Source organism: Pezoporus flaviventris, unplaced genomic scaffold (assembly GCF_033815535.1).
Source record: "Pezoporus flaviventris isolate CSIRO_AGI_PZ_B2104156 unplaced genomic scaffold, CSIRO_AGI_Pfla_v1 ptg000007l, whole genome shotgun sequence".
Lineage (NCBI taxonomy): Eukaryota > Metazoa > Chordata > Aves > Psittaciformes > Psittacidae > Pezoporus > Pezoporus flaviventris.
In genome coordinates, this window is record NW_026892555.1 from 71,520,163 (window position 1) to 71,808,520 (window position 288,358).

The window sequence follows — 288,358 nt, forward strand, 5'->3', positions numbered from 1 at the left end:
AGACACGGGTGTTTATTTACCAGCAAAAATAGTCAGAATTATTGTTCAAGGCCAGGTTGAACAGAGCCTTGGGTGACGTGGTTTAGTGTGAGGTGTCCCTGCCCATGGCAGGGGGGTTGGAACTAGATGATCTTAAGGTCCTTTCCAACCCTAACTATTCTGTGATTCTATGATTCTATAATACCAGGAATTTTCTTACCATCAAATATAATCAGATATTTATAGACAAGGATTTAGGAGAGATCTTGAGATTAAAAAATGGTCACCTACTCAAGTCTTGCCTATTGAAAGGGATTAGAAATATTCATGTATAACACTATGCCATCAGCAAATGACCACAAATATCCCAGCGTTAGTTAATAATGTCAAGTGGTTCCACATGGTCAATAGCCACAAACATTGCCCATACAATACAATTGAAGCATATGTCAATACTGATGGTTGGGATCAACTTCTATCCCAAAGCAGGTTTGACTCCAAACTCAAAACTCAATTCACAGACATCCAGGGAACCAAGGAGTTGAAGAGTATTCAGGAATTTGCCCAGATCTTTTTGTGCAGTGGTCCTCCCCGTATGGTATGGGCTGATAAACATCAAGTCTGCTATGAAACAGTGTTTTCAGAAACAGGGAGAGCATTTTACCTACCTTAGGAAATGCAGGTGCCAGGGCTTTTGTTTCAGTGCCCACACTGCAGTGACCTTTCTCAGTCAGACCAAGGATTTGACACAGACACCCCAGGAGCACCCCAGCTTCAGTGAGTAACACAAGCAAGGGAAAAATCAACCTGTGTCCTATCGAGCATTTACTCTGTCACCCCTGGATCTCTGCAGCCTCATGCCCCCTATCCCAGGGGGGCCTGGAAGTGGGTTCTCACCCAGTCCTGCCCAGAGTCAGCCGTAGGGCTTGGACTTCTCAGCTAAGAGGATACCAGGAGGAAGCAGGCTGTGAGGAGCCCCTACATGGCCCCCGCTTCTCAAGGCAGCTTGAAGGTCAGCCATTGCTCCCAGCCTGTGCCATGTCACAGCCACTTCCTGCCCCAGGCACACACTACCAGTGTGGTTTCCCAGCCAGACATTATCCTGGCCTCGTCCCTGTGGCTGCCACTGTGCCTCATGGGGCTGGGGGTGAGTACCCGCCTGTGTCATGGCCCCCAGCTCCTTCATCCCCCAAAACTGACTACTAAAGGAGAAAGTCTCCCATCAAACAGCAGAAGATCATTATTCAGGAAAAGGAAGTGATTTTCCCAAATACAAAATCTGGATTTAAGGCAGTCTAAGCAGAAGATACCTGGTTCAGCAGGTGTTTTCCTTAGCAGCTGTGCCCAGTATTGCTCCATAGCTGTCACCTGCCCAAACTCACAAGCATTAGCACTCTCAGCACCTTCTGTGTCACCACACAATGACTCTCTTCAACACTGTGGGGGAAAAAACATGTTTAAGAAATTATCCTTTGATGGCACTTAAGATCTCACACAACAAAATGAACTCATATTCTTAGCCTTGTCTGCAGCAGAGTAATTTTTGTATTTGAGGCTGGATGTTGAAAGTGCAGCTGCAGTCACCATCTCCATGCCTTCTTGTTTTGCACCTTATGTTAAGCTGGAATAATGTGTGACAATAATGGCACTGATACACTGCATTTCTCACAACAAATACATGCATATATATTTCCTATGTTAAAATATGTAGTTGTCCTGACTTCTTTTATTCAGAAATCTCAAATCTGATTTCAAAGTGATTGATGGCAGAGCTGCGTGTTGATTCCTACCACTTACAGTAGGATTAGTACACAAATATATCTCACCTTTTATACCCACTCATCCCTCTGCAATTTCTTTTCTTGACTGAACAGTAGTACTGGCACTTTCTTATTCAAGATTTCTTGTCAAACATCATTGTCAGATCTCAGTGAAAAAAGTCCTTGCAATCTGTGGTGCTGGAGGAGCCACAAGATAGCATATTCTGATATATTTTTAGTGAGTTAAAAATGCTATGTATTTTTTATAATTGTAGGAAGATCAACAACTTTTATAATAAAAGTTTTAAAAAAAAATCCGTAGCTCATAACCCGAAAGCCTGATTGACAGCTGTCCTCAAGAACATAAATCTAGAATTAATTCAATTTTTATTTGAGCTTTCCACTTCACTTTTATGACAGATTTTTGAACCAACAACTAGTGGAAACCCCACTGCACTGTAGAGGTAGTCTGAGTATTCACAGATGTCACCTGCTTGGGGGGGAGTGTACTGCTTTCAGTTAACATTGCCTCATATTTAAAACAACATTTTCTTGATTAAACAGCCTGCTATTAAAACCTTATAAAAGACAACCCACTACAACAATTAATTATCTTGTGTGGATAAAGAACATTTAAATTATCTAGAACATTTTTCAATTTTTAGCTGAATCATTTTTTGAAAGTAACAATAAAAGCCTCAGTGTGGATAATTTTTTTCAACTTTGTCCATTTTGCATAGAAAACCTTGCATGACATTACATACTTTTCTGTTTAATATTTTTCAGAACCTGTGTTATACAAATCACAAGTTGCAGTGACTATTTAAGTTTTTCTACTTTTTGTAATCATATATTGAAGAACCTTTCACTCACAGTTGCCACTAACAACTCAGTGTTCAGTGTTTATTTTTAGGCCACTGGTACCTGACATTATACCTGCCTTGAGGTACTACAAGACAACATGGCTGCTCAAGCAGACAGGAACAAAGTCCTGTGTAGCAGAACAGCAGATTGAGATGAAACTTCTCTGTCCTCAGTCACACACAGTAAGCATTGGAAATCCTATACTTCCCTATAAAATCTACACCTGCTCTATGACAGCCTTCAGATGCTTTCTTACTTAAATCAATCAGCAACCCGTAAAGCTGTCCAAAAGGAACAGTATGCAGCAATTACAACGTACCAAATCACTACTGTCAGGAACAAAAGAAGTACCAAAGAAGTTTCTCAAATTCTCTTTGCACGCTATATCCAGTTACAGTCAGACCTGTACATAGAAGACAGAGAATATAATCAAAAACCCAACTAAATCTGTGCAAATTTAGAAATCTTCAGAAGTATAAACCACTATTCCACCAGAAGATACAAAAGGGAATCCCAGAGATATGGATGTGCTCAGTTGTACATGGAGTGGCATGCTGTCACTAAAGACAAAATAATGGTGGGAAAAAAAGATTAATAGTTACTGAAATATTTCAATGCACAGAAGTCAGAACCAGCTTGATGGAGATGTCAAACCATCCAATTGAAAGAGAAAGGGGTACTTCAATTACAGCAGTCATACTCAGCTGTCAGTTTTTAAGTTCCCTGTGATACCCATGGAGTTTTCTTTATGTGCACTCGGGAACTTAGCAATAAACTTGCTGATAGATGTCGAAGTTCATGTTCTTTCTTATATAACTCACATATAGAAAAAGAGAATGTGAAAGCCATCTGAAAAATTCCTACCTCTTCACAGAGATTTTTTTTAGTTTTAAAAATTGATCTTGCTTACCCATCACAGTTAAAATGAGGATCTCCAAAATCCAAACTGTTCTTCAAAATTCTGAAAAACCAACTGTAATATCTGCTCCTCCTCAAAAAAAAAAAAGCTCTCTGGAGCCACAGTCTGTCCCACCATCCATAAAATCTTTGTTGTTAATAATTATCATAATTGCCAACAAGAAAACACAGCGACTATGCACTACTGACTTTCAGACTTGCAACTCCTATTTTATGGAAGATTAAGGTGTTTTTCAGACTGTTCTTTTACAAGTAAGTTATTCCCCCCTTCCTTTTAATTTGGGGGTTTGGTTCTCCTTTGCCTTCACAATTTCAAAATCAAGTTTAGAAAAACTGAAGAACCAAGTGGTGTGAGTCTTGAAGGCCATCACCTCCTCAATAAACATTTCCAAAGAGAAAAACTAGAGAAACTTGTAATGATATGTTGTATGTGTAATGCCTGCAGTTTGCTGATGCTCCTTAACTACTTCAGGATTTCACTGCAAGAAGGAAAAATTGCATAAAAATGAAAATTGGGCCTTTCTTGTAGGTTCTGAATGCACTGGCACATCTAACTAAGGCATCAGTTTACAAACCAGATTATCAAAGATTCAGTGAACAAAAAATATCAGTTCATCTAAAGCAAGGTTCAGGAACATAAGCCTGAGATTATTAAAAAGGTTGTTTTGAAGAGTCAGACCTGTGCTATGCCTGAGTTCAAAGCTCCTTTGGCTCCAGTGTATATTGATGTGATATTAAAGCTGGCGGTACATTCAGACATAGGTAAAAATAAACAAAACTGTTGAAAATACAAATTGGAAAAAGTATTTGTAACCATGCTCGTATAACATCCCCAGTTACATGATCCTGGGAGACATGCTAGCCTGAAACTATTTCAGAGGTGGTAATAGCATAAACCATCATCCTGAGAGACAACTAATAAGAACATCTGATTTATGTTCCACATATCATTCATTACTCCAGATTCTATCACCTGTGGAGAGAGTCCATTTTCTCTTTAACTGCACAGTCCTGGGATTTTCAATCTTTCTCCACATGGAGTATTTTCTCATGTTTTTTTTTTAATGTCTGTTTTTCAATTCCCTACATTCCTAATGTTTTTGTTTGGTTCGCTTTCCTTTCTTTTTCAGGACTATTACAGGAGGCAGTAGCCACAGGAGGGCATACTATGGATTTATATAATGACAGCCTATCAGTATGAGTTTGACCTGTCGCTTTATATTACTGGCTGCCAAACTCCACAGTTGAGTCTGATTGCCTTGTCTAAAACAAAGTATATATCCACTCAGCTGTCAAAGGTGGGAGTGCAGCTTGCCTATACACATCTGAACTACCTTAAATGAGCTACTTCAGGTGAGGAAGGTAGAGTGGTTCAACACAGGCTATAAAGCCCACCTGAGAGGCTGTGTAAATATTCTGGCAATTAACCTCTGTGCTGCTGGGACTACACTGCCAGGAGTACCTGAACTAGCTCTTTTTAATATGAGCTTGGGCGATGGACATGAGCTGGAGATGCCACAGCCCTGCTGGGGAACCTTAATGCTCATTTCAAAAAAGGAGCTACAGAGCAAGAATAAGAACAATCTCTTGTCCTTTGTAACCTGTTCTATAACATGCAGGTGGAAAATAGGAAGCTTTCACCTGCCAAGTGGGTCCTACACTGATTGAGCTCTCTGGAAAACAGAAGCCTTCATAGAGCAATGAGGGCAGGGTATATGTTCAATGCACAATACAGAGTATGTGTAGGTACCATTATACATAAGAAGTGTTACACTTTAAATACAGGTATCTGAGACCATGCTGTTGTTTTGAAAATAAAGTCACATCTTTAAATGTATAAATAAGGAACTAAAAACTTAATTTTAGCCATCTACTGTCTGTAATACTTTTATTTCAACTGTAGACTACATGGCAAATGTCAAATTCCCTAATTCTGACTCCTGCTTTCAGTATGAATTGTTTGCTTGTGCTTCTACTGAGATACGTAACAAAGCTCAAGATAATATCTGAAAAGAGTTTAAAGAAAATGAGCTTAATTATGGGTATATATGTGGTCTGCAACATTCAAGATATCCTTCCACAGTATGCATGATGAATTACTTACTGATAGTCCCAGTGAACAAGTTTGTTACCTGCATATCTTTGCCTTAGAAAATAAAAAAAAATACACTTTGTACAAGTGTAGCAATCTATTACTCAATGGTAGCTTCTGCTTCTGTGGTTTGGGTGTCTACTAGAACATCAGCCTTTGGTGTATCCTAGAATATAAACCTTTGGAAGAAGTTTTTAAGTGAAGGGAAGGGCACAAAGGTGAATTCTGAGCAAAACATCAAGTTCTGAAACACCAGGTTTAGATCCACACAGTGAAGAAAAAAGGCCAAATCCAAATGTTTTCAAGTTATGTTTCCTGCAGCGTATAAAAAGATCTTGTATTTTAACTATCATGCAGGAGGAACTACTGGATTTACACTATGGTGTGAGTTGTAGGACACAAGTCATAACATCCTTTGTTTTCAAATGCTTGAATGAAAATGCTTGCAGACAGAGTAACTTAGGTGGACCTAGTTCATAACTGCAAAATGAGAGATGACAGTGATTGCTTATTTGTATCCACAAAGTTGGGGTATTTGCACAAGGATTCAGGTCAAGGATGAGTGGAAAACAGCCATTTGGGGTCTAATCAGCTATCTATGTTGTTAACATGTAACACTGAAATATCCATTCTACCAAGGATAAAAAACCTCCATCCTTTTATTTTGCTAAATCACCTACTTAGTCTAGTTCTACAAATAGAGTAACATGATTACAAATGTATGGTTGGTATCACACCTATTGATATAGTTCTGAATATGACCGTAGTATCTGGAGACTCTAACTGAGAGTCAGGCACAATTATACCTGGATATTTTACAAACTTGCATATTGTACAAAAGTCTGTCACAGACTTCTGCTGAAGGAGCTCAGCTGTATACAGGAGAGAGAAAAGCTGGGAAGAAGCATATACTGATATCCCCATTTTTTGGCACACAAAAACTTAATGAATTGCCATGTTGCTGTTTAATGTCAGATGACTCTAGCTCTCAAATCACTGAAACTGCAGACTGAAATGATGTGCTCTTGGCTGCAGTTAATTAAGGAACCAAGTTGTAACCTGCTGAACTTGAGCTGATAACTTTAACTAAAAAACATTTGAAATCCACTAAAACTGAGAAACCAAACATTCCCATACCTACCCCCCCAAATAAAACTCAGAAAAAAAATCACCATCATTCATATTGCTATTTCACCAGTCACCAGTCTCCGTTGTGTTTCAAAAGATAACACTAATGCATGCTGATTGACATAGTGTATTTTTTCTTGTCTTGAATTCAAGACAGGTAGTAAATGTATGATTTTGTTTTGGTTTTGTACCTTCTGTATGCAAGGAACAAGAACTGTCTTTCAAGATGGTGCACAATGAGGACACAATTTCTATTAAAAAAAATGACGAAAGACACGGGTTTTTTTTATATCATTGCTTTGAACTGGTGGTTTAGGAAGCCAGCCTTGATGATGCAAGTGTAAACAAATCCTTCAAGATTAAAAGCTGTCTTCATCTTGTGTTGAACAGAGCACAAACTGAATTTTAAAACCAAAGAGATGGGGCTATGAAGTTGTATTGGAAGCAAATCTAATTTTCAAGCTGCCCTCAGGCGCCAAGACCCGCAGAATATTTGAAAGGACTGTGTAGAGGATTATTGTTTGATCCCTGTCTCAATCTCAGAATTTGCACTATGCTTCACTCTCTGTTGATAAACATCTCTGTTCCCATAGGCAAAGCTAGGCATTTTCACTTGGGATTCCAAATGCCTTCTCTGAGATTAGGTGAGCTCTATCCCAGGGAGCAGGATGAAGCTCAGAGGATTTGAAGACACAAAAGGAGCACAAAGAACAGTAGGGACACCATCTTCTTTTTTGTGCTTAATTAATTATTAATATTGTTTCAACCAGAAACACCATGGAGATGAATATATAGCATGTGAACAAAACAACTCAGTTTTCTTAACTTACCTACATTTGAAAACAGGAAAAATTTAATGAGGCTGGGAAGGGGTGACTGATACAAGGGAAGGATAAGATTTACACCTTACTCCATAAGTTTAACAGTTACTTAAGAGCTATTTGAGAGCTATATGCTTTCTAGTGTTAAGAATATATCTTCACGGTCTCCATGATACCTTTCACCACCTTTTTGTTATTTCTCAGGGAAATGCAATGTTTCTTCTCTCAAAATCAGTATGAAGGAAAGGAGAAGAAATAGGGGGCTGCTCATCTTTGCACCATATAACAGTGCTTTTCTGTGAAGCACTTCTTTAGTACTTCAAATTCAAATGTTATGGGAGGTAATGAAAAACCTTTAGCTTTACTACTCTCAAACCAATCTTGTGACAATCACTTCCACAGTGCCATTAGTTGCAGAAAAAAACACTAGTGAGACATTAGGCCTGTCTAGCTCTTATATTCTTACAGCAACAATTTTTTGTAAACCACAGAATTTCTCTTTCCTTTTTCTTACTGATTTTTACCAGTGCTTGTTATGTTTGCCCTTTTTATATATTTGAATTTTACACATAGTTTTGCTTTACATATATTTGGGACTAAATAAAGACAGTGCTTCTTCCTTGTGTTAAGAAATAAATATAAACAAGAGGAATTAATCAATTAATTGTTTTTGTTTATGATTATAATAGTTTCTATAGTTTACACTGGCAATTACTTTGTTGTGGTTTAAGCCCAGCCTGCAACCCAGAACCACGCAGCTGCTCGCTCACTCCTCCCACTTTCTGCCCCCGCTCCCGGGGGGATGGGGAGGAGAATCGAAAGAATGTAACTCCCATGGATTGAGATAAGAGCAGTCCAGTAACTAAGGTATAACACAAATCACTGCTGCTACCACCAATAATAATAATAATGAGAAGGGAAATAACAAGGGAAGAGAATACAACCGCTCACCACCTGCCAACCGATACCCAGCCCAACTGAGCAGTAACCTAGCCCTTCCAGGTAACTGCCCCCAGTTTATATACTGGACATGCCGTGCTGTTGTATGGAATACCCCTTTAGTCAGTTTGGGTCAGGTGTCCTGTCTCTGCTCCCTCCCGGCTTCCCCTCCTCCCTGGCAGAGCATGAGACTCAGAAAGTCCTTGGTCAGAGTAAGCATTACTGAGCAACAACTAAAACATCGGTGTTACCAGTGCTGTTCCCATGCTGAAAGTCAAAACCACAACACTGCACCAGCTACTAAGAAGGAGAAAAATGACTGCTACTGCTGAACCCAGGACATAGTTATACTGCAATTTTAGCTCAGAGACCTATGAAAATTAAATCCTGATTTCAGGACATAACAATTATGAATGATGTGTAGAAAACTCTACTGAATATTTTCTGCCCTCCATGTTACTGCTTATAATGGAAATATATAAATTGGTCACAAATTACAAATCTTGTCCCTAGCTCCTAAAAATAAGTCTGATTATTAATTTTAGGTTAATAGCACTGCTAATAACTGAAAGACGGAGGGAGAAGAAAAGACTTAATGTTTTCAATCTTAACTTTAAATAGACAAATTCTCCCAGCAGCTGTTGCTATTCATTGAAAAGCAATGTTCACAACAGTCAAAAAATGTGTTGCTCTTCACTGGACGTTCAAAATAAATCCATTGTAGAAGACACAGAATTGACTTGTGATTAAATGAGAAATCTTACAGTGAGCAGAAATTAAGAAGGAAGAAGCAAGGTCTCAAGTAGCTTCCAAAGGCTTTGATAGTTAAAATTATTTAATGAGGAGAATACTTTTTTTCCCCAAGTACTCTAGATCCATGATTTCTACGCTTACTGAGAGATTGGGATTCATATTTCGTCCATGAACATATAGGAAGATCTTTATGAGAATTCAACTTCATGACAAAAACAAAGGAAAAAAATAAACTGGACAGAAAAACTGACTATATAAAGGACTTTCAAAGTTACCGTAATCCCTTTATAATAGATACAGACTTCACTGACAGCCTGAAGTGACAGGCACTGTAATTGAGGAGACTTAGGTTAGAATCAATGATTGAACTTTAAAGTGCTAATCAGAGCTACAGTGTTGATCGATTTTGAATAATTTTAAGCCTACTTATCAAAGATCTGGACTGACAATTAGTAAAACATTAAAATAATGAGTTCAGGAAGAAACAAATGGTATTGATTAAAAATGGAGAGGGGGGGAAGTGAAGCAAAGAAAGAACACCTGAATTCCAGAGTGAAAAATGTTTCCCAGGTGATGGAAACACAAGTTTATGGCTGCCTAAATGCAGAAAATAAACAAAAGCTTAACTAGAAAAAAAAACAACCTTATTTAGATGACTGCTCCAACACAAGAGTGGTGGTGGGAATTATCATAGTGAATAATGCACTCGAATTAATAAATGTTTCTGGCTGAACATAAATTATCCAAATAGTGTACATATCTGCAGATATAATCTAGAATTTTTAGAAGCATGTTAGCCTCTGGAGCACTACAAGGCTATTTTCTGAGTTTTCTGATGCCACTGACCACCTCATATTCACTGCTTCTATTGGGCAAACACTAAATTTCCAACATATTCCCCTGTGAAAAGGGAACTCTGAGGGCCCAGCATCTGTCCCAGAAAATGTTACCACCCTTTTGCATTATTAAATAGCTCAAAGCAAACACAGACATAAAGAGGGGGAACTGTCTCAATATCTACTCAAAGAAAAAGGTATACATGTGTTAAGCAAATGTCTATTAGAGACAAGACAACGTGAATAACAGCTTCTGAATGCAGACAGGGAGAAACTTGGAACCACTGAAACAGTTCAAGTGGTGAATGTGCAGATTAGTCACTTTCAGTCAAACTGAGATATGTCCACTCAGCGCAATGACCTGACTGATGCTGTCCTTCAAAACAACAATATACTGTGAATACAAACAACCCCTAAATAGCAGCAGGTCTGAATTTCTGTACAGACTCTGAGCACTTATAAACTGGAGAATGAGGCTTAAAAATACAGCTTTAACTTAACACCAATGAGTTACCCCTGTCTACCCTAGCTAAAAAGAGAAGCCAACAATAGCTTTGAGGAAGATTTACAAAATCTTCATTAATCACACCAGACTAATATCACCATCCTGAGAAGATTAATTTTAAACAGCACTAGGTCAGCTTTCTGACAACAAGCACCAATTCAACTACTCTTTTTGTATCATATATGTTGGAAAGTGACAGTTCAAAAAGAGAGCATCAAATAGTACCCAACAAGTTATACTCTAGATTTCTTCTTGTTGCAGTTTCAGACTATTGACTGGAGATGCACATTGCACTTTTTATTTCTCTAACATGCAACACGCTCCAAACCATTCAATGCTACTTGCACTTTCAATTATATTTTTTGTTGGCTTTGTAGGATAAAGTTCTTCATGTAAATGACAGAGCTTCTATGACATACATCATTTATTCTCTGACTACATCAGTAGAACCATCCCTGACCTATTTTCCCTTATTTTTTCCATCTGTACTTTTGATTATGTTCCTATTTACAGGGCTGCCACTTGATGCCTTTCATTTCTTGTTTGAAAATGTCTCATATATGGAACATTTCCTTGCTACTGACCTTTCCAGATTCCATCATTTTGAGATGCCCCTACTTGTTTTTACAAATAATCATGCTGTTTAGGTTACCTAGAATGGGACAGCCCTGTAACATACTATCAAGCAGTAAAGGAAAATGTGAGATTGCCAAGTCTGAAGATTTAGATATCAAGGCACAACTGAAATAATTCTCCTTACTATCCTATTTCAGAAAAAGAAAGAAGGAAGTTATAGTTTAACCAAATGGAATTCTGTGGGCAAGAGACCAGCCTTAGCTAAGCTCTTTGGGTATATGTCTGATTGATAGTGCAAAATGTTTTGAAGCATCTATCAACAGAAATTATCCAAAGCAACAGGAACAAACGGTGTAGGTTGAGTTGTGCTTTTCATGAACAGACGGCTGCCATGGTTTAACCCCAGCCAGCAACTAAGTACCATGCAACCACTCACTCACCCATGGGATGGGAAGGAGAACAAGAAAAAGCAGAGTTAAAAACAGTTTAATAATTGAAATAAAGTAAAATGCAATAAATAATAATAATAATAATAATAATGGAAGAAATAGATAAGAAGAGAGAGAAAGGAATAAAACCCAAGAAAAGACAAATTATGCACAATACAATTGCTGACCACCCACTGACTGATACCCAGCCTGACCTGAACAGTGACTGATTTCTTCCAAGTAACTCCCCCCCAATTTATATACTAGGCATCATGTGCTGTGGTATGGAATATCCCTTTGGCTACTTTGGGTCAGGTTTCCTGTCTCTGTTTCCTCCTGGCTTCTTGTGCCCCTCCTCATTGGCAGAGCATGAGAAATAAAAAGTCCTTGATTAAGGCAAGCACGACTGAGCAATAACTAAAACATCAGCTCTTATCAACATTATTCTCAGACTAAATCCAAACACAGCACTGTACCAGCTACTGGGAAGAAAATTAACCCTCTCTCAGCTGAAACCAGGCCAATGGTAGATACTCTTTTAGAGTGCATACCTTCCTTTTCTGCATATCATGGAAATATACAACCACTGAATTCCTTCCTCTGAGTTCAGAAATATCAATGTGTGCTCAGTAAAGGATCATTTCACAAAACCACTAAAAGTAGATAGTCACTACAGGCAGAATATGTTTACCTAAACTTTCCCCATCCAGCCTAAATTAATCATTTATGCTTTAGAGATGATGGAAACATTCTACACCTTCCCGGAAGATGATTAATCCCGCCTGTTTTATGATGGGAAGCAAACGTCTGGAGAGACAATTCACTACAAAGGAAAAGAACATGACAAAAAGAATGCTAGTCCTAATTTGCATATTCTGAAAATAAGGGAAATAATGGAGAAAGATCTATAAATTATACCAGCAACAACAAAAAAAAAACCATGCAACAACACACATGGGGAAAATAAATAACGTTAAGAGTATTCTTGGGATATGGCATAGCCAATAGCTGCATCCCAATTTTCATTTACATATTTATTTAAGACATAATGCCAAATCCTCAGCTGCTATAAACCATTATTATTCCATTTAAGTCAATAAGACTTCATTAATTTACACCAGTAGGATGTTTGGTCAATAAAATTTACAATCAAAGGAAAAATTAGACCAGATGGCAGGCAGAAAGATTAAGGGACTATGTGAATTTAGCCAAAATAGAGAATATAAAAAACCCAAGACCTTTATTCTTTGAAAAATAAACCAATGGACCTCATGCAGAAAATTATGAGGGAGCAGGGACAGACACTTCACCATATTTGAACTTCTGTGACATGAGAGAACGCAGGGTACAGACTGAAACTTAAGGAAGCTTTAGGAGTTAAAACCAGAAAAGCATATTTTCCTTCAGGAAACCTTTTAAAATATCCATATACACTCAGGCAAATCTCTTCAGACTTTTCTGTAGCTGGTTCCCATAGCCCCTAACCTACCTGTCCTTTTTGAACCCTGACACAACTGTGCTACTGTGCTTTCACAGGACACTCTGGAATTTTACGTGCCAGGGACTTTGCTGTTGCTGTTTCAATAAGAGGACTATTCACCCAAGAACATCTGTACAGGGCACTATGACTCACTTTACAACTCCAGGAAGCAAAGTTCTACATTGTCAAATAATTTTTACAAGCAAATTACTGTGCAGAATTTTTCCGTCTCAACCTGAGTTTATAAAAATGTGTACAGAATGAATTATTTTACTGAAGGAACATGAGAGTGTATGGATTGGAGTAACAGAATATATAAATAATTCCAGGCACAATTGTTAGTGCTCATAACTGTATTTGCAAGAATAAAGTATTGTCACCTGTATCTAAAGCTAGCTATAATTTTATGTATACAAACAAAGCTCCTTGTGAAGATTTGCTTTGAAAGGAGTATAAAAAGTTGAAAGGAGTGTAAAAAGTCCCTCTGGGAACCTAGTCAGCTCCTCTTCCATCTGAGCTTTAATTCAAGCTGTCAACATATCAAATATTCTTCAGACATACCAGAAAAGTATTTATACAGCTATGCATATCTGACAAGCAGGAAGTTTGCTTTTCATCAGCATATTTTACCATGCCTTTCCAGGGATCACTGAAATACTAAGGAGTTCTAGTGCTATACATACGTACATGTCTGGAGCGTAGGTCTTAGGAGAGTTACACTGTAGTTTTCTGGTCTAACTAGGAAAAACTTGATATTTGAAATAAATCTTAGGTTTGCTATTATTAAGAAATGTTTCAATGGTCAGATGAACATAGGCAATGCTGGTTTTCTTATCCTTTAAATTTAAACCATTGTGGACATTTTTGGTAAATTCTGCCACAGTCCAGAAGGTAAGGGTTTATACATACGTATAAATATATTTGTATATTATAACTTCTTTCTCTCATTACATACATAATATGTAAGTAAGAGTATACATACATAAAACTTTATATAAGTGCCATATACAAACCTTCTCACTCCCACAAAGAAAACCCCTCAATCTACAGAACTGCTCACACATACACATTCCCATACACCATGATGAGGGTCCCACCTAAAGAAAGAGTTGTGGCCTCCCCAGCTCATGAAATGCATCATGAGTGAGCAGCAGAGAGAAACAGCATTCTCAGACCTTCCCTTTTACTGATTCCTGAAAATAGTATGCATTCTGTGTTTATTTTGCTTTAAGCTTTCCCAGATTAAACATACCAACATACATCACTTAAAAAGTGCTGCCTTGGGTATCACACTGCTGTGCATTCACAAGCTTTCCTTGGGTCTCCTCCTCCCTCCTATCAGTTCTGTCTTCACGAGTCTTCACTTCTCAGTTTCTTTGGCAAACAAGACAAGACAATACGCTGTTTGTCTCTGCTTACAAGATGAAAGCTTTCCACTTCCCCTTCTGGCCAATGCTGATGTGGCAGCACAAAATATACTTTCAAGTTGAAAAACATTTAGAAAGCCAGCACGCACTACAGAATTCTGTTCTGTTGATGACTACAAAAATCATGAATATGAGGAATTGCAAGCACCCAAGTGCATACAGAAAAGCCGTAGCTACCATGGCAGTTTCGCTTGGGATATCTTGTATACAACAGAAGTACTTTATGGATTTGATTAAAACCAGACAATTATTGTGAATCACAGTATTCTGAATGTGCCAACATTTCCATAGTGTATTCTTAAGTATTCAGAATTATTAATGGTTCTTACATATACAAAGGTTTAAACCTACTATTAACCACCTTATGTAAGCTATTTTACACTGACAAACAGAAAATCTGGGTGTGGAAAATGTCTCAATGCCTAAGAATTGTTCATAGATCTTGCAAAAAAACTAATGCAATAAAACTTGCCAGTTGAAGAGCATGATTGTATACAATATAACAAGGTACTAAAAAATGACTTATGAGAAGAGGAAGGCTCCCACAGTTTGGAGAAGGAGTTGCTGTTACACTGAAATAAAAAGGTCTCATCCTCTTGGTATCTATAAGGTTCCTTGCGAGCATATGAAAATACCTAAACTGATAAGAAATCTAGCTGAACGTTTACCAATTTGTGCATTTGTCAAAGCAGCTAGCAAGAGTAATGAGTTATTCATCTATATTCTACCTTATAACCATGTAAACCAACCTGATCTGACTGGATGCTCAGAATGGCTCCTTCTCTTTTTTTCCATGATAGACTTTCAGGTGGCATTTTCAGAACCAAATGCTTAGGCAAAAAAGTCATCAACCACTCCCATTAATAGGTGCATACCTCCAACTCAGAGGCAAAAAAGGAGTAGAAATTCTTCTAGAGCAGTACTGAAAGCAAGTATAGAATGATTTTACAAGTAAAACCTGATCGTAGCATCTCTTTCCTTGCCCTGGTATTTTCAAAGCTTTTAAATACACTGACAGTATTATAAGCCCTTAAAAATATTACACTTAAAAATAAATTTATAAAATGTCATAATGTACCAAAAGAAATTAAGTTGCTCTCTCATACTGTATCACTTTAACAATATACACTCCATTAGAGCAACTGAGAACCAGGCAACATGCAGGCAACCTTCAATGCCAGAGGTGCAGTTGTTGCTGTCAGCAGAGTTTTAATGAAAACACTTCCTTAGATTTTTTGCTCCTTAACATTGAGAGTTTCTTTAACTTCATTTAAAGGAATAAATGAGAAAAATACAACTGTGTGTTAGTGTCTCTTCCTCTCCTAAATACAGCTGGAGAGAGCAAATAAAGAGCAATGTTAGAAGATTAGCCCAGAGGAAGGATGATTAGCCAAGTGAAAAAAATTACTGCAACTAAAGATAAGCTGAACTGGTTCAGTTTAAACCAAGAGACTTTCTTTATCATAGTGTGTTTTATCTGAGACAGCTGGTGCACTTTATGAGAAATATTATGCTTCCAAGTAGTACTACAGAATTTGCTAAAATTTAGATTTTTCAAGTTTATTTTTCAAGTTCAGATATAAAGGGCTATTAATGCCTAGTGGTAACTACTAGTACATTACGACTGCAAGCATTTTGTGAATAACCGTCCTATGTGTACTTGGGAACAACTGTCTGAATGACCTCTTGTGTTTGGGATAAAACGTTTGGTTAAGAAGATATTACTGCTGAAAGGGCTGGTTATCGAGTACACTTGCACTCTTGTGAGTTCTGATAATTTCTGGATTCTGCAGAGAATCTATGCTTTGTTGCAGATTTTTTGTCCAAGTAATTCAGAGATATGCAGTAGTAAATAGAGAAACATGTATGATGTTGACTTCAGTTGTGTTCCACCAAAGCATAGGGCAGTGCCAGATCTTATAATGCATTTTAAAGACCATTAGTTTGTCTTTACATGGCAACAGAAGTGACACTATACATAAATATCACAATTTACATTATAGCTTCAACTTAATCTAGCAAAAGGAGAAACAAGGCTATTTTTTGCATTTGGTGCAACAGTTCCACAAAACAGCGCTGTAAATAGCATATGATACGTTCTTGATCTTTTGAAATTTCAACAGTTTCCTTTTGTTTGTGGAAGCTCAGCTGATCAGGGCATTAGGAAGGTTGGACAGGAAAAGAAGTGGTATTAAATTACAGAAAACGAGGATGATCAGGGGACTGGAGCACCTCCCGTATGAAGATAGGCTGAGGAAGTTGGGGCTGTTCAGCCTGGAGAAGAGAAGGCTGCGTGGAGACCTCATAGCAGCCTTCCAGTATCTGAAGTATCTATAAGGATGCTGGGGAGGGACTCTTCATTAGGGACTGTAGTGATAGGACAAGGGGTAACGGGTTAAAACTTAAACAGGGGAAGTTTAGATTGGATATAAGGAAGAAGTTCTTTCCTGTTAGGGTGGTGAGGCACTGGAATGGGTTGCCCAGGAAGGCTGTGAATGCTCCATCCCTGGCGGTGTTCAAGTCCACGTTGGACAGAGGCTTGGGTGAGATGGTTTAGTGTGAGGTGTCCCTGCCCATGTCAGGAGGGTTGGAACTTGATGAATTTCAGGTCCTTTCCAACCCTAACTATTCTATGATCCTAAAACACAGCTTTTATTAGGTGAGGAAGAATTCACTGTTAGGAAGATGCAGCATCTTAAAATGAAGGCTCAGAGCTGACCTTACAAATTCTCTTCCTGTTTTCTGCAGATTCACTGTGAGATTTATCATAAACACTCTAATACCTCCAGAATTTAATGTACAGCCTTGGCTTCAGCTGGGATAGAGTTACTTTTCTTTCAGGTAGCTGGTGCAGTGCTGTTCTGGATTTAGCCTGAGAACAATGCTGATAACACATCGATGTTTAGTTGTTGCTGAGTAGCACTTACCCTGATCAAGGACTTCAGTCTCTCATGCTCTGCCAGTGTGGAAGGGCACAAGAAGCTGAGGGGGTGGAGAAGAAACAGAACAACAGACTGAAACCAGCCAAAGGGGTATTCCATACCACAGCACATCATGCCCAGTATATAAAATGGGGGGAGTTACTTGGAAGGGACCAATCGCTGCTCAGGTTGGGCGGGGTCAGCAAGTGGTGAGCAACTGAGTTGTGCATCACTCTAGGGGTTGTTCTTCGGTTTGTTTTTTTTTTCTTTATTCCTCTCTCTTTTTCCTTTTATTAGCATTATTATAGCTTATTAATATTATATTTTAAATTATTTTTATTATTAAACTGTTCTTTTCTCAACCCATGGGTTTTAACTTCTGTTTCAATTGTCCTCCCCATCCCACTGTTGAGCGGTGTGAGCAGCCGTGTAATACTTAGTTGTCAGCTGGGATTAAGCCATGACAGGTACTTACCATTAGTACCCTGAAAACAGCAGTGCTCCTCTACCTCACAAAGATATTAAAGCTGAATGCTGGGTGATAATGAGTTGAAGACTGGATTCTCTTTTACATCATGAGCTCCCGCTGCCCTTATTTCTACATCTGAGTACACCTTCCCTGCCTATAACTGCTCTGAAAATATTACCAAGTAACACCCACAGGCTGCAGTTTACATCACGTTTGCACTTCTGCAGTGCGGTGACCATACAATTAAAAAGATGAGAAGACCTGACGTAGGCCTGACATAGAACCAGTTTATCAGTCCAAGAAAGATTTGCACCTCACCTAGGGCCTTCTTATCTATTGCTTTACCCTTTAAACCAAACATACTGAACAAAATTTCTAGGACATAAATCCTGTCTTTTTTCCTTGCTCAGAGCAGGCTATAAGACATCTTTCTTCTTGTGCAGGTTCTCTCTTGAAGCTTTTCCCTCCAGCTGTACTCAATAGTCTATTATAAGAAACATCTGATTCCTTCCCATCTGTCACTATTTCCCCTATTACCATGGCCCTATAACTAGAAACCTCAAAAAAAGGTCTATCTCTGAGTAAACTTGGTTGTCTGAAGAATCAAACTCTACCTTAAAATTTGCTGCTGGACTTATTGTGAATTGTTGTCAGAGTTTCCATTCAGTTCTGAAGCCCAAAGCAAAGCAACAGGAAGCCAAGTGTATGTCCTGAGTCTGAGGTGCTGAAGTGGTACCTTGAGGGCTCCTGATACCAGCTTTTGGCCAGTCATCGCTGTGCAATAGCTCTTGGGTTTGCACATTTTTGAGTTTTTTGAAATTTTAATGACTTCTAGTCGGAAACTCATTAAAAAAAACCCCAGCAGAACATTAAAATGTGCTCAATGAACTTGTTGCTCATGAAAGCATCTCTTTTCATTTTTAAGAACACACTGAAACAGGAGGGAAGGCTCCTAAATCATTCAAAGGACTGAAACTAGTTGAAATAATATGTAATTCTCTGTTCGTGACAAAGTTTGTCCAAGATTAAATGAAAACATGGACAAACACATTTACTTAAGTAAGGTATCTGTATAGGAACCTAAATACCCATAACTCCCTATATTAGCAATGGGCAGATAAAGAGAGATGGGCTGAATCATTCCTTGGATGAGGTTATCTTTTTGTACTGATTGGAGGCCACTCTAAGATGGCTATGCTTCTAACCCAAGTTTTGCAGCTGAGTGTGTTAAATTAGATTAGACAAATTTAAGGCAGAGTAAAGAAAGGTGTCAAGTTTTTTAATATAACCAGATAAGTATATAGTCAAGAGACAGGTAGAAATCCATATCCAATGTCTCTGATGTGTGTGGTCATACGAAACACAGGGTCTACTCCTGGCACTGTGTCCTTTCGGTCAAGTGATTTAAAGCTGGGCCAGTTGTGTAACATGGCAGCATGTATAGGAGACAGTTATTATTTTCTGAGCACTAAAGACTGCACAAAATTCCTTCATTACGTAGCAAAGAAACCCCTTTTTAGGAAATGTGTTACTATGCAATTTAAATCTAACTTTTAGTAATGTGAGAATGAAATATAAGCAAGGGAGGGGGGGGACAACCTGGAGAATAAAAAGTAATGATTACTTATCAGTTGATAAGACAAAACAATTACTTTCCTTGCTGGTGTGTCTAACTGCCTTTCTCTTTTATATTAGGATATGCAGTCTCAAATTAATTAAGGACTGCAAATTTCAATAAAACAAGAAAGATAGAAAAAATAAAAATATACAATACTTCCATACTGCTACTGAAAGTACCTTGAAGGACAGGACAGGTTTTATCTTCGAGCCACCTCCTAACAACTACTGAGTTCGAGACCCTCTAGACTGAGTTTCAAGAAACAGTTATAACCTTAACTATTCTGCACTTATGGCAGGTGCAGCTATGATAAAAGAAATACCTGTTTGTTCTTTATGATTACTTCCTAATGCATTCCATTTTATGTGAAATTCAATTCAAAGAGTTGCTGGGTGAAGCAGCTCCCAGGGCAAAATATCATTATCTATTATTGTTTGCATTATGTCTAAACAAACATACAAACAAACTTGTCCTCAGTCTTAAACTGTGATTAACTTAGAAAGGCCTTATATTAACAAAACCACTTTTAGTTTATGGGTCTTACTTGTTTCCACGGAAATAACTGCTAAAACTCCTGCTGACATGAAATGTGCAGTGCCTTGCCCTTCGCAGGAACACAAATGTCACCCAGTTTCACTGACTCTGTGAAAGGTCAGCCTTAGTTTCAAAAGGACAACTTTCCCTTTTGTCATTAGATGACACATTTATGTACCCACAAATGAAAAGGTGACTAGGAACAGTCAGCACGGACTTAGTATAAATGATGCCTGACCAGCCTGGTTGCCTTCTATGGTAAAGTGACTGAAGTTGTGGAGGAGGAAAGAAAAATTTTATTTACCCTGACTTTAGCAAGACTAAACACACACAATATTCTCCATCAGCAGTCTTGCCTAAACCATAACACCAAGCTATGCATCAATCTGCATCCAGTTTTTGTATCCTCACTCAGTACAAGAAAGGCATTGGGAAATAGGCAACTTCAGAGAAGAACCCCCAGGATGGTTGGAAGCTGAAGCACTTGCCTTCTCAGCAGAGAGAGTGAGGAACTAGGGCTTGTCTGTTGTGGGGAAGAGGTAGCTTCAGTGATGGGGGTACCTGATAGCAGTACCCCAGTATCTACAGGGAAGTTACCCAAGAAACAAGGCCAGGCTCTTGATGGCAATGCATACTGCAAGTACAAGACATATCAAGCATAAATTTTAATAAAAAAGGTTCAGACTGCATATAAGGAAAAGCTTTGCCATCATGAGGACACTCAGGCATTAAAACAAGTTGCCCAGAAAGCCTGTATCTCTGGAGGTTTTCCTGACTAAAATGTCTTAAGCATCCTGTACTGACCTAGCTGGCTCTGCTTTTATCAGGAGACTAGGCTAGAGATGTCCTGAGGTCTTTTCCAAACCAAATTAAATTCTGTAATATGAATGGAGAAAAAAAAAGAATAGACAAAGCAGGATAGGGGGAATTTCATGTCAAAATAGAGTGAACCTGGAACTGTGAAAATGTAACCAAGAAAGTATTTAAACAGACATTCTTTCAAAGTCAGGCATACAAGCATCATCTTCATAGGCCTTGTTTCGAAGTTTTGTCTCTTTCACACATGAAAAGCTTCTGCCTCCCAAACCTTCCTTCTATCACTTTATAATCAGAGGATTTTAGAACACTTTATAATTATCACACACTTTATAATCAGAGGATTATAGAAAAGTTAGCAGTTGTGATTCTTATTGACACGTTGAGTCCTCTTACTGGTGTGAACAGATCAGTAATTTCACCACAACTTAAGTTTCTCAGACAGCAAGAACTGTCTCTCCAACTATTTCATGACCCAATCCCTTAGTAACTATTCTACGAGATTCCTGCCTAGGACAGGCAGCTAATCAATTAAACACAAGGCTATTCTAAGATGAAAGATCTTTAAGGCATCAGACCTGAACAGTTTTTCCAAACTTTATCTTGTGGAGGTTTGATCTCCGTTCGTTAGCCTGATTCACTCATGCAAGTGCATAATTGCTGTCACAAATGAACCCTCCTTTAATTCCTCTGTGTTTGGCTTTGCAACCATAAAACTGCTTTGAATGCAGGAGATACATGCAGAGCTGGACTGTACTGGCGCCAGTGAAGGTCCCAAGCAAAGGAATGGCCCTGAGTTCCTTCCCTGCTCGTGTCTAACTCACACAACAGAAGACAGACAGCCAATGCTGTCAGACTTAGTCTAGGAAGGACTCACGCAGCATCAGGCTTCATAGAATTGCCTTGATTGCTATCTCTCTTAAAATGCTTTGCTCATACAGAACAGCAAGTACCCTCTTGAAAATGACATGAGAGAGTGGCTCCATGCCTGTCAGAATTGGCAATTTTAGAGAGAACAGAAAATTATTCTCTTCTTCATAAGCATGTCTCATCATGGAAGCAAGATCCATGAAAAACACTTTGACATGCATAACAACTTAATATCTTGTGTGTATCTTCATGTTATTTGATCCTTTTTGACATTATCCTGTTCTCCCTTTGATGTGCTGAGATGGTTTCACTTTCAGTATTTCAAAAGTTCATTTTTCCTTCTTGAATCACTTGCATATACAAACTTCTGTAAGGAAACATAAGATTCTGCTTGCTCTACAAACAGATAACTTTTGAAATTGAAATCATTCTCCTATGTAATGGTTCACCCCAAAAAACTCTTTCAAGCTCCCACTAAACCTTTCTTCAATTCCTTCCTCGGTATTTCAATTATTCTACCTTGAAATTATGAACAATAAAACCCTAATGTAAAAGGCAGAAGTGCACTTCTAAGGTTTGGCTGTCATTTTTTTGGATAACAGCAAGAAGAATACTCTTTTAAAAGCAGAACTGTTCATTCATTGAGTCATCTTTGAGATCAGGGTGTTTTCTGTGTTGCATGCTCCAATACTGTTCACTTAGATGTTCCTCGACTCTTTCAGTATCATATTTTTGAAAAAGATTTTACAAATGCAGCTTAAAAACCTCCAACATTTATACAGCATCAGTGCTAAACAGATGCCAAACTTCACAGAAGCCAGGTAGCTGTTGCAAAATAAAAAATAATGGAGGATATCCACACCATAGACTTTAACTTTGGTGAAGTTCAGAATCAAAAAGCTCTTTCGAAAGTAAAGAATTTCTTTTCTTTTTTTTTTAATCGTCAAAAATCTAAGCACAGGCAAGTAAAATTAACAGGAAATTCATTATCAGTCATCTGTGTACACCTACATTTTTCATACCACTTACCTGCTGATGCTTAAATGCACTGAAAGCATTAACTGTGCAAATCCATAATAATAACAGTAGGAAACCCCAGAAAGCTTACAGGGAGAGATTTAGCAGCTGGCCTTCTAACCTGGGCACTCCCTGGCCTTGTACCCTCTTTCAGGTTGACTGAAATCCTGGGGTATATTTAATGTCTTCAGAACATGACCCTTGTCAACATCATCAGGAAAGGATTCTCAAATTCAGCACTCCAGCCTATCTGAAAAGTCTTTCCAGGGCATCAGCTGTAGGCAGTAAGCTGGTTCATGACCATGCACTTGATCATAAAACTTCGGGGTGCTCAGTCCCACATTTTGTTTTAGCAGATGCATAGTCATTGCCTCTAGTCAATTAGGGAAGACAAGTGTTCCAGGCATCTCTTCTTTACTGAGAAGACTGTGGTTTAAAATCACGCAGTAAAGTATTCAAAAAATCCCTGACACTTTGGGTTGTCATTTTCATTCGCAGTCATTAAAGAAAACTCTAATTTTGAAGCTTTTCACTGCTGTTAAAATGTTATATCACACTAACCTGAGGAAGCTGAGGAATTTTGTGATAAACATTAAAGGTATTGGCAAAGATCAAAGGTATTAGCAACCGCCTTTAGTAGAAGTAGGGAAAAGAGAATATTGATGATTCTGCTGGAACTGAAACTTTTTCTTTAGTAAAAACACTTCAGACTGTGCCTTCTTTTATGCCAAAAGCAGAGTTCAGGAAAAATTGCTAGTTGCCTTTTATTGTCAAGATAATAGGTACATATTGTTTACAGAATATTTATCAGTGCTCCCATTGCATAGTGTGCCATCATGACAGAGAGAAAATACAAAATATAATATACATTAGTAGCAATTTCATTTTTTTTCTGGCAGTAGGTAAATAGCAGGCTATTACACAACAGCAAAAATAAGGGTAATATATCAAAATCCCTGCCTACGCATAGAAGACTTCATAGCTACAGGAAAAACACAGCACACAGACTCTCCCAGAGGTCCAGCTCTAGTGGCAAAGCTATTCTTTTTCAGCTGAAACACCCCACCCCGACTTTGAAGAAGCTGCATCAATAGCATCTGCTTTTCACTGTGGTATGTGCATCTGCAGTTGAGGCCTTGTACATCTCAGATGGGCCTCCACATCCTTATTCAACCTGGGCATGCTGGCAGAGCTCAGTGTTTGAAACATAATCTAAGACACCTGAAGTATGAGGCAAATAAAACCAAAGTTTGACTTTCTATGATGAATAGTGGAAACCTGCAGTGATGGATGGCACAGCATCTGAAAGCAAGGGTAGTTCTATGCTTTAAATTTTGGATATTGCACAGAGAAAAGGCACTCTCAACAGCTTAAACACTGCAGCCCACACTATCCTGGGATGAGCACACGAGCAACATGCTTAATTTCCATGAGCTGAGCCAACCAGAAAAGGCTCTGCATTTCAAGTGAGCAGCAGTGCTGTCTCTCCAGGGTGCTGTGTGCTGAACATGTTAGCCTCTCACTCACTTACAGTCACTCTTTTCATATATCAAAGCGAGGCAGCAAAGAAAGTAATATTTTTAAAAGACATACCCAACCATTGTCTCAAACATCAAAAAAGAGCACAAATATTTATCTTGTCAAGGAGATGGTCTTCCTTAAGTAAAAACTTAACCATTTCCCAGCTTGTCATAGACAACTACTAGAGGAAGCAAGCACTTCTGACACCAAGTATTCAAGCAGAACTAAAAGGCTGAGCAAGCCTTTTTTGATCATAGACGAATTGCCTGATTTGAATGAGTGCTAAACACTTGCAGCTTTTATGCAACTGGAAACTGTGAAGTCTAATTTTTTCCAGGATAAAATAGGCTGAATTACTCTTTTGGAAAGTTTTTTGACAATAGATGCATAATTATCAAAATAGCAGCTTATCTGGAATACCAATACAGTAAGATAAAACATTACCCATTTTTAAGAAGTCACATTCACTTAATCATTGATCTTTAAGTGTAAGTACATAAAAGGGTTACACAAAACCAGAAGCAGTTTATGCAATAGATCAACCTCATTTATTGCTTCTATGGCTCCTTAGCACAAGTAGGAAAGCAATAAATTGAGGGCATGAAAGCACAACAATTTTCCCAATTTCCATGACTTTCAGTAAACACTCACTACTGTTGTTTTCAGACCTTTCCAATCTTCAGTGTTATGTAAATGTAGAATTACTCTAGAGTTAGCAACTGTTATGAGTTCATACCAGGATATTTGAAAACTTTTCTTTTTTAATCTGAACATCTGAAAGTAAACTGTAGCTTTTTATTCCTCTATGAGAAACAGGTAATTAAAAAACACCCTGCACTTACGAAAAAATACTTAAAGTTGTAATGAAAACGCATAAAGAAAATGTATTCTCTGAATTTGAAAAAAATAATTAGAGCCTGTAAGTACATTCAAGTAGGGAGTATTTCATTATAACCCTGGATAATTTACAAATATCAAGACCTATTTCCTCTAAGGCTTTTTGTCCAACAATTTCAATCACTTTTGGAAAACTGCAGGGAAGATCTGTTTTATAGAAAAATATATACAGCATATGAGTACTCATAGAGGCTGCTCTCCTAGAATATGTGGAATGCCAGAAACCCTCAGAAAACAGAAAAGAAACACAAAAGTCTTGAAAAATAAAATTCTTGTCATTTTAACTGCATCAAGATTGTGAAAGAATGGAAGACAAGAAAGGAAAAAAAGAAGTATATAAAAGGTGCTAAAAAAATAAACCATCAAAAAAGTTAGTCAATGTTAAGTTTGTACTTCAACCACAGAAGCTAATTAATGGTTGAGAGAACTTACCCAACAGCATGGCTGCCCCTCCATCTGCTCCTAAGTGCTGGATGTTCAGGTGGCTGCTTCTTCCCATGATCTGCTCTGGCTCAACAAACAACTACAGGCTTGGTGCAAAAGTTGAGATCTTACCTGCAGGGAGCCAGATCAGAACAGGCTTAAAACAGCCTATAGCCTGTGAACCTATGACAACAGTAGACTACATAATTAAAGGGAGTTTGACTTCACAAAGGACAGAGACTGGTGTAAATGACTCCAGAGTCTTGCATCCACCTAAGCAACTATCCAAAGGTGAACTTTAAGTCCTTCTCATCTGGGGAAACATTTTAAGGGCATGTTAAATTCCAGGCATGATGTGAACTCCCTTGTTCTCAGTGATGTTTAAGTACTGTAATTAAATATCTCTTTCAGTATTGTTTTCAAGAGGGACATTTTCTTAAATTGGGATCTGTAGTGGCTAAATTAATCTTTAGGAGCAATATCATACTGTTAGACTACACTGGGGAGGAATATGCTTCAGTACAAAACTTTCACTGACTAATAGCATTAGTGCTTCTGGCTCTACCATCTCAGGCAAATGCCTGTACTTAAAGAATATCATTGCTTCACCATGTTGTGGAGTGGGCTATACTAAAATCAGAGCCAGCAGTCTCCTTGTTATCATCCTGGGGAATATATCCAAACTGGATTAGTATGCTACAAGTAATTGAGAATCTTCTGCCTTGTAATCATGCCATATTACTTTTTAATAGCAACAGTGGACAGGCTGAGAAAGTTGGGGCTGTTCAACCTGGAAAAGAGAAGGCTGCGTGGAGACCTCATAGCAGCCTTCCAGTATCTGAAGAGGCCGTGCAAGGCTGCTGGGGAGGGGCTCTTTATCAGGGACTGTAGTGATAGGAGAAGGGGTAATGGGTTAAAACTTAGGGGATGTTTAGGTTGGATAAGGAAGAAGTTCTTTACTGTGAGGGTGGTGAGGCACTGGAATGGGTTGCCCAAAGCAGTGGTGAATGCCCCATCCCTGGCAGTGCTCAAGGTCAGGTTGGACAGAGTCTTGGGTGACATGGTCTAGGGTGAGGTGTCCCTACCCATGGCAGGGGGATTGGAACTAGATGATCTTACGGGCCTTTCCAACCCAAACTATTCAATGATTCTATTATGTTTGCTATGCCACATTAAAAAAAAAAATAGACTTTTTCAGTATTGAGGAGTTGCATTTGCAATTCATTGTACTGGCAGTGTTGTTCAAAAATCCCAGAAGGATTCAGTCAGTAATATCCAACACAGCTAAGATGAGAATATTTCCCCGAATGTCTTTGACTTTCCAAAGCTACCAGCAGATTGTTATTTAGAACATGCAAGTGGGCTAATCCACTCAGGTAAAACAGCTGTTTACAGGCATAGGGTCAGTTCTGTGGGTAATCGCAATGAAATAGGAATTTATAATCATGTTCTAGAAATAATTAATATTAAAATGAGTGGGCAAGGGAGACACTAGAGAAAATGTTCTCTCATCTGTAGTAGCTTCCCAACACATAGCATTTCTTTTTTTCTTTTTTTTTTTTCCTTAGCACAGAAGGATTTAGGTCAAGAAATATTGTTCATGGGAAACAACTAATTCATGTGCAAATCCTCCTTGGAAAGCACATGCTCTTGGCAGGTTAACATTTGCCTATAGGGGTCTGATGAGAAACAATGACTTTGGTTTCCATCACAGTCAGCCCATTGTCATTAGCCTAGATGAACACACACTTGGCATTCAGAAACGTGAGAACAAAAGTGTCCCCTCAAAATAATAATATGCAATAAAAATAATTCCCTCAAAATAATAATAATAAACAGGGAGGAAGAAGAACGCTGGTGGGGGAGAGGGGAACCAACAACCAAAAAGCCACAAACATGTAAGGGATTATTTTGATTTGGAGGTTTTTTGTTCTGTTTTGTTTTGGTTTTTTCTAATGGTGTAATAGCCTCTGCTTTAATTACCTGACTGTTATGGTAAACTGACTGTCTAAGGAGTCAACCTCCAAGGAAGCAGCTGCTCTCTCAAGAACTTTACCTTCTTGCTCCCTCTAGTGTTCCCAGAAATCATGCAGTTTTACCTAGCCCTAACCAGAATATTGCTCTCATTATTTCCTTTCACACCGTGTCCAACCAAAGTGATTTGATTGGAAAGGACCAAGATTGACTTTATAGTGGCAATAATTTGAAATGTAAACCTTCACCTGGCATGCAGCTAAGTAATACAAATTGGTGTAAGGTCTTTTACATTGCTCAAATTAGTATGTCTTTTCTTTTGCAGACAAAGCAATATTTGGATCTGAGAAAAAAACCACAAATATATACATTACTATAGCCGTTTTTAAGCACACATTTTAATAATACAGAGGTGTTATAGACCAAAGCTGTGACCATCGATCAAACTTTACTGCATCCAAAGAAAAAAAATGTGTCTGCATGTTGCACTCAGTTACTTCTCTGCGCTACTGTGCAAATACATGAAACTACTATCAGCTTCAAGAAAACAACTTTCTAAGCTTATAGGAAAAACAAACCTCCACTAGCTGTCTTAATTAACACTTATAGCCTGCTATAAATGGTGGTATTTCTGAATAATGAACACCTGAACTGCTTGATTATAGATGAGAAGCAGTACTTTTCCACTCATGCAGGATAGCAAGCAGCAAATTCATATTATTACCCAAACACCACTTCTACTTCATTTTAAAGGCTCATCTTTATTTTCAAAAGGGAAAGTTGCAAAGCACAGGTCTAAAACATGAACACAGCGTGACACATTGGCTGTCTGTAACTCCAGGCTATCTAGACCAATGCTGCTCCTGGGCACCTCAGTGGAACAAGTTAAAGTCAAGTCTGAAACACCAAGCTAGCAAGGCAAGACTGTGTTAATTGTCTTCCTGATAAGCAGAAGTACTTTCAGTATAAGAATCTGCAGAATCTACTGTGGAAAACATTAATCTGTGATCAAAAGATGGGCTGAGCAAGAAAACTAGCACTTGTAGATTTTCCAGTCTGACTTCTGCCAGCGGCAAGCTGGAAGCACCCCCATGGCAATAAAGGGTAAAGGGACCAAATTCTCTTCTGCAGCATCAGCACGATTCTCCTGCCACTGTCTAAATTAGAGATGTGGGAGAGCAGAGCCCTTGTTTCTCATAATTTTCAAAGACATTTTTAAAAGCTATTTTTGCAACACACAGGAATATCTGGGATCAGAAAATTATCAAATAAAACCTCTCGTTTTCTACATATACAGATTACTGTAGGAAGCTTACCATTGATGACAGTGGTCTTACCGTACATTAAGTTGCCATATCAAGTTGAACGTCATATACTTTAATGATTACACCAAGAGGGCAAAATTTTTCACTCTTGTACTTTAATTTACATCCTATTTCCTTCACATGACTAAGTCTTGGAAGGCACATGTAAGCCAACTGCTATGTAGAAGGGAAAACTATAAGAAAATGACACAGAGAAAGTTTTAGTTTCATGTCATTCATGAATGACAGACACAGTGACAGCACCTTTTGATACACAGATGTACCTTTTCAGAAATCAACTCAAAACATTTTAAAAGGTCCAGACAATGCTGTCTTAACAGACTCATATCCTTTTCTTTAGAAAATCAATTCAATGTGAATTGAGAAAATGAGTCACCCTTATTTCCTTGCAGTGTTTCATGTTTGTGGCTGTTCATAGTTTCATTTCAGATCAAAGCAAGATAAAAGTGAATTAAAGAGTCTTCTAATCTGTTATTCATTTCTGACTAAAATACATGTCCTTTTACCTACCACATACTACATCATACATTTGATTTTATTGTGTTTTGCTAAGAAAATAGAATACACTATGTTTGAGGAAATTAAGTTGTATTTAAATTTGGTAAATATCTGCACTTACAAAGTAAACCCACAGAAAATCTCTATACAGATAAGTAAACTTCAACAATCATGAGTCTTATCTAATACCAAAATAAGTGTTTATATGTATTTGGTCGAATTTGTAAGGTAAAAATGCATAGAATTTTCAAAGGCAGACGAGGGACTCATTTTCAGAGTAATTTTCATTTTCTAGACTAAAAGAAAAAAAGTAGAGGCTTAATATTGCTTTAAAAGGTCTTCAATTTTGTTTGAAAAACTTCACAACCAAATATATTTTCTTTGTTCACTTCTGCTCCCAATCTTCTACTTTTCCACCCTACACAAAAAAAAAACACTCTCCACCACAGCCCCTTCAAACACCACACACCCCCCCCGCCAAACAAAAAAAAAAGAGAAAGAAAAAAAAGCATGAGAAGGAGGAATAACAAACAAAAGAACAAGAGAATGGGTTGTATTTTATTAATTTCCTGTCAAAGAATATCTGTTATTCTTTGTAAAAGATATCTGACAATGCTTTTCACGAGATAAATTTCATTAATTGCAGACCAGGTGACCTTGAAAAACCACATATTGCAATCAGTAGAAAGTCCATGTAAGGACTGTACCTTTCCTCAAACCAAATTACGGGCGAAAAGCACTGTTATATCTGAACAGGCACAGTCCTGTCTTTGCAATGTGGCTAGCTAACATAAACACTTTCTGCTGGAAGAAACTGGATTAAAAAACAGGTCCTTGGTTCTTAATGCTCACAAGTATACTGCCATTGATTTCAGACATTTCTCTATCTTTTTTGTGCCTAGAAGAATGGCTCTTCTAAGCAGGTGTTGTCCTTTTGAGATAGCTCTTGCCATCAGACCTTGCCTTCAAAATATGATTAAGACTTGGACCATTACACCCCCTCTAGACTTCATTAAGACCAAAGGGCTAGATGCAAACATACTGCTTGCTTTCACATCACTCTTTATTACTGTGATCTAAATCAGTGTCATAACTACTTTATATACTGCTTAGCAAGAGAGGAAGAAACTTCCGCAACTGGGCTTACCTGCAGCATTTTGTCCATTTCTACATTTCCTAATAAATTCAGAAGGGAAGGACTGACCTGAGGACACCCATCAAATTGATAACTGCAGCCCCACCATTCCCTCTTCAGAAGATTCAAACCTTGAACAGAATTTTCAACAGTAGACTTCCCAAATCTGCTCAGGCCCACTGAAAAAGCCCTAAAACCTGTCCATAACTTTTGCGATGCTTTTGTTATTTGGGCTCTTGATTGTGTCAATAAGAATTTTTCTGTGAGACAGGCACATTTTTCACCACTTCCAAAGTCACGTGAAGAAAGTGTAGTAGTCAAACTGGCATTTTTCCCCAGTCAGTGAAATCAACTAAACTCTTATTTGCAGAGCTATCAATGAAAATTAGTTGCCAAAACCCCTCCATAACTTCCTACAAATATTGAAGCACCATGTTCAAACCCTAGCACTTAGATCTGATCAGGCACATAGGCAATGTACATGAGAGTCATAGAGCAAAACCAGCTCTGACTCTCACCCTTGAATCTTGAATGGTGGCTGTGATAAACTCAAAATGTGCTTTCTGTGAATGTTACCTAATGTCTGTAAATAGATACTGCTCTCACGGACACAGCTACTAGGAAACATGCTCCAGAATGGACCTCCAGAAGCTTCTTTTTAAAAAAAAACCAAAGCAGTGCAGAAGCATCAGTGATTTCGTTCAGGTCTTCCTGAGCAAAGTGTTTTTCATGTGACAGCTACTGGTGTACCCACTGATGGAAAACCCTAATGAGAAATAAGCATAAGATCTGGTGCTGAGCAGAACAGATGAATGTCTCTGAGCTCTCCAAGAGTCGTAAATCTATTTAGAAAAAAATATCTAGTGATTTAGCAGAAGCAAAACAGAGTAATGATCCAGAGAAAAAAATCCCAGCTCTTTGATATTCCCTACCAAGAGAGTTTAGGGAAAGCTTTTCACATTCAAGATCTGGCAACCAGTATAGTGAACAAAAGGCAAAGCAGTTATGAAAGGAAACAGTTCGGTCAGATGCTGAGTTTTTTTCAGCTGTGGTGTAACAGTCAAAAAAAAACATGAAGCTGAAGCTTGACAGCAGTGGGTCCTATTAAAAGAATAATAATCTTGAGTGAAGTCCTAGCAAATGCAATCTTGGTGCGGACAAATGCTCACCCTTCCTGAAAAACCTGTGGCATTTTCTCTGCTACGTCTATATATGTGTAGTCACTTGTATTTACAAGGAAGTAAGGCTCACAGCAAAGCTTTCCAATTCCTCTCACAGTTTGTGTCTTGAACTGTTTAAAAAGAGGGCTCTTTCCTCTTGCTAGAGACATGTACCCTTCAGGCACAAAGTAACATTAGATATCTGCTGTCAGACTCCAACCCCGAGTTCAGACATATAGCAGATGCTTGGTTCTCCTGTTACTCTCACCTGAAAGGTGCAGACGTCAAAGAAAGCAGAAAATGCACAAAGGATGGTAAAAATCCAAGCTGAATCAATTTACCGAGCAAGCTCAAAGCCATGGTACTCTTACTCTTGCCCTCTCAAGCCTTTCTTTTCAAACGCTATTGTTGAGAATCTACCTGAGAGAACCCATGTTTTATTGATTTCATGCAGCTAATTCAGTGAACTGTAGTTGCAAATGAATAACTGAGGGCTTGTTAGTGTTTGGAGAAACTGAATGTGGTTGGTCTTTATGCCCTTTATTCCTTTTCATTATGTCTTTTTGTACGTTAAAACTAATAGCCACTAGTAAGCTTTTAATAACAGCTGCATAGTCAGTTCTTTCCCAAACACTGGATCACGTTTCTTCATCTTCTTATGGACAAAAGCCACCTCCCTGTCATCTGACCTGCAGCCAAACCTTCATTAAAAATTGAATTTAAATTTACTGTTTAACATGTAAATTCTTTACATATGAAATTTAACTTAATTTTAAACAGAGCATACACATGGGAATAAATACAATTCCTGATCACATGAGCAGAGAAGCCAAAGAACAGGGTGTGAGGGAAGCAAATGAGTAGAAAATGATGTCATTTTGTATGAACATAGGGAATCATAGAATGGTTTGGGTTGGAAGGGACTCAAAGATCATCTAGTTCCAATCCCCCTTGTCTAGGTTGCTCAAAACCCCATCCAACCTGGCCTTGAACACTAACAGGGATAGAGCACCTACAGCTTCTCTAGGCAACCAGCTCCAGTGCCTCATCACTCTCAAGAGTAGAATCATTTATGCTAGAAAAGATCAAGTCTAACTATAAAGAATTTCTTCCTAATATCTAATTCAAATCTGTCCTCTTTCAGTTTAAAACCATTACCCTTTGTCCTATCACTACACTCCCTGAGAAAGCGTTCTGCCTTATCTTTCCTGTAGCCCCCTTTAGGTACCAGAAGGTTGCTGTAAAATCTCCCTGTACCCTTCTCTTCTCCAGGCTGAACGAGTCCAACTCTCTCAGCCTGTCTTCACAGGAGAGGTGCTCCAGCCCTCTGATCATCTTCATGGCCCTTCTTTGGACTCGCTTCAGTAAGTCCATGTCCTTGTGTTGGGGCCTCAGAGCTGAATGCAGTACTCCAGGTGAGGTCTCCCTCAATCTTCTGGCCACAGTACTTTTAATGCAGCCCAAGATCCAATAGGCTTTCTGGGCTACTAGTGCACACTGATGGCTCATATTCAGTTTTTCATCCATCAATACCCCTTCATTCCTTCTCCTCATGGCTGCTCTCAGTTCACTCATCCGCCAGCCTGTATGCATGTTTGAGATGGCCTCAGCACAAGTGTAGGACCTTACACTTGGACTTGTTGAACTTCCTAAGCTTTGCACTGACCCACCTCTCCAGCGTGCCAAGGTCCGTCTGGATGGCATCCCTTCCCTCTAGATTATCAATCACAACATTCAGCTTGGTGTCATCAAAATATACGGGCATTTTTCTTTATGTCTGCTTGAAGGTTTGAACCAACTCCCAGGTTTGTGGAACAGGCAAGATCAGCTATTCTGCTGAAGTCTTGCTAAGTCCTGACTGAACTTTTATGGGAACACAGTGAATAAAGTTCTTGAGAAAACAGATTTTGACTCTTACTCTTTGGAGGGATGTGTATGGCAACAAAAAACAGCACAAGAAATAGTGATGAATACATAGGGTCAAGCTCTACAAGATGCTAAATATTGGCTGTCTCTAAGCTCAATAACAAGACTTCATACGTGTTTTACTAATCTTAAAAAAAAAAAAGGGCTTATTTTCCTAATTTAATTTTTCCACTATCCTCCTTTGCAACCTTAGACACGGGGTTGTCATTCTGTGCTTACCTTCTTGCTTTGTAAAAGTGTTTTAACTATTTATACTGAAAGTTTTTGAAATCATGGACTGTCACACCTTTCAGACACATAAGGTAACTGGATTGTAGTTTTCATTGACTGATCTTATCTGCCACATTTGCTGAACCTCTAGAAAATCTATTTCAAATTTCAATTTGCAAAGACTTGAAAATATACTTTTGTGCATTGCCTTTTCCTACCAGTTCAACTAAAACACACAGTTAGTAAAAAAAGGGACTGATAAAATGGGAGTATAGGGTTGTCTCAGTGAGCAGCATGTAAACAGTCTCGGCCCTGGGCCATCAATAAGATTTTCAGTGACTAGTTGACCACTGACAAGTGCCACTTCTAATCATTCAGTTAGCTTTGGAAGTGGAAAAAAAAAAACAACAAAACAACACTTCAGAACATTGTGCATGACATCTATTCTTACTTTTCATAGAGAATACTCTCTTATCTAGATTCAAGCTATTTTGGATTCACACATTGCTTAACAGAATTATTCATAATAACAGACTTCTAAGAAAACAATTTCAGATTCTTCTTATGAGACAATTATCATTAGCTATAAAGTACTAGATGACTACAACTCCTCAGCTAGATCATTACATGCATATTTGATTTAATTCACAATAAATGTCATGCTATAATCGTTGAACTCTTAAGAACCAGCTCTGAATAAAATAAGAGAGAAAAAAAACAAGCTTCACAAACTTTCATATTTTGTAGAAGTTGAATCAAGCTCCACAAGATTTAAGTCTGAGGGAAGAGCTGAGGGTTTTGGAGGGGGTCTGGTTATGGCATAGTAAGGTATGTAGATCAGGAATTAAGAGTAGTGTCAAAATGTTATGTGTAACAGTTTGCAATTTCTCTGTTTCAGCACAAACAAAAGGAAAAAGCTTTTCTGATCCTTCTCTTGGACTTTATGCATTACCCTTAATTATAAACTAGCATTTATTGCCTCAGTATGAGGGTGGAAGGACTCCTCTTTGACCTTACCTTATACCACAGCACATTAGAGCAGCCTATTCTTTTCCTGCTGGGTACCTCATAGTCAGCTGAATCCCAAGGCACTTCTTTAAACTGTACCTGGCATGCACTAGCAGCCTAACAGGCAGCAAAGTTATGTATGTATAGTGTGTTATAGCTGCAATAAATTAGTTGCAGATGGAAATCTTGTGTGTTGACTTAATCATTTGCTTATATAGGTAAAATTTCCTTTTTCTCCATATGTACCTTGAGAGAAAGCAGATATGAACCTTGGTGATTTGATGCTAAAGATGTGCATACATTTCTACTTGTGTCTTTGATTAGGGCTTTTACAGAGTCATTGTGAAAGGAGCCAGAATTTACCCCAACATGTATTTCCATGTAGCAATAGGCATACGGGTACTGCTGGAACAGTATTCACTCTGACAAAAAATTAACGAAGAAGATAAATGTTTGGATTTCTTTCAGTGATCTGTACCATTATTTAGCATGGAGAATTCATCTGTTAAAAAATTTGGCTATACCTTGTCTGCTTATAGCAGCAGACTGCTGCTATGTGTGTGAGAATAAAATAGCTGTGATTTCTGCTTTGTACCTGCTGCCCACTGTCATTACACTTGCAGCATCAGTTTCATTTGTAATGCAAGTATATAGCATAGAACTGAGGAATCATTTTCTATTTAGTTGTTGTTGGTCTCAGGAAAGCTGTCTGACCTAGTCAGCTCTCAGTCACTTAAAGCAAGATCTTTGCACTGCTAGCTTTGATCTCTCTATTCTTTAGAAAGAAAAATTGAATAGTGCTGACATAAAAAGATTAATTCACAATAAACTGAATCAAAGAAAGTGTCAGCTTTACTACCTGCTAAAAAAAAGACCAGGATAAGTAATATTCTTACTTAAATTTGGTTTTGATGGATCTAGGAGTTGAGCATTTCCAGCAAGAGTCAGATTCAACTCCCTAATTTATGAGATTTCAGAACCAAGTGATTCAAATTTCACAAGGACAAACAAGCTCAAAAGGTGCCCAGTTTCCTGCTGGAAATCACATGACACATCCTTCCACAACCCCAGGGGAAATTTGTCATCTTCGGGCATGACTGAACAAAACCAGATAAATAAGTTCTTTCTTTTCAGGGCAAAAATCTATACAGAAATTTAATATGTAGCCAGATTCAAAATGACAATTCATGAGTTTGCCATCCTATGCACTACTACCACCACCCCTCCATCCCCACTAAATCTGTGGTACTTTTACCTAATGTTCAGACCTACAGCTTATTTTTGCCCACCTCATTCTATAATTGCATAAAAATTCAAATAGGGCCTGAACCGACCTGCTCTGTTTGGCAGAAGCTCATCTTTCCAACTTAAGTGGAGCGGTTGCTTAAAAACATGAAAATCATCTCCCCAGTTTCAGTGTTGAGCATTTCAGATATGCAGTTGATTTCCTCATTTTGGGCTTAATTCTAGATTTTCATTCAAGCTGAAGGGCAAATATTCACAGTAAGAGAAATTTCCTTTTGAAATAACATGAAGCTTTCCTAACAGAAATCTCACAGGAGAAGTTATTGTTTAAAATCCTCAGATGTCTTTCATTCAAAATCCAGAGGTGTTAAAGATATTTCTGCATGATTTACAAATTCAAGGACTCTGTCATCATTAACATAAAAATGACCTTTTCTGAACAGACTCCCAGTTTAGGAATTCATTTTTTTAAAGAATTAAAAAAAAAAAAAAAGAAAAGAAAAGAAAGTCTTCAAAAGCAGGAATGCAGCAAGTCAAGGAGAGGGAAAATATCCTCTGAGACAGAACCCAGGACACTGGAAAGCAATTAGATTTTGACCTTCTTTGGCCATAAAGTATTGGTAGGCAAGCATTGTTTGCTACTTGCCTGAATTAAATTGGGTCTCCTGAGACACACATGAAGCAATTTTAAAGGAGAAAAGCACTGTTAACTGAATTTACACAATCATCAATCTGAAGTAAGCCTTATTTACTGTACTCATCTATTAAACTAGTATAATCTTTTACTTTTTAATCAGAAAAAAAAAAAATTACATTTAATTAGTGTTACACAGCCAAACCTTGGAAAAGCTCTCCTAGCTAGGCATTTAGCTAAGGTACTCTTTTTCAGTCTCACCACAGTGAGTCTTGTACGTTTTTATGCTTCCCTTGGTCTAAGCAAGCTGCAGGACTCTCATTAATTCAACTCCCCAGAACACTTCCTAAGCAGGAATAAGCACTCTTGTCACAATTTCATACAAATGGGGCCTTCCGGCTCAGCTGCCTTACACCCTGACAACTGGAACTATCTCCTTTCCCACATTTATCTCCTAAATTTCCTTTTTTTTTTTTTGAGGGCTTGTGATAGTTGAAGTAGAGATACTAGTTTATAAAAACAAGTCAAAACCAAAAGAAAACCAATCAATCATAATGTCAGCAATTCGCAGATCTAGACATACCAACAGAAAAGAAAAAAAGCAGCTCCCTGTGTACATGTTCTTGCCATACATTCCCTTGTCTTTTTTTTTTCATCTGAGCTACAGAAACGTTCTGTTAAGTAGTTTCAAATTATGACTCAAAGATGCTTGACCACGTCTTCTACCCTGAGATCCTGAAATTAAGCAGGACACTTATGATAGCATACCCCTGTTTCTGCCGATTTCCTGTGTCTGCCTTCTTTTTCTTTCACCTCCACTACTTCTTTCACACTGTTTTGTAAGACTGACCTTTTCCTGTTATGACTGGGGACCTTAGAAACTTTCCATTCCCAGCCTTGTGCAGAAATTGAGAATAAATGGTTACACCTTAAACATGGTCATCTCATTGTGCCATGGCATTTCTACCAGGAGGGTGATTGTTGGGGGTTAATGTCTCTTCAGTACTTTGGATCTTGAGGACTGCTACAGCTGAACCCAGGACAGGAGCATGGCAAAGTTCTGATATTATGTGCAAACTGAATATACCAAACCATTCCAATAATAAAGCAGTTTCATAAACTCACTCACTCTTGTTCATATGTACATGCAGACCAAGTCTGTAAACCTTCTTTTTTATTATTATATTAATCTTCTTTTTTATTATTATTCCAGGATTTAATTTCACCTTTATAGAAATAAGTAACCTGGATTCTGATTTTCAAAAAATCATAATGGGCCGAAAACATACCAACAAATCAAGCCTCAATACAGTCTTGTGTGTCAGCTTGCAAAGCCTAAAACACAAATAAATTTTTTTAATACTTCATCATTGTACAGCAGCAAATTACAGCAGCAGCACTACAAAATTTTCCATTTAAAATTGATTTTTCCATCTCAAAGTACATTTCCTCTTCCCCTGCCTACCCCCCAGTGTTAAATTGCAGCAACACAATTCTAAGTCACCATTTCTATAATTTCAACTATCAATCAGACAAGATAGTCCAATAAAAGTGACATCCACTGCTTTCCACAGGAGCCCCAAAGACTTTCGTTGGAAGAGGCAGAGGTTTACACCAAAATGGTTTTGTACTTTTTTTCTCCCACTTCAATGCGCAAAGAATTGTATGTTCACTTCTATGTGTGTATAGGGTAAAGGATGTGACATGGCCTAGGCTGAAGTATCTAGCATCATAATATACATTTATTGAAAAGTTAATTGCTCAGTGTCTGAATGTGTATCTTATTTTCTTTTAACATGCCCATTAAACAATATTTTGACATTCTTTTGGGAAAAATAAGAAACAAAAAAATAGAAACAAAATAGGTCATTAAAAAGATACTTGAGAATTCTCCCAGCAGCAACCTGCAAGTATAAGGGAACACTCATTTCAGGTATGATTTATGGAACCGTGTTAAATTTACTTAAGACAACTGGGAGGCAAACTAGTACACTAATCACCTCTTTAATATAAAATATAGCTCCTCATTTATACAATAAAGACTAATTTAACTTGTCACAACACAGAACTGAATTAATACAGAAGTCAAAAGAATTTCATTTTTTGCTTTAAATATTAATATTGGCTGATAGCCTAGCTATTGCTACCATTCAATGGGGTTTTCTCTCCTTGCCATGTAAAAGTTAAACATTAAGTGCGCATGCAAGAGATTACTGTAGTCAAATGGATGTAGAGTCACCACAAAAATAATCTACTATACACTGTGACATTTCAACATTTCAGATCACTCTTTTTTACACAAAGCTGCATTAATGAGGCCCTTATGAATTCCACTTAATTAAAAAACTGATTTTTAGTCCGCGTGTAACCAGTTTCATGTTTTACTGAGAACTGGCAGCATTCCTTCTGGCCTACAGATGCAAACTCACCTCTGCTTCTACTATTGGTTTCTCATACACAGACTGTTAACAGCTGAAAAGTTATTACATGTTAAATGTGCATATGTATACACATACACACACATATATGCTGCTGATCCTGTTCTAAGTCTAGACTGGCAGGTGGTCATGATGAATAACAGGAGATTCTTGTGAAGAATGCGAGAGTTCTTGCTGTTGTGTAGCAAAATTAATGAATACCTGTAAGATATGAAAAACAGTAGGACTTTCAAAATATAGCATTTGAATTGAATCTTTGAAGCCAAGCTGATGATAATTTTCAGTTACTTTCCTAAGCTTTTGTGACACAAAAATGAACAGTTTATATTGAGAGAACCCCTCTAGAGATATATTTTGTAAACTCTAGAAATTATCCCCCTTCAACTCTCCAGCTATCACAGTGGTTAATGAATTATAAAAATAATGGTAAAACGAGTTACTAACTTATGTATGAAAATTATATTTTGTTGCTGCACAAGTTAGCAGGAAACAGTTGTTTTAATTTGCTTTGAAATGACACACCTAAGGAACTTGAGCCTGCAGTTTCTATCAACAACCATCACAGTGGAGGGCCCAGATATTTTAAGGTGAAAGTATACTTTTGAATATTGTAGAGCAATGATTCAACAACTGATGTGACTCCTTTGTTTGCTTGTTGTTTGGTTTTTTTTAACAGATCTTACTACAGAAAGCCTTGTGAGCTTTTTATCACACAATTATTTATTTGACAGCAAGCAGTGTAGAGGGAAAGATGTTTTTTCTTGATTCAAATGATCATATTCAGATGCAAAAAACAGGATGAATTATAAGGGCATTTGTTATTCAGAAGAACTATTTTCCTTTTAAAACTGTCAGTCAGGGAGAGGAAATAATGGTAGGTGAAACTGAGGTGATGGTGAATCACCATGAATAGTGGAGAGGAATTGAGTGAAAAATGCCCTAAATAATCAACAGGTTGAAATTACCTTATATTCAGGCATTCACAAGCACTTAATAGATCAGTACAGATCAGAATGCTTAATTAATGATCTGCATATGGGAAAAAGAAATAAGCTCACACCATCTATCCTAGAGAATTAGTGTTTTGACTAGATGTGACTCGGTTTATAGAATACGTAACAAGAAGTTCATATGAAGATGCTGTAACAAATCACGTCCACACAGAAATACCATCCTTTCCGTCAGGTCTGTTCTTCCTTTTGCCCAAATAGGATTTTACAGTCTCTCGTAGTGGGATCTCTTCTGTCTGCTTGTACATTTCTACTGTTCTCTAATGTCCAGCATGATCAAAAGAAAACTCTCAAAAGAATATATCCTGTAAATCTAAGGTTTACTGAAATTTACAGAGACTGGTTCACCATTTTCAAGGACACTGGTAAGATCCCAACTTTTGAACTGTGGAGGTGGCAGTTCACAGTCCCACATTCTCTTCCCGCACAGACTGGGGTGCTTCTAAACACTGGTCAGGTTCACACACAATACGAATATCTGGCTTACTGTGATGATCCAGCAGGGTTCATGAAATTACTGTGTAGACCTGAGATGGCCTAAAAATGATGGTTTATCACATATATTTGGGTAATCCAGCAAATGATCTAGTATTCCATTACAACAATACTTAAGATAAACAGCATGTTTAGACACAAAAGAGAATAAAAAATATATATACCTGCTCTAATGTGGTTTGGCTGATGGAGTAGTGTTTGATTTGTAGAAAAGCTTTGTGATTCTCTAACACTCTGAAGAGCTCTGCCAAGCATCCCTGGCTTCGTGGTACATGGTACTCGAGCAGGTTAAGATGCTGTGCCTTAAAACAAGAAAAAATGGTAAAATGCACATTGTGATGACGTTACATTTGCTTATAACCAGTCTTTCTTCAATAAGCTCTTATTTCAGATTAACATGAAAAATATGAGCTTTTAAACAAGAATATATTTTGTCTAAACTGTTTTATTACAAAGAAATGTTCATACTCAGGGCACACATTTTGTGTATGTTCTGAGATCACATTTTGTTAATCTCATTAAAAGATTGCATTAGTTTAGGACAGTTTTATTCTATGGGCTTTTAATCTAACAGACTAGTACTGTTACAATCAGTCTGGGTACAGGTTGAGCAAACACACACTTACAGACATATACACTATCAGTGTATATGCATCTTTCCTACAAAGATAGCCTGAAAGAACGGGATGTTCAGTCTCAACAATAGAAGGCTCTGGGGAGACCTTAAAGCAACCTCCCAGTACCTAAAGGGGGCCTGCAAGAAAGCCGGAGTGGGATTTTTTACAAGTGCATGTAGTGATAGGACAAAGGGAATAGCTTTAGATTGAAAGAGGGGAGATTTAGATTAGATATAAGGAAGTAATTCTTTACTGTCAGGGGGGTGAGGCACCGGAACTGGTTGCCCAGAGAAGCTGTGGCTGCCTCATCCCTTGCAGTGCTCAAGGCAAGGCTGTATGGAGCTTTGAGCAGCCTGGTCTAGTGGAAGGTGTCCCTGCCCATGGCAGGGGGGTAGGAACTAAGTGATCTCTATGGCCCTTTTGAACCCAAAACAATCTATGATTCTAGAAAATAGGTTTGTAACTAAGGTATAGTTTTACATGATTTTTTTTTTTCTAAACTTGGATAAAGTAAAAAACAAACCAAAATAATTAAAGGCCCTTGAGAGTTCTTGGAGTGTAATTACCGTAGGTCTTTCGTAAGGCTTCATATCAAATAAAAGACTCTCAATAAAGACTGAAAATATTCATCTGTGGATAATTTCATCATAATTTCTTATGAGAAAGCACTCAAATACTTGGTGACTACATTGCACTCACACTTCAGGAGACCACATATGCAAGTTCAGCTTCATCAATAATAAAAACAAAAGGAAATTTTCACTCAGAGAAAAGGCCTGTTTATACTGCCTAAATGTTTGAGTAGCTTCAATCAATATCACAAGTCAGATTTTTCAGATTTGCTTAATTGGAAAATAAATACTCATATATAATTATTCTAAAAAGATCAACATATCCAAATGTGTATATATTGTTCTTACTAGCCCATACTTAATCCTGCCACAGAAATATTACTATGATGAAGAGTTTTAACTGTACCTTAAACTGTGTTCCAGGAAAATGCAGCTGTAGACAGTCCAAAATCATTCTTTGATAGCTTATACCTTTACTAAGCCAAACCTTGACAGAATAACCATCTCCAAACCTAAGAGCAGCACACAGAAACATAAACCCATTTATCTACACTATGAAGACAGGAAGAACATTTGCTTTGATTGATTTTCACACAGTATCACAGTATGCTAGAGATTGGAAGGGACCTCAAAAGATCATCTAGTCCAATCCCCCTGCCGGAGCAGGAACACCATATGATAATGTCAAGAAATGTCATTTATACCTGCTGTATTATCACTAGGATTCCAGTATTACACTTTTGAACAATAAAATTTCAATGAGGAAGTTGTTAAATTAAGGATAACGAAACAGCAACAAAAAAATGTTATGCCTATGTTTTAATTACTACAGGATTTTTCACTATTTAATGTACCTGAACTTATGTTATCTAAACTATACTTCACTATATTGCTTTGAATAGTTAACAAAATGCTGTGAAGGTTACAAATACAGAAGAAAAATCAATCCTTTTACTTTTCTAATATGACAAATGGGCATAGCTCTATTTTCCAAATCTTTTAACAAATCTGCACATTCATATGCATATTTCAGCAATGTGAGTATAACTGTGTTTTACAGATAAGCAAACACAAGTACAGGAGTATTTAGGGAGATGGTAAAGTTAATGAATTTTCTTTAGCTCTATGGCCACACAATTTCTCTTGAAATAATTTAGGAAATGAACTTCACTTTCTCAATATACATGTGATAAAAGTTAAGTACAGGCAATCTAACCAACACATTACCTTTTATTACATTTACTCACTGCTAATATTTAGTTGAAGAAATTGCAGTAAGCCCATAAACACTGAAATGGCAACTATAGTCTTATGCACATTGCTTAAGCAATGGAAGTTAGGCTGCATCAGTTCCCAGAGTAAGGTCCAAGGGCAGAGCTCAGCGGGGAAATAGGGTGACAGGGGGTTGCTGCGGCACCCTCCCCTCTCAGCCCTCCTTCGCAGCTATGTGTCCTCTCTTTGGATTCAACTCCTTCGTTAATCCCAGAAGCCAAGTCAGAAGAGCTTTCTTCTACTGCCGCTGTTCCCTGTTGCTGGTAAGCAATGGAAAGGCAGATCTGGTAGAGGGATAGGGAGCTCAGACAGCACAGCTCACATCCCCTCAGAAACCTGCACTTCCTCTGTCTTCCCACAGACCACCACTCCTACATCCTTCACTCTATCATTTCTTCCTTTTCACTCTCCAGCTCCACAATTCCTTTACTCAAGTTATTTTTTTCTAGTGTCTATCCTGTGCATGTCTATCCTCCCTCATGCCAGTACCCACCTCTCCTGTGTCTTTTCTGTGTACAGCTTGTGATTCAGGGAAGAAGCTGGGTTAATTGGATCTGACAGGATTGAAGCACATTTTCATGTGATCAAAGCAGAAGTATATAACACAGCATGCTCTATGATGCTGCCCTTTCCCAATACAGAAAAAATACTACATAATCTCAATCAAAATGTAATAAAAATTGGAAAGGACTATTCTGAGACATATATCCAGTTTAACCACTGTCTGAGTGACTCCCAGCAAAATACTTCACATGAAGCACCACATGTTCCTCATTGACAGTACATGTATAGCAATGTAAGGCCTTTTACTTTGCATTGGATCAGAACCTCTGCTGGAATAAAACAATAAAGTCTTCACTGATTCCAGAGCAGGGCAAGTTTCCAAAATTCTAGACTGCAGATTTTATTCTATTAAGAATTTCACATTAAGAATTTCAAAATATAATTGCCAAGGATCTTCTCAGACAAAAATCCTATTTCTTTGTCTAGAATAAAACCATAGCTGCTACACTTTAGGTATGACAGTTTCAGCTTCTGCCCCATTTCAATTAATTTAGGGTTTTTTGGTCTTTAGTTGTTTTGGGGGGGGGGGGGGGGTGTGTTCTTTATTGAAGTCAAGTGCAACCCCTGAACTGCTTGAAATGGAGTAAGAACAAACATTCCTGATGCAGAGTCCTGTTTATTGGTTCCTGAAGGACATTTTATGAATAAAATCCTATTGGGTGCAAACCACAGGGTACCAAATATACACTAGGAAGTGTCACCTGACAGATGAACAGTGCTGTTACATCAAAAAGATCCAGAATAAGGTGGAATCCAAAGCAGTGTCTGGCTGATTTGCTTTGGAGTGATTTACTAAAACATAATAAGCCCTAATTAAATGTTTTAAATGCATAGCATCACCCCTGAAACAATATGTTTGACAATGAAAAAAGATGTTACAAAGATAGATATAGTTAACAAGGGGGTTCAGTTTAGTTGACAGCCAACCTGAGGCAACATTTTAAAAGAGATTGATTCTGATCAGGTTTTTGGCATCTCTACGCAGTCGCCATTGAATTGTGGTTTGAAAAATGCTGGCTTATGGAGATGCTCAACAGTCTCATAAAATGAAATTGTTGTATGCAATGAAGTTTCCAAAGAAAATGAATCAAAATTCTGATTACCAAAGACAGACAGTCTGTGCAACTTGGATTTAATCTAAATTGTGAATGGCATAAACACCAGCGTGGTACACATAGAAACCTTTGAAAGATTTTTTTTCTTTTGACTAGTCAAATTATGATGTTTCTACACCTTGATTTTGTAATTTATTTTAGTATAAGAGCTCCCCATATAGAGTAAGCTAATCAGCAATAAGCATTTCCCCTTGCTATGATCAGGAAACTGCTTTCAAGAGCACACTAAGGCAATGGAAATTTACCATTTTTTTCACTCTGTTTTCCTCTCTCACTCAGACAATATAATTAGTTCAGAATCCCAAAGTGGAATTACAGAGAAAAGCACAATCTGGTTTGATTAACACTTTTAGGATCAAACCTGTAGCACCTGATAGTCCAAGACCTAAGGAGGGAAACATTACCATTAAAATGGCGCACGTTGAGCCAGCACACCTGCTCAGCAGCCATCTGCTACAAAAGAAGCATCTCTTCAAAGGTTTTCAACAAAGATATTTTCCACTGCTAATTTCCACATTATTTTAACAACACCTGCATTTCTGCGTGTACACATACACACAAACCCACATATTCTAACAAGAAGTATTTTTCCTCTCTATCCTTCCTCTTCTCCCTCAAACTAGTTGTCACATTTGACTTTCACTTCATTAGTGGTTCTGAAAGTATAACTTATTGAGTGCTTTACACACTAAAATGCCACCATGAGACTGAAAATAAAATATAAAATCCCAGACTGATTGTAAACTAATTAACTTGAGCATTAACAACAGCATTAGCTGCAGAAGCATGAGCTTAGTTAGGACTACAAAACGCATCCAAGGGCTCCACACCTTTAATTACATAGGTCCTCAAGCAAGCTGAGCAGTTCAGCTAGGTAACAAGGGAACAAAAGGAACATAAAATGGCAACAAGGAATTCCATATCAGAAATTACAGAAGAGATTAAATTCGAAGAAAGACACTGAGGTGGTAGAAAGATGTTTTTACAGAGCCCAGAATCATGACTGAGCTAAGGAATGCAACTGAGGAACGATTTTTCACTCTCCTATACTTCTCATGCAAGAACAGGGGGCATGAAATTAAATTGTAAGAAATGCAATGCAAAATTGGTAAGAGGAAGTAATTTTCCTTACAGCACATAAGAAAACTGTACAACTAATTGACACAGGACATGCTGGATGCCAGAACATGACATGAGTTGAATAAGAGATTAGAGAATTTCATTGGAGGAAGGCGGCAGTCCACTAAGATCACCTCTGGTTAGGAAGAATCTAAGCAACAAATTGCCAAAGTAAAGTTAAGTAACGTGGAAAAGTAATTTCATGTGCGTATCTTGTTCCTGTACTTTTCAGTCCTGGCCGCTGTCAAAGAGAGGATACTGTGCTAGACAGGTCTTTGATCTGACCTCATAGTTGTTCCAGTGTAAATATCACAGAAAGGAGATCAGACGGGGCTAAGCACACAAATGGCTCCTCAGTTCTCAAGGGTTTTGCAGCCCGTAATACAGTTTCACAGCCACACAGCCAGCAGTACAAAGACAGATGATACAAAACCACATCAATAGGTGTCTATGCAAGCTGCAGTCATACACTAGAATAAAATGTAGCCATATCGATACTGATGAGGAAGTTCCCCTGGCTGCTTTCCTGGTTCTCATTCTAGCCTTGCAAAGGGAATGGAAGTGAATTTAGTTGCCCAAAGGCTGAGAATTCTCATAAATACCAATTAGAGGAGTTGCTACTTAGGGCAGATCAAGTAATATTAATTTCTCAATGTTCCCTTCTCCCATTCCTTAGAGGTCCTGGTCCAGAGATTGGAATAGGGACAAGAAGAGTAGTTGCTGAAACACAGTGTCTTATGGAGACACAGCTGAACCTACACTTGGCTCCTCACAGGGGGTCCCTAGAAATACTAACCAAGGGTTTTCTGAAGCTTGACCCATGAAATCCTGTTATCTGTGAAGGATGGAAAAGAAAGTCTGCAGATGAACAAAACAGAACCTAGAAATCACTGTTCTTACAGCACAGCCCAGAATGACCATTCCATGGAATCGCACTCTTCCCAAAGCCCATTTACCATGTCTTTTCTACCCCAGTCAAAATTGCTGAGTATAACCTCAGGAAATCAAGAACACAGCTCTATTTCCTAAACCCTGATGAATAAGAAAAACATCTAATCATCCATATGCTTTTATTCCACTCATCAAAGATTTCATTTCCTGGAGAATGTTCTGCTATATATATACACACAAAAAATGTTGTGCTATATATATATATATATATATATACACACAGCTCCTGGCAAGTTTACTGGTAGGAATATAAAGTGCATACTTTATGTATGTGCTAGTCTGATTGATCAAAAGATTACTTCAAAATTACATTATTGGATAACAAAATAAAAAACAATAAAGAGAACATTGGCACTTAATGTCTGGCAAGGAAATGCATCTTTTTTAGAATATATCACAGTATCACAGTATCACAGTATGTTAGAGATTGGAAGGGACCTCGAAAGATCATCTAGTCCAATCCCCCTGCCGGAGCAGGAACACCTAGATAATGTTACACAGGAATGCGTCCAGGCGGGTTTTGAATGTCTCCAGGGAAGGAGACTCCACAACCTCCCTGGGCAGCCTGTTCCAGTGTTCCGTCACCCTCACTGAGAAGAAGTTTCTTCTCAAGTTTAAGTGGAACCTCTTGTGTTCCAGTTTGTACCCATTACCCCTTGTCCTATCATTGTTTGCCACTGAGTAGAGCCTGGCTCCGTCCTCGTGACACTCCCCCTTTATATATTTATAGACACTCATAAGGTCACCCCTCAGTCTCCTCTTCTCCAAACTATAGAGACCCAGCTCCCTCAGTCTTTCCTCATAAGGGAGATGTTCCACTCCCTTAATCATCTTTGTTGCCCTGCGCTGGACTCTCTCCAGCAGCTCCCTGTCCTTCTTGAACTGAGGGGCCCAGAACTGGACACAATACTCCAGATGGGGTCTCACCAGGGCAGAGTAGAGGGGAAGGAGGACCTCTCTCGACCTACTAACCACCGCCCTTCTAATACACCCCAGGATGCCATTGGCCTTCTTAGCCACAAGGGCACAGTGTTGGCTCATGGTCATCCTGTTGTCCACTAGGACCCCCAGGTCCCTCTCCCCTACACTGCTCTCTAACAGGTCATTCCCCAACCTATACTGGAACCTGGGGTTGTTCCTGCCCAGATGCAGGACTCTACACTTTCCCTTGTTATATTTCATCAAGTTACTCCCTGCCCAACTCTCCAGCCTATCCAGGTCTCGCTGGATGGCAGCACAGCCTTCTGGCGTATCAGCCACTCCTCCCAGCTTAGTGTCATCAGCAAACTTGCTGATAGTACACTCAATTCCCTCATCTAAATCATTGATGAATATATTAAATAATACCGGTCCCAGTACTGACCCTTGAGGCACTCCACTAGTTACAGGCCTCCAACTAGACTCAGCCCCATAGACTACAACTCTCTGGCTTCTCTCCTTCAGCCAGTTCGCAGTCCACCTCACTACCTGATCATCCAGTCCACACTTCCTCATTTTAGCCGCGAGGATGCTGTGGGAGACTGTGTCAAATGCTTTGCTGAGGTCAAGGTAGACCACATCCACCGCTCTGCCATCATCCATCCACCGTGTTATTTCCTCATAAAAGGCTAAGAGATTGGTCAAACATGATTTCCCCCTGGTGAAGCCATGTTGACTGCCCCTCATAACCTTCTTATCCTTGATATGCCTTAAGATGGTATCAAGGATAAGGTGTTCCATCACTTTCCCAGGGATGGAGGTGAGGCTGACCGGTCTGTAGTTACCCGGGTCCTCCTTCTTGCCCTTTTTGAAGACTGGAGTGACATTTGCTTTCCTCCAGTCCTCAGGCACCTCTCCCGTTTCCCAAGACTTGGTAAAGATGATGGAGAGTGGTCTAGCAATGACTTCCGCCAGTTCCCTCAGCACCCGCGGGTGCATCCCATCTGGACCCATGGATTTATGGATGTCCAGATTGCTCAACTGGTCTCTAACCCATTCCTCATCGACTAAGGCAAACCGCTCCATCGACCTGACTTCATCTAAGGTCTCAGGGGTACAGGGCTCTTCAGGACTGCCCGCAGCAGAGTAGACAGAGACAAAGAAGGCATTCAGTAACTCTGCCATCTCTTTATCTTCTGTCACCAGGGCACCCATCCCGTTCATCAGTGGGCCTACATTGCCTCTGGTGTTAGTTTTGTCTGCCATGTATTTAAAAAAGCTCTTTTTGCTGTCCTTGACCCTTCTTGCCAGGTTTAATTCTAAGGATGCCTTAGTCCTCCTAGCTGCCTTCCTACATCCTCTAGCAGCAGCCTTATGCCATAAATCAAAGAGGAGGAATAATTTGTTGTGCTGCTGTCTGCCCCTCTGCGTTGGTTTACATTCATTTGTAGACAGATAGGTACAGTTCTACTTTCCCTAAGTGAATAAGCCTCATCTAGGCAAGCTAACTTAGTTATTCCAGTATGATTGCAGGAGCATGGCACACAGAATCAGGTCATTCTCCTTACAGCCCTAGAAAAAAGTACAATTTACAAAGAAAACAAAACTTAGACAACACTGAAAATAAACCACTTTGAAAAACATTGAAAAAAACCCAAACAAATATTGAAATAAAATTATTAAAACAAATAAAAAAAATCACAGTTTAAGATCATTTTAAATCAGCCAATAGATTTATTTTTTTTCATCTATTAAGTGGGAGATAAAGACAATATCTGGGAAGGAAAAAATGTTATTAAATTTGAAATAGTTGTTTTGGTTTGTTTTAAAAAAAAAACAAAAATGAGAATATAATGTCTCTGCAAAATGTAAAATCCTTCTGCAATTATTCAGAACAATATCAGTGCTGAACAGATAAAAATATAATTAGATGCAAACAGACATAAATAAATTATGAAAACTGTCTTTTCTGTACTACTCATAAATTTTGTTTCATCATTTTTTAATTGATTATGATTTTTCCAGGGTAACAATAGAAACATGAAAACAACTATTAGAACAGCAAGTAACACTTGTTCAAGCATATTGTACATGTACTATTTGTTCACATGCACTCCAGGCCTTCATATCAAGCCATCTAAAGTTAATTTCAGTATTTAACATGAGCCTTGCTATAACAGTGACAGCCTCAGGTTATGAGCAATTCAGGATACAGCTTTGCCTTGCTCTCCAAATGCAGGCATCTTTGAGCTTAGGTGTGATTTCCGAATATGTGGTAAATCCCTCAGAAAATCTTTTTAATTGTTTATAATGTGCACACAAAATCTGTCTGTATATGATCTTGCATGTCTTCACATACAGGCAAGTATCAGATCTGATACTCTTGTATCATTTATACATTACGTTCCCAGAGATACAGGAACATCAGCACTGTAATTCTGGTCAAGGATGATGGTGCAGCCTGCAAAGAACAAAAATTGCTTCCTCAAAGTTCCTTTTTGGCCTCACCAGTGAAAAAAGTGGGAGGAAGTAACATTATCATTGTGTTGCTGTCCCTGTTTTCTGGTATACTCTTTTTCAAGTGAGTTTCTTAAAAAAATAAGAGTCAGGATATTACACACTAAAACGTCTATTATAAGGACCTTATCAACACTTCAAGGTCAAATTCTCAACTGTTAGAATGGAGACCAGCTGTGAAATTAAAATTTAAACCACTGGTATATTTGCATTATGTAATAAGCTTTAATTACATCATAACATAGCATCTCTTCATGAAATTCTTGCGATGAATGCCTTATATGGAGGTACAAGCTATTTGCTCAGACAAGTGGCTTTATTTGCTGCAGGATCTAGAAAATGTTGCAAAAAGAAGACAGCAGGTTGATGAGAAAAGGAAAGAAAGTGCTTTATGGTTCTGGTATGTCCCTGGGAAACAGAATCCTACCCTTCCAGCCCAATACACCTGTGTGACCTGTGGTAACTCACTCAGACACAATTTTTACTACTGTTTTCCTATCTTGCTAAGGGCCCACCTTGAGACCTAAAGCTCCTTTCTGCAAAAGTCATTTACAGTATTTTCAGAAACATCCACAGGTACAGGTAAAGGCAAGAGGCACTGGACTTTGAATGCAGTGTTAAACAAACAGGAAATATTTAGCCATACACTGCTCAGTGTATTTAAAGTTAAAACCCTTTTAACTTTAGCACCATGCTTCAGTTACTCTCCTATAAAATGGGAATAATTATTTTAAACCCAGATTCCCAGAAATATTGTGGGAAACCTAAGTATAGGTATTTATGAAGAACTACTCCAGCAAATGTTGAAAATACTGCATTATTTAGAGGCAGGTTTGAAATGTGTCTAGAAAAAACAGTACAGAGATCACATACTGGGCAAAGAGGAGAATATGAAATCTTTATTAAATTAGCTGCTGCTCATTGAATGAACATATAAACAGATGTAATACAGCATCCTGTGGAAAACACACTATAAAATTACCAAAAAGAATAGCAATCTAATGCACACTCACAGTAGGGCTGAATTAATGTTGCACAAAGTTTTATAAGAGTGCAAAGATATTGCTCATTTCTGAACTCTCAAACTGTGTGTTTTTAAAGCAGTAAGAACTCTTCAAATTTTCCTCTGGGAAGATAAACTAATACCTATATTACACCAATACACATCCACTCTCTTGATACATTTTTCATGTTCCAAAGGAGTTTGTTTTCTAGTTGACAAGAATAAAAATTATATCAATTTCTATATTTTATGGTATGTAAGAAACTTAGTGTGACTATATCGGTTAGCATAACACTGTGCCCGCTGGAGGCTTAAATATTGATGAGATCTTCAGATACACTCCTCTCTTTTCCACTTGAAAAATCTAAATGTGAGTTTGAGAAAAGCAATAAAATATTCTCAAGAAACCCTTAAAAAAAATGGCAAAGTGTAAATAGCTTGCCAACAGATTTTCCATTCTCACTCTGCTATAACAAATGGATTAATTGTTAGGTAATTTAATCAGATGGCTTGCTGATAAAATTTGAGCAAAGACTTGATGCGTGTCCAGAACTTGACGAATTGCTATGAGTTTTTCAGTTATGAGAAGTCTGTCCAGATGGCCCTAGAATGAAGGATAGTGTTCAAACCATTGTTCCCAGAGAACTGGCCAGCTGTATCTAACATGGAAATGCTTCTGTGAATTTTTAAAAAAACATTAAGTATAATGGAGAATACTGGAGAGAGCATTTAAATGCAATGCAGTCACAATTTTGAGCAATTGGCTCAGTTGGCAGGAGTCTTCTGAAATTTTAACAAGCGCAACTACGGACACATCTATCTCATACAAACTATATCCAGAACTAAGATGGAAACTCTTTGGAAATTGCCCTTCAGTTCATTCTTTCCAGCTAACACCTTTCTTGGCATTATTCAGAAATTTGGCACCTGCAACAATAGACCTTTCTAAAGTCCAACACTTATTATTCTCCTGAGAAACATTTGAGAGCACATTAAATCTGTTTACACATAGATAAATATAGTCAGGGCTCAAGAGTTGGGAGCTGAAACCCAAACACCTACATTTGTAGCGGGAAGACATTTTTGGATGAGCATTTTGTAAGACACAGGAGCTGGAAAAATGAATCAAGTCTCACACATTAGAAGCTTTGTTACTTTTTATATCCCTATGAAGCTTTAATGTTTCACATTAGCATCTTTCTGGAGCTCACCCATACCCTTCATCACAGAACTTTGTACCATCTGACAAAGCTGTATTCAGTCCAAGATCATGGTCTTTCACATCTGCCAAGGGCTGAAAGCATCAGTGAGAGAGAAAGCTGAATCCTTGAAACTTCTCATCACAGCAAAGAATCAAATATAACAGGGCCCCAAGGAAGACCCATTAAGTCTTCATCACAGATCCATCAAAAAAGTGATCATAATCTAGAGTTTACAGGCTGGAATGGTACCAAAGGACAAGCAAATAAAGCAATACTGAGGATTTCCATCAAGACAGACAGAATTGTCAGGCAGGGAAGAAATAATTTCTTTTTAGTGGATGTAGCTATATTTAAAGGAAGAAAAAAATAATAATCTTAAGACATGCTAATGTGATCACATGTAATATCAAAATATGTTCCCGCTGTTAATTCTAACAATACAGGACTCATTCTATCATAAATAAATGCTATATGAAAGTTTTCTTTGGTTTAAGTGTTCATAGAGTGTTTGAATTTCTTTCCCTCTTGCAGTCTTCAAAGATAGATCAGATCACTTGCATTTGATTTTAAAATATTTGTTGAATTTTATTTGTAGAAATAAATTGAAGACAGACAAGAGGATATCAAGAGCTGCTTATAGGAGAAATTAAAAAAAGAAAAGAGGTGTAAAACCTAACAAAAGCCACATTAATCTACAAATATGGCCCCCATTAATCTATTCTAGTACCAGTCTTGCCTGTTATTACAAATATGTATATTACTGGCTTCATTTGTTCACACGCATAGAACACAAAAGCATCATAAAAAAAAATTACAGTACAAGTAATTTAGATTAAATCAGATGTAGCAAAGTCAGTTTTGCTTATGCATTCTTTCACTCACATTGCTTCATGGAACAGTTTTGTTAAACACAATGTCAGTTGATGGGGTTTTTACTGTGAGATGGTGCCAGAGACAAATACACTAGACAGTGCTAATTGCAGGAAAACACTGAAAAATAGAACTGACTAGTGACTGTATCAATAGAGATGGTTGCTAAGGATAGCATTCTTCTGATGACATGAGTTACCTAATAGTAGATTTAGAAATCCTTATGGACTCTCGATTTCGAAGGAATGATGTTTTCCTCTGTATGGCAGCAAGAACGATAGGGCTATTAAATCATAGAGAGGAAAGGAAAATGGGAAGGAAGGAGTAACTCAATACTTTTTCAAGTCCTGGAAGTTTTTCACAATGCTCATAGGTAGAGCAGAAAGGAAGAAAATGAAAATATTAAAATAATTTAAAGCTTAATTATTTCAATGGTTTTCTTGGAGTAGTAAGTAAAAGAATTCTGCTTCTCTCCTCCTTTCGCATCTCATGTAGATACAGAAGTCATCCAGAAAGAGTACGGCAGGTTATCTGGAAATCGTCTTCAATATAGTTTGGAACATGAATTACACAGAGGTACTGGCTTTCTTAATCTACTAAGAGTTACTTCAATTATTGGTTGTGTGAACCTGGATCTTACGCTAGAGTACTGTATTGGCAAGTATTGGAAGTCTGGAAACTCAAGTAAACAACAAAATAGAAGGAGTAACAGGAACAGTGTTTGGATGCTCCCCAGTACTTGGCAAATTTTTCCAAAGAAAGCATAGAAATGTCTTTACTGTGTGCTTAATTATTAATTAAAAAAAAAAATCCACCAGCCAATCAAGCACCCTTATCAATCAGCTGTGTGTACATCAAGTTTTAAGACTGTGCTCTCTACCATGGCTTTTGCTCCCAGAAACAAGAAAATAAATTATCCAGACAGAGCAAATTCAGACAACTGCATGATTTTAATTAAATCCATTAAATCTTTTTATAAAGCTAGTGCATTATTTTTTCCTAATAAAAGGTTCTAAAGTTTTAGAAAAAATCATTAGATTCCTAAACAATATGTGAAAATTTGGAGACCAAATCAATAAGTTAAGAGTTAAAGGGATTTTGGTCCTGCCTTAAATGAAAAAGTTTAGCTTCAGCTACACAGTTTCTATGGAAAGCCCCAGCAATATTGATATCCAGTGTACATATTATCCCACGTGAATGTCACTGACCTACGTTAAAGAACTGTCATGGCAATACAAGGAACACAAAACTGCTGATAGTATGAAATATTCTTAACAGAGAGAAGGTGCGTTTTTGTTTTTTTTTAATTTTTATTTTACAATGATTTTAAACAAATAATTGCTATGAATATATGAATATGACTGCCAAACTTCTTAGCATGACCTTGCTTTGGAGAATTTAAGAGAGATGCTCATACAGCCTTGATGCTTGAATGGCTGATCTATGAATGTCTTGATACCTTCAGAATTAATTGGAAGATACTTCCAGCATGTCATATAGCTTATTCTTCTGCACTGATTTGCTTACTGTGAACTGAAACAGGTGTATGTACAGAGACAGTGAAGCAAATTGAGAAATAACTGTCCTATTTTTGAGTATAGTGCATACTTATGAGTATGTTTAAAATGTCTTTCGTCCTAAGAAGGCAGATGAAAAGATGCTGCTAAAGGAAACATCAGGAAAGGCAAAACACTGACAAAGTCACTGGGAAGATAAACACGACGGTGGCCTTTTTGGAATGTCTGATTTTATCCTCTCAAGGCTCAAGCTAAGAAGACAGTGCATACTCACTCCAGAGAATCTGAAACATAAAAAGTGGAGACGCACATTTATCCCAGCTAACTTTATGCACTCAAGTGAGGTGCCTAAGAAATACCATTTTTCCTTATTAGGGGACAACATGTACATCTTCAAAAAGCAGTTTCAGCTGTCCAGCATCTGCATTGTCCTCTACAGATATCTATGTCTTACTGTGAAAGTGTCTGAAACCAGGACAGAAAGGAGCAAAGGGTGTGTGCACTCCAGCTAAAGCACTCCAGCGAGTGGGAAAACAGGCCACTCTGTGCTATGAAACTTGGGAATAAGAGAAAAGATGGCAAAGACAAAAAGCTAGATACAAAAGAACCAGAAACTGTTAAAGAGCGATTGACTTCTCACGCATCCAGAAACTGAAACAACTACTCTCTGAAACGTACACAAACATGAAAAGAAGGCTATGATCACACAGAGCAATCCAAAATATACCTGCAGATTTCAGTTTATTTTTTTTACCATCCAATTTGTAAGGTTATTAGCTGAAAGTTTGTCTTGATAAAAAAAAAAATAACCAACCAAACCCTTGGAAGGAGAGAGCTTATTAAAATAAATGTGACTCAGGCTTGTCATCCCAATGCAGCTGCAAAACAAGTGCCTAAAGTTCTACCCAAGGGGGAGGACAGAAAGCCAAAAGTGCCCTCAAGGGATAAGAAGTTGTCTGAGTCGCAGATAACTTCTGTCCTATAACCGTGGCAGACAGCAATTCCTAAACATTTTTGTAGAGCTCGCTTACATTTCCTGTACTTAAAGAGTGCTAAATGCTGAGCTAGTACAAAGCAGTGTAGCGCCACTGCTTGTAAATGAGCTGTATAATTTTGCACAACTGACTGTCTGGGTGTCATAAAATTCTGCTTGTTACTGAATGTGTTATAGCTATAAATTGCAGCAACTTTTCCCTCAGTTTCTGGTCTTGTTTCCCTTATGGTGGTTTGAGCCCATCCTCTAAATAAACACCCTCATTAACAGATATTAGATTAATTCATTAACAGAGTTCAAGCAGAAGAGAGGTTCATGCACACCAGGAAAGGATGCAGAAAACATAGCATAAATATCTGCAATTGCCAGTGAAATCGACAGAAAACAGAGATGGTTCAAAGTACCTTGTCTTACTGGCTTCTGACCTGTTAAAAGCACTTCTTCCTGTTAAAAGAAATCCTCTCAAGGAACCAAAGTGTATTTCATCTCAACATGTTGAATTCTCACAACATACTTCTCAGGTTGAGTGCAGAAGTGCCTCATTTTAGATACAGATCTGTCTTTTTCAATTACCGGTGCAGACTATAAAGAATTTTAGCAACACCATATGTCAATTTAGCTTGCTAAGATATCTTAATTGGCTCTTTTTTAACTTCAGTTTATGGCAGGAAAAGAAATATGTGCTTAGTAGTCATAAGTATTTATGCCTTGGCACTATTAAAGTGTCTAGCCTGCTCTTAAACTGAATGTAGCTGCAGAAGGTTTGATGTTGACACATAATACCTGTTTTTAATGTGCTGGGGAGAACCAAGGCACTTGAAACTTCCATTGACCATAATAGCAAGACGTGTGCAGAGGGCTTCACATTCTTCCATACTACAAAATAAAGTAAAAAAAACAAATTAGAAAATTACAATAGTGAAAACAAACAATGTTATTTATACCTAGCTTTGATTAAAGTGGAAGGAATCTGTACAGCTGCAAAAACGAGAACATGAAACCTTTGATTTTAAAAACAACAGTCCAAATCATAGTCTTTTTTCAGTACATACCAAAAGTTGTTACCACATGGCAGCTAGAAGAGAGTCCTGAAATGAAATTTATGGTTTTAGTCTAGAACAAATTGGAGATTCTGGCCACAATAAAGGGTTTTACTACCACAGGCAAATACGTGATAAGCAGTCTCAGAAACACAACTGAGTGTGAGAGCCATGAACTCTATTATTCCCTGTAATATCTGTTTGTGGTTATTCTGAGCTAAAGGATAGAGGGAGAAGAATGAAGTAAGCTCGCTTAGCTTGCCACTTGCATAGCACATACCTGTAAAAAGTAGTTACCCTTAGTAATCGCAGAAGAGATGCAAAACACTACAATCCAAACAGAATTTATATAAATACAGCTGAATAGAAAAGCAGGATCCTGTTAGATGCAACTGCTGCAGATGATAAATAATAACTTTGACTTATAAAGCTTAGGGCAGGTGGGCTGCCATTCTACATACTGTGAAATACGAGCTCACTCCTCTAATAGATATAGCAGGGTTTTACTGAGGGACAAAGTCAATAAAGCAAAAGCAACAGTGCTGGGTGCATGACCGTAGCCAGAGGCACGCTGATTAGTATTTGTTACAGGTTTATATACTTTCACTATTGCATTAGCCACATCCGTAGTCATAATTTCTCTGTATAGGTGGGGAATGTTATAACTAGCTCCAGGAACTTATTATCATAAGTCTCCTCCTCTTGGTGTCATGGGCAGGGGTCTTGAGGATGAAATAAGCAGTCTTCCTCTTGTGAGTAGGGGTCTTCAAGATGAAGTAAGCAGTCTTCCTCATGGTGTACTTTTCACCTTTGACACAGTTTGATGCCCCAGTAATCACAAAACTAGCTAAAACCGGCCATATCTGTAATTCCTCTGATAGCTAGCAAAGATTTAAAATGGTGTGACCTTCCTGCAAAATTTATTGCAAGCAAAACAGGACAGGCAGACAAAGAGGATCTGAAGCTAGCAGATGTTTGGGAGTCACTGTCTCTAAACTAACTGATAAGTAGAAGGATGGTGTGAAATAACTCATTCATGTTCAGTGGAGCCACTAAATCCTGTCATCTCACCACAAACGTACAACACAAACATTGTTCTTTCTTCAGCCTAAGTTAAGCTAGAAAGTATTTAACCTTATGTTTTCCAGGCACCAGTTTTTCTTAGATCAAGCCCCCCACCCCCACCCCTCTTTTCTTTTACCTTTACAAATTCTTTTGTTATATGACTCCGTTTTGCTCAAGAGTTCTGGCCATTTTCAACTTGTAGTCTAATCTTGTGTCTTTAGCAAGCTTTGTTTCTGTTATTGTGAACTCATACAGTTATATCCACATAGCAACACCTATGATTTGCGAAAGCCAATACATTTATGTGTTTATCACGATACTATATGGAATAAGCAATTCTTTGTAACCACCTCTTTAGACACAGGACATCAGTCAGGATATATCTATCATCTCAAAGAGGAGTCAAAGTTGTTTGTTATTCCTGCAATTCCCTGCGTGTACTTCCCAGCCCCTCTGAGACAGCTGAACAGGAGTTGTCTTGTGCATCTCAGCCATGTGCCAGTAGAAATTCAAGTGTTCCTGCTGAACAAGCATGGCAATTAAGTACCCTCCTACGAACAACTTACTTAAAAAAGGACAGGGATATGGTGAGAATGGCCAAACCATGATATTTGAGAGAGATGGGGAGACCGCTTGCTAACACAGCTTCCCACAGATCAGGAAGTTAGCCAAGTCTCTCTGGGATGCAGTAACTCCTGATTCTCCCTTTGGCATAACACTCCCCAGCTGTACCAAAATAACACTAATTTAGGCTGGTATTGTCAGTTAATAAGACCTCACTTCTGCCTCCTTCACACAACCCTGCCCCCTTCCAAACAAAAGTGAAGCCTTTTCTCAGAAAATTAGGTAAATACACCCCAAAACCTAAAACCTGTTTTATTTACACAGGAAACCCTCTCCATATCTTATGCATGAATATTCACTTATTCCTTTACTTATACAAGTAGCTTTTGAAAGGATCTCAAGTCTCAAATGACCTTCAGCAAGAATATAAATAGTATAAAATAATTTCTCCTTCCTCCAACCTGGCACAACAATGTCTCATTAATTAAAAATGAAATGTGTACACTATCACTGTACTTATAACTGCTGCAAGTCACTCATCTGTGGAGCTAAATGAGTAATTAAGAACAATTTTATGGATTTTGTTTGTTTACAGCATATTAGTAATGAGATCACAGCCCTTTTCTGTTTAACATGTCTCTGACAACTAAGGGTTCTTGATCGGGACTGAACACCATTTCCTGAACATCACTTAATTCACAGTATGTAACTTGTGCTCCCTAAACGCTTACTAGCTCACTCAATCGGCCAAAACATTATATTGCTGGTTTTACTAATGAGATCGTTCCTCTCCGGGCATGTTTTCATCATCTCTTTCTCATTTAAAACCATTTTATATATAATTATACGTACGATACTATATTCCCCAAGGGAACGTTTAATTTATTCCATTTTACTATAGATGTTAGGAAACAGAATTGATGTTTGCTCTATTAAACTGATATACCAATGACCATACCAGAGAATTGACAAGATATTTAACTCAGATAGTCTCTTCTAAAGAGGATTGGCTCACTCCTACCATTTCTGCTACTGCATACAGCAAACAGACGAGGCATGTGCCTATAGGATGCCATGGCATACTCTTTTCATACACTGATGCATAACAGAATCCTTAATAAAATTAAATGAGGGGTTTTGACTCCCACCTCCATTTGTAAAGATTGTTAGAGTGGGCAGCTGCAAGAGTATAACTTGGTGTTCAATTACGAAGAGACATCACAACATGGAATAGAAAGAACACAGAAAAGGAAGAATTCATTGCATCATTTTTTCTGTGCCCACAGCTTCCTTGAGCCACATTCAAATCATTGAAAATTAAATATAGAAAATATTTAGTATTTATACATATTCAACTTTCACAAGCCAAAGAAATTGACTTAAAATACCAAGATGTATCTGCTCACCCCCGTATTTCACACCAGCATGAGTATGCCTTCAGAACTTCTACTCCCAGTTGAGTGCAAGTGAAGAGAGTACAGGAATACACTGGCTGCTAAGATAAGGTTCTTACCTGTGGGATGTCAGTACAGCTGCACAGCCGTCCTGAACTTCCTTCAGGATGGTTTTCCAAAGGTAGCGTTTAGAGCAGGGATCCATCCCAGAGCTGGGTTCATCCTACAGGAAAAATTTAAATACCAATACAGCAGGATGGGAAAAAGCACAGTTCCAGCCCAGCATGAAGTATTAACAAAGCTCACAATAACATTATATATTTTTCTATTAAAAAGCTACATTTTCAGGATGTCACTTACAACACACTTGATCAGCTTTTTTTTAACACATACAGTTTAATTTCTAAATTTATAGAAGGCACATTTTATTAAGGATATTTATATAATATGTTTATAGATTATGTTATAATATTATTTAGACATATATATATATGTTTAATCATACATATAGGTTTTTAATAAGAAACTTGCAGGTTGTTTTTCTCACTTTCTAGGGGGATTCGGTGTCTTTTTCTCCCCTGCATGCACACCTGCCACAAGCACAAGCAAGTGGAGAGGTAACTCTCAGCTGCTTGTGTTATCCACCCCATAGCAAGATGTGGATACTATGTTTGGAACTGACATCCTTTAGCAGTTACTCCCAGAGTTCCTTTGAGGGGACCTCACTGACAGTGGGGAGAATCTACAGGATTAAATAACAACCCAGTCAGTGCTGCCCAATGCAAACCACCTGGAAACCAGTTTCCCACTCAGATGGGATAGGGACACAAGGTTGATAAGGGGGCTGGAGCACCTTCCATATGAGGACAGATTGAGAAAGTTGGGGCTGTTCAGCCTGGAGAAGAGAAGGCTGCGTGGAGACCTCCTAGCAGCCTTCCAATAGCTGAAGGGGGCCTATAAGGATGCTAGGAAGGGGCTCTTCATTAGGGACTGTAGTGATAGAACAAAAGGGGGAATAGGTTAAAACTTAAACAGGGAAAGTTTAGATTGGATATAAGGAAGAAGTTTTTTACTGTAAGACACTGGAACAGGCTGCCCAAAGTAGTGGTGAATGCCCCCTCCCTGGCAGTGTTCAAGGCCAGGTTGGACAGAGCCTTGAGTGACATGGTCTAGGGTGAGGGGGTTTAGAACTAAATGATTTTAAAGTCCTTTCCAACTCAAACCATTCTATGGTTCTATGATTTTCATGAAGAAAGATGCGCAGCTACCAAAATTACCTTTCCCTTTCCTATTTAAACCTGCTGTCCTCCCTAAATCAACTTTTGACTACATCTGTTCTTGGAAGCAGAAGGAATGCTACCCAATTGTCAAAAGCCAGTCTCTGTTACTGCAAAACCAGGGAGAAGGAAACTCTCCCAGTTGCTTTTTACACTATGGAATTTTATGAGGGGTGTCAGCACCTATTGGGGTGGTATAGCCTTTGACCAATGTATTTGCAGCAAGGAATCACAGCTGAAACCTGAAAGCAAAGTTCCCAAGAAACAAAGCAAATGAAACATTCAGTTTGAGGCTGCTTTTGGTGCTTAGTTACCAATGGCAGAGGTGAAAAAGAATTCAGTTCAGTTTCCTATTATTTGTGGATAGCTAACAAAAAGCAATAAAATAAAGCAACCCACACTGTTCCCTAAATTAATAGCTATGATCCTGGATTCAATCTAGAAGCAGATTCAGTGGTTTATATTGGTGTCTGCTTTCAGACAAATAAAAAAAAAAAGAAAGACTTTTAAAATACTGAATAACTACTTCAAATTCTGCTAGCTTCTAAAGCCAGCCAAATGTTTTAAAGTATTTGACACATTTAGATATTTTTCTTTCCTTTTGTCATTACATATGCAATAGTGTGTGCCCTGTAGCAAGAAGTAAGTTGAAATGGATACTTGCTGTCATAAAGATATTAAAAAAGAGTTGAAGCATTTTCTAAGATCAGGGAATAACACTGACTTAGGATTTTCTCCTCCTTTTACTAACTGAACCAGGGTCAGTTTGAGCACAAAATATAAATAAAATAGTTCAGCTCAGAAGCGAGGCAATGGTAGGAAGTTAGTAGCAGCAAAATGTGTCTGATCTTCTGAAACATGAACACCATAAGAATACCAGTTTTATCTGGTTCTACTTGGCCTGAGGTCTATTACTGGGAGCACCGGTTTCCCCTCCAGCTCTGGGAAGCAAGATTCCCTCCCTCTGACAGTTCTGAAAGGTTTGTTCCACTATTGAATGGGTTTATCTTTTCTCAGCCAAGGATTAAGAAATGGGTATTCAATATTCTGTAGTGAAACAATAGGCAATGACAATAAAGAGAATGTGGTGTCATAATGATGCAGTTCCCAAAGCTTTGTAATTCCCTGATCTTCATTACAAAAGGCATTGTTTAAACTGGAAAGGCCAGTTTCAGGCCTAAATGGGGAGTTGGATGCAAGCACCAAAACGTGATAACTAATTCAAATTAGTATCATTGTATGGTTTGTGAATCCAACAGAAATGTAAGAACCATGAATCATGAAGCATAACATAGCAAGGAATATGAATATCCTGAGAAACATGGGTCAGTCATTAATAACACTAGCTCCAAGTTACTAGCTAAAATAAGAATCTTCCTTCTTAAGGAAGCCAACAGAATTGTTCATATATATTTTTCTCATGTAATATACAAATCAGAGAATACATAAAGCATTAATATATTTATATTTAATTTTTTTCTTCTCCTTCTACATAAGGAAATCTTAAACAAAAATTACATCTCCATTTGGGTCATGGGCCTTTTTTTATTTTCCCTGCTAACCCAACTATCTTAAGGAAAAGAATAAATAAAAGGAAAGCCAACTTCACATTTAAGTTTTGTGAGCACTGGAGGATAAGAAGTTTTCATGCAGCAGGACAGTTGTACATCAATGTATCAATTACTTCTTGACTGACCAGAAAACTACCCAATTTTCTTCAGAGCAACATACAATACAACAAAATTGAACCATTCACCATAGGCACAGTACTACCTTTACTCACCAGTAAAAGTATTTGGGGTTTACCAACTAAAGCCAGAGCAGTAGAGAGCTTCCTCTTTGTGCCAGCACTGTACGTTCTCACCAGTTGGTCAGCATGGGCATTAAGGTGTAACCTGTTGACAAGGTCCTCTGCAACCTGTGTTTTAGAAATTTAAAGGCCAGTAAATATGAGCCAAATTAGCTAGCATTTGTGCTTAGATAGAAAGAACATTCTGTTCATGCATATTAAGCAAATGTACGTGTTGCTCATTTATTTACCCCTATTTGCTGCATATTACTACTTTTGAATCCCAGACACATAGATAAAGCTGCTACAGGACCCCTTAGTTCTCCACGAAGAATAAGGATTTTCTTATATAGAAAAGTTTGGTTTATCATTGCTTGTAACATTCATTTGTGTTCATTTTGTGTTGATGGGTCAATGATCTAAAATGTTCCTCATTTCACCTCATTCTCTGGTATTTATTTGAACAAGCATCTTAGTGACTGAAAATTCAAGAGACAAAATTCTATATGAGCCACAAAAAAAAAAAAGGAAAAGCCAGGAAAACAATTCACAGGTTGAGGATTTAGAGTTTCTTAAAGACAAAAAGGTAACTTAGGGTTAAATTAATACTCTTCTCTAATAACTGAGAAGGTTAAATTGACCCTAGCTGGTTTGGTTGCAAGCTTAAATATGTATGTGCAACCTGAGTAACTTGTACCAGCACATCAGCACAGCTGAAGACAACAGTCATGCTGTCCTCTATGGTCTTTATTCCTTACCTGTCAGAGACAGTCCTAACGTACAAGGTCCCTTCAGATACTGGTGAATTTTAAAAGAGCAAGAGCCTTGTTCCACCTCTATCAGCTGTCACTGTCTGACCATCCAGGGAGACCTCATGCAAAACCACAAGGGACATAGCACTGACTTTTCTACTCGCCACTGCCAGATACACGCTGCAAAGCAGCGGGTGTTTAGTGGCATGCTGCTGGGCGACTGTGTCATCAAGGGATGATCAAATTTGTAATAGAGCCATTATACCTTGAATCTGTATGTACCACAGCTGGGAGATTCTTGTAAAACAAGTAGTTGTGTGGTGCTCTACTGCCTGAGATAAACTGCCAGAGCATCTCCAACAGTACGGTGCATTTTATTCCCTCTGCACTACCTTCAGCTCAAAGCAAGGAAGGACTGGAAGGATTAGTCAGATCAGACAGTCTCCAATTAATTCAGAAGATCCAATAAAAAAGAAAATCAAAAAACAATATTGTGAATTAATATTCACTATCCATTTCAAATAAACTGCTATAAGCAAAATATTTTTAATAAGATAGTTTTATCTCTCTTATTAAAATCCTTAGGAAATGGTCAAGATATTTGTGACCCTTTTACAAGATTTTTCAGTGCTACATGTAAAAATAAGAGACACCTCTGAGAGCAGGTTCTCTATAGGCAAGTACAATGCCGCAGTGGTAAGAATATGCAGTATTCTAGTGTGAATTCTAGCACTGATATTAATAGTCACTTGTGTTCAGTGTATCTTAATGTATAACCTGACAGCAATGCATGTTCTCAGACAAAAGGTACATTTTATAAATATTGCTCTGAATACATTCAATCCAGGGAGATTTGTTTTTTTTTTTTAATTTTAATCAACAACCATTAAATCACAAGCGGGCAATTTTACATTAAAAGTTCAAGTTTTTTCTCTTTCAGAGTTAATTCACAGTGGTTTACTTTCATTTAGACACTACTGATGTATACCAGTAAAAGTGCTGCAGATTCAAATATTCTGTGGCTTTAGAAATGGTCAAGCGTCTAAGCTTTATTCTAAGAAGATGTAACATTCAAATCAAAACAGCCTGCAAAGTGAACAACTCCAAAGCATATGGTAGGCAGCTTATCTACTCTACTAAACTAACTTGCCTTTACTGCCACTGGGAATGCATGCATGTTAGGGACAACAGGATTACCCTCCTACAAATCCACTAACAATATACAGAGAATTGTACAGAAAAGCTTGTAAAAAATTAAGACCAAAAAGTGAAAAAATGTGTCATCTATTGTTTACACCAAATTTAACACATATTGCAAACTATAACAGGCTTGAAGAGTTATTAAACAATATGGAAAGAAGGACTACATATCACATCTGAAATGGTGATATGTAGTACAAACTATAGAGCTCATTCCTCTTTCAAGAGATTACTTCTAACCTTCTTCTCTTTTCTTTAATGTCTTTAATATAGGTTTCCAGTAATAATAGACTCACCTTCATTAATCCAACCTAAACAACAACAAAACAATTATCAGAATGAAATTACAAATATTATATATTAGGTATACTGTAGAGGAGCCTGCACATCTCCATTATAACTTCATTTATCTGTATAACCAGTGGTATCTTGTGGTTTGTGTTATAGAACACTATAAAGTAAAAATGAAATCCCTCTTAAACTACTTTAAATAAGATTCAGGATTGAGCTTGTGATAAATCTTCAAACAGATACACATTTATGCAAGATATTTACAATTCTAATGGTTTCCTTCCTTTAGTGAATGTGAGGTATATACACAAGCACCTTCTTTTCCTCCTTGTCATATTCATCATGCAGTTCTATGTCTGGTTTCAATTACTTTCAGCAGTGAAGACTGAGGAGATACATTAATTTATTTAGCAAGTTGGTTACACTGAGGCCAAATGAAAAGACACAGTTATAAGCGCTTGAACCTTAAAGATGTTTTACATCTAGTCATTGCTGTAATAATTTATTTAAACTCTTTCCTTTCTCCTCTCTGCCCCCCCACACTCCCCCAATCCAGATTATAACAGACTTTATATCTACCAGAAAAGAATTTTCCTATTTTCCAGTATTCCTTCAAATTATTTACTTATCTCTCATCAATTCTAACATCTTCAGCAAAAGTTCTTTTTCCCAAAATTAATCTGGACTTGCTCCCCTAGCTTTGGAATGGGCATCGGAATGAGCCTTTCAATCTGCAAAATCTAACCCAAATCCTCGAAGACTTTGCGCATTTCCTAAAGACTGCATTCATTCTAGAAGAGGCAATAAGGTATTTTTACACACATGTTAATATTTGTAGGAGAAAAGGTTAAAATAGGCATGGTGTCCTTTATCCATGAGGGAACCAAGTCACATCCCTCACACTGAAAAGAAGCAAGTGATGGTAATTTTGTATCCACTAATGCTGATGATTTTCTACTCTCTTTGAAAATTACCATTACCAAGAATTTAAATGGTACAGAGAATTTTCAGGGTGTCTTCCAGAAGAACTTGGAATTAGTGAAGACTCAGTCTACTAGAAGACTAGAAATGCAGTAGCAGGTCTACCCTGACTTGAAAGGCCGCATGTATCAGTGTATTAATATTGTATAATTTCAGACAAAATACAGTGTATGGCATCTTGTGATTTTTATTTCAAATCAAGCCAAACCAAATCACAAAGCAAACCTGACCTAATACTGAAAATGTGTATCATAGCTAGTACAAATAATAATGGACATCAGATGAATTCTAAAATCATCTGAAAAATAACTATACACGTCCAAAATAATTGTGCAAAGTGTCAGGTTCTGAGTAAGTGAATGAAGTGTAGTTTGAATATCCTAAATAAGTCATTCATGAATTCCGCACCAAGCAGTATTCATTCTGTTTCCAAGTAAACTCAGAATTGGTAAATTTCTTACGTTAGGAAAGTGTATACTTATGGTCAAACTTCCAGGCAAAACCAGTTCTTCAGCCCTGTGTTATAAAACTGCCCACACTAATTATTAGCGTGCTTGCTAAAAAAAAAGTGAGCATGCAAAGAATAAAAGAATTTTCAAATACCAATCTCCAGCATCTATAGAATACATCCTGTAAGGAAGTCAATGAGATTCCAGAGTCAGTGCAAAAATCTTCTTGGAGAGTTAATGTAAAGAGAAATCCATGCCGACAACCCAAGAAGTTGCCTGTGAAGGCCCAAGGAAACTTGTGTTGCAAACAAGTTCTAATGTAATTAAAAGCCATAAATGTCAATTAATGTGTTAATATTTCATATTTTAACAAGCTGTATGTTGTCTTTTGGAACACATTGAGATATTGAAACATGGTCTATTAAAGAAATAAATATAAGAATTAAGACTATGATGTTATATCAATATGTCTAAATAGCCCAAAAGCTCGACTGTAAGAGTTTTGCAGCAAAAAAGAAACTTTCAGACCAGGTTTGGGAAATAAAGTAAAACTGCACATTACATGAAGCTTAATATTGATAGCAAATGACCCTTTTTTCTCCTTCTTTCCCATTCAGTTAATTACTGTTTTGGAACATTAAGTGCACTCAACTTTATGTCAGGCACTTAACTCCTGCTGATGATGAATCTGTCTAGCAAAGGATTTGATCCTTGAAGTTAGTGCTTCGATAGATAACTTTAGCAGCAGCACATCCTGTAAGTAACCTGCCTTCTTGCCAATTAATTAAAAACTAAAGTGAATGTATGTTTCTTTCCACATCAAAACCTACTCTGTAGAATGTATGTGTGTGTGTATGTTAGCATAAGCACTCACCTGGCAAATGTTCAGAGGCAGGCTTGGAATGACTTATAATAGGCAAGAGGGAATGAGAACATAACAGCTTAGATTTCCATACAGATGCTATTCCAAAGCATTCCTAGGCCTTATTTTCTTTATAGACAACTAAAATTCACACTTTCTCCAGGCACCAGCCATCTCCGAGTTGAAACTCAGCAGCTGTTCAGCACTTGACAGCAGTACCACAGTTGGAAATGCCCACTGACAAACACATTTATTTTCCTCTGAGATAGCTGCATTTCAGTTTTTGATGAAGGCAAACCAGAGTAGCTAAATATTATTTGCAGGAGCCCTTTGATGCCTTGACTGCAAGCATATGGCAACAAAGTCTGTTCTGCAATCTACGCAGACAAAAAATTAAGATAACTGAAAGAACGGTCTCTATATCACAAATGTGAAAATGAGGCACAGAAGGCTGCCTGTAAAAAATAGTCTAAGCCTACACCTAGATCATCTTAGGTGCAGGATAATCAATAAGATTAATATTTATCTTCTCTCAGTGCACCACAGTAACATAACTCATCTCTAAATAACACAGAATCAATTCGATCCACTTGAAGTAGAACTCGTACGTGAATTACCTACCACACTACTTGAGGAATGGTTTTGAGAACTGCTATGGCAGTAGCTGCTTACTAATTGTCCAGAGAATAGCTAGCTCTGAACATAAAGTGGAAGCTCTTATGTACACCAATTATTACTAAATACTTCTGCATTTGAAATGGGTTTTATGCATGCCAGATATTTCAGAAAGCATGCTATGCTCATGTTATCTACAGATAAACTATAGGAATCCAGGTTACCTTTATGGCTCCTCACCAAATACAGACAGGAGACAGCATTTGCAGTAGTGTTCATTTACATGTGCACATGCAGAGGAACACCCTGCAGGCCCAGCACAGAAATCTGTTGGTATAGTCATGCTTACCATGATCTGGAAAACTTCCCAGGCACCTGAGAAAAGCTCAGTGCTGCATTGGGTAGTTTTCATATGAAATCCAGGTCCATAAGCACACTGCAGATCTCTCCATTCTTAAGGTTCTGCATAGCTCCCAGTCCTGCTCCTCATCCTCCAAAACAGTTGCTGCTTGGAGGCTAGTTAACTTGAAGGAGTTATAAATCAAGTTATGACAGCAGGATTCATGTGCACACATACACAAATGCATTCTCCTCTACTACCTGGTGTTGACAGGGCTTGCAGAGAGTGTAAGATTAAAGCATTAAGAGTCCACTGTAACGCATAGATCAGTTCACACTTCTCAAAGCTACTGTCTCAATTTGCCTGCAGATGAGGTATTACCAATAAGAAGGTGTCTGCCAGTGCCACCTAAACAGCTTTTTCTCACAGCTGTGAGCACTAAAATAAAACAATAGCCAAGAGTATGTGGTTTCAGGAGTCAGAAAGGCAGCACAGCACTAAAAGCCCTACTCATAAAAGCCCTACTCATCTCTCACTCAAAGACACCCTTCTTGGCAAATTCAAGTCAGTTATATAAGTAAGTCTTCCAGCAAGGCTGAGGCAATTATTTTAACTGCGGGAAAGTCCTTCTTAGGGTACATCATAATCTCATTCTTACTTCATATCTATCAGAGGATCACCATCTGCCTGGGTTTATGTGCTTCAGCTTATTCACAAATGGGGAATATGCTTAGTTTATAGTATGGAGTGAGCTTGCTGACAGTAACACTGTATGTATATGACCCAAAGTATGCAAGTTAAGCAAGTCCCACAAAATTTAATAAGAACTATGTACTTCTGTCATTCAGGTGCTTTTGAAATCTCCATTCTTAGGGTGCCTTAGAAACTGCTTCATTTATAGTACATGGTATACCATTTGGGCATATGCATTACAAGAATATATTGTCTTTTGTGATAATAATGAAAAAAAAGACCAAGTAAAAGCTTAAAAATCATGCTTAGAATGCTTTAAGAGCACTGCTGCATAATTAAACAATCAAATTTTGATTCCTGTTTTAAATTACACTTAAGACCAAAAGCATTCAATAACATCTATGAGATACATAGGTACTTAACAGCATCCTTTTGAATGACTACAAAGCTCTAGAGGAGATGTTGCCACCTTTGTGTCTATTAAAGAGCTATGACAGGTCCTAGTCATGATAAGCTTTTAGCCCAGCTGTTAGAGAGGAGCTGTCAGTTCATGGAGAAAACAGGTAATCAGAGTTGAAGGATTTAATGCAATAACAATTATCCCTTAATATATATCTTTTAGAGCAAGGGAAACATATTCAGGTTTTCAGTACTTTGTTGTCACGAAGGAGTTACAAAGAGCAAACAACTGAGCAGGAGACTGTATGATGATTTCTAAGCAGCCTGCAAGAAATGTACTGCTCAAGCAGTCAGTCAAAAATTCAGCCAGGCAGGACACTGCCCAAGAGAAGGGGCAAAGACTGGTAAGAATTTTTTATTTCTCCCCAGTTTGTCATCCAGAAACACCCAAATGATCAGCTTAATACTGGAAAAATTCAAAATGCTGCCTGTCCTGATACTATTATTGGGGCATGATGGCAGTAACCTCTGAATACTCAATGTCCTATTGCAGGAATCATACCTTTTTTTTGGAACAGTACCTAGCTGCTGAGGAAGTAAAGCTGCAAAGAATCAGAAGGTGGCCCTCTCAAATACAGACAAGCAGCTGTCTGCAAACCACTTAGCGGACCCTGAGGCAATAGCCAGGAGAATGCTGGATAGGTATTAAAAACAGGCATTCCAGTCACATGCAGATTTGCTTCTGGAAAAAGGAAAAGGAAGACAACAGGTGGCATTCTGGAGGTTATGACAACAATCCTAGAGCCATAGTAACTGCATGGAACTAAATTTTACAGCAGGAATGACAGACACTGTTTTTGTGTCACACTCTGGTATTCTCATGTTAATAGAGATGCAGTTAAGCACAAGAGGCTGAGCTGCTCAAGTCCAGATCGGATGAGAAACCTCCATCTGCAGAGACAGAAAACCCCCACATTTTACACTATATATCCAATTGGTACTTAGCTTTTGGAATTGGCTGGCTGATTGCCTCACCATTTGCTAGTCAGCACAGCTACATCTGTATCTGTAAATTCAAAACCTTCCAGTGAAATTCCCAGATGTTGTCATCATCTGTGCTATCAAGCTCTTGAAGCATTTTCTGACATGGGTTTGGCCTCTTCTCAGACAACCCCAGGCCTTGTATGGTAGCTGGAATATTTTAGGGACTGCTTCTAGCAGGTGGTTTGAATGCAGTCAGCATCTTGTGATGTTTAAGACTAGTAGCGTGTTGACAGCTACCACCTCAGTACTCAGATGTTTGGTTTATTTATATAATCATTCAACAATTTTTAATTCCTTCACAGCTAAATCCCATCTCCGAAGAAGAGTTTTTCAGAAGTGTATGATTTAAACCTGTGGTGTTCCCTCCCAGTTCTCCAAGTGTGATAATGAAGCTGTTGAAGAATTCAAAAACTCCTTTAGATTTGGTTTATCATTTGCATTAGTGTTGATTTACTGTCCTCAGTGATATTACTGTGTTTTGAACCTGGCATAACAGGCAGGGAAGAAAAAACATATAATTTAAATAAAGCAGTAGTAATGAAAAATCTTATTACTAAAGCTGTTCAGTTGAAACATTAGATATTCCCTCGTGAAAAAAAAAAAAAAAATACAATTGTTTTATAAACTCCACTGCCCAACCTGGCTTCAGCTCCCCCTGCAAATCTGTTCTGAGAAAGTACCTTATGGATATCATGTTTTGGAATTCCACGCAGTGTGCTGTAATAATAAAGATGTTCCCAACCAGTTAAAAATTCATCCAAGGCATCTTGCTGTGGACAATAGCCAGTGAGAATGCCTTCAGAGCTGGCAGACAATATATCCATTTCAGACCTGTTTAAAGAAAGAGCAAAAACTTGGATATTGTTTAAAAAACACACAGCTCTTGGTTTCAACCTCAGGATTACAGAGATCCCCAAACAAAACCACTTGCCCTCAAACTCCATAGGTGAAGGAGTTTGAATCTCTTCACTGTGATTACCCCAAACACACAATGCATGCTTTTTGTCCCTTCCAGATTAGCACTGCCACCCATGTGTCACTATTCTAACAGTATTTGCATGAAGGTGAACAAATCAGTACAGGACAGATATATGATAATTAATTTTTACCACATTTGCCTCCCTTACCTCTTTGGTAGACCCTGCTCTAAGGAGACATTTCAAAACCATACTGCCTGAATCACATTCAGTAATGAAGGGATAAGAGTTGAGAGAGAAGGAAATGTTGCTGTGTATCCTTTGTGTGTCTGTGCACACACATATGAATGCATGCATTCTCTGAACAAGAGTAAAACAAAATGCAGAATATTATAAAGTCTAGTACATTAAAAGACAATACAGGGAAAAATATAAAATTATCCTGATTTAAGAGACTTTGACCATCACTTTGTAGCTGTACAGCATTGCTTGAAATTACATTCATTGCTAAGAAGCAAGCTTGATTGCAAGGGTGTCTCATTACCCATAATGACACTAATCTATCCAATTTATTCCAACATCTAATTCCACATTCAATGATGCTGATTTCCATGTACAGAAAAGACCTGTCAAAATTGAGATACTTAATAAAAAATCTGAGCTTTGGCAGAAAAAGGGTTCTAAAAGGTTCTGGGTAATAGAATGGTTTTCTCCTCAGTGGATTTCTACGTTTCTGGTTAAGAGAACTAAATACACGATTAATCATTTAGACACAAAGTAAATATATTAAATGCAGAATCTACAAATAGCAGTACTAGTGAAAATATAAATATGTATCTCCTGTTAACAAGGTTCAGGAGACTGGAGAGAAAAAGAAAACACAAATTCTGCATTTTACATAATCAACTACAGCATCAAAATATATTTTAATGCTATCAAAAGATAAGTTATCACGATTCGGATGAACCTTGCTGGGGACTAATTAGACTTGTCCTCTGCTGTTAATAGCAAAGATATAAAATTTCAGTATTTTTGTAGGTTTGGGTGGTGCCAAGGAAGTTTACTCCCTGTAGACATCTATCTAGACAAAGACTTAGCAAAAAAGAAAATACGTACTAGGGGAAAGGAGTTAACAAAGTGTACTTCCTCAGTAATTTATATCTGCTAATTGGTTATTTGAAATAATGTATGTACAGAATTTTACCAGCTCAGTCTCCAGCCACACCTAAATCCAATTAAATTGAATTTTTAAGGTTATCTTTACCATAAAATACGGATTTATTAACATTGATGTTTTTGCATAACTTGTCAGAAGCAGTGGATTCCTTATTTAATAAACACTAACACAGTGAAACACTATCCACAGTGAAAAGTTATCTAGAATCTGCTGTACAGAGAAACGTGTCCGAAATTTGTTTTGCTAGGAATATTCAGGCATAATAACAAGGTTTCCTTTTAGTGAAGCTGCTGACTTTAAAGAAACAAGAGACCGGGCTCTTGGTAGTATGCCAGCTTCAGTCACAAGAGAACAAATCACGCTCAGGGGTAATTTCAGGGACATTTTCTCAGCATGAAGCCTGTAGCTGACCCTGTAGCAGGATAGAAACATCTAGTCTGGAATGAGTCCCTACCATGAAGAACAAAAAATAAGTATGCATGGCTGCAAAAAATAACAGACATCAATGTCCTTTAGCTAGAACTGTATTAGACAGGAAATAAAAGTACTGTGTCCCCAGTCCTAATTGTGCAGATCCAATTTTAGTGTTGTGGCTCCAGTAGAGAGCACAGCCTTAGATGAGCAATATCCCACTCACTGACCTTTAGCTTTCATAAAGGAAGAGTACAGTAAGAATAGATCATTTAATATTCTTCCTCAATTTGGTCCTTATCTTGCAACTCCATTCATTAGTGCTGACCTTGAACACTTAAAGAGTTCCCATTAATAAGGAGATTCTAATGCATTCACTAAACAACTCATGGACCTATTTTTTTTCCAAGTCTGTTCCTGTCAAAGCAGAAAAAAATCTGACCAGAAGAAAAAAAAACAAACAAACAATAAAAAACAAAAAACAGAAAAAAAACCACAAAACAAACAGACAAAACAAACAAACAAAACATAGGAGCATTCTGGACATTTTTAGAATGTAAAGTGCAATGCCTATTCTTCTCTCAGCAATATCACTGAGTAGATTTCAAAATCAAAAAGCTGGAGATTATCCTTTAGTTTTGTTTATCTGGGTCCTAAGCTTTTTCTGAATACTGAAGGAATAGATGAAATAAAAAACACGGCTTAATTTTTAATGATATTACATACCTTACAACAGAAAACTGCCCTCATCTCTAGGAACTGATTTTCCTTGAAATTCAGTTAATCTTTCAGATTTCATTTTCATGGGTCTAAATGAAATGAACTTTTCAAGTAGTGATGGCATGATACCAGAAAGCCTTTTCACTAAATGATATCCTGTAAATGCTTTTCTCTAAATGATATATTGTAAACAGTTTTCCCTTTTTTAAAAAATCCTGATGCCATTCATTAAACCAATTATAATCCTCTTCACCCTCAACAAACACCTTTATGTATGATGCTATCAGAACGAAATTGGAAATATAGGGGGTTTAATATTTTCTGAAATATAGATTAGCATGTAACAAAATGCTGATTTTTTTTATTGTTTTTTCCTTAAGCTAGAGAAAAAAAGGTTTTGTTTTCTGCACTTTTATTATCATGCTTGCATTTCTCATTAGGTCATTCATATAAAAAACAGGACATACAGGAAGAAAAAAACGGCTTGTTTTATAAACAAAGAGAGAAAGAACAATGTATATACACATCTGAGGGAGGCTGTCAAGAGGATGGGGACAGACTTTTCTCAGTGGTGCAAGGCAATAGGACGGGAAGCAACAGGCATAAACTAAAGCACAAGAAGTTCAACCTGAATATGAGGAAGCCTGAATGTTATAATAGGTCACCCAGAGAAGTTGAATATCTCCAGGGAAGGAGGCTCCACAAGAGCTGTCTGGAAATAATCCTGAGCAATGTACTCTAGGTGACACTGCTTGATTAGAGACATTGGACTAGATGGCCTCTAGGTTAAGGTGGTCCCAACCTTAACCGTTCTGTGAAATAAATAAATATTCCAATCTCTCTCAGCCTTTTGTCCATAATATAAAAAGACTGAGTAAATGTTATCTTTAAATTGTGTTAATAACTTCGGTTTCATACCCTGATAAAGTTAAGATATAGAACTAACATGGAACACAAGTTTTCTCCTTCCTAGTGAAGACTTCACTTTTAGACTACATTGTTATGCTCAGTCACTACTTCCAATTGCTATTTATTTTTTCCTTTAAGATGGAACAGCTGCAACAGATGAAACCAACAGAACATGTCCATAAAACTTTGTATATTGAACAAAATTTTAAAGTTGCAAAATTACATTTCTTCTACTCTTTCAGAAAAGGTCAATAAAATGTATGACAACCTCAAGAGAAATAGCAGTCTAGCACTGGAAGCATGGAAGATATTCTATTCCATCCCTTTCTAAGTGCTTTGGTCTCTATACAGTGAGATACTTTGGTACAAATAATACTGGAGGATTCCATTAAGTTTGGTGTGTTCATCTTACAGAATTTTGTGCTGTCAATGAAAGAAACTTACCAGACTCGCAAGATACTGGGGATAATAAACTAAACCTTGAGTGAATAAAATTTTTGATTCAAAGTTGTTCCTCCACTGATCATTTTAAGGCCTTTTACATTGATCCATTTCTTTTGTGCATTGAAAGAAACCCTTGAAATCTGATTACAGCCCTGAAAGCTACATTTAGGTGGCATGAGGCACTCCTGTCAGAAAGTCTTTGCTAGCACTGGAAAGAAACCAAAACACTGGAACAAGTGAGAATGATCTTGGACAAAAGCTGTTGCCCTCTCCCACTTGAACTGGACCTGCAGTTTCCAAAAGGATAGACTGGTTATTACAGAGATAGATTTGGTTCTTATTGTTACAGGGGTTACCAGGAACATAGCTTATAGGTAGCTGTGGGCTGATCTTCAACAGTACACCTCAGTCTTAGTCTTACACTTAGTATTCTCAATATCAGCCTTACGGTTGTTTACGGAAAAATTGTTTCACTATTGACTCCACTGCGCACTTTGCTTCACTTTTGTGTGCTTCTCTGCAGTATTTGAATGCAGTTAAAATAAAGGCAGTGATATATACAGTTCTTACAATGTCTTCTGTAAAGAGATAAATTCCATTTTAGTCAAAATGAAATATAAATGTACAAATTGCAAAAGCAGTTAGACATTCTACTGTACTCTTAACTACAGACTCAATCAAGTGCATGTTAATGCTCAATTAACAATAGAAAAAAAAAACAAGGTTACAATTTAATTAATGTAACTATAGCATAGTTACAATTAAACTAATTATAAAGATATACAGTGTAGTAGCCATTGTATTGATGTAAATTTATTCTGCCTTTCAAGTAAAGCTATTTGAATTACATTTTTAAGTATTTATCAAGATGAATATCATACCTATCAAGAGTCCGAATTCTAGCTATAAAGACATTATTTTAATTTCACCTCTTTGGAGAGCATTTTTTTTTGTCCTACGACTTTGTAAGCCAACAGCTGAGATGACTGACACTTAATGAAAACGGGATGTGAGGCTTCTGTCATGGGGAATCTCTCTGTGCAGAAGTAAGATGGAAATTCATGGGAAATAAATTAATTAAATGAAGATGATTGCCAAGTGCTCCAAGCCTCAGTTGGGCAATTTATGAACAAAATGACACCCGGCTTATCTATATCTTCCTCTATGCACCCCACAAGTGGGATTTTGGCGTAAGTATGAATTTAAAGTGAACTCTATTCAGCAAACTACTGAATATTCAGTAAAGAATGTACGTAAAGAGTACAGAGTATGCAGTAAAGACTGCAAAATACAGAGTGCCAAAAAGGCACACAAATGACTAGTCACGTTATCCATTATTTTACGTTGATCTTGACATGACGAATGGAAGGATTTCGACACTCTTCTTCCAAGCTGTGTTTAGCCCTCCTCATTTGAGGGAGGATTTAGGACAGAGTTACTGAAGAAGGTTTAGAAACAATTATGAAAAGAGAAAGAATACAAAGACTAGCTAATGTACACTCAAAAAACCAAACAAATATAAAGGAACAGATATACAATATCTCCTGATAGATCAGCCCAGCAGAGATTCAAAGACTATGATGACTTGTTTTGTCCTCCTTTGTTTTACCACTTTATTGTCATCTTTTTTTAGTACACATTTAATACAGACCTTACTTCTTCAAGCTATTTCAAAGAAAAAATAACAGAAAAAATATTTACAGTTTTACACACTATCTTTCATTTAGCCAGCTCATGCACTGGTGACAATCTATTTATGGCAGTAGAGCTAAGCATAAGCTAATTTGAGTCCATTTGTACTCTTAAAGAGGAACAGCTGTGTTACAGAGAACACAAAAATACCCCTTCTAAATGTCAAGCAGACCATACAGTTAACTAGTATACGTATTTAATCTTGACAACTCATTATATGGGTGTTGTTCAAAAAGCCAGTTACAATGTCCTAATGTCTTATAAGACCATACTTCATAAATACAGGTAAGCAAATTTTATTAAAATAGTCTCCTTTCCAGCAATTTTCCTTTCTGTTTTTAATATTTCTGTCTTTTATGAAAGGGACTGCTGGTACTTCAGTATTTTATTTCCACAACTTCCAAAGTAACTGTTTCAATGCTGCTTCTTACTTTAGCACTCTCATACTGGGGTTGCAAATATCCCTAACATGGAGACACTTTGTATATGATAATTATTTTTATGTTCCATTTGTACAGACATGTCACTGACAATGGCAAAATTAATAAAAAAGGTAAAGTCCTCTGTAATATCCTCACAAGACTGGATGTGGTTGGTGATAAACGCCTATTATTTCTCTTACTGGACTATCTTTACCACATTGCAGTTACAATCAGCATGGGATTGTAGAGTTCAGAAGTTGCCTAAAAACAGTTGCTGCAGAAGGGTATGAAAATTAAAAGTTTTTTTTTAGACTGCCTAGTTTATGCACTACAAATGTGTATTTGCCGTGTAAATGGTAAAATATAATGTTCAGGCAAATAATGTATTTAAAATATCTATTTAATTTGTAGTGTATCAAAGAGGGAAAAGCTTAATAAAAAGAGATCAGAAGCATTCCCTTTCCCAAAAGAATTCCCCATCAAGAAGAATGCCAGGAAACCCAGATTTGCAGAATAGGTAAAGCTGGTTCTAGTATTAAATAAATATTATTGTGGAATAACAGCCCATTTTGTGAATCTCACTGATACTGAAAATTTACAGAACATCTATATTTTATACATTTTACCAAGCTTTTGTTATGAAAACACTTTTCTCTTGGATTCTTAGGAATAAGGTCCTTTTTGTGGGATTGAGCATTAAGAAATCAACTAGCGGCAAACAAATCTCTTAGAAGTACTTAAAGATATTGTGAATGTGTTCTTCTGCCCTGTTACCAAAGCAGCTGCCACTTAGAAATACATTTTTCTTTTTTTCTTCGAGAATCTAACCGGAGTTCCCTGAATACAACTTGATTATCAATGCATGAGGTTCTTTCTATATAATCCCATGCACTTCCAAGATGTTTTAGGTTTAACTTCTGAAAATTTTACTTTGCAATTCAACACAAGCTTTTCAAAAAGATTCTCTTCCATTTCTAGTCCCTATGTTGTCCAAAGGTGCAAAAACTGTCCTGTAAAATTCAAGGCTGTTTTCAGCGCACTTGTCTCACAGAGACACTTCTGACTTAATTTTAAATTCAGTGAAATTATTAAAATAGCAATCAGGAAAATGTACATATGGTTTTGTCTGGGGATTTTTGGAGGGGGTTTGGGTGGTTTTTTTGGAAACCAAGAACATTCAAACATAGTTATTTAAGGAAACAGGAACTTCTATGAATTAAGGATATTCTGCATGGAGTTATGTCAGTAAGGTTCTCCAATATTTATAATAATAATTTTGCATACTCATTCATTATATGATCATGAAGAATGTATCAGGAAGGATCCAGCAGATAATAGTATCTTGTCCTTTCAGGGTCACAGAGGACAAAATTTGTATTCTTTCCAGTCAAACCCAACAGACTTGCAATCTATATTTCAGCATCTGCCCAAATTATTCATCAGGAATCACTATCAGAGGTAATGTCTGAATGGAAGATGCTTCATGACACACATTTTAAACAAAGAAATCTAGATCTGCTGACCAGAAAATGGTTTGCAGCTGTGACCAGCAGCTGCTTTCTTCAGCTGTCTCTCCTCTCTTCCTATGCCAGGAATACCAGGCTTTTGAGCACATTACTGGAGTAATAAAAGAAGACCTCTTACCATATAATCCGCCTTCCTCCATTTATCTCAGGTGTAAATATAAACCAATTCACTTCAAAGTCACTGTGATGAGTAACTTTAGTCATTCCTCAACTGCTGAGGGGTTCTCTAGACCTATGGTTATAATATCACCTGTGAAAGAGTCAATGCATTTGGCCCCTACTGATTTTCAGTAATTGAGCAACACAGGGCACCATGATCTGCTTAACGGGAGTTGACAAAATATGAGGCAAGGAAAAAAACCAGGAATTATACAAATCTTTTCTCCTATCCTTTAAGCTGTTTGCTGCCTCAAGTTTACCTACTGTGTAACTGAAGCTCTTACTTGAGGTTGCCTTCTCAAGTTAGTGATAAATTTTAAGAACTTGGGGATATGGGGTTTTACTCTCAATTCAACCACTTCAAACACATAAAAATCCATAACCTAGATTGACACTACAATAATGCAGTGTGATAATCAGTGTTGTCCAGTGTATTTTTGACATTTAAATGCAAATCTCTAAGAACTAGGAACTTTACTTCCCCTCCAGTTTTGCTAGGAAAAATGGTAAAGGTTGGTCACATCTGACCCACAAAGTCCATTATTCACTTACCACTCCATCAAAATTAGCCGCAATACCACGAACGCTACCTCCTATATTTACAGAGCATATTGATCAAGTAATTAATGAGTTTGAAGGATATGAGTGTCAGAAAACATTTTAAAATTATCCACTTGAACCATTGCTCATCAGCCTAAGCCTGGAAACCTTTCAATGCGTCACTAATGTGGGGGATATATGTCCATGCATCTGGACATACTGTATGCTAAGATTTTTGTTACAATTTTAAAAAGCTGCATGTTAAGGCTTCCTAAAGCCTATTTATTTTCTTCCAGACAAGCTTATTCTTAATTAACAGACCTGTCAGATGGAATTAAATGATGCTAGAATGCTTTCCAGCAGAGATTTAGCAGCAATAAAGCAATATATATTTAAAAGGGAACAAAACAGGTCCTTAGAGTACAGTACAAAGGACTGAAGACATAACAAGTCTTTGATCACTGGCATTATCAATTAGCACTATTCTGATCAACCTCTGTGTTATTTACCCTGTAGGAGTCCTGATAACAGCACGTCCTGCAGATGGGATGATATCTCCAGTCAGCATCTTAAATGTTGTGCTTTTCCCAGCTCCATTTGTTCCCAGGAGTCCAAAACACTGAGATCAAAATTTAAAAAAAAAAATAAAAAAATAAATAAAAGGGAGCAAAAGCAATCAATCTGCTATGCTGAAAGAAATAATATTAATTCTTCAACAGTTTCTCCCCTTTTCATATTTCTTATCATGTCTGTAAGACACTGTATGTAGAGATATTGTGTCTGCAAATTCCCTTTCCCATGGAAAACCAGTTTTCAAAAATAATCTCATAATAATTTGATTACCCTCTAATTCCTAAAAGTGACTTATTTAGGATACTAGTCCTCCACTTAAAAACCTGCCCAGTAACTAAATACATCATCTATCTATATTATTAGTTCTACATTTGAACATGAGGTTCTCAAGTCCTATTTGAGGGCCCAGACTACCAGTCTACAGATTCAGTATTTTTCAGTTTCTCATGAGTGCCTTCACTCTGTTCAAGTGAAAAAACACCAAACTACCAAGAAAGAAACTGACTCTGAACAGTTATTTTAGGCCCCCAGCTGCAATGAATACATGTTTAAGCTAGGACATGATTATATTAAGTCTACATATAGCACTCATAACTTTCAAAATACTTGTTTCATGAACTTTCTTATTGATAAATAGGCTGTAAACAGCAGTAACATCCTCTTGGTTACTCAGCTAACAACTGATATCTAACTGGCAGGCTGTCGCTGGATCTAGGTTGGTTGCCATGCACCAGTATCTCATATCTGAATTTGCAATTAGCAACCACAAAAAGTCTTTCTTTTAATAGTATTTCTGAAATCAATATCTGCAATTCTTAAAAGCATCAAAGTCATGAAAAAAACAAAAAACCCCAACCCAAACAAGTAAATGTTGTTCTGAAATTTTTAGAATTATCATATTCAGTGTTAAATTTCAGTTTATTAAAATAGCATATTACTATATTGTGCTGTCTTAATTTTGGCTGGGATAGAGTTAATTTTCTTCCTAGTAGCTATATTAAAATATACTGTGATGATGTTTGCCTTAGTGACAAATTCAGGATTCAGTCCACAGTTTACAATTGAGCTAGGTACATTTTGCATTCTCTTTGTACATTGAACTGCTATGCTGCCTACTTGCTTTTTATGTTAGCTTATAAAACCGCAACTTAGTATAGATAAGCAAGAAGGAAAATTAAGACTGATGAATGTATAACCCCCCCATACGAGTGAACAGTTGCTTCTTAAACACCACCAGAGCTTCTGCTTTTAAACAGCTATTGATTTTCAGAAATTGCTACAATTGAAACTGCTCTGCTGCTATCTGCAGATCACTGATTATAGACATCCTTGGTGTGTGAACAATAGCTCAGAATGAAGTGTTATTTTCTGAAAGGAAAAAACAAAACAACCCTCTTTACCTCTCCCCTTGGTATTCCTAAGTTTATGTTTTCCACAGCTGTGTTCTTCTTGAAACCTCCATAACACTTCCTGAGGTTGTACAGAAGGAGGATATCATTACCAGTTCTTCCACTAAAGAGTCGCTGTCTCTCCGTTTCTACATCAATATCTTCTGAAGGCATCACCATGCTTTTAGATGAACAATGACCCCTAAAACAGAATAATTCTGGTTTGTTTTCCTGTTTGCAATCCATTAAATCCCTCAAATCAGCAGAATACAAGGGAGATAGCAACTACCTTGTCTTTTTTCTGCAGTTTTCACTAATTTAGGTACACTATATTGTCAGAAGTGTTTAAGTTCAGGTGTTCAAAGTAATCCACTCTTTTCTTTCTTTAAAACATAGTCATTGTCCACTATGGCAGAATACAACTAGTAACACACCTTGGTTTCTGGAGGAGATCCCAATGAAGAAAAAGTCTTAAAAGAAGGAATAGTGTTCCTTGCATGGTCATTTCCACAAAAATCCAGCCCAGGAAATTCATCTCAAAGGGGCTCACATATGAATCTATTCCAAAATTGCTGGTCAGGTCAAACTTGATCTGATTGTACGAAAGTTCTATTAAGCCCTGGCCTAAGCAGAATTGTGGGAATACGATGAATGCCCATTTGAGGATACTGTAGATGTTCTGCAAACTCTGTATTAAGATTCAACAAGAGACAGGGGGAAGGAAACAAAATCAGTTTTCACCAACAGCATATCAAGCACACTTACAAAGCTGGATACTGTATTCAAATCTCATTCAAGGTGAACTGATTTTGAAGTAGCATATTGTGAGCTATTTTGGGTCAAGGTTCATTTATTTTAGACTGCCAGAGGATTCTAATCTTAGTGAGGTTCACAGATAGTAAGAAAACATGATCATTTTATTTTCTTAAAATTTTAATATTTGAATACCATTAATTCTAAATTACCAACTTAAACCCAAGTCTTTTCCATCAAATTGCTTAATTACCATTATGAATAATGAAAATTACAGTCATGGAGTGAAAATGCATATTACTATTCATACAGTGCATTGCAGATCCTAGGAATATGCAGCTTCTCTCTTATGTCAATATTATTCAAGCACATTTTATAATGCATATAATCTATTTAATGGACCAGAACAGCTCCTATTATATGCCAATTACAGCTTAATGGTCTGGAAAATGTCAAGGTTTCAATTAACACTGTTTTCCCATTATTACAGCGTGTTTGGTTTGGGTTTGGTTTTTTGTTGCCTTTGTTGCCTTTGTTGTTCGTTTGGGTTTTTTTTGTTATAAACATGTTAAAATTCAAGATGGCAACAACCAATACAGTATACACTAGGATAGGAAAATCATAAATTTTCAAAGCACATGTTTTTGTACTGGAAAAAATTCTTGTCTATGTATATGTATAAACACATATGCACACACAAACATACATGCATGAATGTGTGTGCATACATCTTACGAGTAATGTAAAGAAAAGGGTTTATACTGACCTGCACTCTGGAAATTATAGCTAACAAACGAGGTAAGAGAGTCACAAGCATGGTACACAGGCCAAATACAAAATTTAAGGAGATGTAAGAAATAAAAGCTACATCTGAACTCGAGAAGAATCGGGATACAAGATACATCCATGGCAAAGTTGCATATCTGAAAGGTTAAAGAAATAAAATTATTGCAAATAAGTTATGGGTTTACCTCGCAAAAAAAAAAAAAAAAAAAAAAAGGCAGTTCCAACACTAGGGGAAAAAAAGAAATTACTCCTTACTTTTAAAATAAGCAAAAAACTTTTTTGACCAAATGAGAAATAAACACAAATATGGGATGTGTTTTTTGATCAAATTATCTTATGATTCTATAAATGTACACATAGCTGCTGCCATGTGAGGGGCAGATATGATCCATTTTTGCATATATTGACTGCATATCTTTATTTTCACTGTTCTAGGAAAATCACAACAGTGCTTCCTGAATTACTGCAAAACCAAGCATCTTAACAAGCCTCTACACAGAGATAGATTTAAAATCAAGTATTTAAAGCTTAAATCATGAATGCTGAGGAATCAGCTTTTCTTAGAAGCTTTTTCCTAGTAAGAAAAAAGAATCAAACAAGGAAGGAGAGAGCGACAGTGTTATCTGAGAACTGAAATTTGCCAGAGATTATATAAGCATTTTTGTTACCTAAACCAGGTTATCAGCTAGAAGAGTAGTAGCCATCAAAATGAGTGCATAGTTACTTCATAGCACAATGATGATAAGACAGTATTGTTCATGGCTATATAATTTTCAACACAATCTTTAAAGAAGGAGGGAAGTCACCCTCCGTGCTGGCAAGCCAAATGATACTTGTCCAAAATGGAGTGGTCATATTTTTTATAAAAAGATATGTCTAGCCAGACTAAAAAGAATGCCCAGGAAATTTGATAAGCATGAATGTCATGTAAAGGAAGTTTATTTTCCATTTAACATAGTGCAAGACATATCTATCAAAGAACAAGTATATAGACTGCAGGACAATAGGCATCAGCATAAACCATTCCATGATGTTGAGTATATATGTACTATATATATATATAGTTGTATATATAAATACTTCTTATATAGTATTAATATATGTATGTAGAATTGTTTAATAGTGAGCTCAATGAAAGAGAAACTAGCCAAAAATCTGTGAATTTACTTCTTCATTGTTTTAAACAGTAGATTATGAGCCTTTAAATTCAGCATCATGTGCTTTGCAGATGATTTTTTTTTATCTAAAAAACACCAAAATACTTTTCCTTAAGAAACAAAACTTTCAAATCCTGCTGTGAAATAATAATGTTATCCTTAGTTTACAAGAAGGTAAAGGTTAAATGACCTAGTGTTTGGGTCTCAAATGAAGACAGTAAGTATTCAAGATCACACTATACTTTTCAGCATCCTGTTGTCAGTCTTAATTACACAGTCTTTTCTTCCTTTCAGTCAGATGCCAAAATTACTGTTCTAAGTTTTGCTCTGAATTATAATACCATAAATAGAAGACAAGTCCAACTTTGGAAAAAGCACAGGAAAGAGACATGATTTAAAGTGCTGTTACTCTGTCGTAAATGAAAGCAAAATTTGGTTTGTTTGCCTGTAGCTGCTAAGAAATGAGTAAGACTTTCAGAATACTAAAGTTGTATGATGTTCAACTGCAGCTTTAAAGTAGCTGCCAGTCATGCCTACATTTCTATCGTAACCTTCTTTTCCTTCAGCTTCAGCTGTAATTTACTATTTTGTAAGTATCAAAGAGCATTTCAGACAAAACTGCTTAAGCAGTTGCCCTATAAAACACTTCTGCTATCAGCTAAAAGAGGAGAAAAATGCAGCCTAGATAAGAGACTACTGTATTTTTAAAGGAAAACAGTTTTAAAGTAGCAGACTAGGAAATTGTTGATTATTCTTTTCAGTGCACCTTTCTGGAACATAGTTTAACTTTTTTATATAACTGCACTGTTTTTATCTTTATTCCAGATGAGAAATGTTCCACAAGTTCACCCTGATGAGAAAAAATAAAATTTTTAAAACAAAAAGTGTATTATGGAATGCAGATAAGTAAGAATTAAATGTATGGTACTGGGACAGGATAAAATGACCACAATAGGTTTCATCACATTTACTTAGTACAACTCTGAAATTTATTAGTGTCTGTGAGACGTTAAATTTACTGACTGCTATTGTTTCTTTAATACATGCTAATACACATTGAATACATAGACCTTCTTTTTAAAAATCACTGTAACATCTGTTACGTCAGCCAGAGCTGAACAGTACAGAAGGATTATGCTGAGATGATTAAATTGCTTCTGCAGTCAACAAAAAATAATTCCTGGAAGGCAGTCCAGCTTTTCAGCCAATGCTTCTTTCTTCTGAAACACCCAAACTTTACTTCAACATCTTGATTAAAACAACACCAGCATAACACTTAACACCTGGGATTTAGTAGCATACTGTGGGAAGGCCCAAAAGCTATAGCACACCATAGAAAACATGTCATGACCTCAGCAGATGTAGAACTATGTACTGTATGGTTCATTTACTGTTCAGCTAAGATCTCTATAGATATTCTTATGCTAGGGTCACAGCAGCTGGATTACAAGAAGGATTCAACAATTGTAAAGGTAATAAAAACAAAAATGAGTGTTAATAGTGAAGTCTTTCCACAAAGACTGATAAGAATTTCTTCCTTTAATTTGCAGGAAACAATTGGTAATAGTGCAAAAGGAAGGGGAAGGAAGATGAGAGTGATATAGAAAGAAAAGTATGAACTTTGAATGTTTCATTTGACTTATTTGTGAGATCCTGGCACCATGACTTCTAGAATATTACATACAAGTCTGACCACTCATGCCCAGGGAGGATGAGCTCAAACCGAAGTTTTAAGGAAAATTAGAATTATCCAGGGAATGGGAAGGGCTATTTACAAGAGAGGACTTAGCTTGTTTGGGCTACAAAAGATGTTTCATGAGGGAGAGTTACAAGGTATGGTTCCAAGTATGCTTAGGCTAGGATTTCAAAGAATACATCTAGCTATGGAGATATTTAAACAGTTTTCAAAAAAAAAAAAAGGCTGCTGTTGGTTGTTGGTGTGAAATCTTGAAAACAATTTCAAGATGCAGTACAGTAAGTACGGGGTCTTTAAAGCGTTTATCTGAGACTCTTCCTGGAATGGAACGTGTTTTGACCTTGCAGAAGTTACTTTCTACTTTTCTTCCCTGTCATTATCTCATAGAGCAGTTATATTTCATTATCTAAACATCTGTCTTGTAAGATATGCATTCCCCCCTACAAAGACAACAACATTTAATTGCTTGAGATAAGTGAGGAACTTCTCAGAATGCATATCCTGCAACTATTCATCTTTCCTCACATCACCTGGAACTACACAGAGGAAGAGTTAAAGGAACAAAGTAGACAATTATTTTGATTGAGCCCAGGGCTCAACAGCTCTATCTCTACAGAGAAATAAATCCTCTGTTTAAGCAGTTATTTTAACTTTTTATAACCGTTCGTTCCTTCACATGAAAATAAGGAAGAGGGTGATATTGGAGAATTTTCCTCTCTTACGCTATTTGGAGACAAATCTCCAGATAGCCCAATACTCCACATAGGACAGAATTCTCATTGGAAATATAAATTCCTGAAGCTATGTAAAATTACAGGTTTACAGAAAATGGGTAGAACCATAATAAAAGACAGACACTTCTTACCTTTTTGATAGTATTCTGCACAGCAAAGCACTGAAATTCTGACCTGCTTATGTTACCACTCCCTCATTTTCTGGAAGATAACATGCAACCGATTTCTAACAACAAATGATTGTTATGCAGGCTAAGTATTTTCTGAGACATTTCTAGTCCTTTTTTATTATTAATATTTTTCCTTTCTTTTTTTTTTTCAAATGTGTGAACAAATCTCCCTTCACTTTCCCTGTAGAACTTTCAAACTCATGTTCCAGCCTGCACTTTCGCTATCTGCTGCTAAATCATAATCATTTCAAAGGAGGGAAAATCATGCATCCAGCAGCAGGTGCAAACCAAATCTGAAGATTTCTCCTTGTTTCTTACAAGCTATAATTCCATAGTAGCATTTCCAATCACATACCCAAAGAGTATCAGCAGGAGAACAGTGGCTGCCAAGTTCTTTCGGAAAGTGAAGGCTGATAGCTGGAAGGCGCTAATAACACCAACACACAGGGTGACTGGAACCATGTAAAACAGCTAGAAACAGAATAAAAAAGGCACTTAGCAGGTGAACATCTCTTACTGGACTTTTTTAATTAGCATAGAAGAACTCTACAATTTAACAATTCCAGATTTGCAATATAATTACACTATAAATAAGGAAGAATTAGGCAGAAGAGCTCTGAGATTTCATAGTCCATACTTGATGTGAAAATGCCTGTTACACATATACACATGAAACAGCCTGACAAAATCTGACTACAGAATATTCCTCTTAATTCCATTTCTATTGACTTTTCCAATACCTCCATTTAACAAGCTAACTCTTCCAGACAATGAGTCCATACAGGACTATTGCTCCAAAACATCCAATTATACTGTGAATATGGAGTCTTGGATTCAGAAAGAGCAGTTTCACTGACTGGTGCTTCAGCCATAGGAGAATAGTAAGGACACAATTTTAAAAGATACTTTAATGACAGACCAAGTGTGTTGATGAAGCAAATGACAAGTTTTAATGGGAACAGACATAATATTTAGAAAAGTTACAATCATTACACAAAGGAACACAGTTTCTCTGTTTAAGTCTCTCGACATAATGGTAAGCAAATACTTCAGGGAGGGGAGGCAGATGTGATTTGTACAGCGGATTCATATCCAAGTATTCAAAAGAAATGGGTTCTGCTTGCAACTAGCAATGGCAAGGTGTGAAAATCTGTGTTCAGTTCAATTCTCAGTGTCTGTCTCCTTGTGCACTGAAGCTGAGCTCATTAAAGCAGTGGCTGCCTCAATTTCTGCTTGTATAATATTTACACTGATAATAATATAACTAAGATTCTGACATGCAACTGCAGTAGAGGCAAAAAAATCAAGGTCTAGCTAAATACTTAGTGTAGAACAACAACATTCTTACTGTTAAAATTGGGCTTTCATACTGAAGTACAATGTGAATCTGTTCAATTAAACCAGAAGGTGGCATTACTTTGCCAGTGGGAAGACAGACATTTTTCTCAAGAGAAAGGCAATGGAATGAAATGTAGATAGATGTAATATTCTCATCTTGCTCTCAGTGTACCTTATTCAGTACCATATACAAATTTCATACCACTCTGTAGATATAGGTTTCAGTTATTTTGGAGCTGTTTAAAAAAATATGGTAGAGAAGTCACAAAACAGGTGAGTCACCATATGTTTCATCAGACCAGGGACTTTTTTTTCCCCAGAAATAAATGGGCAATTTTAAACATTAAATTCTATTAGAAATCTTACCTGAAAACTTAGTGTGTTATAAAAGTTGGGCTTGCACAGACAAAATAACCTTAATATTGCCCCTTAAGTGACATAAACTTCATCTGAACAAAATGTCTCCATTTGTAAAGACATTTTCCTGGCACTTATACATCTTCCATTTGTTGGAACATAGCAAAGAATACCAATCACATCTATAAATACAGTAAGAACAGCCTGATCCTCATGACAGCCATTTCATAAATCAAATACTTCTGCAAGTTTAATAAAGATTATGCTACCAATAATACAGGACACAGCCTGTAATAGTTAAAATATGTAGAGGAATTTCAAATTTGACAGTTCATATATTCATGTGTTAGTGTCCCTAAATGATCAGCAGCACAATTAGCATTTAAAGTAGCATCTGTTCTTTCCCAGATCATGATTGATCATGCAGTACTGTGCTGAATTTGAGAGAGCATTTTGAAAGGAAGAGATTGACAGAAAATAATGAGGAGTTGCCTTTGTTGCACAAGGAGAAACTGCATGATGAAGGACCGTTTTAAACCAAGCCCTCTTATCTAAAATGGCAGAAAAAGGAATACAAAGATCGACCGGTCAAGTAAATAACATTTGGAGAAATGTGTTCCTACTTTGAGCTTGCTCAAGTGTGAACACCCCGATTTCAAGCACGGATGGGTGAAGCTCTTAACAGTTCAGATTTATAACAATCTGAATGAGAACAGAGCATTACAAAAATCTCTGTTCTTGACCAGGCTAGTCCATATTTGCTTGTGCTAGATTCCAGCCCTTACTTCCATGACTCATGTGTGTTAAGCAAGGTGCAGAATGTTTATGTCCCTTCACTGGGCCAGAAATCTTTCTACTTTTGAATAATCCAGGTGACTCCAATTGTTCACTATTGCCTCTGAAACCAATCTCCCAATCCAAAACAGTTTGAGACATGAACAATCAACTAATCGTACTCTAGTTCTTTAAAAATAATAATTCTATCCCTTTCCCAGAAGCAGATGACCTAATCTCAAACTCCTGCCAAACACTCAACTAATACTATAGCTAGCCTCATGACAAGCGAATTATGAAAAAGCCTTTCAGTAAGAGATGTATATGTATGCCGCATTTATATAGATACACAGAGGTTAAACAGACATATAGTGGAGAAATTTTTAATTTTAGTTTTTAAAGAGTCACCTTTGAAAAATATATTTGAAGATAATTTGTGGAATTCATGCTTAAATGGAACTCAAATGAGCTCCATTATATAGATTAAAACTTAGTGACTAGGACTAGCAGTGAGACTTGAGAAAATTAATTCTATTTCACCAGCTTTGGTTATTGGTCTGAAGAGAAAGCAACTTCTCAGGCTTGAAGAAGGCAAGCAAAAATTCCTGTTTCATTTAACTATGTTGGCCTGAATCTGACCTGCCAAAATCAGGTCTCAGTAGCATTCCTGTCTTTACATTTCATTAAAAGGGTAAAATTTAGGGGAAAATAATTACTTTTACGGTATTTTCAAAAAAGTAGATTTTCAGATTTCTTAATTAACTGCATATATTTGCATATATTTCTTAATTAACTGCATACTATTTGCAATGTCAACAATTTTAGAAGTTATTTGGTGTGAGAAAAATATTCAGGATAGCGACTTCACCCATTTCTGATCTAAGTCATTTTGTGTATATGAATCCATAAATAATATTTTCTACTGTCTATCTTGCCACAAATAAAAGGTACCAGTTAAGAATATCTGTTATATTACCCACCAACAGACAACATTATTATGCCTTTAAAGTAGCTAAGCAGTATATTCAGGTCTCTCCAGTAATCTGAAAGATTTTGCCAGTGGCAAATCAAGACACAGAAACTCCTATGAAATTCTGTATTGAAGATTCTGTCTGTCTAGGTTGTTTAGCCAGATTTCTTTTATTTTAAAATACTGCAGGTACCTAAAGCTAGCATATGATTTACCTAAAAATTCAACTTTGGAAAACAAAAAACACAATCCCTGCCTTAAAGAATTTTATCTAGCAGTATCAAAGTAGCAATTGTGTCCCAGCACTTGTTATCATGGCAGCCAAGAGCTGTTGATCTGCACAATTAAAATCTCATTTATGAGTCTTGTGACCATATTTTCCTCATTTATGGAAAACTAGTTAAAAATTTATACCTGAATATGTTACATACCATATCACAGCAGAAGTTACCAAGCCAGTAAGTTTTGTAACCCAGGCCGGTGATATGCTGCAGGCGTTTTGTGCCAGACACTCTGTCTTTCACTATGGCACTTCCAATGGAAGCGGTAAAGATAGAGAAACCCAGCATGATACAGAGTGCTACTCCACACTGACGAATGTTCTCCATTCTAGGGTACAAAGTAAAATGGCAAAATGAAAAAACAATGGGGAGGTGGGGGGTGTGTGTGTATGAACAAACCCAAATATTTTCAAGCCCAGCTTCTCACTGAAACAACACTAGACATTAGGACCTTAACCCTGTTTACAAACACCGTGTCTGTACACTGTCAACATTTAATTAGAGAAGAGGAGCAAGATGATGTGTTAAGAGTTACAGAACACTGTTTAAAGTCAGAATAGTAAAGTGAAGCTTTGGCAAATAGAATCATAGAATCATAGAGTTGGAAAGGCCCTTAAGATCATCTAGTTCCAACCCCCCTGCCATGGGCAGGGACACCTCACACTAAACCACGTCACCCAAGGCTCTGTCCAACCTGGCCTTGAACACTGCCAGAGATGGAGCATTCACAACTTCCCTGGGCAAATACTTCCCCCCTTTACAGACAATTAAAATCCAAAAACTTGGCAACCTTTTGAAGCAGTTAACCTCTTTGAAAACGTCATGACCTGTTCACAAACACTGTAAAATGCAGTCAGTGTAAATTCAGTATTTTTCTCTGCAAAATAGTGGAACCATATCTGATATAAACACTAGACATGGCATATAAACACCAGAGTAGAAAAAATGTTTCACTCAGTGGAACTGAATTGCATCTATCAATCAAGCCACAACATCTATTGCGTGCAAAATACATGCTTATTGAATTAAAATTTTCAATTGTCTGCTCATGCAGCTGTTATATATATTAAGAGTTATCTCACATTTTGTCCTCATCCAGGAAGGCTCCTCCATATGGTTGGCTGTAAAGTGTCATCCCTGTGCAAAGAAAAATAAATATGAAATTAAAAATTCACCAAAAAAAAAAAAAAAAAAAAATAAAAGGCACACCTTAGATAGATTGAAACTGTAACTGTAGAGCTTTCAATAAAAAGATATTCAGTTTGGGAAACCAGAAAAAATCCTTACTACGCAATGCAGTCTTAGGCTTATTTTGGTTCTTGGTACCACTAGCCTGTAACAATCTAGCAATCTGAACTTCAGAAGTGGAACATAATTTATGGACAAAAAAATGTGGCTTTTTGCTTTATTTCTTTTCAAGCAAAGAAAAATAATTGTGTGTGTGTGTGTGTATGTGTGTACAAAATTTTATCAGTGAAAAAGCTGCTGTCAAAGAATCACGGAATGGTTTGGGTTGGAAGGGACTTTAAAGACCACCCAGTTCCAAACCCACTGTCACAGGCAGGGATGCCTTCCACTGCAAAGGATGTGGGCAGCCACAGCTTTTCTGGGCAACCTGTGCCAGTCCTTCACCACCATCACCATGGAGAATTTAATATCTAATCTAGACCTACCCTCTTTCAGTTTACAGACATTACTGTCCAACTGCTCTTGATGCAGGTCCTGGCTTATTCCTGCATGTGTACCTGATAGGGGTGCCAGCTGTAATGTTATACTAACCAGAAATTCTTGCCATGAGATCAAACTAGCACTGTCTGATTAGAGTATCTAAATAAATCCATGCTGTTTCCAATTTTAAAATAATTAATTAAAAAATCCATCCTAGCAGCATTATAATCTTCCCAGTATCTTTGGCAAAGAAATAAACTGTTGGTAGCCTTAGATGGATTCTGCAGGGTGCCATTTAATTGAACGCATTTTGTAATACTTTGATAGAGTCCAGTTGCATAAAGGCAAAACTTGTCCTCATTCTAGTAAGAGGTGCAGTCCGACCAAGTACATCTATACATTTATTTTCACCCCTTTAATTCTTCATTCCTCATCTTAAAGCCAAAGGAATTTAAACATAGAAGCGGAGAGGAACATCAGTAAGTCCCTGTGTGGTAAAAATCTGAACAGATGATGATGATTAACTTGCACACAAAACTAGTACAAGGCAAAGATTTTTTTCAAACAGTTAAAAGCCATACAATGAAGCCCGATAGTAGTTAACAAATCAAAAGAAGATTCAAGCTGATAAGATTTTGATTCATCACTAGTAGGTAGATGTGCTATTTGCAGAAATCTTTCATGTCATTTGCTTAGAGGGACTGTTTAAAGTTTTCTTTGTTTTTCCTTTGCACCATTTTTTTTTTAACAATAGCTGCTATTTGTTCTGAAGTAAAAAACAGCATATCAAAGAAAACTGGAACCAAGTATTAGCTGAAATTTCTTTTATGTAAAGGAAAAGTAGCATGATAGATAAAAGCTTCATTCAGAGAATTTATTTCTAAGGTTTATCAAAGGTTGAATAGATGTGTGCATATTAGAAGAGTGTCTTTAACCCATATGTATATGTATATACAGTTCCTATTGAATTAGAAATTAATAGCCAAAAATAGAAGTATTTTGAAAATGGGAATCCTGATAATTTCAGAAGCACTAAAACAATAAGTTAACGATATTAAATGTTCTTCTTATACTCGCTAGTGTTCAGCTAAATTATCAAAGAGCAGAAGTATGTCTTAAGCCAAGCTCTAGTTAGAGAGGATCTTCCCACAGTTGTCAAGGTGTTGTCTTCATGATCAAGAATTTGAATACTCTAACAAGCTGTCCTCCCCAAAGTTTCAGGAGACAGAAATCCTACAGTAAAATTGCTCCAGCTCAAGAAAGCTGGTTTTTACAGATTGCAAATCTTATAAGACTGCCCATGATTAGGAAATGCCAAGACTTGGATAGCTCTAGGTCTTACTGATTCACATCCCTTTTCCTAGAATTTAGACACACATAAAATTGTCATGTGGATTGTGGTACAGAATTATTGTCCATAAAGTATCCAGGCCTAAGGCAGTTTACCAGGAATTCAGAAAGGTTCTCCAATATATTCCATTAATTTATCCAGGCTGGTCTGAATTGCATCCAATTGCTCTACTGCCATCAACTACCTGTTGTATGCAGTGAGAGGAATATGCACTAGCAAAAATGGCTATGATTTCATGTTTGTGCAATTTTCTGTGCAAGTGAATTCATTCTCATAAACATAGGTTTTCCCACTTGTACATTTTGGGAACCTGTTCAATGAATTTCATAGAAGAGAATCATCTTCACTGCTTAAACTTTTCAAAAAGAACCACAGGGAATTAATGAAACATGCAGAACACAAGATAAAAATAACATCAAATATTTTATAAGGAATGACTTCTGCTGGGGAATATTAATGTGTCTGGAAATAATTTTTCTCCTGAAATCACCATGGCCTGTCCCTACTAAATGAACAGATCCCAAGAGGATACTAACAAAAGTTCCAGATTACTGCAATGCTATTAAATCCTACAACAGTTGACATAGGTTCCACACACAGAAATACATTGCTATAAAACTCTCTAGTATAGAATAGAGACTGAAAAAGAGATAATTGCTGGGGAAAATAAAAAAAAAAAACAAACTTTAAATAACATAATGCTTATTGCAGTCTTGTATTGCACAATACTAATCAAAAAGCAAATTGCGCTTAACTGATTTCATAGAATCATAGAATAGTTAGGGTTGGAAAGGACCTTACGATCATCTAGTGCCAACCCCCTTGCCATGGACAGGGATATCTCACATTAAACCATGTCATGCAAGGTTCTGTCTAACCTGGCCTTGAACACTGCCAGGGATGCAGCATTCACAACTTCCTTGGGCAACCCATTACAGTGCCTCACCACCATAACAGTAAAGAACTTTCTCCTTATATCCAATCTAAACTTCCCCTGTTTAAGTTTTAAGCTGGTTCAATTTGTGCCAGTTTTAACCTATTACCCCTTGTCCTATCACTACAGTCCCCAGTGAAGAGTCCCTCCCCAGCATCCCTATAGGCCCCCTTCAGATACTGGAAGGCTGCTAGGAGGTCTCCACGCAGCCTTCTCTTCTCCAGGCTGAACAGCCCCAACTTTCTCAGCCTGTTTTCATATGGGAGGTGCTCCAGTGCCCTGATCATCCTCGTGGCCCTCCTCTGGACTTGTTCCAACAGCTCCATGTCTTTTTTATGTTGAGGACACCAGAACTGCACACAACACTTCAGGTGAGGTCTCACAAGAGCAGAGTAGAGGGGCAGGATCACCTCCTTTGACCTGCTGGTCACGCTGCTTTTGATGCAGCCCAGGATACGGTTGGCTTTCTGGGCTGCAAGCGCACACTGAAGCCGGCTCATGTTAAGTTTCTCATCGACCAACACCCCCAAGTCCTTCTCTGCAGGGCTGCTCTGAATCTCTTCTCTGCCCAGCCTGTAGCTGTGCCTGGGATTGCTCCGACCCAGGTGTAGGACCTTGCACTTGGCATGGTTAAACTTCATGAGGTTGGCATCAGCCCACCCCACAAGCATGTTAAGGTCCCTCTGGATGGCATTCCTTCCCTCCAGTGTATCAACCGAACCACACAGCTTGGTGTCATCGGCAAACTTGCTGAGGGCACACTCAATCCCACTGTCCATGTCAGCTACAAAGATGTTGAAGAAGACCGGTCCCAACACTGACCCCTGAGGGACACCACTCGTTACTGGTCTCCTGCCAGACATTGAGCCACTGACCACAACTCTTTGCGAGCGGCCATCCAGCCAGTTCTTTATCCACTGAGTTGTCCATCCATCAAATCAATGTCTCTCCAATTTAGAGACAAGGATGTCATGTGGGACAGTGTCGAATGCTTTACACAAGTCCAGGTAGATTACATCAACTGCTCTATTCTATTTCCTTCGATAGGAGAGTCCCAAAAAGTAATTGCTCTTCTGAAAAGTAGCAACTATTTTCTACACTCAATTTCCATTCAAACCATGCAGATGAAACAAAGAATTGCGTTTTTTAAAATTTACACATGTAACTAAGATTAAATTTCCTAGGGTTGCTGAATTATACTTAAACAAAGTAGAACCATGTTAAGCCAAGTTCAGTTCTATGTTAGAACTAAAATTCTAGTAATGTACTAAATATAATACTTTCGTTTGTTGGGTTTTTTTTTGCAATTAGTCTGCAGCATAAGGGTCTTCTGCATTTGCCACATTTTTTAGCATATTATTTCTTCCTTCCCCCCATCATCCAAAAATAGATGATGAATTTATGTAAAACCAATAATCTGACTTGTGATTCACAGAGGCAAAAAAGTTCTTTTGAACCTAAGGAGGAATAAACTGTCTTACAATAGGAAAATAAGCCAACATATTTGATATAAGCTATTTACTAGTATCTTTAATTCTTAAATAATAATACAAAATTCAAAAAAATCTGTGTACTTTTATAATCTGTCCCTTTCTAGATTTCTCCTAACTACCTAGACCACCTTTCTTTACATATATGTTTGCCCCAATATAACTGTTAAAATGATGTAAGATGTACCTATCAATGCTTTCTTGCCTTTATATGCCTTTTTATGCCTTTTTACTACGTAAAGCTGCTATAATAACGCTCATTAAGTTGAAAACTAAACACAATCTTTGAGGACTTAAAATAAAAACCATAAATGACAGATAAACCAAGAAATTCCAAATGACAAAGCTCCTATTAAACAGATATATGTGGTGTTTATGCAAGGATTTTTTTAAGGCTTATATTGGTAAGCCTGTATGAACAGCCTTCAAAGCAAATTTTACCAGATCAGTATTCACAAGGGAAAAATGAGATAGGCAATATCAACTGATATGGTATGATTCAGTCCTAGATCTCTGCTCCTTTTCATAAATTTCTCAATATAAAATTATTTCTTTCACATCTACAGATTGCCATTTCATTCTCCTGACTTAAATACAACCAGAATTTTCCCAGTTGTCCTAAAATATCCTTTGTTTATGCTCTTGACATGGAGCTGGTGACATTATTTTTACAGTGACAATTTAGACTCCTTTGAGAGCACATGTGAATAATTGTGATAGGCACTGATTGTAATCTTTTGAAAGCCCTGCATAAGCAGTGCAAGAACAGGGAAAACTGTGATGATAGATATTTATACTGTATCAGGATTTTAATGCTGCATTCAGAGTGTAAGTGGACACCATGATGTTAAGACTTCTTTAGAACTTTTAACCTTCTTCAATATAAAAATTAAGAGCTTGAGAAATCAGAGCCACTGTTTCCCTGATTAGAATGAGGTTAAGAAAAGGGCATCTCAAAGAAAGAAACATGACTGTATACATGTTAATTGATATATGTGCATGTGTAGTTCTGTAATGAGGCCAGATGTCAATCCCAGCAGAGAACACAAGTAACAAATAATTCTGGTAATATATTTTTTTAGCTAGTTTTCAGCTAAAACCCTTTTTTGTTCTTTCATCAGTTTAACTACATTTTTTGGTGTGGGTTTTATTTGGTTGGGGAGGTGTTTGTTTTTTCGTGGAGCGTGTGGTGGGCTGGGTTTTTTTTAAGTAAAAGGCTTAGTTACTATCTCTTGTTTTGGTCAGTGGAAGACTTATCTTTACACTACTGAGAAAAGGCATTTTTACCAGACTTTCAAGCCATATTAGTAAGAAAAAAGACATGAGCGAAGTAGTCAGAGCATCACAGTTTAACTACAAATTGCATGAATAACCCAGTGGGAGGGGTGAGGGAAGTATTTGCATTGGAAGTGTCACCAGGAGCTCCACGCTACATGCTTAATAGTAGAAGAAACTATAAACAATTAATTGTGCCCTCTTCAGCTTCTCTATGATTTCCCCTTAGTCTTCCCCCATCCAGGCTGAACAATGTTATTCCTTTTCTAACACTGTTCTCACTTAAACTAATTTCAGATTATAATATGTTAAAAAGGCATCCCTAAACTCATGGAAAAAAAATCTTTATGTTATAAGCATTACAACATTCTGTAGAATAAAATACAATTCTTTTACATTTTGGATAGGACTGTTTACAGGAAAAACGAAAAAGCTTTCACATTACAGACATTTGAAATGAACAGTAGCTTGGTTGTAGTAGAAAAAACCCTGCCCTGTTACCATTCAAGAGCTGCACAACTCAAGACACCTTTCCCCATGCTATCTTGCAAACGGTACCTTCAACAGAAAGTGCTCTAGGTCTTCTATTTCAAATCTAAACCTCCTGAGCATTTGTCTGCAAAGAAAGCCGCATGCAATTTGGCATAGTCTAAGAGACTTGGCATGTTTCATTCCTATAAGTTATAAAAACCACGAGTTACTGGTATCCCAGTCCATCCTGCCTGGGTGCAACTTTCCACATAATCACATTTATAAAATCTGTGGGTTTGGAGTAAAAATTATAAGAGTGGTATGAACCAAGCAGTACTTTTTCAGCATAGGGTGGAGAGAGGGAAAAATCTCAGCAATCTTCAAGCTTATATGTTGTCACTATAGGCTAATCAGAGCTGTCCTTGGGTATATTTCTTGGTTCTGCACTGTATTTTGAAGGTGTCTGAGCCCATCTCTTCGTACTCTTTTGTAAACTCTCTCTTTTTTCTGTCACATAGCATGCTGAGTCTTGAGTACATGGATCAGTTTGGATCTGTGCTACTAATTCTAAATATCAGGATTGTTACAGACTTGAATAGAAGACCAATCTAGCTTTTTTTATTCCATATGTTTCAGTTCAGATTAGAATAAAATAGGTTAGAAGAAAATAAAATAGTATGTGTTATAAAATGGAGGTAGCATCTATACACATTTTTACAAGGTCTTCTTTGTGGGGATTTAAAATTTATGATGAGATTTCTGTTTGTGTGAGATGAAATAGTACTATTTACTGAAAAACACATGAATAATTGAGAATTTCACAGGCAGCACTCTCAGTACTAATTTATATTTTACTTTCCCCTCACTAACTAGATATGGTTAAGAAGATTCCTACTAAATGTCATTTCAGTTCAGTTTGAAAAAAAGTTTAAAGTTACGATTTGAAAAGCAATCAAGAAACTATACAGTCGCTTTCCACCAAAACTCAGCTGAAAATGGGTCTCTTGATCCTTTCAGCTCTTTTGAAGAACTGAATCTGAAATAAATGTGGATGCTATATGAACACTTACAATGAGCCCTAGGATGAAAGGGTTTTAAAAAAATCAATGACTTCAATAGAATTCTGAGATGGGGCAGCTGCATCGCACAAGGCCTTTCTATATTGATACATTTCTGTTCTTTGAGTAATGATGTAAGAACTTTCTTGAACTGCTGTACTTTACAGACATCATTATAGATGACTACCACTCCTTTTTCTTCATATAATTTTACCCTAAGAGGAAGGTAATTGTCCTTCCCCTATATTCAAGCACGATAAACACGCTCTGACTCAGCTCTACACAATTGTGTGAAAAATAACATAGGTCTTCATGAGTATTTCTATCTTAAGCTTAAGCAGAAAACATTGCCTTTTAGCTTTTTAATCTTCTTCATTAATCCATTTTTAATTTGTTCACAATTACAGTATCTAGCTGTAGGAATGCAGCATTTCAGAAAGAGATTTAAAAACATACAAACATCATTCACATAGGCTTGAAGACCAGCCAGGACAGATATTTTGTCAAAACCCCAGTCCATTTTATCTTCTCTGTCAAATAGTCTTTCTTGCTTTTTTTCAATTGTTTAAAGCATTTATTTTCTTTATCTGTCACTGAATTTATAACCACTATAAAAGAAAATGTATCTGGTTTCCTTTCCAATGAGTTAGATTCTTTTTTTTCCACAATACAAACAGAGACTTACATGATTATGAAATAGAGATGGCTATCCACATGGTAGAGAAGATGAGCTAATTTTATACAAGAACTATTCCTGAACTGCTGTTCCAAAATAGACATCTGATCCAATAACTGTGATAAACTGATGTAATTCAATCTGGCTATCTTCTGTTGCTCTATCTTCTTACATGTACCTCCAGCTGGCGCACACATTTTCTTCAACAAGCATTCCACTAGTTACATGAAAATTACAAGACACAAACATAGTAATTTTCCAAGGATTCTTATCGGGAAGCTTACTGATAATCCCATATGGGAGGTAAAAGAGAAATCTTTCCACTTGCAAAGAAAGATCAGGTTACACAATAATAAAAAGCAATGTATTTTGATCACCAAACAACTATCATTTTCTGCTCCTGCATGTTCACGGTGATCAAGAGTCAGTAACTTGGACTGACACAAGAAAAACAATCATCGTTTTTTTTTCAGTTTTTTGAACAGATACAAATCCATCAGGATATAAATCTGTACAAGATATCCCCTGTAATCTTGGGTTACAACTTCTTCCTTCAAACTCTCATACAAAATCCTAAGTCTAGATTCTCTGTATCCTGTTGACTGAACAAAAGACATTAAGCACAAACATTTAGTCTTCTTTTCAGCTTCTTGTCACTAAAAACTTATCACACACGGGGACCAGTACTACTGATCTCCTGTGAAAGTTACTAGGTCTGTCGCTGCAAGTAAAGCAGGTAGAACTAGGCACACTGTAATGACGTCCATCCTCCGGAGAACCTGGGAGAACTCCAGCTGGGTTCATGCTCAAGAAATAGCCATAGGATATGACTACTAAGTGAAACGGTTCCTCGGTATTTATATGAGCATTTAAATAAACTGTTGACCTCTTCCAGAGTTGTTTCAATATCACAGTAGTAATCTGGATGGTAAATCCCCACTTCTCCATAACAGGTATAAAAATAAGGGTACTTAAACACTGATGTTCCAGAATGAGATATCCAACGCTACAAGCCAGCATCGGTACAATTAATGAAGTGCATGGAAACTTGATTAAAAATCTATTTCTATTAAAAATTACCATTACAATATCTGATTTCATTTAATTCAAAATATCTGCAGAAATATATTACCTTTGATTCATTTTCATAATTCATTTAGAAAAATAAAACCCCAACCATGTTGAAAGCAAGTAATTGCTCTTATTTCATTGACATTCTGGAAACTTTTCCTAAGGAAATTCGGTGTTCTGATACTTTAGATTCCTTTCCCTTTGCAGTGACTTTTATCTTTTTACTTCCTTTCCATTGTAAACACACTGAAAATCATTTTACCATCACAGACAACTATCCTACCTTTTAAAAAAACACTTAACCATTGGTCATAAGCTTTCTTTAAATTTCTCTAAACCAAATTAATTTCTGATAAACAGAACTTTAAGAACAAAACGAACTGGAATGAACAGAAGTTAACCTGAACTACTAAAACCAGAATTCAAACTAGACTTCAACATCCTAAAAGTTCACCTGTGTCAACGACTGTTTCTTTAGCTGCAGTCAATTTTTTTTTTAAGTCAGTTTGTAAATTTTTTGGTTTTATTAGTTCTCATACAGTTCAGGGGTATGTGAATCAGGGAACTGAGATGTCAAATATATTAATCTCTTTTTTTGTTACAAACAATACTAAGATATACCAGCCTTTCCCATTCCTTGGATAACAGGATGCTATTGAACATTACACTGCAGTGTGAATTTACAGGATACTCTGGGTTTAACCTCAATATTTACATAAGGAGATAAAGTGACAAGTTATAAATCCATAACCTGTTGTCCATTTCAGCAAGCCCTAGCAGTGGTCTCACAGGGACTAACATCCCAAGTGTGGGAAACCAATTTACACTTATTCCACAGGAATGTCCTTTGAAAGAAATTCATATGGCATAATGAGCTATAAATTAAAATTCTACCTTATTGTGTACTACGTTCTTCACACACACACAAAACCCTCTTCTGTTTAATTAAAAGTCCACTTTCTTATCTCCCAAGAAATGTGTGACTCCACAATTTTACTTTATACTATGAAATATTTTAATACTTAAAATTTAGTTTTTTTCAAAATCATTTTTAAAAGATATGAAAAAAGACTTAAAGAAGGACTATTACCATACTGTCTCCAATCTACATTAGGAGGCAAATTCACCCACAGAATGAAGTTGTTGAGTTCATTTAAGTAAGATGGCAGTGCATGGAAACCTTTTTGGTTGTACCATACCTGGAAAAGAGAAGAGAAATTATTAATCAAAACGTAGTTGAATCTGTATGCCTAATTTGAAGTGTCCCATACGTTTGAGAATTTCATAAAGATGCCTAATTCTCCTGTTATGACACCTATTTAAAGGTGAAAGTTAACTAGGTAAAACAGAAGCAGTTAATTTGTACAGGTTGGACACTGTTGGAGCTGTGCACCTATGTTAATTATTAAATTGAGATTCTCTGATTTAATGGAACACTCTGTCCCTTTCTTTACACATATTTAGTCAAACAACTAGAGGAAAAACAAATCAAAAGGAACATTTTCCAATTCAATTGAAAATACAAAAAGATGAGTAAAACTCGTATTTACAAGCAGAGAACACCATTGAAATTTCAAAAAGACATATCTAAATAATACCTGCAAGTGACACATAGCATAAAATATCTAGGAACGGAATATCCTAGAATGTGGGGAAAAAAAGAAACAAGGAGGCGCTGGTTACAAATATTCCATAAAAGACAAATCTGCATCTCCACCTTCAACAAACAATCAGTGATTTATTAGGCACAGATGATATCAATATAGACAAACTTTAATGCAGACAAGGCAAGCCACTCTTTCTGTGGAGCGGAAGGAAGCAACTATCATGTAACATATAATTTCTCCACAAATCATGAAGAATCACCCCAAGCTGATAAATATACCCAAATTCACACTTCTGAGTGCTAGAAGAATCATTGCTGAGAGACTGCTATGTCCCTAAACTGAAAATACTGAGGGCTGAGGTTTGAGTTTTGCTTTGCCTTTGAAAATCGATTCCATGCCTATGCCTTATTACTGTTAATCACAGTGCCTTTGAACCTGCACTATCCGTAATGAAAACTAGGTCAAATTATTATGTATGTTTGTTTTCAGTTTTAGTGACATGTTTAAAATCATCTTTGATTGCTATCCTTTCCTCACTCTAAAGCAGCCTTTCATCTCCCTCTTTTTTATATACAGTTGAATGTCTCTTAACCTTTTCCTATTTGATATGAGTTATTTGCTAATCTGCATTTTATATATCTGAAAATGATGGTTGGCAATTCTAACTTTGTGTCTGGATGCTGATTCATACTGCAAAGTGCACAAGGTTTAATATGTGTCTTTCTTGCCTTAACGTCCTTCTAGGATTTCAGTTTCCTTAGATCCTTTGCAAAATTACCATATACACAGTTACATTTGCAAATTTCCCTGAAGATTCTTTTCTCATCACTCTGATGCTGTTCTCTTCTAGAGCTCTTCCATACATATATGTGCCTTTTCTTAATACTGGTGTAAACTTCCAGGCTGGGGGTGGTGTGCATTTATTTTATTTTATTTTATTTTATTTTATTTTATTTTATTTTATTTTATTTTATTTTATTTATTTGCTTGCAGATCATTCTGTTTTTTCTTTCTAGTATCCAGCTACAATCCTTACCTGGACACTAGTTCCAGACTTTGACCATTTTTCCTGCTGCATTTTACTACATATTTCCCAGCGCAGGTTGTCCAATCTTCAGTTCTATTTCCCTGTCTTAATGATTGTTTTGTTCTGATTTGTTTTCCTGACTACCTACTTGTTTGGATCTCTACATTGTACTCTATTGTGAGGCACGGTTTACCACAATCTAATTGCACATTCAGTTTCCTCCCATCTATTCTATATCATGCTTTCATATTCCACTCTGAGCTCCATGTAATTTCTTCCATGACTCTCACCCTTTAATCTTCTTTGCTGTAAGCTCTGTTAGTCATTTTTAAATTAGCAGCTTTGGTCTACCACTGCTCTTGCTTGCTTTCACATTAGCTACTCTTCTTTATGTGGTCTTCACATCTGCTTGAAATCTCAACAGCATCTTATATCACCACATTTAAAGAAAAAAGAACAAATCCCAAACTCTTTCCCCCTTTGCAAATTCATATGCAACTCCTTTGTTCTCCTCCAGTTCAGTTCCAACAAATTCCTACACAACCTAGATATCCCATTCTTTAATCAACAAGAGTTCTTTGAAATAAAGAAGTGAAATGGAACCTAAATGTCCTGAGGAAAACTGCAAATCTGGATTTCCTGTGTAAATAGCAACCAGAGAAAAGAAACATAAACAAGTGATCAAGAGTAGATACTCTTTTTTATACCCTCATACAACCATTTCTTACTCTATCTTTTTAAAAAACATTTGTGCTGAATAGAAAGTTATACATACATAATGAAACTCCACTGCGATTGTATTCATTGTATTGAAAAAAAAAAGCAATTAAGAAAACAATAAAGCCAAATTCTGACGGCATATCCTCATTCAACTGAAGCAAGGAAAGGTCTCAAGTATTCACAGAACATATTATAAATGCAATAATGTGACCAATATTCAAATGAAAATATAAAACTACAATAAAGCATTGTGTGTAACAATACATTTCAATATCCAGCATATTAATTAGATTTTTTTCCTTTAAGCTGCATTACGCAACTGAATCAAGCGCCCAGGAAATGACCAAATTGAAGCTGAATATTGAATAGCTTGTCTGGCAAAAGAGGCATTTGATGTCATTCACTTTAACAGAAAACAAATTTAAGGGATTTTTCCTAAAATCTTGTGGCTTATTCTAAATTGATTGCAAAAGTACAATGAAAAAAGAAAAAAAGAAAAATATTAGTTCCAGCTGAAATATCTTTCATATTTCTTGTGTGCCACACAGATAATTATTTACAGAGGGAAGATATAATGAAAAAATATTTAGATTAAGATGACAAATTTTTATTTTTTCTTCACTGTTTTATTTTCTATCTATGGTTGATAAAATTACTTCCCCAGGAAAACACGACCTCAAACCAAATTAAATATAAATTCTGTAAAGACATGTTTTCCATTATTGCATAACATTTATACTTACTGCTAATATTCCATAATAATGCTAGACTAACATTCTGACTAATCTATGGTCAATAAAAAAAAGGATGAGGAGGGGCAGAGAAATCACTAAGCATTGCTAGTCCAGATTCAAGACGGGGAGACAGGGACAAGAGGTATTAGGCTGGAGGGAAGTAACTTCCTCTGCATACTTAAACTTTACTTTACAGTAAAGTGTCAAATCCCAACTTTTAAGATTGAAAAAATGCACACTTCAGAATGCCATATAAATGTAATAAATTGCCTTTCGATGATATTTCAAATTGCCACATGTTCTTCCTATATTTAATAATGGTATAAATAATAGCAACTATGACATCATAATGGAACAGTTTTTGCTGATATTTTCAAAGAAAACCAAAGAATACACAGTCATGAAGACACAAAAAATTGAGGAGTTGTGCTTCTGCCACATGGCAGTGCTAATCAATGAGAGTCAATAGTCAATGGTTTTAATCAACCACATTTAGAATCATAGAACAGTTAGGGTTGGAAAGGACCTTAAGATCGTGTCGTTCCAACCACCTGGACATGGGCAGGGACACCACACACTAAAACATCTCACCCAAGGCTCTGTCCAGCATGGCCTTGAACACTGCCAGGGATGGAGCATTCACAACCTCCCTGGGCAACCCATTCCAGTGCCTCACCACCCTTACAGTAAAGAACTTCTTCCTTATATCCAACCTAAACTTCCCCTGTTTAAGTTTTAACCCATTACCCCTTGTCCTGTCACTACAGTCCCTAATGAAGAGTCCCTCCCCAGCATCCTTATAGGCCCCCTTCAGATACTAGAAGGCTGCTATGAGGTCTCCATGCAGCCTTCTCTTCTCCAGGCTGAACAGTCCCAACTATCTTCATACAGGAGGTGCTCCAGTCCCCTGATCATCCTCGTGGCCCTCCTCTGGACTTGTTCCAACAGTTCCACGTCCTTTTTATGTTGAGGACACCAGAACTGTACACAATACTCCAAGTTGGGTCTCACGAGATCAGAGTAGAGGGGCAGGATCACCTCCTTTGACCTGCTGGTCACACTCCTTCTGATGCAGCCCAGGATACGGTTGGCTTTCTGGGCTGCAAGCGCACACTGCTGGCTCATGTTAAGTTTCTCATCAACCAGCACCCCCAAGTCCTTCTCCTCAGGGCTGCTCTGAATCTCTTCTCTGCCCAGCCTGTAGCTGTAAATTTGTCATGTGGTAGGCATATTTTCTCTTGTGCAGGCACAGATGCACATTTTCTGTGTACATGCATATAGCCTGTATGGGGTATATACAGTATGGTATGATTAAGTAAAGTAGAACAGGTATTTGAATAGGTATCTTAAATTTGAACGGATCACTTTTTGAGTGGAGGAGAATAACGCACAAAGGCTCGGAAACTTCTGAAAGTGAAATGAATCATACAGGAAGTCTCTTCAAATGCAAATTTTTCCTTTTCTTTCATACCAGGCTATGTAAATGGTACATTCACTGTCTCATGAACAAGCCTGAAAGGTCAAAGTAAAAGTCTAGTCATTAATTACTGAAAGGTTAATGCAATAATTTGACATTGCATCAGTTGAAAGCCACTTCCAGGAGGTATTTTAGATAACACAGTGCCCTTTATAAATCTACTCCACTATTTTCTTTGCATCTGAAATATGAAGTTTACTCACTAACAGTATAACTATAACTTACCCCGGTGCTGATGGCAGGTGGAGCTCTATGCCAAAGACATTTAAAATGAAAGGACCCTGACAAAAACTACAGTGCGAGCATGTCAAAACAAGAGTCTAAAATGATTAAAGATATATAGGACAAAAACAGCAGCCAGAAAACACATCTTGCTGCAGTCCTCTAGGACTTCGAGTTCCTAATGAAGGACTGATGGAACTGGAGTTTAAAGCTATAAGAAATCTGGGGGTAGAAGGGTCACAAGTGACCAAAATTAAAATATATATAAGGTATGGTGTGTATATGAGATTTTTTAAAAAACTACATGGAATAGGCATTGGAAACCGACTGTGATTTTGTGAAAATAAACATGAAATTATATTTGATTGGAAAATATCTGTATGATATTTTAATACATAGTTGTTTTAACACTTTATCCCCAGATGGATTTGGAGACAGAGCTGATTTACACTGTTCCTTCTCTTCTTCTATAAAAGAAAATAAAATCTAGTTTCTATACCCCTCCAATACAATTTCAGGCAGAAGCACCTCTCCTTCATATTCTAACCTGGAATATGGAAATTCCACAGTTTTCTCTTAACAAATCTGTTTTACTTCAAATAAAATGCTAGAGAACACTCAATGATATTCTTAAATACTCCACCTAGACTGCTGTTCCTTTACACACTACTATTCTACATTTGAATGGATGTCAAAAGAACATTTCAAAGCATCCCCAAGGAAAATAGAATCCCCTGCACTTATAATTGCCTCTTAGGCTCTAGGTCACATCGCAAGTTATTACAGTACGGATATACTGTATCTTTGCAGTGTATAACAAAAGGTCTCAAGGAAAAGTTCTTTATTTTGATTGCACTTAAAATAATCCTGTTCCTGACTTCAAAGGTAGCTCCAGACAGAAAACAATGGCTCTATGCAACATTGCAAGACTGTACAAGTTGCTGTCAAAGAGATTCAGATTTCACAACATGACTAATTTCAACAAGGCACACTTCTGTTTCTCTAGGATAAAAATGGAAAGTTACTCTTATTTGACAAGGGGATTATAAAAACAGGGTAGCATATTTGTTATGCAGAAGCAACTAGCCCTGGAAGCTAAATCTTTACTTTGGGGCAAGAGAGGAAAGTATTCCTTGCAGGAATGTAACAAGCATCAATAATTACTAATTTTTTATAAGTTCAATGAGCTTTTGTCAATTCTGACGACTTCTTGTAAGAAAAAAAAAGGAATATCTAGGCTGACTACCTATAAAAAAAAAGCTTGATGGGTAAGATCTGTTAGACTCTGAAATGAGTTCACAGGAAAAAACAAAAGTGGTATCATCTGATTCACTTTAAACTGCTTCTCAGAACATCAGACAATACTTCAAGAACTATGAACAGAGAAGTGAACTAGAATAGACAGAGGAGTTTTCTCCAACTTCTAAGTGAAGGGATTTTATGTAATGATTTATTATTTGCTCAGTGTTGTGAAGCCTGAAGCTTGAATCAGTAAGCAATACATACATACACATGAACAGACATACATGCAACTCTCACCTTAACCATATACTTTGATTTGGTGTTGTTCAATTTTTTATCTTGAAGTTCAAATGCTCTTCTCCTTCCAAAAGACCAACCACCATATCTGGTAATAGAAATTAAAGTAATAACAAGTTATCTGCCTTAAGATTTACAGTCTTTTCTTGCAATGATAAAGTGGGAATATCTACACTAATGCTTTATTTTTCAACTGAAAGTAAAACTTCACTGGTCACAAAACCTTCCATGTTAAGGAAAAACAGGACCTCAATATATTCTTGAATAAGGTAAATAGTATTGATCTTTTCTGGCAAAGGAATTCCCTCGGATAAGAATTTTTACTTTGAAAACTGAAATCCAAGCAGCAGGAAGATTTGTGAGCAAGTGAGGTATTACTGACTTTCAGAAACATCTTAAACAGCTTGCCATCTTCCCATTTCGATGTGGCATCCCTGGAGACATTCAAGACAAAGCTGGATGTGGTTCTGACCTGATCTAGTTGAAGATGTCCCTGCTCATTGCAGAAGGGTTGGACTAGATGACCTTTGAAGGTCCCTTCCAACCTAAACTAGTTTATGATTCTGTGATATTCTAGCTCAAATCTTTCATTCTAAGATGTTTGCCACTATTTTTTTTTTCAAATCATGCACTTTTTCTGGCTAACCCTTCCTTCTCCTTGATAAAATCATACTTGGTCTACTATTTCCACTTGTGTCAAAGGCAGTGATAGAGCTGCAAAGGCATCTAGAGTAAAACTCAAAATACAGCAGATAGATAACCTCTGTGGCTGGTATCACAGAGTATGAAGTCTTGCCAGGGGTATACCAGCCCTTTTTACTTTGAAGAAGTGATTACATGGAGCATGTCCACTTCTATTTGAGTCCCTAAGGAATGGAAACTATATTGTTTATCTAATTTGTATGTGCATATAATTTTCTTTCTCGAAGATGCTGAAATAACTCACTGTGTGGCAAGAAGACAGTCAGGGCATGCCTAAAGGCAATTAGCATGCAACTGCTGGAGTAAGCTCTGAAAATGACCATGGATGGGGTTCCATGTTACCTTAGCCTGACTGTATGTCTTGATAACAACCAACAGATAAAGCTAATTACCCCTTATAGTCTCAGTGACATAGGTCTATGCTTTGGATCAGGAAGGATTTATCAGGAGGATAAATAAAGATTAGGTATTTTAAGGTTACCTTGCTCTGTTGGAAGGTCTCACTAAATACTCTTCTACAAGAAACCCTGACAGATTATACAAAATATGTCCTTTCTTATTCTTCACATATGGAACAGAGGTATTGAAACTTGGACACATCTGAAAAACAGCAAAAGCACTCCTAAATAGCAGTGGCACTACATTTAGCCATCTTTTTTGAATTTTGCTTAGATTTTACAGCATTGTTTTTCAACTTAGTTTGCCTTTCTTAGCTTTCATAACTTTTCAATAGATTATGTATGGTTTTATATGGCATCTCAAATAATTGCAAATGTTATCTACATATTAGAACCACCTATGATTTCTCTTGCAATCCTGCCAGTCAGTTTTGTTCTGAAAACATCAACAATTGTATGTATGCTTATAAACATTTGCAGCAATGAAAAAGGCAAGACTGCTATTCAGTTGTGCCTAAGAATAAATACAAAAAAAAGCACCAGATGTATATGAGATGAAACCAAAATTCTAATTAAAGCAATATGCTTCTAAAAATTTAATTGATGGACTGCAGTGAAAAAGAAAGGGTTTTTTTTAATGATTCAGTGGGGTATTCTCACAACCAAAGAAAAGGAGACAGATATTATGATCTGGTATCTCAAAAGCCTTATAGATTATGCATATCAATCAGAAAATTTTAATCCTTATTTGACATCTCAACCCCACACAAATTAAAATTCATTCTCGGAGATTCTGAAGATACATAACTCAGATACAGGTTCTGCCTCCACTGTCAAGTGACTTCTTTCCTTTGAGTTTTCATGGTTAATGGGCTTCTCCCTGTGTGAGTTCCCATTTCCATTTTGTTTAAGCTTCTCAAGTTTAAGTATACTTCTGAGTAGTATTAGAGGCAAATCTGTTCCTTGCCCAAGCAGAGTAAAAGATTCATTTCCTCTTTCTACTTTTCCCAAAAATGTATTCCTATATTTCAGATGCAACTCTTAGACTAAATATGTATATATTTATGAAGGAGAGAACTTATTTGATAGAATGATCCTATCCAAGGTGATGTATTTCTCCCTTCAGACAGTTTCACATTCTTGTTTATTACTCAGCCTCAGAGTAAGTCAGCAAGAAAACTCAACAGTCAAGGCTGTCAGAAATCCATTACCTTTTTCAAAATTCCTTTTTTCCTCAAAGGTTGTTTTATTTTCATATAGGCAATCCTAATCAAAATCAAGCGACATCAATTAAATCTCATTCATATGTAGATTCCCTGGTAGCTTCTATCAGGCAGGATCACTTGAGCTTCCCTTCTGAAAGCAACTAGTTTTCCAGCTATTATGGAAGTACTATGTTTTAAACTTGTTTTCCAGGAGGATTTTTTGGCAACCAAGGTTCTATAACATCTTTGAAGCAATGCTGTGTTTGCTGAGATTAGTTCAGCCATCTCTGATTTCTGTTATTTCAAATCAATCTATAGCCATTTCTAGTGTGTATACACACACACACATAAGTACATAAAAATTGGGCAAGATTTCCATGAAGACTTCACAGCATGTAGACTAAACATTAAATGAAACAGAAGGAAATCTCCAGTCATAACAAAGCCAGTGCTCTGAGGGTTTGTTTCCTCATGCTTTTCTTTAGTCCTTCAAAAAGAAAAGTCAAGTTTTTTATATGTAATATACGCATATCTGATTTTTACATGCATAAGTAAATATGAAATAACATACCTGTTGTTCAGCCATACATCCACATGAATCCTGGGGTGACATAGATTCCATCTGCCAACATGAACTATTTTTTCTAAGGGGAATAAACATAACAATGGGAATAAACATAACAATAGGAACAAACATTAAATAAAAGGAATGTATTACTTAACAGAAGAAATCCAAAGTGTAAAAGCAGATCTGGCATCTTAACATTTTCTTTCAAAAAAGCATTTCATCAAAACAGCAGCTGTGTCTAAAGCTATCTCAATTTTACTCATTTGTACCAAAGTGGTTTCACTAAAAATATTTATAAAAATAAAGCAGCAAACAAGCTGCATGTTTTGTGTTTGCAGCAATAAGTAATTCATGGCCACCACTCTGCATTCCTGAATTTGGATATCTGGAATGCTTCCTAACAAATATTGCAATTATTGTCTAACATTCATTCATATGGACACAAGACTTGATCAAAATCCTCCTGAAATTAATTAGAAATTAACATTTAAGGGATTTGGATCACAACTTTAATAATGAAACCTGCTTTGCCTAGATGCCAGCTCCTTCAACAGAACAGATTTGTCATTAACCTCATGCTGCCAAGAAAAGCTCATCCATGTTTCACAGAAATATTGAATTTACAATATTTACAATTCACAATTAAGGAATTGTTATAGTTGTTACAATTACCCTTGTTTTGAATGCATGCATGTGTTGTCCCAGTCAAAAAAATATCTCAGTAGATTCTGGGTAAGGTTCCCTAGATCATCTTCAGTACTGTCCAAAGTGGCCACGATGAGGAAAGGGCGAAGGAGGAAAGAAAAAAAACCAAAACTTAAAACCTCCACATTAATGTCTAGTTCTATTAGCTTTCAGGCTCAAGATCATACATGTTTACCAAGAAATTAAAGAACTATAAAATCCACATATAGGAAACATATCAAAACAGCAAACTGAACTCATTTCAATGACTATATGTGAACACGTTAAGAAATCAGATACAATTATGTTTAAACAAGTCTCAACATCTCTCCATGGCCATCTTTCTCTTTATAAACATGCATTCCTAACAGTTAGCATGCTTAGGTGCTTTTATGTTTCATTTATAAATTCAAACAGCATCATGTTATGTTTACGGTGATACCTACTGGATATTTGTCCTGTAGAGAAAGTGATCTGCATATGAAATGCACTTGAAAATGGCTAAGCAATTAGTTAAAATGAAGCAGGCAAAAGCTTGTTTAAATACACTTGTGAATTTACATATAAATGGCCATGGCTGGTATTGAAACAGATTTCAGTTCAAAGTGCTCCAAAGTCTTTGCCCTTTCCTTCAGAAAATCCTTTGCATAATGCTTTTCTAATTTTATTTCTCCCTCATTATAATCTATAAAAATGTACTAAATATCTGAAAAGTAAATAGCTATTGTAAAAAGTAACCTATTGTTCTTCCTAGAAAACAATCTTTAAAATATGAGAACTCAAGGGTGAAGGTCCCCAAACCGTGGATATTGCTGATGATAGATGAGCCCTTTACCTAAAGAAAGATTCTGCGTCATCATAAAGTCTTGGTGTTAGCTTGAGAGAAGGGTAATCAGTAGCCAGTGGCTTCACATTAAACAAGGCCATTGCCAGTGCAACAAAGAGGACAGGCAGCAGCACATTTAACAGGGTTCCTCTCCAGTCTCTCCTAGTGTGGTGAAACCTCTTAATCAGAAGGGCAACAATCTGTGCAAGAAAAAGACGGGCTCCATGCACACTCAGGGCCCCTGTGAGAAATGAGACAGGCAAAAAAATCACAACCACAACAAACAAGACAAAATTGACAAACAAGAAAAATAATTTTAATTTGATATATTTCAAATGTAGAACATAATAGTCTTTGGGAGGGAGGGAGGGAGAGAAGGAAGGAGGGAGGGAGGGAGGGAGGGAGGGAGGGAGGGAGGGAGGGAGGGAGGGAGGGAGGAAGGAAGGAAGGAAGGAAGGAAGGAAGGAAGGAAGGAAGGAAGGAAGGAAGGAAGGAAGGAAGGAAGGAAGGAAGGAAGGAAGGAAGGAAGGAAGGAAGGAAGGAAGGAAGGAAGGAAGGAAGGAAGGAAGGAAGGAAGGAAGGAAGGAAGGAAGGAAGGAAGGAAGGAAGGAAGGAAGGAAGGAAGGAAGGAAGGAAGGAAGGAAGGAAGGAAGGAAGGAAGGAAGGAAGGAAGGAAGGAAGGAAGGAAGGAAGGAAGGGAAAACAGACAAAAAATACCGTATTTTATGATCCCTTGGGATTCTCTTACTACCTCCCCTTCTGTCTAGGACTAGATAACAATCTTAGCAAAAAAAGGTTTTTTTTAAGCAAACTTCTTATGAAGTAATAAGGTCTTTGAATTATTATGGCAAGACTTCAAATAGTTGACTCAGTACAGAAATTGAGACAGTTGAAAGCAGAGCAATCTTCAAGGTGTGAGTGTTTTTAGAATAAAAGAGTTCCTTTAGGGGCTTCCAGATGAACATCACTGAAATTGTAAAATATACTATCTCTCACTCATTAAAGCTGTGAAATGCCAGAAAAGGAGCATGGAATGAAGTATTTGCTGTAGTCTTAGACCTGTTAATAGATTATAAGCAAGAAATGTGAGTGAAAGATGTTTCAAAATATTTGACCCTTTGAATCTCTGAAAGAGGACTATGACACCTACTTTCTTGGGACAGAAGGAAATCAAAGCTGTCATTCATTCTTTTGTCTTAGCAAATAGAGAGAAATGATAAAAAATTCATTCAGGTTGCAGTAAGAAGAGAAAATGTCATCCTGAGTAAAAATAATTTTCCATTTTAACCAATATCCTGAGTCTTATTCAATGTTTCTAGTGCTGGCCAGCCGAGATACATCACAGGAAGATACAATAAACCATTATAATAAAAGCATGTGTTTGCTGTAGGCATCACTTCTTTTAATTATTTTTTTTCTGAAACCCAATATGGTTATTATTTAAAATTCTCATTGACAAAGGTGTCAAACGTCCTTCTGAATCACCTTAAATTTTACTCTTTCTGACCTTGAATTTTGTCATTCCATTGTGTTTCAAGTAAAAACAACAACAAAAAAAATCTTGTTCATCTGTTTTGAATTTATTCTTTTTGGTGGTACTGGATATGTTCTTAAATCTTGATTTAGGAGGCAGTTTATAGAAGTTTCCAAGCTATCATCTGTATAAATAATCTCAACCTTTCAGTCTCCTCTCATAAAAAACTTTATAGTCCAAACCAGCCTCACCACTTGCTTCAAGTCCTCTTATATCACCCACAGTATCCGATTCAAGATATATTGTGTTCAACATGACTGTCTGTCAGATGTGGAAACACTGCAGATTTATACAATAGCATTATGCATTCTTGTACTGATCTGCTTGTCTTTTTTATGCATCATGCCACTTTGTCTGACTGCAGCCACACTATGAAAAACAGCCTGCATTGGACTTTCCATAATTGACTCAATATGGCTTTCAAGATTCCCAAGGTATTAAATCACCCTCCTCCCACCCCCAAAAAAAAACTATTAAATACTATTCCTGTGTACACTTTTCATTTAACCCTTCATGTTTCTGAATCCCACATGCATAGTCTAATTTAATTTTAACTAGAAACTACAGAATTTAGTTTTCCTTCATAAAGTTTCTAATTCATTACACCTACATTTGGTATGTATGTCAGGAGGCATAAAAGATGCATATATTTATGGCAAAAGAGTTCCTGATTACCACTGATAATCATAAAGGCTAGAAGACAAGACCAGATGACCTCTCTGTTATGAAGTCAATTTTTATGCAGAAAGCTTATGGAAATATTCTCATTAATAATTTAGATCACAAAATTAAAAATCTGACCCAACTGTTAGAAGCTGTCTTGCTTAACTTACGATTGCAATTATCCACAAGAAGTGCAATTATGTTCACAATTAAGTTGTACTTCCCAATTCATCCACTCTCCTTTGTACTATGGAAAAGATTTTTGCCACTTTCCAATTCGTGCAGTTAAGATCAGGTACAGGAAAACAGAGCATAAGTTCTAAAATCTGGAAACCAATATTCTGAAAATCCTTACCTACTGACTACTATAGAATTAGGAGCAAAACCAAATACTGTAAGAGTTTAACTGGAGATTAGATGGTCCTTTTTTCCCCTTTTTGAGGTTCAAGAAAATAATATAATTCTAACTTTTTTTTCATAGCACAATAAAATAAGGAAAAATGACCTATGCAATTGCTATGTTAACATCCAGGAGTAGACATTTCCAATTCTACTTCTGTAATTTTCACATTCTGAGGAGGTCCAGAATTTGGGAAGATAATTCTAGACCTGAAATACCCTGGCAGAACAGTTCAGCTTGCTCACATGAAAATGTTTGCATTTGGAAGCAATATATATTGACTAGCTTATTAGAAGTTCTGTGTCAAAGTAGTTCTAGGCTGAGCTGGTGACCTGACATCATTCTGCATTTAATCACATGCCATACTGGCATAAGGCCAGTGCTAGCCAGCCAATCTGTGCACAACATTCCATTGGGAGGTATATAAATTTCCTTCATTTTGTTACATATTTGTTTACTCATTATAAAATTAAGTAAGTATAATATTTATTTTGTTTTCAGGAGGATTTTTAGGACTGATTTTCATGTAGGGCCTTTGAATAAAAGTCATTTTGTGTGAGGTATAAAGGGAATGCCTCTAGTCTATATTTCATACTATGATTAATTCTTGCTTATATGGAATAAGGTCATGAGCTGTCTCCATACAGGTCAGAAAAATCTGTATTTTGGGGTTGTTTTGGTTTTTTGGTTGGTCTTTAGGTGGTGGTTTTTTTTTTCACAAAACACTATGACGTAACCTGAAAAATGTTTTGTACAACATAAAACATATGTCAATTTATTAACAAATAAATGAGCTGCAACCTTTCTGTTGTTGCTGGGAGAGAAGGAACAGCTCAAATGATTAATTTCCAGTCATGCTTTCATATGAAATACAACTGATACAAACGCTAAGCACCAATCTAAAATACTCCACTTACACACTGATGCACCTTAACCCTACCTTCTGCAGGAGAGCTTTGGAGTGACTAGCTAGCAAACTAAGAAATAATTAAAAACAGGACTAATTTGTGTTATAGTGAATAATCCAACTGAATAGAATACATTATAATTATCAAAATAACAAACTGAATAGTATACAAGATCTAGGTCCTCAACAGCCCATTAAATGCAGCAAATGACTACCCCAAAAAGATTTGTTCCTAGCTCCTAACACCTCCAACTTTTGTACAAGTTATTAAGTGAACCTGAGCAGAGCCCATCTGAATCTACCTGTTCCTAGAAGAGTCCAGCAACAGAGTATGATGCTACAAAGATCTACAAAATACTCAGAACAGGACATTTTTAAAGGAAGCAAGAATCCAACTCAAGGAGTCTACTAATTTTTTTCCAGCCATACCATAGCCTCACTTGCATTACAAATATCACCCTTTAATTTCAAAACCTTGCACTTTTTTTCAAAGTTAGAACATACTATTGTCTGTATTAAACAAACAGGTGAGCACCATTGAATGCAAGCAAAATATTTCTTAGCAATTATACTAATTAGATAGAAACTAAAAAAATAGATCCCCATTTTCCTTATTTTATTTCTTCACAAACATCTGTGTCTATTTATAGTAGACATTATAACTCTATCATATGAAACATTAATTTACCTGTAATGCCCATACAAGATACAAAGAAGATAAGCCAGCCTCCTGAATTCACATAACTAATACTGAAATACACATAGCATTTCCTGACTCTTTTAACCTTCTATTTAATGCAAGAATACCCAGTCTCATACCACTGCAAAAATCCATTAAGCTTTTTTATCACTCATATCAAAATAACAGAAAATCCTCTAAAAGTAAAAATACCACACCATGCACCAGCACCTCATGTATGGTAATAGATAAGAATTTTAGAACAGATGTGCATCACAGCCACTCTGTATTTTAAAGGAAGATCTGGGTAGTGAAAGAGTCCAAATGGCATTTAGCAAATAAATACGGTAGTTAGAAAGTCAGTGAACTGAGACTTGTGCTTTTAATTTATGGATATGATTTATAATCTTACCTTCCCAAACCTATTTGTCAGTTTTATCTACTCATTGCATTCAGCCTTAAAATGACTGCAAGCTGCCAAAGGTTCTGAGAAACTGTTTTTTCTTTATCCTTACTATTAGCCCACAGGGTGTTGAGACAGGGCTTGTCTTTAGGTTATGTTTCCAAGATACTGCTGCTAGTATAATAAACAATAATAGCCACCACAACAGCTAGGAAAAATAACACCCTAGTTGCCACTGAAGTGTTAGCTGATATCAAAAAAACACTTGTTGTTCTTACTAGTATGAAAATGAGCAGACATGCAGCCAAACAGAAACTTGACTGATTATATATATATTTTGTTTGCAACACTTTTAGGGAATGGTACAAGCACTTCCTCTGGGTATAAAAACACTGTTATAATTTTCAATGGAAGGAAATAATTTTCTAGTACAAAATTGTGAGTTTTCTTCCCTCCTCCAGTAAGAAGCACACAAATAGAGTACAAATATAAAGAAATGGGAAACAGTGGTGCTGCCTTCCTATCCATTACCCTACAGACATCAAAGAGAACCAAAAAGGCCTGTTACAATGACAGACAACCTGATTTGATGAACACCCATCCAAATTAGTCTGCCTAAACTAGTCTGGTCCTGATGAAAGAGGAGAACACATTGCTGAATGCACTGTTCCCATAATTTATAAAAATAGGGTTTATAGATATAGCATGACCATCAGCTCAAAGGAGGTGATCCTGTCCCTCTGCTCTTGTGAGACCCCAATGGTGTACTGTGTACATTTCTGGTGTACCTCAATATAAGATGGACATGGAACTGTTGGAACAAGTCCAGAGGAGGGCCATGAGGATGATCAGGGGGCTGGAGCACCGCCCATATGAATATAGGCTGAGAAAGTTGGGGCTGTTCAGCCTGGAAACAGCTGCATGGAGACCTCATGGCAGCCTTCCAGTATCTGAAGGGGGCCTATAAGGATGCTGTGGAGGGACTCTTCATTAGGGACTGTAGTGATAGGACAAGGGGTAATGGGTTTAAATGAAAACAGGGGAAGTTTAGATTGGATATAAGGAGGAAGTTCTTTACTGCAACGGTGGTGTGGCACTGGAATGGGTTGCCCAGGGAAGTTGTGAATGCTCCACCCCTGGCAGTGTTCAAGGACAGGATGGACAGCCTTGGGTGACATGGTTTAGTGTGTGGTGTCCCTGCCCATGTCCGGGTGGTTGGAACGACACGATCTTAAGGTCCTTTCCAACCCTAACTATTCTATGCTGCTATTATTTATTTATACAGCTGTGACTTTCAGTGCCTAATACAATCTCTGTTGCTACATGTTTTCTTCTGCTTTGCCTTGATTTATACCTCTTCTTTACATTTTAGTTAGCGTTTCTGCCAGCTTAAACTGTACCGAAAGAGAAGTTGGAGTTAAGCACCAAGTATTTTTTTAGCTTTTTGTGGCAAACTGTACTGTAGCCAGAACACCTTCAACATGGTAAGATGGAAATATTTTTTAAAAACAAATAAAAAACAAATATTCAGCCAGGTGAATACAACCCTACCACGCCCTGAAAAGGAAAATTACTCCAGTTCTGGGACATCTATTTCTCTGATTCTGAACTTCTGCATGATTAATTTGCAACATTAACAAATATGTTAATTTCCATTTTCAGGACATAATTTTCCAAATAGATATGCTTTTATTGTAGTACTATCTCCCCTGCAGTGATCCACCTGCAATGAACTGCCATGTGGAAGATGGGACAAGAGGTGGAACAACTGAAAAATAGGCACAGAATGGTGGCTACAAAATGGAAACCCATTTGCACTTTCAATCTGTATTCTCTAAAAGTGTAAAAGCAGGGAATTACAATCTACCACAACTGCCAAAAAATATCTCTGCTGATTTCATACACAGATATATACATACATATGTATATATCTCAGACTTGGCAGAGAGAATACATTTATACTTGCATAGGCAAACATCCATCAGATACATCACCTGCTCTAGTATATACCCTCTTATAACAATAAGCAGCACATATTTTGAGATCAGTTACTTTTCTTTGTAGAAGTGGAAATCAATACTCAGAAAGCTATTAGAATTCAAACCACTGAATTCAGCCTGTAGACTAAGGTTACAACATTCCAAGAGGCCAGGCTGGATGATGCTTTCAGCAATCTGGTCTAGTGGAAGGTGTCCCTGCCCACGGCAGGTTTGGAACTAGATGATTTCTTAGGGTCCTGTCCAACACAAAGCATTCCACAATTCTATAATTCTATGACTGAATCTAAAGTAGAAAATAGAGGTATAACCCATTTTGTTGCAGACTTTGGCTATGCCTGATGAAAATTTGGAGAAAGAGCAGGACAGAAATACAATCTGAATCTTCTCTACCACAGCACTTGGGTGTGAGACAAGGCTAAATTTTTTAGCATGTTCAAACTAGATAGATTAAATGTAGTAAGGGTTGAAGAAGCTATATATTTAAACCAAGCTTTCTCAAGTACTTCCCATGGGTAACATGCTTTCCAGAAAGGGGACTTTTCATTTTTTTTACTGCAGATGACCTCTGTTATGCAGCTGCTCAGTTCACAGTGAGTGGCCTTTGGAGGCACTGTACAGAGCAATCTGTAACAAGCCTCCTGGAACCCTCCTCTGGAAAGGAGGAAATTGAAAATCTGGAAGCCTCCTCCTATGAGTTACAGAGGAAACTCAAACAAATGGAGCAAACCTCTTCAGCAGAGCCAAGAGTTCACCCTGATAAAGACATTCTTAGCCACTTTAACTTTTACAATTTGTGCAAGTATTAATAGGAACAAAGTACTTGGGCTAAAATATTGCAACTTCCATAATTGAGAATATTTTTAGACACTGTCCCTACCGGAGTTACTCTATTAACAATAAAATCATCTCAGTTTGGTCACAGGAATAGTTCAAAACTGAAAGATGACCAAGTTCTGCACAAGGCATGTTTTATTCAGCCACATCTGTAGCAAACAATTGAAAAATGTATTTGATGAATAATCTATTTCCTCAGGCATTCTGGTATATCATAAATAGTGATATTAAACAGCTACAAGGAGCTTAAAAGAACCAACTGTTCCATTTTTCATAATGAATCCAATGGATATGGTAACCTAGATAAACTGCAAATTATATTAAGAAACAGAGAAAAAACGCCATAGGTAAAAATTTCTACCTGTAAAAAAGTCCAACACCAGGAATACCTATCATAAGGTCTCACTTAACTCATGTTAGTGTAATACATAAATCTTATCAAGGAGTCATCTTATGAACTATATGCGTTTATTGCAAAACAGCAAAAAGAATTTCAGTTCTGTCTTAAGTTCTGGCTGCTCATCATTCTGCCTTTCTTACTGAATCTGCTTTGGATGTTGTCCCTGTAACTCCTAAAATAGGTTTTTGTTAGCTTTGAGAAACTAAATGTTACTAGTATTGGGAAAACAAATGTATGACTATTGATAACATGTTTGTGGTCTTTTGTAACACAAATAAATATTCTAATGACAGAGCAGAAACAACAATTTCACCAAATGAGATAGTTTTGAGAAGGTACTGGACACATGAAAATCTAGTTTTATGCATAAGTATCAACCTCAAATAGTGCCTTGCTAAGACAACTGTGTACCCCACCTTCTACTTACAAATGACCTTTACTTATTAGATGACACAAGATGTTAAGAAGACTCCATGAAGCCCCTTCCCTAAGCAATGTTCCATTTCAGAATGAAAAGTAAGTATACTTACTTAATGATGAACATTTCCTACAAAATTTGACCATTTACATTACTTACGTAACAGAAGTTAAAGTATCTGTATTTGCTGATGAAAAAGCATTAACAAAGCAAAGCTACATTTTAAAATACTTGTGTGCATGTGTGCACATACACTGTCTTCTTCTATAAAAATATATAAATATAGACACATCCAGGAAAACTTGGAAAAAATATTTACAAAATACATAATCTACCTGTAACATAAAAACAAGGCAAGGAACCAGCAGATTTTACTTTGCATATAAAACCTAAAGACTAGTGATTAACAACAACTATTTGTTAATATCAAATACAATTTTCTGTTTAGAAGGCATTATAGATATGTAAAAATTCTATGCACAAAGTCATGAAAAGTTACATGCATATCAGTTCCAGTGACCAGCAATTTCAAAAAAAAAGTCTCTGTCTCTCTGTTTTTTCTAGGCAGGATATAAAAGGCATCACTTCTTTCATCATAAGATGGAGTGATGCAACAATTTTCTTCATTCATTTTCAATTAGTTAGAAACTGAAAATACTCAATAAACCTCAGATCACAATTTGACATCTGGATCTACATAGCATAACACCTTTCTTCAAGTATACCTTGCGGTCTAAATGAAGTTCTTTCTTACACTTTAAGAACAAGAAATATTACCAAATTACAGAGCCGAGAAAAGCGGCTAAGTCATATGGGTGACCTATTATGGAACCAACTCAATTCCATCGGCACGTCATGGACAATTCATACGATTTTTAAAATAGAGATTTCAGAAGGGATTATTGTTTTGTTCTGTGGTGCTTTACCACTTGCAGAAAACTATGCTCTTCAGCTGGGTCCCCTTTTTGGCAGGTACTTTACTGACCAGCTGCTTTAATGACCCTTTTTTTCTTTAGAGCTGAAGAGAACAAAATGCCTCTATGAGGAAGGCAAGATAATTCACTTCTTTAATTTTCTAGCAGTTGAGATGAATAGGAGGACAAAAGGGTGGAGAACAGGAAGTGGATCAGCTTGCTGGCATTTTAAGAGTACCTCTCTTTATTAGAAAACAGCTCTTTCCATTGATTTTTAATAGCCCTCTGATGTATAAGCCTTTCTAGCAAAGAGCCCAAGATATCTATCCTGTGGATGAAAAGTGAAAAAGGACCAGGCATCAATCACAAGGACATTAACTGGTAGGGAAAATATTCGGATGAGAGAAGAAAGTAGTGGGTGAAAAAAAGTGAAACACATTTGAGGTAGTGGGAGAACATGACTGCTTACTTTCAGGAAGATAGGAGTTACAGTTGTGCACTTACTGAGAAAACGAATTAAAGGTAAACGAATTTAAGGCAAACCTTAAACAAGGTGATATCATTTTTGAGATCAGATATCTTTTTCTGATTACTTATAGGTAATATTATAAAGGTACTTCATCCTCATTCTATGCTTTAGAGAATCCTGAAAGAGTGACAAAAGGAAAAAAGAAGCAAGGTTGAGGAGTATTAAAACAATGAAAAAGCTGAAGGAAAACATAATGTATGTAAGATAATGGAAAACTGAGATGCTGTATCTTCTCCTTATCAGTAGTTGGCAAAAATCTGAAAATTTTAGTATCAGTCTTCATTCCATCAGCCACTTCTAAACTGGCTAGTAAGTAGCAACTGCTACTTACTGTCCAGTTTTCTACTCAAAAATCAAGTTACATTTTGCAAGGTGGAGCACCAAAATAATTCTTATGGCCTTTTAGGAGAATGTTACAGGGAAATAAAAGAAGAGTGTTCCACTTAAAAACTGATGTTATAACTTCAAACATATTATAAAAAATACTGGCAACCTTCATTTTGTAATTATAACAAACTCAATTTGTCATAATGTACTAAAAGCTCCTCTCTAAGAACAGAAGAAACCACTTGATCACTGATCAATAGACATCAAATTCCACCCATGTGCAGAAATCAGTAACACCTTTTACTGTCACGCATTTTCTGCAAAGGCCCCAGGCATGTGTCAAATGCATCAGGAGAGGGAAAATACTAACTGCAGGGTAGACAAACTGCAACTGTTAACTAACCTATAGGAGAAGTGCCTGCCTTTAGCTTCCAGATGTTTGTTTCTCTTAATGTTTCCTATATTCCATTTATCACTTCTGTCCCTGTAAAACTTAGAACTATACCTTAATAGACAGTTTTCTCCATGGATTAAAAAAAAAGAATTGTACTTTTTTAAGCAAACCACTTCTCCATCTTTTATTCCATAAACTACATTAACTGACCCCTGACAGTGCCTTTATAAGCAGTTATAAGGACTTCATCTCCAGCCTCCAGTGTTAAATCTTCTCTGTTCAATTTCCAAATTCTCAACTTTCCTTAAAGGCATTCAAACTTAAAAACATGGACATAAAAGTTGTACATGCTATTGTAGCATCAGTCTCATCAATTTTGTTCTGATAGTCAAACTGACCTCTTCACATCCTTTTGTACATTAAATTGAAACATAAATCATCTCAGCTATACTGTTTAAAAGCGCTTTTTCACTAGGATTGGTAGGTAACTTTCAAAGTCAATGTTTTCTAGGATATTGCTCCTCATTACATACATTGCCCAGCATTTAGCTTAATTAAACCACACTTTATTTAGAATAGATTCAGCTTTTCAAGTGATCTAAGTCACTCTTTAGGAATGATTCATTACTATTCTACCAATACCTTGCAGCAGTCCTCCTTTTTTTTTTCATAAGCAAGATTATATACTTCAGTATCACTGATGATAATCCAAAGGCAGAGTTGAAACGTAGTTAAAATTCACTGAAAGCTCTTCAGTGTGATGCTTTACTATAGATAACTGCTTTTTTCAGCTACAGTTGCTGAATTAAATTAGCTTTCAGAAGCACATTAAGTGCTCTATGTTGTTGATCTCTTCAATCCTAATAGAAGCAATTTAATATTTTGCCCCAAATCCTTTAAAATGGCTGACAACAGCTACAGCTGCTTCAGAGAAAGGTGTAAGCAACCATAAAAATTAGTTATGAATCAACCTGCTTCCACTCAAACATTCTCAGTGGCCAATTTATTGAAGAAGTTGATGGACACTAAGTAATGTAATTTTTGACTGTGTGAAAAATATAATTTTATCCATTTCGAATTTTGTACAGTTCAGTTTTCGCTATATCTCGGGTTCCAACTGCATTTTTTTGCCAAAAGAGATTATAATCAAAGCTGGTAACTTCCAAACGTCTCTGAGATGTAGAATGCTACAAAAATTTGTCTCTTTAGCAAGATATCTGAATATTTTAATTTTGCAGCACTGGTTCATTAATGATCCAATGAGCCCATTCTTCTATCTTATTGCCTGCTTTTGCATATGCTCAGAATATTTTGGTATTTACCCATGGTTAACTAGTCACCCCTTAGACTTTCTCTTAGCTCTCCTGATTATTTGTGTACACAGACTGCTTGCTGTAATTTATGATACTTTTATTGGACTCCATAGGGTTGGCTTCTCCATTTTCTCAAGGCTATTTGGCTCCAATGATCTTGTCATGCAGTCATTGCAATCTCAGTCCAACCTTTTTCCTGCATGCTCTGTATATATCTACAAAACAATAACCATCAACTGTGTGCCCCAGTTGTGTAGAAATTAATTATGCATGCCTTTATTATAATATATTCATGTATTATGCCTGCACTCTTAGACATTTCCTGACTTAAAATTGTTAACTATTATCACCAAAAGGTGAGTTTTATTCTAAGGTTTTTTTAATTGCAATAAAGCTAAATATTATGAGTTAACCTTCCACAGAGGAAACTTAAACCACTAGAAATTACAAAGTGTGCTTTGCATCTTAAAATTATCAATATTGAAATTGTTACATAATTTAATGAATAGACTACTATTTACCTCTAATATTTGCATTCAGAATGGGTCAAATGATTCTGAGTTTATCTTACATGACTGTCATGTGTTGACCCTGGCCAGCAGCTAAGCCCCACACAGCTGCGAGCTCACTCTCTCTCTGCCAGCAGGATGGGGGAGAGACTAGGAATACAGCAAGCAAGAAAACTTGTGAAGAAGAAATGAAGGGAAAGAAAAATCAAACAAATGAAAGAAAACAAAAACAACCAAACAAGAACAAAACCACAGGGAATGCAAAGGTAATCACATGAGTCTGGTAGCAATGGCTCAGCTGTCCAGGTCATGTCACCTCCCAGCTTCTTGCTCAAACTTAGCCTTATTCACCACAGGGAGGAGAGTCAGAATGGGAAAAAGAACCTTGACACTGCAAGCACTGCTCAGCAATAACCAAAACACTGGTCTATTACTAAGACTGTTTTAGTCACAAATCTGAAGCACAGCACCATAAGAGCTGTTCGGCAGAAAATTAACGCCATTCCAGCGAGAGCCAGTACAATAAGACACTATAAAACATAAACAGAAATTATCAAAACTCCAACTTCAGTGAAATGCTGTCATAATTTGCTGAAGCAATGGCTTTTGCCTGGTTTTGTCACTGGTCATCAGCCTAAATCATGTACTGCTTTTTGTAGATTTATTTAAGAAGGCACATGTACACTTCTCTTCTCTGGGAGACAAGAGACAACATTTTGGCTTCTGCACAATCCTGATGCCTCAAGGGCTGGGCACCAGTAAAGGATAGACAATACCTCTGCTTGTGCTCAGATCCATGCTTTGTCAAAGCAGCTCTCTCTTCCAAATTCCTTTACAAATCAAATAGCAACATCCTGTCATCTTCTCAATAACCCAGCTGTTTGCTCCAGGGGATTTCGAAAATTCATTTGGCTACTTTGACAACAGAAAGTTTGACTGCCTTTGAATCTGCTTTCAAAGACAAAGTTATACAGGTCAAGGTATTGCCCATGGAGTATTCTGTTTAGCTTTGACAATGATGGATACCTTTCATGACCATTTCCCTGATCCCTTATGCCTACACTTTACAACTGTCCTTAATGATGAATGACAGTCATAGGCATGAATGACAATTTTCCACTACACTCAATACACTCATCCCCAAAGAAATGGCATTATCATTACATATCCTTGCTATAATTTATCAGACTGAAATACTGCAGAGTCTCTGATTACTAGATTCTTTATTAATGTAATAACTTGAACAAATACTAGGTTATAAGTTTTGCAGATGGTGAAAGATAAGAAGTTGTTAGGTACAGCATATTCTGTTTTCACTACTTTAGGAACTGTAAATCTTACTCTTTAAGGAAAATGCAATGTGAAGAAGACAGACTGTTTTGATTTGAAATTGGTTTGGATATCCTAGCTGAGCCTTGAAGAAATACATAACGGGTGGTTATAAAATTAAGGGATATTCAAAACTGTATTTTAATGGAAGTCATCTTCTCACCACTCGGGGTTTTTTTGCTGTATAGTTACATCTTCATTGATTCAACAGGGACTGAAGTAGTGTAGCAAAAAGACCCTCTGGAAAAAGTCATCAAGTCTTTGTACTTTGCGAGAAAAGTTCTCAGGCCACAATTCTTGGCATTGATTACTCATTACCAGCAGATCCAACTGAATTTATCTTAACAACTAACACAAGCTTTGTTCAAAATTATTATTTCCATTACTATAACAAGGAACATGGTAAGTAGAGAAGCATAAGAATCACAGAACCAATAAGAAAATATTGATCAGCTTGGTGGGCATTGTTTTTAGAGAACTTGAGTTGCATTTTGCAAGGTATCACATTTGTGATTTATATAAGAAGCTTCCTAAGGTTTCAGAAATGTAAAGGTTTGCAGGGCAGGGAAACAGAAAGCATGAAGGAACTTGTTTTAAAACAAGCAAGCATGGAAGGGAACCTGAAATAACATGCCCCTTGAGAGGATAAATGATCTTTACTCTGGGGGGCAACAGCTTTTATTTATTTTTTTATTTGCACATATATGGAGATGAATAGACTTTTCTAATAACTTCCAGATTTTACATCAGTGGTATACCTCAGCAATATTTATCCATTGTCAATATGAGTTAAAGGGGGTAATTTTTTTCAGGGTCTAGTAGGAAGCAGTACGTTAATGCTGATACCTGAAGAGAATGCTTGTGTTCACATTTATACATGGCAGAAGGGTGGGAAGACAACTCTAACATGATACAGAGGTGAATTGCAGTGCAAATAAAAACTTACTCTCCACGGCAGATCACTTTACACAGACAAAGAGAAAAAAAGTATTACTAGATGATGCCAGGCAGTATTCTCAATCTGCTTGTGCATTCCTCAACTTTGGGAACTTTGTGCATGTTTACCTTTGTATTTGTGATCTTTATAAATCTGGCTGCTTCAGAAGGTACCTAATTTTATACTTACAAGATGATTCAGCACCATTTCTATGGTCCAGGTGTGCTGTCCGTGGAACGCAGGGCATCTTCTCTGAGTCCTGCAGTAGCTTCAGAAAAACCTTTCATGAAATAGGAAAAAAAGAAATTAGAATCCATTTTCTAAGAAACTACTTTACATATCCCAAACATCCACATTGCCAGATGTTAGCAGTGGCTGCTGTAGCCACCCTCCTGGAATATGACTATAAAATTAATCAAGCTCTCGAGAGGAAGAATCCTGGGGATAAGGGAAAAAGAAGAAATGCCAATAGATGCAAAAGCACCCATACAATGTATTGTTGGCCCATGCACACTACTATCTGCAAAGATTTTTCAGTAGACTGGTTGCCCTTGGTTGATATTTTATGCTCCTAAACTGTGGTATATTTCGGAAATCAGTTACTACAGTTTTTTACTAAAGGCATGTAGACAGCTTCAAGTCTTTTCTGATACGTTAGATGGAAATCTGTGGGCACAACTGGAACTGCTATCAAATAGTTTTACATGTACCAGTACTAAATCTAACGTACAGAATTCTACAGAACCAAAAATCTGAGAAGGGTCCATACATTTATGCAAGCATATGGGCAATAACATTATTGATATTGAAAGATATTTAAAGAACAATGCAATCATCAGGCGTAGTCAACATTAACAAAGACCTGTCTAATTAATACTATGGAGAAGACTGGGCAATAACGTGTGTTCTGTAGCAAAACCATCAGCATTCTTACCCTGAATTGGAAGAACATAATAGAAACCTGATACCTAAAATTACTGTGGGAAAAACTGAAGTAATTTTTTATAAAAGTAACAATCTAGGAAACTGCACTAAAGTTAAATTGTAAGGGTTGAATCTTCCTAGGCAGGGCGACACACATCAGAAGGGTTTTAAAGGTAACATCACAAAAAAAAACAGAAGAATCCACCAACTTTATAATCATGAGACCTGTTTAAAGGTGTATACACTTTGCCAAATAGATTTGTGTTTGACCTATTGCTTCTTGCTTAATCCTGTTACAGAGTTCTGTCCACATAACATCCTTTGAATTTCATAGAGTTGTATTTAATTCATCAGTCCCTCAGCCTTGCAGAATTTTGGAACAGCTTTCATAGGGAGTCAGTTACTAACACTTACCCTCTTCCTGTAAGCTCAGATGAAAAATAAAATTAACATATTTTTACCTTAACCTGACCTGCAATTTACACAGTGATCTAGATATTTCAGATAAAAAGAAAAATTAACAGAATTACCATGAGCATCTCTAATCAAACAGCAAAAGTACAAATAAATTTTTGCTTTCTTTTGATGAAATCCTTCTTCTTCTTTTTCATGTCTGTGTTGAGCTGCAAGACTTAGATTATAACCACAGTGCAAATTTCAGAAATCATTAAGAAACTGTTTATTTCTTCCCACAAAAGAACCTGAGAACCTGATAGCAGTTATAACAAAAAATTCCCTGTTTCCAAGGATCTTATACAATAGAAAATAAAAACAATGTGAAGTACTGTATAGTTACGGAAAGATATTTCTTGACTTGCTAAGGTCTGACTGTTACAATAACCATATTTTCTGTAGTCAATGTAATTGCTATTTAACAGTGATTATTGATTGCACTTGTTACCTGCCAACTTTCAGAGAGCACTTCTGGTCATTAACAACTGCAAGGGCAGAAGAAATTAATACCTCCAGACATTTTATTATAGGACTCTGGAGGGAAATCCTAACTGCCCAAAGCCACATTCTAATTTGTTGCCTCGGGCCTGTTTGCAAATGGTTCCTCTGCACACCAATTCCATCAAGCAAACTGAAGTGAACCGACTAAAACCACAAAGGAATTAACCATCTCTGGCTAAGATGAAGGATACATTACAAAAGCGTTGCCTGCACATACACAGTTCAGATCCAAAACTCCTGCTGAAGCCGCAGACAGACTTTTCCTTCTTTAATCACAAGAAAGAATGTAACTATGCCTTAGAAAAGAAACAAAACCACCATCAATTTTTCTAATATGGGCTGTGCTCACTGCAGCTTCACTGATGCAGTTATTCTGGCAGAGCTCTAAAGACAGAAGGCCAGCTGCTCTGCCCAGTCCTCCTATAGTATCCAGGCAGCTCTCAAACATCCCATTAAACATAGGAATCATTAGGGACTAGACTGTACAGCAACATGACAAATTATCTAATGGTGCACAAGATATTGTGGACAGAAGTAGTATTAGCCTAACAATGTTATTAGCAAAGTATCCTTCAAAACAAACAGACCTGGAAAAGTCAGGACTAGACATGATGACAGAGAGACAATGTGTTCTTGCATCCCTTTCCCTACACATCTTAGCAATTTCTGCTTAATTTCTGCTATGGCTTGCAGGTCCACATCTAACCAAGGATTTTTCCAGATGGCTGTCTGTAGAGGAGAACCTGAGGAAATGCACATTTCCTGTAGCCCTCTGAGATGTCCTTCTTTGGGACAGCCTCATAAAAACAAGCCTGGTCCACTGATATAGTGGCATAGTACCCTTGACACTTCACTGCAATTATCATTCCTAAAACACATTTTGACCTGAAGTGAAAAAGTGCAGAAAACCAAGGTGGCTGAAAGAAAGAGAAAGTAAAGGTGGGGGAAAAAAATCCAAGAGCAACAAAAAAATTAGCCAACATCTATAGACAGTCCTTTATCATCTAAAAGCACTAACTAATATTTTAGCACCATTTCTGGGCCCTACTACATTTTCTATTCACATTGGGTTTATATTATCTTCCAGGAAGTACATGCTGAGCCTAGCCCTCCATAGCTATGGGTATGTTTGACTAAGTAGAGCAATGCAGAAGCAGTTTTAGAGCCATTCACTGTGCATGACTTAACTGAGGAACTTTTGCAAGCATGTCAACTGTTATCTGCTAAACAGGAGCATTTCTGACTGTCAGACTTAGATACACACTCAGAGGGAGACAGACACTTGGCACAGTTCAAAGCCACAGGAAGAAACTGTTTTTGAGGAACATGCTTAAAATAGGTAAGGAGTAGCATGACTCAATTCTAGCACTTGCCCCTGCAAGCTTGCTCCATGCCAGACACTGAAGTACCACCTCAGCCACTCATGGGAATGGAGAGAGCAGGTAGCCATACTAGCTGTTGAGGACTGCCTTACTTGCAAGGAGCAGCCACTGCCTTGGCTACTTCTTTCAGAGCACCAGAGATGTTTAGAACATCCTTCACAAAACAGAATCTCCTTAGAAGCTGCATAGTTTTAAGGCTAAACTATTTCAAGGAGGTATATGGCTTTCCCTGGAAATTTCTGGAGCAAACTCTCTGATCATTTCAAGGAAGAGAATTTATAGTGCGCCATTAACAGGTATTTAGACACACCTTATTTTGCAAAGATGTTTCAATGGTTGTATTCTCTCCTCAAATCAAAGCAAGAAAGACATAAGCTTTGAAACCTCCAGGGTTGTTCCACTCAATTTAATTAACCACTCTTCCATCCTCCTTTTAGTTCTGCTAACACTCTTTGGATTGCAAGCATTATAAAGTACACAAATACAAATGGCTGGAAAACATATTTAAAACCCAAAATGAAGCAAATACGATATTAATGAGATACAAGGTTTCAGGAACTGATTTTGTTAGAACTTCATGATTTTGAAGTGCACTTTGAAGTATGAATGGACTTCTAGAGAGTGCAAGTGTCCCTCAGACTGAAAAAGAATAATGGTGAGTGTATGAGAGAACAAAAAGAAAGGATAAAATGAAAATTGGAACACATTTCTTCCTTTAAAGTAAGAGTTCTTTGTTTCCAGATTGAATTGTTTGAATAGACTAAATAGCGCTATTATGTGCTACCCATTTAGTTGCCAATGCAAAGAGGCTTTTGATAAGAAAATGGAGAATTGAGATTGCAACAATAACTAATGATGAGATGCAGAGATGACAGAAATCACCCCAAATTAATGTATTAAGTCCTCAAGCTAAAGAACTATATATCAATATCCAATACCACCTTGAAACCTTTTTTTTAACCTTCCCTGCAGAAAACAGCCAAAAGAAAACTCTCAACTGAATAACAGATACAGCACACTGAGGAAGCTTCCTGTATTCCATAACAACTTCACATTTACTTTACACATGCTGGTTCCGCAAAGTCCTATGATATCCCATAGGGACATAAAAAAAAGGCTCTCAATAGATACATTAACTCACAATCTATGAAGTTAGGCACTGAAGAGCATTCTTTCTTATAGCATGTTAATCACCTACATAATTTGAAAGAAAATAACAATTTTTCAAGAAGCTTTTGACTTGCCTCAGAATTGTGTATCAGGAATGTGATTTATAGCACCATATAACATGTTTATCGAACTTCTGTGATTTATCACCCTGCCATAGCAAATGCTTGCCATGCTAGCTTTGTGCACTGTGGTCATTTATAAGATAAACACCGAAGAGATGCCTTTTTTTTTTTTTTAAATGACTCAGCTGTATAGAGCTTAACTTCAAAGGAAACCACATACTTGCTAGCAGATGACCCTTTGGAGTGCAGTTTAAAAACAAGTGTGAAAACAGAGATCATTTATGCTTGTGAAGGGTCCTAAAAACCTCTGTTGTAAATCAACATAGTGCTAAAGACGTCTCCCAGTGGACCACTTCACGATATAGAAGCTCCACATAGCGGCATATTGGTTCAATTAATTTCATGAACAATTGTCATTTTAGGTTTATTTGCATTATTTGAGTTCTATTTGTATCTTTTTCCACAGATATGCAAGATGAACAAGTCTAAACTTGCAAAGCAAACCCAGAACTACTGATGCAGTTTCAAATATCACAAATTTCACAATAAAGTGTTATGCACTATGGAAGATACAATCAAGAGTAGCTGGAAGCTAATACAGGTTTATATAACCAAGAAAATGCCATTACATAGAAAAACTAAAAGTACCTCTTCCAAGGTGGTGTCAGAAATGCCATAGCCAGTCACATGTAGACGATGCAGGCTTTGATCTAAAGCCTGAAAAAGACTTTTAAAAGAGGTCTTATTTGCCGTTTCTGGAATCACATAGGTCAGCTCAGTCCCACTGTTCTCTTTCAAGAAGGCTTCTGGGATGTGGGTCTGTACAAGAGATGTGACCTGAACAGTATGTTTAGGATCCTGGATTTCAAACACAGAAGGCTATGGGAAAGAAAGATAATAATGCACACAAAAAAAATAAATATTACCAGAAGTATGGGACCCAGTAATAAAATTCATAGAATAAAATTTCCACTGATGAAATTGCTTCCCAGGAATAAAAAAAGTGAGACAAAGCACTTTTCAGCTAAATATTGAAATTCATCAATTTCAAAGACGTAATTGTGATCTTCTAAAGAATAATAATAATAGTAGTAGTAATAATAATAATAATTATAATAATAGTGCCACCCATGGAAAAACTACCAAGAAAGCTAATAAAAATGTGTTTTGCAGGCTTTCTAATAATCACATATTACTTCCTTGCAGCGACATACACCTCCCTTAGAATATACACAGCCATTACTTGGCAGGCACTGTGAAACTCCCTACAGTACCTTTTTAGCATACCTTTTTTGTCAGCGTTAGACTGTGTCCCTGGCCATATGTTTCTCTCAGATAAGAGGGAGAACCCCAGCACTTCAGCTGGCCACACTGCAGGATAGCAATGTGATCACTGAGCACCTCTGCCTCATCAAGATGGTGAGTGGTAAAGATCAACGTGCAACCTGCATCAGAAAGATTGGTACATGTCTACAAAAACCTGGTTTCTAGAGAAACACATTGTGCTTTCACGAGGATCTTTTAACCTTAAGGGAACGTGTTTTAGCTCCCTTCAAAACATAAATGCCAGACACAAAAAAAAGTCTGCATTTAGATTTACAGCCTGAATTAGAGTCAAGTCTAAGCGTGCATTGCCTTGTATTATACATGTAAGCAATATTAAGCATTACAACTTCAAGCTGTTTTAAGAGTGTGAGAGGTGCCTTAAAATCACATAACAGCAGTGTCTGTTTCAATGGATCATTCACTGTGAGTTATTACAGCTAGTTGAGTGCTCACTAGCTGAAGAGTTTGCTTCCTACAGTTTTTTACCTTATGGCACTTAAAAATTAATGTAGCAAACTGACTGATGATTCTTTTTTCATTAGAAGTATATACGCATCTCTACACAGATATGTGAAAAATGGGAACTGAAAACCAGAAAATAATTTTGAGAAGCTAACAAAAAAGAAAATGGTAAGAGAAGAGAAACTTGAGGACAGGTCTCAAAACGAAGCTCAATCTTCTGTCACACCAGACATCCTTCTGTGAGATAACAGATAATTTTTGTAAACTCGTTTGGCTGTTGTAGTTTCTCAAATTAGATTAAATGTTACCTCTGAAATTAATGTATTTAGTTACTGAATGGTACTAGTAATATTCTGAAGATCCTGATTAAATTGATTGAAACAGAATTACAGAAAGGAAAGTAAGCAGCAAATTATGTGTGTAGGCTTTGTACCAGCTTTATACTTCAGAATAACATCCCAGATGCTACGTCGAGAACATGGATCTACTCCACTGGTGGGCTCATCTAGAACAACTGTCTTTGAGTTTCCAATGAATGAGATAGCAATTGACAGCCTCCTTTTCATTCCCCCAGAAAGAGCTCCAACTGGTTTGTACTGGTGCTGGGATAAATCCACATCTTCCAGAGCTCTGAAGTTCAGAAATGGGAAACATTTTGGAAAAGTTTACTTCCAGTCACACCATGTGCTCTCAGAGCTGAATTACTGAAAAGTCACTGTAAATGGAAAGTGAAAACAACACTACCTCTGACATTACACTTTTTGGTGACAAGAAAAATAGGGGAAAAAAAATATTTCTCTACCTATGTAGTATAAATGCTCATCACCCCCTGAAATACAAATTCTGGATAAATATTGTGCAGGAAAGTATTGTGTAGGATAAGAACAGACAATTTTGAAATTAATTCCAATAAAATAAATGCCAATTTGTCTAACAATTTCAGCAAACTCTAGAGTATAGCCTCTTATATCATGGTAAAGATGGTCATTTCATAACTCAAACAGTGCTTCAGTTTTTGTAGCTACATATCAAATCTTTTTTGGTTTTGGGGTTGTTTTCTTTTTTTTTTTGTTGAAGACATATTTCTGTGATCTAAACAGATTAGTGATCCCTATGTAGCATAATACTACCTAATCCAACCTAATGTAATTCCTGTGTTAAGGACTTAGAGATACCTCACAGACATTGCCTTTTCAGCCCTGCCCTCTGACTAACTTGCCTCTGAGCAGTATGCGGAAACACGGTCAACAAAGGCAGCACTGAAAGACCACTGATTTATTTTTCATTACATTGAACATCCACTCATTGACCTAAAAGGTTTCAGTTTCTATTAGCCTGGCAAGTAAGACAGAAAAGACTCAACAGTCCTAAGCTAATCCCCTGAATCATCTGAATGCTTATGCAGTATGTAAACCATGCCATTTAACCTGAGAGAATTGTTAATTTTAAAGAAAACAGGTTCCTATAATTACTGTATAGATATATATCCAGAAAAATTATTCTTAATCTCTTTGGAGTCCTTTTTTTTTTGCTTAATGAAAAGCAAATTTTTTTCATTGTTTTGCTGCATTTCTAGTTTGTCTGAAATATTTTAAAGAACTCAATGCCTTTAAAATAAAATATTTTTTTCTTAGTAGCAAGGCCTGTAGAGTTCTGAATATTCTTGTATTCATTAGTATGACAGACTGCTGCTGAAATGGCAATTCAGAAGTCTAAGTACAATAAAATACAGGATATTATTTTGCAGAAATTTTAAAACAAAAACAAAATTTGATTTGGGTTTATTGTCCTACAGAGTTGGTTCTGGTTTGCTAGAGAGAATGCAATGTCCCACACCAGAAATTTTTCAGATCAGAATTTTTAAGTAATGGATTTTTCTGACAGCTACTGAAAAGGAAAGCCACTCTGCCACAAATGTGTCTGCATAGGCCTAATTGTACATTCAAAGAAAAGTCCCATCAGCTTGGCATTCTTTTCTGTTAAAGCATGGAAGTGCCCAGTCCTTCACACAGTCTAGCATGATTTAGAAGGTAAACAAAAACTATTTACACTGACACACTATTAGAAAAGCATACATTTTTTTCCTAAAGTCCAGAAAAGGAACCACTTTGTTACTGGTGAGTAAGATCTCACCTTGTATGGTTTACCAGCTGTTTAATATACATGATGCAAAAATTAAGATCTAGTACTATATCAACAGGTAGCAGCATAGACCCACTAGGAAACATTCTTGACCTGACAAGTGGCAAATCCTCTGAGGTGACATCAGAGCTCTGGCTTTTTTTTCCTATTGGATTGCTTGTTCTCAGAGCCCTTCATTTCTTAAACACACTTAAAATCTGAATTTGACAAAGGAAAAAGTTGATGGCTTATTTAAAAAGATTATAACAAGTACTGCCTTTGCCTGCCTCTTCTGGTTTTCCAATCTTCCCTTTATTGTAGGTGATGGAAAACAGGATAGTAAACACATAGTCAGTGTTGACTTATCTGAAAACTCAGGGTGAAGTCACAGCAGTTTACTTTCTATCTGTCTCTCCAGCATGGAGGGAGGTAAGGCAGACAGTATGAGGCAGGAACCACTACCGCTGCTACCATGCTTACCACCTCCACTCCAGTCATAACATCTTTATTTGATGGTTCTTTATAACAGGAGTTCAAATATTGACAGTTTCACAACAAGCACATTCAAGTAAAGGTTGGAAACTAGTAAATCTATTTTCAAAAACTCATATAAAACCTGCAGTTTCTATTTACTTCTACTTGCAATTTTGCTTTAGCACTTTCTTCTTTGACTGGCTTGCAAGAGACACTACCAATTTACTTGACAGTTTTCAACAAATGAAAAAAAACTTACCCACTGACTTTCTGATTCAACTGTTCTTTTGTCCAGCCAGGTGCCTTCACTGATCCATAAAACAGCAGATGTTCTCGCACAGTTAGTACATTGAACAGGACATCATACTGTGGGCAAACACCCAGCTCTGTCCTGATGGCAGCCAGATCACTATGTATGTCCTTTCCATTAATAATAATGGTACCAGAGCTGGGTGGATACAGACCAGCCAACAATGACCTGATACAAGAAAGCAAAAAATTCAGCAAGATCACGTGTAATGACTGTATTACATAGCTCACACTTGGATTTCCTGAGGCATTCAGCTGAGAACAGATGCAGAAGCACTGCTTTGAGCTTTTTTTGATTTTTTTTTTAAGTTTTGAGGTTCTTTTGCTTTTAAATCTCAACAATCCTTCATTTTCTTAATTCCAGAACCAAATAACAGAATTCATTTTTTTCCCAACCAAATATAACAGACCATTGTTTCCTTTTTCAAGTGTGTATTCTAGCTGAGGACTAAGTCTAGATTGGGTCCCATTCTGCATCGCTGGTTTTATTAAAGCTGATTATAGTTAACATAAAGGTAGAAATATATAGAGTTCTTACTTCAGAAATTTTTAAATGTCATTTTCATTTTGTTATTTTTGTTTCTGGTTAACTGCCGAGAAAGAAGTCCCTTGCAACCTCTAGTAACAAACCACAAAACCCCCATCACACTCTGTGTATGATAGGAGTACACATGGAATGCCAGAAAAGAATGCCAAAAAACCACTTTCCTGAGATGCGTTTAACTCCACAACTAAATGTGTTCAGCTCCTACTTAAGCTGCCCCTGAACTATTACATCATGTTTCAGTGGCACAGAGGACTCGGTTCTTTACTCATTACATTGCTTTTGTTGTAGACATATAGCCTTCGCTTCCCATATGCTTTGGAGAGTTTATTAAATATTTATTTGGGGAGGAAAAGAAAAAAAAAGACATAGGAAAGAATTCACAAATATTTTGAAGTGAGAAAGCATAGCAGAGATCAGAGAGGAGTGTAATAGCACTGAACAGCAGACTTACTTACATAATTGTTGTCTTGCCAGCTCCATTAGGTCCCAAGAGTGCTGTTATCTGACCTCTGTGGAAAGCAAGGCTGAGATCTTTAATTGCAGCCTTCTTGCCATCCATGTGCTCTTTGGTGAGAGACAGTAGCATGACACCAATAGTAGCTTCTTCGATGCAAGGGCATTTGCAAATTGGAGGTGCTGGGTCTGTATGGGAAAGAAAAGCAGATCAAGAGGGCTGCTGAATCTAAAGATACAATTGTGTGTATACATGAAATAACAATTTAGCTGAATCCCTGATAACATTTACCAAAACTTGCATCTGATGGTCTAAATGGACATAAACTCCACTGAAATCAAAGATACTATGCCTGTTAATATTTGCTAAGAATTTGGCTTATTTGCAGTTTTAAAAAGCAATTAAATCAACAAGTTCTATGCATGTCCACATATGTCTCTATCGAGTCATAAAATAGTTATCTTTTATTTCTAGTAGATGAGTAACTTAACATGAGCCAGCAGCTTGCGTTCGCAGCCCAGAAAGCCAACCGTATCCTGGGCTGCATCAAAAGGAGCCTGACCAGCAGGAGCTGATCCTGCCCCTCTACTCTGCTCTCGTGAGACCTCACCTAGAGTATTGCGCACATTTCTGTTGTCCTCAACATAAAAACGACAGGGAGCTATTGGAACAAGTTCAGAGGAGGGCCACAAGGATGATCAGGGGACTGGAGCACCTCCTGTATGAAGATGATAGGTTGGGAAAGTTGGGGCTGTTCAGCCTGGAGAAGAGAAGGCTGCGTGGAGACCTCATAGCAGCCTTCCAGTATCTGAAGGGGGCCTATAAGGATGCTGGGGAGGGACTCTTCATTAGGGACTGTAGTGACAGGACAAGGGGTAACAGGTTAAAACTTAAACAGGGGAAGTTTAGATTGGATATAAGGAAGAAGTTCTTTACTGTAACGGTGGTGAGGAACTGGAATGGGCTCCTCCAGGAAGTTGTGAATGCTCCATCGCTGGCAGTGTTCGAGGCCACGTTGGACGGAGCCTTGGGTGACATGGTTTAGTGGGAGGTGTCTCTGCCCATGTCAGGGGGGGTTGGAACTAGATGATCTTAAGGTCCTTTCCAACCCTAACTAGGATTCTATGATTCCATGAATAAACACTTATAATAACATTGCTTGAACCATTGTTTTATTCCCTTAAGTATACGAACTACTCCTTATATTCCATCCATTTTCAGGCACATTACATTACATAACGTTAACAGTCATAGCCAGGTAATCCTCTTTAAATGCCCTCAGTCAATAAAGTAAACCAGATCTCTTTGCAAAATGATTCAGAGCAACAATCTAATCTAAACATCATTCAAGGTCTTCAATGCAGGTAGATATCCAGCATTTCTCTGTGAGGTAACAAGCCCTGTAACCTGAGATGACCATATGACACAGATTAAGCTGACTTCCTTTCTGTGTCAGGATGAAAGGTTGGAACTACTCTCTAAACATGAGCACAGTCAATCATCAGCCCCATAAATATATTATTAATATTTAATATTTTAACTTATTGCAAATACAAAATCTTTTGAGATGAGAATACTTGATAGAATGTATCAAAATACATAAATTACATATTTATATATGATGTTTATAGTTTATGATTCTAATTTATGTAATAAAATCATGTATAATTAAATTAGATAAAAAACAAATGTTACCAAGAAAGAGACATGCTTTATATAAAAATACATAAAAATATATAATCAAATTATAAGTTAAAAGTATTTCAAGGATTGGTTTGTTTATGAATATGGGTTTGTCCCTTTAATGACCAATTTTAAGTTTAGACAGTAAAGGAAGAGAATCAAACTGGAATGGAGGGGCGAGTTAATAAAGTACCTTTGTCAGATTCAGTAAGAGTATGAAAGGGTCCAAGGAACTTCAGAAGATCCTACTAAGGCAAAGAGGCAATACACTGCAACAGGAGGAACTTTAGAGATACTTATTTTACATTCTTCAAAGAGTTTTATTAAATAGTTGTGTACAGTAGTTTTCATTGAATGAGTCAAGCATTACAGGTGGCAGCTCAATTAACATTTAGTATATAATATTCATAGTATACACTACATAATAGAGGATAGAAAGGGACAAGATCTAAACACAGAATACGATATATGTACCAAGCAATGACAAAAGCAGGTTGATAAAAATCAGCACAGCATCTGGAAAAGAGCTGTTGTTAAAATGACCACAAACCTTTGTCTTGGAAGTTTTCATTGAAGAAAAACATATTAGAATTCAGAAAATGTCTCTTCCTCTTCTCTGCACCACATAGGTTCTTCCAGTAGGAAACAGTAAAGGGAAAATACCATCGGTTCTTTAATCCAGATTTTCCTAGATGATAATCATGATAGAAGCTGTTGCAAAATTTGTAGTGATTTCATATTTGTAGACTACTAAGGTCCTATCACTACTTAAAAGACCTAGTTAGGCCATTTAATCAGCTCAAACTCTTTGCTGCACTTAACAAATGTTAGTGAAGTGAAAAAAAGTCATTTGGCCAAAACACCAGATCCTGCCATAAAATAATCAATCCTCAGTGATACTGCGTTTTACCTAATCTCCAGATGAGCCTTAAAGTGCAACAGAATCATAGACTTAACAATATATAGGCACAGCCTAATATATTCTTGTAACCTAGAGGAATGAGAAGGCACCAAATGGCCTGCCAAAGCAAACATCTTTATTTTTACTATAATAATAATCCATTGCAGCAATAATTAAAGATTTTTCTCTCACTAATACCTACACAATTTAAGCAAATCAGCCAGCATAAAAAACATTTATTGTAGCATGAAAACAGAAAGGGAAAAAATATGCTCCTACACACAACCTAAATTGCATTGCCCAGTCTTTCCAAGCTTCACTTACCAATCATACAATACACTCTCGTGTGTTTGGAGTTGCATTTCATTGACACTGAAGGGCAGGTGTCAATTTTAGCCAAAGTTTGTAAAATTCAGTTGTATGTTCCACATACTCCTGTCTTTCAAGGCAAAATTACTTTTATATTTTTATATTTTAAAACAAATGCAGAGTAGCTGGAAGAAAAGGTGACTTGCAAAATCAAAAGAAAAGGAAATTTCAAATAGCTAGTGAGGCATTAGGCTATGACTAAAAATGCATCAACCAACTCAATAATACTCATAAAACTTGGTTAATGGAAAAAAACTACTTGCTGAAAATATATTTCTTAATATTCTAAGTTAATTAGTTTTCTTTATGCAGTGGTCTGTGGACTGACAGAGAGCAAGATACAGTCACCAGGCAGTCTGAAGTCTTTGTGATCTGAAAACACATTGTTCTTCATGGGTTTCAGCATGAGTACTGAGTTACCCTTTTCATGGGAAGTTTTGCTACTAGACTGAGCTCTGTTACTGTGAGGTACCAACAACTACTAAGTCTTTCAAATATTAGTCATCCCTACAAGCTAACAGAAGGTATTTTTTGCCTGGCTATAAATTCTAGTCCATGTGTTAGCACTACGCAACATTTATGTATGTAGGAAGACTCACCAAGTCCCTAAAGGTAATGTCAGTTTTGCCCATCAGAAACTTAATTCATGAAAAGGTCAGGTTTTGGTTTGGTTGCATACAATGAGGGAAACCCATTCTATAAATCCATTCAATAACTTCTTCAAAAACATGAAATAAAAACAACACCATAATCTTACCAGGAATAATATTGCTGAAATACCAGCCACCTACAGAATATAAAATGGAGTCGAAGAGCATCATCCAGCACAGCCATCCAAAGGTCATGCATCCTCCTTGTGCCACTTCCTGGTGCATATTATTCCACTGAATTCCTGGTAGTAAGAGTAATAATAATGATTTTTTAAAGGTCAAAGCTAAATCAGTAGAGCATTAAAGATCACAAACACATCAACATCACACATTTCTGGGTATTTAAACACTGACACAAAAAAGACCACAGTTAATCATAGCAATCCTAATGAATAGAAATGAATTGCTATGCTTTTTCAAGCTGCTGTTTAGAACAGCAGGTGACACTGCTGCTGGGGAAACACAGAGAAGTTGTTGTAGAAAGAGCTGTTTGTGAAGTTTTAGCTGGCCCTTAATTTGGCAAAACTAAAAACAATTGATAAAATGGAGCGCTGATCTCTTCAATGAATCAGGCTTTACACCATTGTGCTGATATTATCAAGAAATAGGTTGCACAAAGTTTAAAGTAATTTCTACAGTGCTAAATCTGAAAATGTAAATCTGAATTCTAACTAAGGAAATATTTGTGTGCACTGACTGTATTCAGAGGTAAACTGAAACAAACTCCTTGAGAAATTGCGTCATAAAATTATTACATTGCAGAAGACATGAAAGGATGAAAGGAGGCGCAAAACACTAGTACTACAGAAAGCTACCATATTGCTAAATGGAAAAGTAACCAAATTGTAAACAACCAAAACAAAACAAACCATATTTTGCTCTTTCTCCAATAAAGATGACTAATTTTGATGAAGAGTCCGGTGAGAAATTTAAGTAATATTTTCTGCAACTGTCTCTTCCACTCTTAACAACTCTTGTACCATAATGATACCTTTTCAATGCCTAATGGTTTGGAGCATCCACTCTCTCAATGTTGATCTTCTCAAAGTAGTAAAAAAAGGATTGCATCCCTTTATATATTTAGATACATAAATGACATCCTTCGTAGATATTTATCAAGGGCCCAGACATTCACTCATCACTTTTCTAAAAGCAGCTACAACAGGGACAGCTCTTAGCTTGGAGATAGTAGTGATCACCATGTTAAAACATATAACAACCTGTTAGAACATTTAGCCAGTTTCCAAACATTTTTCTCTTCCTGACATTTAAACATAATAGGGTGTTTTCAAGCATTTCTGCACCTGCACAGTAGCTCAGCAGGGATTTTTCCACTGCACTCAAGCTTGCAGAAATCCCAGGTCCCAGAGACCAAGGATGATGTACCATTGGTGAAAGAGGATCAGATTAGGGAATACTTAGGCAAACTGCACATACATAAGTCTCTGAACCCTGATGGGATGCACCCAAAAGAAATAAGGGACCTGGCAGATGCTATTGCAAGGCCACTGAATCTTTGATTGATCATGGCAACTAGGAGACATGGCTGAAGACCAAAAGAAACAAATATCACTTGAAGAACAAGGACCCAGGGAACTACAGGCCAGTCAGCCTCACCACATTCCTTGGGAAGGTGATGGAGCAACTAATCCTGGAAACGATTTCCGGGCACATTAAGGACAATATCATCAGGAATAGTCAGCATAGCTTCACTGGGAGGAAGTCATGCTTAACCAACTTCATTAAAATTCTGTGATGAAAGGGCTGGCCTGTTAGATGAGGGGAGACTACTGGGTCTTGTCTGCCTAGAGCTTTTCTTCTAACCAGAGACCTTACCTGTTTCTTGGCCCTCAAAGAATGTAATGAAAAATACTCCTTGCCCAAAGGCAGTTGTAGAAAGAAGACACTACAACAACAGAGAAAGAGGATGCAAACATCAATAAAACACATCATTAACATGTTCCATGAAATAAAGTATCTTGTGACACTAAAAGCAAGCACAAAACATATAGAGGTTTCTTTCATGTGAGTGAATGGTCATTGTTTTCTTTTATATTTTAGCAATACTCCTCCACATACTGTAGTAGTATTTGCTCAATTTTAAAGAGCTCCATCACCTAGCTATTAAAATTGGAAAGCATTATTTAACTCTATAAGAGGTTGTAGATCATCATAAATATATCACATACTAAAAGCATATAATGTCTAACACGGTAAAAGCATGCAAAGGAATGTACTTTCTGTGAAAACATCAGTCATCCTACTCGTTTTTGTAAGACCAGAACTCAAAAAGAGACAGAGGCAGAAAAAACATGTGCACTGAGTACTATATACTGAGACAGCAATTTGTGCAAGAGAATAATATTTGACTTCCAAAAATGGAACATAGTCATGCTGTATTGCAAAAGTACATATGGAAAATGAGCAAGTTAGTGATGTAGAACAACAAGGAACTGCAACTGATAGTCAGTGGAAAAACACTGGTGAGCTCATGAAGGAAGGCTGATGGGGAGATCCAAAACATTACTAAAATTGATAAGCATAACTCAGTGATAAAATTCTGCAGTCTGAAAGTGATCTGAAATCGTTCATTTTATCTCATATTTTAATTAATGAAATTAAGTAAGGTTTCTGACAAAAAAGTAATACAGACTGCTAGCTCTCTGAAGAAAGAACTGTGACATAGGCTGCTACTAAAAAAATAATAATTCAAAATCGTTACTGGCATGGATTACATTTTTGTACAGAAAAGTTTGTGTTAATTCCCATCAACTGGGTCCCTGTGTCTTAGGTTCCTAAGATTTCACCACCTCACTTAGTGGCATGTCCCCTCTCCAAAATTATTGCCCTTTTTACATGCTGTTGCATCTGATTTTCAGTAAATGCAGGATATCTGAAGAGTTATTTTGAAATAACTGATTTTGAAGAGTGCAAGGTTTCTGATGTGTACTTTTCCCTCTCTGTGGCCCAAAGGAGCAGAAAAAAAGCAACAACAACAACAACAAAAAATTCAACCCTGCCTATTTATTCCCGAAATCTACAGTCTTATGCAAAGAATCAAGATATTTTATTTAACCTACTGACACTGAAAAAGTGTCCTTTTTTTTAATAGCATATAACTTGTGAAATATGGTTTTCATTGTATGATGGTGATATTTGATATCCCAGTTGTAGATACAGTGTGTTAAGATAGCACAAAGACATTAAACAGCCAATGGCATTCATAAAACAGGAAATGGCATGGAAGAACCAATGCCAAAGAAACATATACTGCAGACTGTATAGCTAGATAGACACTAGACAAATTTCTGATCTAATCTCCAGTTATACTCAACAGAGAATCAATTACTATTTTTCCTTCAAACAATGACTTTCAGGAGATGCATATCATCAGGTGTGCTTGAAGGTACATTACCATAACACATATTTTTAAGTCAAAACATAAAGAGAACTCATGAGCATGAGAAATGCATCTTCCTTGAGGTTGCTTCTTTCCCCAGTTTTGTAAAATTTCCCTGAAAATTTATTTTTTATTCCATTCTACATCCAAAACACTTTCTCCATAGGATATCTATTCATGTGACTTGCTTCCAGTGAAACAAAGCAGATATAAACCTGGGAAAAATAAGTAAATTATAATCTACAGTTTCAAAACTGTGGAAATCTACAGGATGTTTGGAGAAGAAAAATTGGAAAAGGAAAAGAAATATTTACCATTATAATCTGGATGGTGAAACTCAGCTGGTTCTGCAAGACCAGTAAAACTATGTAGGGTAAAAAACTGATCATATATACAAGGCTGGCGCAAAGAGCTGCTGTATCAGCACTGCTAAAAAATACTCCCCAAAAATAGCTTAACATAATAACTGTAACTCCAAAGTCCATGAGAAAAAGGAAGATGAGGAAGCCATTGCTATAAGCAAAGATACCACTTGCTTTTAAAATGATGGCCAGAGCACAGCTGCTTATTGTGAGCACAGTTACATTTTCCAGAAACCAAGCAAAGAAATGAATGGCTGGATGTACACCCATTGTCTTCATATACTGCAAGACAATATAGCAAAGAGAGTTAAAGTTAGGAAACAAATCTTCTCTGTGTATATTTGCTTTTTTTTTAATTTCAGCAAAACATGTTGCCACCAAGACAACCCCAGCTCCCCAGAGGATGTCGTCTTCTCCTTAAATGACTGCTCTCTTTTCCCTTTTCTGGGCTACCCCTTCTGTTCCTCTTCTTTAAAAACAAACAAACAAAAAAAACAACAAAAAAAAACAAATAATAATGCTTTTGGAAACAAGCTAATACTATTTCTGAAGCTTTTTTTCATAAGATGAACAAAATTAACTTAATAAAGTTGATTTTATAGTTTAGAGCATTAAAAAGGCCTATCTTACAACAGAAAGTTTAGAGAAATTAGATAATTTCCCAAATTAAATAAGGCTTACTCCAGCATACAACCAGTATAATTCCTCCAAAAAGAGTATATTTAGCCATACAGAAAATGTATCATAAAACCTCATCCTTCCATATGCTCAGCATCTCCTAAGACTAGCTGGCAATATAAGCAAATAATTATGTAATTTTTTCTATGTCATCCTCCCTTATATTTCTGACAGTTACGCAGTATGTGGCAAATTTTTTGTCTGGTTTAGGAAGTTTTATCACTGTAGACTACATATAGCAAATCAATCCAATATAAAAAACATTCTGATAACAAGGGCTTTTCCCAAACATTTTCCAGCTTCAACTTTTATGAATCTTTTGCTCCTTGCTTTTTGTCTCAGGGACAATATTTGCATACCAAAAGGACTGATGCTCAGTGTTGTGAATCTCTGTTGGCACCTAGAACTAGAACCTACAGCCCAGAGGAAATAAACAAAAGCAAAGCCAGCTGGGTTATGAGTACATAAAAGTACCTCAAAGTTTACGTTTTGTATTTCAGTAGGCTTTAATAAATAAATTTTATTTTCAGGCAGTAATCTGCCTCTTACCTCTTCAAGATGAATTTCTCTTTCATAAACCAGTCTGCGAACCATGCCAGCAACTGAAACCATCCATGTTAACATCATCATAAGTGGGAAAAAGAATCCTATATTGTTCAAGAATCTATGAAAACATACATGCAGAGTTGTTACCCGAAAAGTTAAAATATTTTTTAGGAGAATGTTAACATGTGAAAAGTATTCTCAAAGTATGCACAAAAGAATGTCTGACATGAGCAATAAGACTTGTTCTGGTTTTTCATGTAACAAGCCAAACATATGTATTGTTACTATAATATTATATCAATATTTGTCAACAATACAACTAATGTAATCACTCTTTAGGGCTCCAAAGTCAAACAGAATTCAGATTTGTGTCTATGGTAAAGTAATATATTTGAACAGTAAAGAATAACATGAGCCAGTCTACATTTGCTCCACTTTAACAGTTATATTACCACCAAATAATTTTAAATTCTAATGCTCAGGATGTTTTGATTGTTTTACAAAGAACAATCCTACACTTTTTCTTTCACCAATTTTATGTTGCATTTCAACACATACCAGGGACCAATTCACAGTTTGCATATAGGGAAATTGAGGATGGAAAGTGGTTTCTTAGCATAATTTAAGTTAGTTGCACAATATGTTGACAGAGTCTCTGCCCAGCAGATTACTACATAGTATAGTTGCAAACAGCTCTTAAGGGGTCATTTGCCAGACAGATGTTGTATAATGTGTTGTGGTCACAACTGTTAAACAACATTTGCTATGCTGTGATATTCTGGTATTGGTTCAATCCTGTACTGAGATATACAGTCACCCACTACAAAGACCTAGTGGCTTCCAAAGTCCTCTAGCATTAATTTAATAAAGATAATATATTGAAATAAAAAGCTGAGGGTTTACTTACAGATCACTGGTATGACAAGGGTAAGGCATGGCTTGCACCTGAATGTCTGGCTCTGAGGTATCTGTCCCAGTCTGTGCTGAAACAATTGCCCTTTCAATCATGTCTTGAAGAGGGATAAAGATATGGTTGTATTTAAACCCATCAGCTGGTAACTTCTGGGGATGGGATTTCCACACTGGGTTTTTAATCAAATCCGTCCTCATGCTATAGAGAATGCTGGTTCTAATTGTATATGAAATGTGTCGTGGTAGGAGATTGCTAGAATCTTGCATCTTATTCTTTGGCGTATCAAAGATGATACCTGACACAAGAAGAAAAGGAACTTCGCATCCAAGCTTATATGATTTATGCTATTTACATAGCTAACTCACGGCCAATTCTCATGTGATAGTAGGCTACATTCACCTGTCAGGGCAGATTTCATTACCTTGCAACACAAAAATGGTAGGTTTCTTAGAAATTTACATTTTATAAGATTCATGATTATGAAATGTAAAAAAAAAAAATTCACATGATAAATGGGTTTGCAATAAGCATTCTTAACAGAGAAAATCCTTCTGTGATTTGCTTGGGGGTTTTTACTGCAGTTTATTCTCTTTGTATTCAGATTTAACCCCTTTTTGATGACCGATCTCAATTCCAAAGTGAAAGCAGCAGCCATAAAATTTGTTGATGAAAAGATAACAGCTCACAGAAGTGGGTGACAAAGGAAACAGTACCAAATCACTAAAATTTCCTCATTTTTAATTTCTGAGCCAATTATAATACTTTTGTTTTAACATAGCAGAATTTGCATGTTTATTTTCTCTAGCTCTGTATGAAATTAAGAAAGCAAAAAAAGGCAGATGAAAGCTTAATCTGTAATTGGGAAAATGATGTTGAACACAGCAAATTGTTTACATATTTTTTCTGATGACCCAGACTTTTTAGGACTCCTTGATGAATGTGAAATGTTGACCTCTTTCCCTTAAAAAAGGGAAAAGGTATTTTAATCAGCACCTGGCTCTCTGGAAGATAATATGATATAGAATACTCTAGTCTGCTATAAAGATTTTATCTTTTTTCACTGGAAAAAAATCTCATTTTCTCACTTATGCAAACATTTAATTTCCTAAGATATTTCAAGAGGTTATGAAGGCTTTAAAGACTACAAACAAACCAAGTAAGAAAAATTCCACTTTAGTTTCATGTCTTACTGTGTAAAGGAATGTATGCTTATATCTGAGCACGTAATATTGATGTGTTGGACACATTTGACCCCTTAAAATGCCATCTTCCCTCTTCAAGCATATGAAGAGACTGTAAGGCCACAGTAATGAAAAAACTACCAAAAAATATCTTGGCTTATGCTAGCATATGACCGTTCTCTATGCAAGCAGAAACAAAACAGATTTAGAATTTGACAATTTGATTTTCTGAGGGCCAGCAGGTATCTGTTTGTTTCTTCTCTTGAAGGGGAAATTTCACTTCCTACTAAGCAGTCCTGAGAAATTCCCCTTATCTCATGTTATGGCCTGCTGGTTTTACATGGATTGAGGGCTGTCATTACCAGATTGTGTAACAAACATACGATTCCAGACTGAGTAGTTTCATTCTCTACAACTGCTTTGACATGCCTTCTGTTGTGTACTTACAGGAGTCTAAGAAAAAAAAACACAAAACAACAAAACAACAGGGGGAAAAGGGGAAAAAGATGTGGCACACTTTATATAGGCTTAAATTGGGCTCTCATTTGGGAAGGCTACATGCAACTTAAAGCATTTTATGCAAAAGGAGAAGGTGTGGTAATAAGAAAAACAGTCTTGTTTTTTGAACTCTTTTGAACAATTAATTAATTCTCAGTAATAAGGATACAATGCAGAAAAAGGATAGAGAGTACAATCCAAAGGAAGAAAAGAAATACATCTATAGCTTAAGAACTCATTTACTCTGAATAAACAAGCTAATTTCTCTACGATGTTGGTTTAGGAGTAAACCTTACCGAAAAAATCCTTTTCTCCTTTTTGTAAAGAAAAAATATAAATGTTAAAATTCAAAAGTATGTAAATTAGATTATTTTGTCATAATAAGTAGTCAAGTTTACTCAGTATCCTGCATATTTCAGATTTTTTTATTCTACTTTAAACATTTGCTGTTTGTTTGTTGTTTTTTTTTTTTTGGAAATGACAGACCACAAGGATTCACTTAGCAGCTTGACCATTAAAATAACATAATTAGCCTTTACAACATATATTACAGCATTCAAATGTTGGGGAATACCCCTAAGGTAAATGTGCTTTATGTTTCATGTATTGTATGTGGTTTAATAAATATTCTGAAATAGTGTAAAGCTTAACCTACCTTATAATAAACATAGACAACAGTTAAAAAGTCTGATGTTTTCCATCGATATACATTTTAACTAAGGTACTTACTAGCCAATAAATTATTTTGCTGCATGAGCTCATGAGCCTTCTCCTCCAATTTCTCAACAGAGTCAAAAGCCTGGAAGCGGTCCAATAACACACAGGAAGATATATTTACTAGAAGCTGTGACAACAGGTCAATCTGTTTACTTGCTGAGCTGTTAAGCATCTTTTTCATCATAGTTTCTAAGATAAGGAAACAAAATTGGATTTCCTCAGTTTTAATGTGCAGACCAGAAATGTTTGTTCTCACTTGCACATCCTATAAGAGTAAATAACTTTTTTATTTAAAAAAGGAAGAAATTTTTGAAGCATAAGAATTATAATGTGAACTTGTGGAGCTGTAGCTCATGTTTCAATAGCTTTTGGAAGTCCTCAGCTACATTTTCCTTCAATTTCATAGCAACAAAAATGTAACAAATTCCAGCAAAGTTCTAGAAAGAGACAATGCCTGTGAAGCTGTAGGACTTCTTACATTTCCTTATCTTTCCATAACTACTCCCACAGATACTAGTGAGTTACTGTACTTTGATCATCACAACAGAGATCCATCTCTTTCATTCAGTAATGTATTGGCCAGTTATTCTGTCTTTGGCATTGTAAATATTTCAAGCACCCTGTTTATATATAAGGCATAAACATGCAAGAAAAGCCTACAACTCCTCCATTCAGACTTTGATCTTATCTATGGATCCAGGAGGAATGTGTACCTCAACCAAAGCATGACTTCCAAAACCACTGAAATTTTGGAGAAATTCAGATATTCACCCATTGATAGAAAATGTAAAGATAGTGCTATATCATTGTTCGAGAGAATAACCAGAATAGCATAATCTAGAAACAATCTTAACTCATTTTGATTTGATAGAAATGCCTGATTTTCTCAGGTAAAATACAATGCAAAAAATAAAATACAAAAGCATCCAACATAAGTTTCCATCTTAAATTTTTCAGGACTCACTTGAAGATACAGGATTTAAAAAGGATGGATGGTGACCGCATTTGATTACAGTGGTGACAGACAAACCCTGGATCATAGGTGTTATTAAGCATCAGCACAGGAAATATTACAAAAGGAAGGCAGATAAATGGAAAAATACATGGAGCAGTCTGAAGAAAAGACAAGATTAACAGTGAGAAAGGATTAAGATTGTAAGAAGAAAATGTAGAGGAACTGATAGTCTGGAACGCTAGACTAGATAGCCTAGACAGGCAAGCAATGACAGGGTGAATTCATGGGTTGAAGAAAAACAGCACCAAATATTGACTCTATATGTCTTATTTTCTGCTATCAATCCTCTGTGTTCACAAGACTTTGCAGCAGGAGTAATAGGGTGAATAGCATGTTTCTAAGACCCTTAGCAATTTATAAAATTGTAGAGAAGTAAAAAAACATACAAACATAAGCACCTTGGATTTCAGCTTAATTGGAAATCAGCTTAAGCAAGTGTAGATGCAATAAACCAAGGGAAAATTTGCTTTAGTTACATAGAAGGCAAAATATATAATCACACAGATCACATGATTTTAGAAAATCCGAGCTTTGGATGGAATTAATCAGATTGTGTGTTGTAAAACCAATAACATATATGAATACATTTAAGACTTTATTGGATCCAAGCAAAATAATTACAGGACTAAGAAGCTGATGCAATATGAGAGCAATGAACTTTTAGAAACCATAAGAGTTTTATAGTAACAGCTGCAAGTGATTATAGACTAATAAAATGAACAAAAAATATAAAAAATGTACATAATAAAAGGGCTTAGCCATTTTTTTCAAAAAGCAAAATGACAAAGCAAATCTGTAAAAAGAAATGTATCAAAGTGTAACTGCAGAAGAGTGCTCTGGCACTTTGGACAGATCAACTTCACAAAGGCATAAATGCTATTGTGATCTATAGCTCATATTGATTTTTACTTTTTATATGATGTTAATTTTATTGACTGTGTTCCATTAAAATAAAGAAATTCTAGTTTCATAGCCATTGTACTTAAATAATTTCCTGTATTCACCACCAAAACTATGAACCATTTATTACACATTGTCAAAAGTTCTTAGCTCTGCTAATGAGCTGCAGCTTGAGAAACACATACACAGATTTCTCTGATGATGTCTGCAACATGGAAGAAGTACCTGGTAACTCCAGAGATCTTGATATCTATTTAATGACATACTGTTTGCCCATAACCCATGAAGTTCCCAGTGTTAGATCCAACAAATAAAATTCATGTATTACTCAACTAATACAGAGACAGCTATTTTTCAGCAGGCCTTGAAGGTTAAGAGACTTGCTCTTTCCTCCCTCTTTTCCAATTGTGTGATTCTGTGGAGCTTTTTTAGTTGTATTGTAAACCAGCTTCACCATGAGGGGTGAGATATGACTGACCCATACTCAGCACCAGTTCAGTGTTTAAGTAAATCTTCCAGAGAGACAGAAGGTTCAAGCTTTAGTCCCTTGCCTAAGGACAATACTGAGCCCGGATTCTTACTTTCTGGATTGAATTTGGGATATCATTTGCCATTTTTCTTAGTGAAAGTGTGAGCAGTTAGTCCTAGCCTTCAAACATAGCCTTCAAATCAAGATGAGTTTCAATTAAAGCTTCCTTTGTACATGATGTCACACTCTCTGTTATTACATTTTTCCCACTTTTTTTTCTTTCTGGTCCTCAAAATCATGAGCATTTCTTAAATTACTTTAGACTGCTTTTGTATGGACAGTTCCTTCTGGCACATACCAGCAACCATTTTAATTATCATGCACCTACCCTACTGACAGCAGGACATACTGGAGTTTTTCAGTTATTAAAATCTCATAAAATCTCTAAGTAACTTAAATTTCCAGCATAATCCCCTTTCCCATCAAAGCTGCACAGAGCTTTGGCTGGGTCTGCCCTAGGCTCTAGTTCTCATCACGTCACAGCCTGGCTGTGGATCTGTCCATGGTCCTGCTGATCTCGGCCCAGACCCCTACCTGTCTTGGCCCCAACATCACCCTAATAGTCCCACCTGCCCAATCCCAGGGCTGGGTCTGACTCTGGTAATTCTCTAACCTGAGCCCAGTCTTGGTGCTCCCTCATTGTAACTGTATCTCAGGCTTTACTAAGGCTCAACGATACCACAGACACCTAATTCTCAATAAAAGAAGAAAAAAAAAAAAAGATACAGACAGCTTTTGATTAAATGTGTATCCAGACTATTTTTCTATTTATTTCCATTTAAAGTATATATATTCCTTTCAAAATTTACTACTACCTAATGGAACTGTTGCTACATGAGTCTTCTCCCTCCCTGCTTTTAAGTATGGCTACTATGTTTATAACTCTCGCATGACAGTTTGCCACCTCTAGATTGTTACCAGATTTTTCCAGTCTTTCAGTATTTTGAAATGAAAATTATCCAATCACTCACAAGAAAAAAAACTAGAAATATTTGATACTAACTCAACAAGATAATTTAAAGTCTGTTACTTTAGTATCATTTAAGTAGGCAAAACATTCAATTTCAACTGAACAGTTCTAAGTTCAAGTTTAATAAGGGTACTCAGTACATGTACTTTTATGTACATACCATATACTTGCATTTTTTTAAGGAGTTTTTCCATGTCAATATCCAAATGACTTTCTACGAAGTGCTTTATGAAATTGCTTTGCAGTGCTTCCTAAAATGAAAAGTCTTAGATATTACATCAGGTTTGTCTTCTTTAAAGAAATATAAAATATACATATACATTCATGTTTAATTCCATTACTGAGATTTCCTGCATAACACTGGAGAAGTCACTTAGCCTCTCCATGTCTTCTCCTCTTAAAAGTCTGACTCCACACATTTCAAGTAAACAGCAGAATATATACTCTCCATTGCTTACATCCCTGTCCTCCTTTACTGCCAATACTTCAGCTGTGAGTCCATTTTAATGTCCTTGCAAGTCTGCTAGGACAGAAACCCATTTTCCTCTCATGCAAGACTTTTGGCCCTTTATACTATTAGCTTTAACAGTAGTAAAAAAACACCTTTAAAAAAATGGCATTTGAGAGTTTCTTTTACATTATTTTAACTTCTTTACCTCATTCATCAAGTTCTAAGTGGGAAAAAATCATTAGCTCTACAAGAGCATCCTGGCATCTGCAAGTCTAATGCATGATTATTAGCATCATTCCTTAAACGAACTTACATAACAGTTCAATTGATATGTATGGACCATGACAGGACTGCTCTTATTTTCCCAAAGTGTTCCCATGCATGTTTTCACAAGTCAAACATGGTAAAACTAAATTTTATTAGGGGAAAAAAGGACACAAATATGTAGGATTGGAAAAATCCCAGTAATGAAATTACTCTCTTTTTTTTTTTCAGTCAATATTTTTCTCACATCTATTTTTTTATCAGCTACACACACTTTTGGAAAAAGCAAGTGATAAGCAAACAATTTCCATAAATAAGTGTATAAATCTTGTAGGTGTACCTATTTATTTCCCCGTTGCCTGGTAATACCGGACATAGTGAGGTAATACCGGTTTTAACTATTTTCATCTCAGAATTTTCTCAGTACCACATTGTAGGCTCATAAGCTAAAGCTAAACTGCCTCCTTTTCAGCAATTTTTAAACCTGAAGCCGATTAGATGGCTTAGATTAGATTAGTTTTACATGCGCAGAAAACCTTTCTACATTACAAAGAAAATAACCAGAAAATAGGAAGCCACCCCAGTTCACCAACCTGCAGGTGTGAGACTGTGAGGACATTTCCACTGGTTTTAAAAACCTCAGACATCCTAAGCCATGTCTCAGAATAAGTCTTCAAGTTTTCCACAAAACTAAAAGTGAAATTAGCCTGGAAAAACAATACATGAAGACCAATGATATAAAAACTGTGCGCAGCAAATCTTAAGAAAAAAGAAAAACTGTCACACTTAAGATCTTCTGCAACTCTTTTCCATTTAACTTTGATAATCATCACTAAGGATATCCATGTTTTCTTTTTTTCTACTTAAGAAAAGTATTTCCTGCAATCTCTGAATACCAAGCAAATTAAAGGCTCCCTGCAGCATGGATATTTCCTACTTGAAGTATTATAAAGACCTCTATTTTACAATATCTCTTTCACACAACCACAGACGTGTTTCAGAAAGATATTAAAAAGAAAACAGTTAGGACATACTCAAAAGAAAGCATTTGCAGACCTTATGGATCTTTCCTTCAAACTACTGTGACTAAATATGTAACAAAAGTGAAAGCTGGAAGCATGGTCTGAACAATGAATTGTAAACTTCAATTTGGACCACACTTTGCAGTAAGTCCTATTGAAAGTACACAATTTTTTGCCTTAGCATTTTAATTCACTCTTGCAAAATACTACTCCTAGCACAACATGGGAAAACAATTTGTGGTGATTATTTCTTCTTGTTTGTAGCATAGAAGGCCCCAAAGGGTCCTTTGCAAATATTTTAATTTTCCTGAAAAAAATTATGCATTTAACTTCTGTGAGATTCCCCATTCCACTTCCCTTTAAAAAAAAAAAAAGAAAAATTATCTCCAAATAACAGAAGAAAGACTCAGAAAAAAAAAGGGGATTGTTTAAAATGAGAAGCCTTCCACACGGAGAGGACTTTAGAGAATGTCTCAAATTGAAGCATAATTTTAAAAGGTCATAAAGTTTAACAAAATGAACAATAAGTAGTTTCCAGGAAAAGATACCATCTAGCCAAGAACTCTAGGAGCACTCAAGGATTAAATGTTTGAAGAATTCTTTGTAGTGTAACCTCTTGATTAAAAATAATTTGTTATCAGGGAAGTGGAAAATTACAAATGCAATGCTATTCATAGGAAAGATGCTAGGGGAACCAGAGGAATACAGACTAATAATTCTGAAATCCATACTAAGCAAATTTTAAATTTGCTATAATAATAATAAATTAAAATAAAGAGTAGTAGTGGAAGTAAATAAAAGAAATAAACATAGTTGGGAGATAGAAAGGATTTTAAAAAAGAAGTTGCCTCTGCTGAAGTTGAACAAGCAAAGAAGAGGCAGTTGACACGGAGCACCTCATCAAAGACACTGTGAATACTAAGAGTTTATATAAGCTGAAAATGCAAGTGGACAAATTATAACAATCCACTCCTGGCAAGCCTGATCCTTAAGGTTTGGGAAGCCGGGACAGTATCTGGGGGAATATCACTTTACTGATTCTCCAGTTCTTCTCTATACAACCTTTACTGATTACACCAGAAATCAGAACCTAAGGCAAGAAGAATGTTTAATCTTACATGGTTAAGCAACTCCTGTGAGTTTGTATGCTAATGACCAGCTGGACTTTGATGCTTAATAGAAATTCTCATCAAGTTCTCTCTAATCAATGAAGATCCATTAAAATAAATATTCTTCATAACATCTAGGCTGGATATTGCCTTTGATTAAATTAGAGTATCAACTTTGGTCATGGATTGAATATGTCTAAGCCTCCTCATGATGTAAGAATAAAAATGGTATTTTAAGCTTATCGAACTGCTTTTATAATGACATCTTTTAAGAGGCTGACAAGTCAAGTGTGCTTATGAAGAGCCAGACAGGATATGTAAGATTAGAATAAGAAATTACTCAATTCACTATCAATTTTTATAATTATACTAGACAAAAGCCAGGAAACTGAAATTAATTAATTTGCTAGTTTTCTTTCTTTCATTCTCAGTTGTCTTGCCAATTATATATTTTCCTTATATATATATATTCTTTGACTGTTTCAATTGCAAAGAATAGCACGAAGTTGTTCTAATGTGATTGCCTGAATATAAGATCAACTCTGAGACTCTTTTGAAATAAGAAATGCTTTCATAAGATCAGCTCAGTGGCAAAAAGTTCAGTAGTAAAAGCAAGGATCAAAGACATCACACACTGTCTTTGAACTCCCAGATGCCAGTTGCCACTGAACTTTTTTGCTCTGTTAGCACTACAGGCTCTATCTGGTGGTCAGTTATTCTACACCTTAGAACTGTTGACTTCCCAGAAGGTAAAACCAGCAACCTCACAAGTTATTGAAGAATGATCAACTACACAGTCTTAATATAAAATAGTCCATGTGAAAAACATAAAGAATATATCTTCCTATACAAGCATCAATGTTCTTTTTAGCTTTACTCCTCTAATTCTTTCTTTTATTAAATACCTGCCATGTGGTCACATAGTATAAAATCAATTAGTACTTCTGTTCCAATTCCAGTAGAAGATTTGGCTCTGTAAGAGCTACAGAGTAATTTTTAGCAGCTAATTTTTTAGTAGATGTGTTTGAGACACTTGGGACAATATTTTGCATTTAAATTTTGTTTCTGTTCAAGCAATAGCAGACAGACTTCCGTAATAGAACAAATGATAAAATTGCTGAAGAAACTCTCCTACTACTTGCATATTTACACATAAACAGATACACATCCATACTTGCTTGTTAGATCTACATGTCTGGGGGAAGTGTGAGAGCATATTAACAAAGATTCCTGAATAGGACGGTGAAAATTTTGTGAGCCGAAGAATACATAAAGCAAATGAGAAACTCTGCTGGAGGCACCTACCAGAATCTTTGCGCTGGTCCAGAGCACTAAAAAAAAAAAACAATCAACCAAATAACAGCAACAAAACAACCTGTCCTGGGTTCAGCAGTAGCAGTCATTTTTCTCCTTCTTGGTAGCTGGTGCAGTGCTGTGTTTTGACTTTCAGCTCGGGAACAGAGCTGATAACAATGATGTTTTGGTTTGGCCAAGGACTTTGTGAGCCTCATGCTCTGCCAGGGAGGAGGGGAAGCCAGGAGGAAGCAGAGACAGGACACCTGACCCAAATTGACCAAAGAGGTATTCCATACCACAGCACGTCATGCCCAGGATGTAACTGGGAGTTAGCCGGAAGGGCTGGGAGACTGCAGGGTTGGAGGAGGTATCGGTCGGTGCTTGGTCGGGCTGAGGGGGGGCAAGTTATCGGTCGGCTGGTGCTGAGGTGTTGTATTCTCTTCCCTTGTTATTTCCTTTATCATTATTATCATTGGTGGTAGCAGTAGTGATTTGTGTTATACCTTAGTTACTAAACTGTTCTTATCTCAACCCGTGGGAGTTGCATTCTTTTCGATTCTCCTCTCTGTCCCTCCAGGAGCAGGGGGAGGGCAAGAAAGGGGGGGGGGGGAAGTGAGCGAACGAGTTACCTGACTGGGTTTAAACCATGACACAACCAAAAAAAAAAACAACCAAAAAAAAAAAACAACCAAAAAAAAAATAAGCAAACTTCATCCTGAACTATATTACAGAGCCTTGCTTTCATTAGATCCATAGGAGAACACAATGTATGCAGGACATTTATCTTTCTTAGAGATGCTTTAAGAACATGATTTTAGCATATTAATTGGCAAAATAATGTGGAAATGTCTTAAGTGTCTTGTTTTAAATGTCATTGTAACATAGAATATAATTATCATTTCTCACATCTCATTCTTTATAGAACTTCCTTCTATAAGCGTCAAGTGCAGCTTCATTTCTGGCTGACTAAAAATTTAAAATTAATTATGCTCAACTCTAGGGAGATGGCCTGTTGCCCAAATTAAAATTATTTAACAGCAAAATATGGAATCACTGAAACCTTATTTCCGATTCACAGCAGAAACCATAAAGTTACCTAGTATCTTCTATCTAGCATGTGTTTTTTTGGCTTAGTTTTGTTTTAAAAAGTTAGTAAAAAAAGCCCAAACACAAGTCCAAATACTACAATACACTCCATTTGCATGGAAAATAGTTACTATCATATTTAAAGTAGCTACAGTCTTTTGTCATAACACATACAAGCAGTAATGCTTTTTCTACATTTTAAACTAACCTAATTACCATTCTTGCAATCAGTAATATTCAGGGTAAAAAATATACAGGTTCAAGATAAATGCAAAATTTACACAGAACTATACTTAAAACAATTTATCATCCCTCCTCTTAAAGAGGCCTTAAAGCTAGTCATGAACAATTCTTTCACTGTAGATAATTATGCTAAAGACAGAACAGCTACCATATCAAAACTGCAAAGGCAGTAAAACTGTTGAATAATATCAAGGCATCAGCATCCACACATATAGAAGCTCACTCATATTGCTGGTGTTAGAAACATAATCAAAAAGGATGTACTGCAGATTTTTTGGTTGGGTGGGTGTTTTTTTTTAAATGCAGCTCAGTGACTCCTCATAACAGACTTTTGTTCCTGAAGCCTTCCTTCCCCACAGCTACTTATTCTGCCCCACTAGAGTTTTCAGCATAAGAAACATTTGTTGAGGGCAAAAGCTCACTTGGAATACATATATACTACACCTCACTAGAATATGATTCACATGCTGCTTCTGCTAATATTCTCTTTTTAATCCATCTATACAAGATTTAATGGACTTTGAAAAAACTTCTGCTTTTCACACTGAGATGAAACCACTGTAACAAGTAGGATAAAAGATAAGAGATATATTAAGCTGACAGCGAGAGCCAGGTGAGAACTCAGGGGTCAGGGTGGATCCAGTTTTCTGAAAGGCAATTATCCAATTGCTCCTACCTATTGTAAAAGAAGTGGACATTTAAAATGAAGTACAAAGACAAAAATCAATAAATAGAAATAGTGTTTCTTTTGATACTCACCTTCTTCATCACCAGGTCAATCATGTTGATGTTTGAATTGTACAGTATCTTCCCATGCAATAAAGGTTTTAGGAGAGTCCAGAGCAAAGCACCATTAGAAGACTGCAAAACCTCCTGATAAAGCTTCAAGCAAAATGGAGCTGCAAAAGCAGAGATTCACTCACATTTAAGACAGAAAACAATGGCAAATTTGGATTATTATTATTATTAATTTCAAAGAAAATCTTGAGTCTTAATTTAGCATCTGCTATAACACCATGCTAAATACCATCGAATTGCCACCAAGCAATCAGTAAGGGTCCCTGAATAGGAATTATCTAACCACAGTCTGTGATAGTGTTGAGGATGCAGAACTCTAAACATGAGTGTCCTGGATTCAGCAGTAGCAGCCATTTTTTCTCCTTCTTAGTAGCAGGTGCAGTGCTGTGGTTTTGACTTTCAGCCTGGGAACAGCACTGATAACACCGATGTTTTCAGTTGTTGCTCAGTAACATTTACTCTGACCAAGAACTTTTTGAGTCTCATGCTCTGCCAGGGAGGAGAGAAAGCCGGGAGGAAGCAGAGACAGGACACCTGACCCAAACTAGCCAAAGAGGTATTCCACATCACAGCACGTCATGCCCAGTATATAAACTGGGGGCCGTTATCTGGAGGGGTTAGATCACTGCTTGGGTCAGGCTGGATATTGGTCAGCAGGTGGTGAGTGGTTGTGTTCTCTCCCCTTGTTATTTCCCTTATCATTATTATTATTGGTGGTAGCAGCAGTGGTTTGTGTTATACCTTAGTTACTGGACTGTTCTTATCTCAACCCATGGGAGTTACATTCTTTCAATTCTCCTCCCCATCCCCTTTGGAAGGAAGGGTGGGGAGTGAGCGAGTGGCTACGTGGTTCTGGGTTGCCGGCTGGGCTTAAACCACAACAATGAGACAAGCAAAAAAGAATTACAAACTAAAGAGGTTCTCACATTTGTGAAAACCAGCCTGTGAACCCCATCTATCCTAAAAGTTACATTAGTGAATTTTAGAGTGGAAGGATGCACAAAACGTCTGCCCAGAAAACGAATGCTGAGGGAAGAGTGACTTTGAAACATTCAGACTTACTCCTCACCCTTGGTTGTTCTGCAGTTTTCTATTCTTACTTAAGAAAGAAGTAGGTATACAGAAATTCCTTCACAAATACACATTTTTTTATTTGTATGATTTTGCGATAACCTACTAAAAGCACAAGGGAAAAACAGCATGGCACAACTTCTTGATTTGAAAAATCTAATCAGTTTACTTTTCCATTCCTTAATGAAAAACACATGTTCCTACATTAGGTGGGGTTTATAATGCTTTAGAATGCATGTCCTTCAGAACTGGGATCCAAAGAATATCCCACTACAAGACACAAGATATCCCACTGCACTTGCACTCAAGTAAGGTCAATTAGTTTACTATCAGAAACATTTAGATTTTTATGTCCAACTCATGTGTTTTGGGGTGGGTTTTTTTATTATTTATTATGAGTGGATTTAGAAATATCCCATTTCCAGTGCTGTGTAGAAATATTAAGTAATGTCATTAACTCCTCAAGGAAGACAAATTATTTTACGTAATCGAAAACTAGGACAAAACCATGTAAACTCCTGCCAAAAGTTAAAGAAACAAGTGTTTCTTTGTTCAATTTTTCACTTTCCTCAAGGAAACAATCATTACTAAACACAATCATTGCTAAACGAATGAATTAAGAGGCTTCAAGCTGGTCAGTCAGAAATATCAATATGCCAAAGACCGAGAGGTCTGGCTAATTTGAGTCTGATTTTCAGAAAGTCATTGGCAAGTGTCTGGTACACAAAATAAGTGCAAGTTAATCACTGTGAAGGAGTACAGATTAAGTTTCTGTGGCCACCTAGAAATGTTTCTACTTTGATTTTACATTGCCTCATTTACCAATTTTTTAAAATAAAAGAAACAGAATTCATTCACTCATATGAATGCTGGAACTAACAGCTTTAAAGGTATTTCAAGGTCCTGAGGTAAAATGGCTTACAACACTCCAGTTGTGACAATATTAAAATAAATAAATAAATAAATAATCGAGAAACAAATAGCACTTCTAGCCTAAACAGCTTTGAAAGAGGCTAAGTCACAAACAATCTCCCTAATCAGCCATCCTGCTAAGTCCATTCTTCAAATAGAAAAGAAAAGCAGAGCTGCCTGATTACTGCTGTCCCCCACACATAAGTGAAGAAGGCTAGGGCAGAGCTCTGGCTCCCTCCCCAGGGTATCAGTCAAGCCAGAATCATTTTCTGGCTGTAGAAACTGATAGATGAGAGAGTCGTGATCCACAGTCACAGATCCTTCCCTAGTGATACTCTATCACTGTATTCTCTCACAGGGCCACTGAGGCACTAACAAGGTTGTTAACATTACTAAAATTAATCAGGGCGAGTCAAATGTATTGAGGAAAGGGAGCAAAGGTGAAATTATGAAAGAGCCAGGAGATTTTCTAGGTATTTGATAAAGAGAATAGGAGCATCAACTACTAAAAAACATTTTATCCAGAGGGCTTGCGTATTTTACTGCACAATAATACCACAGCTTTGTGCTCACAGAAGAAAGGCATGCAGCAGTAAATTCTCAATCTTTTATCTGAGAGACACATTTTTAATACCAAGTGCCCTAAAAAGTCTAATAAATATGTCTCTAAGACAGGAATATACTTATTTATTATTTGTAAAGATAGATAGAAAACAAACAGAATCATTTACGTCCCATCCATAATTATCTCATAGCCATAAAACTTCTATTGATTAACCCTTGTGCTCAGAATTACAGTGTCAGCTGAGATGTCAGCTGGTATATAAACATTTCCATTTAGGAAGGAAAAACTTCTCTAAACTCTGAATGCATACATACAATTTCTGATAGTTTTTCTTACTTGAGTCTTCAGGAATGCCATATTTTGCCATATCATCCTCCGAGAGTCTCTTGATTCTGGGCATGTCGATGAACAGGTTTGCACTGCTGAATAATGAAGATTCTTCTTTACACACTGCCTTGATTACAGACTCTAGGGACCCAACAGCTGAACTTCTGAACTGCCCACTTTGCAAGAACTAGAAAAAAACAAACAGAAATACAGATGAATTAAAGTTGCTTTTAGTAGCTTCAGGGAGAAGCCCTGGTGTTCTCTCAGTATTGGTATCCAAGGAGATTGACAAAATTAGATTGCTGTAACTGCCTACAAGAATGAGGGCCTGCTGTGCTTTTCTGTTTTTCTGATCACTTTTATCATGGGGGGGGGGGGGAAGAGGAGAGGGTAATGCAGTTTTAATTGCCAGAATATTTGATGAAAGACAGTAGCATAATGTACTACATTAAACTTTGAAAAATACTGTGTATCAGGAAAAAAAAGAATGAAAATATCAAGACAACTGGTCTACAGTTTCCTTGACTATAATGTCACTTTTCACAAAGTCTACTCTTCTGGTAGATTAGACTTGTGTCAAAGACAGCAGAAACAACCCAAACCATATTGCATATAAATGTTTGCAGTGAAAAGAGTTGCTAAGAACAGAAAAAAAAAACAAGCACACATGCCCTAAAAACCTATTTTTCAACTATATCTTCTAACTTGTTAGATATGTTTCTAGTTTTTGCACATCTTGAGTCATACCAGCATTTATTATTGCCATTTGCTCATGACTAGAGTATATCTAATGAGCACCATCATTCACCACATTAAAAACAAACAAAAAAAAACAAACAAAAAAAAAAACAGCCTCCTTTGTGCAGCTTCATTTTTCAAATATCATCCTCAGTTGTAACTGGCATCTCATGGAAGGCTGTACAGACGCAGTTCTAAGAGAGGATACAATTGTAAGACAAGATGCTGCTAGAGTATTACTGAAGGTTGCATTGGACCACATGTTGCTCATTACTGTTGCAGATGCCTGTCAAAAAAAGCATAATTAGACTATCAGATATCATTTGAAGACTGCACAACTGGCAAATAGTAAAAAGACTGCTATATGTCAACCAAACAAATTTCGCACTGGAATAAATTATCATTTTATCAATGAATTTTTTTTATTTGTTTTGTTTGTTTTGGTTTGGTTTTTTTAACATAAGAGTCAATTTTCAAAATAGTGCAGCACTTTATATAAAGAATAAATCACAGTCAGTTTAGAGATTGTGCTGTTAGAAGCCGTTTATCCTGATCAATGCATTTACTGAAGTGCCAGGTGCTTCTTTAGTAATCATGGAGGAATATTAGAAAGTGCTATTTACAATTCAGTGTTGGCTCCAAAAATCTGAGGTTTTGCATACAGTTTCAACATACAGCATAGTAAATAAATAATATCCAGATTTTATAATACCATCATTTACAGCTCTTGAATGAATCTGTTGGCTGGACTTTACTGGGGGAATAAAGTTTATTTATGCACAATGCTGAATAAAAGTGGGTTTGAATCCTTATTAGTCACTATTTGCACTAGAAGAATAAATGAGGTTTATTTCAGTCAAAGAGTACAAACTTGCCAATTAATTCCAATTCCAATCAAAAATAACTTGAAATTTACATATTGAATATTTATGCAGTAAGCTGCCACCAACAGACTGAATCTACTTACTGTCTTTCAACTAAATATCCACTGACTCAGTAAGATGTTACCTAAAATTTGGCTTTGATAAAGTGGGAGAACTATCTTGGATGGATGTTCACAAAAACATTATCTTTGATCCAGCTGTTCTAGTTTAAACTAAACAAAGTAGGCTTGTAATCAAAGCTGATGACCCCTAAAAAGCAGCCTCCTACAAAAAAAACAATTTGTCAAGTCAGTTGCTCCAACAGATTAATGGCAGAGAAAGGCTGCTACTGAAGATTAAAAAAACTGTCTGGAACTGGATTCTCAAATGGAGAAAAACCCCTCATGGTATAGAGGCTTCTGATCTAATTGGACAGCTGTGTACTTAAAAAAAAAAGTATTATTAATAAAAACAAATTCATGTGGAGTAGAAATATCAACTATTCAAAAAAAGAAACCAAGCCAGGCTACAGCTCAAACATAAAACTAAAATAAATTCAGAATCATTACATTAAGAGAGACAGAAAAAAAAGGCAATTTTCCTGCAAAGTTACAAGGTGGTTAAAGATACTTCAAAATCTGGTGAAACCAAAGGGATAAAAGTAACAAATACAGAGAAATAGATATTCCTACTTCTGAGTAGAGCCATAAACAAAACAAGGTCTTTATTGTAGAATCTGGTTAAAAAATGGCAAAATTACTGATGTGGTTGAATTGTTTTTCAGGTCTATCAAATTTAGATGGCAATAATTAAATAAAGAGTAGAAAATCCAACTGTACTCAAGAAGGACATAATGCTCCAGGAAATAATGGATATCTTGTTGTGATGTTTCATAAGGCAAGATATGCAATAAATTTTAAAGTGGAGAGCAATTAAAGAAAGAAAGTATGTGAGAAGTAGAATTAAATGCATCATAGAATCATTCCAGACTAACACAGTATATTTATTTGGTAAGGCAAGTGTTTTTTCCTTAAAAAGACATATACTATCTCTAAACTAGTGTTCTTGTCCTTGAAAATATTAATCAGCATTAATCCAATATCTATGTGTTGGGTAAAAAATGGCATTAAGAAGATATTGCATGGATGCTCTTAAAAGGAAAGAAAATACTGGGTCATAGAGAAGCTGATAGTGTTATTCCTGTGAGACTGATCTTAGTGATCAATTATTGTGATAAGTTTTTTAGCCCTGAAAGAAGCAAATAACTGAAATTTGCCCATAATTTAATAGCAGAAGGCATTTCAGGAGAAGAGATGATCAGAACGCAATATGGCAAGAAACCAATTACCTAATTTAAAGTAAATCAAGTGTAAAAAGAGAGAGTGTAAAACATTATTTATCAACTAAAATTGTGAGATGCTGTTATAAAATGGAGCTTACCTGAGTATATTGCTGATCCTTGATCAAGTAAGAGACAAAAATATATGCAGATTACAAAAAAGGTGAATGCAAGATTAAGAAAGTCATTTTAGGTGGTATAGACATGAATGAGCGGAACTACCAGTCATCAGCCATAATTCCCCTCAAAGATGATTGTACACATTTCTTGTCCCCAGCATTCAAAATAATCTTAACACAGTGTATGAAGATGACACTAGGATGTTTGAGACAACTGAGAGCTTGTTACAAAAGGAAATAAAACTAAACCAAACAAAATAAACATAAAAATAAATCTATTTAATTTATCAGAACAGAAGGTCTGTGTCTGGCCTTAAACAAACACATGGGCAAGTCAAAGAAGTTATAAAAGCTATGGAACATTTTTTATACAAGAGTAAACATACTAGTCATGCATAAACTTAAGCCAGAATTTTATATATTTAAAACACCAAGAGGCTTTTCAGTAATGATACTTTCAACAGAAAACTTGTTCAAGTTAGTGGAGAGATTATGGAATGAGGCCACATTTCACAACTGACAGCATTCAGTAAATCAGCAAGTCCCCTCCAGCATGTCCATTCATGACTGACATATCAAAAATTAGCTATGGAAATATAAGCAAATAATTTCAAACAAGCAAACAAAAATCATGATTGAAACCAGCAGTGCTTTTCCTCAGGGAGTTATCCATTCACTCAGGGTTGTTAACAGTTGAATGTGGCTCTGTATTCCAGTTACCACTGACTAGTAGATACTGAGGTTTTTTTTACATAATCTTTTGTTGCACAACATGTAGCACACCAATTCAACTTCACATTTTACAGATATATTAAAGGTATTTTAGCTTTGTCTTTCAGATAAAAATCCACGTGCGTAATTGAAAATTATTACCTCTTTTATTATAGAGGTTTTGGTGGTTTTTTAATCAACTTCAAAATAACTTTTTCAGTTAAAAGTTAATGAGGAGACAATCTGTCTTACTCTATGCTGAAGATCCATATATTTTTACCTTAAAAAATCTCTACATACATTATTTGATAGTCTTCCTAGGTCACTGAACCACTTTGCTGCAAGATATCATGAAAATAAAAATCCAGAAGGGACTGATTTCTTTGGAAATAGAAAAAAAAAATTTAAGAAGGGAAGTGCATAAGCAATATTTTCACTTTAGTAGCACAGTTATTCGTAACACAAGTCTGGCCACTACAGAAAAAGAAGCAAAAAAGTAATTAATAATCAATGGTATTATTAGAAAGTAATAAAAACCTCCAGTTAAACCTGAAAAGGAAAGGATACTTTACAAGGATACTTATACGGGTAAAAGAAAAAGGAACAAAAATTCCAAGGTTAAATAGATGCTATAGCTATAGAATATGGATTGCCATGGAGCAAGCATTATAATCGTAACCAGAAGGCCCTCTACTGTTCGATTTGTGCCTTTGCAAACTCTTTTTGAACAGGACAACAGGACCTTTTGAGAGATTCTTCAATCAAATAAGCAACTTTGAGATTTCACTCCAAAAAGAATACTTCATTTGTTCATAAAAAAGTCTGACACGTCCAGAACTAGTTTCAGAAAAGCAGAAAAGATGTAAGCACTTGATGAAAACCTTTTATTGCTTCATCCAAAGAGCTACCCCAAAAGGGAGGCTCCAAATGGAAACTAATACATACAGAAGAACGTTTAACAACATGCCTCTATCACACAGATCAGAAGACCTTGAAAGAGATTTATATCACTATTATTTAAGGCAGTGTTTACTCTGTACTGTAGTCATAGAATCATAGAATAGATACCGAGGGATCTCTTACAGATTTGCAATTTTAGAACCAAATAAAATCCTAAACTTTCCACAAAGAATAGCAAATCCAGAAGGTAAGGTATGCTATCAGGTTCAGCAGGTCTTCTTAAGGAATTGAACTTACTTAACGTTAGATCCACCACTGTGCTAGCTGCATAGATGTTCACACAGCAACTGCAATTACAGGCAGCAACAAATGAAATATGCTCACTCCCACCTCATTCCACATTTAAGTGCCAAGTAGAACTACCACACACAAACATGAAGTGACACAAACAGAAACCCATGGCAGACACAACTGCACATGCTATCTTGAAATCTTAGGCACTAAAAAAGCAAAGCTATTTCTTATAAACAGAATAATAGTCTGTTTGTTAAAACAAAGAAACAAACAAAAAACTACAGCATTAGCAGAAAAGGCATGGCTATCTCCAAATCACAGATAATACATGCTATTATTATTAATCAGTAACCTAACAGCCTATTAATTTAGGCTATGATCTCCTAAGCCAAAAAAAAAAAAAAATAAATAAAATAAATAAATAAAAATTAAGAGATGACAGAAAAAACACCTCAATAATCTATAGTCTCTAAATTACCAGAGTGCTTGAAAGAGACCAAATGAATCTTCATAGAGTCTATGGACTTCTCTCTCCCTGACTTTCTAGGACACAATTTCTACTAGTCTTCCTACTAAGCACACATCCCTAACAAAGTACCTGATAATAGGAACTAGGTTTGTATATCAAAACCATACACATACCTGTTGCAATGAAGAGATGTCAAGCACACCAGTAGTCTGAATTCTTTGGAGGAACACTGGAAGGTTTTCCATGACATAATGGGCTTTATTGAGAAGTGAGCTGATACTAGAAACCACATCCAGTAGCATGTTTAGCACATTGCCTACCTCAGATGGTATCTTAAACTTGGAAAAGAAGGGAAAAAAAATTACAACAATAATTTGCCTTTAGAAACACTCAAAATTATTCAGTCTTTTATAAAATTGATTTTAAAATGTACCTGCAAACCATGTTCAACAAAACTCCTTTTAGTATAACTCCCCAGTTACTCTCAAATTCAGCTAAAGACAAATTCTTTGGTAATCTTAGAACTGGCCTATGACAAATCAGGAATTAAAATCCAGATAACACATTTATACCTACTGAGCTGAAAAGAGCTATCCTACCCAAGATGCTAATGTTTTTTATTCTTTGCTAGGAATTCATTGTGCTTCAGTAAGACTTCAGTAGAAAAGACCATAAGAATAAGCACTGTATTTTTTCTCACTCTCCACCTCCTACCTGCCCTTTCTCCCCCTGCTTGTTATTCCTCCTCTAGGCTGGCAGATAATTCAGAAAGCAGAAATCTTTCCTTTTTCCTCTGGTATCTTAACATATTCTGGGAAACTCTCTTGTTTTTAAAAGTGTGTGGTCAACCTGTTTACCTGCACACGCAGCATCCAGAATATGGATGAACAACATATTCGTCCTCCCAATGTTATAACTGGTTTTCAACTATTTGTACTTACAACATTTTATGTTCTGTCAATCTGTTACCCTAAAAGAACTGAAATAAATGTCTGCTAACTGTCAGAAATCTCATATGATAATTTTGCTCTTACAAGCAAAAATATTATCTCACTGAAAACCCACACTAGATCCCAGTTTATCTGCAGTTGTACAAATAATACCATTTTGCTACAGACTTCTGCATCCCCTTCATTATAGCTTTGGCACTCTATTGTTCTTGTCAAAGTCTTTTGACTTGGGTCATGTAAAATATAGGAGGCTTGTGCTTATGGAGAGATTTATCTTGAGAGTTGGAAAACTCCTTCCTGAAGGAGCTACCTGAATTTCCAACATGATTTCTACAGCAAATAAAGTGCATTTCAGAGTGCTACGATTTTTTTCCCCAAAACCAATTTTGTAATTCTTATAATGCAAATGCCTATGCTTGTTTTAGTTCCAAGGATGTCACATCAGTCTTCCACACTTTCACATTAAGAAGTGATTAATTGCAGGAATTGCAAACTCTGCTAAAGATTAATAAAACTGTCTTCTATCTCTTGTGTTTTCTCTAAAGCTTTCATAATTAATTCCTTAGTGATAATTTTCCTGAGGAAGCAAGAAATGGAATACAGTAGCATCTACCAATCCCATTCTTCAACTGTTGCATTTATTTTGTGGAGTTAAATGAAGACAGAAAAAAATGGCGTACATTCAGTGTTTGCTTCACAGAGAAAGAAGATCTGAAGAGATAATAGAACCATTTAATTTATCTAGCTGCATGTTTTAAACTACCTTCAAAGGAAAATTATAGGAACTGCATGCTGGTTTTCCCAATCTTACCTTGTAAAAAATATGACGTACGTTCAAATTCTGTATAATCAGTACAAACATGGTATACAAGTCCAGTGCTGGTAAAGAACATAATTCTTCTACTACCAGGGAAGTTTTACTGTTTTCAGGTAGCTTTAGCAGCAGGCTAAGTACTTCTTCATCACATCTTCCGGTTAAAGCTACCACAAAGGCACTGTAAGAAACCTATCATAATATATGTGTATTAAAAATGTTTCTCCCTGAAATGCATCGCCTTCTTCTATAGCCAATAATTTGTGTCACAGTAACATGACAATTTACAGTCATCCACAGACCTGAATTAACTATACAGCTCTATATGAGACTGGTACGTTCTTACGTTGTATTCTATATACATATAAAGAAATTAAGCATATTTCTCATAAAGATTTGCTTTCATTTGTGAACAGGTTAATCATTTATTCTATGAGCATTCATACCATAAGCAGACACATGTACAATGCTGGACATATCCATTCTAGCAGATACATATACAGGTTTGTTGCAGAAACACTTATGGATCAAAATCTAGATGTACAAGTCGCTAAAATAAAAAATATATGGACTTTCTTTCTTTCAAAGACTTGGGGATTCCTATATGGTACAATGCTCACTCTGAGCTAGCTCACACTTCTTAGTTCAACACTCATTTGAAGTGTTATTATTTACTAGTGGATAAAGGGACAAATGCCTAAGCAGACCTAGGGTGAGACCACAATAAAACCTCCTAGGATAATGCTAGTTTATTTCTTCCTATGAAAATGTCCATCAAAAGACAAATGCTTGAAGTCCAGATGTCTCAGGGGTTCTTAGCTACCCTTTCTCCTGAAATGCCTGAAAGGCAAATGGCAGCAAGTCCAGAAAAAATAGAAGTTCAGAAGAGCCAAAGTACTGTTCTCAGGGCTTCACCATACTCCTTAGGAAAGGATCTATCTATACTGCCTCCAGTGAATGCATTTGTAACTAGTGACAGTACCCAGTGAGGAAGAGGATTCCCCAGAAAATTAAATTAGGAGCCAAAGTTGGTCAAGATATCCAATTTAACTTCTTAATTCCTATGAACATGTTAATTTCCATCTTATTAATTTGGCATTTAGATTTAGTTCTCAGGCCTTTCTGATTCCAAAGGCTTTCCTATATATTTAAATATTCACTCTTTTGGGAATGTGCAAGAAGCACAGTATGAATATAAACACAATTCTGTTACCAGCATAAAAGGATACTGATTTGGACTACTTTTTGTGGAAGAAATTTGACTCTATGATAAAATTTGATATTTATTCCCTCTTGCCTCCCATGAATATCATAATTTCAGTACAGTTTTAGCCCATTCAATATGTTATCCACTAAATTAAGTTCCTCTGAACCTCCCTGACAGATTTGCAAATACCAGAGCTAATCCAAACTCCTATGTTCAGTAAATGAATGCTTATAGTGTAAAGTTTAAAAACATTTAATCACATGGCAATGGGCATGGCAAAAGCATGATATTGTGGTAGAAATTAAGGATAAGTGAAATAAGCACAAACAACCCACAGACGTACCATTCCAGAGGCAAGCACAGTAGTAACATGGAATCACAGAAATATAGGGCTGCAGTGGGCCTGCAGCTATCATTGGGGTTATCAGACAGTCACTATATATATAATAATAGGTATGCCTAAACTCCAGCTTTAAAGAGTACCTGTGCATCTGACATAATCAGTGAGAGGCATAAGCTTTAATTTTCCAATTGGACTGAGGGAGGGTTTAAGCACTTAAGTAAACAAAAAATACACATCTGTATAGATATACAAATTTGAGATGTGTATGTCTATCTCAACTCTGCATAGGACTTCGGCAAAAAAATAAGGATAGAAAGTCACTTGAAAATAAAGTCAATCACCCTTATAATTCCAGCAAATCAAAGGTGTACCAAATCCCATTTAACTGAATCATTTCAAGATGACTTCTCTCATTACAATTTACTAGTGTCAAAACAACAAGCTAACAATAAAGGCAGTCACGCTGCCAGAGATGCAAAAGAACAAATCATCTAGAAGTAGTTATGATGGTCTGAACTGCCTTTGTAATAGCCATACTTTTCATGAGCTTCTTACAACTGTTTCTGCAACATAAACAGGGGAAGTTTACATTGGATGTAAGGAAGTTCTTTACTGTAAAGGTGGTGAGGCACTGGAACGGGTTGCCCAGGGAAATTGTGAATGCTCCATCCCTGGCGGTGTTCAAGGCCAGGTTGGACAGAGCCTTGGGTGACATGGCTTAGTGTGAGGTGTCCCTGCCCATGGCATGGGGGTTGGAATTAGATGATTTTAAGGTTCTTTCCAACCCTGTTCCATGATTCTATGATTCTAAGTGGAGCATCAGTGACACCCAGTGGCTGCTTGATTGTCCTGATTAGTTTATACAAAATGTGCCCCAACTTTTCAGTCACACAAATATTAACAAGATAGCGAACATGTAAGCTATCATTTTTCATGATTTTTACTAATTACTTGGACCACAGGGAACAGAAGCAGTGATTACACACCCAGTCCTTTACTCAGAAAACTTACACAATCCACCCTTTAGACAATACACAAGGGAGATCAGATAAAGCGGAGTTAAGGCAAGATACTGGTAAGATAATGCGAGAACACCAATAAGCACACAAAGGAATTTAAAAAAATATCAAATCAGACAGCTCCATACTGCAAAGATCAGAAGTGGGAAGATGCAAAATGTTTTCTCCAGGAACCTTCACTTTTTCTACAGTACCAGGATAGCAAAGCTCAAATTCCATGTCAGCACACAGGGTAGAACACTGCTGAAAGTAATGAAGCAGTGATATTTAGAGGAAAAGATGTGCTGCTATGAATTGATCTCTTAATGCATCACATTATTATTTTGAAGGCATAAATCTCACAAAATGTCCTGCATAGAGGTGAAAAATTGTAAGATTCCACACAAGCAAAGTGGTTTGGTTTGTTTTGGTTGGCGCATCAGGCTATATATAGGTTGACCTGTTAACATAGTATCTTTTTCTGATGTTTTACCTTTGAATGAGAGATACTGGCTGCCAAGATGGCACCTATAGTTTCCTCAGAAATATTCACAGAAGAGCCAATGTCCAGCCTCAGCTGAGTAAGATTCTGCACACAATCTTTGACTTTCATACCTGAAGAGAAGAAAAATAGTGCCAACAGTACCAATCTGCTTAATTAAATTGCCCACAGACTGTATCCTTTTCATTAGATTTATTTTAAGAGGTGATAAAGGACACAAAAACTTCATATCGTGTAATTCACTTTCATTTCAAAAGTAAAGGTCACTCTCCTGGAAGACTGAAGGGCTTGTGTATCCATTTGCATTATCCTGTAGGAGCATGGGCTACCTCACATCCCTATATTATGAGAACATCTGAAATTAATGAAGTAGTCTTTAGTCCTTTAAGATTTTCTTCTTCCACTAAGTCCCCTCTTCTTTCTAATGAATCTGTGCATCTTATTGGACAAGGTCTGACAGAGTAACCTATGCAAGCACATATATGGGCACACGAGTACCATGAAAATACATTACATTAAGTCAGTAGTCTCCAGACGTTGCATCCCTTGAAAGTCTGAGGAACAATGAAAAACTTATTGTCCTACAAAATTGCACAGCAGTGACTTGTAAAAAAGAGAAGAAAACTTGAACCCACCATTCAAAAGATTAAAATTGCTGAGAAACTCTGCTGCAGGATTTTCTGACAAATGTAGCTCCAAATTTTCAGCCACCCTGAAATGATAGCCTTAGTTTCACAGTTTATCAGAAATGATTGCCATTACTATGTATAATGATGTGAATAATGAAACAGTCACTAAATGAGGCAAAAGGGTCACATTAGGCTCTACGTGCACACACTGTGCATGCAACCATACAGACCTTCTCAGGCTGTATTTATATGGTGTAGGGATCACCATATTTCATGCCTAAGTGAGACTGTGAATGTAGATATCTCCCTGCAATGGCTAAGCCTCTAGCAAGCCGTAGCTTATGGAAAAGCACAGGTCTAGCAATGTCTCACTTCCATGTTTCTTACTAAACACACATTTTTGAAACTTAGAGATACAAAGCACTGCAGTTCAGGACAAATAAAGTCTATCTAAGGGTAATTTAAGTAATGGTTTACACACATCAGGAATTATTTACCATTCAAAACTGGACATGAGTCTATAGTCCATAAAAGCACAGTCTAAAAGTTCAAATTCTTCTGTATTTTTACTAGAATTCAGAGACCATTCAAAGCAATCATGAAAATAGTCCATCAGTCAAACCAGTATAGCAACAACTATAACAAAGATCACCTCTAACTGACAGCAAGTTTGAAATAAGCTACAGTAGCAGTTTTATTCATATACTTAAAAGCTACTATTTTTCCTCCAGGGATGAGCAAATATCTGAAATTATCTGGAGCTCAATCCTGTCAGTTTAAAAATACCATCCTGTGTTTCTGACTGAACTGATTTGAATATTTAACGTTTTGCAAGAGACATCCAGCTGCTGAGGGGACAAGACCATAGAAAAACAGCTTTAAGTAAAAAATTAAGATATCAAAATTTTGATTCAACTGAGGGCATGGAAGATTGAAAATTTTCTTATTTGTGATCCAAAGCATTCTACTTGTGGAGCAGCAAACAAAAAGTATAAGGGCTTTTAGATATATCCAGAATTTTGCTAAATTACTTAAATAATTTGTGCAATGCATTCATTCGATTTTCAGTTAAATGAACAAAGCTTAAGGAGACTTTGATAAACAACATTTCTCCTGTAACTACATAATTTAGGACACAGATGCATGCACAACGTAACATCTCTAACAAGAACTGTTTAGGTTGTGAAAATATAAAAGGTTTTACATTTGCAGTTGTCTCTGTACATTCCCCAAAGTTAGTTGACATTCACAGTTGCCATTGCTGGTATTCTGCATGGTTCTCAGGAAGCTCTCCAAAATATTGGAAAGTTTTTGGTTCATATATGCCATAATCTCACAATCCCCCTTGTTAAAAGCAGGCCACAGTCTTTCAATATCCTGCAAAACACAGTGATCATAGGGTTAGCAAATCCCTGAGATGGTGTTATTGCTTGAAGTAGCAGGTCTTGGTGACTAGATGATGCGTATTTTCAAATGGGAATATGAGCAAAGTTATACTATTTTAATCATTGTATTTGTAATTGAAAGTGGGCAATGGATTTTCAAGAATGAAAGAATATTCAAAGATTTGAGTTTTGGAAGCAACCAAAAATATTTGTGAACATGACTTAACCTATCAAGGAGATTCATGCATTAACATAAATGCCATCATTTGAATTCAAAATTTAATTTCAAAATTAAATAATCTTTGCTTTTTGTTTTGTTTGGTTTAGGCTGACCATTTTATCTTTAAAAAAAAAAAAAAAAGAGAGGAAAAAAAAGTCTAGACAAACATCAGTTGCCATTCAGCAGACCAAAATATCTGGATATCCATATCCAAAGTCTTTCTTGCATTATGTTTTGTGTAATATTCACCTTTACTTTTTCTCTTGCACATTTACATTTCTGATTTTGCAATATTTTTTTAATGGTTGCAGATGTAGGTCATAGAACTGTGGTGACTTCAGAAATGCATTTGTTCAGCAGAAGTTTACTTTGAGATATGAGTGATGTCTCTGACATATGTTTACCTCAAAACATTGCTGTTCACATTGGCAAAATGTCCAGGTAGACAAAATAGAAGAGCTATTTCCTAAAGAGGAGGCAAATTCTATAATGAAAGCATGATTTTAGTATTTTGTCTCTGTGTGCACGCATATATGTTCTATCCACAGGCGTGCTTCCAACTGTGGATGAGTCTCAAAATGCCAAAAGTTACTCTCTCCTGCTGGTAATTTCACACGCTGTTGAAAAACAGACTGACCCCAACTGGTGACCACAATTGCTATTTTAGCTGGAATAACTCTGATCAAGAAGTTTATTTGTATCTAGCTTGATTTCACACTGTTCTTGTGAAGATTTCAAAGTATAAATGTCATCTGATTTATGAAATTAGCAGGATCACAACATTTAAAGGAACAGGCTGCTGCTTGGTATTTAATGGCAATTTCATTATTTGAGTTATAGGAATTCCAGTAATTCTAGTTATATTTACAGCTTTCAAAGCTCACCAATATTTACTTATAGGAATTCCTTCTGGGTGTCACTATCAAAGGCATCAGAGCTGTACACACACAAACCTCATCTTTGTACAGCTACTGTCAACTCATCATTCAAAGAGCGGGGGGGGGGGGGGGGGGGAAGGAATTAATCAGTTTCCAAATTTTAATGCATGTTGTAAAGTACACTTGTTGGTGTAGAATCTACTCAGACCTGATAATGATCTTGAACCAGAGTGATTCCTTCCATGACAGAGAGGAGTAAGTGACCCATTAATCCATCTTTACATTTTGTAACAACGCAGAAAAGGTTGTTAATGACAGCTGGTTCTTCTGTAAGAGAAAATGTCCAGGCTTACTAGTCTACAAAAAATAATAAATTACTGTGATCATATGAAAAGTTAACCAAATAATAAGGGACAAAAATAACTTAAAAGCAAAGAAAGTCATGTGTTAAGGCACTGAGACATATTTCTGGACAGATTTCTCATTTTAGGGGACAAGAAGGGCTAGTTTGATTCAATTTTCATTAATCTTCTCCATTACACTTTCCTGGTCAGTAATAAGAACAGCAATACTTGCTACAGAACCAAAGAAGAAAACTTCATTTTTGTTTTGTGAGCAAGAAGCATAACTCTGAGAAGCTGCTTATATTAACCACATCTAACCTCCTTCTCAGGCAGACTGTCCTAATCCTATTTCCCTGTGGAAACAACAGGATGTTATTAGCCCTCCAGTGAGTAGCAAACTTTGTTGGTTTAATTTCCAGGCATGAGCATGCTTGCCTTCATTGCCATCATTCAAATTAACTTATTTTTACAAAAGCTTGCTCAGACTAAAGCCTTACCATTACTCTACTAACACATACAGTAACCCGTACTGTCACTGCTGTGGTAACCAACCTGAAAAGATTTTAAGAACATTCAAAATGGTAAACTGCAATTTCTGCAAGAGTAGGACACTAGGAGGGCTTAAATGTTCCTGAAGAATCTCGCAGATTTTAGATGCTCTGTAAAAAGATTAATAAGAAAACATTATTTTCATTACAAAGGTACCACAGAAAATTTCTAACAAGTGATTATGATAGGTTGCAATCTTCAATGGACCATATGAGGATTTCAGTATTAACAGTTTTTACATTTGTCTGAACTATTTCAAAATCAAAATATACTTTCTTTTAAAACAAACAGTTTTTCATCATGGTAGCAAGTCATCAGACCTTAGAAGTGTTAGAAAGTACTTTTACAAAACAAGCAAAATCATAACAGCTTTAGAAATACTGAAATCCCACAGCACATACTGACTTGTTGGCAAATACCCAAAGTCTCTGATAATCAGCATTTAGGGAAAGAAACCACTTTTCTAGTATTTGCTTTCAACTTTTTAACATATTTGGCTAATACCTGGCCCTGCTGACTATTGTTTCTGCATATTTGCATAAAATTTAATCATAAAGGTCTAAATAACACACCAGAGTCATGCATCAGCTTCAGTATGCCATTTCTCAGCTGGTCCATGGCAGTAGGATCAGTAGGTCCACCAGCAAGACACCCTAAAGCTGTTTGGAGCAACCGCCTTGTGGATTCATTCAGTGAGTATTACTCCAGTCTAGCAGTAGTTTAAGAAGTTGTTAGTAAACAGTTTCCTGAAGCAGAGTTTCCTCTCATGATGGTTGTGTTTGATGTGAGCAATCTGGTAAAAAAGATCTTTGGCTCAAGATTCCTTCAGAAACTGTATTTGCTAAAATGAAAAACTTAACCTTATATGCATAGCCTTAAAAGGGTCATCATGTTTGCATAAGTCATCAACATTATTTAATTTGAATATACTTCAAATACAGTATATCTACGTCTGGATATAGAAAGAAAGAAAAAAAAACACAAAGAATTAATCCCAAGCATTTCTTAATATTTACCTCCATAGCCAATATGACTGTTGGCCACTAATAACTGTTGGTTCAATGTTCATGCCTGCAAGGATTTTAAAACACTAATATCTTCAAACATTTTTTTCTGTAGTAATTCCAAAGAAACCACCTTGAGTATCAATACAGATGACTTATCACATCTGTAACCTGGCCCACAAAATATAACATCATATCACATATGCCTGGTCTGAATAATATAAGTTCAAATACAGTAGTGTTTTACTCAAAGGCACAAATCTGAAATTAGACAGTAATTAACTTAAAAATTTTGATTGAGCTGTTTACAAACAAGGACCCCTTCTGTCATTGTCAGCACACTGTCAGAGTACATAGAAAACACTCACCTAATTTCTGTTATTATATCCTTATGCAAATCTTTTAGCAGGAAGGTTATTTTGTTCCTGTCATGCCCTGTGGTAGACTGAAATATCATCTGCAAGATCTCTTGCATAAACTCCAGAGTTCTGTTTTGGGACTGAAGAGAGACTTCTCTATTCTTTGTGTTACCAAAAAATGAATCAGTGAAATCAGCTGCCTGAAGCTCAATATTGTTTGGATGGAGTAATTCTTCTGTAACAGCAAGATCAGCAATTATATGAAGGAGACTCTTGAGCAAAACTGAATTAGCAGTATGATTCAAGTTTTCTCTGCTAAGATGACCATCAACAAACAACATACTAGTGTAATCTTTCTTAGGCTTATTTTGGAATATCTCCAGAAAGTCAATAACATCTTTCACAACCAGCAATAGGTCATTCGCTGAATTTTCATTAGTCATGAGGAGAATTAGAGAATGTATTATTTTAAAATAATTTTTACTGTTACATTCGCATACAAAGCTGTTCATGATCTTTTGTATGTCTTCAAAATTTCTTAACATAGGAGTTACAGATGATGCATTAAACTGGTGTATTAAAACATCAAGATCCATTGAAGAGGACTGTCCAGTGACTAACCTTAATAACTGAAACTCTTGGTTTATCACTGCAAGTAAGTGTCTAACATTCAAATTCACCAATAAATCTTCTACACTTGTAACTACAGGCAACCAGAAGTTCTCAAAGTTATCAGACATATTACTGTTTCCATTTAAAGCTGATAATACCATAAGTGTTGAGTATGTCTGGTTCCCAACAGAAGACAGCATCATGAAAGGCTGAATTAAAGGAAGAAAAGAAAGGACAGCTTCTGTATCCAGAAGCCCAGAAACTTCACTGGTCATATTCTTAACATTAGTAAGAACAGTCTTTATAAGTGATGTTCTTGTGTGTCTGTTCCAACTTAGACCACCATAAAGATCATCTAGCTGTTCAATAACACTTTTGGCCACCTCCATTTCTGCCACTGCTATACTGCCCAGTGTTTCTATAATTTGTAAAGCCACTTGTCTCTTCGGTGTAGAAGAACAGTTGACTGAATACGTATTGTTCACCTGCAGTGGCACAGCGTAGAGGGACAGCTCATTCCAAAAATCTAGAAGCTCTTTAAGAACTGACCCATTTACATGATGCAGCTCAGAAAACTTCAAAAGAATAGAGTTCCATTCTTTGATCTGATAAAAAAAGCAAGTCAGATTCCGAGTGATGTCCATCTGAAAGTCTTCCATAGTGCATGAGGAACTGTCTTCCAGAGTGATGAGTTTCAGCTCCTTAATTACTTCAATGACTGCACTGTAATTAAGGGTATAATTGGTATACACTAAGTCACAAGGTGTAAAAGTGGGAGGTGTTGCTGTTGTGAGACTCCAGCAGAATGCTGCAGAAAAACAAACTGAGGCTTCTGCAGGTTCATCAGACGTAGCTTTCAGTGTCTCCAGTAACATCAGAAGACTTTCTACTTGATTAGAGAACTCCTCTTCAGAAAACATTGGCATTTTTTCTTCCTGAGTCAGTATGAAAGCATAGATTTCAGTTAGAGCTTCCGTGATGTTTCCATGAGCTAATCTTTCTGTAAGACTGATGACATCAAGGAGGAAATGGAAAATCTCTTCTACATCATAGAGCTCATCTTGTTCAAAGAGTGCTGTTATTTGCCATAAGCCAGTCAGGTTCCAATTACATGAATTGTTCTCAAATGCATCCCACCAGTCTGTCAACATTCTTAACTCAGAGTTCTCAATATACAAAGGTTTGATATTTTTAAAGAAGTTATCCAGGCTCCTCTGGACTTGTTTGAATTGTCTTATCAAGAACTCAACATCCATGCTCTTCATGTTCTGCACCAAGACTACCATGCGCTTTAGAAACTCTTTATCATCTCTTAATGGAAAGCCAGTAAAACTAGAAGACTTGAATATTTTAAGCGCTTTATTTAACAGTTCAATATTTAGAGCTGCTGTTTCTATCAGTTCCTGGAGAAATGTTTTGTATTCACCCTCTAAGTCAAGTTTACTAATCATATATTGAAAGAACTCCATCAACAAAGTGGCATTTTTCTGATGCAAGAAAGGTTCAATCTCAATATCTAAATGAGAGGAGCTGTTTTCTTGAACTTCAAAAGTTTTATTTTTCAGAAGAGTTTGTATTTCTGCCAAAAGTTCTACTGATGAAAGCTGATCGTGGTGAAAAGAATTAGGGAACGTCCTCAAAGTCCTGTTAAATCCATGAATTGACTGAATAAAATGGGTCTTATTTGATGCATACCATGAGTGCCCCACTAAATCATTGACAGCCATCTGCCCTCCAGAGTTACTTAAAAGCATAAAAATAAATTCAAGCACACTAATGTAATCTTTTACATAAAATTCAGGATGAATATTTTTTAAAGCTTTTGCTACAATACCGAAATAAACGTTTAGACAAATCACATCAGAACCAGTTACAGAACATTCAGGGAATATCAAATTAAAAACCAAATTAACAATGTCCATCACATGCATTAGCTTAGTACCTGTCTCAATGCTTTCTAGAGATTTCAGCAAAAATAAAATATGTTTTGCACTTTCAAGGTGGGAAGGTGACTTGTAAGTTTCACTGAGATTACGGAATCCATGTATCCATCTGTTACAATCCTCTGCTTCATCCACTGTACTATAAAAGTTTAGTAAGGAATTGAGATGAGATGAAAAATTTGTTTGCAAATGGCTTGTGTCTTTCAGAGTATTGTCCAAAAATAGCTTGGTAATATTCTGGAAAACACTGATGCAGACCATATATTTTCCTTGAAGTACACTCTTAAAGAAAGCAGATGCGTCTTTCATCTCAGTGAGAATAATTCCAAGTTCCTTTTGGGAAAGCTTGAGAAGAGTAGAAAGGGAATTTCCAATGGAAAATACACCAGCACCCCTATCTTCTACCTCAGATTCTCCTGATCTCTCTGAGATTAAAGTATCAAGCCAAGAATTCAAAATCTCTCCATTAACAACCTTTAGTAGAGATTTCTGCAATTCGGTTATCATGAGTCCCATCATTTCTAAACCAGTTTCTAAACTGTTACCTTTAAGTAAGCTTGTGACATCAACTTCATCATTAAATACATTTTGAAGATTGGCAAGGAAAGCTTCAAAATCTTTCCAGTCATTTAAATCACCACCTCCTTCAAATATTATATTTAATTGATTCATTGCTGCTCTTGTCGTTTCAACAATAACCATAGCTGTACTATTGCACAGTTTATCATGAGTTGCATTTAAAAGACTTTCAGAGAGATTTGCCAAATCATCTCTTAGACAGACAAAAAAGGTTGAATTCAAATTTAAGATTTTGGATGCTTCTTCAAAAATCTCTGTCCAGGTTTGAAGCCATGTGAAAGTGCAGTGCAAAGCATAAGGCACACTTACCTTATCTCCCAAGTTTGTTATATTAGACAGAACACTGTCCAGTGAAAGCAGAAGTAAGCTGTAAACCTCTGCTGAATAATCATCAGAAGTAATGTCTGAGAGATAAAAATCAATGCACTCATTATGTGACAGGCATTCTGGGGAGATATCAAGAAACTGTTCCAAATAACAAAAGACATCTCTTTGGAGCTCTTCATCTATAAACAAAGTTTTAAGGCTGCTCAGAGTGCTATAGACAACATGCATATCTTTTTTTCCTTTCTGTGCAAGAGACTGGGCCTGAAATTCCGTGTAGTTGTAAATGTTTAGTAACTTTTCACAGAGAGATTTACTACTGAAGTTCCAGAGAACATCAAAAGTTTCAGACAGCAAATCAAAAACTTTATCCCTATCTTGGAAATCATGCCATCCTTGAAAAGATGATATAACTTTCAAACTCTCATAAAGAACTGTTAACAGAGTGTTATTGCTTTCAACATTTAAGATGAGATCTTCATTCTGATACAAAGAGAAAAGTATTGGAACAAGTGAGACCACACTATTGCTGTTTAGTTTTTGGATGTTTTTGAAGAAACCATGCACAATTTCTCCCAATTCTTGTACTTTGTATCTAAAAGTTGCATTTGAGAGTAATAAAGAGGAGGCATTACTAACCCTATGAATTCTGCTGAAAGAAACATTGACATGATCATCAGCCAACAATCCAACCTCATAGAGATTCCTTAGGAAGTTTTCACTTAAGTGTTTTTGATGGTTCAAAGCAGCAATATTTAACTGTGGCCAACTAGTCAGGATATTTTGGAGCAATAGTATACTTCTATTATGGATTTTATTTTCTGTAATGGAAATTCTAGATAAGGCCTCTAATACCTCCTCCTGTTCCACTTGCCTCAAATGAGAGAGCCTAGAGAATACAACTTTCACTATACGCCAGAAAACTTCTATCCTCTCTTTCGTCCAGAATCGCTGAAGAGGCTGGAAATTTTCTTGCAGCTCATTAAGGAGTTCAGAAACTGCAGATTCCTTCCCCTCACCAAAAGTTTTCATCCATGTAATTGTATTATTCAAGACATTTTCAATTAGAGACTGGTTTGAAGAAGCTGAGAAATCAAGCATTATAATATGTTCTATGACTTCTACCAGATGAAAAAGATGATCTATATCCTTTTCACCAGAAATAGTTAAGTTTTCTTCTCTCTTCAAGAACTCTTTGAAGGATGTCAAAATCCTGAAAAATTAAGCACAAGATTTTTCTTATTACTTATGTAGCAGGCAGACAATAATTGGTTAATTAGATACTATATAATTTTAGAATACAGTTTTATTCAATTTAAAGAAGTTCAAATATCATTTAATTATCAGTCATAAAACAATTACCACAAAACCTAAAACAGCACAAATGACAATTACTTTGTTTTACAAAAATGTGAAAGAACTCACTGAAAAGTCACAGCACATTCAAATCAAAACCTCAGTGTAGGCAGCTAGGTTAAAGAAGCATGCACTGATCAGTAATTATAATCCACCTTGTAAGCCATGAGAGTCAAACACCTTTAATTTAAGCATGTCACATTTTCAGCTGCTGAAAAGAGCAAAGCTTTTATGCTTCACAGACTAATTATTTTAAAGAAAGGAACTATCAATAAAATCAATCAGACTCTCTAATTTTCCATTAATTCAGAATGAGGTTTTGGGGTTGTTTTGGTTTTTTGGTTTTTTTTTGCTTTATCATAGATACTGAAAGCCAAAACATTCCAGTTCACTGATTGATAGCTGAACAGTGTCATTTTAATACTGGGGGGAGGGGAAATGAGACAGGACACACCAAACAAACAACAACAACAACAACAACAAAAAACCACACATAAAATCACAGTAAAAAATTCAAATGGTGTTTCCATTGTGTCAATACTGTCTATCAAAAAAAAAATTTTTACTAGTTCTGTCAGACTGGTGACGACTGAGGTGTAAGGAGAAGGAGCATTCCAATGCAAGATCTCAAGATGAAAATACCTTCTGAAATATGTTTTCTTTTAATTGCTAAAATGCAGAACACCACACATGACTAAAAAGCTTTGTGAGGGAATTTCTGTGTCACTTACTGGTATGGCTTCTACAAGAGAGAAACCAAGATGTCAGCCATTAAAAAAAAAAGTATTCCCCAAACAGAACCTCTTTCCTAGTCAAAGAAATACCTCTGCATGTATAGCACAAAAATCCAAACAAGTTAGCTGATTTTGTTAAGTCCTACTGTGTAAAGAAAATAGCGCATACTTTAGAAACAGTGGGGGTTATATTTCCCTTTTTCCAGTCGTTAGGAACTTCACCTGACTGCTATGATTTTTCAAATATGATGGACAGTAGCTTAGCAACTTAAATACACATTGTAAGAAGTGTATTTAAGTGTAACTCAACATTGAAGTTAGCAATTTGCATTCTGCAACCTGTGGGGTTTTTTAAGGTAGATATTAAGAACATCTAAGCTTTTGATTCTTCATCTTTCACTGCATTGATAGTGGCTATTTCCATTCGATAAGTTAAAGAAGGAACTGGTTCGGCAAAGAGCTGAAATATCAGCACAATGAAAAATAAAGTTCAAAGTCCAGAAATATAATTCAGAAAGTATTCTTATCTATTAACAGCTGTGATCACCAGCATAGCATGGTAAATACTAGCACTTAGTAGCAGAGGCAACACTCAACAATTATTCCGAAGTTGTTAAACTAGGAATATTTTAATTTTTTTTTTTTAACAGAGTGATGATTAAATGGCTCTGGTTTCACTGTTCATCTAGATATTAGGAGGACTATAATGCAAGTAACTTAGTGACAAGAAGGCCTTGTTACACTACATTAGAACTGTCAGGAGTATACCACTTTGATTACTGTTGATAACACACCAAAGATGGAGAAGTCTTTTTTAACACCTTTGAATGACAGCCACAAAATCGTAAATTTCTTTGTAGAATTCTGTTTCTTCCCAGTAATACCAAAAACCATCAGTCATTTGGTGAAAAGAGGCAGGGTAACTATCAACAATTGCAAAAGTCCAAAGTGGAGGTGGGATAAAGGATTTCTGGAAAACAGTTAAATAAAGAAACTAAATTGAACCTTACCGTGCCCAGGAAATAAATGAGGAATAATCTGGTAAGTTTTGCAGAAATGCTAAATAATGGCCTAAAATGGTCTCCAAATTGAGCTTTTGTCTAGAACATAAAGATGCTTCTAGCTCATCTGCAGAGAAAAATGAAAATGTCAACATCAAGAGACATGTCAAAAAAAAGCAGACACTCCACAGGTTCAACCAGTTGGAATTTTCCCAGTAGAAATGGACAACCCAAAAATTCTCTATCTGTCACTAAAATCATAGCTGTTTACCAGAGTCAGGCTCTGTATATTATAACTTTTCTTTGCTAATGTTTCAGTGAGCTGATGAATCCTAAGATTGATGGAAACACAAACAGGCTTACAAATATAAAAATCATCATCGTTTCCCTTTCCAAGGAATACAGTACCTTACAACACACAGGGAACCATCAGAATAAAACCTATGATGTGCAGTAGCTCTTTCCTCACCTGACTGACCTCCCATGGTGCCTGCTGCTTTTTCATTCATGGATTGAGCTACCTCACACATCCAACTGACAAAAGCTGCTAAATCCTCCCAGTATGGGTTATTCTCAAAAACAAACAAAATTTCTTCAAGTGTATTATTAGTTCTGAAATGACACAGAAAACAAGGGTACCATTATTAAACCAGTGATTTCTTTCAAAGTCAAATTACCTTGTGAACACATGCTGTTTCTCTGCAAAATCTCTAGCTAAATTCTATTGCTACTTTATGTGTACAGACAGTCCTACTGACTTAAGTGGGAACTCAAGCAGGCAGTCTAATAGCAGAGTCCTTAGCTAAAGAAAACGACAGCATAGGTATTACATCGTTCTAACTCCAAACCAGAAACCAATCAGTCAAACACAACAACAAAACATACAAATAGCGCTGAGTTTTTCTTGGTCTTCAATGTTACTTAAGCATCTATTCCCAGGGACCTTTAAGCTCTATCAGCAGGTTTGATGCTCTAAAGAGGAATGTAAAACTAGTCCTTACAGTCATTTTTTAGTCTTTTAGTAACAGGGAGAGAGAGAGAAGGCAATCAGCCATTGACCAACAGCAATAGACAAGAAAAATTACAACAATTTTCTAACATCTGGGATGTTATTAATATCTGTGGATTTAATCCCTGCTGCCAAAGCAGCTTGTGGAATTTCTCATAGATTCTTGAATGATTAGAGCTAATAGTTTTAGAAAACTCTTCTGTCAAGTATCTCATGTACAGAAGAAATGTAGATATTTGTCTTCTATACATGTTTAAGTTTGTGACATAGAACACGTGTCCAATATAAACGCAATTTCACGTTAAATGTATTATTCTCATGCTTTACATTGCCAAGCAGGAAAAGTAAAACACTACCTTATTATAAAGTACTTTATTGATATAGGGATTTGTCTCTAATATAGTCTGATTTAGCACCATGAAAACTTCAAATCAGTAGAATTACTGAGTCACTGAAAATGGCAATCAACTTAAAAAGACGAATGGATTTTCTGCCAAAATAGAGGAACAGCAACTACTTGATGTGTTGAGAAAGCAACTTGAAGCTGCAGTACCCCTCCTACTGTGCTTTCCTAACTACCCTCTTTTTGATATTTCCCTGCATCTCCCAGGAGTCTTTCAGATCCAAGTTACCAAGCATCCTGAGCAGCACAGTGCCAGAGAGCAATACGAGGAAGCAGGCTGAAAAGTAACAGAAAATACGTGGATGTGAGAAGATAAAAAGGAAGAATAGATTTTTAGAATCCTAGATACCTGCCTATCCTCAGGCTATTTCCACCCTTACTACTCTCCAATACTACTGCTGCTACTACAAAAAAAATAATAATAACAATTAAAAAAATCATCCTCTACCTTCCTGTTTGTGCTTATAGAGAATTGTTAATACTGGGTGGCAATCAAAAGCAAAAAGCAGGATTTTAGCCTTTTTATTTATTCAGTTACTGGTTATAATACCTTATTCCAGGCTGGTACCAGTCAGAATCTTTATGTATTAAAGGGTACACAAGATACATACAGTGAGAAGAGCAGCTGTTCCTGACAAGAGCTGAAATGGACATCCTCCTCAGATGGTGCTTCTGTGCTCAGCAACTGACTAATTTCACAGTAATAAGCATAATTTTTGGTTAGCTGTTCTTCTATTTCTTGCCATCCCAAAGAGTCATTCATTACTGGATCTGGCAGGCTCTGTCGTCCCTGAGTTACTTTCTGCAGAAGCAGGACCTTTCACAGTAAAGAAAGCAATATTTGAAACCAGTAAAAAAGAAACTCACCTTTGGTCCTGCTTCTTATATTTGTAATCTTAATGTTATTGAAATACAATGTAAAAGAGATTAAATGAGCAGTCTTTCAAACCTTCCAGTTCTTTTTCTGTAAGCCACAGATACTTAGCAGGTCTAAAATGTCACATCCACTCAGGAGACTTACTAAGACCACTTGTGCCTAACCACCAAGCACATTTTGATCAGTTTAAATGATCAGTTACCCATCCACTTATTATTAGCAAACAAGAAGCAGTAAGCTACAACCCCTGCTAATCCATTTTATTTTGTAATAGTATTATAAGTAAGGCACTGCAAGCCTTAAACACAAGAAAAGTCAGAACTACTCACAGATTCCTTTAGTGACTGGAGCTGGTTACCTAGCTTAAAGGTCACCTCTGAGCCATTGCCAGGGCACATGTATATTGCTAAAATGCCAATGCCATCTGAGCCCTGTGGAAGTCTTAGGGTCTTCTCAAACATTGTAAGCAGGTCATTGCAAACATAGGAAGCATTGCTCATCAACATCTAAAATTTAATTAATATACTGTCAATTTAAAAATGAATTCAAGATGAAGGAACAGATTTGATTCACACTCCATATTAATTCTTAAAATGAAATGTCAAAAGACAAAAGAGTACAAAGTAAAGTTGGACCAGAATGCTGCCAAATAAAAAGTAAAATACTTAACAAGTACTTTTTATCCCCCCAGTAGCCTCTGGAGCTTTATGCAAATTAACATACAAATATCAAATAAAAGCATACCTGTTTTAGCTCCACAAAGAGCTTTCTGATGTCAAGATGAATGAGTCCATCTCTTTGGGCAAAGGGAATCAGTTTTTCCAGGCTACGTAAAGCGTCTGTAAGACATTTTTCCCACACACCCCACAAAGAAAATATTTAACCTGCACAGTAATTTTGGGATATTACAGTAGGAAACATCCTTATAGGAAGAGAAAACTGTGCATGACAGAGTTTAAAAATACAGCAGTTAGAGAGGTATAAAGGTTCAATTTTGTTTAGATGACATCCCTGCCCTGAGCTCTCCATTTTGCACAAAAGATGTACGCAGTTGCACTCTGCACTTCTGGGGAGCAAAGACAGCTCCCCTCATGTGCCACCACTGAAAAAGGCTCATGGAGACAAGGCAGGAAGAAGAGACAAGTCTTCTTACACCAGCAAAAGCATGATCCTATCCACTTTCATAGTTATATCAGAGTAGCTCAAACAACTTCAGTGACCTTTCATGATTTCCAGGAAGGAAATGAGGTCCTGTGTGGGCTTCTAGCTATGAATGTTATAAACTCTTCCCACATGTAACTGTTGATTTAACCAGCAAAAATTTCTGGAATATGGAAAGGTTGCCTAATTCCTCAAGCTGTGAAGCAAAACTAATCTCTCTCTCCTCGAATGAAAAGACAACCACAGAAATGTTACCAGGTCATGTTATTGAGTTGCCAAATCCAGTAGCCCTACAAAGATCAAGCTGTCACACCTCCATGCCCCGTGGTCCAATGAGCAGCAAGGCTGGGAGGCACACAAGCCAATGCATGCACAGTAAATGCACATGGCCATCCACATAGATCAACACAGACCAACACATACAGCACTTGCATGCCCACAAACAGCACCAAAGGCCTCACCCTGTTAACCTCCCTGGTTGGTCAGGGTGAAGGTCTGCTAGAGACATATATATATATATATATATATATATATATATATATATATGTACACGCACAGTGTCAATCCCCCCTAGCAGCTTGGCTCAGCCAACCAGATTGCCCAGCAGATGCCCCTGCCTCTCGGTCTCCCTCCACAGTTGCTGACGTCTGGGTATACGAGCCCAGAATAGAGAGATCTCACCCAGTAAAAGAATTAGAAGCGCAGTCTAGAGAGAAAGCAGGACAGACCTACAATGCTCAGGGGCATGGCCAGGCAAGCAGCCTCTTTATTACGAGAGACCCCTCTTTTGTCACCTTATTGCTGTTTTCCCATCCTAGTTACTCCCCAAACCACCTAAATAATTTCATCTCCCCGCTTCTGGTTCCCCTTCCAAACCTCTCATACTGCCTTGTGCAACCCCAAAACACTCTTTCCCTGCTTCCTCTAATAAGTCCAATGCCCCCAGGCAGTAATGCTCTTCAGTCTGTAAGGTGGCCATTTTGATTCACTTGCAATGACCAGCCAGAAAAGCCAAGCTACACCTAAATCTAAACCAAGACTTCTTGTTCATACCTATATGGCTGCCTGGATAGTCAACACTCAAAAGGTTGTGGTCAATGGCTCGACAACCAAGTGACCAAGTACCACCAGTGAAGAGTGACATTCCTTAGGGGTTAGTATTAGGACCAGCACTGTTTAACATCTTTGTGGGAGACATGGACTTGGGGATCATCAGCCGGAGTGTGAGCTCGCAGCTCAGAAAGCCAACCATATCCTGGGCTACATCAAAATGAGTGTGACCAGCACATAAAAGGAGGTGATCCTGCCCCTTTAGACCACTCTGGTGAAACCCCAACCTTGAGTACTGTGTCCAGTTCTGGGGCCCCCAGCATAAGGCCAGGTTGGATGGTGTCTTGTGCAACCTGGTCTAGCAGAAGGTGACCATGGCAGGGGTTTGGAACAAGATGATCTTTAATGTCCCTTCCAACCCCAACCCAGGGCACATGTATTGCAGAGCCCAAATGCCTTCCTAGAGGTAGAATGTTACTAATTTTCCATGTTATACTGTGGAAGTCATTTGAATGATAGTAACAAATAACCACCATTCAGCTTTACCTTCAGTGAAGTATAAATACTGTGCTATCACATTCCTTATGGCTCCATCTACCAGAAGCAATCTCTTTGAAATAGGCCATTGAGGTACATCCTGAAGTACAGACTTCATTCTCTCCAGATTCAGGATTCTGCAATCAAAAGAGGTGGAGCACAGTGGCATTGTGTACTACAAACAAAAAGATAAAGTTGCTAAAAAGCTATGGGACTTTTTTTCTGTTGTGCAGTCACTATATCATCTACTTTGTAGGTTCTTACAACAGCACCAGTATAGCAGTTTCCTTGTATAAAAAAAAAGAACCAAATTCCAAAATGCACAAATAAATTATTGAACAATTTGACTGCAGGCTCTCCCTTAACAGTAGATAATGGATTGTACCTTTCAGATTAATCCTCAGATGTTGATTTGTATAGTATAGATCATCTCTCCTCTAATGAGGAACAGGTTTTGATATGAACAATTTATTACAAGTATATAGCCATACAAATGCCAAATTGAGGCCAACATTATAACTCCCAGAAGGGATACAAATCATCCAATGTGCATTTTGAAAGAGAATTATCAATTCCTGTGTTCTGCCACAGTCTTTTCATAAGCCTCTGACAAACATAAACTCCCTGCATCTACAGCTTAAGTCCTGTGCAGAATCTCTCAATTCATTTATAAATCAGAAATCAGTGAAGTGTAATGTCAAAATAAATATTCAGTTGATCTGAATTTTATAAGACAAGTTGCAGAAAGATAACTTACAGATCATGAGATGCAGTATATCCTTCTGAAAAGTAGGCATCTGATTTCTTATTCCATTCCTGGATCAGGGTACTTATCTCTGCAAAAAGTTTCCTGACTTCCCTGTCATCTAGAAACCGAGACATTAAATCATCTGTGATTCTTTCAAGTTCCAAAAGGAGTTTCTGAGAGAACCTGTTGTTGCTGAACCATTGCTCAAATACCTAGAAGATTGAATGCAAAACAGAATGCACCTTGTTAAAAAAACAAAGCTTTATTATTTAGAAAATACACCAAACTTGCATGTCTAAAAAAAACCCAAGCGCACACACGCAATTAATAACAGAAAATTTTCTCCCTAACAGTGTGTCTAGACTCTGAAATTACTGGCCTCACAGAGGTTGATTTACAATACAGTTTCAACTGACCTGCAAGTTGCCTATGTAACATGCTACATCATATGGAGAACTAACATCCTGTGTTGTGCTGTCCCTGCCCACAGACCCAGGAATGGTAAAATAAAAACAGCCTGAGGCTGAAACCAATCAAAAGCAGACCTCCAGTCAAAAGCTTGCTTTCCCTTACAGGGCTTCTGCCTACACTAACAAGAAAATGGAAGGCAGCAGCTTCAACATTTTTGGTGTCCCATTACACAGAGAGAAGAAAAATGAGCCTGCGTGCTCCTATTGTGTAGTCTGGAATAAATAAGGCATACTAAGGCCTGGCCAAATCTACTGACTACTTTCCTTTTTCCACCATTAATTTATTTAATGCCAAGTGGTCATAACAGAATTTTACTATAAGAGATGTTTTGTTCCCCAAGGGAATTTCCAGTGGCCAGCAGCTTACAGTACTTCAAGTTGCCACCATAAGGATGTCAGCTCTTCTGAAAAGCTTTTAAATCATGGCTGAAATTATTAATGAGTTTTCCTGCAGCTAATAGAAATTAGTGCATTAGTTTGGGCAATCAAATTATTACTTCAAGTCACACATCAGTGAAACCTTTATCAAGAGAAAAATCAAAGGCTCCATTTTTGAGGAAACACACAGTAAGCTCTACATGCTTTCTTCAGATATTGCAAACATCTCCACAGCAGCTTGATACACAACTTCTATTATTTTATTTAAAAAAATCTCATATTTCAGTGAAAAAACAAACACCAGCATTAAGACAGCTAGGGAAGTGTTCTCATTCAAAAACATCTGAATTGTTTATCCTTTTCTCTATGAACTACACATATGTCATCCTAGAGACTGCATGCCAAGTTGTTCTGCCAGAGCAGAATTTTGAGATGCTATACTAGACATGTACTCTCATCCCCTGCAACGTGCTTCAGCTACTATTGCCAGAGATAGTGGAGGAAAAGTAAAAATAAATTAATTGTATACTATATCAGTGGAGGCCTGTAGTCTGCTTTCAGTTTTGCCCTTAATTCAGGCTCAGGTCAGACAGTAAACTTCTTTCTGCTAGGCCTCTGCATCATATTATATTTTACCATATTCCCTATTAGATTTCAAATCTGTATTTGAGTTAATGACAGAATCTGATTAAGTGGACACATGGTGATAGATTAGACTGCCACTGTAACAATTCTTTCTATGGATTACTTTGTCTTATTAGCAAGATGAAAATTTTACAAAAGTAACATTTAACAGATGATAAGTCAGATCTTTATACCGAGTTACTGTTGACAATTACATGCAAAAAATTAGGAATTTAATCTATTAACTTATTAGCGTACCTGTGCATAGAGTCTGAGCTTGCTGACAGCATGAACAAGATATATTTTGGCCTCATGCCATGTAGAAATACAATCGTCTTCATTATTCTCTTCATTTGCTTCATCTTTTGGCACTCTCGACAGAGCAAAGCACACAAACTGCTCCAGTGTCTCTCCTGTGGGAATCTGGCAAGGATATAAGAAATTAATGAGTATCTCAAGACAGTTGCTGAGTATTATCTCTGCTATCAACTTACTTATCTGGTGACAAAAAGAATATAGCCTCCTTCAGTGAGAACAAAGCCCACTTAATCCAGCCTCATATTCTAGGGCACATACTTCAAAGTATTCCACATGAAGAGTGCTGTATAAAATACCACTGGCACATTAGGGTACTTGTAGACCTGGCAGAATTATGAGACTAGTATATGCAAGGAATTTTCACCATGTAGCTACCCCAGCATTACTTCTATAGTCATTTGCAGGTTGACGCTGAACAAACTTGACAATGATACAGTACCCCTATACTACAATAACTGTATTGAAGCAACTTCACCAGTATTAAAATTACTGATGTGGAAAGCACTCAGCACAGTGATACATATGAACCAATGACTGCATGCAGCAGACTAGTTTTAAATTGAAGTCGGCAGGTTTCAGCAATGTGGCCAAGAGGCCGGAATTTTTTCCTCACAGCCTGACTTCTAGACTTTGTGTCGAAAGATTTATTATTCCCAATCACATAAATGTCATTAAAGCATACAAAAATAATATAGCTCATTTTAATTATTCTTGTTAATGCCTTTCTAAAACACTTGACATCCTAACTCCTCTTGATTGTGACTAGAAAATTTATTAAAAGTTTTGCAGAAGTTTTGGCCTCAAACTACCTGGGGCTTCAGATGCAGAATTAAAGTGCTCAGAACAGATATTTCCAGGTTTCTATATTTCCCTTCATACTTTCTGAAGGTCTTCAATGCCCTAACACAATCACACAAATCAAGATATTAGCTTAAGTAGCTAGCGAGTTGCCTGGGATTACACAGCCAACCGTATCTACCAGGCTGCAGTCAAAACCCATTCAGCTGATCAAACTGGCCAACACTGATATTTCATTAAAAGGCCATTCAAAAGTGAAGGATTTTTTAATAATTCATCCCTTTGTGTAAATAAGCTATTCTTATAGTGAGCTCTTCTGGAGTACAACTCCAGACTGTACTGGCAAAGAACAAACAGATTTCAGATAAATACCAACGTGTTGTGTTCAATCACTGTGGACTTCAGCTGAAATTCAAAAACATTTCAAGTGTTTTGCAGTCAAGCCATCACAACAGGTCACTTTGATCTAGAAGGCCAGAAAGTCTCTTTTCTCAGAGAGGGCTTTCTTCAAAATTTGATAGATCACTGGTATGTTTGAATAGTCCCACTGAGAGACTCATCAGTCAAGTATACTGATATCAAGACTGCACAACTGAGAAAAAAGGACTCCTGATGTGCCTTAATTTACACACAGAAGACACGGGCATTCTTTGTCTAGCAAACCAGATGAAAAACACTACCTGACAAATTAATCCAGGCACCTTCAAGTCTAGGAATTAGTTTAAAAGCTTAGTGAAACAAACCAGAGTTCTCTACAGGATTAGGTAAAAACCTCAGGACCTTGCTGTGTTCAGTAATGACTTCATAGAAGCATAAATTCATTAATGAATACAACTACATCTATCAATATTTTCATGTGCAGAAATTTCAGCTTAAGCTAAATACATTTCTGTTTTGGTGGGAGTGAACCCAGGATATTTAGGAGAGTTATAGCTTCCTCATGAATGTAAGATATGACTATAGCTCCTGTAAGGCATGAAAAAAAACCCTTCAGGGTAGAAATAAAAACAAAGATGAAAAAGAGTGACACTGAAATTTCCAAGTGATTTACCTTTCTTAATTGTGCTGTATAACTTAGTAACTTCTCAATGTGAAGATCATCAAAACCAAACCTGGATTCAAGTTCTGTTCTCACTGCATGTGGATTCCACAAAACATCCCAGAGAGAAAGATTATAGTGAAAACCTGAAAGAAAGAAAACCTTCTGCTTGCATCATTCCTGCTTTTTGTTCACGTTGTTTCTGATGACATCCAAGTACCATGTACTTTTCCAAAAAAAAAAAAAAAAAAAAAGTGTGGTGTGTACCTGAACACCAGTTTCACTAGGATAAAATTCATGAGTGCATTAGTATTATGGCAAGGCCTGTTAATCTGACAGTTCCTATGACAATGGTGAGATGCCCCTGTACAGTGATTGCCAGCAGACCAAGCAGTGTGCCATTCAAAACTGTGCATCTAATTCTGCACCTAGTCATGAAAATGTGTGTGCATGGGCTGGGTACGGATCATTGCTGAGAGCACACATCAGAAGAATACCAGAAGACCCAAGAAATTCAAGTTCATTCTCTGTGCAAGGTCTCCAACGTAAACACCCTTTTACTACTCCTGTCTTCATTTTGTCAGGTGAAGTGGGATTCAGACTGCATATAATTCTTACCCTGACCTTACATGCAGAGCAGACAGCCACACGTAGAATCTTATCATGTGTTACCAGATAGTTTGCCAACAAAACTTGTTCCTGACCTTTTCTTGAGGAGTTGTCCTGGGGCCAGCCTACCTCCTCTAATTAAACTCATCTCCTATAAACAGCCCTTCAGGTGAGACCAGGATTTATAGCAACAGAAAAGCTTGAAGAAAACAATAGAAGCTTAAAGAAAAACAACCACAATACTTAACACACATGTCCAAACCAAGAGGCTATCCTATCAAATGGAAGAAATTGTCCTCTGTAGTGATTTCATCACTTTCCAAAATTCATCACTGAAAGATCATTCTAAACCGAATATATGAGACTAACGTGTTTTATTTAGCAAATAGTTGCCAGAGTTTGATGCACTTCAGTTTTTAGTAGTTAAAAGACAAATCAATAAAGAAATGGGTTAACACTACAGCAATATAGCTCATTCTTAGACCTTGTACTTCAAGAATTTAGCAGAAGCTTGGATAGTTACTTCTATTGAGTATTCCCAGCATGCTTGAGGTACTTCAATGAAAATCTGAAGCAAAATTACTTACCGTCTAAGCTCCTATCTTGTACTGTTGCAGCAGTTAAATTCAACGTTGTTTTCACCATTTCATAGAAACTTTGGCCCCATGGCATCATAGTTAAATCCTTCAATGATGCTAAGATACTGGAAGTGAAAGATAAAGCAAAACTCACGATCTCTCTACACCAGAAAACCAGAAAGGGCTTGGAGGAAGAAGACGATGCTCGAGCATTTGAATATTAAGATACTCTTTTTTTATCATTCAAAAACTGATGTCAGATTAGACTTTTCATGAAAAGAAATACCCATACATTGAGATTTTACTGTTAAGAGTTTAACTCAATTTTAAACAAAAATAAAGAAACGTGTCCTGAGAAGACCAATGTCATCTGAAAAAAAAAAAAAAAGTAAAGAAAAGAGTTTAAAATGAGAGTAGAAATGCGAGCAAAAATGAGAGCAAAACTACAACCATTATCCCCACTACAAGGCAGGATGGACACAAAAAGCATACATTTTATTTCTACAGAATCTGCAGAGAAAAAATGAAACTTTAAAGCAACAGAACACTTTCTCTCAAATTAAACAAAGCGTATTACAGAATGCATTGATAAAATTATATTGAATTTCTTAGAAGTCTCAGTCACACTAGCTGTGAAACAAACTTCTTTGTTAATGTAGCTGTAATTTGCTGTTAAAGGTTTATGTTAATTTACCAGTGATTTCCTATAGAATATTCCTTTATCACTATGCAAATAATCCAGTTTTGTTAGAGTGGATCAGCAGTTTCCAACATATGTGAGAAGAAGAGAAGAAAAGCACTATTTAACCTCACCAAGTGGGCGTGAAAAGTTTCTATTAAGTGCCTCTGGGAGACACAACAAACACAATACAGTCCAGGAAGTGGGAGAAGTAAATTTAGGAACCTTTTTGCTGCCTAAATTCTGCCCAAGACAGGACCTCAATGTATGTTAGTACTACAAAGCTAGTCAAGAGTAAACAATGGATTTTGTGGCTGTCTTTCCAAATTGCATTAATTATGACAAATTTGGTCACTGAAGGACACCAAAGTCTTAAAAAAACCAAACCCCAAGTCTCCTTTTACTAATCACTTGTGGGTTGACACAAGCTGTCAGCCAAGCACCTATGCAGCTGCTCATTCACTCTCTTCTCCCACAGGGCAGGAAGAAAATAAAACAGAGGTGAGAAAACTCATAGATCAACAGAAAGACAGTTTAATAGGTAAAGAAAATGTTGTGCATGCAAGCAAAGCAAAACAAGGACTTTATTTACTACTTCCCCTCAACACGCAGATACCCAGCCACTTCCTGGAAAGCAGGGTCTCAGCATGCAAAATAGTTGCATGGGAAGACAAACCACACAACCACAAACATTCTCCAGTTTTGTCCCTTTCTCACTCCATCTATGCCTATAAACTCAGAGTAATCACTGCTGAGAGTATATTAACAGATTAGTAACTTGACCAAGCACAGCAGCCAGTAGTTACTGCTATCTTTGCTTACTGCTGCTGAAGAATAAAGCAATAATCATGAACTTATGATCAAGTTCCACTTTTACCTCAGGAACACACAGACCCTTTCAGAAAAGACTTCTGCTTTTGGGATATAAGCACCACAAGCACAGCTAATACATCCTTGCATGCTCATAGTTCAGAGAACAAGCTGGAATAAGGTTACACATGTCTCATGCATGGGCCAGGGGAATTAAGCCCCGACAAGGTTGCAGCCCACATATTGTAAGAGATTTATTTCCCAATTTCAAAAAAAAATATGCCATCATATCCTTATATCTTTTTTTATTAGGAAAAAGGCAGTGGGATGCTAAAGGGTGACAGAATCAGCACAGTAATTCCCCATTCAAAGTCTTTGGGCCCCTGCCTCCCTATGCAGTAAGGCTGGTGAAGTTGGTGCAGTTTTGCACAGGCAACCAGGTTCAGTGGCCTTCTCTAACCTTATAAATGTGTTGATTGACTACAACAATTTACTATCAACTGATTACAACCAGCTACCAACAAATACATTCCTGACTTTTTCCTAATTAATAATTCCATTATTTTACTGAAAATTCCTGTAGATACTTGTCAGTCTGTGATTTTGACGTCATGCCTTCCTCTGGATCCAACTGTCCTGTACCTGAGGCAGAAAACCTTCACATTCAGAATAGTCTCTGTGGGTTTTTTCTTACTGCTTCATTTCTTGAAAGAGAACAGCCAAAGCTACTTGGATAGCAAGAGGCTTGAGAAACGAAACGGAGACATTTTCCTGATATTGACAAAGTGATACATACACATTAAGTTAATAAGAATCCAAAATATTATTTTATTATATTCTTATGTAAATATTCTGTCTTTCAAAGACTCCCAAAGCACATTACAATTTTTAAAGTCATATTATGTGATGGGCTAATTTCAGTCATTGCTAACATGAAGATACTTCTTGAAGACTCCCAGAGAATCTCTGCTGAGTTTGAGAGACAAAAAAAGTATACTTATAAAGGAATTAAAATGGGCAAAACCTCTTACCACACTTCTACAAAAGCAGAATCTGGTAAACAGAAGAAAAATTCACCCTCTTCACACCAATAAGAATGCTTATTTTATTAAATAGGCAGGAGAAGAACAAGAATTGCATGTAAAACCTTAAAACAAAGTGCTTTCAAGAATGCAAAAGTACTTACTTTTGAATAGCTTCTAGAAACTGTGTTACAGCAGCTACCTCATCTTCTGTATAAAAGCTGCTCAATTCAAGGTGAGGGAGCGAATGCAAAAAGTTCCAGAAGTATGGTTGCTTGTACAGGTTTTCTGCTCTAGAAATCATCTCCTCTGCTTCATTCAAATCCATCTTTATGTGAAGAAAACACATTTACATGGAACTCTTCCATTAACAGAAAAGAAACAAACAAAAAAAAGCAGGTGCCTGTTACTCTCCCTACCCCTGCTCTTACCCTCCTAAATTTTAAACTATTTAATTTTTTTTTTTTCAAGTGGAAATATACCTCTAGCTTTGGTAATTTGCCACATCATTTTGGTGGTACTTTGAACTTATGTCAGCTTTGTTTCAGATGTCTTTTTCTGCTCTGATGGAAAACGGAACTGGGAGAAAAGCTGAGCAATCTCTTCTTGCTCAGAAGCATTAACTTTCCCAAAGAGATCTCAAGCACAAAGGAGTTCTTTGGCCCTGAAATGAATTTCTAAGTCTAAAGAGCAGGGGACTGCCAGGAACATGCCATATTTGCCTCAAAGTTCCTTGCAGTGGGTGTGAAATAATTGATAAAAATGGCTCTTTAAATATGAACTGACTGGGGTAAAATTACCTCTTTTATAGGACTACACTATCAGATGCCTATGCAAAACATAGCATCTATCACATTTGGGTTTTATTCAGTGTTTGTTTCCCTAAATTAATGTTTCACTAGGGCACTTTTGGAATATGATAACATGAGCAGTGTTTACACAAAAGGAGGCTTATGTATACAAGCTCTGTTACTAATAATGATAAACTACATTCATCTAAATATTTTCCTAATGTTAATACATTCTTTCTATTCTATGTTCCATTCCTGATATTAAATTTATACTGATACAGCTCCTTTCAATCATCTCATGAGCAGTTTGAAAATGTTACTATAAAAATGCCATCTAATTTCAAGTTACAGATTGGAAATCTAGGTTTCATGAAGTAGCCGTTACCATCGAATATAGAGAAAATTAATTTTAAAATATTTTTAAACTGAAGCCAGTGATCTGTGAAAGGTACAAAAATTATAGTAATGGTGATCTACTACTGTGCCCATTCAGCCTTCCTCTTTCGTTGAGAATGCAAGAGTGAAAGACTAATGCATTAGGGACAGCACAAAGACTAAATTCATTTCACAAACTGCCAAAGAGATTCTGAGGATAGTTACACCATATCTTGCAATTCTGTCTTCCTTCACCCCCAATTGAGCCTGCTTTCCATATTTACTAGATCAGAAATCTGAATTCAAACTAATCTCATCCAAGCAAAAGCCTCACCTTTTCAGTCTCACTGTCCTTTTTTAAGTGCTGGGCTGCTGAGGGAAGATGATTAATAATAAGTAGACACTAGGATAAGAGTTCCTTGCAAGACATTTTGTAATATGTTATATAGCTACATGGGGTCTGGCAGATGCGCTTTTAAATTGCTCCTAATGAATGACTAGCCTTCAAACAGCTGAGGATTTTAGCAACTAACAACCTAGACTGGTTTAAATCAGTAATGTAGAAATCACTGAACCTCTGTCAAATTTACAAGCCATCATTTTTTCTTTCAACAGCATACCAATTTTCTTCTTAAGATAGTTTACTAAAACTTGACAGGATACAAATCTCTAACCATTATAATAAAGATGCCTCAAAATCCAGAACGGTAATTTAGAAACAGACTATAAAAATACTTACATTAAGAAAGGTGGTGATGTTACAGAGCCCTGTAAAATCAAATATTTTCCTTTACACAGAAGCCTTATTAACTTCAAGAGAATCAGTTTTATAAGCAATAGCAAGTAGTGCACAAAGGGCATTTCTACAGGACTAAAGGCATGTGAAACAATAATACCCTACAAAGACAGCAATCCATCTGATTTTCTATGTTTTCCAATACTTTACTATTATCAGAAGGAAAAGAAAAAAATCAAACCCCAATTTAAAAGAAACTGCTAATCATTCACTTCTCAGTAAAGCAAAATCATCATATCCACACTAGATGAACGCACGAGCTCCCAGACAGCCAGGCATGAAAATTACTTTTGCCTAAATCTTTCTGCTTGAAAACTCATCCAGAATGGCAGGATAGTAGCAGGTCTTAAATGCCCACCTGCTACAGCAGCAAGACTGCACAGCATGGGTGGGAACACAGCAGCAGCATCAGACCTTGGTGTTTCCAGTCTCTTTTAGTGTGAGACTGAATTGTTTGCCTAGTAGTGAGCTACTGAGGTTTTCCCACCCCTACACTCTCTAGTGCAATAGAAAAACCTGGGAAGAAGAACTTAACTACTGATAAGTTACTTTGGAATGTATCTTATACCAAGTAACTATGTACTCAGGTTATTAATCCTTACCTTTAAATCTTTCCCTTCATAGTATTTTGTTAACTATCAAGTAGCAAAGCAAGTGTATAGTTTTAGAAAATGAGCTTTTTTCTTCTGATAATTTTAGGATGGCCACAGTAATAGTAATCATAAAAGCCCTTCTTTCCATTCTTTCAGATGGGCTAAAAATTTAGTTTTTACATTTTATTTTTAATCTAAGAATATTACTTTATTTGCTGGTTGTCATTACCTGGTAGACAAAGAAATTCACTATTAGAAAGATCACAGCTTACCTGAGAACTTTGAATTTTCTTCCCATAGCTTTTCTAAAGCCATGGCTTTCTCTGTGGTCTCAATAAATCCCTCTGCAAGTTCCTCTATCTCTTTCATGATGTCTAGATCAGGTCCTGTGAATCTCTCTGGACCCGTCTGGATGCCTGCAGTACTTTTCACAAAAGGAAACAGGGCAGGGGAGGTAATTACAAACTGGAAGTAAAGAGCTGTGTATAAGCTCACAGTAGTATTGTGATATTTTAATTTTTTTATTTATTTTTTTTTAACTATTGTGCATTTACACAACCTTTACTTAGTTCAGTTCATTAATGTGCAATCTGCAACACTGAGCCTCAGAACCTCAGGAAAGAGAGCAATGAAAAATTGCTGAGCTGGAGCGGCTCAACTGCACCAGGAACCCAATTCTGGCAGCAGCCAAGGACAGACACGTCCAAAAATGTCTTTTATGTCTCTAAACACATGCACATCTAAGCAACCAGAACAGGTAAGTTGGTCAATGTCACTAGATGAAATATAGGTAAATTCCTCTTTCTGGGCCCTGAAGAAAGTTGGTGCTTGCTCTTTAGTCAGTTTACTAAGCAAAAGAACTGTGATAACAACTCTACCACCTTAATAAAAAAGCATCCACACTAACAAACATACACTGATTCCAGATGACATGCTCCTCAAGATACCCTGCTACTTGAAAAGTTAGAAAAGTGGACTGTCTGGCTACATATTTCTGCCTCATGCTGACTCACAGACAAAGTGTTGGTCACTAGGAAAACCTATAGTTTGTATTTGGGATATGACAGCCTATTTTTTTTCAAAACACATGCAACAGCCTATAAACAGATCATATTCTCACTACTGACTTTCCCCCGATTCTAACAGCTAAACTCGTGGTATACGTTACTATCTCTATCATACTACCATCTGGTGGCTACTCAGTAGCACAACAGTTTTCCATCAAGGTGAAATCAGTTAAATATCTCTTTACAGGACAAAATACTTAGACCCTCCTGAGACACCATAAACACTTTTAGCATGTTACTAGGCAATTGTCGTGGTTTAAAACCAGTCAGGCAGCTCGTTCATTCACTCCCCCCCTTCTTTCCCTCCCCCTACTCCCAGAGGGACGGAGAGGAGAATCGAAAAGAATGCTACTCCCCTGGGTTGAGATAAAAACAGTTTAGTAACTAAGGTATAACACAGATCACTACTGCTACCACCGATAATAATAATGATAAAGGAAATAACAAGGGAAGAGAACACAACACCTCACCACCAGCCAACTGATAACTCCCCCCCTCCCACCCCCCGCCAGCCTGACGAAGCACCAACCCATACCTCCTCTAGCCCTGCAGTCCTAACCCTTCCAGGTAACTCCCAGTTACATCCTGGGCATGACGTGCTGTGGTATGGAATATCTCTTTGGTCAGTTTAGGTCAGGTGTCCTGTCTCTGCTTCCTCCCAGCTTTCCCTCCTCCCTGGCAGAGCATGAGGCTCACAAAGTCCTTGGTCAGACTAAAACATCAGCGTTATCTGCTCTGTTCCTAGGCCAAAAGTCAAAACAAAATGCTGCACCAACTACTAAGAAGGAGAAAATTGACTGCTACTGCTGAACCCAGGACAGCAATTGAATTCTGTTTTATCTTATAGTAAGTTCAAATGATCTTAGAGTGAAATCCTAGGTAGCAAAAATACAGTTATTTTTCATTAGAAGCACCATTAACTGTCACATAAGCCCCGCTTACAAAAGCATACTAAAGATTTACATTTCTTTCTTGTCAAACTTGTAGTTTGACTTGTTTTCAGAACAGTACTTACTTATTGGTAAAGGAAAACCTAGTTAGATAAATGATATGAAGCAAACAATAAATCAAAGCAAAAACATCAGCCACTGCTTTCAGGTTCTCTCATTTCTCTATCTCTCCCTCCCTGATCCTTGTTTGTTCAGACACTCACAGGCCTGTCTGTAACTTTAGACTAGGGGATGAGGAGAAATTCTAATGTTAATCAATTTCTTGATTGTTTCAGTGCAGCTTATTTTGATCCCAACTTGGTCACCAGCCAGTAGGATTTTGGAAAACTCTTTCAACAACCTCAATCTTCAATGGATTAAAGGCAGAACAATTCCTCACTATTTTTTATTTTAATGGAGTTTCAAAAATCAGGCTTCTGTTGTTCAGAGGGAGGCTTTTAGGGTGATTAATAGCTGCAGTTTTACCTATTGCTTTTGAAAACTTCCATATAAGTTCCAAATTTACTGCCTGAAATTCCAGACAGCTAGAAACACTGGTATTTGGCAAAGAACATGAATAATAACTGCATACTGAAAACTTTCAAGCACTGTGCTTTTTAAGCATGAACAAACAGCCAGCACTTGGCCAGAATAACAAACATCACATTGGTTAAGACACAAATCCAGTCAGAACTGTAAAATAATAGTATTCTGGCTCAGTTTCCACAGATATTTTATTGATAGCTATAAAGTTTCCTTTGAACTAAGATGACCGGCAAAAGGCTTCCAGGTCATGCTGCCTTAAGTGCTGTGTGAGGTGTCTCCAGGCTTGAAGGCTAGAAGACAAGCCACGGTCCTGCAAGGGGTTCCACAGAGAACATGAGGGGGGAACACAACTGGGAAAGGTACACAGACTAGAAACATTAAAGAAAAAAGCTGGCAGCACTTGGAGCACGGTGGCTCTGAATCACTCCATGGAGAAGTGCAGGGAAAAGCAAGTTGATGGTGAAACTCCCAAGCACAAGGATGAGAGCAGCCATTCCGACATGCTGTTTCTGAACCATTAGCTTTATGGGGATTTCCAGGGCAGAAGCGATGTCAGCCAGCTGCCACTGTGCCCCTTTTTTTGCCATCATTGCCACAGACTGGTTACTCATGGAGCTGAGCGCAACTTCCTTTGGTAGAGGAAATAGCGACAGGCAGATTAGTTATCAGGCTGTTTTGTGAAACAGATGAAAATATTTCAGAGCTTCTATCTGCTGAATATCCATGCTAAATTTGAAAGGATTTTATATCTTTTCAACACGGTAATAGGGAAACACAGTTATCTCTTAATAACAATGTCATAAGATACAACTAGTTTCTTAACTCAGAACAAACTGCACAAAATTGCAGGAAGATGTCATTATTTTGCCAAAGAGGTAAGAATCTAGACTTCAAAACCAGACGTGGCAACACTCAAGACAAGCAATTTTCAGATAGTGTGCTGAAAAACTTAATTGTTGCACTGTTACTCTCCCAAAGAGCCTTCAAAGTATGCTTTCTGGAACAGAAGATGTTGTGAATGTGTAAAGGAAGTCAACAGCAGCAGTTGCTAGGAACAATAAAAAGGATAAGCAAAGGATGACAAAAAGGACAAAAGGAGGTAGCCAGCAATTTGTAAGAGACTATGTACTTAATTAGAATTGGGGTGTTAGGAGAAAGTATGTGTGCATGTGTGTATATGTGCATATGTAAATGATATCATTATCGTCCATGGTAACTCTTCCCTTAATTGTGCATTTCCAGAAGTGCTTTCATGAGGGCAGAAATTAAACTGAAGACATATATTCATACAAGTTCTGACTATAACAAAACACTGTTAAACGGCAAAAAGACTGCATCGCTCTGAGCATGTAAAAGCAACCATCATTTCCTAAAGTCATGACTCAGAAACGATAACTCTGTCCAAATTACTCAGTAACTCAGGATGACAATAAGAACATTTCAGAGTTGATCTGATATCTCAGCTCTGATGTGCAATGCCATTTAAACTGGTGATTTTCAAAAGCCCCTCAGCAAACTCTTCTCTCAACCTCACCCCTGTCATCACATTAAAAATTAGTCTCTAAAATCTCCAAGCCCCAGCTGCTCTGGCTCCCATTCTGCAGCATCTCAGGACAGCCTTGGAGACATGACATCTTCAACACCAATAAACATGCTGGACAACAGCTTACTGTGTGTTTGTCCCAGAAAGATCTTTCTCCTCCTTGGGTACATACTGTTATAACCCTTGTAAAATGCAAGGAACCACAAAAATATAAAGAACCATAAAAGCATTGTTCCTTACTGGCTATCAAATGGAGAAAACTCATGTTTAAAATTCCTTTTCTCCCCAGCTCTCTAGCAATCTATAAGCAAGATCACAAAAATTGCTCAGGTTTCTGTTTTCCAACTACACAGCACAAGACTACAAAACTTGGCCCAGACCACACAGGGTTACTGTTCAGTAAGTTGCTGTAGAAATGCAGCTATCTTGCAGAATTATTACTTTTTTAATTTGAAGATACACATCATTATAGAAAAAAATGGCCCACTAATCAATTCTCATGCAAGTGCATATCACAGCTGCTCAGACTTTCCTTGATTTTGTTTTTCCACACCTGCTCTTGTACATGAGCTTTTCTGATACTACTCCACTAGAGGAGGCCCAAGTATCAACAAAACTAGTAACAAGAAAGGAACCAGCATGAGTGGGGCTGATCCAGGAGCAGGGACTAAGCTAGGAGCCGAGTCCACCCTGGAGGAGGCCATGCCCTCACTAATGGGCACTGTCCCTCAGCATCCTAGCCAGCAGACAGACCCAGGGGTGGGTCACAGGCTCCAGTGACAGCCCCTACACAGAAGGATGAGGTTTTTTTACAAAAGACAACTGTATTTCAAACTGAGAGCAACAATACGGCACATACTATGAAAACAAATGGGCTAAGTGTCCATGCAAACTATGCAAAGTCTCTGATTTACCATTAATAAACACAACATTGTTAATGCAAAAATGTCCCTGAAAATTACTATAAAGAACCACCTATGATTTGATATACATCCTCAAAAGGAAATAATTGGTACTACTGTTCCTGTGCCACCCCTTCTTTCTAGTCAACACAGGGACATTGCAGGATTCGGTTATGCTTGGCTGATCAAGCTGACAGCCTGTAGTCCTAAGGCTGTTGGCAGCCAGCATAAGTCAGAGCAACCCTGAAGTTGATTTAATTTATATTGATGGACCTGCTAGAATAGACTGACCTTAGAATGAGTTTCATCCTACCTTTTTATCCCTTTTTCTTACCTGAACTATATACTACTCAGTTATTGAGTTATTGAGCGTACAAATATGCATACATACATGCATTTTATTTTTCAGTTGAAAAAATTAGAGCCATTGAAAAACTTCCCTAATTCTTAAGCTGGTCTAAGACTGCCTCCTGGAAATTCTTTCCTGCTTTTCTTTTGAGCTGAAAAATGATTTGGGCAGTTCAGTCAAAGCAGTGTAAATAATCATGCAGAGCAGTCAACATAGTTCATAGTTTCTAGAGGTTTAACACACTTAGATGGCAATTGGGCTAGTGATGTAAATAAAAACTATCCTTTTAGGAAACAGTCTGTAAAAAGATCAACAGCTATTGTAATTCTATAACCCAGTAATACAGTATTGCTACTGCAAGTGACAGGCTACAGCCTTTGTACTGAGTGCAAGACCATGGCACAGAAGCTTGCCACCTTTGCTTTGTCTGAACTTCTGAACTTGTCTTAATGTACCTGGAGTTCTGTTTTGCCTTGGTTTAGTTTTAACTTTTTTTCTGGCCAGATGGCTCTTTGCTTTACTTTCACTGTCACTGTATAACACCATCATATGTTTATATGGATTAACAAGTGTTCATCCAGAGCAAAGTGAGATATTTATGATTAACATAGCAAAGCAGTGCAGAGGAACACAGGCCCAGTATAACAGTAAAGACCTTGAGAAGTGGGGACACAAGATGTACTTTACTGAAATACAAGATGATAAGGGATGAGGCACAGGCTGGTACTTAGGAACCTATGGCTATAAACAACTCAAAACTGACCAGTTAAAATGCAGAGCTATAGTCAGACAAAGCCAATTTATAAGTATCAGGAAAAAAGAACAGGTATCTAACATATGTGAAAGATACCACATACATTCAGATGTACCACATAAATTCAGATATACCAGATACAAACCAATGGGGAACAAGAAGGGTAAAAAGCACATTAGCAAACATAAGTGACCCCAAGTGCACTTTAGAGTGGAAAAGAAGCCAACACCACCACATTCCTCCAGGTAAAGGGCTCCAGATCATGATTTGCCATAACAACCTCACCAGCAGCAGCAGCTACTGACTCTATGACCCAGAGCAGCAGAGGAAAGGTGAGCATAACCACAGAGAAAGGAGGAGAAATTAAGTGGCTGTATAACAACTTTAACTATATTATTTTTTACTAGGAGAATTATTGTTTAGGGCTGCATCAAAAGGAGCATGATCAGCAGGTCAAAGGAGGTGATCCTGCCCCTCTACTCTGCTCTCGTGAGACCTCACCTGGAGTACTGCGTGCAGTTCTGGTGTCCTCAACATAAAAAGGACATAAAATTGTTGGAACAAGTCCAAAGGAGGGCCACGAGGATGATCAGGGGACTGGAGCACCTCCTGTATGAAGATAGGCTGAGGAAGTTGGGGCTGTTCAGCGTGGAGAAGAGAAGGCTGCGTGGAGACCTCATAGCAGCCTTCCAGTATCTGAAGGGGGCCTATAGGGATGCTGGGGAGGGACTCTTCATTAGGGACTGTAGTGATAGGACAAGGGGTAACAGGTTAAAACTTAAACAGGGGAAGTTTAGATTGGATATAAGGAAGAAATTCTTTACTGTTAGGGTGGTGAGGCACTGGAATGGGTTGCCCAAGGTGGTTGTGAATGCTCCATCCCTGGCAGTTCTCAAGGCCAGGTTTGACAGAGCCTTTGGTCAACATGGTTTAGTGTGAGGTGTCCCTGCCCATGTCAGGAGGGTTGGAACTAGATGATCTTAAGGTTCTTTCCAACCCTAACTATTCTATGATTCTATGACTGTAATACTGTTATTTCTGTATAGAAGCATTTTGTGTAACAATAGACCTGGACTAAGAAAGATTTGTGACTTAAACTGTTAAGATTTCAATTCTACTAACAAATTAATACTTCATGTGGAACGTGTTTGCCCAGCATGATCTTATGCTCTATCAAGACCTCTCTAAGTGTACAAATAACTAGAACACACTGTCTAGATCAAACAGCAAGTATTATGACCTGTTACTGTGATACTGAAGCTTTTCAACTTGATACAGGCTGAATTTATTACTACCTATAAACCTTTGCAATAATAAACCATAAATTTGGTGCTTTTACACACTTACTTGACTCAAACCAAGATCTTTTTTCATAGATATTTACAATTTTCTAAGAAGAAGCATTCATATATATATACACATATATTCTGGTTAGCTCATCTTAATTTGAGCTTTGCAATATATTTATTTAAGACTATGTCCTTCAGACAATTTACATAAATATCTTTGCATCTCCACTCTTCTCAACATTTTTAAATAGATGAAAATGCTACATTTCTTATGAAAAAGCCCAAATTGATCTTTATTCTCTCTGCAGTCTGGGCTTCTGTAACAGCGCCTTCTTACAGACTACTTTTTCAAGTTCTTTTTATTACAGATCTTCTGCTACTCCTTTTTGGTTCTTTGTGGAGCTTACTCAAGAGCTATTCTTGTGCTGTTTTTCTATGTTTACTTCTCCCCCCATGTATGCTCCCAAATTATTCAAAGTTTAAATCCATTTATTATATATTTTCTGTTGCTCAATTTTACCCTCATGTAATAAAAAGACTTTCTAGTGAAAGACAAAATCATGTTTTCACATGGCAGAAGTGAAAGGCAAGAATATCACAAGGTACCTCCCCATTTTTTCCCCCAAAGAGTTTTCAGTATCTAATAACAGCATGAAATGCCTAAGAATGGCAAGCAAAAATTACGAGGAGTCATGACTAAGGCCCTACATCTTCTGCATTCATAAGGATACTGAAGGAAACTTTAGCAAAGAATAACAAAGCTCCTATTCTACCTGTCTACAAGACAATAAGAACCTTTGCTGTAGAAAAAGATGCACTTTGATACTGACAGCTCTGTCAAATTCATGCAACTTACCGTAAGCGGTTGTTTTCCTGTGTTGCATAGCTAGTATTTTTGCATTTTGAACCAACATTACAGAAAAGAGTCCGTATGAAAGGATAAAGGCCCCCGCTTGGTAAATCCCGAGCTTCCAAGTAACCTAAAACCGAGTAGCAGCAGAATTAAAACCAGTGACATTGCAGTTACAAACCTGTACCATCACATTGTGTTCTCTTCTCCTAGAAAGCAGCTTTGTCACCTGCCAACAATGTAGTTGTATCGATGGCAGGTGCCATAGAACCATAGACTTGTCTGGGTTGGAAGCAACCTTAGTCATCTAGCTCCAACCCCCCTGCCATGGGCAGGGACACCTTCCACTAGATCAGGTTGCCCAAAGCCCCATCCAACCTAGCCTTGAACCCTGCCAGGGATGGGGCAGCCACAGCTTCTCTGGGAGACCTGTTCCAGTGCCTCACCCCCCTCACAGTGAAGAATTTTATTCCATTTAAGAACAACTAATTCATCACAGAAAATTAATAACTTCTGTGTCAGACTGTGGCAACAAGGTATAACATTTGAGAGAAGTCATTGAAAAGCTGATTTTCACAGTAGTAACACCACTGCAACATCATATGCTGATAGCCTCTCTTCCAAAAATTACTTGTGACCTAGATTAGGATACAGACTTCTTCACTAACTAGTATTTCCTCTTTTTTCCCAGGCTTTCATGAGGTAAAGGAACTGGTATTCAGCTATATTCATTCTAAATCCCATTAAATGAGTAGGGGTAAGATTCATATTGCTTAACTTAATATCTACTGTAGAATTACCTGCCTCTGAGCCAGTCACCTATACTTCATTACTTAATAGAAGGAAATAAGTACAACTGAAACTTAAATAATCCACTTTACTCCAAAGTAGATGTCTCAAATCTAAATCAGACTATCTCTTACCCGCCTAAATATAACTTGGTTAGATCCACAGTTAGACACAACTGAAGCCTACTGTAGGATTCTTTCCATTGACTCCACTACATTTCAGTTCACCCTTCTAGGATAAATGCAATATTTCCTAAACACTTCTCAAGCAGAGGCAACCAGAATAGAACACAGGTGAAACAAAACATACAGTTTTCCTTGTAATTTGGAGGCTCTTGGAAGCGGATTGCAGCCAGAATCAAGAAAAGCACACATGGCCAGAGTATTTCAATGAGAGACAGGACCTGAAAAGGGAAATCAAAACATCATCAGTACTATAGAAAACATGATTTGGGAACAAATCATTTCAATTCATATACCTTTTAATAAGAAAATAAAAAAAATAAATATTCGCTCTGCAACTACTTCAGGGAAAATAACATAATTACAAGTAAATTAGCAATTAAGACTTCTATTTAAAACCCTTATCGCTTTGCCAAATACAGAGTATTTAGAGTTCAAATGCAGTTCTCACTTGTATTTCTAGTGTTGGTAGATATTTCCCTCTGGTCAACGCAGTGACTGGTGATGTGATGACAGTGACATCCAGCTTTCCAATTCCTGAACCTCTGAAAAAGCCAGCTTTTCCGTACCTTGCTGCAACTCTTCGTGCTCCCCTACTGTCTTGAGCCTTGCCCAGCGGTGTACCTCCTTGTCATGCCTTGCTCCCTGACTGGGAAACTGGTTGGATCCCTGACATCTTTTCTTTCACCTCTCTCCAAAATCCATCACCTCCAATAGCACAGTGTTGCAAGACCAGCCAAGCAAATGGGCCTGATGCTGCCCACTGCCACTCTTTGTCTTGCCTTCCCATTTCCAGGGACACAATGAAAAGGCACCCAAGCTAGTGCATTGCAGGACTCTCAGATTTTGAGTACATCTGTCAAGCAAAATTAAAGTACACAGTCTGTGCTTGTATATGAGGAGAGAGAGGGTGCAAACCCCCAAATGGATTGCAAAGAGAAAGAAAACAAACGATTTTCAGGTGCAAAAAGGAACAAATCACCATTCAGCCAGCTTTCAAAAGGCTTCTAGATTCACTGATAAAAGTGCTACAAAAAGTGTGAACACCAAACTCAGTAACAGAAATGTAGCAGAAATGACAGCCACACTAAATATTTCCCATTAGAGGTTATTAACTTCTCCAAAGTATATTGAGGATTTTTATTTCTAAACTAGTAGAGCTGAATCAAGTTCCACTGGGGAGTGATTCCTAAACTTGGGTATGTTAGAAAAATACCTGAGAAAGGCAACGTAATGCTTAGAACAAAACCCAGTGAGAAAGCCTTCCCTGTGGAAAAGGCCTTCTCTGCTGAACACAAGGCAAGGAAATAAAGGCTTTCTGAATTTTGAGAAGTTACCATTTATCTAAACTGAACACACTCCAAATTCAAAAAGAGCGAACCAAAAAGAGATTGAAGCAATGTACTTTCAAATGTTTAGGGAGCAGCAAGTGCCAGCTGCTGCTTCCTAAGGCACAAGGAGCCATGCATAGCAGTAACACTCCCAGCAGAGCAGGGGCCCCATCAGCTAGGAGCCACTTCTTCAGGACCCCACAAGGCAAACTGGGCAGGCCCAGCCATCACAGACAGGAACCCAGATCCTCAGACTAGGTCATGGTGATGAGGCAGGACCATGGTCAAGCCAGAAAGACAGTGGCCAAGCACAAGAGCTGAGCTAGAGAGCAACACACCTCTGACTTCACCTAAACAGGAGCTGAACCCCCAGAAGCCCCATTTCAGTTGGGCCCTGGGCCCAGGTGGGGCTGGTCAGGGTGATTAAGGCTTATCAGTGCCTCCAGGGTGCTGGCAAGTCTCTCCTCCTTAGCAAGTTCATCCCCACACGTCCTACCTAGGATTGGAAGTGAAGTAGTTCTGTTGCTGCAGGGTAACAGTGGGCTAGTTTGGTGGGTGTGGGTTGTGGATTCAGGTACAGCAGATGAGGAAAGCGAAATTACAGGAGAGCTCTGGAGGAGGTGTCACCATCCTGGCCATGAGGGGCTGGGAAGGGTCAAGGCTGCCCCTGGAGACACACACACACCATCACCACCAGACTAGTGCTGGGGAAAAGCGGTGGAAGGTCCCACAAGAAGCTCAAGCAGGGGGCCAGGGCTGTGGGAGGCCAGAGCTCAGAGGGAGGTTTATAGGGGGAAGGCCCTGGGCAGCCACAGGCTGGGCTCCCTGTTACTCACCACAGGGCTTGAAGCAACCTAAGCTGGCAGTCAGGGCACAGCATGAGCCAGCTGCTCCGTAAAGGGCAGGGAGTCAAAGGGGATACCCCCAATCTAGGGATCAAAACAAACAGTGTACAATGCCATGTTGGCACCAGGGGAGAAAGGTGTCTAATGAAATGATTAGAGCTGTAAACAACCGTTACTTTCTTTTTGGACTGCTTTCTTCTTGGTTGTTGCCATTCACCTGAGAAACCTCCCTGCACCTGAAGAATAGGGTAAATAGCACTAATTTTATTGAATCTATAAAATTCAACAAATATACCAACAAATATATCAAAATCATAACTGCGTAATACCAGTAAGCCAAGCAAGTCTAGGCCTATTAAAATAACTTCCATTGTTTAGAAGGTTTTAGGAAAACAAATCATTTCCTCATTTTCCATTCATGTCCAGAATTATGGCTTATCAGAGGTAGACTTCTCAGTCTTAACATGCTTATGCCTTTCTGTGTTAGAGTACCATGAATCTAGATGCTGATAATAGCAATTGCAGAGAACCTAGGCATATTAAGCCTCTTCACTGTGTAATATCAACTAATGCCATATGACACTCATGACGCATCATTAGTTCAACAGACCACACTTTTCTTTTAGCCCTAACTGCTGATAAACAGCCATGAGAGGAAAATTGCCTTCTACAAATAGATCTACACAATATCATGCAAAACAGAAGCACATCAAATCTTTCTCTCCTCAGATTCACAAAGGTCTGCCTTTGTGAATATAGGTGAATGATCCATACCGATTTCTCCTTGCATAACTGCAGAAGGAGCGCCTTCCCGGCTCAGTGTTTGCACAACACAAACAGATTTTGCGAATTCCCCGGGGCAGCTTCTGGCTCTGAACAGTCAGAATTAAATTTTCTTTGGGTCATTGATTGTAATTTCTGGTTTGGGGAAGTCTGTATGTCAGCAAGCTCTCCATTCAAGGAAGCTACCAATTAGGCAAACTTAAATTTTACATGAAATGAGATTTTTTTTCCTTCAAAAAATATACAAGAGAGAAAACTAGACAGAGCAAGAAGAGAAACAGATCAGCACGGAGAACAGGAGATACAGAGAAGACAAGGCACAGTTATTGAAGTCTGAGGGACAGGTAGCGTACAGAAGTGTCTGGGAATGGAGAAGAATATAAACAACAGTGTGTCTCCCCCAGAACTGTCTTTCATATTAAAAAAAAAACATAATTTGAAATCACTTGGAGAAGAAATTCTCTTTCTAAATCACAATTTTATTTAAGTGAAATACTTTTGAAATGAAAAGCTGTATGTTTATCTGATTGAGGTAATCCTATCCAAAGCAGCCAACATGCCTCATTGTAAATCCACAGATCATCACAGACAAGGGAAATCAATGAGAAAGTATTAACTAAGTGACATTTTTTTCCACAGAAATGTTGTCTTACTTCAGAAAATTTACTTCTTTCTATCTGAAGTTGAAAAATCACATCAGTCACAGTGAAAGCAAACAATGATGTCTCATCTCATATTTATTTTAATTTTGACTGCTGTTGAAGTAGCTGCATATTGAAATTTGGAAGGTTAAATTAGGCTTTGTAGAATGGATAAGAAAGGAAATTTAGAAGCATATAAGATTTTAATATATAATCTTAATATACAATCCTCTCATTTCCAATATCTAGATTTTGATCAAAATTGTGCAAGATTTCTTACATTGCCACTTAAGTACCTGTAATGTGAAGAAAATTGATTTTCATCCTCTCCACTGCTACAAGTACTGGTAGTATCTAGTGATAATTAAAAGATAAGCTGTGGCTCTTCAGAACTTTATGAGATTTACTATCTCATTTACAAACTAGAGAACATTGTTGTATTAAGCCATTTTAGAATTAGAACACACTATTGTTCTCTACTTGTGTTTTCAACAATTAGGAGACCAAAACCAAAACAGGAATCATTTGCAGCTAGCCTGTCTTTAACAATCCACAGTAAAAAGGAAAAATTGATAGATACACACTTTCCAGTGGATATTAAAATAAGATTTAGGGTATTCCTTTTCCATCATTTCTAAAAACTCACCGGCTGCCTCACACGACAGAGCCAGTTCTTCCAAAAGAGAGCCTTGAATTGCTGTACAGCACGCCCCATGTCGTCTTTTCTTTCCTTCATCCACTTGCAGAGTGGCTTCTTAAGGACTTTCTAACTGAGAATCATCTCACCAAGCAGTCTGAAGGTATCATTCCAAAGCTGATTAATTTCAGCACTAGAGAATAGTGCAAGAGATTTTTCCTTGCTTGCTGAGAAAAGATGAGATTATGTTTCTGCCTGTTGTTTTGCATTCGTTGAGGAATCTCATCTTTCCATTTGCTTCTCAGTGCAATGAACAGTGAGGGGATGGGTTTGTATGAATGCCTTCAGGGTGCTTTACTCCACAGTACATATTCTGCACTTCTTTCTACTTTACTAGGATAAAAATGAATGCAAACAACAGGAAAAAAAAGAACATGTAACACATTCGTCCTTTTCCAGTCTGGTGACTTTCTGCCACTGCAATGTTAATGCAATTTTGCATGCATATACTTACATTTTTGGCGAAAAAAAAATGTAGGAAATAAGTAAACTGTTTAACTATGTAGCCCTGTAAATGCCTGTATATTTTTACAACACCAGTAGAAGTACACATTTAGCACCGCAATGGCCCCAGTGCATTATCATATGGCTGTTTAGGTTTACCTTATGAAGGCTGTGCATTTGACATTTCACTCTTCAGTATACATTACCTATGTAAAGGCAGAATATTCTGACAAGTCAGAAAACTGTTAATTGTCACATGCTACCCAGGGTGAAAATCAGTCTTCTAGCATTTCCTTCAGCTTACAGGAGAGAGGGTAATTCATGGAGCAGTGCAGGGGGACCTTCAGGAGGGGACTCTGCACATATCTATAGCAGCAAGGCCACCAGGAGACACAGCAGGTATCTGGTGGTGCAGTGCTGTGCTATTTTACTGAGGGGTGAGGATGACTGCCCTACCAAATGGGAATGATACCTTGAGAAGAGAAGTAAACTTTCTGTATGTTTTTTTCTACCCAAATGAATTACCAAAGGTAGAATCTGATCCCCCAAAGCTCTCTCTGTGATCAGTGGAAACACAATAACACAGCCATTATAGAAGGTGATTCACACCACATATACTTTGAATCATGAATCACACATACAGAAACATTAGGATAGTGCAATGCCAGAACAAATATTCTTTATTTCCCATTATTGCTGAGTAAATTGTACCATTACACTTTCTGCAAAATGTATTACTATTGAATGAAAGAAGCATCTTAATATTCACAGCTACTTTTCCACAATAAGAATAAAATCCCAGAAAATATAAGAGCTTTTTGGATACAGAAGTCACCACTGAGGTAACTGACTTCCTCTAAATTGGAGCTAAGGCAGCAGTCTAAAAAATTAGTAAGCCTGATATTTCTGCAACGAGCAACTCTGCATCTGTAGGTCCACTGAGCTCTGCCAGTCTTGATGGGAGGAGGTTCAGCTGGTGTCTTATGTCCAGTGCCTGAGTTTCCCTTTCCCAAGCTTTGGATTTGGGTCACTCATCAACAGGTTTTGGCCTCCAGAGCACCTTATGAAGCTTAGTTACTCCATTTCATGTTAAACTGACTGATTAATCTGCTAAAATCTTTGCATTTGAAATGGTGCAAATCTCTGGTTTAATTTTTATGTTTTTCACAGTTTCAAGGAGTAGAGAAGAACAGATTATATAGGTATGATGAATTCACAAACTTTTATATACTGGTAAAAATCACCTCCCAGCAAAGCAGAAATTTCAGATGCAATCATGGCAGAATATGAGTAGTTGAATGCCTTTAATTCCTCAAATATGGTAGGATTTCCTTTAATTTTGCTCTGCTCTGAGCCTGAAAAAATACTGAAGTAATCATTTAGCAATAGAAATGTGAAAGTCCTCAGGACATATTAAAAAGCTATGTAGTTCAGTGTTTGCCTGAATGACATTAAGCACATTTGTACTTAACTTGATTGCAGGATTAATTAAGTTACGTATGAACTTTGATCTATTGAGCACGTCTTCTGTTCTTCCATTAACCCAGTCCATTCCTCCTCATGGTGCATACCTCCAGCAGTCATCAACAAGCATCTTCCTGATTCCTCCGATGCTGAAGAGCAGCCTGCATGCTGTCCAGCAGAGCCCCACCTCTCCCCTCATTCTCCTCATCATCCCCCTGCTCTGGGGCTCTCCTCTTGGCATGCCCTATGACAGCAAAGTGTAGCTGGGCAAACAACCAAGAAGGAAGCACATACCTCACCAAGGAGCTCCACTTCACAGCTGGCTGGCATTTGCATAAGGGATGTTTCTGCTTTTAGTCCAACAATGCTAAAATCCCTGCTATTTCAGAGGAAGTACAGTAATTTTGCTCACTAGGAAAAAGGTGAAATTCTGAGATAGTTGAGACGAAAATTCTGTGCACAGTACAAGTATGCATTTTTAAACAAATATTTGCTAATAATTGAGTATTGTGAATATATGTATGGGTTTAAAGAGCCATTTCAGAAAGCCAGGGAACAGAATCTATAGTGTGTGATTCATAGGAAATTCTAAACTAATCACTCAGTATAATGAACTACAAGCATTTATCAAAGCAGCTAATACAGAAAACAGTTCCTAACTATGTAAGCTAAAACAGCTCACAAAACATTTGCCAAATTATTTTGAACAGTAATTCTGCAAAATCTCTGCTCATCCAACTGTGATGTGCATAATTCATTATGCACTATATAATTACATACTCATAAATGTTGCATTCTATATTTTTAATGCTAAACAGCTTTTCATGGTTACAGGAAACAACTACTTTGTGTGCAATTAGTATTCAGTACTAATGAACTACTGACTCCTCATTTTACCATTTAAGACATGCAATAGACAAACACCTTTCACCAGTGAGTTCTGTTAACTTCATTTGCCCTCATACATCATTGTCCTTTCTGAAAGAAATTCATTCTTGCCTAGTATGGTGTTCTCCAGTAGTAGACTTGTTTTATCTAGGAAAAAATTGTGAAAGTAAAAGACACCTCATAAAACATTCAACCAAGAATAATCCCTGCAGTGCCATTCTGGGAAATCACTTCTAAAAGTAGCTTTAGAGGAAACAGGATGTATTAGCTTGACTGTGTTACTTGCAATGTTACAGAAATATGAGAAATAGGAAATCAAAGCAAAACTCTCTGCCCCCCAAAACAAACCCCTGGCACAACAGACACAATATTACACAAGTAGGAAAAGCAGATCAGTTCTGAATATTTTTTGAAAGATATGTCAGCTATACTGCTGCCACCCTGAAGCTCTTCTGAGTGATCTAGCTTTCCTCAGTACAGTGCCAAGCAGTATCCTGCGCAAGTACCAGCCTTAAATAGCAACTTTGTTTAGCAGCTGCATGTGCAAAGAGCTTAAAAGGGTTCAAATGCAGCGCAGTTGCTGGTAGGCCAAATAAATTACATGCTTTCAGGTCTCCTTAACAGAGTGGCTGCAGTCAACAACAACATCTTGAATACTGCAGGTATTAGAAGATCGTATTTTTAATTATGATGTGCTCTACTCTTTCATATAATCATAGAATCCAGATTAGAAGGGACCTCAAGGATCATCTGGTCCAACCTTTCTAGGCAAAGCATGACCTCACTGGATGTCCCAACACCCTGTCCAGACAAAATAGCACACTGTCAGCTGAAACAGAAAAAGAAATATGCTCAAACTCAGGTCTCCAAGTGAGGACAAGCCAATGACCTTGCCCCTTCCTGCTCAGCTTTAGCAGGCTTTGTCTCAATTTTAACGGAAAAGTTTACTCTTAGAAAATGCAAGATATCCAAAAACAATGGGGCAGAAAAGATAGAGAACTGTTTGCCAGCATCCATGTCTGGTTTTAAAATTTGACTGCTTTATAATATGACATCATCAACATGCCATGTCTAGCTTACAGTTTTAATTTTAGCTAATTAGACTTGGTTAGCAAACACATTCAAAGAAACAGAGTTTTTTATGTTAAATAGGTTAAAGCCCAGGAGCCAAAAATACTGTTTGGTAGACAGGAATGCATATGAGAATATGGCTGGGAATATGGTAAACTAGCATATTTTCCTATCACCACCCACAATTTCTTTCACAAGGTTTGCTGTGTGATCACAAAGCTTTCCTTTCAATATTATTAGGAGTACTACTTGTAAATATTTACACAGCACAGACCTGTTTTGCAGACAAAATGCCTGCAGGATGACATCAATTAGTAGCATTTTTCCTGGAAGACACTTTCTGTGGCCAAAGCTAGGATACTACGAAAAATGTTAATTGTGGGTAAGGTCAAATAACAGGATTATTATTAATAAAATGGAGCTGCACACTGAACAAACAAGCAGACCCGATCTCACAAGCAGGTCAGTGGCTTGTTTGAGCTGCTGGGCAGCAATTTTATTCTTGCAATATGACAGGCTGACAGTAAACTGAAAATTTTCTCACAGTTACAAGCTCAGCATCAACAAGAAGCATCTGGAATCAGGTTTCCGTGTCATGTAAAACCGTCTCTGTCTTTTTTCTGCTGCTGGATTTTGTTTGTAGCCTGAGCAAAAGCATTGCCCTGTCAGCACTACTCTTCTACTACTGTACCATAGAGTTTCAGCTTTAATGTTGCTCTGTTCAGTGACCTCCTTTCTTTTCAGGCAGAAGACTTTTTAAACTTTAATTTAATTCACACTCTGGAGTATAATATTGAATAGGAATTATTTTAGACAGAGGAAGGATGCATTTAAGTCACTCCAGCTTAAAGACTGAGAAACTTCCAGGTAAAGCAAATCTCAACATCTTGTAGCAAACCATAAGCGTCATCAAATCACACTCCTGTGCTTTTTGCATTCAGTGTTGCATGCAGATCCAGTCCCCAAAGCTCAGTTTGCTGCTTGCACTACTGAGTGCTGCATTCAGAACATAATTGGCTGAGAATGGGCAAATCTAAAAACATTCACACTTCAGTTTCACCTTTCTTGTCAATGGAAATTAAATACATCCCTGATTCAACTGTATAAACATTTTATTTAGGATGTATTGAGATCTGAACTTGAGAAGAAAATCCAGTTCTGTTACACGGTGCACTGAAGAACCTTTGCATGGACTTAGGAAGTTAAAAAAGATACTGCACATTACAGGTGTATATTTTAATGAAATACTGAAATTAATAAATTATTTAGTTTGTTTTTTAAATGACAGATAACAACATTTATACTCTGACTGCTTCCAGCAACAGGTCATGCCAAAATATTTCTTTTCAGGATTTCTAATACCTTCCATTAAAGAAAACCTCTGAAGTATATCAAGATGCCAAAAATAAAGATCCGCTCCTTCGAGTGCACATTCTCAGTCTCTTGCACATGTGAAACAAACGCATTCGACCTATCTTCATTACGGTCACAACCATTTCTTTAACAAAAAGGAAGGAACAGGCCAGAAGAACACTGTGAATCACAGAACAAACTATTGGTGGAAACCACTATTTTCTCCCTTCACATTTCTGCCCTATTTATATCTTCTACCTTCCTGCTTTGCTTTTATCCCTTTTAATCTCTGGGGTAAACTGCTTCTGTGGTGCACTGCTAGGTACAGGGTGGCACAGAGAACCAGAGCAGACTTTTGATTGGAAATCAAGGTTTCCAGGGTTTGCAGGATTTGCAGACCTACCCGGAGACACTGTCCGTGTAATAGCAAACATATATGTAACATCATATCAAACTTAATATCAAACAGGGGAAGTTTGATAGATTGGATCTAAGGAAGAAATTCTTTCCTGTTAGGGTGGTGAGGCACTGGAATGGGTTGCCCAGGGAAATTGTGAATGCTCCATCCATGGCGATGCTCAAGGCCAGGTTGGACAGAGCCTTGGGTGGAATGGTTTAGTGTAAGGTGTCCCTGCCCATGGCAGGGGGGTTGGAACTAGGTGATCTTAAGGTCCTTTCCAACCCCAACTATTCTATGATTCTATGATTCTATATATGCTTTTTAAAATACTACCACTCCAAATCCCAATACATGTTTTACAGAAAGAACGTGAATGGCTAATATTAAAGAACTGATATATAAATCAATTGAACCAGCTTATAAAAGCCGCACCAGTATTATATAATTCTGTATGGTCTTACAGGTCTTTGTAAAACCTACAGGAAGGCAATCTCACTGCCGGATGCACAAAGCTGACTCATTTCTTTATCTCTCTGTCCAGTTGCAGTCACAAGGGAAAATACAATTGTTCTTATCAGAGTAAAATTCTGACTGGTTTCCTCTGAAGCTAAGAAAAGTATTTCATTGCACGTAAGATGTGTCAATAGAGCACCCTCTTGCATTAGCAATACAGCATTACAGGATAGGGACCAGTATAAACAGGAGAATACTTCGCCTCCTTTGAATTCTAATTTTACATTGTCATACATCCCTTTACTCCATCTGTTAGGAAACACAGAAGAAAAACATTTTAGCCGTAAGAAAAGTACTTTTTAACCAGTTTCCAAATTCTTGCTCTCCTTCCTTTAAAAGGACAAATCACACCATTTCAGATTCGTATCTTCAGGACAGCTGCCATAATACATTTCCCCAAAGCTTCACAGAGCCACATTAGGTGGGGCTTTTTTGTTTTCTTGGTAACGTATTTTTTCTCTTTAGGTTACTAACAGTAAGTATTTCATTTACAACGGCAAACTGTCTTCTGTGAACCCATGCTGGTCAATTTGGTAAAACTGTTCTTCAGCCTAGAGTGCAGCAAGCAGCTTATAAAGTGATCTCCTTTTTATCTCCTTGCTCCTGTTCTGGGAACAGGAGATAGTAAGAGACAGAATGTGCTTTGCTGCTTTTTTCCTAAGGGACTTCACAGGGCTTTTTGCAAGGCCCAAGAAAGCACCAGGCATAGTTAAGCACATATTATTAATTTATTTTTTTAATTAGAAATAAGGGAGAAGCAGTTTTGTTCCCATTTTGTTTAAATGTGGGGCCATTCCCACCTGACTCCTTCCCTTTAGTTTACAGAGAAAAAAAGGCGCTCTCTGAAAACTTACTTTCATTGTATATCCTGAGCATAAATGAGAAAATGCATTTCTAAAATTAAGGGAAGACTAAATTAGTAAATTTAAAAAAAAAAAAGAAAAATAAACTATTATTTTTAGCTTTTCTCCAGCTGAAAAATCAAACAAATTTAAGGAGACTAATGCTCATTGGCAGCTTCCTATTCACAAGTCAGCCCTTCCTTTTTTTAATGTTTTCATCATATTGCTTCCACTTTCTGCCAGTTCTTGGTGAATGTGCTTACAACTACATCACCCCCTCTCAGATCTAATTCTCATGCTTGTTAACAGAGTACTGCAGACTTTTTCTCAAAAAGAAAGATCTCTTTTAGCTGGGTCAGTGACAGCTGTTCTGACAGTCGATTCAGACCCTTTTGACCTGTGACTCCTGCTAGAACTGGACCCTCCACTGCAGTAGAAATTTAAAAAGAGAGAGAGAGAGAGTGATAAATACATAGTCAGCTAAAGAAAAAGGCATTTATCTGGAACAGGTTGCCCAAAGAAGTAGTAAATGCTCCATCCTTGATAGTGTACAAGGCCAGGTTGGACAGAGCCTTGGGCAACGTGGTCTAGTTAGTGTAAGACATCCCTGCAGGGAATTTAAAAAGAAACAGGGTAAAATTAAAAGAAGGGAACTATCATAATGCAATACTGCAAATATGCTTTGCATCTCCTGAATGCCTCTGGTTCCTCTTCAGTAAGCAGCAGCCTTGCTTCAGCAAAAGATTTCAAGCTCTTTAATGTAAAGTTACTTAACACATAAATGTTTCCTGGGTATTGATTCAATCATGTAGTTAAAATGGGGTATGAATGACCTTGTTGGATCAGTATCTAGGAAATACAGATATTCAGCAGCCCAGTGTCAAGCTTAGAAAATTCAGTCCCACACTTTCATTAAATTTCGTTAAATTTTAATATATGAAAATAAAATTATTTGTCAAAGCTTGCAAAAAATAAATTGCATTCATTTTAATTTTTCTTTACAAGTGAATCAACAAAGACAATTAAAATTCATATAATTTTTTAACAACCAGAAAGGAACTAGCATTCTTAATTTATTGGTTTGCAAATAATTGGCAATAAAGTTTGATTTACTTCCTAGTTTTTCTTTCACAGTAGAGATAAAACTTTTTCATATATTATAGCAGGCTTGTCCTTCACAGCAGATCCACTTTCCAGTTCACAGAAAAGTGAGTCTTAAATCCAGCAATGCATAACTAAGCAAAACTTAACTGAAGTCCATTCCCAAAAAACATTGACATAAATGATTAACTTTGACACAAGGAATGCTGTAAGGTGTTCTGAGGCAAAATACCTTTAATGCACAGAAGATGTGACCATGACTTCAGCTGTGCAAAAACCCTTCTGCTTCTATGAAACAAAGATGGGTATTTCATACTTTCCCAAGACTTTTCTTAATGAAATATCCCACTAACTTCTGGGGTCTTTTCTGATACTCCACAAGTACATCATGTGAGCTACTAATCTGATCCCCTTCAAGCCGATCCAGAAGAGTGACACACACTACAGCGGCTAGAAATTAAAAGAGAGCATTAATTAGGAATAACATTCTGGCACTTCTACAGTCCAAGATCATAAACATTTGAACAAACAGCTAGAATATTGGAAATGCAAGAGAACAAACCCAAACCACAGAGCACAGTACCATAAGATGCTTGGGGACTAGCATGCTTTGGGTGATATAAAAAAGTTACAGAAAAATTAAGACAACTGATTGCTACACTAGTAAAGCAAGAGCTCTCAGGCACCTGCAGATACTTGTATCATGATTCTTATGTTTTCCTGGGTAGAAACTATATTCCACAAGTACCCAGGCCTTGACTGGTAGAAAGTAATCAGCGACACTGTTCTAGCAGGTGTAGTTACAGGCCTCTGCTATCTACCAGATCCCTGCACTGTAGATGCCACTCCTCAGGAGCCAGTAGATGAGCCGCTTTGACATTCATAGGTGGGGAGCACTGCAAGTATATAAGGATCTCATGGATCATCTCAGGCTCATCTGCTGTCTTTTGGCGATCAGAGCCCCAAAGGTACAATCCCTTCTTTTACTCAAGCTGAGCTCTACTGTCACCCTTCTGTACCTGGGATTTCTGCTAGTGGCAATTTACAGAGCACAAGCAGTAATACACATTAAAGACCTGCAAAGCAGAGACAGCAAAAATAATAGCTCAATAATAGCATGGGTTGGTTTTTTGGACTCTCAAATCAGTAAGAACCAAGGATGCTTGAAATAACTGCTGGCCTTTTTGCTTCTTTTCATCCTCCTTGAGTTTAAGGAAGTTTAAGAAACACTGATGTTTTAAACTGGGAGACTTCTTGCCAAGAAAAGTGAATTCTTTGCCAAGGAAAGCGAGAGACGACAGTTAACATGGTAAGTAGAAAGGCACTGCATTACATTATTTGTAATTGCTTGTTTGGTAGTTATTTTTTTCCCCCATAATCTTTCCTGAAACTTAGTTGGCTCGTGTGAAAAAATTAAAATCTCTGTTTATGATTAGGAATGGTTTATTCATGATGCTGCTGAAAGTCTTCAACTGTTTAAGAATTAAAGCTGTAAGTCTACACAAGACACATTTTCAATTTTCTTATTAAATTATAGAAAGTGATATTAGTGTTATGTATATGAGAATCACACAACTGCTTAAATTAACAAGTTGCTTCCTCTAAACTTCAACAACTAACTGAAGAAAACAAATTAATACTATAGTATAATTAGGTACTTCAATTATTTGTGCGCTTGCCTTCGGTTGGAATAGCAAATGACAGAACTAAACTGTGTTAAGAACTATGTGAGGAAGTTTGCATAAATTGTGAATACATATGATACAAATGAAACAATCATAGCAACAAAACTATAACCAGGATTGATTATTTTTATATGCAGAAGGTACGTTAACACCTGATTCACAGTTTTTACCACAAACCCCCTGCAATGCAAAAAACTTCCCATAGCTTGAATAAAGTGACTTTAAGTTAGTTTACCTTTGACACCACTGAGATTACACATTGCAGCAAATACGGAAGACTCCATCTCTATGTTCCTGACACCAGAATCATAAGCTTCCTTCAAATACTGCAGTTTCTCTTCTTCACTGTATAAGCAGATTGCACCATCCAACCTACCTTGTCCTACAAAGTAATTTTTTAGAAATTTTCAGTGTGACAAAGTCACAGAACAATTTGCTTCTAAAACACATAATTATTGCAGTTTCCCCTATACATTGTCCAGCTTTTACTAGCACTCTCCATTTTAATGTTCAAGACAAACAGGACAAAGCGATTCTCAGCTATTGCTAGAGCTTCTACATATTACTTGTATTTTTTGCAATGTGAATAATAAAAATTTAATTGGCCTTCTCCAGCTTAAATTCTCAAATTCATAAATGGGAAAATAAAAGCAGTGGATTCCCACACTTTCAACATGAATCAAAATTCATCAATAAACTTTAAGCTATATGAAAGCTATATGCACTTTTTCTGTTTATGCATTGTTTAGAAAAACCGTCAGGCTTGAAAATGCTTTCCTGATGCTACCTTAAAAGCTGACCATTTTATTAGTTTCAGACTCTCTAAGGTAAGAGAGTAAGAAAATCTTAAGCTAATTAGCTAATACTATTACAGGTTTTTTGAGAAAAATTATTAAAATTATTCAAGAATAACACTTATAGAGAAAAGACTAGCAGCATATGCACAGTAAAGTTCAACTACAGTGTTTTACCTCGTACCTTCTTGTTTTCAGGAGATGGACTCCTAAATTAATGCCTGTGAGCTTGCCCTCAGTTTTTGCTGTACGAGTTAAAAACATTCCTGACACCTTTTTTTTAACATCGTTTGCACCTGTGACTGGCGCTTAAGGAGATACACAAACTGACTGCATCTGCTTCTGAACAAGCCTGAGAACTACCATGACTCTGCATTGCACCTTTTGTCACCTACTCAGTAACAGCTAGAGATAGAAGTACCAGGTGCCATCTACACTCTGTTCCGGTAAGGTTTGAAAGATGTTTGTGAACAGACTTGGGAAATCAGAAAAGCACCTGAATATCTCCATGTTTATCCAAAGTAAGCCTTGGAGTTTTGCCCCTCCTACATGGAAGCACTGACACAACTCAGCAAAATATTGTCTTCTGCTGTCTGATCATCACTTTTCTCAAAATGCACAATGGGAAACAAGTCCCAACACTTCTTTTAGAAATATTTCCTTTAGATACCTAACCAGTGTGAAACAAATGAACAACAACCCCCAAAACACTATCATTCCCTCCCCCAAATAAAACAAGCCCAAACCAGCCACAAATAATTCTCACTCCTCTAACCCTCTTAGGATGCCTTGGTAAGCTACTGAAATTTTATGGAAAACACACCTAACTGCCGAGTACATAAAAAGCGTGTAATAGACTATATGTATTTCAGAGGATCTATTGGAGGTGGGGGGAAGTAAACTTCCACAAAATTAAAAATTTGATACAGCAAACTGCTAAGCACAATACTTGATCTTAGGTGTAGGAAAAATAGGTTCACTGTAGTTGACAAGTCAGCTCAAAGTAGAGAATGTGTTCTGCTCAGTGAACTGGACCCTTAATGTTAAGCATTATTCAGTATTTAAAATAATACTGAAAATACTATTTGATATTCATCTGTTACTGCTTATCATTACACTTCTGTTAGTCTGTCACCAGTCTTACCTTCATAAAAATCCAAAGTGCACATTGTGTTTCCAATGACTGTATGGAATTGACCAATTTCTATGCTGCACTGCATCAGTTCCTTAGTTAGCTGTTCATCTAGGTTTGTACTGCGAATTACAGTCTTTCCCAGAACAACCTGCTCAAACTGAGGCTTGAAGGTGGCATCTACAGATTCTCTAGTTATAACCACTGAGCCTGGGTCCAGACCTGCAGTAAAAATAAATAGATATAGCTTCATAGTGTAGTTAATGCTTTGTTTCCACACATACAGAACACACTTCTTGAGCCAATCCTGCTTCTTTTAAAGGCAGCAGATTTGCCCCTGAATTCACCAAGAGACTTTTTACGCATGCTTAGCTGCTTCATTGCATTATTACAGATAATTTCTGAAATAATTAAATTTTACCTTTTTCACTATATATTCTTTCTTATCTCATATTTTTCATACAGGACAGAAATGTCCTTCTCCTCACATCGTCAGACCTCTTAAGTTTGTTTTGTCCAAAGACAGATATTGTTTTTTTCTTTCAAAATTATGGAAGAAAAATGATTCTTCTCCTGCAGAAAATTGTTCTGACCATCAACTACTTACTTGCAGTGAGATGTTTTACTCTCCTACACACAAGACTTAGTTTGAAGAAAGAAAGAAGTCAAGAGGGGAAATACCTATTCCACCAGATGTGCCAATGCGAAAAATGGTTACGTTGGAACACTTGGCATGATACAGCAGCTTGATCAGCTCGTGCAACATGATTGCTATAGAAGGAATGCCCATACCATGCTGAAATGAAAGCAGAAATTCATATTCAGCACGCACATAGACAACACAAAATATATATGGAAGAAGGAGCAGGACAGTATCTCCTTCCTGATTACTTTTCTTCAAATGTCTCCTAACTCATTCGATGTAGGCCCTATGCTCTGGGCCTACTAAACAGAAAGACTCACACTGGCTTTGGTAGACTCAGATGAAGCATAATATTTCTAAAAATCATGAATTATAAAATACTTACATTCTCAAAAGTATAAGCAGGGTCATTTCCTAATAGCTGATAAATGCACTTTATCGCAGAACTGTTCTTAAACACCAAAAACCTGAACCTGAAGTGCTAGTGAATAGTTAAGCGATTTATTTTTTCAAAGTACAGACACTGTGGTTTAGTCACAAAATTCAGCAAATGTAAGTTCACTTTAACTTGCATGATAAAGAAATAATTACAGCTCAAAAGAGAGGGTGTAGGATGATACTACAGTTATGCAATTCAAGTATGCAATCATATCAACAAATTAAAGGTGTGACATTTTAAAATGCATACATGAGTTGGCAGCTCATGCATGCATTTCAAGTCCCATGGAATGCTACTCTTAAGTTATGTTAGCACACTGGACAATGCCACTGGATGTGATACAGCCAATTTTTCCAATATCCCATATACATCGACTTTTTTCCCCATATTATTTAGGACACTGAACAGGGACAAGGCAATAGGAAGTCTAATCAAAAAAATTTACAAGGTCATTCCTGTAACACCTCTGTGGTACATAGGGGAAAAAGGAGGCAAGAAAGGAGTGAAGGTCTCAGAGATTTGCTCTCTCATAAAAAAAGGGCTAAAAAAGAAATCTTAATTAGCTGAGTGCACTATTTTGAGCATGGCTGGTGGAAACGTAAAAACATGACTCCATCTACTAAGTGCTTAGAAGAAATATGCCTTCATACTTTCTACATTGAACAGTATCATCGAACTCTTCATCAGGAACTGCAGAGATAGTACAAGGGATGATGAGTTTAAACTTAAATACAGAAAGGAAGAAGTTCTTTACTGTGAGGGTGGTGAGGCACTGGAATGGGTTGCCCAAGGAAGTTGTGAATGCTCCATCCCTGGCGGTGTTCAAGGCCATGTTGGACAGAGCCTTGGGTGACATGGTTTAGTGGGAGGTGTCCCTGTCCATGGCGGGGGGGGGGGGTTGGAATCAGATGATCTTAAGGTCCCTTCCAACCCTAATTATTCTATGATTCCATGATACGTGTCCCATAACTGAGTAAGTAAGTGAGGTACTTACACTGACAGATAAAACAGGTCCCACTTTGTACATCGCATAACGGTCAGTTCCTGCACAGATGTTAGGATAGTCACAACCAGGGCTCCCAAGCTCCAGTTCTTCAGCTATGTAGGCAATGAAAGCTTTCATCCGAGAAGGGCTACCGCCAACACATACAAACTGGGGAGGAGAGTATTCAACAAAACAAAATCAATTGCATGATTCACTATATCAAAGAACACGCAGAGATCAACATACGGATGCAAACACCTTCAGGTAACAGAACCAGATGCGATTCTTCTCACACAAATTCTAAAAGGCCATGAAGAAAAACTGGCAAAAAACACACTTCTATACACCACTCAAATTCCTTCATCCTGTTTAAACTAGTAAAAGACAGCTACTGATTTGAAGCCCCCCCCCCCCCCCCCAAAAGGGAAGTAAGAAACAATTATCCCAGATTTTGTTTGATATTGAAAGTGACAAGAACCCATAAAAGCTTATCCTCTTTCTATTCCCTCCTCATTTGGTAGTATGTTGACACATTTAGTCTTATTTTGAAGACAGCTACACTTCCACCTGCTATGGAAAAGCACTGGCTGGCTGAATGAAGCAAACTGCCTTACCTTTACATCTCCAAATAATGCTGGAAAATCATGGGTACCAGTCCCAAGAGCAAAATGGTACAGGATGTCTTCTTTCATTTTCTCCAGGTGAGGGTTGCAGAGATGGATAAAATTCTCTCTGCCAGGACAACAGCATAATGAAACTATATACACAACCCCCTGCATTGAACAGATGCTAATTTTGTGAAGTCAAGCAGTAAAAGTAGGGACATGCCACACCCAAGTATGCCTGCACTGCCTTATTTTGGTTCCTGATGCATTACTTTAAGAAAATCCTAAATTTTATGACCAACTTGCATCTCATAATAAATCACAATATTTAAAATTGCATTCATTACACAGGATGAAATTGCTGAAGAAAAGCCCAGATGGTAGGATGCATCTGCAACAGCGCAACCTTTATCTTAAATAATCTTAAAGCTGTGAACCAGGGTCGGTGTTTATGGAGAGCAGAACAACTGGGAGCTGGACCAGGGAATATACAGTAAGACACCTTTCTACATAGACAGTCCTTAGCATTGTCTAATGCTAGGATCTGGAAGAGGTAAAAAGAATTTACGTCCTCTTAAGTTGTTTCCTATAAGTAAGTCAGACAGCTTAAAAAAAAATCCCCACCCTTTCTGAAGATTCAGGAAACAACAAGGCAAGGAGGGAAAACTGAATTGCTCAGCGAATGGGATTGCCTTCATGGAAAATTTGGTAGTGGACTAACTAAGCAAGCTGAATTAATCATAAAACATCTGCCTTCTGTGCTTGACATTTTAAATTCAGTTGAAACAGGGAGGAAAGACTTAAGCTTAAGGAAAGACATAAGCTTAAGCAAAATACGGGCCAATACTTCAAAATAGTTTCCAAGACACGGAATCAAGCAATAAACATCTTTCACACACAGGAAGACGACTTAATAGCTTAATGAAGGCTCACTGCAGTCACAACATGCCTCAGGAAATTCAAACTGCTTTGTCAGAGGAGACAAACAAAAGAGTTCACCTGGAGTTTATGCAAAAACTTGGTGGGACTCTGAAGCCTAAACAGAGGTGTTCAGCACTATTTGAGATGTTTTAGGTTATCTGGTCTGCCTTCTAATGCCTCTCCAGAAAGGCAGGGCTTTTCTGTAGGTCCTATGTCTTATCTGTCAACCTTGTGCAGGATGGATGGGTTACCTTAAGAAGCCTAAAATGGCCTAGATGCCCATACTGAACTGTTCCTCAGCGAAGAAAATAGCTAGAACCCCAATATTCTCAGTATAACAGTTGTTTCTGTTCTTGAAATTCTCACCCCAGTGTCAGTCACTATGGAGCAGCAGCTGCACAACCAAAGACAGAGTTACCATCCCAATCCACCCTATTGGTCCCAGCCCACCACTACCACCTTCAGCACAGAAAAAGCAGCCCAACAAAGCGGGTGGGCTGTTAGCTCCTTTGGTAGCAATTCCTCTCCATCTCCCACATGCCCCATTTGCTTCTCTCAAATCCTGCCTGAGGTGGAGCCAAAGGCTTCAGTTGCCTTTGTTCTTCCCTCTGAGAGACCTGTTTGACTACAGAAGAAATAAAGAACAGGTTTGTGGCTCTCTGGAAAGGCACAGACAGCCCAAGAGTTTGCCAGCTCACACAAGCAGAATTCCCAGGCTGCTCCTCTGAAATATTCTCCTCTTTGGTTTTGTGGGATTCTCTACCCATATTAAATGGGTCACTCACTAATGCAGACCTAATAGCTGGCTGTGATGTTTATTGGAATAGTTTTTGCTTACAAATAGGATATGATTTGAAATCACTTTACAATTTGTTCTCAGTCAAGAAAAAGAAATATTTCCTTCTTCATGAGAATACCAGCATCAAAGCTTCTCTCCAGGAAATAAATTAGGAAAAGGTGAGGCCTCTGTTAAAAGTACAGGGAAATTCATGTAGTATGTGCCAACACCACCATCCTCATGCACACCCTAAATACAGCTTCCTTCCTCAGCAGCGTCTGTATTTCACCTTTTTCATCTCATACCTTACCAACAAAGCTTTCCAACCCACTGCCTTCCTGCACCTAGAGGCTGTTACTAACTTGCACTGGTTATCTGCCCATCCAGATCTAATTGCAGACTTTGACCCTGGGGTAAAATGGGCAATAAAATAAGCATATCAATGTTTGTACATAGGACCAATATCATGAATTAACAGTAAAGGCAAAGTTTGACTGATAAAAATCTTTGGCCTGTAACTCTAAGGAGCAGACAATTTATTTCCCTTACGCTGTTTTAAAGCTGATGTTTGAAACAAAACGCAAATATATGAGGGCTAAACATGCAAGTACGGTTTTACTAAAAGCAGCTTAAAATAAGGTTTACAGAAACAGATTTGATTAAACTCCTGGAGCAGGTAGGCCTGGACATATGCAGCAACCAAAGTCAACATTTCAACAGCTCACTGCATTAAAAAATAAATAAATAATAAAACCAAACATCACCTATGTTTGGAAAAATTCACTGTCATGATAAATGGAAATAGCTAGCCAGCAAAGCCCACTGCATGGGCGTTTGTGGTTAAATCACATAAAGACTCCATTTCTCAGAACAGCTTCTACTAGATACTTGATGTTATAATCAATATTTGTACTATAAACTTTATCTTAAACTAAATGAGTAATAAGTTTGGGGAGGAAGGTAAATATAAACATGGACAATTCATTTCCGAATCTTACTTTGAAGACTGTTCATCATCAGTTTTCTTCTTGTCTGGGATACCAGGAGCCATGTATGCTTATACCTAGAATTATATTTAAAAAATCAGATATAAAGTGCGTCAAAATACATAAAGCTAGCATCATTAACAGTGAGACAAACCCTCTATATACATGATGCTGTCATGAATATTAAAAATCCAAAATAACCCAGCCCCACTACAGCAAAATGAGTATCACCACCTTCAAACCACTAAAACTTGAACTAATCCCTTTCTAAGGTAACCCCCATCTCACCACTACTTCCGTTCCATGGTATAAGCAACAACCGGTCCATGGGCCAAAGAGAGGTAAGTCTCATAGCTAACTAAACAACCCTCTTTCTTCTGTACCTCCCACAATGACAGTGACTGCTGACCTAGCCTTAGCCCTCCTTCACCCCTGCCTCCAGAAGGCCTCCGAAGCTCATCTCTAACTGCCATATGCCTGAAACCAGAGTTCAGGAAGCACCTTAATCATAATATACATTCCATTAAACTCCTCATACCAACAATAAGAGATTTTTATCTGCTCCAGTGTAAGGGCAAGGAAGGTTAAAACAAACCGTAACTCCAAAAAGTCACAGCCCTTTATCATCTTTTTTCCTAATCCATTAACCTATATTATAAATCTTCTTTCTGCATACAAATAGGCAAATATATCACTGAAGCTTTGGTGCCGACACAATGACAAAATTATAGAATGATTCATTCGTTGTTATTTTCAGAAGTGACAACAACTACGTGCCAGAGTTGGCACTTTCTGGGAATACCCTTAGAGAAGGTATTGAATCAGAAGTTCTGCTCTACCCTCCCTTATAAGAGGCCTGACAGCACATACACTGTAATCCTTAAAAACCCCAGGATTACACTACAAGGAAACAAAGAAATCAATCTTGCAACAGAATTACATAATATGTGAATTTTGAAAGAACTGAAAACCAAACGAGATTAACCTGAAGTCTGTGTGTTAAAAGCCACTGAATAATGGGAATGTATTAAAACTTTCAAGGACATTTTCTTCATCTAAAATGTAACCTTTATTAAACAGACCTAACCATCACATGTACTACACATACTAAACATATGCTAGATTCCATGCTCAAGGAGGTAAACTATAAAAGTCACATTTAGAATCATTATGCATCCTTGTGGTCATAGGATTAATCAGTTCCCACAGGGCATCGTTATTATATCACGTGCATCACAGGAAAAATGCATCATTTGTTCCAAGAAAACTACAGTGCTAATAACAAGGAGTTATCAGATAAGAAGAAACATCAAAATGCTTTTTATGTACCTAGATGACAACTGGCTGCAAACAAACCAAGGATATTCATTCAGCTGCTGTTCGCAGCATTAAGCAGCCACATAATTTTTAACAGTGTTCTTGGTTCTGTGATGCTCTAAGTAACAATGTACTTCAAGAAAATCTGACAGTAAAGTTCTGACATTGCACAGGTGCAGAGTACCCTCTCCAGCAGCACCCAACCGGAGATGCCTTGGGAGAAACAGCAGAAAGGAGCAAGCAGAACTCAGTTTTCCCAAGGCAGACCCTTCCGGCCATCACACGGAAGACAACAGGCACCCGATTACCATAAAGCTGTAAAACTCTCACACTGCCTATACAAACGGAGATTTTTATAGACACGTCAAAACTTCCAGCAGCCATCCTCCATCAGACTGATGCTCAAGAATAATGTGCTCCCAGCAGGATGCAGCACAAGAAAGGGCACGGCCTGCTTCAACATGTGTGTGACTCCTCTGCCCAGTGATTCAAAAGCGGGCAGAATCCATTATATCTCATTACACACACACACACTATTTTTTTGTTTCCTGGTGGTGGTTTGGGTTTTTGTTTTGTTTGTTGGTTGGTTTTGTCCGGTTGCTTTTTTTCTTTAGGAAAGTCTCAGTTAGTAGTATCTTTAAGGAAAAGCTCCAGGTTAGCGTTGATCCATCATTAGAAAACCGGACGAGCCCCTGCAAAACTGTTTTCTGCCCTGAGCGTCCCCCATCGAGGTTATGCATGCAATGACAGCTCGCTCCCGACGCTCATCACTTACTTCCAGCCGGCTTCCTGCCCGGCGGGCAGCTCCCATCCACCCAAGCTCGAAAATAACGGCACCACCGAACCTCCCATCCCACCAGGCCTCTGGCCCCACCGCTCTCAACCACCGCTCCCCCGCACCGGTCGTATGCTCCCCCACAGAACGGCACCCAGGGTTCCGCCGCTACCCGCCCGCGGGGGTCCTGGTGACCGGCGGCTGGAGGGGCTCTGCTGAGCTCTCACCTGGGGCAGCGGAGCCACCGCTGTGAACCGCAGCTCTCTCTCTCGGTGTACCTGGCCGGGCTGCGGGGTGCGCTGGCAGACCCACCTTCCAGCAGCGGCGGGCGGGAAGGAACTGTACGGCACAGCACCTCCCCGCCCCGCCCCGGGCGGGGCCCGCAGCACCGGGCGCGGTTAACTCTCGGCGCGCCGGCCGCCCGCGGCGGAGCGAGCCCCGAACATCGGTAAGGGGGTGGGTGCGAGAGCCGGTCTCCTGCCGCTCCTCGGCAGATCTGCTTCGAGGCGGCGAGGATGATGTGATAATACACATGTACACACGATAAACACGTGCTGGCCACGCCGAGGAGCACAGCCAGGTTGTGTGGGTGGCGGTGTCTATACCGGTCTTTCTACATGTATATTCATACAGCCTGCCTGTAAGTGCACTTCTTTTACTAGCGCTTTGGTATGGCAAAAAAACACGTGGTGAGAAAAGAGCACAGACTGCTGCTAACAGACTAGACTCTTTCAGCTGGAAGGGACCTACAATGATCATCTAATCCAAGTGCCTGAACAGGGGTGACAAAGTTAAAGCATGTTGTTAAGGGCATTGTCCAAATGCCACTGCCAGGCTTGGGGCACTGAACTCCCCTCAAGCACAGCTTGTTCCAATGTTTGACCACTCAGTAAAGAAATGCTTCCCAATGTCCAATCTTTGAAGCATTCCTACATGTCTTCTCACTGGATGCCAGGCAGAAGAGCTCAGCACCTCCCTCTCCACTCTCCCTCCTCAGGGAGCTGTAGAGAGCAATTATGTCGCCCCTCAGCCCCCTTTTCTCCACACTAGACAAGCTCAAAGTCCTTTGCTGCTCCTCACAGGACATGCCTTACAGCCTTTCCACCAGCTTTGTTGCCCTCCTCTGGATGCCTTCAAGGACCTTCATACCCTTCTTAAATTGTGGGGCAGAGAACTGCTCCCAGCACTCAAGGTGAGGCTGCATCAACACTGAATACAGTGGGATCATCACCTCTCTTGACCAGCTGGTCATGCTATGTTGGATGCACCCCAGGATGAAGTTTGCCCTCTGCGCTGCCAGGACTCACTGCTGACTCACATTTTTCAAGCCTACTGCTGACCAGCACCCCCAGATCCCTTTCTGCAGCACTGCTCTCCAGCCATTTCTCTCCCCATTTATATCTGTGCCCAGTGTCACTCTGTCCTAAGTGCAGAACCCAGCATTTCAACTTGTTAAATTTCACCCCATAAATCACTGCCCAATGCTCTGACCTATCCAGATCCCTCTGCAACGCCTCTTGTCCCTCAAAAGAGTCAACAGTGCCTCCCAGTTGGTGTCATCAGCAGATTTGGCAATGGTGCATTCAACTCCTGCATCCAGAGCATTGATAAATGTATTGAACACCTCTGGTTACAGTCACCAGCCAGGTGTAGCCACATTCACTACAACTCTTGGTGCTCTGCCCTTCAGCCTTCCATCCCAGCACTCCAGTGATGGGACTCACTCCACCAAGTCTCTAATACCAATGATATCAGCTCTGGGAGCTGACCAACACTTCCAGTTCATCCTGTTTTTTTCCTCATACTGCAAATGTTGGTGTACACGTATTCAAGATACGCTCCCGAGCCCCCCATGCTCCCAGAAGCAGTGTAAATATTCCCACTAGCATTGCCATCCTCAGGCAATACCATGTCAACCTTTGGCTTACCTTCAGCAATCCTGTTGGTATCCCCTTCTGCCACTGATTCTAGTTTAAAGCCCTCTCAAGCAGTCCCACCAGTTTATGTCCAAAGACACATTCTTCCCATTGGGAGAGCTGGATTCCATCAGGTTCCAAGCATTGCAACATTTTCCTCTATTTGAGGAGTACAAGTGCTAATACAAAGACCACTATGTGAGTCTGGAAAATTTCATTGAAAACAGAACCTGAGTTACCTGACCAGTAGTTTATTTGGCCATTGCACCAGCCAATGATAACAGTGTAGTATTTAAAATAAGTATACCCCTTCCTGCTCACCATTTACCATCTTTATAGTTAATCAGTCAAATAATTCAGTGTAGCTGTCTGGATACTTACCTACTGCATTTTGGTTCTTGTCATTCTGGATGTTTATTATCATTAATACTATTAATAGGAGGACAAATCATTACTACTATTAATAGGAGGACAAAACATGTTAACACTGAACTTCTGTATTTCTGTTTCTAGCTTATTTTCCAGGCTATAGCATAATATATAACTACATTCTGAAAAATGATCTGCAGAGAACTGCAAAACCAGAACATTACACTCTTCACAGAAAAGAGCTGGCTTCATCCTGCATCTTTTACAACTAAGTCTGCATTACTCAGTACAGGTACAAGTATTTAAGAAATAGATATGCTGAATCAATGAAATTTTAGATGCTTAAGAAATGCATGGGCAATTCAACTGTTGCGTGCATTGCTATACAAAGAAAGTTAATGTATGTGTATCCTTCATCTCTGAAAACATGTTTATATTCAAGTCTAGTCTAAGAAGACATAAGTGGTAAGAATGAAGTATATATTCAGTCACATTAAAATGAAAACAGCCATTAGACTCTGCTGTGGAAAAACAGTTGCATGTAAAAACAAAGTTACTCTTTGATACCTAAACTGTCAAGTTATTTTTAAATCTGTATCTGGAATTCTCTTTTAAAAATATTCACATATTCAGTATACTTGGGTTCAATTCATAAAATGCAACTGCACTTTTGTTTTATCTTTGGGCTTGCAAATCAATCAGTATTCAAAAGTAAGAAGTGAGATAATTTCTTACTTAAAGGCATTCAAGTCAGAAACGGAGCACAACACAACTAAATAAACATTTCAGCATTTAAAACAATATGGATAGATTCTGTAAGAAATTACCCAGCTTTCAACTTTGGCATCTCTCTGAATAACACTGAAAACCCTCCCAGACCCAGAAGCTTCCACTGCTGTCACATGGAACTACTGATGACTTTTAAAACTGCCAGCAACATGACTGCATTGACTCACAAGTAAATAACAAACATAACTACTGAAGCAAGGTGAACTCAAGCAACAGATTTCCATCCTCCAGTTGGGACTTTGTGATTTGTTACACTACTTTGATTTCACAGCTCTTGGAGAACTGGCAAGTTATGCTTCTGCTGCAGCTCTGCACTATCAAGAATTCACAAGCAGGAATTCCAGGATCTTCTACCTGCTCTTACCAAGAGAAATCTGTTAATATTTTACCTCATAGTAGTCAAACTGTGATCCATGAAGACTCAGTTGACTGACAGTGCAGATCAAATATCTCCTTGGCTTGACTAAGGAAAGCTGAGTGTACATTAATGGCATGTAAGTAAGCTTTTAAGAATGTAAGAATGTCATGTGGATATCACCTAATAGTGACTAAGGAATAATTTTTACAATTAGACTTCTAAAATATCTGAAATATCTGAAATAGACTTCTAAAATATCTGAAAACCAGCAATATAAACAGTTCTAAGACCACAAGTACAATAAAACAAAACAGTGCTGAGTGACCATGCTGGGATCTCAGTTGTCTTTCTGTCTCTACCTTCAACAATTGCCTAAAAATTCTGACAGGTTTGGACAAGGACTCCAATACTGATGAAGAACTGTTCAAAAGTAAAGAGGACCTAGATATCAAAAAACTCAATGCAATAAATTTGCTTTAGGAAGATCTGTATACATCTTAATGTATATAATATAATTCCATAATATAGAAAAGAATTACTAGAATTCTTCTTGCAGGTCAGCAGTATTGCAGCCACACAGGAATTCTTATGTTATGGAATAGATTTTGAGGGCTTCAGCACAGCAAGCACTTTCAAGTCTGTGTGAACAGGTGATTTATAAATTTGTCTATATTTTTACCCATGTTAGTTGGGGTTGTTTGGGGTTTTTTTTGTGGTAACAACTGTCTCCAACTTCTTCAGTACATTTGTACTAAACACCTTTCAGAAAACTTTCTACAAAAGAGACTGAAATGGACTTAACATATGCTTAAGAGCAAAATACCTTCTTAGCCCCTATGAGCATAACCACCACACACACACACACACTTGGCTGCCCTGCCATGAAGCGATTTAACTCCAAAGAGTTTCATCATCACCTCTTATTTCCCCTTTCTTTCATGTTTTGGACAGTAAATCATGTAATTGCAAACAGTATTTGCAAAAGCAGTTTTTCCTGTAATGGAAGTCAAAAGATAAAAAGTGAGACTGTAAAGTAGCACTACTGCTGATAGTTATACCCTTAAAGTATGCTATAAAGGCTGTCATACAAATAAATTACTTTACTGTTGCAGTTTACCATTGATGGGCACAACAGACCCAGCCCTCTATTACACTTTTCTTACAGATGCTAAAAGTAAAAATTATAACCTTATCCAAAGACTATCAAATAAAGACAGATGAATTCCCAGATAAGGTATGCTCATATGACTGAGTAATACTGAAATAATATCATAAAATGGCACTTTTATTTTTGGAAAATATCATGCAGCTCTGGTGATTACTGTATTAGGTGTAAAGTTTTGTAGTTGAAAACCTAAGGGTATCAACAGTCTGTTTGGCTTTAAGCATTACTTAGCAACAATTAAATTGTAAGTGAAAACAGCTTTAAGGTAGTAATTCCCTCCTGCCCTCCAGATACAGCTTGTTATAAGCTTTTTGTATAGTTGGAAAACTTTGCTGATTAACCAATAACTGTACTTTCAGGTTTTTTCATATGCTTTAGACTTTTATTTTTGTAAATATGACTTAGATGAATTGTTAGTTAGAATGAACAGCAAAGATGGACTCAGATGCTGGGTCTAACAACAACAGCAAAACTTTCACCAACTTTCACTGAAAATTTTGAGGGTTCAGATTAGCAACAAGTTTACCTATTTCCAATCAATTTTCATATCAAGGTTCTAAAGAAAAGCAATATTAAGGCAAATCCTCTCAACATTCTGTTCAAATATATATTCAGTTACACATTTTTAAATCTTTTTAGATTCAAAGGTGTACAATGTACTGAGTACACTCTGAAAAGGAGACTAAAAATTACCGTTTACTTATTAAAAACTTCGCTTTTCATAGTAGTAGCAAAAAATATCATATTGAAATTGCATCCACTTTCTAATGGGCTTTATAATAAATATTCAATTATTCATAGGATTTTAAGGATATATCCTAACTCAGCAGTGGCTTTGACTTATTGCTTGTAGGTGCTTATTCAGACTCTGATGGCTCTGAATCTGCAATAAAAAAAAATTAAATAAAAATTAAAGTTCTTTGGATAACTTCAACTGCAATAAAAAGGTCAATTATAATTTTCAGTTTTTCTCTCACATCAAAAGGCATACAAATCCCAGTACTTTTATATTTTAGCTAGTAAGATAGAGAAGCTACCTACAAGGTTTGCACATATGATGTAAATCTGTAAGCCAGCATACATGGGTTACAGATTTACATACCGAAGGGGATGCATTTCCTGTCTGATGTCCTGGACTTATCCTGTGCAAGACATAACCAAGAAAGCTCCATCTCAAAAGGGAGCTGCAAGGTGCTCATGCTGCCAATTGCTTTGGATGAGCAGACAAAATTACCTAAGTGGGAAAATATAAGCACTACCTTCAGCACATACCTGAAAGAACGAAAAGGTCAAAACTGAATCAAAGCATGTGCCTGGATGAAACCACACTGTTAAGAACATTTAAAAACCAAAAAACTCCTTTTATATCGAGATACAGAATCTCAATCGGAATGTAGCTATGATCGACAAAGGAGGGCAATGCAAGCAAAGCAGGAGGTATTATCTAAGAATCTGTAAAAGAAAAGCATTTCAAAAATAAGATATATAGATACATCTTCTTTTTGAAGATACATCAAACTATGCAGCATACTGGCTTTACAGCAGTCTTTTGAGTATACCCATCATTTTGGTCTCTATGCATAGGTGGTATAACCAAACCAATATGATTACTCCGAAAAAGCTCCAGCTTCCTTCAAATCCAAAGGCACATTTCACATTAAAGAAATTGATTATCACTAAATGAATGAATTTGAGATTTCAAAAAATGAAAAATCCTTTCATGTTACAGTAATGCAAAAGAAAAATGTCAGTGCACAAGAAAGTTCAATAGCATCCGAAAACAAAAGAATAATGAAGGTTCTTTCATGCTAAGGAAGAGCTTTTTTAGGCTCCACAGCTCAATTGTTAGGTCATTGCATCTCCTAAGGCAGCATCTCTGCATGACCAGAGTTTGGATATTTAAGCTAACCCAAGAAGTCACTCTTCAAAGTCATGCACCCTCTTTCAGGTCCAAACTGAAATCTGGTTTCATCCCTACTTTTATACCAGTTTTATTTCTGAACAATAACACACAACTTCTAGTTTTGTTTGCCTGATTTCTTCTGATACTCACCTGGAAGAAAAGATTCAGCACACACAGACACACACAAACACAGTTACTGTTCCTGTACTGATGTAAGGAAAACATGATGAATTCAGAAAGTGCTAAGGTGTCACAGAAAGTAAATTAACTGTCCTCTAAGCCTTTCACACATTGATATACCAAGATCAAGGGAGTCATGGCAATCCCCAGTGTATACAAAAGCATTCAGTGATACAAATAAAAAAATAAACGAAATTCTGGAACTTGCAACCTCTGTGTTCAACAGCATTTTAAAAGGTTGCTATAGGAAACTGACATACCCTCCATGGTTACCAAGCCATTGTAAAAAGCCTGAGCAAAAGGTCTTTGACATAAGGAAGGGGAATTTTCCACCCTTTAACCTTTCTTCCTAAGTATTTTCAAATGATGTCTTTCATAGCTATTGCAATTATGCATGACAAAGAAAGGCCTGAAATCGTAGGTAAACATCAAATAATGTTTTTTCTCTAATAAAACTGTTACAATGCCGCTGTCTTTACAATGCGCATATATCTGTTTTGACAAAGTCTTACAAACAGTTCTCTATTTCTTAAACATCAGTATCGATGACATTTGCCAAAGCAGTTTTCAGAAAAATATTAGTGGCCACAGACAATTCACAACAAATAGGCAACAAATATTTTATTTTGCTTAAATTTAGGCAGAAGGACAGCTGTGCCTTTGCAACATTTCACAAAAACACAGAAGCGCCTGGATTAGAACCGAGCATACTTCTGGAATTGTAAAGATGGAAAAAATCCATTAAATCCCTGCCTTCGCTGACTACAAACAGGAGCACACTTTTCTTTAGCTGCTCATAGGGAACTGTAAGCTAAGCAGAGCAATTCAGTTAAGTCTCACCGTATCCAAAGAGAAATGATTCAGGCTGCCCTCTGCTGTTACCTTGAGATCCCAACTCGCTTGAAAAGAAACAGCTTTCAAAAATGATACCTTTGGACTGATCACTATTTTCTGATGTTTCTTTAATGTTTTTGTTTCTTCCTGTACACTGCTGAAGCCAGTCAGTCCCATAACCATTGCTAATTAATTTGCTAAAGTTTACTGCTTCGTTTTTTCTTCTTAGCAGGCCTGTAAATCCAGATATGTTAAGGAAAACAATGGTATAAGTAAACAAAAATGGGGATTAGATGGTAAAATTTTATTTTGCACAGAAAGGGAATTATCCTTATAATTTATTTCTAAATAACTAAACATATATTCCACATGTAATAATCTAAGAATTGAAGATTATCAGAATTAAGACCACTATTCTGGTCTTAAGAGGAAAAAAAGTGAAAAATGAAAATCACACAAGAATGTGTAAGCAAAAAAGGCTGACAATACTCATTCTGTGCTGCACAAAGATGCAATTTTGTTACAGATTTGCTCATTAGGCAGTTTACTAATTTATTCTGCATCATTAATGTATTTCTAAAACATACTGGGATTACTGATGACTGCACAATAAATTTTTAAGACAAAGTACACAGAAACAATTCAGTTTTGCACAAAGCTGATGATACTACATCACATCATGGGTGATATAATAATTTCCTTAAAATACTTATTCTCCATGTTCATTGCAGTAGTTTTGCTGTGACTGATCTTACACAGGCTACAGTTTGTGTTTTCTTAAAATAATAGTAGCCTCACTTGTGTCTTTGTAACCTATGTTTACAGAACTAACAATATACATTATTATTTGAATCTGTACACTGGCATTGAGGACAAAACCAAGACAATTTAGAATACAATAAAAGCATGCTACATGAAGACATGCAACTCTATGCTTAGTTTTCCTAAAGCAAAGTTATACTGAATAGCTTTCCTGTATGACTTTAAGTGCTATTACTAAAATAGTTTTACAAACAACAAAAATACCACAGATAATAGCAAGTTTAGTAGCAGTAAAGGATCCATGAAGCCCATAAACGTAGCCACTAATCTGCACTTTCACAAATAGTAATAGTACTTGCTTAGGAATTTAATAAATTTCATGAGCATACTACTTACATGGGTGGTAAGGAAAGTTTATTTTTCCCCACTAAATTCCTTGTTCGTAGAAACATTTGGCATTCTGCTTGGATATTTAGGGTTTATAGCTGGGAGCTTTACCTGTGTTAGAGAAATCTTAATTAAAGGAGTTATGATAAAAATAACCAAGAAGATTGTATGATAGTATAACCTTCAAAAGTGAAGAATATATTAAAGGCCCCAAGTCTTGTCAAACTTCATTATCTTACCTATATTATTTCCATAAGTAAGAGTAGAGGATCATAAAGAAATAGCAAAAGATAAAGCAGAACCTTAGTCAGTCATTCTAGATGAGATCAGCTGTTTTTTCACTATGTCAATAAAGCAAAATGTGCTCTCCACAAGCTTTTCCCCCACAGTACACCTCTACCCTAAGTTAAACTTCCAATTCAAACTATCGCAGCCTCTTATCTTGGCTCCTTTCTCTGTATGCTGTGTACGAAAACATCCCAATCAGATTAGAATTATTACTTGCAAGTTACTTTAAAAAAATCAGGACAGAGAAACTGGAAGTGAAATGTATTGCTCTGTAGACTGAAAAGTACATTAAGGATAAGTACATTAAGGATACTTTCCTCCTATGTGGAAATACCTACTGTGATACAGTTAACAGAGCAAAAAATTATGAACAAAACGCAAAAATTAGATGCACCATTATCAGACACTACAAAACAACTCCCATGAAAACATCCATGAGAAGATTCCAAAGTAGATGTAAACACACCACAGACTGCTCAAGGAGCCTGTGCACATTTAAAAAGAAAGAGCAAAGAGAAGTATAATGGTATTTGAATACATCTGATCAGTGAGCTAGTTAACAAGCCACTAAAAGAAGCAGACCTGGATGTTCAGAGAGTATAAATTTTATTATTTTCTGAAAGAAAGTGAAGCCTAAGACAGACAGTTCTACTAATTCTGAAACAGGACACCAATGCAAACCAACGTGTTAAGTCAGTGCTGAAATCCCTACAGACTTCAATAGAATCAAAGTTTCACCAAAAGAAAAATTTCAGAATCTGGTAAAGAATAAGTGGATGGGCTACTAGATTTCAGGCTGACTATGCTGAAGCTTAAAAAGATGAAAAAAATGGACATTTGTCAAAGAAGAAGAGATGATACCAGCAAGAGCATGCAGTGATGCTGGAAGCAGTGATGTTGGAGGAAGAGTAGAGTTTGTTGTCCAACCTAGAGATTAAAATATGCTTTAGTTATTCAGAACTGCTTTTCAAATCCACCAACACTACACTCTGCTGAAGCAGCTTACTCGTGCTTTACATTTCACAAATCGTATCCTATTGTGCAAAAAATTATAGTACTGTCTTCCATCTACCATTAAAATGCACCATTTCAGATCTGACATACCATGGAAGTTTTAGATCCAGCCCAGCTACTTAACAGTTTCAACTGACAAAAGCAATTTAATAAGACAAGTAGAAATCACCAAACTCGGTCACCTTTGTCACATATTGAAGGCATGATGGCACACAGGGCAACATGGAAAAACTGACAGGCAAGATACAAATGGCAGATGGAAAGTTGAGACTCCTCTTGGCATTGAAGCAAAGCACTAGAAAAAGAAGTCTAATAATTAAAAAGTTAATTAAAAGGTAGGAAGAGGGGGAAAACCTAGAGAGAATGACTAGAGATAGACAAAGGCCAAACTCAGAAGGGAAACAAAAAAAAAAAAGATAAAAAAAGGCAATGAGAAAACATCTGAAGGCTGCTACCAAGTCTGTCATATTGTTTAACATGTTCTGTTTCTTTTCTTGGTATTAGATGAGACAGACTAGCATAAACTGCAGGTATCAAAACATTCCCTACTGTTCAAATGAGTTGAGGAGTAAGAAAAGGAGCGAGGAAACAGATCAGAATTTGGCTTTGGAGGGCACCTGCAATCTGCCAGGTGCTGTTTGTTACTTTGCTTTGTTTACAAATTCAGCATTAAAAGCAGACCCTTGTCCCACCACACCCCAACGATTATAGCTGGGGAGGCATTTTCACTTTGACAATCTTCTATTTTACAGAGGACAACTTACCCAGATAAAGCAAACTATGTAGGACATCTTTTGCATGCTCTCAGTTTAAAGTGATTTCTCTCTTTGTCAAGAGATAGCAACAACATACCCTAAAAATTACTACCTAAATTTATTATACATACACAATTATTAGTCTCAGATTCAAGAAACATGAAATGTGATAAGTATTGTGCCTCACTAGTATATTAAGAACAACAGATACCTACTGCCAGCATGGAAAGCTAAAAGCCCCTGGATGAAGCCCTGGCTACCCTGCAATCAAGGGAAAATTTGATTACCTTCCAATTCTCTCTCTTCCAAATCCTGACCTCAAACAAGTAATCCTTTTACTACAGCACATACATAGGGATGGATGTATGCGTATATATATACACACACACACACATTTCAGGCAAGTGACTAAAAGGGATTTCTTCAGAAATGAAGTAATAATCTTGCTGATGATGCAGGAAGATTGCCTAATGCTGATGCTAACCATGACACAACCTTGCAACAGATCTCTCACTCTTACACATGGCTGCCTCTTTCTTAAGAGTCATAGCATTTTCAATCCAACCCAGCTGGTCCATATGATGCATAAGCAAAATACGCATACTTAGGCTCTGTCGTGGTTTAAACCAAGTCAGGTAACTTGTTCACTCACTCCCCTCCTTCTTTCCCTCCCCCTACTCCTGGAGGGATGGAGAGGAGAATCGAAAAGAATGCAACTCCCACAGGTTGAGATAAGAACAGTTTAGTAACTAAGGTATAACACAAATCACTACTGCTACTACCAACAACAATGATAAAGGAAATAACAAGGGAAAAGAATACAACACCTCACCACCAGCCGACCGATAACTCGCACCCCCAGCCTGACCAAGCACCAACCCATACCTCCTCCAACCCCACAGTCTACCAGCCCTTCCGGCTAACTCCCAGTTACATCCTGGGCATGACGTGCTGTGGTATGGAATACCTCTTCGGCTAGCTTGGGTCAGGTATCCTGTCTCTGCTTCCTCCCGGCTTCCCCTCCTCCCTGGCAGAGCATGAGGCTCACAAAGTCCTTGGCCAAACCAAAACATCATTGTTATCAGCTCTGTTCCCCAGCTGAAAGTCAAAACACTGCACTGCACCAGCTACCAAGAAGGAGAAAAATGACTGCTACTGCTGAACCCAGGACAGGCTCATAGACCATTATGTTGCCATGAGCATAGAAGCTAAATCCTTCATGCACTAACACATCTTCGCAGCATTTTGCTGCAAAATTCCCAGAAGAATAAGAATTATCCCTGTGATTAAGGCATTAAGGAGGAACTACAGGATCCATCCCAAGGCACAGAGAACCATGTAATGGTCCTCCTGATCTCCAGTCCTCTACACATTGACAATCATAATATGATGAACAGTGGAGATTCCAATACTTCAAAACAAAGTGGCATAAAGGCTTAATGTTCTAGAGAAAGGGCCCACCTGGGAAACAATGTTTTCCAAACGGAGTTGAAGAGGTACCCTTAGAAGTCAGAATGTTTTTGCACTTGTGCCTAAGGGCACCCTAAGGCATTTATCTCCATGACTCCATCATGAGTGTCTTCTGAGCAACTGCTTAGTCAGACTGGACTGAAAAATATTTTCAGTATGTTCAGTCTCAGTAGTTGAAGTAGTTTGCTGCTGCAATATAATCACACAGTCAAACAAAGGAACTGAATATTGCTTAGAAATTTGCTTGTGGTGTTTTGGAATATAACTCTTACATTTCAACATGCAAGATGTACACTGAGAAAACTAAAGTCAAGACCATTTGGCAGGGCTAGATCCATTGTCTCACTTAAAGACTCTTCAGAAAGGTAGTCTGTAAGCACAGGATAGAAACCTCCTGTAAGAGGAGATACAAGAAGCAGCTGTGAAAAAAGCATCATGCAAAGTTTCAAGATATACAAGGCACTTTTCAGGGTACAAGAAAGGTACTATGAAGGATAACCATTCCAGTGATGGTGGTATGGAGGTAAAGCTAAAGCTAGAGACGCAGAATCTGCCTTGTCAGGCACGTAGTCCTAAAGAAAAAGATTTGATAGATTTAGCGCCTCAGACAAAAACTCAACTTCAGCTTCCAAAAGAACAGTGTAGACTATCTTTCAGGACCTCAGCAGACTTTGAAATTGAGCTGAATATACAACAAATTTGCTTTATATTTGGTGCTAAATAAAACATATGGAAACTTTCATTCACATGACTGAACGAAACTGTCTATCAAACTTCACACAAACAGAAATGGATCTCAGTCTCACTTCACCAGTCACCACATGGACTTGCATTACTCTTACTGTTACCAAAGTTTGACTTTTAGAGTACTGAAGATCCTTTCAAGAGACCCCATGGCAAGCCAAGTTTCCATTTTCAGTCCTTGTACCTCTGATTGAAAAAAAGATTCACCTACAAGGACCAGGCAAATTGTAGCGTAAGCATATATTGCTTGTTTGCCTCTTTCCACAGATTAAGTAAACATTCCCTAACCTATTCAGTAATGAGGCGTTCCCATCTGCACGTGCCATCGTTCTGAATTTGCACTACTCATCTCAGCAAAGGCTAAGAACTTTTTTCCTAAAATATTCAACATCCTTCCCTCTCTTCAAGTACATCAAACACCTTTCCATGGATACTCCAAAGACCTACAGTAAATTAGGCAACCAAGATTACAGAGAATATTAATAAAACCATAAGGTTTCAACTTCTAAAACAGGCAAGGGCGTGGAGGATGAAAGAGGGAGGACAGGAGAGAGGCTTCCTGGACAAAATGCCAAGATCACTACAGAAAGGTTTGTTCTGGACATAGCTTGTGCTATACTTATTTTGTCTTGGATACATCTTCTGTTCAAAGACAGCTACTGCAGTATCTTTAGAGACTCTCTTGCATCTTAAACTAAAGCACACTCCTTTTTTGGAAAAGTCTTCTGTTCCTTTCTCCTTCTCATTTCTTCTTCCCCGAAAATTACTAAACAAAAATTCTCTTCACCAAGACTGAACTGCAGGGGAAATAAAGCATAAGGAGATGGAAACTAACTACTGGCCTTCTTTCACACTTCAGTATATGCACTATATAATGTGACTGGAAACTGCATTTCTGTTTCTTATGCTATACCTACTGCACTTGAGAAACACAGCTTTCTCCTCAATTAACTGCAATATAAAGATTGTCTCTGGAACACAGAAGCTTGGGTGGACTACAGCTTCCCTTCTATAACAGGCCCATCTACAAGTGTCTTCACAAGCTCTACAAACCAAGCAAGTGACAGAGTGCCTCTCCATCATATCTTCTTTTTCTCTGCCTTTTCTTTGTCCTCAGCATCCTGCTGCCAAACAGTTTTCGTATCAAAATCGAAAGGGCCTCTTATCTCACAATGGTTACCACAATGTTCATCAGCCTTAAACTCTCTGTGAATTACATAATCTGGTAGAAAGGAAACATAGCTCCTGCAGGCAAAGATTTAACACCTGTTTATTATACAAGGGATACATATCTTCTACTTTAGTACAACAGCATTTTAAACACTACCAAGTGAAGAACCCAAGAAGTTATGTAAGGTCTCAGCAGACTTACTGTGGCTTATTGGTCGCTGGGGGATTGGAGCAGTGCAAGTACCAGTCAGGTGCAGCATATGCTGCTGGACAGGATTTACTTATCACAGCAGTGTAGTGCTTCAGTAGGTCTTGAGAGAAAAAGACAAAAGCTGCTACTTTTCTGACTTCTATCTGGTTGCAAAAGCATTACCTTTGTTTTCAGGTTACTGTTTTATCAGGAAAAAGTGCTTGATTTATTTAGTAAGGACCATTTGTTTCCCTTCATAAAATGGACAGTCAGAACCTTGCAGCATTATGTTCCACTTGTGCTTTATCTTGCTCTAAATGCTTTGAAATGTTTCTACTGCTCTGTTAATTCTCATTTATGGATTTGTCATCTTGCTCAGAGCATGCATGCTCAAGTTCCTCAAGCTTCCTTCTTAGATAAAGGAAATAACAAAACCACAGATCACCTTCATACAAGAACAAATATATACAGCACTGTAACAAACTGAATGTCATCACAAAAAACAAAACAAAACAAAAAACAAACAAAACAAAACAAAACCCCACACTTTATAAACCTCTACCAAGTTCTCTGATGAAGCTTTCTTGTGACATCATTTTCACCAGACTGCTACTTAAACAGCCCAAGCATAAATGGTACAGACCTCACTGAAATGCAGCTAAATTGTCATCATCTGCTTAGATCAGATACAGTGCAAGACTACACATTTTGACACAGGTACCTATACACAACTGACTACAAGGATGGCTTGACAAGGTGACATCGCTCATTAACTTTTCATTTAACTTCAAAATTCAAGAGGATTCTTCTGTAGTATCTACAGGCACTTCCCACCACCACACCCAAGCAAAGCCAAAGAAAACAAAGGAAAACAAAATGAGCAAGACAGACACCCACCAGATTGGCCTCCTTGCTTTGCCAGCCTGACATAAGCTGAATCTGTCTCTGATCCCCTGCGGCACCTGGATGGCATTTCATGTGGAGCATTTGCAAGATCACCAAGACCTGGAATCTGGGATGTTGGAGGAAGTGGGGTCTTAAGGGTTACTGACTTCTCTGGTCCTGTTAGTGGCATGTGGTATTACTGTCCTATGATAATGGAAAAGAAAACACTTATGGTAAAACCCTCTTCCAGGCAATAACAAATCGAGCCCACCTGGAACTTGAGCAACATGCTGTGTTGTTCAGCTTGGAGACAGAAGACCAGGCTTGGTTATTCTGGGGAATATAGTAAACACAACATCTAGAGGATCAGATGCAACAAGGGAACTTCGGTTTCAGTTTTGAAACGGCATTCAAATTTCACATACTGTGTTCTAATACAGGGGATCATGCATCTTCATGAAGAAAACTATTTCCAAGAACACCAAGAGCAGCAAGAGGCACAGACAGCAAGAAGCACTTAAGCTTTTGTTTCCATTTCCTCCTCACACATTAACAAAAGCAAAGGCAGTACCTGTTTGCAGGTCTTTATTTATAAAACAAGCAAACTAAGTCCCCACCTCCCCAAAAACATCCGACCAGCACCCAACCTCTAGATACCTTACTTTCTCAACTTCTAGTGAGCAAAAAAGAAAATGTAAACAAACCTTCATTAATCGGAAAAGGGAGTGGCAGACAAGGAAGAAAAAGTCTAAGGAATTATGTCACAGGACACTTGCCAAGTTACTCCAAGTGCATCAAATACAATTTCGTGGGTGTAAGTAAACTACCCTAAGGCAGGCAGCCTATTAAAGAGCTCTTAGGTACACATAAATGTTAACTATGCTGCAACTCATGTCTAAGAATTCCCCAAAGCACTTACTCTTCCTGGTATCAGGAGTGGAAAACATTAGACTATGTTTGCTGTCACTTCATTAACTGGTCCATGAGAAACTGCACAGCCCAATTATCCCAAAGGCTCTCTCTCTCCTTTGCAATTTGCTGGGTTGCCACTCTCCTGAATCTCTACTGCACACCACAGTTTAAGATTATGAAACAAAATCAAAACTTCCTCTAAGGGGGATCGGGAACCCCAGTCAAACAGGCTGAGCAGTACTAGGCTTCACCTAGAGGGCAGAGTGTTTCAGAGCGTTTTTTCCCACCTGACATCTTCTAGAAGAGCCCTGCAAAAGGAGGAAATGCCCTCATACAGCATGCAAGAGGACACTAGGTGGAATGATTTTGGGATGGCAAAGATACATGGAGCTCCACCAGTACTTGCCGAAACTCGGTCAGGCAGGAACTGGCTGTCAAAGAAACCGCAACAATGGCACTCTCCTTTTGCTGGGCTTTGCAGAGCTATGCAAAGGCCAGCAATTAGCTCTACATTCCCCAACAGGATCTTCCTAACACCCATCCAAACAGCAAGCTCTTCACCTGACACAGAAAAAGCTCCTTCTCTTCCAACCTGGCTTCGGCAACAGTCTGAAGCGCTAGAGATAGCCTGGCACCCAGGCACTAGCACCTCCAGCACAGGCACAGGCGGGAGACAACCGGGTTGAGCTCTGCGAGAACCCCCTTGGTGGCTGCACCACACCGCGCCTTTAGCTTCAACCCTACAGTCACGGGCCTGCCGGAAAGCCGCACCTCTCCTTGCCGCGGGGCACGGAGAGACCCTGGGGTAGAAAGGCCAGAGAAAGAAAGACCCAGCGAAACGGAAACAGCCACCGACAGCTCCTCCACTTGCCCACCGCGGCTCCCCGACCCTGTCCGCAGGTAGAAGGCCTACACGGGAGGCAGCGCGGCACCGGGCCTGCTGTCCCGCTGCGGGAAGCCTAACGCAGCACCACCCACACGCAACACCGCCTCGGACAACTCCCATCCCTCACAGCCGCAGACTCCCTGCTGGAGAGGTGGGGCCTCACCTGCCCATCGGCTCCGCCCGCGGGGGGCCAGCTGCGAGCTGCCCGCGCGTCCCAGTGCGGTGGCGGAAGGGTGGGGTGTGTCCCGAGCAAGGGGAAGCGTGGCGCCCGCACCGCAGCGGCTTTCACGGGAGGGTCGAGGTCTTCTGTTTTTCCCATGCGTGCAGTGTGTCTTCAAGTGCTGGGGTGGGTGTGCAGGGCAGGAGCGCAAGGGCGGCCTGAGAGCGTCTGAAGGTGGTGGAAAGCAGCAGCCGTCTCTTCGGTCTTCTCATGAGTGCCAGAACCAGGCCTTTTGTCTCTGCAAAATTAGGAACAAGGCCATTTTCGGTGCCGTAGAGGGAGTCCAAAGCAGTTGGCTAGGTCTTAGTAATTTATAGAGCTTAGGACATTTGTGTATTGTGCTCTGCTGTATGGGTTATGACCCTGAGCTGTCTGGGTTTTCCTTTTGACCCAAACTAGAAGGACACGGATGTTTCCTCTCTTGGCAGTTGCCTGGTGTAACCCCAGCTGGCCGCTAAGCACTGCAAAGCCACTTGCTCACTCCTCCTCAGTGGGATGAGGGGGAGAATCAGAAAGGTGAGAGAACTCATGGATTGAGATAACAGTTTAATAGGTAAAACAAGAGCCACTTATATGAGCAAAGCAAAATTATTCACCATTTACCATTGGCAGGCAGGGGTTCAGCCATCCCTGAGAAAGCAGGGCTCCATCATGTGTAATGGTTATTTGGAAAGACAAACACCATCACTCTGAATGTCCTTCCTTCCTTCTTCCCCTAGCTTTATATGCTGCACATGACACAGAATCATAGAATCAGCTTGGTTGGAAAAGACCTTTGAGATCATCAAGCCCAACCTTTACCCCAAGACTGCCAAAGCCACCACTAAACCATGTCACTGAGGGCCTCATCTACACAGTTTGTGAACGCTTCCAGGGACAGAGATTCTACCAATTCCTTGGGCAGCCTGTTCCAATGCCTCTCTGTGAAGAAATTGTTCCTAATATCCAATCTAAACCTTCCTTGGCACAGCCTGAGGCCTCTTGTCCTATCAGTTGTTACTTTGGAGAAGAAACTGACACCTATCATTGTGGAAGTTCAGTATAAAACTCCAATTTGAATTCTTCAACCCCAGTTAAAAATATCCAGTCCTGTACATTATGTTACAGGTTGCAAGACCTTGCTGGCACCAGTTACCAGTATGCATTTTTTACACATCAGGTAAGCTGCTTTCCTCTCAATAGACATCATATGGTATGGAATATCCCTTTGGTCAGTTGGGGTCAGCTGTCCCAGCTGTGGCTCCTCCTGACTCCTTGTGCACCCCTAGCCTAGAAGAGCAGAAAAGGTCTTGGCTGTGTGTAAGCATTGCTCAGCAATAACTAAAACATCTCCGTGTTATCAACACTGTTTTCAGCACAAATCCAGAACACTGGATTACTAGCTACTACGAAGAAAATTAACTCTATCCCAGCCTAAACCAGCACATTCTCCACCCTTTATCCCATACTGTTTACATCATGCTCAGGTCCCACACTGTCCAGTTATTAACCATCACCACTCACTAACCACCACTCCTCATCCTTTGATATAGTACAAAGATAGCATTCCTTTGTCTATGGAACGCACCTGTAAAATGTCCTTAAAGTGCTCTTAAATGTATACAAAACGTCCACTGAGTTCATGTAGTCCGTGACTTGGGGCTCCATTATGGTGGTCACTCAGGACAAGGGATGTGGTGTTTTGTGTGGAGTTACTTGGCACCAAAGCCAGCTCAGTTCAGGTCGCTGCACTTGCACTGGTTCTTGTAAGACTTGTCCTCCAAGAAGATGATCTTTGGGGTGCCTTCCAACCTGGTGTTCTACAATTCTATGATATGTACCAGGTGCAGGTAGAGCAACTCCGCTACATACATTTACTCCCTTAATGCATGTTTTGAACAGTCCAACTATTGTCCATGTGGTATTGTCTAAATAACAAGAAACATTAAAGTTACCACAGGAGGTCACTGTTCTGCAGTATATGTGTTTATCTGGTGGCGATCATTCCACTTTTGATAATATGATGTCAGCAATTTACAAAGGACAGGCAGTGACTGAACTCTTGACCTAGGAAAGGAGCATATACCATTGCCAGTAACACTTTAAACCCATGCTTGCTGGTAAACCAGCACCTTTAGGTGTAGCATGTAAGGCCACTGTCAAAGGTGAGTACTGTGTCATCATGAAATTGTATCTGGCTTAACTAAGGAGAGTAAAATTACTGAAGTTGTGGCACATATAGAAATGCCCATTGAGTACATGAAGCCTCCTTGTTCTTCTAGCCAGGATGCCCGAATTCAACCCGTCAACCTGATGGTCTCTGATTTACTGACAGGAGCACTCAAAAAATACAGTGTAAACAGCAAGGAATGGCTGCTACTGTATTTGTAGCCAAAGAACCTGTAATAATTGAGCAAATAAGAAGTTATGGTCAATTAGCAGAGCTCTGTGCCATGGTATTAGCTCTTAGAAATAGAGCACAGGCCATATATACTGATTCCTATGCTGTATGGCATAATGCTATACAATAGCTAGAAAATTGGGCAAATTCCCCATATATCTCATAGATAGAAAAGCAAATATTGAGATCAAATATAAGATATTGACAACTCTCATCTTGTTACTATAGGGCATGTAGCAGCACACCAGGAAATGATGGTATTTGCCTAACCATTCAGGACTCAAGGCATTTTTCTGCTTTGCTGAATGGCTGCATGAATGATTTGGACATACTGGAGCATGTGACTTGCATCAGCATGCCAGAAGGTGAGGTTGTTTAATTACTAAGAAGCAAGCAGATAATATAGTGATAACCAGTGCATTTGATCATTAAAAAAAAGGATTCTCTTGCCTAAAATCAACGACAAGCAAACCTTAGGGCAGGGGAAGTCCTTTGGCATGTACCTCTGAAGGGTGGAAATTTATTATGACCACAGCTGAAGTAATGAGTGGTTTGGATAACGTTTACCTTGCACACACTACATCCAGACTGCAAACTTTAAAACCTGCATAGTTAGAGATCTTTCCACGGCATTAAGAACAGTTGGATTGGGCACAGGAACATTGGATTCTATCAACTTAGAAATCACTAGTAATAAAGTGTCCAGGCTAGGACCATTAAGCAATAATTGTCAGACTATGGACATAATAAATGGAAAGGATGCAGCTACCAATACTTTGACTATTAGCCTAACTGCCTGGAAAAAACTCCAGAAGATTTTCAAGGATATATATGCTGGTGTTTACAAATTTGTTTCCAATACCAGCACTACCATTGCTTCTGTTACCATGCAAATCTTTATTATAAATGAAGATGAAAAACAAACCAATTGGATCAATAGTAGGAATTCTGCTATGTTAGGAACTCTATTATTTTATTTGTGCCAGTATTGTAAAATCCATTTTATCAAAGCTTAGGGGTAGCAAGTGAAAGTAGTCTGTTAAATGGATCTATTTATCACTGCACCATAAATAGGGAAAGTAAAGAAAAATCCATTTACCAGTATGGTCCACTCCTCATTATTTTAGCTAATAGAATATGGATGGCTACCAGTTCAAGGGACCAAATGCATGAATAACAAAGGTAATCTAATCTGTGTTCATGGTTGTAAAATGGGGAAACCGTGAACGCTTAGTAATACAAGACACTTGTAAGAATAATATGATCTCAGGTACCTGCTGTTTAGGCTGAGAGTATGATAATTCCATGGTTGTACTTCAGTGAAAATTGGGTTATATATGTATTGGTTTTGTTTTGTGATGGTCTGTGTAATGACAGAATGACTTCAGAGAAACCAAAAACCTAATTCATATTGCTGCTGGAGGAATATTGGCCTACAACTTAGACAGGACCCTTAGGACCAATATGGAACATGGTACATTCTCAAACTGAAGAACTTGAAATTTTAATCACCAAGTATAAAAAAGCAATTGCTTATCAAAACCAGGTTACTATTCCTATCAGGTGTGATACTGACCAAATTGTCAAGACTGCAACAGGATTTGAACAAACTTCTAGACATCATTAATGTGACATTTTTATGAGTTATGCACCATCTGCAACCGGCATAATACGTCTTATGTTGCAACTTACACTCATTGTATTTTATTAATTTTCTATTAATATATTTATATATCCAGATTTATTGCTGACATCACCATGCTGAAATTATGTTACCTAGGAACAAACCATAATACTAGATTTCCATGAGAGTGCTCAAAGCTTTCCCTTATGCTCACCTTCAGTGAGGCAAGACTACCTTCTCTCACAGAGGCATGGGATTTACATGTGTCATTCAGAATCTTCTACATGACATTGCTGGCACTCCATTGACTGTTATTTTGTTGAGTAAGGGATAGGTTTTCATTCAATTGTTCCTGTCCTCTAAGTATGGCTTACCTATAATAGGACACAAGTATTTATAGGGAGCTGACACCTCTAATAGTTCTATGAAAATTGTCATTGTATGTTGACAATAAAAGAGAACTTCTGGTTTTGTCAAGCTTTGATGACAAGCTATGGCTTGCTTTCTCTTCTGTAAAATCCCATAACATTAAACATAATAATTTATTAGTGCAAAGAGAAAAGATGAGAGGAATGGAAGAGCTTTACATTTCTTAACTTCATTTCCTATTTTTGTACTGGGTGGTTTACTGAGAGATATCAGCTTTCACTGAACAAAAAAAATTTCCTTCCTTTGAGAGACTGGATTCATGTCATCATACTGTTTCTTGCTTGACAAGTGTATATTAACTTAAATGGTTTGTTTCATCTGCTCCTTCTGGTGCCTTTGTGTTAACACCAAGTGATGACTAAGAAAGGTCTCTTTTGTATTTTCTTCGAGCTTTAGAAGTCACGATCACAGACATACTGTATGGTAATAAGGTATATGATTTCAACACTTTTTTTTTTCCAACAGAAAGAATGAGAGAGTTAGTCATATGCTAACCACCATAATTAATCTCAATAGAAACACTACAGAAAAGCATAGTCAGACTCTCAATTTCCCATACATGTGTCTGGTTTTTTTTTTTTGTGGTGTCTTAAGCCATTCATTATTCAAGTTTCTCTTTTTTATATGATATATTTTTTTATGCAGTCAGGTGAAGGAAAGCATGTCAGTTTTCTGTGCTGCGTAGTATTCCCAAGAGAAATTATATAACTTATCAAATTATTTGCAACAAGCACTTTTTCTTTAGAATTAAGTCTACAGTGTCATTGGGGTTTAGCACAGGAAGTGATCACTCCAGAGCCAGTTACTTTGCACCAGTTTTGACTCATACTATTCATTGCCAAAGTAAGCAGCATAGCCTTACTGAACATCACTGGGAGTGAACGATGGTGTGGTATGTCTGCAGCAGCCCTTATGGCTGTCCTGATATGAGTAAACTAAAAGAAAGAGTGACCCTGGAACCTATTAACTGCCATTACTTTGGTCCACACTCTGTGCTACGTGTAACTAGCATTAGCTCTTTATTAATGTGATATTTCCCTTCCTGCAGCTTGGAAGTTAGCAAGGGTGACAAGTTATTGGGACAGGCTTCCCAGGGAAGTGGTGTAATCACCATCCCTGGAAGTGTTAAAAAACACGCAGAGGAGGACCTTAGTGACATGGTTTAGTGGTGGACTTGGCAGTGCTGGGGTAAAGGTTGGACTTGATGGATGATCTCCCAGGCTTAGGGTCTGAACTGGGCCATGTGGAGCCTACTGGGAGGGGAAGATTGCCCCTGAGAATTGGTGGGTGGGTGTCTGATTCAGGCATCATCAGCAGTTGAGTCAGCAGGGAGTGACATCATGGGCCCAACGTCAGCTATGGCAGGTGAGAGAGACTTGCAGGTACATCTGTAACAAGCATGGGGTTATATTCTGTGAACACCAACTTGCAAGTGGGGTGTAGCTTTCTTGTTGGGAGTCTGTGGCAGTGAATTTACCAGCGGAGCCGTCTCACACCAAGTTGACTTTTGGGTTTAACAAAGGTCTCAGCCATGTTTAATTTACCAGCATAGACAGTTGCTCACATGACTCTAACACAAACTTCATCTCTCCGTCACTGCTTATCTGCTCAATTCATAGCATGTAACTGTGCCAAGGAGATGTGACTGTGCCACTTCATGCTGTAAAAGAGAGCTCTGAGCCATGCATGACTATCTCAGTTAAACACTCTTTGTGAGGACACATCTGAACGCCCACACTATACAACTTTGTTGAATAGTGTGGATGTTGAAATTAAGCTGATGCACAGCAGAGACAGCTTTTGCTGGGTGAGCTCCCTGACAGCAGGAGCTTGTAAAGAGGTTATCACCTACATTTTGGTGTCTGAGAAGAGATTGCAGGTAGTGCCTGGGACACTATATGCTTATTGGTATTCAGATTGTACCTTAATTACATTTTTTGTTATCTAAGATTAAACATTTTCTGCTTCACTTTTTCCTTTTAAATGAGCTTGCTCAATCACTCCTTTGTTTCAGCTGCTGCGGATTTTGACTGGTGCAACATATAATCATCTCAAAGAAGTCTACTGTTCTTCTGGTTGAGTGAGATTCAGGCAGAAAAGCTTAAGCAGTCATAGCAAAATGATCAAGTGTAAATATGCTTATTTTTGGTTTGCACAGGAGGAAGAACTCAACTTTCTGTTAAGCTTTAAAATTTGTTCCTTCTGCTCCATACCCAAATAAAAGTTTCTGGATATTAAGATTTTCCTATTTTTTTCCTATCTATTCAAGTTAGTCTAATTAAAAATATAGTACCCTCTCTTAGTTCTCAAGAACTTTTCTGATCTTTGACTAACACCCAACTACAAAATTCCCCAAGAATTGTGTTTAGGTTGCATCTACAAAAAAACATACAGTGTTTATTTGCCAGTTCTAAAAGCCTACATGGACATAAATCCAAACTTTCTTGAGATTATCTCACAGGAAGGTAGAAATTTCGAAGTCTATAAACCTTATTTGAAGCTGCTGTAGCCCACTTTTGGTTTGGGTGAAACAGCATGCCCACACTGGAAGATCTGAACTACAGGATTCTCTCCAGGAAACACATTTCTAAAGCTTTAATGATAAATGCTGTCAGAGTTTTGAAATATTTTTAATGAATCATTCAGTGCTACATATTGGCCTCCTCTTTCCAACTGAGTCATAAATTTCAGTAGGAGGAAGTATGGGAAAAATTAAATCTTATGAGCCCCTTTTGCCTTTCTCTGATGATTGGTCTACTGATTATCAGAATTAATTAAAAGCCTGCTAGCAGGAATTGAATTTGGCAATCAGAAAAGGGCAGCTATCATCAACTTCAATGGTAATTGCAATAATGAGAACATACAGAAAAGGCCCTTGGTGCCAGATACAATGGGTAGATGAATCTCAGGTGTCAAGCTTCAAAATTACAAATGAGAAAACATCTGCTTAGTTGCTAACTGAACTTAAAAACATCTGAAATTTAGCAGTCAACTCCCAGAGAAGTTGCAGGTTCTATATATGCTGCATCTGCTAAAGTATCTCCTGGCTAAGCTGAGTCGGGATGCTGAAAATAGAGTAGCAGCAAAGTCCCAAGTTATGTCCAGTTTTCCCTAAGACAGTGGTGTCTGTGGGCATCCTTCTGTCATGAGTGTGTGGCTTGGACACTCGTTAGAGATGCTGAGAGTACCCTTTGCCCATAAAAGCAACAAAGTCTCACAGCTGCAAAGACTAGGTATATCCATAGGTAAATCATATGTATTAGCAGAAGATAATGCAAAATTCGTGGAGCCCTCAGGACAACAAGCAAGAATAGCTCTAGGTCTGTGATCTCTAAGACAATTATATGCTAGACAGCTTTAGAGTGAGCACAGAACAGAGAAGCTTTAGCAGAGATGAGAATCCAGAAGTCCCACTGCTCGGCAAATGATTGAGGGCAGTGAGTCACACGATTTCAGCCTTCCTCGTCTCTGAATCACTGAATCAGTGCTTGAACTGTGTCTATGGGAGAGGTATTCAGGAGCAGTGCTGGCACTTTTAGCAATCCCTCTTGAAAAGGAAAAAAAAAAGGAGAGAAAATAAAGGAGGGGGAAAAATGAATTGCTCTTCTGCAGACTGTCAGGTGCCTTATGCTGTGGAGAAAGACGCTGTGTTCATTCCGTTATTAACTTTAAACAGTTCCCTAGTCAACATGCTGGATTTTGGGATATTTTCTGAATTGCCTAATTCTCCTTGTGCAATGCACAGGGATCACAAGTACATAACTGATAACTTATATTTCTATTGTTGCATCTAAATCCAAATTCCTACAGCCATAGCTTCATTTCATTGCCTCTTTGTAATCTTCAGAGTATAGAATGCATCATTTAGTAGCATGAAAGATCTAAGTATATCGCATCCCTGTATTATCTTCAAAATATTTGTGTACTCTCAGGCAAACAGAAGTTATACACACAAAAAAAAAACCTGCAGGGAAAAATTCACACTCTAAAATGTCCAACTGCTTCTAAAGTAACATCCTGTAAGAGCTCATATAAACACTAGAGAGCAAAATGATGCCAGTAAATTCTATGTGGTGGCTCACAATTGGGAAGGTTTTAGAAGTTCTTCAGATTTTGTTTTCCGTTGATCATGTTCAAATACAATCCTTTCAATAACATGGCTGCAATAACTCAAAAAATGCTTCAAGGAATCTTATTTACTTCTGTCATTCATTTTTTGCATCTTTTGTTAGTGTAGCCTATATTTTTATTTCTATGTTCTTGATGAATATTCTTTTCCCCCATAACAGATAAATCTAGAGAATTTGATACAGAAAAAGATAGAAAAAATCTATTAAATTTCCTGAAAGCAAATTTTTATTTGCCTAGAATGATATTGCTACACAACATGTTCCTTTTCTGTGATTCAGAAGCTCATGTGAATCATACATGATTTCAAAGGCAGTCCCAAGAGCAAAGTCAAGGAAATATTTTGGCACCATTTAGCACTGCTCTGTCCTTTGAGTCCTAGATGAGACAAAAACAGTAAAAAGGAACACAGCAAATGAACGCCCTTGGAATGAATAAAATGGCATGCATTTATGTCGTTTATTTAATATCTTGAATTTTAATGATACTACCGAGAATGAGATTCCCTTTACTTTTGTAATTATAAAGGAGAGCAGATGGTGAAGGCTTAGATTAAAGTGTTAATTAAAACAGCTTACACAGCCAAGCCTCTGCTTGAATAAAGTACATCAGGAAGATATAAGACATGAGTGAGTGCCCAATTCTAGTGAATTATTCTTAAATAAAGCTATCTTGGAGCAAATTCATCAGAGATACTTAACATCATGTCAGTGAAATGTGTTTGCCCTGAACTCATGAAACAAGCAGTAGACTACATGTCCTAAATGTATGTTTCTAGAAGTGCAAACAAGTCTGAAAGTGAAAACAAGTCTAGAAGTGAAAACAAGCCTAGGTTCACTAGAAGGATTTATATAACTGACTGTCTTAGTAGGCATTCAAGTAAAACAAATGGACCTTCAAAACCTAGAGCTTCCTATACATTTGTTGGCAGGCACATGCAGGATAACTTCTGTGTGGGCTATGTGGAACTGAAGGAATGCCAATACACCCTTGGGATTCATATCGTTAATTCATATAGGTGAGTCAACACAAGAGAATGGTTCGGAGATAGTGGCTAAGCCTCCCATCTTCATAAAAAAATAGTCTGAGTGTAGCAATTGTCAGTCTGCTGCATTCAGCTGTTGGAAGAACTCAGACTGATTACAGAAGACCCAGTCTTAGTGCATTTTTTGCTTGATTTGGGACAGAACTCCTTAGGTCAGCAGCAGCACATCATAGCCACCTAGATACTTTATAATCGGGTATGAAGCTGTTCACTGGAGCAAGGGCTAGAAGCCAGTTGCCCATATAGCCTTTTAGCTGATCAGTGGACTTCTGTCTCATTTCATTCTCTGAGCCAGTACAGTTTCAATTGAGCTGTAAAAAAAATAAAAGGCAATCAAAGAGAGGAATAACAGGTGTCTTTTTAATATTTGGTTTAGTTTATTTAATCTGATAATATCCATTCTGCTTTAAGACTTCAGCAAATGAAACTAAACAATAGCAATAAAATGGTTTATGACCTTTCTTTGCACCCAGGCACAGTCATTCGATGTTTGTTTTAAACATAAATTTGTTCCAGGGGAGCCTCACCTCTCATGTTCTGTGCTTCCACAGTTTTTCAACTTACCAAAATGCATTGCCTTTTGGAACTTTAGTCCAAGATCTGATACTTGCAAAAACTGAGACACATCTTATTCACTTTCTCATATGCCTAAGACTGTGTTAAATATTAAGTATAGCTGAAAATGAAAAATTCAGCATAAGCATGGTATCAGTCAAACTATGTGAGAAATTGACTTAAAATATGCTTGACACCTCTTTCTAATATGAAGTTGAGAAAGTTTTCAGTAAATAGAGGTGTATGTAAAAGAAACCTTTGATTTTTACTTGCTATGAAGAATTTAATCTTTTCATTGGAACTTTTTGGCAAACTATTTCCAAACATATTTACTAACTCCTGATAGGGTGAAGTGGTCAGAAAATCCTAATCTGTCTGTATATCTGCTCTTGGAGAACATGACAGATGGGTGAAAATGTTGCTGATGCAATATCATATGGCCATCCTCAGAAGACTTCGGGAACAAAATAATGGACTGGGAATGATATAGAGAAATATATCTCCTCTCCCTCAAACTCCTACTGTGTTCCACTGAGTCATCTTTGTCCTAAAATTTCTCTCTCCTTTGAAAATAATGTCCCCGCTACATCAGTTGCTGTTTCCTTTCTTCTCCCTTCCTCCACTGGCATTCCAAAATGCTATACTGTGACATCAGAAGCAATGAAAATTCTGACTGGACTGTCCTCTTCAGTTCATTTTTGTGCTCTAAGCAATTTTGAGCTTTGGGTTAAGAGTAGAAGAAAAACATATAGTAACATTGATGAGTGCCACCTTCAGAGCATCAGCACAAGGGAACTTTTTTTCCCTGACAAGGTACTGTAAACATATGTATAGAGCTCTGCTTTTTAAATAGCTTTTATTAAGACAAAAAAGGTGGGGAAGAACAATATCTCTCTCAGTCAGGTACATCACATCTATTTGGTAGGTCTTGGCAGTGAGGAAATGTTAAAGATCACCTCGTAAGAAAAGATGTCCAATGCTTTGACTGCCTTTCTTTAAGGGCTCAGGTTTTCAGACCCTTTTCTGTTCTGAAAGATTACTGAATTATGTGTGTGTTAATAGGTCATGGTTTGTCCTTCCAGTTAGAACTGTTCTTATACCTTGGTTTGCTTAAAAATTGGGTACGGTCTGGAAACATAGCCAGTTAACCAGCTTCATAAATGTAGGCATTTGCTGATCAAAATGTGAGACAAATACGAATTTCTTTTTTTCTTCCCTGTTTCTCATTGTTTGCATATAAGATCTCTGTTATTCTTACAAAATCGCAGAGAGAGGTTCATATGTCAAAAAGATTACTCCTTTCTGGGCAGCGTTCTCCCATCATCTGCCCTTTTTACTTGATGTCATTGAATCCTTGTTCGTCTTGAAGTGCTGAAAAATTCTAGATGAATTCTGGATGGATTGGAAGTTGAGCTATGCTTAATGCTTACATTTGATCCATTTGATCCCTCAGCACAACGATACCCAGGAGTTAACAGATTCCAGGCTGGAAGCTTCGGTGTTGAGGCATTATGGTAGATCCTGAATGCATCTCAGCCTAATAGAAACAGGAAGGTGATGTGGAGGAGGTGGCTATGGTTCACAGTGGAGGACAACCGAGAGAAGCACAGGAGAGGAAGCATTCTTTCTGGTTAAGCACTTTAAAACAATTTCATTGTTTGAAAACAACCTACCTGTTTTTTCTTGTGAAAGAATACAATTCAGACCATGTGTAAGATGGAGAGCTGCATTTTCCCTTCAAGCTGTTTTCTTCTCCCCCATGTACTTTGATGAAGTGCTCTGATGTTACTTTCTTACAGCATTCACCCTCCTGTAACAAGCTACAGTTATGAGTAACTCATGCTGGATTTTGCCTGAGCACTAGGAATGCTTTTGAAATGTTACAATCATTGTCAAAAAGTAGCTAGATCCCAGATTTTAATAGGGGTTTATAATGAATGAGTACAAATTGGAAGCCCCTTCTATTTTAAAATCTCAAAAACTCAACAACACGTTTTTTGCAATAACATCAAGTATCCATGTGAAACAGAATAGTCTACCTTCTACATGTTAGAAACTGGGAAGGAGGCTGTTTATCCTACTACATCCTTTCATTCCCAAAAGAAGTCCCTACTGTCCCTTTCAGATTGTAAGCAAGAATTTGACTATTATGATTCTAGTAACTTCTAATTTCTAAACAAATTTCTCCTACCTGGTCTTCTGCACATTCAAGGCTGCTCAGAGCAAATTAAGTGTTGCAAGGAAAAAAATCTGAGATATTACCAGATGACTTGATATGAAGACTTTTTGTACCGTGTGATTGATTTTTTTTTTTTCTCTCCTTTTTCTACAGAACCAAGCAAGATCACAAAAAGCCACTTTGGACCAGTATTACTGGTCCATTATCACAGGGAAAAATCGATGTATGTGCACCCAAAAGTGAAAAGGCAAGGAATCGCAAGTGCATTTCAGCCACAAAACACCAGCTGTTAAACCTAATAAACCTAAATCTCACCTGATGATTCTATTTCACCTTATAATGGGAAGAAATACAATATTAAAAGATTGTAAGTTACAGATTTATTGCAGTTCATTCAACCATTGCTTCATGCCGTTATTTAGCATCCAGTGATAACATGGTTCATGCAGGCTTAGCGTGTAAAGAATGTTCTTCCTCTTTCTTTGTTTATTGAGAACCAAAAGCTGTACAATACTTTGATCTTCCATCTGATCTCTACAACATCATCTGCAAGTCTGGGTGACGTAACAAAGCCCCCTCCATAGCCCTTGTCTCCTCACTTTGTCAAAAGCAGACATCAGAATCAAGTCACCTGATTGTTAGAGTTTGGTTTTAATCCACATTGCCACAAAGAAACTGTATCCATTAAAAAAAAAAAATTGATTCTTCTTTTAATGAATAAAACCTTAGAATTAGGAATGTAAAAACGTAACTTGAGCCATATTTTAAGTACAGATTTGAAAAATAAATTCTTGATACCAATATTACTTCACAGAAAGCTAAGAAGAAAGCTAAAGACTTACAGAAGGCATGGAAAGTAGTGAGTATGAAGGAAATTAGAAGTTTACTAGCAGAGATCTTCAAAGAATATTCTATTTTCATAATGATCTTCATCCTGGTCAACCAGAGAGAAGAGCAGGATGAGGCTGTTGGTTGTGTTTGTGTTTGCATGTGTGCTGGGTGTGTCTGCCTGTACTGATCTCTGAGGACAGCCATATATATATATAAGTAACCTATGAATGTGTGTATGTGTGTGCATGCTTACTGGGAATCCATGCTGAGTCTCACTGCAGGTTGGACCTGGGGCATGCCACTGCAGGAGCCTCACCTTGCTGAAGCTGCTGGATTCAGCCACTCCAAATTCTGGATTCCCAGTGGAATTTGGAAAAATTTATTTGTTCAGATTACATGATAGAATACCAAAGGGATAATAAAACACATCATGTCCCATGAAATAGCTGATCAGAGAGGATCAGAGGATCAGGGGTTAGCTGGTTTAGGCAGGTAACTGCATACACAGGCTGTTCCAAAATACACTAGAAGAACAGGCTATTACCTCAGGAGGAAGAGAGAAGAAAAGAAAAAAAAACAATGCTGACAAAAAAATAGTGTGACCAGTTTGAACAGGTCACACAAGTCATTTTGGACCAAACCTAAGTCCCAAATAGATTTAATTCCTATGTAGCTTAAAGAGACTATCTGGTGGGCACATCCTTTACAGTCATGTGTTGAGAAATACTTGTGTTAACCAGAAGGAGTAAATATAATATACACACCTTGAGCAAATCCTACTTTTAGTCATAAAGGAAATATGGAATATGAACCCACCAAATGAGTGTGTTTTTAGAATGAGATTGCCTGTGCTAACATTATAAAGCCAGGGGTACCTGGTATGGTGCTTTTTTTCCAGTAGAAGACATGCTATGGGCAAGTATAATACTCTTTTCCCATTTGTATTAAAATCATACCACCTCTTAATGATCTCTGTGTTATTATTAGCATGGATTGTCATCATTTCATGGTCTTTGATTGGGTAGAATGTGAACTGATCAATGCTTTGCAATAAAATTAGGCAGTGCTGTGCAGAATTTCATTACATTCTCTGATTAACTTTTATTACAGTAATTTTGCAACACCAACACAAAGTGTTGCACAGTTTGATAGGTCTCCTTTCCTTTCCATGATAAGTGTACCAGGGAATGTTTTGAGGACTTACAGGATCACACTTCTCAAGGGATTTTAAAGATCGTTTTGCTTCCTCTGATCTCAGAAAATGTTTGCTAAAAGTAGCAATTGTGCATATAACCAGCACTTCTTTTATCTCATCTACAGTACTAATTTAAGTTTAATACCATTACAGGAAATTTATGCTTTTGAAACTCCTATCTCCAACACATAGAATCATTGCAAAACTTGCATATTCCATATGTTAATTGCTTTCAGTAAGCCACAAAATGCTTGCTCCTTGTTCACTGAGATACTTCAACACCTGCCAAATGCTTGAACATGAATACAAGTAATTTTTACTGGTTAGAATTTTGGGTTTTAAATTTACCCACTGTGTTTCTGTCAATATATTTCAGTGCAGCATTTCAACAGAATATATTGACTGTAATATGTACGTTCAAACACATTGATCTCTGATTCTTCTGCAGTTAAGATTTCCTCATCCCTCTAGCTGGTCTTAATGTTTCTGATATCTGTATTCTCTAGGGCATGGTTAGAACCCCTTCATCTGTAATATTTGAACAGGAAATTCCTTTTCCAAATCTCTAGTCTATAAAGCTTATAGTCAGTGAGTTGAGCTCAGATTCAGATACCCATATAGCTTCTGTTGAAATTATTCAATCAGAATTTTATATTCAAAATATTATGGATATTGAGACTTCTTTCCCTAATTTGCATTCCTTTGTTTTGCCTGAGATCAACAGTGATAAGGAGAAGGGTGGAAATGGCTGCTCTCACTAGAAGCTTTCTCTCAAGCAGGTCAGGAATCTGCCTGGTGGGGAGGTGGAACTAGATAATCTTTAAGGTCCCTTCCAACCCAAATCATTCTATGATTCCATGATTCTGTGATTATTTTCATTAGATAACTGTTCATAGATTCTTAGTCAGCCAGATATAAACTTTGGACTTTTGGTCTGTGCCCACATGATTTTGGTATCTCTGTTATGCTTTCCATTGTCCCTTATTAGTATTTATACCTTGGACTGAATCTATAACATAATGGTCGGGGACAACGCTAAAAAAGGGAAAATGTGAGCTTCTGTTTGATTGGTAAACCTAAGGTCAAAAAGGGCTATCTGCCCAGAATGTGTGTGACATGAATGTGATGGATTCCTAACTATTCTATGATTCAAGAAATACCGGACTTTAAGAGGGGATAATATACTCAAAAGCACTCTGCTTTGTTAATCTGCAGTGTGTGTCTGATGACTAGGCTTCTGAGGCCTTTATCCACTAGGATCTGTCACCCTCTTCAGGAGTCCTTGTTACCCCTTTGGGGGGGGAATACTTTTCATTCCATTCCAAACAAATTATTTGTGATTATCCTTTTGATTATGACTACTTTTTAAATCAGTTCAGTAATCTATACGATTCCTCCTGAAGTATGCATGCAAGTGCCTGAACTGAAAGTAACTGAACTGAACATGGTAAACAGCTGCACATGGTATGAGAAATTTATGGACATAACAAGAATCATGGTGGGAAGGAGATGTTGTGGTTTAGACCAAAAGCTACAAGAGCGCTGTAGAGGGGTGGCTAGCTTTCACCAGGCAGGTAGGGGGGAAGTTATGCGAAAGGGTTTGCTATTCCTAGGGGAGTCTGTGTATATTGAGAACATGCACCCAATTGCACTGCGATCTCCAGGGAGCCACCCCAGGCTGGCACTACCACCCAAGGCTGGAGGTATACCCAGGGCCCCTGTGCCCTCACAAGCTGAGAGGGAGGATTGTCCTGCATACCATACGTGCAAAATAGGTTTTTTCCCTTTCTGTTTCCTATAGCAAACACATGCAGATACAATAGGCATGCAATTAAAGAACACAGGCTGTGGGTGCGCAGAGTTATAATTTTAGGTGTGAATGATACAGGCAATAATATGTTCTGCAGTTGACTTCATGTCCATTGGGGATTGCACAGATGTAAAACTCTTAGCAGGTGCAAAAACCAAGGTAAAATGGTCCGATTAAAGGGCAAAAGAATATGATGAGTTTTGAAAAACTTTTGTTATTACTCAGGCAGTAAGAAAAGGCCTGGATATTTTGAAAATGCAAAATGCTCCAGTGTATTCAGATGTGTTTTGCTGTGCTACAGGTTGGCAGTTACCATGGTGTTCTGGATGTGAATAACTTGCCCAAGAAAGTAATTTCTGGCTGGACATCAGGTGGTTATAGCCCTGTTGCTGATTTCTGTTTTGTTTATTTGAGTGCAATATGTGCAGACAAGTTCGGGTGCATGGTCTTTGAACTGGCCTAATTGTAGTATATTTGTCCAAAAAGCACTTAAACACATATGCAGCTGTGGATCAGTAAGAACTATGCTGAGTGCCAATTTAAAACTCAGTGTGCTACTGCCGCACTTATATGGGGAGGAATCACAAAGGCGAAAAGAAAGCAAGGTAATGAGTGTTATTTTCTGCTCTTTGGCATGAATAGTCATTTGTGTGTTAGTCTCCAAATTGCAGACCTGAAAGACTGAACAAAATAACTTTTATAATGATTCTGAATGCATGTTTGAGACAGGAAGACATGTAACCAAATACAACCCTGGGATGAGCCTGGAGCTGGAGATATCTTGAGAATTTAGGAGTAAAGAACAGCCTCTGTTAAGAGACCTATGGGCACAAAATGTGGAGATGCAGCAAACGCTTTCAAAGGTTGCAGGGGCTATTTTATAACAAGTAGTTGCTAAAGGAAAAGTAGATCTCATCATCCAGGGTCTGAGTGCTAAAACTAAGCTTCTGGATTAACAGTTTCTTTGCATTTTTGTTTAGTATAACATTTAACAAACTCCACCAGGTTGTGGGGAATAACTGCTCTAAAGAGTATTTCCTCACCCCACACCCCCCTTTTTATACGTTGTGATTAAAAATATGCATTTTGTTGAACTTGATTTTGATGGAATGAAGTTCAGGGACAAGCTGAAGTTCTATTCAAAACTCTTCAGAACATGGCTAAGATTTTTACCCTTCAGGAGAAATTATTTTGCTCGTTGATGATGAGGTGCTAAAATGTTAAGGTCAACCTCAATTATCTATGCGAAAGAGATGGCTAAGCAGCCCACTGTCACAAAGAGGGAATAGAACTGAGAAAGCAAAATGGTGTACAGGTCTTTCCAGTTCATAACCCTGCCAGCTGCATGGCTATGTACAGGTTTGTGTTATTAAGGCACAAAACACAGTGTTTCTCCCTCCGGGAAGCTATTATAGTCAAAGGGATGTCTAGTCAAATTGATACAGTGGTAGACAGATACCTTGCAAAAGAAACCTTGAGGTCTGTCATAGATCATGGGAGGGGGATTAGAGGGCTCGCTCGTACTCTTCTGATGTTACACAGTTATTGACAAGACGACTTTGAATGTAATGACTGTTTTTCCAAGGTTTTTGCTCCAGTTATTGTGAAACATAGTGATGTTCTTAATAAGAAAAAAGATACCATTTTCTTTATTACCAGCTACAGAACAAGATTAAGTATCTTAATTAGAGAGAAGTTCACCACTGCAGGACCAGTTGGGGATATGACAGAAAAGCTGTACTGGAGCTGGATAGAGAGCTTTGTTAAATGTATCTCAGCTCTCACAGCTATGTCCCTCCGTGCTGCTCACATAGGGAAAGCTGGCAGGAAGAGATGTACAGCCACACTGACTGGAGAGGCTTAGTGTGTTGGGAAACACATCATGCTGTGTATAAAGGGGGAGAAGTGTGATCATCATCAACACTGCTTGTCGTTTTAGAGAGAAAGCTATCCTTCCTTTTTCTGACTAGGTAAAATTACATCTTAGGCAGGAAAAAGAGAACTTGGGATTTCCTATATGGTACAGTGTTTGAGATGATAGGGGAAAAGAGAACCTCTACCAGAAATGAGGTGTGCATTTACATGGCACAGGACAAGTGCATTTACGTGACATTTAGTACAGCAACAGTTCTTTTCTTATCCTTATTGACCACATAGAACTGGATGAACTTCGCCTGATGAGAGAATTGCAAGAAATTTGTTAAATCTGTGCAGTAAACTTAGTCAAAGAACCAATCTTTATCATCTCAGTGCTGTGAGGCATCCTGAGTACTTTTTTTGTTTTACTGTCTCTTCATCTCACAGAACAACTCCTGTCCGTCCCCTCTGAGTTATTCAGTGGTGAAATGGCATGCATCTTAGAAGCATGCCAAAGACTGTTTCACATTTCTCAGAAATACATGTGTTTTAGGAGGCCATTTTCCACGGCTTATATTTGTTTAGAATTACACAAACCTGGATCAGCTTGTGGTATTTCTGAATCAGAGGGTTAGTGGAACCTTCCTCAGATCTGTATTTTAAAAAGACACCCCTATGCTAGCACCTGACATCAACACATCATGTTTGCATTCATATGGCCAAAAATTTACAGCTTGTTGGAGGGGCAGGAGGCCTGGATGAGAGTCAAAGGGATTATTCTGAATGCAACAAACTGAAGGGGTAAAGCAATCTGTTTTGACTGTATAAAAAGAACTGGCTCTCTCCACCTGTACTGCAGCTGGCAAAAATGATCTTAGAAAAAGAGAGGCACCAAAAGTACCAACCATGCAGAAGAAAAAACAGGGGGAAATGTGGAAAATAGCCTTTAACTACCTAACCAAAAAGGTTGGCTACCACAGAAAAAGATTTCTCCCCAGCTGATTTAGAAAGCAGATATACATTAGAAAACCTGCTCTCTGTTTTGCTTTTGGAAATTAAAAAGGGTGGTAACAGTGAACTTCAAAAATAAAAAAAAGAAAGAAGGATGTGGTATCGTGTTGTCTGCTTGCAACTTCTGAGCAAAGGATTGCTTGGCAGTTTGTGGCTCAGTTTTTCTGTGTAAGGGTATCTTTTTGCTGATTTCCAGACATCAGAAAACATGGTTATTTTAGATGATGTGATAAACTCTGCTATCAAATGGGAAGAAGATTAAAAGCCATGAGTAAGTGTGGAAAGTATGGAATCTGAGGATCACAGTAATCTTGATGTTATGCGGACAACCCAAGATTTCTTCCATTGTGGAAAAGCACCATCCGTCTTGAACACCAAGCATGCGTTAACCAACACCTTGCACACCCACCATGCAGAAGCTGCCAACTACAGCTTTTGCAAAGCAGACATCTCAGGCCAGCTGAAATTATTCCTAGAAGTTTTTAAGGCCCACATCAAAATGTCTTGTGGATTTATGGAGATTTCTTTCTTTATTTATTTGTTTGATTGTTTGTTTCACCTAGAGGTACAATGTGCTCTCCCTTACCATTTCTCATGTAGGAATTAATGCAATTAATTTCAAGATGATTCATATGGAAGAGGAAAATAACTTTGGTTTTATTTAGATTTCTAAGTATCGACTTAACTCCATCATACTATTACCCCAATGTGCAAGCACGAAGACTTGTGTCTAAGGGGTCTGACCAGGATCACTTTTCTATCCCCTTTAGCCTTTACCTAGCTCTTTAGTTTCCAGATTCTGAAATATCAGTGATTTCTGCAGTTCCTCAGGAGATTTTTCTGTTTTCTTCTTCTCTCCTGCTGTATAAGGTTTCTGACATACAGACATACAATGGAATGAGAAAAGCTCCCTGAAGTTTGCATGTCTTCAAATCAGGCTACCACTAGGCTAACAATACATGCTTCCTTAAGGGTGTGAGTACAGTCTTTGTTCCCATACTGGTTTCAAGTAAGTATAAGAATTAAGAAGTAACCTAGCAGGGCAAAGGATGACACAACGAGTCAAAGCAAGCCCCTGTCCTAGCCAATTTCCCTGTGTGAGCCGGGACATGTTGGGAAGTCTGGAGCTAAACAGTAAAGAGAAGAAGAAATGAGGAATGGAGTGTGGATAGAAGAACTGGCAAATTAAAAATGAGGCAACAGAATAACAGAAGATAATAGGTGGAGGTAAAACTCAGATGTAAAAAATTACATTATTAACTTTAATCAATATTATTTGTCCTACCTCTTCACCTGTGTTTCTCCTGTGGACATGAGAAAGATGATGGTATGAACCACTTGAAGACTTGAGCTCTTCATCTGAAAAATCCCACACTACAGCATAAAGAGGTAAATGGTTTATGATAATAGAATCAATGAAGACTATGTGCATTCACAAGGGAGGAAATGCTAGGACTTAAATGACATATCACTGTATTCCATGTGAATAGCTACATAAAATTTTAATAGCTGAAGATTAAAAGGAGCAAATCCTTTCCTTTGCACTGTCTGATATAATGAATTTAAGTTATAATTTGTGTATTCGAAATGCTGCAATCAGTGTCAGTCAGCAAGGACTCAGTGCTTATATGCAGCAGTGATTCATCAGATTGGACAGCATCATAGCAGCTGTAAGAGTTGTCCAAATTCTATCATTCCAAATCAAATGGTGAACACTCAGCCCAATGTTCTAGAAAGTCCTACAGCCATGCCTCTAAGGAAAGCACTATTTCTGCTCTTGTCTTCTCCTTCAGTGGTTTGGCACCTTTTTCTTTTTTTTTTTTGAACTTCTTCAAGAGGTATAACTTAAGATCTACCTGTATCAATTTAATGCAACATCAATAATTCAAGGTTGATCCCATTCCCATAAAGCATAGAATTGTTTTAGCTCATGACTATGAAGTATCTGTGCTCAAATTACACTGGAGCAAGCACTCCCTGAATTTTGTTTGTTTCTGTTTTCTGCACTAAACACTCTCTCTTCTATCTACAAGGACTTTTTTTCCCAGTCTTACCTTCTTTACAAGTAGTGCCAAAACTTTTCCACCATACAATCCACGTGGGAAAATCTGCATAAAACCGAGAGGTACGAGATACCAACAACAGACCTCAAAGATATTCAAGAAAGAAATCTCTGTGACTAGAGAGTTGAAAACAGTCAAGATGATATTGAAGACCCCTGTGGTTATGCAACCATCAGACTTTATTATGAGTGGGTAGGATTGGCTCCCACTTGTGACTTACGTTCAGTTCCTGATCTAACATTAAAATTATTGCAGAAAGTCAAAGGCTTACTCAAGTTGATACCAAGAAGAAGAGTTAACACCTTTTGAGTATGTCTGCATTAAAGAATAGTATGCATATGCAGTGAAACACCTAGTGCTGAGAAACCAATATCCAGACTAGATATGCTTCAGGGAGTTTTATTTTGATCAAGCCTTGGCATGGTCTTGTAGATTGAATGCTCAATGGAGCCGGAGCACATTAGGTGTGCTGCTGAAAAACACCTTTTAGTTTAAATTCATCCTAAAGGAATCCTCTCTCTGCTGCCACTTGCCCTTTCCATGCAAGCATTTTGCCTTCAAACTCCATCTCACCTAGGCCTTTCTGGCTCCATGTCCAGTTTCTTTCCATTTACATGCAAATATTTTAAAATTGTATTCCTGACTTCTTTGGGTATGATACATGACTCTGTCATCAGTTACCCATCTTCCATTTTCAGCATTCAAAGATGAGCACAGAAATCATAGAATCATAGAACCATAGAATCATAGAATAGTTAAGGTTGGAAAAGACCTTAAGATCATCTAGTTCCAATACCTTTGCCATGGGCAGGGACACCTCACACTAAACCATGGCACTCAAGGCTCTGTCCAGCCTGGCCTTGAACACTTCCAGGGATGGAGCATTCACAGCTTCCTTGGGCAACCTAGTAGAAGGATTACAGCATGGATCAAAACAAAACTAAATGGAAGAGATGGGTTGAACTCTTCCTGAAACGCTCTTCACACGTGTAGATTTCTATGAGCCATAAGTTTTCATGGTCATTCTTCATATGTTTCTTTATCACTTTCAACAAGCACAAAGGACCTTAGAAATTGGGAACCTAAATACATTTTCCCTTGAAAAGGTGAGGAAAGACAAACATCTTGGAAAATACAAATAAGAGTGAAAAACAGATTTAGTGGTTGTAGCCAGATTGCAAAACAGATTGCCAAACAGCTAAGCGTAGTGTGCAGCCTATTGCTTAAGTCTACTTTGCTACCAGAAAAATAGAAAGTGGTAAATGTCATGCAAATTTTGAAAAGTGCTCCTGGGTGCTATAAGCCCATGCAAACAAAATTGCGTGAAAGTGGAACGACAGAAAGGATGAATAGATCCAGGAATTGCGATTAAAAAAACCAAGAGTGTACACAGATTTTGTAGAGATAAGTTGTCCCTCACAATTCTTTTTTAGGCAGTGAACAAGCATACTTGGGTTTTAAGAAAATACCCTATCAAGGTTGCCACTAAACTTCACTTGGACACAGTAAGCGGACAAAGAGGTCTACTGACCTTATGTCCTGTATGAAAGAAGGGTCCCATTACAGCTAGATATTGGGGGAAGGTGAAAAGGGATGTGGACCTCGAAGATGATGAGTGGGCAGGGTCCTCTTCTGCAGTAGAACTCAGATGGGACCTACGGAGATTGCTATTACCTCGTTTTACGGCTGGATTTTAATAGAAAACTTAACTTGCCAGGTAGAAACTTTATCAAAGGCTATTGAAAAGGATTTCAAATTATTAAGGAATAAGGCTTTTTGCTTGTTAATATTCTGAAATCCTCAAAAAGTGCTCATCATTAAAATCATCAAAAGTTCCCTCATTAAAAAAAAAAAAAAAGAAAAAAAGAGCTCATTGAATAGAGAAAAGAAAGTATGAGGCTAAATGGCTGTTGCTCACAATATAGATCCTGTACGAACAGGAACATACCCTGGGATGCAGGCTCAGTATATTCATAAATAGCATAGAAAAGTTGTTGAGTAATGAGTAGTCAAAATTATTTAAAGTAGACAAAACTAAAGCTGATGACAAAGGTTTGAAAAGGATCTTTGAATTTGAAATGACTGTATGATAAAACGGCAGAGGGAGTTCAGTATTACTCATCACAAAGCTGCAGGAAAAGCAGCAGGAAACAACCCTCACACCCCATGTATAATGATGAGCTATGGCTACTCCTAAAGGGAATCTTGGAGCTATTGGCAATCGTTCTTGATGAACGCTAGCGCTCAAGGAAGACAAAAAAAGGTAAATTAGGAATTGGAGAACAAACCAAAAACATTATTCTAGTGTGCTATTCTACTGTGCTATTATTCTACTATCTATCCCATAATACCTAGCAATTCTGTGATTCTATGATACTGTATATGGTTTTGACTGCACAGTCTTAAAATGATGAGTCATAACTTAAAGGTACAGAGGAAGAAACAAGAGTGATCAGGGTATATTGACTTCTACTGAGCAAAAACCATGTGGAATTTTTCAGCCTGAGAAAAAATAGATTCGAGGAGGGGATGACGCAGATATGGAAAATCCTATGTGGCCTCGGAAAAGTGGAAAATTATTCTGTTTTCTACAATCTGTTCTCAGGTTTGGAGGTGTCTCCTTCACAAGAACACAATCGCAGCCTGGCTGGATAGCACTCCATAGCCCAAAGACTCAGCTAGGATAGTAGTGAAATTGAGGCTAAGGATGTCCCAGAATGAACTCTGCTGTCAGCCCACGATAGCCTGGGATTTGCTTGTACTCATCCTGCAGTAGTTTTTGCAGGAACTCAGGCAGAGTGAGAAAGAGCTCTACTTTCTCCCATAACTCATTACATGTCCCAGTTCTGGAACATAGAATGGTAAGCCACGCTGGTGGACAGGCGCCCTCCTGGGCAGGAGATCCAAGCACCTTTTCATCATACATATTTACTGGCTTACCAACTACTTTCTTGACACCTTTGTGAGAGGAAAAATACCTCTTCCCCTGCTAGATAGCCAAAGCTCAAAAAATGCCTGATTACTGTTCTTCCTTCTGTATCCTGCATGGGGAATTTCCTGAGCTGGATGCAGTTTGATACTTAAAAGCCAAGGCAGCTTACAAGCATAGACACAGGCCATGCCATGCCAGTTGGCCTCAGTGGCTGGGAATGTTACCAGGCACATTTTACTCGCTGGTAGAAACACTTGTCAGGGTTCAATGTAATATTCCTTTCCCATACCATATTTTGACCAATTTCCGTAGGAAAATCTTACTGCGGTTTCTTCTGTAAATCTTTGTCCTCTTTTTGAAATTCCGTTGGATTGTTGATGATTCTGTGCAGACTGTGTGGTTTCTGCATGCTCTCTACTTGTGCACTTGCTGTCTAGGCATAGTCTGCCCTGACTCGGTTCTGGGGGTACTAATGCACCTCAACAACTTTGAACCAGTGCTTCCTGGGACCTCACTAGATCATCCTGCCCCAAGGCCCAGGAGCTCTGTTTAAACTCAGCCCTGGATGTTCAGTCCCTGCCTGCGCTAAGGCATTGGAGTATTTGTCTCTTGTTCAGTCCTAGCCCCCACTGATCCAGACCCTGTCCTGCAGACTAACCTCCTGGCTTGACCTGGAACTGCCTCATCACTGTACACTTGCCTGAGGATATGGACCTCTGGCTGAACTCAGCCTTACTCTGCCTGCTTTGCTTAGGTAGTATGACTCTGGGTTCTGGCTCTGAGACCCTTGCCCTGTCACCTCCACTGTTGCTCTTGGTTTTTGGATCCCCCTCCTTTAGGGAGCAGACAGCCATTGCTACTCTTTGATGTGCCCTTACCTGCCTCCTTTTCCAAAATCTAATTGTTTCTTGCAACTTGAATTGCTGTGATCAAGAACAGGACACTGCTGTTTTGTGGGTTTGCTTCAACGGTACAAACATTTTGTACCACTTATGACGTGGCAGGATAATTGCAGAGCGTTTTCATTCTGTCCCTGCATGAAAATTTATTTGCTTAGTAGAACCACTCTGCCGTCTCTTTTGTAATCTTCTGACCAGAGTGTTAACTTCCTCCATGGACTCTAAGGTTATGTGTACTGACAAAACATGAATTAAACAGTGACAAGCACATAATCCAGTACTGCTAAAGGATTCTCCAGGCTGGTTAACATTTAGTAAACCCCTGTGGCAGGTGTTTAGCTGTTCCAACTGGCACACTCATCAGCTATGCCTGGGCACGGTCTGGATATGGGAGCAATCCTAGTAGGCAGTATGAACAATGCTGTGGCACTCTGTCATCTTTACTCTGGCAGTCTTTCAGCTCTATCCCAGCTGACTGTGACAGTGCATCTCTCTTCCATATTTATACTTCACCTAGGGCCACATCATACACAGCCCCAGAATGTAGCAGAGAAACACCTCTTCTTCTTCCTACCTGGAATGTCAACTAAAGGGAGGAGAGCTCCTTAGTTCTCATTGTAGCCAAAGGACAGCAGAGGGCTATGTGCACCAAGGAGATGACAACTATTGTTTGTCTTTGTTAAGGTCTCTCATAGGAGTGACGGTTTGAAGAAAGATTTGAGTACCAGCTGTTTTATCCCTTGCCACCTAAAGAGAGTTAGTTCAGCAGCTGGGAAAGATAAGCTGCACATGGATGGGCAACCACAAAAGATTAGAAATGTTTAAGATGGAGCATACACAGGATCAAGATTGCAGCCCATGTTCTGATGCAGCTCAGCATAAATCAAATTCTTTGATAAACTACAACAGTTACTCAGACTGGAGGATAATACAGAGCCTTTGGTCATTCACAACCCTGGCTGGAATCCAGTGGCTCCTTTTTAGGGTCCCGTTTTTCAGCTTGGCCTCTTCTTGGCCCAATGTGCTGGAAGAGGAAAAAGAGACTGAGGATGCCACAAAGGACTGTGACCCCTCAATGAGTGTCATGTAAGGGAGGGACTTGCATTATTCACTTGAATGAGAGTAATAGCATGCAAGGCTAGTTTATTCTTAACTGAGAAGACAGGGTGTGGGTGGGGGAAGACTCATTTCAGCCAGGAAAACTAGTTATGTATGCCTGTCTGCAGCCTTGAAAGCGTTTCAGGTCAACAAATCATTCCATGAGTTGGAAAGTACCAGCCTTGCAATGCCCTGGCCAACTAATGGCCCAACCAGGAAATGTGTATGTGACTTAGCCCAATACCTGGGTATTTAAAAAGCAAATATTGCCCTGAAAACATCAAGACTGCAATGGATCTGAGTGGTTTTAGCGCACATATTATCATGGCTGGGGATACCTGGTACGATGACAGTGAGTATACAGAAGCAAGTAATATATCAAAGAATAGTCTTATGTGGCATATTAAACTAAAAAGTTGCAGCTGTGATTAAATAAAACCTTAACTTTTTCTTAAAGGTGGTGTTGTGAAAGCATTCCTGGCAAACAACAGGGTAGCTCAGTGGAGCTGAGAAGGGCCTCATCTCTGGACCACCCCTCTATTCTTTGTCCATGGCAGGATCAAGTCAGATTGGTTTCCATGGTTTCCAGTGAGGGAGACGTGAAGAAAGCAGGGATAGATTTTTTGCTAGGATCAGATGCTTGGTATGCAGTATACACAAAGCCAGGCAATATGCCATGGGGAGTGAGGGGAGAAATCTTTCATCACTTCATCTGATAGTCTCCTATAGCAACTGCATCAGTAAAAGCAAAAGCTGCAGAGGCATACAGCTGCATAGCAACCAGCTATGTCATACAAAAAGGTCTCACACCCCCTCCTAGTGCAGGCACAGTAGTATTAAAGAACAAATTGGTTAGGAACGTGTATCTCACAAACAAGATCAAGCTTGAACAGCACCCAAATGATTCTACTTCCCTGCCCTGGAAGAGAATGGGGTATCACTCATTCTGGCCTCAAATAGTTTCTCTAGAAAGCAACAGATGCTGCTGGGTTTGCATTGTGCCAGTTGGGTGAAGCAGTGTTCATGACAATAGCTCCTCATTCACATCAAATGTTAGCCATGACCCAGCTGCAAGTTATTCAATCTTTTCTGCCTCCTTCAACCCTAGGAGTGGGTCGCCTTCCCTATGGTGTCCATCTCAGTTCTTGAACACCTCTGTCTTCCAGCCACTCATCAGTGGTGGTCTGTGGCCACTGAATATACTCTACAGGCTCTGCTGCACCCACCATTTTGGGACATACACGGTGGATCTCATCCAGGGCTCTGTTGTCAGGCAGGAAAGGAATTCTTATAACTCAGGTTATAAGACATCAAGGAATGTCTTTGAAATGGGGGAATATAGTACCCGTTTGCTGTGGGCATGCGCGTGCGATGCTGCTGTCTGGTCAGACCCAGGATTAGACCAGTAAAGGTTGCTGTGATCATCACAGGGGCGCCAACACCAGAGTTCCTCCTGCAGAAGTACATCTCATCCTGGTGGATAGTCTGGACAATATGCCATGATCCAAAAGAAACCCAAAGTCCTGGAGAATTATTTTTTGATCCTATCCATTGTTGAAAGAACTTTCTCCTTTCTGCCACCTAAGGCCAAGTTTCCTTTTTCCTTTCCTAGGTAGACAGGAGGTGCCACCCAACCTCAGGGTCAGGCATGAAGCCTGTACAAACACCTCCTTTGCATGTCAGCACCTACTGGACTCTGCTCAAGTTAGCCTGGGCCAGCTAGTTCCTGGGTGGCTAAGATGGAGCAGGAGGAGGAGCTGGGGGTTGCAAACACCAGATGAATGTTCCACCAGAACTGATCTTTGTCAGGAGATATGTCATCCCTGCTGTGTTAGCTGCAGTCATGTTCCTTGTACTTGAAAGACAGCAGTCTATCTGACATGGATGCTAGCCATGCAAACCTACTCTCCATCTACTGATGCTTTGATTTGTTGTTGTGGCAGGCTGTCAGCTGAAATGATGACAGATGGTCCACACTTCAAACCTCTGTGTTTGCTGCCCAGTATCATTGTCGTGGTTTAAACCCAGTCAGGTAATTCGTTCGCTCACTTCCCCCCCTCCTTTCTTGCCCTCCCCCTGCTCTCGGAGGGACGGAGAGGAGAATCGAAAAGAATGCAACTCCCACGGGTTGAGATAAGAACAGTTTAGTAACTAAGGTATAACACAAATCACTACTGCTACCACCAATGATAATAATGATAAAGGAAATAACAAGGGAAGAGAATACAACACCTCAGCACCAGCTGACCGATAACTCGCCCCCCAGGCCCGACCAAGCTCCGACCGATACCTCCTCCAACCCTGCAGTCTCCCAGCCCTTCCAGCTAACTCCCAGTTACATCCTGGGCATGACGTGCTGTGGTATGGAATACCTCTTTGGTCAGTTTGGGTCAGGTGTCCTGTCTCTGCTTCCTCCCGGCTTCCCCTCCCCCCTGGCAGAGCATGAGGCTCACAAAGTCCTTGGCCAAACCAAAACATCGCTATCAGTTCTGTTCCCAGGCCGAAAGTCAAAACACTGCACTGCACCAGCTACCAAGGAGGAGGAAAATGACTGCTACTGCTGAACCCAGGACAATCATGAAGCATCTGATCCCAGAACGGAGTCCAAGTTTTTTTCTCCTCCTTCCCTTATCAGCAGGAGGGGAAAGGATACTTCTTATACCTGCCTCTATTCTCAGTGCAGATGCTACTAGTGCTGGTGATGAAGCAGGAGATCTGTGACTCTTCTTGCATCAAAAACAGATCATCCATGAATGGCCCCAAAAGACACAGTCTTTGATGCTGCAGACCAGAATTCTGGCCAAGGACAATAGTGACTGAGGAGGATAAGAGGTGTTGTAGGTCCTTAGTGAAAAGAGACAGGAAACAATGTCACAAGTAAGTATTTGGTGAGATTAGCAGAGTAGGATCAGCCATGACAAGTTATGCCAGATCTGTGATTCAGGTCTGTAGCCTACCCGAAGCCTGTTATGGACTTCTTAAATTCACCCTGGCACTGCTCCACAGTCTGCATTCCTCATACTGGCACACTGTGTCCCTCTAGGGCAGTGAGGGAGATGAAGCAAACAAACTCTCCATCTCCTGTGCTTTTTCTTCACAGGTAATGAACAGAATTGGAGGGAACATGTGAGTCACCACCATACCAGAACACTGCTTTTCAGTTCTCCAGAATAGGGATTTAGGCACAAAACCTAAAATTGTTAATGCTTTTCTCCTAGCTAGTTTGTTCAATAACCTTCTGTTTCAGTCATTCATGGGCTCCATTGGTCAGCCTTTCTCTCCTGTCTGGAGCAGCAACATTTGCAAGGCTCCTTGGAGGTAAAGCAAGGTACAAGGGGAAAATCAAGATCTGCTGCAGAGTTCTGCAACAAGAGTGTACTGAAAATGATGAAAGAACAAACTGAAAAGGCAAACCATACATATAAATGAGACAGAAGAATCTTGGATGCCTGGAGGCAGTGATGTCTAAACACAAGAAGGAAAGCTTAAGCTGAAAAGGAGCAGCAAAACAACCTAGGACTTAACTGTAGGAGGGCCAAAGTCTGGCACTAAACGGAACAGCAGGTGCAGTGTATAGTCTGCCATGACAAAGTTAATTTATCAAAAAATCTTCGCTAATTGGTTTTGGCACAATGATTTTATAGTAGAACTGGGCATTGTATCTTGTGGGGCATTATATGCTTAATGCATTAGTAAAAAGTCATAAAGCTAAAGTGAACTCTAGTCAAATAAACACAGATAAGCAAGAATGAAAAATTTAGCTTTTATCAACAATGTCACACAATGAAAATCAAAATATAAGTACATCTTATAGCAAGCATATAAATGAAAATTAGCTGCCAGTTTTAATAATGCAGCCAAGATACTTGTCTGCATGAAAGATAACTTATCTTAATCTTCTTGAAGGTTATATCTACTTATCTACTTAGTGTGTCCCAAGAGTGATAGCATCTCGAGACTGATAAAGAAGTGAAAACATGATTTTACAAAAATTGCAAAACACCCTAGCATTTTCTTGTATATTGGCCATTTGTACCAGCATTTAAGTCTCTCTCTGCCGCAGGAGGAGCAGCCTGAGCCTGTCAGGTCTCTGAAAGCAGCACAACTTTCCTGTGGATTTGAAGGTCAGGGACAGCCTTAGCTGCCATAACCATGAGATGGTTGAGTTCAGGATGCTGAGAGAAGGGAACAAGACAAATCGCAGGACCACAGCCCTGGGATTCAAGCTCAAGAATAGTCCATCCTCATATGTAGGCAATCAAGCAAAAGTAGCTAGCAGCATGCATGGATCTTTTGATTAAAACAAAGGTATAGTAAAAGGAGCTCCTGACTAAAATCAGGTATAAAAAAGTAGTGTGCAAGAGGGGGGAGCAGGGGCTGGTCAATTAGGAGGAATACAAAGACACTGTCTGAGTTTGCAAGGGTGGAGCTAGGAAAGCCAAAGCCCATCTGTAGTTGAATCTGGCAAAGGACGTCAAGGGCAACAAGAAGGGCTTCAACTGATGTATCATCAATAAACAGACAACTGGGGAAAATATGGTACAGTGCTACATAGTACAACTCAGGGAACACAAATAAAGTACTCAATCCACTTTGCTGCAGATTTTATTGGTAAGACCAGCCTTCAGGAACACCAGGCCCCCAGAATCAGTTGGAAAGTCCAAAGCAAGAAAGGCTTAACTGTGCTTTGGGTTATTAAGTTAGGGAATATTTAAACAAACTGGACAGACTCAGTCCATGTGACCTGATGGGATACACCCATGCTTGCTGAGATCGCTGGCTGATGTCATTGTAAGTTAAAGATATGTTTACTTTCCCTTACAGTTAAAAACACCATGATTTACTTACATGAAAAATGAAAGAAAATCCCAATTTCAAGTGCTACAGTTCTCAGTTCAAAAGCATACTAAACATCAGATAGAAACTCCGTCTTCTGCAGAAAATCAATGCATTGATTTGTTTGGGGGGTTTGTTAAACAAAGACAAGGACAGCAGGAAAAGAGATGAAAGGAAAATGAAAGCTCAAGCAAAAAAAAACTAGCTGTTTGTTTTGAAGCCACGTTGGGAAAATTCTGTTTTTCAAATTTAGACATAAAAAAATATTATTTTTTTTAAGCCATCTCTAATTTTTTGCCTTTCAGCTAAGCCATCTCTTTTATTTCTGCAAAGTGCATGGACAATGACGAGCTATTGAAGGGTCCATGCATATACAGGAGTCCAGAAACACTGAAAGAAAAGAAGAAAAAAGGAGCAGTCTTTTCAGAAGGCATATATGAAGATTCAGTTTAATTGGAGATCTTCTAATCTCTCCTTCAATCTGGTGGTGTAGTGATGGTTTGATCAAGATAATAAAAATCATATTGTAATTCATATTGCATAGGGTGATGGCATTTTAATTTCCAGATATCTGATCAGAGAGACACTCATTTGCTGGTTCTGTTCCTACTTTCTTTAGACATCTATGATCAGTTGCACATCTGGTCATCAGTCTTTAAAGGAGATTTAACACACCACAGAAAATTGCCCACATTCCAATTTTTATCAGCTTTGTAAAAAAAAGTACTTTTTATTGATGAAGAAAAAAAGGGGGGGGGGGGGGGAGGGTGGTGTAGAAATAACAAAAATAAAAGAAACAAACTTAAAAAATACTTAAATTACTTGCTCATGAGCAACAATTGCTCAAGGCCACTGTCTCATGTTGGGGTGTTACTACAGTTTGCAGTAACTAATATGCACATATATTATGTCTAAAACATGTAGCGTTACAATTAGTTTATTACTGTGTTTAATAGATGTCTTTGAATTTGTTGTTTTGTTATAGGAATAAAAGAAAATAGAATTTTTAAAGAACATAAATATTTGAGAATATAATATTTTCCCTGAGAATATTAAAAAAAACCCAAACAATTAAAAAAGGTGATCTTAAAAATACATGCCTGTATCCTGTCAACACCAGTAAAGATGGTCAGAAGCAGATGGAAGAAGAGATGAAGAAATCACTGCAATTGCTGACACTTGTTGTACTATATGCAAAGTCAAGACAGATGATATTTGTTAGAAATAAAAAGACAGCAAACAAGCCAATGAGATAAAAGAAGCAAATGTGAAAAAAAAGGTGGCAGTTGTTTATAGAGCCTAATTGCAATGCTACATAGTTGGTGATACAAGAGGTCACACAAGATACAGCTAAGATAATTTAAAACCATCAAGAGATTTAAAGGATTTATATCTCTTTTGAGTGGCATCTTGAGGAAATTTGTCCCTTATACCAGAAATCTCCAGAGATTATAATACCAGTATGAATATTTCTAGATATAGCTAGAATTGTTTTTCCTCTATAAAATCCAGCTTTCATCAATACATTCTAAAACTTGTAAATTATTAAAAGTTATTTAAAATTAATATTATTTAAAAATAAAATTAATAATTATTAAAAAATCTTAAAAAATCTTTCCTTTTAAAGAAACAGAAATTAAAGACGTGTAAAAATGCACCAAAAAATGTATAGGAGTTATTTTAAAAGCTCAGCCTGCTTTTGTGCATTTGGGATGATTTGTAGTGGTGAGAGGCTTTATCTTCCGCTGTCCTAAACTGAAGTCAATAGGAGTTCCATTTCAGCCAGACCTCATTTATGTAATAACACCTCTGCAAGCTTATTTAAGCCATCTGTAATGTGCTCAGCCCTATGGATTTCAGCCAGTCTATATCATAGGGCTGTTTTGAGATAAATAGTGCTAATGCTCGGAAGGTGGAATGGTCTTTGCTGTTCTGATTTAATTACTGATATACTTAATTCACATAGCAGTTTTGCAAAATCAGAAGCTTAATTTTAACATTATGAGACCTGCAAAGGCAAGAGGGGTAAAAATCAATCAATACTTATGTTAATTTTAAAAACGTTTAGCTTTTCTATTGAGACAATCAAAACACATTTCTTTACTGAATTTCACTTCACCTGCCTCTTTTATTTGCTTATACCTAATTTTCTAAAGGTAGATACAATGCATCTTAAAGATGTTTTCAGCATAATCTAAATGTAGCCAGAATCATACATATACCATTACAAGTCTAGAAAATAATTATTTAACTCTTAAGACAACCAGTGACTGAAGCAAGATTGAGACTGACAAAAAGAACTGAATATACAAATCTATCTGGAACAGATGAGAAGTTGGATGCTTTAAATTTTGAGAATTTGGATGCTTTAAATTTTTGTTTTAAAGTAATTTTTTGTACAAGGCTAGGACTTACACAAAAAAAAATGATAGTGTCTGTGTCAATAGAATAATAGAAATGCATGAGAGTCTTGGATAAGTACAGAAAGAGTTTTACTACTAAATCAATGTACTTTCATATCTACACATTAATTAATTTTAATTTAAGCTAATTATTAATCTTGATAATATTATTAAGGAGTCATACTTAATGTATCAATTCATATATAAATGCATACATTAATTCTTCTATACCACTGCCTAGAGCTGGTACATAGTAAACAGCTAAACTAAACAGCAATGTCAAAGATCAAGAGCTTCACTCTTAGGAAAACTGTTATTAAGCAACATCAGGCTTCCTTAAATCTCTGGGGTTCATTGACTGTGCGGGTTCTTCATTTTGGTATCAATAAAAAATGAGCTTAGAATCTTCTTTGGCATGTAAGTGCTTTGGATTTAACCCTCAAATGCATGTGAATCAGGTCTCCTGTACTATTACGGGCAGTTAAAGCCACAGGCCTGATAACAGACTGTGTAGGACTAAATTGCCTCTCTGCTCTCTCTGAGGCACTGGTCATCCTGTTTGCTAAAGTCTGTGCCTTGTTCTTGCAGGGATGAGCTATGATGTGTGTTTCAGAGCAACGGACTTTTCTGTTCCGAATCTTCAGGGCCTTGCTTACTGTGCTAACTGAATTCAATATGAGTCTATCTATTGACTTAAGTGATTGTTAGATGTTAGCTTTCCTTAATCCTGACAACGAATGACTTTCATCTGACATCAGGGTGATTGCATATTCTGTTGTTTGTTTTTTTTTAAATATCCTGCAAGTATATTTTGTAAACCTAATATTGAAATACCACCTCCAGGTAGTATTTTGATGCCATCAAATGCAAAATTATGTTTGCTTGTATATGAAGGACTTTCGCTTTAATCAATAAAAACAAAGATGTAAAAAACTTTTAGTCCAAACAAAACACGAGAACTGAAACACAAAATCACAGTTACAGAGCCTCTAACTTAAAATAAGGTACTAATCATAGAAACTGGATTTCTGAATAACAATGCTTTTAATATTAACTTCTTGATGACCCAAAAAATCTGGTAAATTGCCTGTAAAACAGACAGAGGACCATATTATTCACCTGATGTGACACATTATTATGCAGGCAATCTCAATAAAACCCAGCCTTCCACAAGGTCTATCTTGTAGCAGCAGCAAAAGACAGAAGCCTTTAGGTTCCATGCACCTTCTGCCCCCACCTAGGGTGCTGCCACAGTAGACCTCAGCCAATGATGTGTTTCCTCTGTTCTAGGATTCCTTCCCTGATGAGATTTGGCTCAGTAAGGACATACAGTGAAGATGAACTTGTGCAATGCACAGAATTAATGGAGACACTCGAAGAGGTTGCCCAGAGAATTTGTGGGTGCCCCATCCCTGGCAGTGTTCAAGGCCAGGTTGGAAGGGGCTTTGAGCAACCTGGTCTAGTGGAAGGTGTCCCTGCTCATGGCAAGGGGCTGGCTGCCCCGTGATGGACATAGCCAGCTCCAGCCAGCTCCAGCAGCCCCACCACAGGGCATGGCTGAGCCCCTAGCAATGCTTGTGGTACCTCTGGGAAAACCTATACAAGCAAGAGTGAAGATGTTGTGCAGCAGCTCTGAGAGAGGGGAGTAAGGCAAAGGATGTCTGAAGAGCAGCCCTGCAGTCAGCCAGGAGAGAGTGGGAGGAGGAGAGGAGGTGCTCCAGACATCCCAGCAGAGACTCCCCTGCAGCTCCTGGGAAGAACCACACTGGAGCAGATATCCACGCTGCAGGCCAGGGAGCACCGCATATCGCAACGAGCAGACAGACCCTGACTATGGGCAGTGAAGGACTCACATGGGAGCGGGCTTATCCTGAAGGACTGCAGCCCACAGGAAAGACCCATGCTTGGGCAGTTCATGAAGAACTGCAGCCTGGGAAGGACCCTCACTGGAGCAGGGGAACAGCATGAAGAAGAAGGACCAGCAGGGAGGAACTGCTATGGACTGATGAGCCCCCATTCCTCATCTCCTCATACCACTTGGGTGAAGAAGAGTCAGGATTGAAATAGCGAAGTTGAGACTGGGAAAGAGGGAAGAGGTTGTTTTAATGTTTGACATCTTGTTTCCCAGTACCAAATCAGTAATTAAATATGTGCTTCAGTTGGCCAGAAATTAAGATCATTTTCACCTGCCCACAACTGTAATTGGTAAGTGATCTCCCTGTCTTCATCTCCACCCACAAGTTTTCTCATTCCTGTTCTCCCCATTTTCTTACCCCATTCCATTGCAGGGGAAGTGAATGGCTGGGTGGGAGTTTGGCTGTTAGCCAGGGCAAGCCCACCACATGCTCCTTTACATGAACCATCAAGAAACAAAGGTATTCCTTCAAGAAAAAAGAAAAAATAATGTCAGGAAAGCAACTGAAATGAAAAGGAAAATTACCAACTAATAGAACAGCCCAAAATTACGAGTAATTATTAAACTTGTAAAATGGTAATAAATGTGAGAGGGATTTCCCATAGCTTTAAATTAATCTGACAGGATCTTCTCTGCCCCATAGAAATTTATGCTAATGCTGGCTTGTAGTTGTATTAAATGGGAACTAGATTTAAGAGAAAAGCCAATTTAATGAAATTCAATCGCAGATTTTGTCCAAAGCTCTGAGCTAAAAAAATTCATATTTAATGTAAAATGAAGAAAACTTTTGTTATATTCTTAAAAAAAAAAAAGAAATTTGGAAAATAATGGGAAGAGTAACTCTTCATGCTGCTCTTAATGATACTTTTCACCAAACTTAGAAATGCTTCTTTTGTGCCATCTCCAAAATTTAATATTTTCCCTTAGAAATAATGAGCCAGATTCTAGGGTGTTTGCCTGCATGTAAAACTTCATGGAAATCAAAGAATGCTTTGCACACCTACAAAAAGTGAGCAACAGTTCAAAGACCATGTCCTCATTTCAGCCTTACAGATAATTCAAGAAGATACTATTTCTCTTTTTTTTTGTTCAAATACATCATTATCTGGGGCGAGGGTCTGTGTTTAAAAGTGTTTCTTGTTCAAACGTGAAAAATGAGGCATTCTTCATCCATTTGAGAGGAGCAGATTCTACCTTTTAGTTTTCTGATGTTGTCTCAAGAGCAAGAAGGCATATGTAATTGTTTGTGCAGAAGTTTTTGCTTTCTCCAGCAGTAATTCCAATGCTATAAATGCTCTACAGGTCCCTGGAAGCATAGATATCCAGAAGACTTCAATGGGTCCTAACATTAGGATAACTGCCTAACGTTCATATTTAATAAGATGGTGTCTGCTGTGTGTTGTAAATACAAAGTAGCTTATTTACTGTTACTGTGAGCCAATGCTATTGGGTGTGGGGATGCAGGGAAAAGCTGTATGATTTTGTTGAAGGTAAGAGTAAGTAAAAAGGTATTTCTTCACAGCTTTATTACAGCTTTTTCGGTTCATGTAAGGCCCAGGGAACTCATATTAAGCAAAGAAGAAATTCTTGAGTAGCCTTCCTATTGAAACCATTACGTTTCTTTCAACTATAATACTGAAAACGTTCCTTGTACTTTGCAATGGGAGATGAAAGGATATTTTAATAAAAGGATGACCTTCTCAGTAAAAATGTCTATTTTCCCCATGTGCAGCATGTAGCACCTGCTGTATCCCTATGAAACAAATGATTGATTCTGAATCACTTTGTATGGGAGAGTTACCTTGGGAACAGCACCATGTACCAGCTGTGTCACAGCCATCACTCAATAATTAGCTGAACTGGTCCTCAAGCAAAAACAATGTCACTTTATCTCACAGGTCAGAGATTTTAGATCAAAAGAACACAGCTTTGTATTTAAGTTCATAATTCTAAGTCCACAAAAAGCTGCAAAAGGTCTAATGGGAAAAACAAAAAGGAAATCTTATTCCATGGCATACATGATTAATAAACTGAAATGGACAAAAATTACCTATTGTACTTGTTCACTGAAAGGTTTATTTTACCTTCGATGCTGATGAAACAGACTTTCCTGTAAAATGTCACCCAGTTGCTAGATGAATTGTATAATAAAGTACAGTTTCATTCTTAAAACATAAAAAGATAAAGGCAAGAGTGCTTAGCTCTTGAGCACTCTGTATTTTGAAAAATAACTTTTATTTAATTAAAATGCAAATTAAATTAATTTAGGATCCTTTATTGGTGAACCCAGTATTGCTAAGGTAGCTCGAGTGGTGACTTCATAGAAAGCCATTTGCATTGACCTCAAACTTATGAGAATTATTGTGGTTTTGCAAATTTATTCACAAAAAGAGCCTCAACAGTGAGACCTGAGTTCCCTCATAAGGACTTCAGCTTTTCTGTAGATTTACAGGTCTACAGTAACTCTTTGAGACTACACCTTCTGTTATGAACCTTGATGTCCTGGCATCACCAGGGGGTGGAATTGCAATGATTTTTTTCCAACCCTCGTCCATTTCTCTTTCACACATCTGGGCAGCAGTGACAGCAGCAACCTTTTGAATTTTTCAAGATTAAAAAAAACCTTGAATATGCAGCATCACAACAGCCCTAATGGTAACATCACCCATGCAATTATGAGTAACAAATTACAGTGACTTCAGTCTGGAGTTCTGCTGTGAGATTATTCCTTGAAACAGTTTTTGCGCTTTTGTAGTATCGTAGGAAGAGTTATGCCAGAGGGGACCTCTGGAGGTATTGTGCAGTCTCCTGTACAAGCAGACCACAGTTGCTAGCTCTTGCTCTTAACCGCTTTTGTAATGTATCCTCCCCATCACTGTTTTTTTATAAATGAAAAAATGTTTCAATAAAGTTGATGCAGCACAAAGTGGAGATGAGTAGAAAACACAAGAGTGTGAATAAGAAGACAGGTAGCAGGCAAGTTTTAATCAGTCAACAATCTTGACAGCTGAAATGTGGAGAATATGAAAACCTAATCAGTTCACCTTCTAGCAATCTTCTAACAGAGGTGCGACAGATACCCACGGGGAACAGGACTCCTCTCCTCTCTAGTTCCAGCTTTCCAGTTTCAAGCAATGTTTTGGGGATGTTTAGCCACTGTCAGAGATCACACTCTTCTTTAAAATCAGCACTGCTACTTCAGTGTAGTGCAGATATAATCACCTTTGAGACATGACTTTCTCTGAAAGTGTGGATTATCTCGAATGAGATAATTAATCACCTGAGGCATTTTATACGGTTCTTCTGGGTTTCTGGAGGTGTAGGAAATATCAAAAGAGGCTTTTTCATGTGGAAAAAAAGCAATTGCTTTTTGTCCCTTTAAACAGAGACTATTAAGGAAAAGATGATAATTTTTTTAACCATAAGTTGAATTGCAGTGATCTTTATCTGATCTAACTGTTAGTACTATCCTCTGTCTTTCTAAATATCTCTGGATTTGAATGTTTGGGTGCTTAAGAAATGCTCACACGTAATATGGCATCCACAGTCTGTTGACTGATAGAAAATATTGCTAAATATTGCATATTATTTATAGCAAAGGAAGCAAATCATCTACAATTAAAGAGATAATTTGCTATGAAGCTACAGCAAAGCTAAGGACTAGTCAAGGCTGTAAAGGGTGGGTTAGGAAAGGATTGTGACTCACAGTAGCAAATTCTGAAGTGAAACATTCCTCTTAATGAAGGCCTTCTCTACATTTCCTACACACGAAAAGACTCCAATTAAGATAGAGGCACAATCTGTATGTTGTTCTAAATTGAAAGAGTTAATATTGCTTTAAAAATCCTGGACATTTTGAAATAGTTGACAGAGATGAAAGAAGTAACATGTAGAGGTAATTTTTTATCTTTGATGACCTGTCATGAAATGTGTTGAGTACCAGCTGCTGTGAATTAAATTTCAAAGTTGTTTTTGACAGCATGTTCCAATTATATCCTTATTGAAAGGCTAGATTTTTGGTAGATTGACAAGTTTCCTTTTTATTTTTACCTTCTAATGAGCAAAACAATCTGTTACAGTATATTGATCCAGCTTACTTATTTCTGGATATTTAAAATATGGTCTGTTGTCCTTCTTTTCAGATAC

The 288,358-nt window shown here is 37.6% G+C and overlaps 3 protein-coding genes and 1 long non-coding RNA gene across 10 annotated transcripts; 1 reads left to right on the forward strand and 3 right to left on the reverse strand.

The window, feature by feature from the left end:
- Positions 1-38,471: 38,471 nt before the first annotated feature.
- Positions 38,472-207,546, reverse strand: ABCA13 (ATP binding cassette subfamily A member 13). 5 transcript variants are annotated; one of them, XM_061449173.1, is made up of 58 exons: positions 207,429-207,546; positions 199,466-199,617; positions 198,544-198,572; positions 196,803-196,966; positions 194,137-194,252; positions 192,953-193,086; positions 191,044-191,208; positions 189,323-189,525; positions 188,575-188,702; positions 186,562-186,656; positions 186,147-186,323; positions 185,552-185,757; positions 183,998-184,140; positions 183,538-183,655; positions 176,989-181,650; positions 175,620-175,726; positions 174,932-175,050; positions 173,445-173,617; positions 172,247-172,323; positions 171,603-171,724; positions 168,559-168,753; positions 166,971-167,135; positions 161,374-161,551; positions 158,451-158,590; positions 153,529-153,642; positions 152,381-152,471; positions 148,819-148,995; positions 146,405-146,705; positions 145,501-145,615; positions 142,348-142,417; positions 140,619-140,753; positions 139,142-139,279; positions 136,910-137,096; positions 135,858-136,076; positions 133,437-133,633; positions 132,503-132,660; positions 131,864-132,094; positions 126,913-127,003; positions 112,243-112,474; positions 111,396-111,482; positions 110,727-110,799; positions 109,034-109,152; positions 107,851-107,938; positions 101,615-101,723; positions 91,613-91,667; positions 90,681-90,858; positions 87,166-87,281; positions 83,034-83,190; positions 81,949-82,202; positions 81,527-81,716; positions 80,063-80,172; positions 71,317-71,467; positions 63,005-63,139; positions 60,064-60,167; positions 56,665-56,757; positions 42,246-42,351; positions 40,815-40,952; positions 38,472-39,346 (listed from the first exon to the last, which is right to left on the reverse strand). In XM_061449173.1, exons 2-58 carry the CDS (start codon positions 199,560-199,562, stop codon positions 39,257-39,259), a joined length of 12,522 nt encoding a protein of 4,173 aa, XP_061305157.1. In that variant the 5' UTR covers positions 199,563-199,617; positions 207,429-207,546; the 3' UTR covers positions 38,472-39,256. The 5 variants fall into 5 exon arrangements, 4 of the variants coding, with proteins under 4 accessions (XP_061305157.1, XP_061305154.1, XP_061305155.1 ...); XM_061449170.1 differs by lacking the exon at positions 111,396-111,482 and adding an exon at positions 144,226-144,555; XM_061449171.1 differs by lacking the exon at positions 207,429-207,546 and adding an exon at positions 144,226-144,555 and having other exon boundaries at positions 198,544-198,667; positions 199,466-199,551.
- Positions 207,547-220,405: 12,859 nt separating this feature from the next.
- On the reverse strand, positions 220,406-232,096 carry UPP1 (uridine phosphorylase 1). 3 transcript variants are annotated; one of them, XM_061449177.1, is made up of 8 exons: positions 232,054-232,096; positions 229,747-229,811; positions 227,059-227,176; positions 226,454-226,612; positions 225,059-225,173; positions 224,390-224,599; positions 222,687-222,833; positions 220,406-221,216 (listed from the first exon to the last, which is right to left on the reverse strand). In XM_061449177.1, the coding sequence occupies exons 2-8, from the start codon at positions 229,797-229,799 to the stop codon at positions 221,077-221,079; spliced, it is 942 nt and encodes a 313-aa protein (XP_061305161.1). In that variant the 5' UTR covers positions 229,800-229,811; positions 232,054-232,096; the 3' UTR covers positions 220,406-221,076. The 3 variants fall into 3 exon arrangements, with proteins under 3 accessions (XP_061305161.1, XP_061305162.1, XP_061305163.1); XM_061449178.1 differs by having other exon boundaries at positions 231,981-232,074; XM_061449179.1 differs by lacking the exon at positions 232,054-232,096 and adding an exon at positions 231,827-231,928.
- A 4,946-nt stretch (positions 232,097-237,042) lies between these two features.
- CUNH7orf57 (chromosome unknown C7orf57 homolog) lies at positions 237,043-247,627 on the reverse strand. The gene is given in 9 exon segments (XM_061447535.1): positions 237,043-237,306; positions 239,437-239,574; positions 240,139-240,200; positions 240,499-240,527; positions 240,529-240,602; positions 245,848-246,005; positions 246,133-246,241; positions 247,018-247,209; positions 247,277-247,627. Coding segments are annotated over 8 exon segments (813 nt in total). The 5' UTR covers positions 247,196-247,209; positions 247,277-247,627; the 3' UTR covers positions 237,043-237,241.
- A 2,624-nt stretch (positions 247,628-250,251) lies between these two features.
- On the forward strand, positions 250,252-255,694 carry LOC133267129 (uncharacterized). Its single transcript, XR_009742646.1, has 3 exons — positions 250,252-250,322; positions 253,847-253,887; positions 255,471-255,694. It is a non-coding gene; the product is annotated as an uncharacterized LOC133267129 (long non-coding RNA).
- The last annotated feature ends 32,664 nt before the right edge of the window (positions 255,695-288,358 follow it).

Bases quoted from the DNA above. Each gene is read 5' to 3' on its own strand.
- UPP1 (XM_061449177.1), bottom strand. From the start codon at position 229,799: ATGGCTCCTGGTATCCCAGACAAGAAGAAAACTGATGATGAACAGTCT. The intron at 226,613-227,058 runs GTAAGGCAGTTT...TCTCCTCCCCAG, and splicing joins CATTATTTGGAGATGTAAAG to TTTGTATGTGTTGGCGGTAG. The intron at 225,174-226,453 runs GTAAGTACCTCA...CTTTCATTTCAG, and splicing joins GACCTGTTTTATCTGTCAGT to CATGGTATGGGCATTCCTTC.
- ABCA13 (XM_061449170.1), bottom strand. From the start codon at position 199,562: ATGAAAGAGATAGAGGAACTTGCAGAGGGATTTATTGAGACCACAGAG. The intron at 189,526-191,043 runs GTACGCTAATAA...TCAATCTTCTAG, and splicing joins AGCTCAGACTCTATGCACAG to GTATTTGAGCAATGGTTCAG. The intron at 186,324-186,561 runs GTATGCTTTTAT...ATTAAATTTTAG, and splicing joins TCTTTGTGGAGCTAAAACAG to ATGTTGATGAGCAATGCTTC.